At 45.6% G+C, this 288,358-nt stretch overlaps 11 protein-coding genes and 1 pseudogene across 16 annotated transcripts in view; 6 read left to right on the forward strand and 6 right to left on the reverse strand.

Moving 5' to 3' along the window:
• Nucleotides 1-4,609, reverse strand: part of LOC135511505 (uncharacterized) — a 6,169-nt gene extending 1,560 nt beyond the window's left edge. The window contains exons 1-2 of the mRNA XM_064932995.1: nt 4,557-4,609; nt 1-1,079 (exon numbers count right to left, since the gene is read on the reverse strand). The exon at nt 1-1,079 is cut by the window's left edge and continues 73 nt beyond it. Coding sequence (XP_064789067.1) covers nt 1-1,079; nt 4,557-4,609 — 1,132 coding nt within the window. The remainder of the gene's footprint in view (nt 1,080-4,556) is intronic.
• A 1,006-nt stretch (nt 4,610-5,615) lies between these two features.
• LOC135513178 (uncharacterized) lies at nt 5,616-12,054 on the forward strand. Its single transcript, XM_064935967.1, has 3 exons — nt 5,616-6,838; nt 9,432-9,531; nt 10,982-12,054. Exons 1-3 carry the CDS (start codon nt 6,473-6,475, stop codon nt 11,830-11,832), a joined length of 1,317 nt encoding a protein of 438 aa, XP_064792039.1. The 5' UTR covers nt 5,616-6,472; the 3' UTR covers nt 11,833-12,054.
• A 71,733-nt stretch (nt 12,055-83,787) lies between these two features.
• Nucleotides 83,788-88,907, reverse strand: LOC135513179 (probable rRNA-processing protein EBP2). The gene is made up of 9 exons (XM_064935968.1): nt 88,710-88,907; nt 88,494-88,577; nt 88,201-88,376; nt 87,956-88,079; nt 86,061-86,150; nt 85,879-85,954; nt 85,614-85,743; nt 85,283-85,478; nt 83,788-85,130 (listed from the first exon to the last, which is right to left on the reverse strand). Exons 1-9 carry the CDS (start codon nt 88,779-88,781, stop codon nt 85,083-85,085), a joined length of 996 nt encoding a protein of 331 aa, XP_064792040.1. The 5' UTR covers nt 88,782-88,907; the 3' UTR covers nt 83,788-85,082.
• Nucleotides 88,908-89,552: 645 nt separating this feature from the next.
• On the forward strand, nt 89,553-130,145 carry LOC135511506 (cilia- and flagella-associated protein 57-like; annotated as a pseudogene).
• Nucleotides 130,146-132,835: 2,690 nt separating this feature from the next.
• Nucleotides 132,836-145,672, forward strand: LOC135513180 (transmembrane protein 125-like). 3 transcript variants are annotated; one of them, XR_010451500.1, is made up of 3 exons: nt 132,836-133,135; nt 135,937-136,075; nt 136,346-136,602. XR_010451500.1 is itself a non-coding variant. In XM_064935969.1 (3 exons), exon 3 carries the CDS (start codon nt 144,145-144,147, stop codon nt 144,823-144,825), a length of 681 nt encoding a protein of 226 aa, XP_064792041.1. In that variant the 5' UTR covers nt 132,836-133,135; nt 135,937-136,075; nt 143,839-144,144; the 3' UTR covers nt 144,826-145,672. The 3 variants fall into 3 exon arrangements, 2 of the variants coding, with proteins under 2 accessions (XP_064792041.1, XP_064792042.1); XM_064935969.1 differs by lacking the exon at nt 136,346-136,602 and adding an exon at nt 143,839-145,672; XM_064935970.1 differs by lacking the exons at nt 135,937-136,075; nt 136,346-136,602 and adding an exon at nt 143,839-145,672.
• Nucleotides 145,673-153,378: 7,706 nt separating this feature from the next.
• Nucleotides 153,379-198,284, reverse strand: LOC135513181 (AP-1 complex subunit mu-2-like). Its single transcript, XM_064935971.1, has 12 exons — nt 198,109-198,284; nt 188,657-188,813; nt 187,681-187,748; nt 181,907-182,037; nt 177,638-177,785; nt 175,103-175,229; nt 162,973-163,115; nt 162,800-162,871; nt 162,366-162,524; nt 157,986-158,111; nt 155,460-155,535; nt 153,379-155,013 (listed from the first exon to the last, which is right to left on the reverse strand). The coding sequence occupies exons 1-12, from the start codon at nt 198,148-198,150 to the stop codon at nt 154,991-154,993; spliced, it is 1,272 nt and encodes a 423-aa protein (XP_064792043.1). The 5' UTR covers nt 198,151-198,284; the 3' UTR covers nt 153,379-154,990.
• Nucleotides 198,285-198,528: 244 nt separating this feature from the next.
• LOC135513182 (leucine-rich repeat-containing protein 19-like) lies at nt 198,529-210,062 on the reverse strand. 2 transcript variants are annotated; one of them, XM_064935973.1, is made up of 4 exons: nt 208,573-210,062; nt 200,581-200,705; nt 199,571-200,081; nt 198,529-199,381 (listed from the first exon to the last, which is right to left on the reverse strand). In XM_064935973.1, the coding sequence occupies exons 2-4, from the start codon at nt 200,689-200,691 to the stop codon at nt 198,969-198,971; spliced, it is 1,035 nt and encodes a 344-aa protein (XP_064792045.1). In that variant the 5' UTR covers nt 200,692-200,705; nt 208,573-210,062; the 3' UTR covers nt 198,529-198,968. The 2 variants fall into 2 exon arrangements, with proteins under 2 accessions (XP_064792045.1, XP_064792044.1); XM_064935972.1 differs by lacking the exon at nt 208,573-210,062 and adding an exon at nt 207,568-207,835.
• Nucleotides 210,063-220,620: 10,558 nt separating this feature from the next.
• On the forward strand, nt 220,621-246,446 carry LOC135513183 (tyrosine-protein kinase receptor Tie-1-like). 2 transcript variants are annotated; one of them, XM_064935974.1, is made up of 23 exons: nt 220,621-220,941; nt 223,990-224,298; nt 224,695-224,805; nt 224,966-225,121; nt 227,145-227,276; nt 227,564-227,704; nt 227,923-228,051; nt 228,160-228,305; nt 228,507-228,651; nt 228,911-229,069; nt 231,071-231,208; nt 231,611-231,913; nt 232,147-232,437; nt 233,802-234,007; nt 234,714-234,924; nt 235,093-235,203; nt 236,183-236,373; nt 237,127-237,240; nt 237,604-237,674; nt 238,672-238,712; nt 240,185-240,281; nt 244,241-244,340; nt 244,702-246,446. In XM_064935974.1, the coding sequence occupies exons 1-23, from the start codon at nt 220,899-220,901 to the stop codon at nt 244,771-244,773; spliced, it is 3,417 nt and encodes a 1,138-aa protein (XP_064792046.1). In that variant the 5' UTR covers nt 220,621-220,898; the 3' UTR covers nt 244,774-246,446. The 2 variants fall into 2 exon arrangements, with proteins under 2 accessions (XP_064792046.1, XP_064792047.1); XM_064935975.1 differs by having other exon boundaries at nt 233,802-233,995.
• An 85-nt stretch (nt 246,447-246,531) lies between these two features.
• On the forward strand, nt 246,532-256,726 carry LOC135513186 (thrombopoietin receptor-like). 2 transcript variants are annotated; one of them, XM_064935977.1, is made up of 12 exons: nt 246,532-248,817; nt 249,310-249,430; nt 249,577-249,776; nt 250,623-250,774; nt 251,021-251,186; nt 251,539-251,650; nt 251,813-251,973; nt 254,246-254,388; nt 254,593-254,752; nt 254,916-255,000; nt 255,105-255,192; nt 255,677-256,726. In XM_064935977.1, exons 1-12 carry the CDS (start codon nt 248,607-248,609, stop codon nt 256,160-256,162), a joined length of 2,085 nt encoding a protein of 694 aa, XP_064792049.1. In that variant the 5' UTR covers nt 246,532-248,606; the 3' UTR covers nt 256,163-256,726. The 2 variants fall into 2 exon arrangements, with proteins under 2 accessions (XP_064792049.1, XP_064792050.1); XM_064935978.1 differs by having other exon boundaries at nt 254,919-255,000.
• A 1,620-nt stretch (nt 256,727-258,346) lies between these two features.
• orc1 (origin recognition complex, subunit 1) lies at nt 258,347-268,410 on the reverse strand. The gene is made up of 19 exons (XM_064935976.1): nt 268,202-268,410; nt 267,918-268,025; nt 267,655-267,782; nt 267,201-267,373; nt 266,510-266,942; nt 266,137-266,374; nt 264,338-264,403; nt 264,133-264,237; nt 262,931-263,123; nt 262,686-262,811; nt 262,469-262,566; nt 262,143-262,244; nt 261,446-261,617; nt 261,264-261,371; nt 260,902-261,051; nt 260,009-260,128; nt 259,668-259,837; nt 259,492-259,579; nt 258,347-259,372 (listed from the first exon to the last, which is right to left on the reverse strand). Exons 2-19 carry the CDS (start codon nt 268,013-268,015, stop codon nt 259,172-259,174), a joined length of 2,769 nt encoding a protein of 922 aa, XP_064792048.1. The 5' UTR covers nt 268,016-268,025; nt 268,202-268,410; the 3' UTR covers nt 258,347-259,171.
• Nucleotides 268,411-268,479: 69 nt separating this feature from the next.
• On the forward strand, nt 268,480-271,846 carry LOC135513188 (pre-mRNA-splicing factor 38A). The gene is made up of 10 exons (XM_064935981.1): nt 268,480-268,691; nt 269,117-269,276; nt 269,441-269,562; nt 269,660-269,745; nt 269,829-269,939; nt 270,091-270,197; nt 270,325-270,351; nt 270,569-270,660; nt 270,792-270,840; nt 271,657-271,846. The coding sequence occupies exons 1-10, from the start codon at nt 268,562-268,564 to the stop codon at nt 271,700-271,702; spliced, it is 930 nt and encodes a 309-aa protein (XP_064792053.1). The 5' UTR covers nt 268,480-268,561; the 3' UTR covers nt 271,703-271,846.
• Nucleotides 271,847-272,926: 1,080 nt separating this feature from the next.
• Nucleotides 272,927-274,659, reverse strand: LOC135513187 (interferon-induced protein with tetratricopeptide repeats 5-like). The gene is made up of 2 exons (XM_064935979.1): nt 274,590-274,659; nt 272,927-274,421 (listed from the first exon to the last, which is right to left on the reverse strand). Exons 1-2 carry the CDS (start codon nt 274,592-274,594, stop codon nt 273,107-273,109), a joined length of 1,320 nt encoding a protein of 439 aa, XP_064792051.1. The 5' UTR covers nt 274,595-274,659; the 3' UTR covers nt 272,927-273,106.
• Between the last annotated feature and the right edge of the window lie 13,699 nt (nt 274,660-288,358).

The following is a 288,358-nucleotide window of genomic DNA, read 5'->3' on the forward strand; positions in this document are numbered from 1 at the left end:
AGTAGTGATCAGATACATACAACCTGTCTAACCTTCCAACCCCTCTACAGTAGTGATCAGATACATACAACCTGTCTAACCTTCCAACCCCTCTACAGTAGTGATCAGATACATACAACCTGTCTAACCTTCCAACCCGACTACAGTAGTGATCAGATACATACAACCTGTCTAACCTTCCAACCCCTCTACAGTAGTGATCAGATACATACAACCTGTCTAACCTTCCAACCGTACTACAGTTGTGCTCAGATACATACAACCTGTCTAACCTTCCAACCCGACTACAGTAGTGATCAGATACATACAACCTGTCTAACCTTCCAACCCCTCTACAGTAGTGATCAGATACATACAACCTGTCTAACCTTCCAACCCCTCTACAGTAGTGATCAGATACATACAACCTGTCTAACCTTCCAACCCCTCTACAGTAGTGATCAGATACATACAACCTGTCTAACCTTCCAACCCCTCTACAGTAGTGATCAGATACATACAACCTGTCTAACCTTCCAACCCCTCTACAGTAGTGATCAGATACATACAACCTGTCTAACCTTCCAACCCTACTACAGTAGTGATCAGATACATACAACCTGTCTAACCTTCCAACCCTACTACAGTAGTGATCAGATACAAACAACCTGTCTAACCTTCCAACCCTACTACAGTAGTGATCAGAGACATACAACCTGTATAACCTTCCAACCCTACTACAGTAGTGATCAGAGACATACAACCTGTATAACCTTCCAACCCTACTACAGTAGTGATCAGATACATACAACCTGTCTAACCTTCCAACCCTACTACAGTAGTGATCAGATACATACAACCTGTCTAACCTTCCAACCCCTCTACAGTAGTGATCAGATACATACAACCTGTCTAACCTTCCAACCCCTCCACAGTAGTGATCAGATACATACAACCTGTATGACCTTCCAACCCCTCCACAGTAGTGATCAGATACATACAACCTGTATGACCTTCCAACCCCTCTACAGTAGTGATCAGATACATACAACCTGTCTAACCTTCCAACCCCTCTACAGTAGTGATCAGATACATACAACCTGTCTCACCTTGCTGCACTGACACCACCTTCATTAACCTTCAGCCATGTGTACTGCCTAACTTTTGCATTCTTTACTCTCCACACATCAGAAAGCTGAAACTCAGTTAGTTGACCAGACAGACAAATTGCTGACCGCAGGCGAGGTTCTTCAGCAGTGCGATCAGTAAAACCCACTGTAGCGATCCAGTCTCCCCCTAAAACTATACACCCCTCCTGGTCACACTGTCTTAAGATTTCCTTTATTTGATCAAATACAGCAATATGCTCTGTACCCTCATTAGGAGCATAAACATAAAATACATTTTAAAAATTAAACATAACATCGGCCTTGATCAATGAAACCTGACACTTGATAATCTCTGTTGTAGATACCACATTCACCCCTAAGCCTGAGAAAAACAACATTTCCATTCCAGTACTGAAATTAGTACCATGACTGAATATATGCTGCCCCTGCCACCACATACCCCAGTTACTTCTAATACACAAGCTAATTGAACAGATTCCCAAAAGTCTGGTCCAGAAAACCATTTACTTCACCTAGATTGTAAATTGAGTCATTACCAGCTGCTATCATATCAACAGGGATATCAGAAACGCCCAGATCCTTCTCCTGATCCTCCTCAACTGAGGCCACAGAACCATGACTCCTCTCAGCCACAAAGCATTCACACCTTGAGCTGAACGGTAAGTTCAAATAAAGTCTGGTCTTTCTCTGTCTGTCACATAGTCAATCAGAGATGGAGATGATGGAGTTCCCTTAAACAGAAACAATATAGCTCAATATCACTGTTCCAGCACCCAGACAGAAGAGACTACAGTTCAATCGAGTACAGGCTGGCATCAACCCCCCCCCCCCCCCCACCCCACCCCGCCCACCACCCCACCACACCCCGCTGGGGTAAAGGAGTTACAATGACGCACCTTAAGGTTATTATAGCTGCTGGTGGTGGGGAGGTGAATGGTTGTTGAAAACTGTTGCTGAAAAACAGCAAGTGAGAGAACGAAGATAAGTTGACATATAAATACATCCCAAGACTTACGACCCATATTGGTTGAGCGAGAGGAAGGTGATAATTGCAAAAGTGAGCCCATAGGTTAAACATCAAGCCTGAGGAATGTGCATAACGGGGCCGTGCTTATAGGCTATAGGGTCAATAGGTGAATGTCATTCTGCATGTGGCTAATAGGAAAGAGGAGAAGAAACAAGACACTATGCCCCTAGAATAGGAAACAGAGTGAATTATGTTATGCTTCCTGGCTGAAGTTAAATGAGCATTCAGACGAGCCTTCCTGATTGAACTTTGGTAAACAACACGAGGCTGGGCGAACTCCAGCTCATCTCATATGTAGTACAGATCTCAGTCTGTCATCCTTTGACCAATTCATTTTCATCCAATGTATATGCAGAGAGACCTAGGTGCTAACCATCACACCATAGTAACTAACGTGATGAAGGCAATCTGAAGAAGAAAAATCTTAGCACATAGGGGAGGCAATGTTAAATGGAACTGTTCATGAATCAACCGAAATGAAACGACTGGCCATCAAGCTCTGTTCCGATTGATGCAGTCAATCCAGCTTCATGACCATGTCTTTTTGCTTCCTTAAAAGCTTGTATTAATTGGTGCTTAGTCGCCTCTTATAGTTTTGTCAATATTGGAGCTCCATTGTCAGTGAATATTCCTCTCAGTAGATCAGCAGCTGAGAAGCAGAGGCAGGCTAACATTGGAGTATTACTGAAAAGGTTTGATGTAAACACAGCCAGACGGTCCCAACTAGATCCCTTCCCCTCCCTTGGCACTAACCTTTCAATGTTTGCAGATTTTATAGGGTGGAAGAAATACTGTGGAATCTTTACCACTGCTTATACCTAACCAGACCTTTTACACATGCTATCATCGAGGGGTTAAAGGGAAAGGGATAGGTTGTGATTTGGGACTGGCAGATACTCTTCTCCATAGACCAATGTAACAACTACACCGGGTGTAGTGGCTTACTATGACCACCAGGGTGCACACCTCTCATGCCCTCTCTTGGTCCTCATGGTGGTATTCAGCAGTGCTGAAGTTCTCTCCCATGTACACAAGCCCAGTCAGTGTGGTGATAGAGCTCTTCACTTTTAAGAAACCATATACATCCATAGGACAAGTTGTTCAGGTGAGGCAGGTGTGAGTGACAGCATTACAGTCTCTCTATGCTGCAGGTTCTCTGAAAGGTGTGGACTGATTGTCCTCTCAACATTCTGACCTGTGGACTGAGGAGTCTGTTGCTGTGTAACACTCCCTTCTTGTGAGGGAGCACTCAGACCTGGAACAGGGAGGGAGGGTGGGGGGATAGGGAGGGAGAGGGAGAGGGAGAGGGAGAGGGAGAGGGAGAGGGAGAGGGAGAGGGAGGAGAAAGAGGGAGAGGGAGAGGAAGGGGGAGAGTGAGAGGGAGGAGGGAGAGGGAGGAGAGAGGGAGAGTGAGAGGGAGGAGGGAGGAGGGAGAGGGAGAGGGAGAGGGAGGAGAAAGAGGGAGAGGGAGAGGGAGAGGGAGAGGGAGAGGAAGGGGGAGAGTGAGAGGGAGGAGGGAGAGGGAGGAGGGAGAGGGAGGAGAGAGGGAGAGTGAGAGGGAGAGGGAGAGTGAGAGGGAGAGACCTTAGTGAAATACTTACTTACTTACGAGCCCCTAACCAACAAAGCAGTTAAAACATTTTTTTAAACAATTATAATAAATAAATACAAAATATGAATAAGAAATACAAGTAACAAGTAATTAAAGAGCAGCAGTAAAATAACAATAGCAAGGCTATATACAGGGGGTACCGGTACAGAGTCAATGTGCGGGGTCACAGGTTAGTCGAGGTAATTGAGGTAATATGTACAAGTAGGTAGAGTTATTAAAGTGACTATGCATAGATGATAACAACAGAGAGTAGCAGCGGTGTAAAAGAGGGGGGGGGTGGTATAGAGGTCCTGGATGGCAGGAAGTTTTGCCCCAGTACTGTACTGGGCCGTGTGCACTACCCTCTGTAGTGCCTTGGGGTCGGAGGCCGAGCAGTTGCCATACCAGGCAGTGATGCAACCAGGATGCTCTCAATGGTGCAGCTGTAGAACCTTTTGAGGATCTGAGGACCCATGCCAAATCTTTTCAGTCTCCTGAAGGGGAATAGGTTCTGTCATGCCCTCTTCACAACTGTCTTGGTGTGCTTGTTAGTTTGTTGGTGATGTGGACACCAAGGACCTTGAAGCTCTCAACCTGCTCCACTACAGCCCCGTCGATAAGAATGGTCCTCGGTCCTCTTTTTCCTGTTTTCCACAATCGTCTCCTTTGTCTTGATCACATTGATGGAGAGGTTGTTGTCCTGGCACCACACAGCCAGGTCTCTGACCTCCTCCCTATAGGCTGTCTCGTCGTTGTCTGTGATCAGGCCTACCACTATTGTGTCATCGGCTAACTTAAAGTTGTGCAGTCATGATTGAACAGGGAGTACAGGAGGGGACTGAGTACGCCCCCCTGAAGGGCCCCCGTGTTGAGGATCAGCATGTCGAATGTGTTGTTACCTACCCTTACCACCTGGGGGCGGCCCGCCAGGAAGTCCAGGATCCAGTTGCAGAGGGAGGTGTTTAGTCCCAGGGTCCTTAGCTTAGTGATGAGCTTTGAGAGCACTATGGTGTTGAATGCTGAGCTGTAGTCAATGAATAGCATTTTCACATAGGTGTTCCTTTTGTCCAGGTGGGAAAGGGCAGTGTGGAGTGCAATAGAGATTGCATCATCTGTGGATCTTTTAGGGCGGTATGCAAATTGGAGTGGATCTAGGGTTTCTGGGATAATGGTGTTGATGTGAGCCATGACCAGCTTTTCAAAGCACTTCATGGCTACTGACGTGAGTGCTACGGGTCGGTAGTCATTTCGACAGGTTACCTTGGTGTTCTTGGGCACAGGGACTATGGTGGTCTGCTTAAAACATGTTGGTATTACAGACTCGGACAGGGAGATATTGAAAATGTCTGGTTGACAATGTTAGTAATTGAATATTGATGTCTATGTCTATATTATTGCCAAACATATTCTACAATACCCATGAGACATAGGCTACCATGTATTTTTAAGAGGAATCATTGGTCTCAGTAAAGTGATTCAGTTTTATGCACAGGAATTAAAAGAAACATTGAGAATATTCTGAACTCAATTTCGGCCAAAAAACCTAAATAATTCAAGAGCATTTATGACTGTGAGGGAGTAAAGAGAACTGCCAGGTAAATGGGAAAATATAATTCGTTTCACTTTCCCCTCTGCTCTGTCTGTGGTGACGCCATGCTCTCCAAATATAACTCTGCTCCCTGAGGCGTGTGCCGTGCCGTGCAATGTGTAAAAAAAAAATCACATTTCGCCTCGTTTCTCTCTCATGTCTAAACTCACCTTGGTGTGAAAATAGTTTTACCGTCCTCCTCACCTATGTCAAGAGCAGGCCTAATTCATTACACTGTGTTTCATTTACGCTTCATTTGACTATTTATGTGTTTCATTTACGCTTCATTTGACTATTTATGTTTTTTAAACGTTTTAAATGTAACCTTTATTTAACTAGGCAAGTCAGTTAAGAACAAATTCTTATTTACAATGACAGCCTACCGGGGAACAGTGGGTTAACTGCCTAGTTCAGGGGCAGAACGACATATTTTTACCTTGTCAGCTCGGGGATTCGATCCGGCAACCTTCCGGTTACTGGCCCAGCGCTACATGGTGTGTCTGTATCATATCAATTAAAAAAAGGGGTGTAGTTATCAACCATACATTACATATTTGTTTTGGACGGTTTGGACCTACGATTTACTCATCATGAGTCACAGAATTGTTCAAAAATGAGTACATGTTCAAATTGATATAGGGAACACTAAGAACAACTAATTAGGGAAATAAGCTACCTAAATGTACTGATATGAGTGACAAGTTACTGACAGGTGCACGCGCTGTGCGAACGTTCCAAATGTGAACAGGAGGGGTTAACCTGCATTAATGTAAAACTGATGACGTTGAAGATGTCTAGAGATCGCACATTTGGACGTCCAATAAAAATGTGGTGTGGTGTCTGAAGGTTAAAGTAGGTTGCCAGGCTACATGCAGGCTGTGCTGTGAGCGAACATATCCTACCACGTTGTGTCTCATCTCACCAGCCAGGAGCGCCGTGTGTGCGCCTCGCCTCCGTCCTCGGAAAAAACTCTGTCGAATGTCAGAGAACAGCTGGGAGCTTAACATTTCAGAAGTCTGGTGGTTTCAAAAGTCTCGTCTCCCTGCTTACAGAGTGACTGTTCTGTTCAGCCAAACAGAACGGTGCGCTTCAACAACTTAACAACTTTTAAAGTGGTGAATACAGCACTGCAACAGCGTGGAAGGAATTTCTCATAGATGTCCAGTCAATTGGAAAGAGGCCTACAGCTAGAGACGACCAAGCTTAATGCTCTGAAACTCGAATTCGATGATGAGGAGATTGATGTGGAAAGTCTCGACGGATGCCTGCCCGAGGAGCGGCACGGCAGCGCGGAGAAAGGAGCGAAGGTGTTCACGGAACAGCATTCACTGCAGACGCCGCGCAAGTCGACCCGCAGCCCCAAATGCGCCCGCTGTCGGAACCACGGCGTCGTGTCTTGTCTCAAAGGCCACAAGCGCTTCTGTCGCTGGCGTGACTGCCAGTGCGCGAACTGTGTTCTCGTGGTGGAGCGGCAGCGAGTGATGGCTGCGCAAGTCGCCCTGCGGAGACAACAGGCGACAGAGGTGAGTGTCAGGGACATCTGACTTTTACTGGCAGGATATAATTAAAGAAAGATAATTATCATATCATGTAGGCCTAAATGCTGTATGTAAATGTTTTGTAACTTGTGTCAGTCCATGATTATGTAATTACAGGTTAATACAGGTCAGATATGATGACTAACCCACCCATGTGCATCATGCACCTATTCCTTTTTGTCTACATTTGCTCTGATAGAGAAATGTGGAAATTGAAACACGAGAACAATTAATTGTCCTAATCTATGTAAAAATAAAAGTTGCCTATGATTTATATATTCTCTTAGATAGTGTGTGACTAAGCAGATTCATATGCATTGCTTTTTAACCTTTGTGATGATGAAAACAAGAACAATATTGTTCCATATTCCCTGAAAAAAACAGTCTGTTTTTGCTTTACATTTGTGGATAACATAGGGTGTGTTTTCCTGATATATTTGTTTTATTTATACTGAACATAAATAGAATGTCAATGATTTTACTGAGTTACAGTACATTTCATATAAAGAAATCAGTGAATTGAAATATAGAAATTAGGCCCTAATCTATGGATTTCACATGACCATGCAGGGGCGCCGCCATGTGTGGGCCTGGGAGGGCATAGGCCCACCCACTTGGGAGCCAGAGCCACACACTGGGGAGCCAGGCCCAGCCAATCAGAATTCGTTTTTCCCCACAAAAGGGCTTTATTACAGACAGAAAGACACCTCAGTTTTATCAGCTGTCTGGGTGGCTGGTCTCAGACGATCCTGCAGGTGAAGAAGCCGGATGTGGAGGTCCTGGGTTGGCGTGGTTACACGTGGTCTGTGGTTGTGAGGCTGGTTGGACGTACTGACAAATTCTCTAAAACAACGTTGGATGTGGCTTATTGTAGAGAAATTAACATTCAATTCTCTGACAACAGCTCTGGTGGACATTCCTGCAGTCAGCATTCCAATTGCACTCTCCCTCAAAACTTGAGACATCTGTGGCATTGGGTTGTGGCAAAACTGCATTTATTTAGTGGCCTTTTAGTGTCCCTAGCAGAAGGTGTACCTGTGTAATGATCATGCTGTTTAATCAGCTTCTTGATATGCCACACCTGTCAGGTGGATGGATTATCTTGGCAAAAGAAAAACGCTCACTTAACAGGGATGTAAACAAATTTGTCCACAACATTTTTGAGAAATAAGCATTTTGTGTGTATGGAACATTTCTGGAATCTTTTATTTCAGCTCATGAAACATGGACTTTACATGTTGCGTTTACATTTTTGTTCAGTAATAGATTTAGTTATTCCACTCGTAAAACTCATTTCTTTACACTCACAAGCATTTTATCATAGAAATTGTAGGCCTTACATCAAGAACACTCAATTGTAATGATTCTGTAACAAACTAGCAACTTCATGCAGTAGCCTACAATACATTACAGAGGTTATGACTGTATTTACATACCTGGTTTAATGTAATACATTACTCCATCATAAATTCCCCATGCTCTACATTTTATTTCGTTGTTTCAACTAATTGTTATTAAGTAAAAGTAGTTTACTAAAGATTTTGGTCAAAGTGTTACCCAAACTTTTTTTGCTGGCCCAAACTTAGCTCCAACTTTTAAAAAAATTGGGGGAAAAAATAAGTTTACTTAAAACAATCTGTTTGCTCAACTCATATGTTCTTTCAACTATAAATAAATATTTGAGCATCTGTGGAACTGGTTATACACATGAAATTAGTGTTCTAACATACAATGCTTTCAATTGACATATTTTACACACTTTGACACATTGTGCATGTTCATTTATGCAGTAACTATAATTCAAAACGTCTTCACCTGGGATCTGAACTCACAACCATTTGATGTTCACGTCATTCTTCCTCGTACTCCACCATGTCTGTGTCAATTATCACTTAATCATTATTCTCTCATCATTGATTTTATTTACTTATTTCAACAATTTGAGGGCTTTCTGTCTAGTTGTCTGATGTTGGTGGGGCATATTAACCTGTTCTAATGATACTCCTGAATCACTATGATCAATAAAATAGATGTACTTTGAAGTGAATGTACTTTGAAGTGTAGCAATACAGGTGAAATCAGTAATTGACACAGACATGGTGGTTTAGCAGGGACATTGGTATGCCATGAACCAAGAGATTGTGAGTTCACATCCCAGTTGATGAACTGTATAAATGAACATGCACAATGTAATCATGTATGTGAACATGTGTCAAATATGTCAGTTGAAAACATTGTATGTCAAAAGCACCGTGTGAGTAAGTAGTTCCACAGCCTTCTTTAGTGAAGATGCCCAAATAAGAATTGTATGAACATATGAGACAAGTTGAGCAAACACAACATTTTAAGTTGACTGCTTTTTTGCCTAAGTTTTCTCAAGTTGGGGCTAAGTTTGGGCCAACTGGAAAATAAAAGTTCAGTAACACAGTAACACTTTGATCGAAAGTTGAGTAAACTAAAAAAGGCTGTGGAACAAGCTACTTGATAATAATTAGTTGAAACAACTCTTCTTTTTTTTACAGCGTGGGGTTAATGCATATGTAAATATATTTCAATGTATATTATCTCTCCTCTGCAGGGTAAAAAAGGAGTCAGAGGAACAGCCGCACCATTACCTCGTACAGCGTATCAACGCTACACCAGAGCACCTAGCATCCTAGCTAAGAGTATCTTAGAGGGTATGTATCACCTAGCATCCTAGCTAAGAGTATCTTAGAGGGTATGTATCACCTAGCATCCTAGCTAAGAGTATCTTAGAGGGTATGTATCACCTAGCATCCTAGCTAAGAGTATCTTAGAGGGTATGTATCACCTAGCATCCTAGCTAAGAGTATCTTAGAGGGTATGTATCACCTAGCATCCTAGCTAAGAGTATCTTAGAGGGTATGTACCACCTAGCATCCTAGCTAAGAGTATCTTAGAGGGTATGTATCACCTAGCATCCTAGCTAAGAGTATCTTAGAGGGTATGTATCACCTAGCATCCTAGCTCAGAGTATCTTAGAGGGTATGTATCACCTAGCATCCTAGCTAAGAGTATCTTAGAGGGTATGTATCACCTAGCATCCTAGCTAAGAGTATCTTAGAGGGTACGTATCACCTAGCATCCTAGCTAAGAGTATCTTAGAGGGTATGTATCACCTAGCATCCTAGCTAAGAGTATCTTAGAGGGTATGTATCACCTAGCATCCTAGCTAAGAGTATCTTAGAGGGTATGTATCACCTAGCATCCTAGCTAAGAGTATCTTAGAGGGTATGTATCACCTAGCATCCTAGCTAAGAGTATCTTAGAGGGTATGTATCACCTAGCATCCTAGCTAAGAGTATCTTAGAGGGTATGTATCACCTAGAATTCTAGCTAAGAGTATCTTAGAGGGTATGAGTGATACACCAGTGGACCTATATACTTCAAGTGTATCTCAGAGAGTATGTCTCAGTGACATACCTTGGGTAATACAAATTATGCAAATGAGAGGATATGGAATTACACATTGTGTTTACCAGTGAGCGGTTGGGAGGGACAATGTTGTTTTGAGGTTTGTTTCTTCTTCTTTCCCCTGAGTAAGCACATGAACGTGTTCACACACTAGGCCATGCCATCACAGCTGTGTTTAGAGCATCTACTTGGCCTTTATGAATTTTGATGGGGTGCCATTCTTGAATTTTGATTTATTTTGACTTAATTTACCTAAATAAACTTTGTGATGTGATTATATTAAAACAGAACGTGTTCTCAGGTACTCTGAGAAAAAAAAGTGCTATCTAAAACCAAAATGGGTTCTACGGCTGTCCCCATAAGAGAACCCTTTGAAGAAGCCCTTTTGGTTCCAGGTTGGGTTTCTGTATAGCACTTTGTGACATCTGCTGATATAAAAAGAGATTTATAAATACATTTGATTGATTGATTGAGGTAGAATCCTTTTTGGTTCCATGTAGAACCCTCTGTGGAAAGGGTTCTACATGGAACCCAAGAGTTCTAACTGGAACCAAAAAGCGTTCTACATGAACCAAAACAAGGTTATCCTATGGGGACAGCCACAGAACCCCTTTGGAACCCTTTTTTTCTAAGAGTGTATCATATTAATCATTAGACAGGTGAATGACATCAGTCTTGTTTACTTCCTTATAGGCTACAAACCCCCAGTAAATGAGGACGGACCCTGGTCCAAGCGAGGTCACTTCTCCTCTGTCAGTGCCCGGATGAGGAAGAGGAGGGCGTTTGCTGATAAGGAGCTGGAGAGTGTGATGCTGGAGAGGGAGCTGAGACAGAGAGAGCTGGAGGACCTATCAGGTCTCACCCTGCTTCACCACCCTGCCCTGGCAGGGCTGCCCTCTTCCCCCCACCACTGCTGCCCACAGAAGGACCCCGGGGTGGCCACCTACGTGCCTGTGCACAAATACAAACCGGGCCCTGTGCTGTATGAATGTGACTTCCACTGCTACCAGGAAGAGGTCAAGGCCCGATCCACAGCAGAGAGCGGTTATGGTTACAGTCAGTTCACGTCACAGTGTAACTCTAACTCTGGGGTTCTGGAACACATGGAGCGAGTCAGAGAGAGAGCACTAGAGAGCTGGAAGTGTTCCAGGAAGAGGGAGACCTGTGAAGAGCCTTCACCCCTGCCCTCACTACAACTCCAACAGAGCGGGAGTAGTTATTCTGAAGGCTCAGCGGACCTGGACAGGGATAAGGCCAGGCCCAAAAGGGTAAAAGACAATCCAACGTCTCCAACGGCTCCAACGTTCGGCATTCCAGAAACAGCCCTCACACACTCTGACTCTCCCTCTGAGCCTAAGCATGTGTTTCAGAGAGAGGAACAACCCTATAGGCACAGCAGGGTCTTAGAACCTCACCTCCTCCCACCCAAGGACTGGTCAGCAGGGGGGACTAGGCATCATGAAGGGCCTCAGATCAACTCAGTGAAACCCACAGTGGTGAGGCAGCCATTACCGTTCTCAGTGGAGTCACTGCTGAGGGCTTGAAGAACTCAGAACCAATATTTTTTTCAGAAGTGCATTTTCTATATCAACACTGGTGGTAAAATTTGTAACTAGTGGAATATTTATACTCAAATCTACTTTGAAATGTTATACATTCGTTAGTTAGTTTTATAAATTGCTCAGCATTTTTCAAAGGATTGTAAGATATTGTATTTTGAAAGCAATAAAGTAGACATGTACAATGTAACATGTTGTATAATCTCCCGTTTGTATTCCCATATCATTGTCCTTTTTCTTTTTCTGACCGCAAACATCCTTTAACTTAAAAAAACCCGTTTCATGTGTCATATTAATGTATTACTATACTGTTGTATGTGATATACTCCCTTGGCTAAGGCAACTGTAAAATAACTAACACTCTCACATTTAGATAATTCAGAAGATACTTTTAGAATGCTTTCACACGTAAAAATAATTTGATAATTTGCGTTTTGTACATCCCCGATCACAGTATCCACACTGCCGGCTTCTGTCCTCCTTCACAGGGTTAACGCTGTCAAAATAAACTCTTTGGTGTTCAAAAATCCCTTTAATTCTAAAGAAAACAAAGAAAGAAAGGAGTACACACTCTCTCTTTGAGAGAGAGAGAACAGAGTACATAGGAGTACATGGGTAGGCTGGTGGCCTGCAGCTCTCTGAGAGAGAGAGAGAACAGAGTACATAGGAGTACATTGGTAGGCTGGTGGCCTGCAGCTCTCTGAGAGAGAGAGAGTGAGAGAACAGAGTACATGGGTGAGAGAGAGAACAGAGTACATAGGAGTAGAGAGAGAGAGAACAGAGTACATAGGAGTACATGGGTAGGCTGGTGGCCTGCAGCTCTCTAAGAGAGAAAACAGAGTACATAGGAGTACATGGGTAGGCTGGTGGCCTGCAGCTCTCTGAGAGAGAAAACAGAGTACATAGGAGTACATGGGTAGGCTGGTGGCCTGCAGCTCTCTGAGAGAGAGAGCGAGAGAGAGAGAACAGAGTACATAGGAGTACATGGGTAGACTGGTGGCCTGCAGCTCTCTGAGAGAGAGAGAGAGAGAGAGAACAGAGTACATAGGAGTACATGGGTAGACTGGTGGCCTGCAGCTCTCTGAGAGAGAGAGAGAGAACATTAGAAACCAAAGAAAAACACCTCCAAGCCTGTTGAACACTTTCATCGTGCTCTCTAATAAATGGTATCAAATATATAAATACCAAAGAATTGCAATACACACACACACACACACACACAAGAATGGTACCCCGAACACACACACACACACACACACACACACACACACACACACACACACACACACACACACACACACACACACACACACACACACACACACACACAAACACATTCTTGTATAACTAACCTTGTGGGGGGACACAGCTCAGTCCCATTCAAAATCCTATTCTTAACCCCTTTAAAATAGCATTTGACCTTGTGGGGACTAACAAAATATCCCCAGTTGGTCAAATTGTTGTTTTGTTTACTATTCTTGTGGGGCCTTCTTGTTACCTAGGCAACATTGTTCTTTATTGTAGGCCAAGCTTGACGCCACTGGAGTTTGTTTGAACCCACAGTTGATCTGTATCCTCCACTGTGTTGTCTTCTCTCTCTCATTCCTATCCTCCGTGGTAATCTGGGCGAGAAGAAAGACAGATAGTTTTGACAACTGTGGACTGTGTGGCGTCAGCACGGGTGATAGCACACTGCTCCTGTCTTTGTCCAGAATGCAGAAAGATAGGCCTTTCTCTCTCTTTTCCCTCTCAGGCCTTTCATAGTAGGCTCTGAACAGAAGAGAGGAGGTGTGCCTGCCAGTACCAACGACAGACAGAACAGTGTCTGTGTCTTTATAGAAGTCTATCAACGTGGATTTAGTCATAATAAGACCATGTGAAGGTCAGAAATGACCATTCTCTCTGGGGTAGACAAGCACTCCTCACTGAGATAACGACTCGTGTGAAGGAGAATACGTTGGATATAAATCCATTTTTCCTCTCACAAAGCGGAGGGAAAGACCCATTCATCCAGGCTTCTTTAGAACGGCCTTCTGTGGTCTTAATAGATTGTGACATCGCTCAGAATGCTAGTCGTGTCCCATTTGTCATTAGGATGGTGTGGGACAGAAAGATTCGTGTATTGTTCCCTAGGTGTCTGTCTGCTCTTTGGAAAGGTCTGAATCGGCTTCCTATCACCAGTTTATTAAAATGTTTCTTTGTTGGGAAAACCGTAAGGGGGGAGTGTGTGTGTCTATCTGTGCATGTGTGTGTGTGCCCATGCGGACAGTATTGGACGGGGTTGAATACCTGACAGAGCAGTTAGCTGCTGGTTTTAACACGGCGTCAGATTTATATCAGCTCTACAAAACAACTTTTGGCTGCTTTGCCTTTCTCTCCGCCCACTTATACCTCATTTCCATTTCAGCAATATTCATTTCACAGATGGTTTTTAAAAGCTTGCTTTGGCCCTTAAGCTCTGCTTCCTTTAGTAAAGACACCGCTGCTTGGCTTACTGCAAACCTGACCGACCTGTTATTTCAAACACAGACCAAGCCTCTCTCTAACCCCAGCCTCCACAGGTTTATTCCCCCTGCTGGCCTAGCGCTGTGCCGAGCGTGAAGCCACTGACCCACCACGTTAGTGTAGCCTAATGTAGATATCAGCGTCTGAGCTCCCCTGACAGGGCATCAGCACCTTTAATGGCCCACAGGGAGGCTCTTTGATCTGGCTGCCAGGATACAGCTCCTCTGACTGTGGGATTCTCTGGGTTCCCCAGCTCTGGCCCTGCCCTGTTCCCCAGCCCTCACCCTGCCCTGTTCCCCAGCCCTCGCCCTGCCCTGTTCCCCAGCCCTCACTCTGCCCTGTTCCCCAGCCCTCACTCTGCCCTGTTCACCAGCCCTCACCTTGCCCTGTTCCCCAGCTCTCACCCTGCCCTGTTCCCCAGCCCTCGCCCTGCCCTGTTCCCCAGCCCTCGCCCTGCCCTGTTCCCCAGCCCTCGCCCTGCCCTGTTCCCCAGCTCTCACCCTGCCCTGTTCCCCAGCCCTCACCCTGCCCTGTTCCCCAGCCCTCGCCCTGCCCTGTTCCCCAGCCCTCACCCTGCCCTGTTCCGCAGCCCTCACCCTGCCCTGTTCCGCAGCCCTCACCCTGCCCTGTTCCGCAGCCCTCACCCTGCCCTGTTCCCCAGCCCCCACCCTGCCCTGTTCCCCAGCCCTCACCCTGCCCTGTTCCCCAGCCCTCACCCTGCCCTGTTCCCCAGCCCTCACCCTGCCCTGTTCCCCAGCCCTCACCCTGCCCTGTTCCCCAGCCCTCACCCTGCCCTGTTCCCCAGCCCTCACCCTGCCCTGTTCCCCAGCCCTCACTCTGCCCTGTGCCCCAGCCCTCACCCTGCCCTGTTCCCCAGCCCTCACCCTGCCCTGTTCCCCAGCCCTCACCCTGCCCTGTTCCCCAGCCCTCACCCTGCCCTGTTCCCCAGCCCTCACTCTGCCCTGTGCCCCAGCCCTCACCCTGTCCTGTTCCCCAGCCCTCACCCTGCCCTGTTCCCCAGCCCTCACCCTGCCCTGTTCCCCAGCCCTCACCCTGCCCTGTTCCCCAGCCCTCACCCTGCCCTGTTCCCCAGCCCTCACCCTGCCCTGTTCCCCAGCCCTCACCCTGCCCTGTTCCCCAGCCCTCACCCTGCCCTGTTCCCCAGCCCTCACCCTGCCCTGTTCCCCAGCCCTCACCCTGTCCTGTTCCCCAGCCCTCACCCTGCCCTGTTCCCCAGCCCTCACCCTGCCCTGTTCCCCAGCCCTCACCCTGCCCTGTTCCCCAGCCCTCACCCTGCCCTGTTCCCCAGCCCTCACCCTGCCCTGTTCCCCAGCCCTCACCCTGCCCTGTTCCCCAGCCCTCACCCTGCCCTGTTCCCCAGCCCTCACCCTGCCCTGTTCCCCAGCCCTCACCCTGCCCTGTTCCCCAGCTCTAGGGAACACACAACTTATTGTCAACATAGTCACATACAACACAGTATAGTATTTCCAATATGGAATAACACAGCAACAGAAACGCAGTCGGTCAGTAACCAAGCAGTGTAACAGATACTGAAACTACAGTGAAATAGTCACCCTATTTCTCAGGAATATGATTTGTCTCTACAAACTTAGCAGGAGCAGGACCTTCACAAATAACAAGCCTCTGGGCTCGACTTTCAGCCTCTCCTAATATACAACATTTGGGTTTGGGCTAACCACCCCACATAACACTTACATAAGCTCAAACAGGAGACTCAGTAATAGACAGGCTGTGTAACTGAGACAGCCACTGCGGAATAGACATTTCATAACTTTAGAAACATCTTTGAAACAGGCCGTATAGAGTTCTCTCCCTCCCTCCCCCCACTTCCATCTCCCTGGTCGGGATTTTTTATCCACTTGGGTTGTGTGTGGAACTCCCCTCTCCTGCCACTGTCTTCTCAGGTCAATGAACAGCCAACAGCCTCTGGTGCCCACAGTTGTAGCTGTACAGCAATACTGTTACTGTCACAAGGTCTGGCTTGGCCGTTGGAGCCCTACCTCTGCAATATTAGAAACCAAACAACCACAACCTCTCCTCTGTCAGCCTGCTTCTCTCAGCCCCTTTCTGCCTCATAGGCCAATAGGGCCAAGGGCTGTGAGCTGCTACTGGGGCATGAGCAGTAATGAAGATAACAATGATGATTATGGTGATGACGATGATGATGATGATGCATTGTCAATCGGAAACAATGACCTTCTCCTTCATCTCATGTAACAATAAGGTCAAGCACCACTACATCACCAGTGACAACCACATGTGACTCAAGGGCGCTCTGTTTGAGTTTAATTATAAATTACTTACTGCAACGAATAGGTGAGAGGATATTCCTGCCTCATCCCCTTCATGCTGAGCTGTGGATCCAACTTTAACCTTCATAGCCCACCCCAGCCTCAACATTCACACGTTCACCCTTCATATCATACCAGGGCCAAGGCATGCCAGCCCAGCCAAGAGAGTTCAGGAACTTTATGGGCCGAGGGTGGCAGCAATAACAGCACTGAAAATAGCCCTGGTCCTCCACCCTGTGAACCATTAGTGTGATATTTACCCAGCCTGGTTCTGATTTTACCCCACAGTAACCCACACCAACAACATGTCTTACATATTCCCAGTCCTGGTAAGGCAACCCACCACAATGTTATTTAAATGTCCGTCTGTAAAGTCCCAAACCTAACTTATTGGCACCTTCTTAAAAATGATTGATTTCCACGGGGGACAAGCTCGTAAAAGGGGAAAAGTGGGGGAGTTATAAAACTGTTTTGATGTTGGGTTACGAGACCTCTGGGGAATAACAGCTGGCAGAGGCAGAGAGCTGGAGGGTGGGGTGCTGGGGAAGCGCTGGCAGGGTGAAGCAAGGCAAGATGTAGTATTGTATGAGAAAATATACTGTATGCGACTGATTGGAGTTTGAATCCAGGTCTCTTTCATGCCACAATACTGTGTTAGCCAGCTGAGCTAAACCCTAGGCTTTACTGTGGTCAATGCAGCTGCCCCTCACCTGCCAATAACAGCAGGCTATTTAAAAGCTATTTACCACATGGGATTAGTTTTACAGACATAGCTAGCCTAACCATAGCTAGCCTAACCATAGCTAGCCTAACCATAGCTAGTCTAACCATAGCTAGCCTAACAATAGCTAGCCTAACCATAGCTAGTCTAACCATAGCTAGCCTAACAATAGCTAGTCTAACCATAGCTAGTCTAACCATAGCTAGCCTAACAATAGCTAGTCTAACCATAGCTAGTCTAACCATAGCTAGCCTAACCATAGCTAGCCTAACAATAGCTAGCCTAACCATAGCTAGTCTAACCATAGCTAGCCTAACAATAGCTAGCCTAACCATAGCTAGTCTAACCATAGCTAGCCTAACCATAGCTAGTCTAACCATAGCTAGTCTAACCATAGCTAGCCTAACCATAGCTAGCCTAACCATAGCTAACATAACTAGCCTCCACTGACAGAGAACACCAGCAGAGAGAGAGAGAGAGAGAGAGAGAGGAAAACCAGGAAGGGGTTACAGTCTGAAATATAAGTTACTCTAATAGCTGTGACAATATAGTGCCAATAAAAGGCTGTTATTATGCGTCTCGGGTTCCTGTGCAGCATATGTTAGAATCATTCACAGAGATCAAACAGGCCTCCCTATTCCAGTCGTCTATTCTGACTGCCGTTAGATACACCCGATGATAAGGTGAATGAAGCTTTAACTGACTCTCATAGTGTCTCACACAGAGCTAGGCTGATTACTCTTTGAAATGAAATTGTTCCTCTAATTTGATGGTAAGTCTATGTTTTGACAGATAACCTTCATGGGCCTATGAGTAGCTAGATCCATATTGATTCAAGCCTATAGATCTCGAGAAACACACTCATTCTCTATGCTCCAACTGACTGACCACATTCAACATTTATTATTCAATATTGTTTTAAGTTCCCATATTATTTTTCACATGCACACGAACAGTGAAACGCTCAGCTTGCAAGCCCTTCCTAACAGTGCAGTCAGTATTCAATATCAACGTAGTATAACTAATCAAATAAAATGTATTAAACAAGAAATAAGAGAGGACGTTATATACAGGTCAGTGCCAGTACCACATTTACATTGTGCAGATATACTGGAGTACTAGAGGTAGACATGTACATATAGGCAGGGATAAATATATCACTCAATACCACAGGAGGTTGGTGGCACCTTAATTGGGGAGGACGGGCTCATGGTAATGACTGGAGCGGAATCAGTGGAATGGTATCAAATACATCCAACACATGGTTTCCATGGTTTCCAGGTGTTTGCTGCCATTCCATTCGCTTATTATGAGCCGTTGTCCCCTCAGCAGCCTCCACCGCCCTAGTATATGATATCGCACCAACAGATTTCTAACAGGGTTCACTGCAGGCCTGAGCAAAGCAGCGTAATACAACATTTAATAAACACGGATACATTCATGATGGGTAAATATAGCCATGAATCTGAAAGACTTCCACTGACACTTAATTTACTTAAATTGAAAAAATAATGGATTTAACGCTCTGAAGGTAAATGTAATATCATCTGTTAGTATGCAACAGTATTGACTGCCTCCCGTCCATGTGATGGTGACTGTGGAAAAAGGCAGTAGCCTATTTGATTCAGATGAGCAGTATTAGACATGACTTCAGGGTTTCCACTGGTACTTTCACACTGCACTGGGTGTGTGGACAAGCGTGAACGCCCATACAAACAATCTCAAACACACACTCTCAAGTAAGACAAAAAGAAAACACACCCACTCGTAGATTCACACAGATACACACATTACAGATAAGAGCACACAGCTACACACACTTCTTAAGACTCATACACACACACTTACTCCATAAAACACACCCTCTGCTCAGACACACACAGATACAAAACAACACATACAGATACACACAGACACACACAGAAACACACAGATACACACAGATAGACAGACACACACAGACACACACAGATATTTTAAAATATATTTTGATAACTACCCTAAACAACAGTATACAAGACATATTGACATTAGAGGGAGAGACATAAAGCGAGGCATAAAGAAATCTCAGGTGTTGATTGGGAGAGTTAGGTAAGACAACAATGGGTAAGGCAGCAACAGCTAATCAGCTAAGACAACAATAGGTAAGGCAGCAACAGCTAATCAGCTAAGACAACAGCGGGTAAGGCAGCAACAGCTAATCAGCTAAGACAACAACGGGTAAGGCAGCAACAGCTAATCAGCTAAGACAACAATGGGTAAGGCAGCAACAGCTAATCAGCTAAGACAACAATGGGTAAGGCAGCAACAGCTAATCAGCTAAGACAACAACGGGTAAGGCAGCAACAGCTAATCAGCTAAGACAACAATGGGTAAGGCAGCAACAGCTAATCAGCTAAGACAACAATGGGTAAGGCAGCAACAGCTAATCAGCTAAGACAACAACGGGTAAGGCAGCAACAGCTAATCAGCTAAGACAACAATGGGTAAGGCAGCAACAGCTAATCAGCTAAGACAACAACGGGTAAGGCAGCAACAGCTAATCAGCTAATACAACAATGGGTAAGGCAGCAACAGCTAATCAGCTAAGACAACAACGGGTAAGGCAGCAACAGCTAATCAGCTAAGACAACAATGGGTAAGGCAGCAACAGCTAATCAGCTAAGACAACAATGGGTAAGGCAGCAACAGCTAATCAGCTAAGACAACAACGGGTAAGGCAGCAACAGCTAATCAGCTAAGACAACAACAACAGGTAAAACGGCAATGAGTGAGCAGAGAGGGTCAGTTAACTACACACAGGGCCTGAGTTCGAGGCTGAGGCCAATAGATAAACAAAATAAACTAAATGGAGTACCGTGATTAATGAACAGTCCAGCAGGCATCAGCTATGTAGCCAGGTGATCCTAGTGTCCAGTGAACAGCAATAGATGAAACAGGGAAGCCGTTAGGTAGTCGTTTCTATGCTAGCAAGTGGGAGACACGGCGTTCATAAAGTTAGCAGGCCGGGGCTAGCAGAAGCGTCTTCACCGACGTCCGGCAAAGGCCGGTGGAGGGCACAACGGACGGAATTACATCGGCAGACCAGTCGTGATGGATCGGCAGGGCACCGTTTCGACAAAGGGTCCAAGCCAATTGGCAAAAGTGGAATTGTAGCTGGAGTAATTTTGTTTTCTAGCCGGGAGATGCACCTGGCTCGAGGCTAGCTGGTGCTAGCTTTGGGACAAGGGCGTTAGCCACTATAGCCATTCGGTAGCAGCTAGCTAGTAGCAATGATCCGATGCAAAGGTCCAGAGCTTAGGGCAGGAATCCAGTGATGTAGTGGCTTCTAGTCGTGTTAGTGAAGAGTCCGGGAGGCATCAGCTGTGTAGCCGAATGATCATAGGGTCCATTGAGCAGGCCGGGAGCTTACGGCAGGAATCTGGTGATATAGTGGAGAAAAGCAGTCCGATATGCTCAGGGTTGATATCGCGCTGTGCAGACTGGCGGGTATTATCCAAGCTAAAAGCGAATGGTATCTGAGCTAAAGGTAAAGGCCGCTAGCAGTGGCTAACAGTGGCTAACAGTGGCTAACAATAAATAACTAGTAGCTAATTAGCTGGTTAGCATCTGATGGCTAGCTGCTGATGGAGGTTATAGCTATAGGGTCTAAAAATAGCAGATCCGCATCACATTGGGTGAGGCGGGTTGCCGGAAGGTATATTTAATTTAAAAATGGAAAAAAAGATTGAAATATATACCAAAAAAGACACATTTACACAATTTATTTTTATTTACATGTATTTATTGTTTATTAATGACAAACAAGTCTGCACTGCTACGCCATCTTGGAATAATTGTTACACACAGACACACACACACACAGATACACACAGACACACACAGACACACACAGACACACACAGACACTATTGTCAAACAGTCACAGAAGTCACGGCAAGGCAAACTGAGCAGTTGGTCTCCCAGAGACAATCAGGAGAGTGGATAGTGAAATAGAAACAGGAGCTCTTTATAACCAGCTAGCTTCGTGTCAATATTACTCTTTCCCCCTCAGTGCACATAGCACAGGGCTCTGTTTCCACACACCATCCCCATCAGGCCTACCTGCCTGCCACACTTACTCACACACAACCTGATCGCATTTGTCACTACCCCCTTAGGCCCCCTCCCTTTACCCCCTCACCCGCCCTCCCCCTACCCCCTCAGCCGCCCTCCCCTTACCCCCTCAGCCGCCCTCCCCCTACCCCCTCAGCCGCCCTCCCCTTACCCCCTCAGCCGCCCTCCCCTTACCCCCTCAGCCGCCCTCCCCCTACCCCCTCAGCCCCCTCCCTTTACCCCCTCAGCCGCCCTCCCCTTACCCCCTCAGCCGCCCTCCCCTTACCCCCTCAGCCGCCCTCCCCCTACCCCCTCAGCCGCCCTCCCCTTACCCCCTCAGCCGCCCTCCCCTTACCCCCTCAGCCCCCCTCCACTACACCCACGCTGATGGTTTTTCCCAAAAAATATTTGGGCTGTAACACAAGCCGTTCTTGTGTTTTCACTTCAAACAAATGTATGAATCACCTTAATCGTCCTCAATTAACCCCCCTGCACCTGGCGCTCTCTCTGCATGTCAGACCGAGAGGAACCAACCGCTCGACCAGGCAGGTGATGAATCACCCACAAGGCACCTCTCCAGCATCAGCGTAGGCAGGAAAATTCACATAATATCACTGTACCAGATGAAAAAATGTTAGACACAGGGAAAAGGCTATTTGAAACCTGGAGAGGAGAGCCAGAGGGTCCGCTCGTGTCACTGGCTTTGGGAACAGAGATCCCTGGTGTGGAGTGATGCGAAGTGGAGAGAGAGAGAGAGAGAGAGAGAGAGAAGAGAGAGAGAGATGCCCCTTAGACACAACTACAAAAACATAACCAACCAAAACGGGTCACAACTGTTGCAGCTCTGTCGCACGCTGGGTATGTACAGAGTCAATGGTAGGCTTCGAGGGGACTCCTACGGTAGGTACAGGTACACCTATAGCTCATCTCTTGGCAGTAGTACTGTAGACTACTTTATCACTGTCCTCAACCCAGAGTCTCTCAGAGCGTTCACAGTCAGTCCACTGAGACCCCTATCCGATCACAGCAAAATCAGTCTACTTGTACAGACCAATACTAAATCATGAGGCATCAAAGCCAAAGGAACTGAGTAATATTAACAAATGCTATAGATGGAAGTAAAGTAGTGTGGAAACCTACCAAAAAACAATTAGGCAACAACAAATTCAATACCTTTTAGACAACTTCATGGACAAAACGTTTAACTGTGATAGTGAACATGACCTATCAGCTTCTCTTTCAAATCTAAAACAAATGTCAAACAGAAAACCTAAGAAAATGAACAACAATGACAAAATGGTTTGAAGAAGAATACCACAACATTAGAAAGAAAGTGAGAAACCTGTCCAACCAAAAACATTGAGACACAGAAAACCAGAGCCTATGCCTTCACTATGGTGAATCACTAAAACAATACAGAAATACACCACGGAAAAAGAAAGCACTTCAGAAATCAGCTCAATGTAATTGAAGAATCCATAAACTCTAACCACTTCTGGGAAAATTGGAAAACACTAAACAAACAACAACGTGAAGAGTAATCTATCCAAAACAGAGATGTTTGGATAAACCACTTCTCCAATATTTTTGGCTCTATAACAAAGAACAAACAGCAAAAATGTATACATGATCAAAAACTAATCTGAGAATCAAATATTAAAGACTACCAGTATGCACTGGATTCTCCAATTACATTGAATGAACTACAGGACAAAATACAAACCTTCCAACCCAAAAAGGCATGTGGTGTTGATGGTATCCTAAATGAAATGATAAAATATACAGACCACAAATTCCTATTGGCTATACTTAAACTCTTTGTTTAACATCATCCTTAGCTCTGGCATCTAACCCAATATTTGGAACCAAGGACTGATCACCCAACTGGCAAAAGTGGAAACAAATTTGACCCCAATAACTACTGTGCGAAATGCATCAACAGCAACCTTGGGAAAATCCTCTGAAAATCCTCATTAACAGCAGACTCGTACACTTCCTCAGTGAAAACAATGTACTGAGCAAATGTCAAATTGACTTTTAACAAATTAGTGTATGACAGACCCTAATTGACAAAGAAACAAATACAAACAAAGGCAATGTCTCATGCTTTCACCCTACTAGAATCTGAAGTCAAATGTCTACTATTTGCTGATGATCTGGTGCTTCTGTCCCCAACCAAGGGCATACAGCAGCACCTAGATCTTCTGAACAGATTCTGTTAGCCCTGAGCCTGACAGTAAATCTCAGTAAGACAAAAATAATTGTGTTCCAAAAAAGGTCCAGTTGCCAGGACCACAAATAGAAATTCCATCTAGACTCTGTTGCCCTAGAGCACACAAAAAACTATACATACCTCGGTCTAAACATCAGCGCCACAAGTAACTTCCACAAGGCTGTGAACGATCTGAGAGACAAGGCAAGAAGGGCCTTTTATGCCATCAAAAGGAACATAGAATTTGACATACCAATTAAGATCTGGCTAAGAATACTTGAATGTGAAAGGAAAGGAAATGGAGAGGGGGATACCTAAGTCAGTTGTACAACTGAATGCATTCAACTTAAATGTGTCTTCCACATTTAAAACAATCAGTTATAGAAAGCATTGCCCTTCATGTTTGTGAGGTCTGGGGTCCACTCACCAACCAAGAATTCACAAAATTAGACAAACATCAAATTGAGACTCTGTATGCAGAATTCTGCAAAAATGTCCTCTGTGTACTATGTAAAACACCAAATAATGCATGCAGAGCAGAATTAGGCTGATACCCACTAATGATCAAAATCCAGAAAAGAACTGTTCAATTCTAAACTCTGCAAAAAAAGAAACATCCTCTCACTGTCAACAGCGTTTATTTTCAGCAAACTTAACATGTGTAAATATTTGTATGAACATAACAAGATTCAACAACTGAGACATAAACTGAACAAGTTCCACAGACATGTGACTAACAGAAATGGAATAATATGTCCCTGAACAAACGGGGGGTCAAAATCAAAAGTAACAGTCAGTATCTGATGTGGCCACCAGCTGCATTAAGTACTGCAGTGCATCTCCTCCTCATAGACTGCACCAGATTTTCCAGTTCTTGCTGTGAGATGTTACCCCACTCTTCCGCCAAGGCACCTGCAAATTCCCGAACATTTCTGGGGAGAATGGCCCTAGCCCTCACCCTCCGATCCAACAGGTCACAGACGTGGGATTGAGATCCGGGCTCTTCGCTGGCCATGGCAGAACACTGACATTCCTGTCTTGCAGGAAATCATGCACAGAACGAGCAGTATGGCTGGTAGCATTGTCATGCTGGAGGGTCATGTCAGGACGAACCTGCAGGAAGGGTACCACGTGAGGGAGGAGGATGTCTTCCCTGTAATGCTTTGAGATTGTGGGCAATGACAACAAGCTCAGTCCGATGATGCTGTGACCCACCACCCCAGATCATGACGGACCCTCCACTTCCAAATCGATCCTGCTCCAGAGTACAGGCCTCAGTGTAACGCTCATTCTTTTGAGGATAAAGGTGAATCCGACCATCACTCCCGATTCGTCAGTGAAGAGCACTTTTTGCTGGTCCTGTCTGGTCCAGTGATGGTGGGTTTGTGCCCATAGGCGATGTTGTTGCCGGTGATGTCTGGTGAGGACCTGCCTTACAACAGGCCTACAAACCCTCAGTTCAGCCTGTCTCAGCCTATTGCAGACAGTCTGAGCACTGATGGAGGGATTGTGCATTCCTGGTGTAACTCGGGCAGTTGTTGTTGCCATCCTGTACCTGTCCCGCAGGTTTGATGTTCGGCTGTACCGATCCTGTGCAGGTGTTGTTGCACGTGGTCTGCAGGGGTTGTTGCACGTAGACGTCTCACAGTACGGACATTGCAATTTATTGCCCTGGCCACATCTGCAGTCCTCATGCCTCCTTGCAGCATGCCAAAGGGACGTTCACGCAGATGAGCAGGGACCCTGGGCATCTTTCTATTGGTGTTTTTCAGAGTCAGTAGAAAAGCCTCTTTAGTTTCCTAAGTTTTCATAACTGTGACCTTAATTGCCTACCGTCTGTAGGCTGTTAGTGTCTTAACGGTCGTTCCACAGGTGCATGTTTATTAATTGTTTTTGGCTCATTGAACAAGCCCCAGAACAAGCATGGGAAACAATGAAGATCTGTGAAGTTATTTAGAATTTTATAAATTATCTTTGAAAGACAGGGTCCTGAAAAAGGGACATTTCTTTTTTTGCTGAGTTTATAACCACCTAAAAGGAGTCGAGTTCCAAATCTTCCATAACAAAGTCATCACCTACAGAGAGATTAACCTAGAGAAGAGTCCCCTAAACAAGCTTGTCCTGGGGCTCTGTTCACAAACACAAACAGACTCCAAAGAGCCCCAGGAAAGCAACACAATTAGACCAAACCAAATCATGAGAAAACAAAAAGATAATTACTTGACAAATTGGAAAGAATTAACAAAAAAACAGAGCAAACTAGAATGCAATTTGGCCCTAAACAGAGTACACTGTGGCAGAATACCTGACCACTGTGACTGACCCAAACTTAAGGAATGCTTAGACTATGTACAGACTCAGTGAGTACAGTCTTGCTATTGAGAAAGGCCGTCATAGGCAGACCTGGCTCTCTAGAGAAGACAAGCTATGTGCACACTGCCCACAAAATGAGGTGGAAACTGAGCTGCACTTCCTAACCTCCTGCCAAATGTATTTCCATATTAGAGACACATATTTCCCCCAGATTTCACAAAGAATTCGAAAACAAACCCAATTTTGATAAACTCCCATGTCTATTGGGTGAAATATCACAGTGTGCCATCAGAGCAGCAAGATTTGTGACCTGTTGCCACAAGAAAATGGCAACCAGTGAAGAACAAACACCATGTTTATGTTTATTTCTTTTCCCTTTTGTACTTTAACAATTTCCACATAATATGACATTTGTAATGTCTTTATTCTTTTGGAACTTTTGTGAGTGTAATGTTTACTGTAAATGTTTTTATTATTTATTTCACTTTTGTTTATTATCTATTCCACTTGACAATAAAAATTGAAATTGAATTGAGAGAGAGAGAGAGAGATAGAGAAAGGGAGAGAGAGAGAGAGAGAGAGAGAGGGAGAGACAGAGAGAGAGAGAGGGAGAGACAGAGAGAGAGGGAGAGAGAGAGAGAGAGAGAGAGAGAGAGAGAGAGAGAGAGAAGTGCAATGCTAAGGAAAATAGTTCAGGAGAGGAAAGATTTTACCTTCTCAATCATGACAGGCACTGAGTGATTTTATGCTTCAGTGCCTTGTATACCCTTTATTGCCAATAGCTCATTGGGTTACTCACACTGGTGCTCTGCCAAATGTTTGACATCTCAGATGAAAGGATGTTGCTTTGAACACATATTTACAGATGGCTTTCTCCTGTTACAACACTGAGAGACTTGGTTCATCACCGACATCAGAGAGGCAGCATGTTGATGGGTGGGTCAAGATTTAATCAGAGACATTGGTAGTGATTGAGACATGACATTTATATCTACATTTACACCTGGGTGTGGGTCATATATAAAATCATGTTTTTTTTTATTAAACAATTGGATGGGTGTGAATCACAACATGTAATTCCTTATCACACAGATACAGAGACAGCATTTAGATCACTATTATAATAATGGATAAGGGGCAGAAAATCTAAATGGTGGACAGGAAGTAGAGGACATGATGGACTCATGCTAATGTTTTCAACTTATAAGCTAGTTTCTATTTGAAACATCTCATAGATTTATCTAAAAATCTACATCTCATAGATTTGATTGTGGTATCATTATACATGTAGACTGTACACAGTTATGAATAAACCTTGACGTCTCTTTAAACCATCCACCCACTCATTGAGCGGTCATGACCTGTCCTGTGTAAAAGCCCTTGGCTGACTGAGAAAAGTCCCTGACACTTCACCTGGCCCACAGCTCTGTCATGGCAACAACTCTTCTAGAAGGCTGTGTTGACAGATAGATGGCTTTGGAACAGCACAGTGAAGGAGGTGATTGTCAGGTTTTCTTAGTCAGTGAGTGTTTTTCAACACAGTGGGCAAGGACAGGTAGGTTTGTTTATTCAGCAGAGATGGAGGAGTAGGAAGGTATTGTTTGTTAATGTTGGCTGAGAACCAAGGGGACTTTAAAAAGACACTGGTTCAGTGAATCACTCGGCCTTGGTTGTGAACACAAAGCATGGCTAGAGGGTTGAACTAGCTAACTGAACTAGTTATGCAGGGTTAATGAGCTGGTGCTTGGTAACATGGTTCTGTTGAGGACTTTTTTCATTTATTTTACCTTTATTTAACTAGGCAAGTCAGTTAAGAACAAATTCTTATTTTCAATGACGGGTTAACTGCCTGTTCAGGGGCAGAACAACAGATTTGTACCTTGTCAGCTCGGGGGTTTGAACTTGCAACCTTCCGGCAACTAGTCCAACGCTCTAACCACTAGGCTACCCTGTCACCCCATAACATTAAGCGTGTGTTGATTGGATTAGACTGAAGCACAGTAGACCATCTCGAGCCCTTTGAACCAGGGCAGGGGAGTGAGACAGACCTCAAGAGACAGGCACGCACGCACGCACGCACGCACACACACACACACACACACACACACACACACACACACACACACACACACACACACACACACACACACACACACACACACACACACACACACACACACACACACACACACACACACACACACACACAGAGGGCCCTATGAGTTGTTCCACACCAGGGGTCAACCAGGCACTGCACTCTTTCTCCTTTACATTACACTTATGTTTCATCCCATCACATATGTTATTCTGTATATTTCCATACTGCATGTACTCACAGATTAGCCCATAGTCAAATCAAATCAAAATCTAATCAAGTGTATTTATAAAGCCCTTCGTACATCAGCTGATATCTCAAAGTGCTGTACAGAAACCCAGCCTAAAACCCCAAACAGCAAGCAATGCAGGTGTAGAAGCATGGTGGCTAGGAAAAACTCCCTAGAAAGGCCAAAACCGAGGAAGAAACCTAGAGAGGAACCAGGCTATGTGGGGTGGCCAGTCCTCTTCTGGCTGTGCCGGGTGGAGATTACAACAGAACATGGCCAAGATGTTCAAATGTTCATAAATGACCAGCATGGTCAAATAATAATAAGGCAGAACTGTTGAAACTGGAGCAGCAGCACGGCCAGGTGGATTGGGGACAGCAAGGAGTCATCATGTCAGGTAGTCCTGAGGCATGGTCCTAGGGCTCAGGTCCTCCAAGAGAGAGAAAGAAAGAGAGAAGATAGAGCACACTTAAATTCACACAGGACACTGAATAGGACAGGAGAAGTACTCGAGATATAACAAACTGACCCTAGCCCCACGACACATAAACTACTGCAGCATAAATACTGGAGGCTGAAACAGGAGGGGTCAGGAGACACTGTGGCTCCATCCGAGGACACCCCCGGACAGGGCCAAACAAGAAGGATATAACCCCACCCACTTTGCCAAAGCACAGCCCCCACACCACTAGAGGGATATCTTCAACCACCAACTTACCATCCTGAGACAAGGCCGAGTATAGCCCACAAAGATCTCCGCCACGGCACAACCCAAGGGGGGGCAGACAGGAAGATCACATCAGTGACTCAACCCACTCAAGTGACGAACCCCTCCTAGGGACGGTTTGAAAGAGCCCCAATAAGCCAGTGACTCAGCCCCTGTAATAGGGTTAGAGGCAGAGAATCTCAGTGGAAAGAGGGGAACCGGCCAGGCAGACACAGCAAGGGCGGTTCATTGCTCCAGAGCCTTTCCGTTCACCTTCCCACTCCTGGGCCAGACTACACTCAATCATATGACCCACTGAAGAGATGAGTCTTCGGTAAAGACTAAAGGTTGAGACCGAGTTTGCGTCACTTACATGGGTAGGCAGACCATTCCATAAAAATGGAGCTCTATAGGAGGAAGCCCTGCCTCCAGCTGTTTGCTTAGAAATTCTAGGGACAATTAGGAGGCCTGCGTCTTGTGACCGTAGCGTATGTGTAGGTATGTACGGCAGGACCAAATCAGAGAGATAGGTAGGAGCAAGTCCATGTAATGCTTTGTAGGTTAGCAGTAAAATCTTGAAATCAGCCCTTGCCTTGACAGGAAGCCAGTGTAGAGAGGCTAGCACTGGAGTAATATGATCCAATTTTTTGGTTCTAGTCAGGATTCTAGCAGCCGTATTTAGCACTAACTGAAGTTTATTTAGGGCTTTATCTGGGTAGCCGGAAAGTAGAGCGTTGCAGTAGTCTAACCTAGAAGTGACAAAAGCATGGATTAATTCTTGGACAGAAAGTTTCTGATTTTTGCAATGTTACGTATATGGGAAAAAGCTGTCTTTGAAAGGGTCTTGATATGTTCTTCAAAAGAGAGATCAGGGTCCAGAGTAATGCCGAGGTCCTTCACAGTTTTATTTGAGACGACTGTACAACCATTAAGATTAATTGTCAGATTCAACAGAAGATCTCTTTGTTTCTTGGGACCTAGAACAAGCATCTCTGTTTTGTCCGAGTTTAAAAGTAGAAAGTTTGCAGCCATCCACTCCCTTATATCTGAAACACATGCTTCTCGCGAGGGTAATTTTGGGGCTTCACTTTGTTTCATTGAAATGTACAGCTGTGTGTCAACCGCATAACAGTGAAAGTTAACATTAAGTTTTCGAATGACATCCCCAAGAGGTAAAATATATAGTGAAAACAATAGTGGTCCTAAAACGGATCCTTGAGGAACACCGAAATTTACAGTTGATTTGTCAGAGGACAAACCATTCACAGAGACAAACTGATATATTTCCGACAGATAAGATCTAAACTAGGCCAGAACTTGTCCGTGTAGACCAATTTGGGTTTCCAATCTCTCCAAAAGAATGTGGTGATCGATGGTATCAAAAGCAGCACTAAGGTCTAGGAGCACGAGGACAGATGCAGAGCCTCGGTCTGATGCCATTAAAAGGTAATTTACCACCTTCACAAGTGCAGTCTCGGTGCTATGATGGGGTCTAAAACCATAGTCAGCCATTCCACCATGTGTCTTTAAAGCTACTGCATGGAGACCAGAGATTAGAGAGTTGGGACCTTGGAATATACAATAAATTAGATTGCGTAACATCCCAAGAGTGTGTGTGATTCCATGTTTCTTTCAGCAAATGTGACTATTTATTAATCAAATAAATACCATATGAAGGTAACAAAAGCTCCCTTTTAACTGAAAACCCTCAGTCACTTAAGATTGAAAGCCCAATACACTAACACTGAATAGTGTTGGAATACTGACTGAGTAGCAGCAGCCAGACAGTCAGGAAAGCACATAGAGGCAGTGGAAGGTTTTGCTCACTGAAGTCTCCAGCTCTCCAACTCTCCTCTCTCCTCACCATGTCCCCATCATTAACACACTGAGTGAAGACTCCTGCCTCGAGAAAAATATTTATCAATCATCATCGTGTGTGGAGCGAGGAAAGCCCTTCCATTCCCTGCTAGTTTCCACAGAGTACAGTTCTCATAGTACTCAATCACTGCATTCTATGTCATGGACAACAGAGAAATAACAGGCAGGCTGCCTGTGGAGTGCACTACTTTTGACCATGCCCAATAGGGCTCTGGTCAAAAGTAGTGCACTATGTAGGGAATAGGGTGCCATATGGAACTCAACCTGAATAAGCAGCGGGAATGAATTGGCTACTGAACCACAACCAGTCTGAATCAACAACGACATACAGACGAATGACAAATACAGCCCCAGAGGCTAACAAACGGGATAGTTTTCTCCCCAAAACGACAGAGTATTATGGCTTGTGGATGGATGGCTGCTAAAAATAGGTCTGACATGAACAAGTTCTGTTAAACTTAAGAGGTTTACGCACCGATGAGCGGAGCTGCTCCGTCGATTTGGGAGATTGTGTTCCACTTAAGCAGATCAGGACACGCAGAGCAATGACTATAACGCTCTACGTTCACACGATCAAATCAAATCACATTTGATTTGTCTCATGCTTTGTAAACAACAGGTGTCGACTAACAGTGAAAGGCTTACTTATGGGAATGAATACACAGTGAATAAGGAAAAACAATAACGATGTAGAAAATAACATGGCTATATACAGGGAGTAGTAATAACATGACTATATACAGGGAGTAGTAATAAGATGGCTATATACAGGGAGTAGTAATAAAATGGCTATATACAGGGAGTAGTAATAAAATGGCTATATACAGGGAGTAGTAATAACATGACTATATACAGGGAGTAGTAATAACATGACTATATACAGGGAGTAGTAATAAGATGGCTATATACAGGGAGTAGTAATAAAATGGCTATATACAGGGAGTAGTAATAACATGACTATATACAGGGAGTAGTAATAACATGACTATATACAGGGAGTAGTAATAAGATGACTATATACAGGGAGTAGTAATAACATGGCTATATACAGGGAGTAGTAATAAGATGACTATATACAGGGAGTAGTAATAAAATGGCTATATACAGGGAGTAGTAATAAGATGACTATATACAGGGAGTAGTAATAACATGACTATATACAGGGAGTAGTAATAAGATGACTATATACAGGGAGTAGTAATAAAATGGCTATATACAGGGAGTAGTAATAAGATGACTATATACAGGGAGTAGTAATAACATGACTATATACAGGGAGTAGTAATAAGATGGCTATATTTACATTTAAGTCATTTAGCAGACGCTCTTATCCAGAGCGACTTACAAATTGGATATACAGGGAGTAGTAATAAAATGGCTATATACAGGGAGTAGTAATAACATGACTATATACAGGGAGTAGTAATAAGATGACTATATACAGGGAGTAGTAATAACATGGCTATATACAGGGAGTAGTAATAAGATGACTATATACAGGGAGTAGTAATAAAATGGCTATATACAGGGAGTAGTAATAAGATGACTATATACAGGGAGTAGTAATAACATGACTATATACAGGGAGTAGTAATAAGATGACTATATACAGGGAGTAGTAATAAAATGGCTATATACAGGGAGTAGTAATAAGATGACTATATACAGGGAGTAGTAATAACATGACTATATACAGGGAGTAGTAATAAAATGGCTATATACAGGGAGTAGTAATAAAATGGCTATATACAGGGAGTAGTAATACGATGACTATATACAGGGAGTAGTAATAAGATGACTATATACAGGGAGTAGTAATAAAATGGCTATATACAGGGAGTAGTAATAACATGGCTATAAACAGGGAGTAGTAATAAAATGGCTATATACAGGGAGTAGTAATAACATGGCTATAAACAGGGAGTAGTAATAACATGACTATATACAGGGAGTAGTAATAACATGACTATATACAGGGAGTAGTAATAACATGGCTGTATACAGGGAGTAGTAATAACATGACTATATACAGCGAGTAGTAATAACATGGCTATAAACAGGGAGTAGTAATAACATGACTATATACAGGGAGTAGTAATAAGATGACTATATACAGGGAGTAGTAATAACATGGCTGTATACAGGGAGTAGTAATAACATGGCTATAAACAGGGAGTAGTAATAACATGACTATATACAGGGAGAAGTAATAACATGACTATATACAGGGAGTAGTAATAACATGACTATATACAGGGAGTAGTAATAACATGACTATATACAGGAGGTGTAATAACATGGCTGTATACAGGGAGTAGTAATAACATGGCTATAAACAGGGAGTAGTAATAACATGACTATATACAGGGAGTAGTAATAACATGACTATATACAGGGAGTAGTAATAACATGACTATATACAGAGAGTATAAATAACATGACTATATACAGGGAGTAGTAATAAAATGACTATATACAGGGAGTAGTAATAACATTGCTGTATACAGGGAGTAGTAATAACATGACTATATACAGGGAGTAGTAATAACATGGCTGTATACAGGGAGTAGTAATAACATGACTATATACAGGGAGTAGTAATAACTTGGCTGTATACAGGGAGTAGTAATAACATGACTATATACAGGGAGTAGTAATAACATGGCTATAAACAGGGAGTAGTAATAACATGACTATATACAGGGAGTAGTAATAACATGACTATATACAGGGAGTAGTAATAACATGGCTATATACAGGGAGTAGTAATAACATGGCTATAAACAGGGAGTAGTAATAACGACTATATACAGGGAGTAGTAATAACATGGCTATATACAGGGAGTAGTAATAACATGACTATATACAGGGAGTAGTAATAACATGGCTGTATACAGGGAGTAGTAATAACATGGCTGTATACAGAGAGTAGTAATAACATGGCTATATACAGGGAGTAGTAATAACATGGCTATATACAGGGAGTAGTAATAACATGGCTGTATACAGGGAGTAGTAATAACATGGTTGTATACAGGGAGTAGTAATAACATGGCTGTATACAGAGAGTAGTAATAACATGGCTGTATACAGAGAGTAGTAATAACATGGCTGTATACAGAGAGTATCAGAACTGAGTCAATGTGAAGGGGTATGAGGTAATAACATGACTATATACAGGGAGTACCAGTACTGAGTAAATGTGCAGGGGTACGAGGCAATAACATGGCTATATACAGGGAATGCCTGGCAGTTCTAGCCTTTAGCTCAATTTCCTTTAATCCAAGGCTTCTGGTTGGGGTACGTACGGTCACTGTGGGGACAACGTCATCAGTGCTCTTATTAACGAAGCCAGTGACTGATGTGGTAAACTCCTCAATGTTATCGGATGAATTCGGGAACATTTTCCAATCTGTGCTAGCGAAACGGTCTTGTAGCATAGCATCCACTTCATTGGACCACTTCAGTATTGGGCGTGTCACTGGTACTTCCTGTTTGAGCTTTTGCTTGTAAGCAGGAAGCAGAAGGGTATAGTTATGGCCTGATTTGCTAAAGGGAGGGCGAGGGAGGGCCTTGTATACGTTTCTGTGTGTGGAATTAAGGTGATCTAGAGTTTTGTTGCCTCTAGTTGCACAGGTGACATGCTGGTAAAAATGAGGTAAAACTGATTTCAGTTTCCACGCAATAAAATCACTGGCCACGAGAAATGTTGCCTCTGAATGTAAATGTTCTTGTTTGCTTATGGACTTTTACAGCTCGTTTAGTGAGGTCTTAGTACCAATACCTGTTTGTGTTGGTAAATAAGCAGCTACAAAAAATATAGCTGAAAATTGTATGGTCTGCAGCTCATAATAATGGCGCCAACGGAAATGGCTGCCGTTTTACGATCCCGTAACCAACTATGTTATTGTGTATGTTTTTTCCCTTTATTTGTAACTATTTTATACATAATGTTTCTGCCACCGTGTCTTATGACCGAAAAGAGCTTATTGATATCAGGGCAGCGATTACTCACCCCGTACTGGAGGAATTCTTCTTCTTCAACGAGTCTGACGGGAAGGATTTACTTGGGACGCCCGACCGGGCCCTCATCCCCGTCAATCGCAGGAGGAATAGTCACAGATATTCTCGACAACGGTCCGGGTGCCTTGTTAGGATTCATCGCCTAGAGGGTAATCTACCTTTACCATTGTTCCTATTTGCCAATGTACAATCAATGGCAGTAAGACCGCACTCAACAAGCTGTATAGGGCCATAAGCAAACAGGAAAATGCTCACCCAGAGGCGGCGCTTCTAGTGGCAGGGGACTTTAATGCAGGGAAACTCAAATCCGTTCTACCTAGTCTCTATCAGCATGTTAAATGTGCAAACAGAGGGAAAAAAACTCTAGACCACCTTCACTCCACACACAGAGACACGTACAAAACTCTCGCCCTCGCCCGCAATTTGTCAAATCTGACCATAATTCTATCCTCCCGATTCCTGCTTACAAGCAGGATGCACCAGTAACTCGGTCAATACGGAAGTGGTCAGATGACGCGGATGCTACATTACAGGACTGTTTGGCTAGCATAGTCTGGAATTGGTTCCGGGATTCTTCCGGTGGCTATGAGGAATATACCACAACAGTCACTGGCTTCATCAATAAGTGCATCGACGACGTCATCCCCACAGTGACCATACGTACATACCCCAACCAGAAGCCATGTATTATAGGCAACATCCATACTGAGCTAAAGGGTAGAGCTGTGGCTTTCAAGGAGTGGGATTCTAACCCGGAAGATTATAAGAAATCCCGCTATACCCTCCGAGGAACCATCAAATAAGTAAAGCGTCGATACAGGACTAAGATTGAATCGTACTGCACTGGCTCCGACGGTCGGATGTGGCAGGGCTTGCAAACTATTACAGACTACAAAGGGAAGCACAGCCATGAGCTGCCCAGGAACACAAACCTACAAACAAGATAAATTACTTCTATGCTTTCTTTGAGGCAAGCAACACTGAAACATGCATGAGAGCACCAGCTGTTCCGGACGACTGTGTGATCACGCTCTCTGTAGCCGTTGTGAGTAAGACCTTTAAACAAGTCAACATTCACAAGGCCGCAGGGCCCGACGGATTACCAGAACGTGTACTCCGAGCATGTGCCGACCAACTAGTAAGTGTCTTCACTGACATTTTCAACCAGACCCTGACTGAGTCTGTAATACCAACATGTTTTAAACAGAGCACCATAGTTCCTGTGCCCTAGAACGCTAAGGTAACCTGCCTAAATAACTACCGTCTGTAGACATGAAGTGCTTTGAAAGGCTGATCATGGCTCACAATACCATTATCCCAGAAACCCTAGACCCACTCCAATTTGCATACCGCCCCAACCGATCCACAGATGATGCAATTTCTATTGCACTCCCTTTCCCACCTGGACAAAAGCAACACCTATGTGAGAATGCTATTCATTGGCTACAGCTCAGCGTTCAACACCATAGTGCCCTCAAAGCTCATCACTAAGCTAAGGACCCTGGGACTAAACACCTCCCTCTGCAACTGGATCCTGGACCTCCTGACGGGCCGCCCCCAGGTGGTAAGGGTAGGTAACAACACATCCGCCACGCTGATCCTCAACACGGGGGCCCCTCAGGGGTGCATGCTCAGTCCCCCTTATACTCCATGTTCACTCATGAATGCACGGCCAGGCACAACGCAAACACCATCATTAAGTTTGCTGATGACAGTGGTTGGCCTGATCACAGACAACGATGAGACAGCCTATAGGGAGGAGGTCAGAGACCTTGTGGTGCAAGGACAACAACCGCTGATTGTGGACTACAGGAAAAGGAGGACCGAGCATGCCCCTATTCTCATCGACGGTGCTGTAGTGGAGCAGGTTGAGAGCATCAAGTTCCTTGGTGTCTACATCACCAACTAACATGATCTAAGCACACCAAGACAGTTGTGACGAGGGTACGACAAAACCTACTCCCCCTCAGGAGACTGAAAAGATTTGACATGGGTCCTCAGATCCTCAAAATGTTCTACAGCTGCACCATCAAGAGCATCCTGGCGGGTTGCATCACTGCCTGGTAAGACAACTGCTCGGCTTCTGTCCGCAAAGCAATACAGAGGGTTGTGCGTATGGCCCATTACATCACCGGGGCCAAGCTTCCTGCCATCAGGACCTCTCTACCAGGCGGTGTCAGAGGATGGCCCTAAAAATTGTCAAAGACTCCAGCCACCCCTCTCTGCTACCGCACGGCAAGCGGTACCGGAGCGCCAAGTCTAGGTTCAAAAGACTTCTAAACATCTTCTACCTCCAAGCCATAAGACTCTGAAACATCTAATCAAAGGGCTACCCAGACCCCTCTTTCACACTGCTGCTACTCTCTGTTTATAATCTATGCATAGTCACTTTAACTCTACCTACATGTACATATTACCTCAATTACATCGACTAACCGGTGTCCCAGCATATTGACTGTGTACCAGTACCCCCTTTATATATTCTCACTTGTTATTTTACTGCTGCTGTTTAATTATTTGTTACTTTTATTTTTATTTTTATTTTTCAATTTTTCAATTAACACTTATTTTTAAGGGTTTGTAAGTAAGCATTTCATTGTAAGGTCTATACCTGTTGTATTTGGCGCATGTGACAAATAACATTTGATTAGATTTTTTTATCATGAGGTTTTCTAACTCAGGCAAGCCCCAACCTGGCAACACTTTACAATAAGGTTCCATTTGTAAAGGGTTCATAAAGGGATTAAGATTGTTAAGAGTTATTTTATCGTTTGTAAATGCATTATAAACCATTCATAAACGGTTATATCGTATTGGCCAGAATAGTGCAATAACTGGAAAGTGTTTGCCAAATGAGCCAATATTTACATCCAGTTATTAACCATTTATAAATGCTTAGAAGATTAACCCTTATGTATAATCATGCAACCTTATTTTCAATAGTTTTATAGTTGAATATTAGTTATTTTCTCCCTTTTGGGTGTGATGCAATGTTGCTTCGTCCCAGGAACACAAGAGGTTGATTTTCATGATGTATCTTGACCAACTTTTGAAACCCTGATGCACTGGCCAAATTTATATCCAGGACATTATTGAATCATCATTACCCTTTACTCGATTACCAGATTATCACTTATCAGTGATATCCCAAGTGTAATGGCTTTCTTCTGTTGAAGGAGGAGCGGACCAAAATGCAGTGTGATGGTTACTCATGTTTATTGTAGAAAAATGACTACACGTGAAATAACTGAACATGTACAAAAACAACAGACGGAAACGTGAAAAACCTATACAGCCTGTCTGGTGAAACTAAACACAGAGACAGGAACAATCACCCACGACACACTCAAAGAATATGGCTGCCTAAATATGGTTCCCAATCAGAGACAATGATAATCACCTGACTCTGATTGAGAACCGCCTCAGGCAGCCATAGACTATACTATACGCCCCACAAAAACCCCAAGACAAAAACACACCACAATAACCCATGTCACACCCTGGCCTGACCAAATAAATGAAGATAAATATAATATATTTCGACCAGGGCGTGACACCAAGAATGGTAAACGCTCTGGTGTGAAGTGGTAACCGCAATCCCTTTGGTTGGTGAAACAGTGGAGGTATCCTCTCACAACATTTCATGTTTTGGTCTTCCTACCCACCATTCATTGACTGAACATGTTTAACAAAGTGTTGAATATTCTCTCGTGTTATGTAGTGATGAGTAACCAATAGTGAGATAAGTATGTCTAAGCTCTGCGTGAACTCTAAAATCATCTATAAATGATTTACCCACATGCATAACCGCTAAAGCATACCCTATTTTCAAGTGACCAACCTATAAACATTTATAACTGAGTTATCAACATTTATGACTGCTAAAAGTATACATTATTTTAAAGTGGCAATCCACTGACCATTAACAAATGAGTTACTAACATTTCTAACTGCTGAAAATCGCTCCGCCATTTCCTGGTTGATAAAGTTTGAATAGTTTGCCTAATTTCAGTTTATGTGACGAAATAAGCAGTCATTGTGTAGAGAATCACTGTACCATCTAAACTGCTGTGAAACATATTATTTTCCAAAACCAAAAATATTGTATTTTCAGCTATTTGAAGCTGGTGTACAAGACCGAAAGTAAAAGACACACAAACAAAAATTTAGAACGGGAAGCATAGAAAGGGGGATACCTAGTCAATTGTACAACTGGAGAAGACGAGAATGTCATCAATGTAGACGAAGACGAACCGGTTCAGCAAGTCGCGGAGAACGTCATTCACCAGAGCCTGGAACACGGCAGGGGAGTTGGTGAGGCCAAAGGGCATGACCAGATATTCGTAGTGGCCGCTGGCTGTGTTGAAGGCGGTCTTCCACTCGCCCCCCTCTCGTATCCGCACCAGGTTGTAGGCTTTACGTATATCCAGCTTGAAGAACACAGTGGTCCCCTGGTGAAGGCCGAGGAAATGAGTGGTAGCGAATAACGGTACTTAACAGTGATTTCATTGAGTCCCCATTAGTCAATGTACGGGCACAGTGTATTGTCTTTCTTCTCCATGAAGAAGAACCCTGCGCCAGCGGGAGAGGAAGAGGGATGGATAAATCCAGTAGCTAAGGAGTCCCCAATGTAGTTCTCCATAGCCTTGGTTTCAGGTCCCGACAGCAGGTACAGATGCCCCCGGGGCGGCATGTTGCTAGGGAGAAGGTCCATCCCACAGTCATAGCGGCAGAACGACAGAAGGGAAGTGGCCCGGGACTTGCTGAACACCTCCTGGTAATTCTGGTACTCTGCGTGAATGGCGGAGAGATCCAGAATCACCTCTGAGGACCCAGGAAGACGTCCCGGGGCAGGTTGCGCCAACTTCAGAAGATGGACGTGGCAGAATGGACTCAAGCCCATGATGGCACCCGTAGACCAGTTGATGAGTGGGTTGTGTCGCTGGAGCGAGGAGAATCCAAAAACCACAGGGATCTGGGGGGACTTGATGAACCGGAACTGAATGGTCTCGCTGTGAATCCCTGACACCAGTAGGTTGATGGGAGTGGTGTTATGGATAACCCGACCTATAGAGCGCCTGTCCAACGCTCTAACATCCACTGGAATGGAGAGGGGCTGAGTGGGGATGTTCAGCTTGGAAGCCAGAGTGGCGTCCAAAAAGCTCTCATCGTCCCCGGAGTCAATGAGGACTAGGAGAGATTTGGACTGGTTTCCCCACAGCAGAATGACATGAAGGGGTGCGAGTAAGGGAAGCTGAAAAGTTCCCTTTAAGGCCCACCAGAGTACTCGCTCCTACCGGCGAATCTGGTCTTTTACTGGTAACGAAGTACAAAATGTCCCGCAATACAGACAGCTCATTGTGCTGAACCGGTGTTGGCATTCCGCTGGCAACAGCCCAGCCCTGCCTAGTTGCGTGGACTCGGGAAACAGTGCCTCGGCCCTCCTCAGTGACTCGCGAAGAAGGTCGGGAAATCTCGGGTTCTTCAGGGGTGACTCAGTGGCAAGGTGAATCCCTGGATGTGCGAGTGATATCAAATATCCTCTTCCAGGCAGCTTCTCTCCCGGGGGAACGGGGCATCAAAGACCTTCCTCACCTCTCCCACAAACCCCTCCAGGCTCGCGTATATGGCCGGCTACTGTTCCCATACTGCGGTAGCCCAGGTGAGATCCCTTCCAGACATCAGCGTGATGAGATAGGCTATTGTGGAGCAATCCGATGGGAAGGAGGAGGGCTGAAGCTCGAAAATTAGGGCACACAGAGCTAAGCCGAATGGTGCTCGGCTTTCCATTAAAGCGTTCCAGAGGAGGTAACCGGGGCTCCCAGGAAGGTGGAGTGGCCGGTGGGGCGAGCTGCTAACCGCCGAGTTGCTGAGGGGCGGTAGGGTTATCACCATGGCAGGCTGCCTACCAGATGAACCGTGGAATTGCTCCAGTAGCATGTCCAACGCCCGGTATTGGCGCTCAGCCAACTTATGGACCCCTTCCATCAGCCCACGAAGCAATTTCTTGTGCCGACCAATGGAGGCTCCTTGGGAGGAGATGGCGTTGCACAGCTGGTCCGGGTCTGCTGGGTCAGTGATGGCCAGTTTGTACTATCAGGTATGAAGGTAAGACCCAGATGCAGAACACGCTGAGTAAACAATAGTTTAATAACCCAACAGGGGCAGGCAATAGACAGGTCAAGGCAGGCAGGGGTCAGTAAACCAGAGGTGGGGCAACAGTACCGGACGGCAGGTAGACTCAGGGACAGGGTAAGGCAGAGGTCGGAAATCCAGAGGGGGGTAAAGGTACAGATCGGCAGGCAGGTTCAGGGTCAAGGGCAGGCAGAGTGGTCAGGCAGGCGGGCTCGGAGTCAGGACAGGCAAGGGTCAAAACCAGGAGGAAGAAAAAAGAGAAACTGGAAAAAGCAGGAGCTGAGACACAAAACGCTGGTTGGCTTGAAAATACACAGGGGATAATGGGGAAGATGGATGACAAATGGAGGGGGGTGGAGACAATCACAAAGACAGGTGAAACAGATCAGGGTGTGACACCACTAGCTTACAATAATAATAATAATAACATTACTTGCTAACACTAATAGCCAGCTACCACTGATGAAAGGGCTTTGCTAGTTATCACCATTTTTGCTTAAACACTAGCTAGTTAGCTAGTTAGTAAGTTAGTCTTAAAATTGGAACCACTCATGTTAGTGTGCTGACAAAGTATGCTAGCTAGCTAATTTACCAGCTACCTAGCTAGAGGCTGTACCTGAGTTCAAAGGTTAGATAACTAGCTAGCTAGCATGGTAATCCAAAAAAGCTAGCTAAACAACTTGCATGGAAACTCTATCATGTCAATGTTAGCTAGCTAGCTGGCAGCTAACATTTGCTAGCTAGTGAAGGGAGACACCAAATGTGATCTACTTAGTTAGTTAGCTATATCATGACAATGATTATCTCATGTTAAATCGTCTAGCAGAATGTCTATATTCAAAAATACGTTTTAGGTTTTGTCTAATGCTAGCTAACTGGCTAGCGAATGTTTTCTAGCAAACTATGTAGGACAGAGGTGCTAGCAAACATTAGTTAGCTAGCTAGCTACTTAGCTAGCTGAGCAGCATGCTAAATCATCCAGCAGAACTTCTTTATTCAAAATTTATACAAATTGTACAGAGAATTGACCCTTTCTTAACTTCAACATTTTATCTTGTGAACAATGTTTATTTCGCACAATCTCTTCTGTGTGGACTTTGCACACAGAAAAACATATCCACGTCCATCATAATTATTCACGAGACACTGTCACATGATGTCACGGCTTTCGTTGTGGGAAGGAGGAGCGGACCAAAATGCAGCGTAGTTGTGATTCATTTTATTTAATACGGAAACTATACACGATAAACTAACAAAATAACAAAAGTACGAAAACCGAAAACAGCCCTATCTGGTGCAAAACACAGAGACAGGAACAATCACCCACAAACACACAGTGAAACCCAGGATACCTAAATATGGTTCCCAATCAGAGACAATGACTAACACCTGCCTCTGATTGAGAACCATATCAGGCCAGACATAGAAATAGACAAACAAGACATCCAACATAGAATGCCCACTCAGATCACACCCTGACCAATCAAAACATAGAAACATACAAAGTAAACTATGGCCAGGGCGTGACAGTACCCCCCCCCCCCAAGGTGCGGACTCCGACGGCAAAACCTGAACCTATCGGGGAGGGTCTGGGTGGGCATCTGTCCGTGGTGGCGGCTCTGGTGCTGGACGTGGCCCCCACTTCACCACAGTCTTCCCCCACCTTGTCCGCTTCCGTGACCTCCCAGCCACGGCAACCCTACTTAACAACACGGGACAGAGGGGCAGCTCGGGACAGAGGGGCTCTTCAGACACCGGCAGCAGCGCCGGACAGGCGGGAGACTCCGGCAGCATCCGGCAGCAGCGCCGGACAGGCGGGTCTGGAAGAATCTGGCTGACTGGCGGATCTGGAAGAGTCTGGCTGACTGGCGGATCTGGAAGAGTCTGGCTGACTGGCGGCTCTGAAAGAGTCTGGCTGACTGGTGGATCTGGAAGAGCCTGGCTGACTGGCGGATCTAGAAGAGTCTGGCTGACTGGCAGATCTGGAAGAGCCTGGCTGACTGGCGGATGTGGAAGAGTCTGGCTGACTGGCAGATCTGGAAGAGTCTGGTTGACTGGCGGATCTGGAAGAGTCTGGCTGACTGGCGGATCTGGAAGAGTCTGGCTGACTGGCGGATCTGGAAGAGTCTGGCTGACTGGCGGATCTGGAAGAGTCTGGTTGACTGGCAGATCTGGAAGAGTCTGGTTGACTGGCAGATCTGGAAGAGTCTGGTTGACTGGCAGATCTGGAAGAGTCTGGCTGACTGGTAGATCTAGAAGAGTATGGTTGACTGGCATATCTGGAAGAGTCTGGCTGACTGGTAGATCTAGAAGAGTCTGGTTGACTGGCAGATCTGGAAGAGCCTTGCAGACTGGTAGCTCCTTGCAGACTGGCAGCTCTTTGCAGACTGACAGCTCCTTGCAGACTGACAGCTCCTTGCAGACTGACAGCTCCTTGCAGACTGGCAGCTCCTTGCAGACTGGCAGCTCCATGCAGACTGGCAGCTCCGGCTGCTCCATGCAGACTGGCAGCTCTGGCTGTTCCATGAAGACTGACAGCTCTGGCTGCTCCATGCAGACTGACAGCTCTGGCTGCTCCATGCAGACTGGCAGCTCTGGCTGCTTCATGCAGACTGGCAGCTCTGGCTGCTTCATGCAGACTGACATCTCTGGCTGCTCCATGCAGGCTGGCATCTCTGGATGCGCTAAACAAGCAGGAGACTCCGGCAACGCTGTAGAGGTGGACGGCTCTGGCAGCGCTAAACAGGCGGGAGACTCCAGCAGCGCAGGAGAGGAGGAAGGCTCTGGCAGCGCTGGAGAGGCGAGGCGCACTGTAGACCTGTAGACCGGACAGGCGGGAGACTCCGGCAGCATCCGGCAGCAGCGCCGGACAGGCGGGTCTGGAAGAATCTGGCTGACTGGCGGATCTGGAAGAGTCTGGCTGACTGGCGGATCTGGAAGAGTCTGGCTGACTGGCGGCTCTGAAAGAGTCTGGCTGACTGGTGGATCTGGAAGAGCCTGGCTGACTGGCGGATCTAGAAGAGTCTGGCTGACTGGCAGATCTGGAAGAGCCTGGCTGACTGGCGGATGTGGAAGAGTCTGGCTGACTGGCAGATCTGGAAGAGTCTGGTTGACTGGCAGATCTGGAAGAGTCTGGCTGACTGGCGGATCTGGAAGAGTCTGGCTGACTGGCGGATCTGGAAGAGTCTGGCTGACTGGCAGATCTGGAAGAGTCTGGTTGACTGGCAGATCTGGAAGAGTCTGGTTGACTGGCAGATCTGGAAGAGTCTGGTTGACTGGCAGATCTGGAAGAGTCTGGCTGACTGGTAGATCTAGAAGAGTATGGTTGACTGGCATATCTGGAAGAGTCTGGCTGACTGGTAGATCTAGAAGAGTCTGGTTGACTGGCAGATCTGGAAGAGCCTGGCTGACTGGCAGATCTGGAAGAGTCTGGTTGACTGGCAGATCTGGAAGAGTCTGGCTGACTGGCAGATCTGGAAGAGTCTGGTTGACTGGCAGATCTGGAAGAGTCTGGCGGATCTGGAAGAGTCTGGTTGCCTGGCAGATCTGGAAGAGTCTGGTTGACTGGCAGATCTGGAAGAGTCTGGCTGACTGGCGGATCTGGAAGAGTCTGGCTGACTGGCAGATCTGGAAGAGTCTGGCTGACTGGCAGATCTGGAAGAGTATGGCTGACTGGCGGATCCTGGCAGACTGACGGCTCTGGCTGCTCAATGCTGACTGGCAGCTCTGGCTGCTTCATGCTGACTGGCGGCTCTGGCTGATCCATGCAGATTGGCAGCTCTGGCTGCTTCTTGCAGACTGGCAGCTCTGGCTGCTCCATGCAGACTGGCAGCTCTGGCAGCTCCTTGCAGACTGGTAGCTCCTTGCAGACTGGCAGCTCTTTGCAGACTGACAGCTCCTTGCAGACTGACAGCTCCTTGCAGACTGGAAGCTCCTTGCAGACTGGCAGCTCCTTGCAGACTGGCAGCTCCATGCAGACTGGCAGCTCCGGCTGCTCCATGCAGACTGGCAGCTCTGGCTGTTCCATGAAGACTGACAGCTCTGGCTGCTCCATGCAGACTGACAGCTCTGGCTGCTCCATGCAGACTGGCAGCTCTGGCTGCTTCATGCAGACTGGCAGCTCTGGCTGCTTCATGCAGACTGGCAGCTCTGGCTGCTTCATGCAGACTGACATCTCTGGCTGCTCCATGCAGGCTGGCATCTCTGGATGCGCTAAACAAGCAGGAGACTCCGGCAACGCTGTAGAGGTGGACGGCTCTGGCAGCGCTAAACAGGCGGGAGACTCCAGCAGCGCAGGAGAGGAGGAAGGCTCTGGCAGCGCTGGAGAGGCGAGGCGCACTGTAGACCTGATGCGTGGTGCTGGCACGGGATGAGCTAGACCGTGAAGGCGTACTGGAGATCTTGAGAGCAGTGCTGGCACAGGACATGCAAGGCTCGGGAGGTGCACAGGAGGCCTTGTGCGTGAGGCTGGCACCAACTTCACCAGCCGACTAGCACGCACCTCAGGACGAGTATGGAGCGCTGACCCAGGTACCATCAAATCCCCGACACGCTCCGTCGGGCGAATTCCATATTTAAAGCACCAACAAAGCAACTCCCTCATTACTCTCTCCTCCAATTTCCCCATTAACTCCTTCACAGTCTCTGTTTCGCTCATCTCCAACACCGGCTCTGGTTCTGGTCTCCTCCTTGGCTCCTCACGATAAACAGGGAGAGTGGGCTCAGGTCTGACTCCTGACTCTGCCACACTCTCCCTGAGCTTCCCCCCAATAAATTTTAGGGGCTGACTCTCGGGCTTCCATCCGCTTCGCCGTGCTGCCTCCTCATACCGGCGCCTCTCCGCTTTCACCGCCTCCAGTTCTTCCTTGGGACGGCGATATTCTCCAGGCTGAGCCCAGTGTCCTTCTCCGTCTAATTCGTCCTCCCATGTCCATTCCTTCTTTTGTTGCTCCTGCTGTTGCTTTTGCCTGTTACCACGCCGCTTGGTCCTGTTGTGGTGGGTGATTCTGTCACGGCTTTCGTTTTGGGAAGGAGGAGCGGACCAAAATGCAGCGTAGTTGTGATTCATTTTATTTAATACGGAAACTGTACACGATAAACTAACAAAATAACAAAAGTACGAAAACCGAAAACAGCCTTATCTGGTGCAAAACACAGAGACAGGAACAATCACCCACAAACACACAGTGAAACTCAGGCTACCTAAATATGGTTCCCAATCAGAGACATTGACTAACACCTGCCTCTGATTGAGAACCATATCAGGCCAGACATAGAAATAGACAAACAAGACATCCAACATAGAATGCCCACTCAGATCACACCCTGACCAATCAAAACATAGAAACATACAAAGTAAACTATGGCCAGGGCGTGACACATGATGTCATTGTCAACCCATTCTGGGCACCTTCCAGGTCGTCTTTATTTCTAGCTTGTTTCACAGATCTCACAAAGTCTGGGAATTTTTCAGAAACCAGCGAACCATACCAATAATATGGCTAGCGAACTTGAAATTAAGCCATTATTTCTGGAATAAATAAGTGTACCAATGCATCATCAGGGTTTCAAATGTGGGGCAAGACAAATCAAACCAACTATTTCTGTTCCTGGGACAGAGCATCACATCACATTATGGTCTGGTCTGGAGTAAGCAGAACGTCCAGAGCTGCCGAATCGTTGAAGTACAAAGGTTAGTGATCGCTGTTCTGATGTCCAGAAGCTGTTTTCTGTCATAGGAAATTATGACATTATTGTAACGGCTTACGTCTGGTGAAGGAGAAGCGGACCAAAATGCAGCGTGGTATTTTTGAGACATGTTTAATGACGAATGAAAAAACGAACTATACAAAAATAACAAACGGAATGTGAAAACCCATACAGCCTATCTGGTGACAACAAACACAGAGACAGGAACAATCACCCATGAAACACTCAAAGAATATGGCTGCCTAAATATGGTTCCCAATCAGAGACAACGAATAATCACCTGCCTCTGATTGAGAACCGCCTCAGGCAACCATAGACTTTTCTAGACAACCCTACTAAGCCACAATCCCAATACCTACTAAAACCCCAAGACAAAACACACCACAAAAAACCCATGTCACACCCTGGCCTGACCAAATAAATGCAGACAAACACAATATACTTCGACGTGACAATTATGTACAAAAAAAAGTTCGGATCAGCGTAAGTAACACACAAAATAGCAGAATTGGTCAGGAGCCATTAAGAAGATAGAATGAAGCCATCTTGGATTTTGTTTTCTCATGATTTAGTAAATGAGAATATTGACTCGCATGGCACCGTACTGGTTGCGTTGCCATACTTCACATACTACAGGGGTCAAACAGGATGTTATTAACATATGCCACAGGCTGACAAGCTTTTTTTCAAGGACAATCAGAGCGCAGATTCTCCCTCTGTTCGTATGCTATCACTCTCTTCTCTCTGTCTAGTAATATTCCTCTGAACAGGGTCACAGTCTGGGAGACACACACACACACGCACGCACGCACACACACACACACACACACACACACACACACACACACACACACACACACACACACACACACACACACACACACACACACACACACACACACACACGTGTCTCTCTGTGGTGGGAGAGAGAGAGTGGAGCCAGTGGGACTGTGATGTGCTCCTGATTGTCAGACTGCGTGCCAGCCCTGATGCATCTGCACTTCCTTCTCCCATCATCCCCTTCTCCCATCATCCCCTCCTCCCATCACTCCATCTCCCTCCATCCTATCTCAGCCCTATCACTGCCATTGCTCGGCACTGCTCCAATCTACCTGTCTTTGTCTTGTTTGGATGATGCTATCCTGTCTCTGGATGTGGTTAAAACTATACTGCATCTGTCTCCAGACTCAGTATAACACAGTTTAACATGATGGTGCAGAGAAAACACTGAGAAAAGTGAGTCACCGTGCATACGGTATGTCTACTGCTCTTGGTCCAGAAACATACAGGTTGTATACTTACTGTTCCCCTAAACGTGCACACACACACACAAACACACACACACACACACACACACACACACACACACACACACACACACACACACACACACACACACACACACACAGTCCTCTGTCAGGGTCCAGCTGTGTAAATAGGTACATACATTTAGAAGTCCCCCGGAATTAGACTGTCAGGCTGGGTAGCTGCAGGTAATAAGTGTAATTAATGAACATTCATTACCAACACGTCATGTTGTTCTGTTACATGGCCACTCACTCCGCAACTCCAAGGTCAACACAGTAACACAGTTCATAATTACAGTGTCAGAACTCACAAAATGTGTGTGAGTGCATACGTGCGCACATGAGTGTTTGTTTGAGCGTAATGCATGTCTGTCTATGTATGTGCCTCCCACATTGCTCTCATATCGACAAATACCAACAGATGCCAATACAGAGTTGATCAAATCAAATCAAATGTATTTATATAGCCCTTCTTACATCAGCTGATATCTCAAAGTGCTGTACAGAAACCCAGCCTAAAACCCCAAACAGCAAGCAAAGCAGGTGTAGAAGCACGGTGGCTAGGAAAAACTCACTAGAAAGGGCGGAACCGAGGAAGAAACCTAGAGAGGAACCAGGCTATGAGGGGTGGCCAGTCCTCTTCTGGCTGTGCCGGTTGGAGATTTGACCAGCATGGTCAAATAATAATAATCACAGTAGTTGCCGAGGGTTCAGCAAGTCAGCACCTCAGGAGTAAATGTCAGTTGGCTTTTCATAGCCGATCATTAAGAGTATCTCTACCGCTCCTGCTGTCTCTAGAGAGTTGAAAAAAGCAGGTCTGGGACAGGTAGCACATCCGGTGAACAGGTCAGGGTTCCATAGCCGCAGGCAGAACAGTTGAAACTGGAGCAGCAGCACAGCCAGGTGGACTGGGGACAGCAAGGAGTCATCATGCCAGGTAGCCCTGAGGCATGGTCCTAGGGCTCAGATCCTCAGAGAGAGAGAGAAAGAGAGAAAGAGAGAATTAGAGAGAGCATACTTAAATTCCCAAAGGACACCGGATAAGACAGGAGAAGTACTCCAGATATAACAGACTGACCCTAGCCCCCCGACACATAAACTACTGCATTACAAATACTGGAGGCTGAGACAGGAGGGGTCAGGAGACACCGTGGCCCCATCCGATGATACCCCCGGACAGGGCCAAACAGGAAGGATATAACCCCACCCACTTTGTCAAAGCACAGCCCCCACACCACTAGAGGGATATCTTCAACCACCAACTTACCATCCTGAGACAAGGCCGAGTATAGCCCACAAAGATCTCCGCTACGGCCCAACCCAAGGGGGGGGGGGGCGCCAACCCAGACAGGAAGATCACGTTAGTGACTCAAACCACTCAAGTGACGCACCCCTCATAGGGACGGCATGGAAGAGCACCAGAAAGCCAGTGACTCAGCCCCTGTAATAGGGTTAGAGGCAGAGAATCCCAGTGGAGAGAGGGGAACCGGCCAGGCAGAGACAGCAAGGGTGGTTCGTTGCTCCAGAGCCTTCACACTCCTGGGCCAGACTACAATCAATCATATGACCCACTGAAGAGATGAGTCTTCAGTAAAGACTTAAAGGTTGAGCCCGAGTCTGCGTCTCTCACATGGGTAGGCAGACCATTCCATAAAAATGGAGCTCTATAGGAAGAAGCCCTGCCTCCAGCTGTTTGCTTAGAAATTCTAGGGACAATTAGGAGGCCTGCGTCTTGTGACCGTAGCGTACATGTAGGTATGTACGGCAGGACCAAATCGGAAAGATATGTCGGAGCAAGCCCATGTAATGCTTTGTAGCTTAGCAGTAAAACCTTGAAATCAGCCCTTGCCTTAACAGAAAGCCAGTGTAGAGAGGCTAGCACTGGAGTAATATGATCAAATTTTTTAGTTATAGTCGGAATTCTAGCAGCCGTATTTAGCACTAATTGAAGTCTATTTAGTGCTTTATCCGGGTAGCCGGAAAGTAGAGCATTGCAGTAGTCTAACCTAGAAGTAACAAAAGCATGGATTAATTTTTCTGCATCATTTTTGGACAGAAAGTTTCTGATTTTTGCAATGTGACCTATATGGAAAAAATCTGTCCTTGAAACAGTCTTGATATGTTCGTCGAAAGATAGATCAGGGTCCAGAGTAATGCCGAGGTCCTTCACAGTTTTATATGAGACGACTGTACAATCATCAAGAGTAATTGTCAGATTCAACAGAAGATCTCTTTGTTTCTTGGGACCTAGAACAAGCATCTCTGTTTTGTCCGAGTTTAAAAGTAGAAAGTTTGCAGCCATCCACTTCCTTATGTCTGCAACACAGGCTTCTAGCGAGGGCAATTTTGGGGCTTCACCATGTTTCATTGAAATGTACAGCTTATGTTTTCGAATGACATCCCCAAGAGGTAAAATATGTAGTGAAAACAATAGTGGTCCTAAAACGGAACCTTGAGGAACACTGAAATGTACAGTTGATTTGTCAGAGGACAAACAATTCACAGAGACAAACTGATATCTTTCCGACAGATAAGATTTAAACCAGGCCAGAACTTGTCAGTGTAGACCAATTTGTGTTTCCAATCTCTCCAAAAGAATGTGGTGATCGATGGTATCAAAAGCAGCATTAAGGTCTAGGAGCACAAGGACAGATGCAGAGCCTCGGTCTGATGCAATTAAAATTTAATTTACCACCTTCTCAAGTGCAGTCTCAGTGCTATGATGGGGTCTAAAACCAGACTGAAGCATTTCGTATACATTGTTTGTCTTCAGGAAGGCAGGGAGTTTCTGCGCAACAGCTTTTTCTAAAGAATTTTGAGAGGAATGGAAGATTAGATATAGGCTGATAGTTTTTTATATTTTCTGGGTCAAGGTTTGGCTTTTTCAAGAGAGGCTTTATTATTGCCACTTTTAGTGAGTTTGGTACACATCCGGTGGATAGAGAGCCGTTTAGTATGTTCAACATAGGAGGGCCAAGCACAGGAAGCAGCTCTTTCAGTAGTTTAGTTGGAATAGGGTCCAGTATTCAGCTTGAAGGTTTAGAGGCCATGATTATTTTCATCATTGTGTCAAGAGATATAGTACTAAAACACTTGAGTGTCTCCCTTGATCCTAGGTCCTGGCAGAGTTGTGAAGACTCAGGACAACTGAGCTTTGGAGGAATACTCAGATTTAAAGAGGAGTCCGTAATTTGCTTTCTAATGATCATGATCTTTTTCTCAAAGAAGTTCATGAATTTATTACTGCTGAAGTGAAAGCCATCCTCTCTTGGGGAATGCTGCTTTTTAGTTAAATTTGCGACAGTATCAAAAATACATTTTGGATTGTTCTTATTTTCCTCAATTAGGTTGGAAAAATAGGTTGATCAAGCAGCAGTGAGGGATCTTCGATACTGCACGGTACTGTCTTTGAAAGCTAGTCGGAAAACTTCCAGTTTGGTGTGGCGCCATTTCCGTTCCAATTTTCTAGAAGCTTGCTTCAGAGCTCTGATATTTTCTGTATACCAGGGAGCTAGTTTCTTATGACAAATATTTTTAGTTTTTAGGGGTGCAACTGCATATAGGGTATTGCGCAAGGTTAAATTGAGTTCTTCAGTTAGGTGGTTAACTGATTTTTGTCCTCTGACGTCCTTGGGTAGGCAGAGGGAATCTGGAAGGGCATCAAGGAATTTTTGGGTTGTCTGAGAATGCTCCTTGGTTGGGGTCTGAGCAGATTATTTGTTGCGATTGCAGAGGTAATAAAATGGTGGTCCGATAGTCCAGGATTATGAGGAAAAACATAAAGATCCACAACATTTATTCCATGGGACAAAACTAGGTCCAGAGTATGACTGTAACAGTGAGTAGGTCCAGAGACATGTTGGACAAAACCCACTGAGTCGATGATGGCTCCAAAAGCCTTTTGGAGTGGGTCTGTGGACTTTTCCATGTGAATATTAAAATCACCAAAAATGTGAATATTATCTGCTATGACTACAATATCCGATAGGAATTCAGGGAACTCAATGAGGAACGCTGTATATGGCCCAGGAGGCCTGTAAACAGTAGCTATAAAAAATGATTGAGTAAGCTGCATAGATTTCATGACTAGAAGCTCAAAAGATGAAAACTTCGTTTTTTTGTGTAAAATGAAATTTGCTATCGTAAATGTTAGCAACAACTCCGCCTTTGCGGGATGCACGGGGGATATGGTCACTAGTGTAACCAGGAGGTGAGGCCTCATTTGACACAGTAAATTCATCAGGCTTAAGCCATGTTTCAGTCAGGCCAATCACATCAAGATTATGATCCTCGAATAGTTAATTGACTCTAACTCCCTTTGAAGTGAGGGATCTAACATTAAGTATCCCTATTTTGAGATGTGAGGTATCACAATCTCTTTCAATATTGGCAGGAATGGAGGAGGTCTTTATCCTAGTGAGAATGCTAAGGTGCACACCGCCATGTTTAGTTTTGCCCAAACTAGGTCGAGGCACACACACAGTCTCAATTGCTATAGCTGAGCTGACTAGACTGACTGTGCTAATGGCAGACTCCACTAAGCTGACAGGCTGGCTAACAGCCTGCTGCCTGGCCTGCACCCTATTTCATTGTGGAGAAAGAGGAGTTAGAGCCCTGTCTATGTTGGTAGATAAGATGAGAGCACCCCTCCAGCTAGGATGGAGTCTGTCACTCCTCAGCAGGCCAGGCTTGGTCCTATTTGTGGGTGAGTCCCAGAAAGAGGGCCAATTATCTACAAATTATATCTTTTGGGAGGGGCAAAAAAGCGATTGGGTTGTGAGACTCTGCTGTAGAACTCATCACTCCCCCTAACTGGGAGGGGGCCAGAGACAATTACTCGATGCCGACACATCTTTCTAGCTGATTTACACGCTGAAGCTATGTTGCTCTTGGTGACCTCTGACTCTTTCATTCTAACATCGTGGTGCCCGACGTGGATAACAATATCTCTATACTCTCTACACTCGCCAGTTTTAGCTTTAGCCAGCACCATCTTCAGATTAGCCTTAACGTCGGTAGCCCTGCCCCCTGGTAAACAGTGAATGATCACTGGGTGATTCGTTTTAAGTCTAATACTGCGGGTAATGGAGTCGCCAATGACTAGGGTTTTCAATTTGTCAGATCTAATGGTGGGAAGCTTCGGCATCTCAGACCCCGTAACGGGAGGAGTAGAGACCAGAGAAGGCTCGGCCTCAGACTCCGACTCGCTGCTTAATGGGGAAAGCCGGTTGAAAGTTTCTGTCGGCTAAATGAGCGACACCAGTTGAGCATTCCTACAGCATTTCCCTCCAGAAGTCATGAGAAAGTTGTCCGGCTGCGGGGAACGTGCGAGGGGATTTATACTAATGTTACTATCTGTACTTCCTGGTGGCACAGACGCTGTTTCATCCTATCATACACTGAAATTACCCTTGCCTAACGCTTGCGTCTGAAGCTGGGCTTGTAGCACAGCTATCCTCGCCGTAAGGCGATCGTTCTCCTGTATATTATGAGTACAGCGACTGCAATTAGAAGGCATCATGTTAATGTTAATAGTTAGCTTCGGCTGTTGGAGATCCTGATGAACCATGTCCAGATAACACGTCAACAAGTCTGCAAGTTGTGACTTGAAATGATTGATCAGTTGATCAGTCCATTCAGAAGGTATACCTAGCAATTTGTATAAAACAAATTAGTTCTGGTTCTCCCAAGTTGCACAGCGGTGAGGTGTTAGATCCCAGGCTGTGTCACAACTGGCTATGGCCGGGTGTCCCATAGGGCGGCGTAGTGCAGCTGGCTTCTGGGTTAAGCGGGTTAAGCGGGCGAGTGTTAAGGAGCATAGTTTGGCGGGTCACGTTTTGGTGGACACATGACTCAACATTTGCCTCTCCTGAGCCTGTTGGGGAGTTGCAGTGATGAGACAAGATCATAATTTAAATTGGTAGAAAAGGGGGATAGAATACACCACACACAAAAAATGTAATTTTATTTATTCTTATTTGTCTTTGTATAGGCCCTACAGCTGTTCAGAAGAGACCTGGCAGTCTCTCCCAATCTGGAAACCTGTTCAAGAGCTGTGCCACAAATGGAGAGAGAGGGAGAGAGAGAGAGAGAGAGAGAGAGAGAGAGAGAGAGAGAGAGAGAGAGAGAGAGAGAGAGAGAGAGTGTCTGGAATTGCAGTATCTCTGGGCAACTTAGTGAATAGCATTGGTGTTTTAAACAAACTTTTATTCATTTTACTATGTCAATATGTTTTTGTTGTATATTTCTTGGAGCCAAACTGTTGACAGTTGTGTGAAAACTGTCACGCCCTGACCATAGTAAGCTGTTTATTCTCTATGTTGGGTTGGGGCGTGATAGTGACTAGGGTGGGTCATCTAGGTTTTTTGTATGTCTATGTTGGCCTGATATGGTTCCCAATCAGAGACAGCTGTTTATCGTTGTCTCTGATTGGGGATCATATTTAGGTAGCCATTTCCTAATTTGTGTTTGTGGGATCTTGTCGACATTGAGTTGCCTGAGTGCACACCAGTAGCTTCACGTTTCGGTTAAACTTTATTGTTTTGTTTGACTGTGACGACTTCCACCGAAGATGGCTCCTCTCCTTGTTCGGGCGGCATTCGGCGATCGAATGTCACCGGCTTTCTAGCCATCGCCGCTCCATTTCTCATTTATCCATTTGTTTTGTCTTGTTCCATTACACACCTGGTTTTCATTCCAATATTACTGCATGTATTTCGTCCTCTGTTCCCCACCATGTCTTTGTGTGTAATTGTTTGTTATGTGGATTTTGTCAGGCGCTATACTTTTGCTATGTTCCGTGTTTTTGGCACGTTATTGTTCTTATGTGCTGTTATTTTTGGAACGGAATTAAAGTGCACCTGTTTATTACACTCTGCTCTCCTGCACCTGACTTCGCCTCTCGTACACACCCCTGACAATGACCAACGTTACCATAGATTGCCATAGATTACCTTTTAATTACCAAAATTACAGAAGACTTTCACTTTGGTAAATTACTGGTAAGTATGTAACTCTAATTATAAGTAATGGCATACAGCGCCTTGAGAAAGTATTCACACACCTTTACTTTTTCCACATGTTGTTGTCCTTAACAAATTGCATAATAAGTTGCATGGACTCATTCTGTGTTCAATAATAGGGGTTAACATCTCTGTACCCCACACATAAAATTATCTCTAAGGTCCCTCAATCGAGTAGCGAATTTCAAGTACAGATTCAATCACAGATACCAGGGAGTTTTTTCAATGCCTTACGAAACAGGGCACTTGTCACGCACTGATCTGTTTCACCTGTCCTTGTGCTTGTCACCGATCTTCCCCATTATCCCCTGTGTATTTATACCTGTGTTCTCTGTTTGTCTGTTGCCAGTTGGTCTTGTTTGTTCGGCAACCAGCGTTTTGTCTCAGCTCCTGTTTGTCCCCAGTCTCTCTTTTTCTCATCCTCTTGGTTTTGACTCTTGCCTGTCAGAGGTCTATCATTGTGTCTGATTGGGGATCATACTTAGGCAGCCCTTTTTCCCACTTTCTGTTGTGGGATCTTGTTTTTGTTAGTTGCTGGTTTAGCACTACAATGACTTGTCGTGTCATTTATCTTTCTTGTTTTTTTGGTGTTCATTTAATACATTTCAAAATGTACGCCTACATCGCTGCACCTTGGTCACATTCCGACGACAGCCATAACACTGGGAAACAAATTCACCTTTCAGCAGAACAATAACCTAAAACACAAAGTAAAATCTACACTGGAGTTGCTTACCAAGACAAGTGGCCTAGTTACAGTTTTGACTTAAATCAACTTGAAGATTTATGGCAAGACTTGAAAATGGCTGTCGAGCAATGGTCAACAATCAACTTGACATAGCTTGAAGATAAAAAAAAGGCAAATATTGTAAAATCCAGGTGTGTAAAGCTCTTAGAGACTCACAGCTGTAATCACCACTAAAGGTGCTTCTACAAAGTATTTACTCAGGGGTGTAAGTACTTCTGTAAATGAGATATTTCTGTATTTAATTTTCAATAAATTTGCACACATTTCTGAAAACTTATTTTCATTTTGTCATTATGGGGTATAGTGTGTGAATGGGTGAGACAAAAAGTATGTTTAATCCATTTTAAATTCAGGCTGGAACACAACAAAATGTGGAATAAGGGGTATGAATACGTTCTGAAGTAGAGCACACCCATGTGAAGAGAGTCAAGGCCATACAATGCTCTGTAAGTCACCCTTTCAACCTGCATTCACCGGACTGCAACCCCTAAACCTCACCTCCACTGTACCTGTTCAATAGGGAGAGTGAGAAGGAAAGAGAGATGGTCTGGGGGACCAGAGGGGAGAAAGATACATTGAGAAAGAGAGAGCCTGAAGGCCCCTGGCGTAACTCAATATACCCAGTGCAACATTTAAACCAACCTAACCTAAACACACCATCTCTCTCTCTCTCTCTCTCTCTCTCTCTCTCTCTCTCTCTCTCTCTCTCTCTCTCTGGCAGTAGTAGTATTAGCGCTGAGACCCCACAGACAGAAGTAGCAGTCTTAAGAGGCAGAACGTGGCAGAACACATGCCTGAACAAAGCAGGCCACTTGAGCTGAGTGAGTCTCTAAGTGGAAGGGGATATTGCAGTAACGTGATCCTCCAAATGGGGTTATGAGAAGAGACAGGGAGTGAACGGCTCCCCCCCCTCCCCCACTCACTCACTCACTCACTCACTCACTCACTCACTCCATCCCTCCCTTCCTCTGTCCCTCTCTCCCTATGTTCATCACTCCTTCCTCCCTTCCTCCCTCCCTTTCTCCCTCTCTCCCACCCTCTCCCCCTCTGTCTCAGGTAGAATCCATTTCTTTACCAAAGGAGGGATCTGTTCTTATCTCTCTGTTCCTGCAGTCGCCACCTCGATTTGGGATCAGCTCAAACTGTCTCTCTTCTCTACACTCTCTATCTGTCTTTCTGTCAGGCTCTAGACATCACTACTCAACTCTGGACAAACACATCTGACTTCTACACACAGTTAACATGTACACACATGCACTCTCGCTGATAACAGGTCAGTGAGGCGCTGACTGGATGGCGTGTGCTCTGAAATGTTTGCATATTGCTATTCTGTGGCATGCTGATGATTGAAAATATATTTGAAAAAACATGTCATCATAATGTCCTTTTTGAACTTGTTCTGTTCGTTATGTAGCTATGTCTGCAGGGGTAGAACATCAACAATGACATCTGTTATATTGGCCATGTTCTCGGTCCAGTTTATTTTGTGTTATTTTGTGTTATGCATTATACAGAGACTAATACATTATACAGAGACTAATACACTTTACTGGACACTTTAAAAGAGATACAAGTCTGACATGTGAGACGCCTCTGATCCCTACATCTAGCCGTCTTTTGGACAGCTTCCAATACAGTTGATCCCTGGCCCAAGTGGACTGGTACACAACACATGTACTGATAGAGCACATGGAGGGAGATGCATCTACAGAGCAGTTATGTACTGAGGGGCTCGAGATCACATGAACACTGACATCTAGATGAAGGCTACTACTGTACTCCATGTGCCTCCAATAGTCCTTAGCAGATAACCAGCTGGCGACCGATGGCTCATTGCCACTAAAACAGAAGGGGAAAAAACTAAAAACGAGTCGTGCCATGGCCACCTCTGATGCCTGCATCCAAGCTCACTTTACAGAAGAGTTCATTGCCAGCTCGTCATTTTCTGACACTTATACAGGAGACTTGTCAGGGGTCGCACTGCCCAGCCATGGCCAGGTGAAAAGTGTGATGATTGGTTGTTGGCAGTTGCCACGGCATCACAAGAGCTGGCTGCAGACCAGAGATCCATGTAAAACCTTTCCTATTAGGAGTGTGTGTGTGTGTGTCCATGCGTGCGTGTGTGTATTCATGCATGTTTCCCAATATGCTGTTCAGGAAATTGTGCCAGTCAGCACTTCCTTCCCAGTAGGAGTGTGATGGGGAAGCTGACCTAACAGTATGGCACTCCTCTCGTCTGCGTCCAACCCACACTAACACATACCCATGCACACAGAGCTGCTAGGAATTATACAACAGTGTTGGACTGAGATCTCTGAGATCTCAACAAGTTTGTACTATATAAAAGATGAAAGTGGAATTAGATTGAAGATGAGTGTGTGTTTGTCTCCACTCCATAGTTCTGACATCTGAAGAGTGATGTTGCCAGGGGCTACAAAGCGAGATGAGCAGAGAGACAGTGTTGAAGACCCTGAAGGCCGTGTGAAGATGACAGAGGGAGAGCAACCTACGACCCATCCTAGATATTCATCTGCTCAGGTTAACAGGGCTTTCCGTCAATCATGTGTGATAGATAGATAACTGTATGGTGGACAGGCTCCATTTTGATGTTTTGTGCTTGGCTTTTCAAGGCAAACAGAGAGTACTGTATGTAGTTCTACTGAGGAGCCTGGGGGCCGTTTTTCAGTTAATAAGTACATCAATCTCTCTTTAATCTGCTCAGAAAGCAACCGAATCCAACCATAGCGGTGTTCCCATCCCTCACTCTACCCAGACACCTAATCGATAGGCCCTTTGATTGAAGTCCAAATGGTGTTTGTAGTTGTTATTCTCTCTCTCTGGCTTTTATTTTCAATGCCTCTGAAAACCCTCAAGGTTTTTCATCTTTTGGTCCTTTTGTTAGAGGGATGATCCACCTCTCCACTCTCAGACTTCCCTCACCTCCATTCCCTCCCTTCCACCCTCACCTCCATTCCCTCCCTTCCACCCTCACCTCCATTCCCTCCCTTCCACCCTCACCTCCATTCCCTCCCTTCCACCCTCACCTCCATTCCCTCCCTTCCACCCTCACCTCCATTCCCTCCCTTCCACCCTCACCTCCATTCCCTCCCTTCCACCCTCACCTCCATTCCCTCCCTTCCACCCTCACCTCCATTCCCTCCCTTCCACCCTCACCTCCATTCCCTCCCTTCCACCCTCACCTCCATTCCCTCCCTTCCACCCTCACCTCCTCGCCCCCTTAGAAACTGAGAGAGACCAGGTCAGGTCCCGACTGATTGTCAGCAAACACCATCTTCCCTCTCAAAGGTAACTCTATCCCTCTTTTGTCACCTGCTGTAAGTGGTAGCTGCAGACAGACAGGCGTGACATCTAGTTGGCCTGTCACTGCGAATCTCTGTGCGTGTGTGTAATTTTTCAACATCTTACATTAATTCAACTTTATTTAACGTGGTGGCTGCTTTCCAATCTCCTGCAAATGGAGGGCAAGCTTTTAAGAGATTATACACCTGGTGCTTAAGAGGAGAACAAAACAGAACCAGTAGCAGCCAGAACAGGTAACTGCCAATATAAAGGAAACACAACAAGTTCCTTAATAGGGCGTTGGGCCACCATGAGCCACTAGAACAGCTTCAATGCGCCTTGGCATAGATTCTACTTGTGTCTGGTACTCTATTGGAGGGAGTTGTTCTCAACTAGCCTACCTGGTTAAATAAAGGTTAAATTAAAAAATTAAAAAACATGACACCATTCTTCCACAATAAATTCTATGATTTGGTGTTTTGTTGATAGTGGTGGAAAACACTGTCTCTGGCTCCACTCCAGAATCTCCCATAAGTGTTCAATTGGGTTCAGATCTGCTGACTGAGACAAACACACACACACACACACACACACACACACACACACACACACACACACACACACACACACACACACACACACACACACACACACACACACACACACACACACACACACACACACACACACATACCCTATGCTCCTTTGAGACTCCTCTTTCAGAGTCACTGAGATCCTACGCATGTGGGCTGTTAATTGTTTCATTATCTTCAGAACCACACCTGTGTTGAAGCTCCTGCTTTCAATATACTTTGTCTAACCTGCAGTTACTGAATTGTTTCCTTTATTCTGTCAGTTACCTGTAACTGATAGGTGAGAAGATCATCTGTCTCATAACTGGGTGAGTCACATTCCATGAGTCCTTTACCATATAATGTACTGTAGATTTGCCAGCTACTAGTTAGCATCACTAACTAACTGAGCACTATCGCTGGATACATAATAGATAAAGATTGAAGGATTCATATCCCCATGAATGCAAGACTATATCCTCATTGCTCTCTCTCTCTCTCTCTCTCTCTCTCTCTCTCTCTCCCCTCTCCCTCTCCCTCCCTCCTCAGGGCTGTTTTCTACTGTCATGACTTCCTGTCACCTGTGAGGTATGCCAGGGCGTGTGGCCAGGACAGGGCAGGGCCCAGCTGATGTGGATCCCCTACCCAAACAAAGACCACTCTGACTGGTCAGGAATGTGACATGGAAGACGACCCTTTCCGTCTCTCAATCAGAAGAACTATTCACGAGAGGAGAGGCATGGTGTCATTAGTCCAGAGTTAAAACAAATGGAAAAAAACACTGAACAAATTCTCAGACAGTCTTAGAAATTTGGAGCTTCAGTATACATTATGTCTGAGAAACAATCAGTGTTGATTTAATGGGGGCTTGGGTTATTAATATCATGAGAAGGATCATTCAATTCCCAAATCAACTGGATTCATGGGCCATCTCACTTTGCCAGGCAACATATAGCAATATCCTCAAAACAAATATTTAATAACAATCTTTTGAAAATGGTAAACGAAGTATGCTGCTTTTTGGCTGGAATAATCTGTTATTTTTGCTTCAAAGAATCTGATGAAAATTGGCACAAAAAAAACTAATGTGACCTCATAGAGAGGGGATTGCTCTATGTTGTGTCAACATCTCTCCGCAAGCTAATGGTCCCCAGCTGTACTGCTACTGGTCCCCAGCTGTACTGCTACTGGTCCCCAGCTGTACTGCTACTGGTCCCCAGCTGTACTGCTACTGGTCCCCAGCTGTACTGCTACTGGTCCCCAGCTGTACTGCTACTGGTTCCCAGCTGTACTGCTACTGGTCCCCAGCTGTACTGCTACTGGTCCCCAGCTGTACTGCTACTGGTCCGCAGCTGTACTGCTACTGGTCCCCAGCTGTACTGCTACTGGTCCCCAGCTGTACTGCTACTGGTCCCCAGCTGTACTGCTACTGGTCCTCAGCTGTACTGCTACTGGTCCCCAGCTGTACTGCTACTGGTCCCCAGCTGTACTGCTACTGGTCCCCAGCTGTACTGCTACTGGTCCCCAGCTGTACTGCTACTGGTCCCCAGCTGTACTGCTACTGGTCCGCAGCTGTACTGCTACTGGTCCCCAGCTGTACTGCTACTGGTCCCCAGCTGTACTGCTACTGGTCCCCAGCTGTACTGCTACTGGACCTCAGTTGTACTGCTACTGGTCCCCAGCTGTACTGCTACTGGTCCGCAGCTGTACTGCTACTGGTCCCCAGCTGTACTGCTACTGGTCCTCAGTTGTACTGCTACTGGTCCCCAGCTGTACTGCTACTGGTCCCCAGCTGTACTGCTACTGGTCCCCAGCTGTACTGCTACTGGTCCCCAGCTGTACTGCTACTTGTCCGCAGCTGTACTGCAACTGGTCCCCAGTTGTACTGCTACTGGTCCCCAGCTGTACTGCTACTGGTCCTCAGTTGTACTGCTACTGGTCCCCAGCTGTACTGCTACTGGTCCCCAGCTGTACTGCTACTGGTCCTCAGTTGTACTGCTACTGGTCCCCAGCTGTACTGCTACTGGTCCGCAGCTGTACTGCTACTGGTCCCCAGCTGTACTGCTACTGGTCCCCAGCTGTACTGCTACTGGTCCCCAGCTGTACTGCTACTGGTCCTCAGTTGTACTGCTACTGGTCCCCAGCTGTACTGCTACTGGTCCTCAGCTGTACTGCTACTGGTCCCCAGCTGTACTGCTACTGGTCCCCAGCTGTACTGCTACTGGTCCCCAGCTGTACTGCTACTGGTCCGCAGCTGTACTGCTACTGGTCCCCAGCTGTACTGCTACTGGTCCCCAGCTGTACTGCTACTGGTCCCCAGCTGTACTACTACTGGTCCACAGCTGTACTGCTACTGGTCCCCAGCTGTACTGCTACTGGTCCCCAGCTGTACTGCTACTGGTCCCCAGCTGTACTGCTACTTGTCCCCAGCTGTACTGCTACTGGTCCCCAGCTGTACTGCTACTGGTCCGCAGCTGTACTGCTACTGGTCCCCAGCTGTACTGCTACTGGTCCTCAGTTGTACTGCTACTGGTCCCCAGCTGTACTGCTACTGGTCCCCAGCTGTACTGCTACTGGTCCCCAGCTGTACTGCTACTGGTCCCCAGCTGTACTGCTACTGGTCCCCAGCTGTACTGCTACTTGTCCGCAGCTGTACTGCTACTGGTCCCCAGTTGTACTGCTACTGGTCCCCAGCTGTACTGCTACTGGTCCTCAGTTGTACTGCTACTGGTCCCCAGCTGTACTGCTACTGGTCCGCAGCTGTACTGCTACTGGTCCTCAGTTGTACTGTTACTGGTCCCCAGCTGTACTGCTACTGGTCCGCAGCTGTACTGCTACTGGTCCCCAGCTGTACTGCTACTGGTCCCCAGCTGTACTGCTACTGGTCCCCAGCTGTACTGCTATTGGTCCGCAGCTGTACTGCTGCTGGTCCACTGCTATGAGACTATTCAAATTATACATTGTTTTTAGTCTCCCTCAGGCAGGCTTTCTGGGATATTAATTAATTTGGATGATGTTCCGCCAAACAAATTAAAAGGTAGGATATGCCTTCAACCCATTTCCAAAACATTATGATCTGTGACCCACTCTCTCATTCTACACCTCCCTCCCTCCCTCCCTCCCTCCCTCCCTCCCTCCCTCCCTCCCTCCCTCCCTCCCTCCCTCTACCTCTCTCCCTCCCTTTCTACCTCCCTCCCTCCCTCTCTTCCTCCCTCCATCCCTCCATCTCTACCTCCCTCCATCCCTTCCTCTCTACCTCCGTCCCTCCCTCCATCTCTCCCTCTCTACCTCCCTCTATCCATCCATCCATTCCTACATCCTCGCTTTCTCACTTCCTACCTGCTTCCATATCTCTCTCTCTCTCTCTCACACACACACACTCCCTCCCTTTCTGGCTCTCTCCCTACCACTTTATCACTCTCTCTCCATCCCTCCTGCTCTCTCTCTCTCCATCCCTCCTGCTCTCTCTCTCTCTCTCCCTCCTGCTCTCGCTCTCTCCCTCCTGCTCTCTCTCTCTCTCTCTCTCTCTCTCTCCCTCTCACAAAATTGAGTAACCTGGAGCGCAGGCTGTTATGTGGACAATGAAGCCTCATGGAAGGGTGGGTTTAACTCCTGTCCTGGGTGGTCTTGTCCTCACCAGTCACTGAGACATTACAGAGGTGTTGTCCTCAAAAACACACACACATCACCATCCGGAAATACATTATCTGTGCGGGTGAGAAGTGGGGTGTTAGAGCAGAGAGAGACGTTAATAACCGAATCAATGAGGTGCTCATGCAGACATACACACACACATCCTCGAGTGCCCTGTATGTCCGGCTCTCTCTTCTAATGTGTCTAGTTAATCGTCTCTGATTGCAAGTGAGGCACAGAGAATCAGCAGCCTCCACACTCCCTGATTCACTCCATGAAGATGACAATGTGTAGTCAGGAGGGCAAATATGATTAAAACATGACTACGTAGTGGAGGGCAGAGGACCACCCTGGATGGTACACCTGACTGACCCAGCTCACATCCCCCACTACTGCCCCCCGGTGGAAAAACCATGCTACTAACTATCAGCAACCAGACCAGACTGCCTCCAACACTTATGAAAGCACTTTTGCCTTTGTGACCAAACCGTTTACTACAGTCTGCAAGGAAAGACTATAAAGTAACTTTGGTCAGATATCTATTCTACAACAAGGTCTGTCGTAATCTCTGCAGCTCTAATCTGCTGCATTCAAGCAGTGAGAAAGTCTGAGAAAGTCTACTGAGAAAGTCTACTACTACTGAGACACAACAGGGAGATTAGGGAGGAGCAGGGGTGACACAACACTAAGATCTGATCTGTGTAAAGCTTTCCCACGACAAGGGTGTCTCCATCTGTGTGTGTGTGTGTGTGTGTGTGTGTGTGTGTGTGTGTGTGTGTGTGTGTGTGTGTGTGTGTGTGTGTGTGTGTGTGTGTGTGTGTGTGTGTGTGTGTGTGTGTGTGTGTAAAGATAAATGTACTTCTACTACCACCTGTCCTGCTGGCTCCAGTGTGAGGGTTGTATTTAGCTATAGATGGATATACCTGCATGGCACTAGATGTGTGGGTAGAGGTGCCCGGCTCTCCCTAACACAGGTAGAGAAGAGGGACTGGAAAATCTCACTCAGCACACACACACTCACTGGGGTGGTAACACAGAGTGTATGTGGAGATGTGTGTGAGATAGAGCATTATCTTGGTGTATGTGGAAACAATAGAGCGTGAGAGTCAGGCTGTGTTCATAGTTATGTTCAGATTGGCGTTGTGGTTGACTGGCAGCCACAGACAGGGCTCAGCTCAGGGCTCCAGGTACACACATAAACAACTTTATCACGGTCTTCCCTGGAGACTATCTGTACAATACACTGTCCTGAATGGGTTCTCTTCTCCACTGGCTCAAGAGGAGGGATAGTTAGAATCTGTCATTTTCTTATGGTACATTTAGTGTCTGCATATTTATACGAGAAAAAAAGCTATTTGTGTTTTATGACAGCATTTGGTTGAATACATTTCTAAAGGCATTTTTTAAATGTCAATTCCCTGTAGATGTAGGTTGTAATGGATATAGCGCATAACATACTCCTATATTGTAATGAACACGAGGTGAGAAAGAGAGCTGGTTTCAAGCGCAGGGCGCAGCAGGTGTTTATTGTAAAGGACCGCAGGACGAGGCAGGTAGCTGGGTCCAGGGGCAGGCAGAAGGTCATACACAGGAGGAGGCAGGTAGCTGGGTCCAGAGGCAGGCAGAAGGTCATACATGGGAGGAGGCAGGTAGCTGGGTCCAGGGGCAGGCAGACGGTCATATACAGGAGGAGGCAGGTAGCTGGGTCCAGGGGCAGGCAGACGGTCATACACAGGAGGAGGCAGGTAGCTGGGTCCAGGGGCAGGCAGAAGGTCATACACAGGAGGAGGCAGGTAGCTGTATGAGTGCTGACTCACCTATCGATGTTATAGCATAACATACTCCTCTATAGCATAACATACTCATCTATAGCATAACATACTCCTCTATAGCATAACATACTCATCTATAGCATAACATACTCCTCTATAGCATAACATACTCCTCTATAGCATAACATACTCATCTATAGCATAACATACTCATCTATAGCATAACATACTCATCTATAGCATAACATACTCCTCTATAGCATAACATACTCATCTATAGCATAACATACTCATCTATAGCATAACATACTCCTCTATAGCATAACATACTCCTCTATAGCATAACATACTCCTCTATAGCATAACATACTCCTCTATAGCATAACATACTCATCTATAGCATAACATACTCCTCTATAGCATAACATACTCCTCTATAGCATAACATACTCATCTATAGCATAACATACTCATCTATAGCACAACATACTCCTCTATAGCGTAACATACTCCTCTATAGCATAACATACTCATCTATAGCATAACATACTCCTCTATAGCATAACATACTCCTCTATAGCATAACATACTCATCTATAGCACAACATACTCCTCTATAGCATAACATACTCCTCTATAGCATAACATACTCATCTATAGCATAGCATACTCATCTATAGCATAGCATACTCCTCTATAGCATAACATACTCATCTATAGCATAGCATACTCATCTATAGCATAACATACTCCTCTATAGCATAGCATACTCATCTATAGCATAACATACTCATCTATATTACAGAAAACCATCCATTTATGAAAAAGAAAATCAATTTACATTTCAAACATGCTATTTGATTACATATTATTTTTACCGTTCCCTTTGATTCTCATCCACAACCACTCATGTTCCAAAGGTCATGTTAGAGTAATTAAAAGTTACACAGGAAGTTCATTAAATGTTCCGTTCTAAATTCCAAATTCCACCTCTAGTGGATTCCTCTTCCCCCTCAGTGAATAAATATCAGCAGAGTTCATTAGTGGTCATACCTAAGTGGATTAGGTAGAGTGTGAAAGAATAAACACTGGTTCTTGTTTGTTCTGTGTTGGATTAATCAGGGAGAAAATGGCTGAATTATACATTGCATGATGTTTAATTAGCAGGCTAGTTGGAGAGAACTTTGTAATTAGAACTCAACCTTGTGAGGAAAGGTCAAAAGTCGTTGGTTGCCATGGCGCAGAGTAGGCCTGTCTACTACGGAAAGGGTGCTGCGCCACGGCATCGGCAAGCTTCCTGAATATTCAGCTGTTATTGGCTTTGATACTGAGCCACGTTCAGGGGGGAAAAAATCTCTCTCTCTATTTTGCTCACACACCAGTTCTAAAGGAATTATATGGTGTGTATAGTTGCCATAAAAATGTGATGTTCTTTTCCATGGCTTTTCTGAATAATAACCATATTCAAACAAGGGAAAATCATTTGAAATGCTTCCATAATGGCCAGAGGATGTTTACTACATCAAAATGCTACCCTGACAACCTAAAAAGGCCCTCTCTCTGTTCTCCAACCCAGAATGCAAAGGGGGAAGAAGTTTATGTCTTGAAGTTAGGACATTGTGATAGGAGACAGAGGGATGTGATTGACATGATAAGCCCGGGGTTCCTCACACACACAGAGACAGTCGCACACACGAGCTCGCACACACATGCACCAACGCACATTCACACACACACACAGACACACACAATACCACACACTGAAGCCTACTAACCTGCCTGTAGACCTTCCCAATAACAACTCCACACACTAACACTAGCTGATACATTTACATTACATTTACATTTAAGTCATTTGGCAGACGCTCTTATCCAGAGCGACTTACAAATTGGTGAATTCACCTTATGACATCCAGTGGAACAGCCACTTTACAATAGTGCATCTAAATCATTTAAGGGGGGGTGAGAAGGATTACTTTATCCTATCCTAGGTATTCCTTAAAGAGGTGGGGTTTCAGGTGTCTCCGGAAGGTGGTGATTGACTCCGCTGTCCTGGCGTCGTGAGGGGTTTGTTCCACCATTGGGGGGCCAGAGCAGCGAACAGTTTTGACTGGGCTGAGCGGGAACTGTACTTCCTCAGTGGTAGGGAGGCGAGCAGGCCAGAGGTGGATGAACGCAGTGCCCTTGTTTGGGTGTAGGGCCTGATCAGAGCCTGGAGGTACTGCGGTGCCGTTCCCCTCACAGCTCCGTAGGCAAGCACCATGGTCTTGTAGCGGATGCGAGCTTCAACTGGAAGCCAGTGGAGAGAGCGGAGGAGCGGGGTGACGTGAGAGAACTTGGGAAGGTTGAACACCAGACGGGCTGCGGCGTTCTGGATGAGTTGTAGGGGTTTAATGGCACAGGCAGGGAGCACAGGCAGGGAGCCCAGCCAACAGCGAGTTGCAGTAATCCAGACGGGAGATGACAAGTGCCTGGATTAGGACCTGCGCCGCTTCCTGTGTGAGGCAGGGTCGTACTCTGCGGATGTTGTAGAGCATGAACCTACAGGAACGGGCCACCGCCTTGATGTTAGTTGAGAACGACAGGGTGTTGTCCAGGATCACGCCAAGGTTCTTAGCGCTCTGGGAGGAGGACACAATGGAGTTGTCAACCGTGATGGCGAGATCATGGAACGGGCAGTCCTTCCCCGGGAGGAAGAGCAGCTCCGTCTTGCCGAGGTTCAGCTTGAGGTGGTGATCCGTCATCCACACTGATATGTCTGCCAGACATGCAGAGATGCGATTCGCCACCTGGTCATCAGAAGGGGGAAAGGAGAAGATTAATTGTGTGTCGTCTGCATAGCAATGATAGGACTTGGTGTATAGCGAGAATAGGAGAGGGCCTAGAACAGAGCCCTGCGGGACACCAGTGGTGAGAGTGCGTGGTGAGGAGACAGATTCTCGCCATGCCACCTGGTAGGAGCGACCTGTCAGGTAGGACGCAATCCAAGCGTGGGCCGCGCCGGAGATGCCCAACTCGGAGAGGGTGGAGAGGAGGATCTGATGGTTCACAGTATCGAAGGCAGCCGATAGGTCTAGAAGGATGAGAGCAGAGGAGAGAGAGTTAGCTTTAGCAGTGCGGAGCACCTCCGTGATACAGAGAAGAGCAGTCTCAGTTGAATGACTAGTCTTGAAACCTGACTGATTTGGATCAAGAAGGTCATTCTGAGAGAGATAGCGGGAGAGCTGGCCAAGGACGGCACGTTCAAGAGTTTTGGAGAGAAAAGAAAGAAGGGATACTGGTCTGTAGTTGTTGACATCGGAGGGATCGAGTGTAGGTTTTTTCAGAAGGGGTGCAACTCTCGCTCTCTTGAAGACGGAAGGGACGTAGCCAGCGGTCAGGGATGAGTTGATGAGCGAGGTGAGGTAAGGGAGAAGGTCTCCGGAAATGGTCTGGAGAAGAGAGGAGGGGATAGGGTCAAGCGGGCAGGTTGTTGGGCGGCCGGCCATCACAAGAAGCGAGATTTCATCTGGAGAGAGAGGGGAGAAAGAGGTCAGAGCACAGGGTAGGGCAGTGTGAGCAGAACCAGCAGAGAGGGAGGAGGGGGGGGAGGAGGATTCAGGAGGGAGGAGAAGGTGGCAAAGAGCTTCCTAGGGTTAGAGGCAGATGCTTGGAATTTAGAGTGGTAGAAAGTGGCTTTAGCAGCAGAGACAGAGGAGGAAAATGTAGAGAGGAGGGAGTGAAAGGATGCCAGGTCCGCAGGGAGGCGAGTTTTCCTCCATTTCCGCTCGGCTGCCCGGAGCCCTGTTCTGTGAGCTCGCAATGAGTCGTCGAGCCACGGAGCGGGAGGGGAGGACCGAGCCGGCCTGGAGGATAGGGGACATAGAGAGTCAAAGGATGCAGAAAGGGAAGAGAGGAGGGTTGAGGAGGCAGAATCAGGAGATAGGTTGGAGAAGGTTTGAGCAGAGGGAAGAGATGATAGGATGGAAGAGGAGAGAGTAGCGGGGGAGAGAGAGCGGAGGTTGGGACGGCGCGATACCATTCGAGTAGGGGCAGTGTGGGAAGTGTTGGATGAGAGCGAGAGGGAAAAGGATACAAGGTAGTGGTCGGAGACTTGGAGGGGAGTTGCAATGAGGTTAGTGGAAGAACAGCATCTAGTAAAGATGAGGTCGAGCGTATTGCCTGCCTTGTGAGTAGGGGGAAGGTGAGAGGGTGAGGTCAAAAGAGGAGAGGAGTGGAAAGAAGGAGGCAGAGAGGAATGAGTCAAAGGTAGACGTGGGGAGGTTAAAGTCGCCCAGGACTGTGAGAGGTGAGCCGTCCTCAGGAAAGGAGCTTATCAAGGCATCAAGCTCATTGATGAACTCTCCGAGGGAACCTGGAGGGCGATAAATGATAAGGATGTTAAGCTTGAAAGGGCTGGTAACTGTGACAGCATGGAATTCAAAGGAGGCGATAGACAGATGGGTAAGGGGAGAAAGAGAGAATGACCACTTGGGAGAGATGAGGATCCCGGTGCCACCACCCCGCTGACCAGAAGCTCTCGGGGTGTGCGAGAACACGTGGGCGGACGAAGAGAGAGCAGTAGGAGTAGCAGTGTTATCTGTGGTGATCCATGTTTCCGTCAGTGCCAAGAAGTCGAGGGACTGGAGGGAGGCATAGGCTGAGATGAACTCTGCCTTGTTGGCCGCAGATCGGCAGTTCCAGAGGCTACCGGAGACCTGGAACTCCACGTGGGTCGTGCGCGCTGGGACCACCAGATTAGGGTGGCCGCGGCCACGCGGTGTGGAGCGTTTGTATGGTCTGTGCAGAGAGGAGAGAACAGGGATAGATAGACACATAGTTGACAGGCTACAGAAGAGGCTACGCTAATGCAAAGGAGATTGGAATGACAAGTGGACTACACGTCTCGAATGTTCAGAAAGTTAAGCTTACGTAGCAAGAATCTTATTGACTAAAATGATTGAAATGATACAGTACTGCTGGAGTAGGCTAGCTGGCAGTGGCTGCGTTGTTGACTTTGTAGGCTAGCTGGCAGATACTCTGCAGGAAGCTATTCCATGTTATTACTTATTTTCTATTATTTCTCCTTAAATCAGGTTCCAACATGGGAAGGCAGAGTAGCAGAAGATCTCCAGCATTATTAACCTGTGTCTTTCCATGAGGGAGGCAGTGACACGGCGCAGACATGCGCTGAGACACACAATGCTCAGTAGTCGTCAGACGGGGAGAGGGGGAAACAAAATGATTGTCTCAGAGCAGGCCAGATGGGAGAGGAACGGACGAAGGAAGACTGGAGGAAGGGAAAAGACGTGAAACTAAATAAAAGGCCTTATGTGAGGAGACAAGTACAGGTGCTCCACAGCAGTGAGATTGTCATCACTGCTCTCCCGAGGGAGCCACCCAACAAATGTGCCATTTACAACGGGAAGCGTGTGTGTGTGTGTGTGTGTGTGTGTGTGTGTGTGTGTGTGTGTGTGTGGACGTGTTTAAGTATACTTATTGGGACCAGAAGTCTCCACAAGTATAGTAAAATAACAAAAATTTGACCAACTGGGGACATTTTGATTGTCCCCACAAGGTCAAATTATATTTCTAGGGGGTTTAGGGGTTAAGGTTAGAATTAGTTTCAGGGGTTAGTTTTAGGGTTAGGAGCTAGGTTTTGGGGTTAAAGTTAGGGAAAATAGGATTTTGAATCGGACTGAATTGTGTGTCCCCACAAGGTTAGTACAGATGGCAGGCTAACTCAAGCCCAGTTCTGCACAATGTGAAAACCTCATTTCGGGTTTCTACAGCACTGTGCAGCCAGTTAGCAGTCACTGTACTTCCTCAAAGTTTTCTCCCATTACTGTTAAATATGCAAATCTGTCAACCCAGTAGACTACATCAGCCATCAGCAACAAAAAGCCACTCCCTTCAACAGATGGAGAACACTAAAGTACTCCAAGTATCATCTGCCTGTGTCTGCCTGCCTGACAAATGTAAGAACATTCTGAAAAAGAAAGATTGATAACCGTCCTCAAAGCCTATTAGGCCTATAACATAAACCCAAAACAAGACAAATTGCTCCATATGAAAACTCTAAAATCAATATATAACACTACAACAGCCTCAGAATTAAATCAACAGCAGTCCCAAAAATAAGAAAAAAAACCTCCCAAAGACACAGATAATTATTGACCAAGCAATAATTTCAAGCTATTGCAGCCTGCTCTCATAGACTAGACGCAACATAGTAAATGTAAATTCGGGACATTCAAATTAGTATGATACGTTATGTTTGATATGGTTACATAAGACAGAAGGTTACTTAAGGCAAAAATGAAAGTAAGATGGTTAGTCGGGGTGGATGGGGGGGGGGGGGGGGTAAAATACAAACATCCAGTAATCCAAAGGTTGAGCTTATCACAATCTTAATCTTATCACAGACAACTTTAGCATTTGGCTTATTAGCAACTTCGCAATTGTAATTCGTAACATATCATATGAAATGGATGATGGACATGCACAAATTAATACATACCATACAAAACGTAACATACTGTGTTACATTTACCCGAGTCCAGGGTGGCCAAATATACAGTTGAAGTTGGAAGTTTACATACACTTCGGTTGGAGTCATTAAAACTTGTTTTTCAACCACTCCACAAATTTCTTGTTTTAACAAACTATAGTTTTGGCAAGTCAGTTAGGCCATCTACTTTGTGCATGACAAGTACATTTTCCAACAATTATTTACAGACAGATAATTCACTGTATCACAATTCCAGTGGGTCAGAAGTTTACATACACTAAGTTGACTGTACCTTTAAACAGATTGGAAAATTCCAGGAAATGATGTCATGGCTTTAGAAGCTTCTGATTTTTTAAATTTTATTTCACTTTTATTTAACCAGGTAGGCCAGTTGTGTCAGGACCCGGTTTCGAACCTGGGTCTCCGGAGTGAGAAACAGTCACTTAACCAACTGAGCCACGAATAGACAGCAGAACCCAGAAGATGAGGCAGACACAGCAGTACTTAAGACGGTGTATTTAATAAAGAAAAAATCCTAAAATACAAAAATGGCAAATCCAAAAGGTGGTAGGTAAAACACAAAAAGACCTCAAAAGAAACTCACCAAAAAATAAACAAAAACAAAAAAACAGAATACCACAAGAACTTCACCCGGAATCGACAAGAGTACACAGAACACTAGGGCAGGGTGCTAACATACAAACACAGAGCACAGAACTGAGGGAAACAAAGGGTTTAAATACAATCAGGGGAAACGAGACACAGGTGCAAACAATAATGGGGATCAAGGGAAAAACACAGGGACAAAAAGCACAATGGGGACATCTACTGACAAAAACCCGGAACAACCCTGGCCAAATCCTGACAGAATCCCCCCCCTAGGAACGGCTCCTGACGTTCCTACCAGCTCTCTCAGGGTGGAGGACCCTGAACTGACGAATGAGGTCAGGGTCCAGGATGTCTTTGGCAGGAACCCAGGAGCGCTCCTCAGGACCGTAGCCTTCCCAGTCCACCAGATACTGCCAGGACCGCTGCACCCGGCGGGAATCCAGTATCCGGTGGACGGTATAAGCCGGCTGGCCTCCAATGACACGAGGCGGAGGGGGAGGTCTGTCTGCCGGGACAAGGGGAGAAAAAACAACAGGTTTTAACAATGACACATGAAATGTGGGATTAATCTTAAGGGATCTGGGTAAGTGTAGGCGATAAGAAACTGGGTTAACTCTCCTGGCAACCTTGAAGGGACCGATGTATTTTTGGGACAGCTTGCGAGACTCCACCCGTAGAGGTAAGTCTCTTGTGGAAAGCCAGACTCTCTGGCCGGGGCGCAGGGTAGGCCCGGGACGGCGACGTCTGTTGGCTTGTTGTTGATACCTCTGTGAGGAACGTATCAGATTAAGACGGGTCTTCCTCCACATAAGCCGACAGCGTCTGACGAACCTCAAGGCTGAAGGCACTCTGACTTCTGCCTCCTGGTCCGGGAACAATGGAGGAGCATAGCCAAACTGACACTCGTGCGGGGACATACCAGTGGAGGAGGAGCGCAAGGTGTTGTGCGCGTATTCGGCCCAAACAATAAAGGATGACCATGTGGACGGGTTGTCACGAGTCATACATCGGAGGGTGGTTTCCAGCTCTTGATTCATCCTCTCTGTTTGGCCGTTGGACTCCGGATGATACCCTGAAGATAGACTGGCAGAAGCCCCCATGAGTTGGCAGAAGGCCTTCCAAAACCTTGAGGCGAACTGGGGACCTCTGTCAGAAACCACATCTTGAGGAATGCCGAAGACTCGGAACACATGATTAATTACCAACTCAGCCGTTTCCTTGGCAGAAGGTAACTTAGTCAGAGGGACAAACCTGGCCGCCTTTGAAAACCTGTCGATTATGACTAGGATAGTAGTATTGCCATGGGATGGAGGAAGTCCAGTAATAAAGTCCAATGAGATATGGGACCAGGGTCTGTGGGGAACAGGTAAAGGATGAAGGAGTCTTTGAGGGCGGAGGTGAGAAGATTTGCCCTGGCAGCACACGGGGCAGGCATTGACGAAAGTGGCAACGTCTTCTCTTATGGTAGGCCACCAGAACCTACGCTGGATGAACTCCAAGGTGCGACCTACGCCCGGATGACAGGTAAGGCGAGAGGAGTGCCCCCACAGAAGGACCTGAGTCCTCACTGCTTTGGGGACAAACAACCGATTGGCAGGGCCTCCTTTAGGGTCCGGTTCGCTAGCTTGAGCACGTCTCACGGTATCCTCAACTTGCCACGAGATCGGAGCCACAATCTTAGCAGCAGGAAGGACAGGCATGTCCGTGTCATCTCGAATGGCAGGAGCGTAGACTCGGGACAGGGCATCCGGTTTGAGATTCTTCGACCCGGGCCGATAGGTGAGGATAAACTGGAATCGATTGAAGAAAAGAGACCATCTAGCTTGTCTAGAGTTCAATCGCTTCGCCTGCTGGATATACTCCAGATTTTTGTGGTCCGTAAGCACTTGAAACGGGTGAGAAGCCCCTCGAGCCAGTGTCTCCATTCCTTCAATGCCATCTTAACCGCTAGGAGTTCACGATCCCCCACATCGTAGTTCCTCTCAGTCGGGGTAAGCCGGTGTGAGAAGAAAGCGCACGGATGAAGCTTCTTGTCTTCACCCTCTGAGACAGGACAGCTCCAACACCAACCTCTGATGCGTCTACCTCCACCACAAATGGTTCATCCGTAGTCGGTAGTATCAGGATGGGAGCAGAGAGGATGCGCTGCTTGAGTCCTTGGAAGGCCGTCTCAGCTTCTCTTCCCCAAAAAACCTTGCATTGCCACCTTTGGTTAAAGCTGAGAGAGGAGCTGCCACCAAACTGAAGTTCTTGATGAACTTGCGGTAAAAGTTTGTGAAGCCCAGGAAACGCTGAACATCCTTAACGGATTTGGGGGTGGGCCAATCCGCTACCGCCCCTACCTTCCTAGGGTCCATTTGGATTCGACCGGGTTCCACTACAAATCCCAGGAATTGTACTCGGGATGAATGGAATTCACATTTTTCCGGCTTAACGTACAGATGGCTGTCCAGGAGGCGTTTGAGTACTTGTCTGACATGCTTAGTGTGTTCTTGAAGGGAGCTCGAAAAGATGAGGATGTCATCCAAGTAAACGAACACAAATATGTTAAGCATATCCCTAAGCACATCGTTTATGAGCGCTTGGAACACCGCTGGGGCGTTGGTCAGGCCGAAAGGCATCACCAAGTATTCATAGTGACCAGTAGGCGTGTTGAAAGCGGTCTTCCACTCGTCACCAGGTCTGATCCGCACAAGATGGTATGCGTTCCGCAGGTCAAGCTTAGTGAAAACAACTGCTTCCTGGAGCAGCTCGAAGGCTGTGGCCATAAGGGGTAGCGGGTAACGGTTACGGACGGTTATGGAATTGAGTCCCCGGTAGTCGATGCAAGGACGTAACCCACCGTCTTTCTTGGCCACAAAGAAAAACCCTGCTCCCGCCGGGGAGGTTGATGGACGCATGAGGCCTGCTTCCAGAGAGTCCTTGATGTAGGTATCCATAGCAGCTCGTTCGGGTGGAGATAGGGAAAAGATCCGACCCCTGGGGGGGCAAGTGCCCGGAAACAGGTCGATGGGGCAATCGTAAGATCTATGGGGTGGTAGCATGGTGGCCCTCTGTTTGCTAAACACCAGTTTGAGGTCATGGTAACACTCGGGAACTCGGGTCAGGTCGATGGATTCTAAAGACTCGGGAGTAGAACTCGGGAATTCTGGAAAATACAAGTAGCTTGGCACGTAGGACCCCACTGCTTGATAGTGCCCACAGACCAGTCGATGTGAGGGTTATGGCTGTGAAGCCAGGGGTATCCAAGGACGAGAGGGAACTCGGAACAGGAGATCAAATGAAAGTTCATCAATTCCTGGTGTTGTGAAACTGAAAGTCTCAAGGAGGTAGTGACATGAGTGACAAGTCCAGATCCCAAAGGGCTTCCATCCAATGTAGTAACCCTCATGGGGTCACTTAGAAGTTCAGAGGGAACGCCATTCTCCTTCGCCCAGACACCATCCATGAAGTTACCTGCGGCTCCAGAGTCTACCAAGGCTTGAAGGTGAAGCTTGTGGTTGTCCCAGGAGAGGGTGACTGGAATGAGCAGACGGGAGTTGGACGGATGGGAGGAGGTTATGTTTCCCGTTACAGTTCCCCCGGTCTGTACGGGACAGAGCGTTTCCCTGGAGCCCGGGACACGTGGAACGGAAATGGCCCGGTTTGCCGCAATATAGACAGCGTCGCTCCCTCATCCGGCGGTCTCTCTCAGCCTGGGAGATGCGTCCAATCTGCATGGGTTCCGGTGGAGCCAGTGATGATAAAGGTGGGGACTCGGAGCTGGGACTGATAGGAGCAAGAGGTCTACGGTTGAGTTCTCTCTCTCAGACGCTGGTCAATGCGTGAGGCCAACTTGATCAGGGACTCGAGATTGTCCGGTGGTTCCCGAGTGGCCAGTTCATCTTGGATAGTGTCGGAAAGGCCTTTCAGAAAGCACACCGTGAGCGCCTCGTTGTTCCAGCCACTCGCTGCTGCCACCGTGCGGAACTGGATGGCATAGTCCGTCACGCTGCGCCAACCTTGATGGAGAGTCAGGAGCTGTTTGGCTGAGTCAGAACCACTGCTTGGGCCTTGAAACACTCGTTTGAATTCCTCAGCAAAGGCAGAGTAGCTGGCACAGCAGGAACTATGGGCATCCCACACAGCAGTAGCCCAGGCCAGGGCTTTTTCCGACAGCAGGGTGATGATATATGCGATCTTAGACCGGTCGGTGGGAAACGACGAGGGTTGCAGCTCAAAGGAGAGAGAACATTGAGTGAGAAACCCTTTACAAGCACTTGGATCACCTGAGAACCGTTGGGGAGGTGGAAGACGAGGTTCAGCCAGGGGGTTAACTGCCATGGGTACGTGAACTTGAGGTACTGGGACGGGAACTGTTGCCGGGGTAAGTCGATCAGATATTTGCTTAATGGAAGTCAGCATCTCCGACAGAAGATGAGAATGTCTAGCCATTAAGGCCTCTTGCTGAACCAGGGCGGCTTCGTGGCGTTGGACAGTCTCCTGGTGGTGGGACAGCGTGGCAAAAAGGTCCTGGGAACTGGCTGCCTCTGGGTTCATTTTTGGCTCTGTGTTTCTGTCAGGACCCGGTTTCGAACCTGGGTCTCCGGAGTGAGAAACAGTCACTTAACCAACTGAGCCACGAATAGAGAGCAGAACCCAGAAGATGAGGCAGACACAGCAGTACTTAAGACGGTGTATTTAATAAAGGAAAAATCCTAAAATACAAAAATGGCAAATCCAAAAGGTGGTAGGTAAAACACAAAAAGACCTCAAAAGAAACTCACCAAAAAATAAACAAAAACAAAAAAACAGAATACCACAAGAACTTCACCCGGAATCGACAAGAGTACACAGAACACTAGGGCAGGGTGCTAACATACAAACACAGAGCACAGAACTGAGGGAAACAAAGGGTTTAAATACAATCAGGGGAAACGAGACACAGGTGCAAACAATAATGGGGATCAAGGGAAAAACACAGGGACAAAAAGCACAATGGGGACATCTACTGACAAAAACCCGGAACAACCCTGGCCAAATCCTGACAAGTTGAGAACAAGTTCCCAATTACAACTGCGACCTGGTCAAGAAAACGCAAAGCAGTGCGACACAAACAACAACACAGAGTTACACATGGAAATAACAAATGAAGTCAATAACACAATAGAAAAAAGTATATGTACAAATCAAATCAAATGTATTTATATAGCTCTTCTTACATCAGCTGATATTTCAAAGTGCTGTACAGAAACCCAGCCTAAAACCCCAAACAGCAAGCAATGCAGGTGTAGAAGCACGGTGGCTAGGAAAAACTCCAGAGGAAGGCCAAAACCTAGGAAGAAACCTAGAGAGGAACCAGGCTATGAGGGGTGGCCAGTCCTCTTCTGGTTGTGCCGGGTGGAGATTATAACAGAACATGGCCAAGATGTTCAAATGTTCATAAATGACCAGCATGGTCAAATAATAATGATCACAGTAGTTGTCGAGGGTGCAGCAAGTCAGCACCTCAGGAGTAAATGTCAGTTGGCTTTTCAGAGCATCTCTACCTCTCCTTCTGTCTCTAGAGTAGAGGTCCACCGATTAATCTGAATGGCCGATTAATTAGGGTATTTTTGGACACCGATTTGGCCGATTTTTATTTTTTTTACACCTTTATTTAATCTTTATATAACTAGGCAAGTCAGTTAAGAACACATTCTTATTTTCAATGACGGCCTAGGTGGGTTAACTGCCTTGTTCAGGGGCAGAACAACAGATTTTTTACCTTGTCAGCTCGGGGATTCAATCTTGTAACCTTATAGTTAACTAGTCTAAAGCTCTAACCACCTGCCTCTCATTGCATTCCACGAGGAGCCTGCCTGTTACGTGAATGCAGTAAGCCATGGTAAGTTGCTAGCTAGCATTAAACTTATCACTTATCTTATAAAAAGCAATCAATCAATCATAATCACTAGTTAACTACATATGGTTGATGATATTACTAGTTTATCTAGCGTGTCCTGCGTTGCTTATAATCGATGCGGTGCGTATTCGCGAAAAAGGACTGTCCTTGCTCCAATGTGTACCTAACCATAAACATTAATGCCTTTCTTAAAATCAATACACAGAAGTGTATATTTTTAAACCTGCATATTTAGCTAAAAGAAAGGTTAGCAGGCAATATTAACCAGGTGAAATTGTGTCACTTCTCTTGCGTTTATTGCACGCAGAGTCAGTGTATATGCAACAGTTTGGGCTGCCTAATTTGCCAGAATTGTACGTAATTGTGACATAACATTGAAGGTTGTGCAATGTAACGGCAATATTTAGACTTATGGATGCCACCCGTTAGATAAAATACGGAATGGTTCCGTATTTCACTGAAAGAATAAATGTCTTGTTTCCGAGATGATAGTTTCCGGATTCGACCATATTAATGACCTAATTTCTGTATTTCTGTGTGTTATTATGTTATAATTAAGTCTATGATTTGATATTTGACAGAGCAGTCTGACTGAGCGATGGTAGGCAGCAGCAGGCTCGTAAGCATTCATTCAAACACCACTTTTGTGCGTTTTGCCAGCAGCTCTTCATTGTGCTTCAAGTATTGCGCTGTTTATGACTTCAAGCCTATCAACTCCCGAGATAATGCTGGTGTAACCGATGTGAAATGGCTAGCTAGTTAGCAGGGTGCGTGCTAATAGCGTTTCAAACGTCACTCGCTCTGAGACTTGGAGTAGTTGTTCCCCTTTCTCTGCATGGGTAACGATGCTTTGAGAATGGCTGTTGTCGATGTGTTCCTGGTTCGAGCCCAGGTAGGGGCGAGGAGAGGGGCGGAAGCTATACTGTTACACTAGCAATACTAAAGTGCCTATAAGAACATCCAATAGTCCTTTCTCTCTATACAAATCGTATAGAGAGAAATAGTCCTATAATTCCTAGAATAACTACAACCTAAAACTTCTTACCTGGGAATATTGAAGACTCATGTTAAAAGGAACCACCAGCTTTCATATGTTCTCATGTTCTGAGCAAGGAACTGAAACGTTAGCTTTCTTACATGGCACATGTTGCACTTTTACTTTCTTCTCCAACACTTTGTTTTTGCATTATTTAAGCCAAATTGAACATGTTTCATTATTTATTTGAGGCTAGATAGATTTTATTGATGTATTATATTAAGTTAAAATAAGTGTTCATTCAGTATTGTTGTAATTGTCAATTTTAAAAATCATCCGATTAATCGGTATCAGCTTTTTTTGGTCCTCCAATAATTGGTATTGGTATCGGTGTTGAAAAATCATAATCGGTCGACCTCTACTCTAGAGAGTTGAAAACAGCAGGTCTGGGACAGGTAGCACGTCTGGTGAACAGGTCAGGGTTCCATAGCCGCAGGCAGAACAGTTGAAACTGGAGCAGCAGCACGGCCAGGTGGACTGGGGACAGCAAGGAGTCATCATGCCAGATAGTTCTGGGGCATGGTCCTAGGGCTCAGGTCCTCCGAGGAGAGAAAGAAAGAGAGAAAGAGAGAATTAGAGAGAGCTTACTTAAATTCACACAGGACACCGGATAAGACAGGAGAAGTACTCCAGATATAACAGACTGACCCTAGTCCCCTGACATATCAACTACTGCAGCATAAATACTGGAGGCTGAGACAGGAGGGGTCAGGAGACACTGTGGCCCCATCCGATGATACCCCCGGACAGGGCCAAACAGGCAGGATATAACCCCACCCACTTTGCCAAAGCACAGCCCCCACAGCACTAGAGGGATACCTTCAACCACCAACTTACCATCCTGAGACAAGGCCGAGTATAGCCCAAAAAGATCTCAGCCACGGCACAATGCAAGGTGGGCCGCCAATCCAGACAGGAAGATCACGTCAGGGATTCAAACCACTCAAGTGACGCACCCAGTGTGTGCGTGTGCAAATGGCGTGAGGAGGTAAGGCAATAAATAGGCAATAGTAGCAAAGTCATTACAATTTAGCAAATTAACACTGGAGTGATAGATGTGCAGATGATGATGTGCAAGTAGAAATACTGGTGTGCAAAAGATAGGCTAATTGACATCATTTGAGTCAATTGGAGGTGTACCTGTGAAAGTATTTCAAGGCCTACCTTCAAACTCAGTGCCTCTTTGCTTGACATTATGGGAAAATCAAAAGAAATCTGCTAAGACCACAGAAAAAAATTTGTAGACCTCCACAAATCTGGTTCATCCTTGGGAGCAATTTCCAAACAACCTGAAGGTACCACGTTCATCTGTACAAACAATAGTGCGCAAGTATAAACACCATGCGACCACGCAGCCGTCATACCCCTCAGGAAGGAGACGCGTTCTGTCTCCTGGAGATGAACGTACTTTGGTGCGAAAAGTGCACATCAATCCCAGAAAAACAGCAAAGGCCCTTGTGAAGATGCTGGAGTAAACAGGTACAAAAGTATCTATATCCACAGTAGGCCTACTGAACGGAGCCTTGCTCAACCATTAAACCCCCCTAGGTCTACTGAATGGAGCCTTGATCAACCATTAAACCCACATAGGTCTACTGAACGGAGCCTTGCTCAACCATTAAACCCACATAGGCCTACTGAACGGAGCCTTGCTCAACCATTAAACCCCACATAGGTCTACTGAACGGAGCCTTGCTCAACCATTAAACCCACATAGGTCTACTGAACGGAGCCTTGCTCAACCATTAAACCCACATAGGCCTACTGAACGGAGCCTTGCTCAACCATTAAACCCCACATAGGCCTACTGAACGGAGCCTTGCTCAACCATTAAACCCCACATAGGTCTACTGAACGGAGCCTTGCTCAACCATTAAACCCACATAGGTCTACTGAACGGAGCCTTGCTCAACCATTAAACCCACATAGGCCTACTGAACGGAGCCTTGCTCAACCATTAAACCCCACATAGGTCGACTGAACGGAGCCTTGCTCAACCATTAAACCACATAGGCCTACTGAACGGAGCCTTGCTCAACCATTAAACCCCACATAGGTCGACTGAATGGAGCCTTGCTCAACCATTAAACCACATAGGCCTACTGAACGGAGCCTTGCTCAACCATTAAACCCACATAGGCCTACTGAACGGAGCCTTGCTCAACCATTAAACCCACATAGGTCTACTGAACAGAGACTTGCTCAACCATTAAACCCACATAGGTCTACTGAACAGAGACTTGCTCAACCATTAAACCCCACATAGGTCTACTGAATTGAGCGGATCATGTAAAAATGGAAAGCACGATAGCGTTTGATATAGTACCTCTAGCTAGATATCAAACAAGCATACTTGGTTTAAATTGATCTGAAAACATGTTATTTGATGTTTTTCATTTGCCAACGGTGAAGTAAATTGGTTTAATGGAGGCCAACAAACAATGGTGTTGTTCTGCTAGAATGCAAGGGAGCACCTCACGTTTTATATTTTGAGAATAAAAGTAGCTGGTAAAAATATTTCTGGAAAATTATTTCTGAAGCTGAATCAATGTCCCGCAAGATCACATAATGAGGAATTGATATTTTACATAACAGAACCGAATATAATAGCATATCATAGTAGGCCTATAACGTTACTGTTACACCAAAAACACATCGTTTCTAGTGAGATTTTAGGATGGTTAGCTGAAGCTGAATAGTCGCATTTCTTTTCTCATGCGGCCACAACTCAACAACTGGTCGCGCCTCTCGGCAGCATATACACCGAGTGTACAAAATATTAAGAACACCTTCCAAATATTGAGTTGCAACAAGCTGTCGAAAGCGTTCCGCTGGGATGCTGGCCGATGTTGACCCCAATGCTTCCCACAGTTGTGTCAAGTTGGCTGGATGTCATTCTTGATACACACGGGAAACTGTTGAGCGTAAAAAACCCAGCAGCGTTGCAGTTCTTGACACAAACTGGTGCGCTGGTAAGGACTACCCCGGTTCAAAGGCACATTTCACCGGTAAAACGTGAAGACCTATCATTCACAATTGACAGTGATGATGGCCTATTTTGAAATGAGGTCCGCCTAACTTGGTGTTTGAGGTTATTAAAAATATATACTTTTCTTGAAACAATATGTGTGGGCTTAGACAGACGTTGCAATTGGAGGATGCATTTTATGCATATTCCATAATAATAGTAAATAGGTTACATCTGTCGGTACAACATTTTGAGAAATTACGTAATTTACTATTTTTTCCCCCCACAAAACAGAAATAATGCACTCTCCGCTAATAGGGCAAGAGCACAGTACAACAGCCCCTGTAGCTCTGCACAGATATAAAGGCAATTTAATTTCATCCATTGGCTGACTGATAATAAATGAGTACTGTGCGTCCTCGTGTGGCCACTAAGTACCTGTACGTTCTATCTGGGCTTGTTTATGGTTGCTAGGCAACGAGAGAACAAAATCATTTTTGCGAATGATACACTTTGAATTTCGTGTCGTGGGCTGGTTTGCTATAAAGTTGCACACTACGTATCGTCTCTCGTTTTTTTTCTGTATTGTATCCGAATTTATACAAATCAGGATGACTTCGGCTAAGCAGTCAAAAGAAAAGGATCCTGCGGATATTGTTAATCAGAACGCAATTCACATCGAGACCATAAAGAAAGAGAATAGGAGCCAAAAAGTGTACACGGTATTTAGCATCAACCCGTACAAAAGACGTAAGCACATTCCACCTCAGTAGAAAGATGTGTGGCCTAAGGTGAACGAGGAGGAATTTCATGATGAACAACCACTTTTTCTCATCTTCTTTCACTTCTCAGTTCACATTTTGACTGACAAACCTATGGCTGGCAACAAGACACACGACAAAGTGCAGGAGGACCGTAAGTATGCCTAATAGCTCTTCAATGTTATGAGATGTTGGACAGTCTGTTCGATCAGGGTTTCTCAAACTGTCATGGGGCCCTCCGGGTTCACGTTGTGATCGTTACCCAAGGACTATACAGCTGATTAAAATAACCAACTCCATTATTTGAAACGGCTGTGTGTTGCGGGGGCAAAACCCAAAACGTGCACCCAGGACCGTTTGGGAAACCCTGTCTGATTGTTTTATCCCCCAGCTGCTTTCCTAAGGGCCATCCACAGGGCTTGTTTGGAGCCAACCAAGAAATACACTCACCCCCAAACTGAGAGCCAGGAGATAGGCTGGATATCCAGACCTCTGGTAAGAAACCCCTCTTTGTGAGTGATGATCAGGAAAATAGCTACTTTTCCAAAATGGTTTGACAAGTTGTGTCCCCTTTACTTCCAGGTATTTGTTGTAACAAGTTGTCATGTCCCCTGTCTGAGTGTCCTAAGCCTGTTGTCACCGCCCTCTAAAATAGCTTTTCCTGCCCTGAGATTGTTTCAGATCGCAGCGATAGAAGACTGAACTGGTCGCGGCAGAACTCTGAGATCACCAAGTACATGGATGCAGCATGGCGTCTCAAAGAACAAACACAGAACCTGGGTTAGATCTACAGCCTACCAGACCTCATTATGATAACCTGGGTTAGATCTACAGCCTACCAGACTTCATTATGATAACCTGGGTCATTGGTCTCTTTACTGGATAAAAATTTGAGTGGAAACAGCTACGAAGAATAATACTTTACTGTCCAAAGGAAATACAATGCAACTGGTTGCAGGCAGACCTCCTGTAATTAAGCAATAAGGCCCAGGGGGGTGTGGTATATGGACAATATACCACAGCTAAGGGCTGTTCTTGTGTGCAACTCAGGGTGCCTGGATACAACCTGTAGCCATGATATATTGACCATGTACCACAAACCCCCAAGGTGCCTTAATGTTATTATAAACTGGTTACCAACATAATTAGAAGAGTGAAAATAAATAGTCACACCCATGGTATATCAGACCGTATACCACGGCTTTCAGTCAATCAGCATCCAAGGCTTGAAACACCCAGTTTATAACAACCACCACACAAGAGAAACGTGAAGCAGCATACTAATCATTCATTCAAGTTAAACAGATGCAGGTGTAGCCTGGTCCCTGTTTGTGCTCTTGCCATCTCCATCAGTCATTGTCAAGCAAAACTCAGCATGAAATTAGTTGGTATAATAGCACAGACTGGCACTCAGGCTGGAGAAGTGGTTATTCTTGCCCAAAATGTACCCACTATTGTCATACCGGCAACCCGTTTGCAGAAGAAACATTTACCCAGATCTATAGAAAGTAATACATTGGCCCACTACACATTAATAATATTGATACATGGAAAAGGCCAAACACGACAGCTGTTCAATATTAGAAAATGTCACATCCCTAAAGTAGTGAATCAGAGGGTCAATAAGCAGACTTGCAAAGTGGGCATTTTACAAAAACCTATCAAGTATTTACTCAAACTAGATGACATACATTTGTGGAAGTGGCTTCATCATTGTTTTCACTTTCAGCAAATAGTTTCACAAACGTAGACGCCTTAAAACAAAGTATAAAGATCTCCTTTAAAAGATACATGGATTTATTTTACTGCCGATAATAAAACAGCATTGTACCGTTGATGTCCATATTCATGTTAGAGGTTTAAACTATTTTAAAAAACATTTGAATTTGGCATGTTTGGTACCGCTCTGTCTGGTTTTCATATGGAGACATTCTAAAGCTTGCATACAGCCATGTCCACATCTTGTAGTCTTGGTGATACGCTAGGAAGGACATCTTGTAGTCTTGGTGATACTCTAGGAAGGACATCTTGGGAAATCATCACACAAAAGGCCTTCACATCAGTCCACTGCCCCAAGGGCTCCATGAAGGGTGGCGTGTGTGATCAAGAAGAGAAAGAGAGGACTTCTCTCTAATATTACCTCCTTCCAGAGGTTGGGATGCAGTGTGGCAAAGACCAAAGACAACACACACACACCTCTTTAGGAGCGACCCTTCATCTTCTTGCGTGCATTCTTGCCCAGTCGTTTCTGAAGGAATTGAAGAAAAAAAAAGGATCAAAATGAAAAAATAACTAACTTTTTTCAAAAACAAACAAAATGTACCAACACTATAAACACAATATTTTAATTCAAAATGTGATATTGTATGACCCATTCATGGTTTCCTGTCAGTGACTTACAGCCCCTCCTTTGGCGGGGCCCCTTCCGCCTGGTCCTGCTTTGCCTCCTTTCCCTCCCTTTCCTCCTTTCCCATGAGCCACCTTGGCTCGGAACCCTGACACATCGTTGTGGCTGTCCTTGGTATTCCACTTGGTTCCACTTTTCTTCCCGCCAAAGCCAAATCTCTGGTCTTTATACTTCCTCTTAGCATTGGGCCTGTCAAGTCAAGAGACTTCAGTTTTAATCCAAGTACATATATAATTTGATATAAAAGCACTGAATACAATGAATATAGGTAGGTAGTTGAAGAAGCATTGTGAACAACATTCCCATGTCTGTGCAGCATCTTACCCTTTCTTGTTCATGGCCTTTTTATCAGGTGTTTGGCCACCGGCCCCTTTCCCTGCACCTCCTTTAGCTGGAGCGCCTCCTTTAGCAGTCTTCTGATCTCCTTCCAGGAAGTCCAGTTTGTCAGTCATGCCTGCAAGAGAGGAGGGTGTTTACCGTTATGAATCACATTTAGCAGATGTCACCCAAAGCAACTTACCAACCAAAATAGTGCAAACAAGATGGGTGACTTGGGTGGTAAACAAAACATGCAGAACTGAGGACCCACCTTTTTGATACCTCTTCACTGCAGACATCATGGCCTTCTTCTCCCTCTGTCTCTTCTGAATAACCTCTACTTGTACCTACAACACCAATTTCATAAGATCACATTCACCAAGAGGACATAATAAATTAGTAAAATTCCAGTGAGACCCCCACTGCTGTCATGTAAGATGAAAGGAGACTGACCTTCTTGCCATACTTCCTCTGTTCTCTTAGTTTCTTGGCCTTTTCCGACTTCTCCATCATGATCTGCTTCGTGATGAGTTTCTTCCTGATCTGTAGGAAAAGATAAAGGATCACATTATTCATGACCACACCAGTGTTTCCATGACGGTCAACCAGATTTGAAATTGCTGGACAAATGTGCATATCAAATAGAATCTCAGTTGGATGCCAGCCACGTGTTGGGTAAAGTGTCAATCATGGTCCACAGACACCAGGAGTCGATAGTCCGCCGCCCCATTGTGACATACTTAGCTACACGGCTCCGACAAACATCCGCGAGGGACGAACAGCCCGAATGTGCACCTGCCTACAATTCCCACCAAATGCATCTCCGGTACGCACCCTTTATTAATTTGAATGCCTTGACAGTGGGACAAATCGCTTGAACTGCTCTAAGAAATAGAAAAGTATGAAAGCCAACGGTCCAATATTCTTCAACACTGCTGTGCGTATGCATACACAATTTGGACTATTTTAAATTCCTAATGCCTTGTTAGGAGTGCCCACTGCCAATTCATTGTGACCATCATGGAAATTTCTGCAATTATAATACAAGAAATTATAGCCTACCAAGTGTACGTTGGCGCCTTGCACAAAGCATGTCTCCCTCCATCCATCGAGCTTGCCAAAACCTCTGCTGCGGAGTCAATTTATTTTTCCACTTGTCTTGCCTCCAACCTTGGTAAAGTAGCTAGTTAGCTATCAAGCAAGCATTGCAGTTTTTAGCACTTTTAAGCTAACTACTCAACCAGGCATTAGATCAGTGGAATACTCCTTGGTGGACTAGGTAAAAAGTTATATTTTATGAAGAGTAATCTAGCAAAACGTCATTAAATACCAAAACACTTCTCCCGTGTGCATACAGTTGTGTCTGCCAACATTGTGGTGATACTGATGGTTTCTCGGGACTGATTGCTTCTACGGTTGTGGCTACAAAGTACAACTACGGGAATAGTAGTGACTTTACGTAGTAGGTTAGGAGAATTAGGTTAAGGTTTAGGGAAAGGGTTATGCTTAGCTAAAGTACTGCAGCTGTACTCCATCTAGCCACAACTTTAAAATCTATCTGTTCCAAGAATCCACCAGTATTACAACACCACTACCATGATACAATGTTGCAAGTTCCTTAGAGAGCACAAGTGCAAGACAGGGTGTCTTCTAATTGCATAATCTGTCTGAACCAACCTCCAACACATTGCCAATGTGATTTACAGAGGATATTTATTTTCATCCCGATACCTTTTGCAAATCAATGTTTATTTGTTTTCATGCATTTATCTACCAAAAGCCTGTAAAAACATTGACCACCCCCTTTGTTTTAACACTCGCTGTTTGTTATCTATGGTCACTTTACCTACATGTACAAATTACCTCGACTAACCTGTACCTCCTGTATATAGCGTGGTTATTGTTATTTTGTTGGTTTAGTTTACATGTTTTACTTCAGTTAATTGAGTAAATATTTTCTTAACTATTTCTTGAACTGCATTGTAAGTAAGCAGGTAGCGGCTACCTGGGGCAACAACCGAAAGGTTGCTGGATCGAATCCCCGAGCTGACAAGGTAAAAATCTGTCATTCTGCCCTTGAACAAGGCAGTTCCTAGGCCGTCTGACGTGCCTAATTAAATAAAGGTTCACACACACACACACACACACAAAGCCTTTCAGTGTAAGGTTGTTGTACTCAGCAAATAAAAGTGACAAATGAAATGTGATTTGAAGTACTGGCTAAAGGAATAGCTGGACAACAGTTTGGGTCAGAGAGATTAATCCAGACCTGATGCAATTCAGTCACATACATATAAAGACAGATGGCAAGATCTCTCTGGGAGTAAGGCCAGATCAGGACATCCTACCTTCTGCATTTGCTGGTCTGACTTGGCCATCTCTGCAAAGTAGTCCTCAGGTCTCTTGGTGGCTATCTTCAGCTTCAGTAGCCGGGGCATCGCTTCCAGAACAGCTTCTTGGGCTTGACGGTAACTGGAAGAGATCAATGAAAGAGAGGATATGTTTTACAATTGCTATGACTAGGACAGCATCATGACATTACAACAAATGATCTGTCCACTGATATGAGCCTGTATGGACATTAGACACTCACAAGAACATCTCTCTCTGGAAGTCGTCATCTGGGTTGATGTCTTCGCTGGCCTTGTTGTCGAGTCTGCCCTCGGACTTGGCAACGATGTCATCAGCGGGGAGATTGACCATGTCCAGCCTCTCTATCCAGGGTAGTGTGTTCTTACGAAAGTCGGCGAGGCATTGTTTCAAACCCTCCTGTCCACAACCATGAATCAAATACGGATCATATTAGAACAGCCAATAATTTGTGACTTATGAGTCGAATAAAGCATGAATGAGAGACAATGGTGGCTTTCTGGTCGCAACACTCACCACATTGTTGACAATCTTCTTCGGTTCTTGTGTTGTAAAGTTCAACCCAGGCTTTAACAATCCCTTTGCGAATGCATCTTGAAGCTAATGAAAACGAAAAACACAGCACAGTTACGCCTTGTAAAGCACCTACACAATGATAACGGATACATTGTTAGTTAACTAGCTAGCTAAACTGGCTAATGTTCGCTAGCACGCTATAAAATACCCGGTTACCTCTCCGTCAGATAATTCGCTGTCCTGCTCAGACGTCTCACCTAACTGCACGTCATCTTCAATAATATCCATGGTATTGTTAACTAGAATGATCGGATACAAACAGTGATTTTTTTTTACCAAATACCATAAAATCCGTGCTCACATGGAGCGGTTCACGTGAAAAGGAATGAAATGAAAGGGTACACCGAAAATATCTTCCGGTGAAACACCCGCCCCGAAGTAATCAAATGTTCCTATCCGAAGTTTTCTTTTGCAGCTGTCACAGCTCTTATGTATAACTCGTGAAAAAATGAACAGAGGACAATAAAACCTTCTTCGTGTGAATTTCCGACATATATTCGGTTTATAATGATATAGGTTTATGCTTTAATTAGTTATATTCGTTACTTATTATCTAATTTTGCATTGTATGAAAGCTTCTCCATAGTGATAGAATTTAACGATAACAATATATTCGTATTATTCGGCAAACATAGCATGTCAATCTCAGGAAATAATGAGTTTTGCGCAATAAACACAATTGTTTATTAATTTGTATTTTCAATACAGATAAGTAGCTAGCCTAGTAAAATAAGACGATAATTTATTTTCCAAATTGACCTTTGCGGTTCCAGTAACTCTATAAAAAGTATTGAATATCAGGAGTTGTAGATGTAAGCTTCAAGGGACAGGAGGCAATTTCAGATTAAGGTGAAAATGATTCACATGGCCATACAGAATTGAATTAGTATCCTTTCGACTTTTTCCTGCTACATAAAGACACAAATCCGAAATTATTTTTCTTCTTTCCCTTTTACTGGCAGATTTTAGTCAGCAGTTTTGACGTGACAGGACTGTGTGATGTCTGGAGTGGTGGCCCAGTGTCACTACAGCTTTGGTCTGCGGACTGGCGTGGCAAATAACCGGTGCTACTTTGATGAGCAGACTGTCATCTTCCCATCTGGGAACAACTGTGTTGGTTACAACATCGATCAGAAATGGCAGAGGTTCATCCCAGGTATTTGCCACGCTCACTTCTCAGGATTACAACAATATGTCTAGGGTCAGGGTGTTTTATAGATGTTTAGTGTTTCTGACACTACAGCACTCTGAAATCTTTTAATCGACAAACATAAACTTGGTATTCAAAACCTAATTAGCTGTTAACAACCTGTTCAATTTATCGTGTCGGAGCGTGGCGAGAGGGCCACCATCACCGTGTATGACCTGCAGCACGAGCAGAGCCAGAAGAGGAAGGTGCTGAGCGGAGGGGACATCCCTGTTCATGAGTTTGTCTCAATGGCGTTCTCCACGGACTCCAAGTACTTCATCGGCAAATCAGGGGCGCCGGACTACATCCTCTACATCCGCGAACCCAGTCAACCAGGTGAGGTTGGACTGCTCTCTTGTTAGCAGTGGTGTAAAGTACTTCAGTAAACATACTTTAAAGTACTACTGAAGTGTTTTTTTGGGGTATCTGTACTTCACTTTACTATTTATATTTTTTACATTTTTTTTTTTACTTCAGTACATTCCTAAAGAAAATAATGTACTTTTTACTCCATACATTTTCCCTGACACCTAAAAGTACTCGTTACATTTTGAATGCTTAGCAGAACAGGAAAAATATCAAATTCACAGCTTATCAAGAGAACATCCTTGGTTTTACCTACTGCTTCTGATCTGGCGGACTCACTAGACACACATGCTTTATTTGTAAATGATGTCTGAGTGTTGGAATGTGCCCCTGGCTATCTGTAAATAAAATAAAAAACAACAAGAAAATGGTGCTGTCTGGTTTGCTTAATATAAGGAATTTGAAATCATTAATACTTTTACTTTTGATACTTAAGTATATTTTAGCAATTACATTTACATTTGATTTTTAATTATATTTAAAACCAAATACTTTTAGACTTTTACTCAAGTAGTATTTTACAGGGTGACTTTCACTTTTTCATTTTCTATTAAGGTATCTTTACTTTTACTCAAGTATGACAATTGGGTACTTTTCCCAGCCCTGCTTGTTAGTGGGGCCAGGGAAGCGTCCTTGGCAATGAAATGGTGGTGTGGAATGATCAGCATGTTCATTCAAAATAGCAGTGTTATTTTTCCATTTAAAAGGCATTAAATAACCTTACTGGTCCTTGCTCCTTACTCTGTTGTAGTATCAACTCTGTAGCTGATCAGACACATACTAATTTACTTACACAAGCTATATTTCAATGGCACTGTCTTAAACTATATGTTTCCAGGTCAGTTTGAACCCATATGACAACACCCAGATCTGTGTGAGTGGGAATGGGGTCTTCAAGCTGTTCCGCTATGCAGAGGGGGCTCTGAAGCAGTCCACCTTCCAGAAGCTGGAGACCCATAACTTGTTGTCCCATGCCTGGGTGTCTGAGGACAGGGTGATAGCCGGGACAGAGGCAGGCAGGCTGATGGTATTTGAGTCTGGAGACCTGCGATGGGATATGTGTGTGTCCACCAAGACCACCATGTCACAGGACCCAGAGAGGTGGGCATAGGGAGAAAAAGACAAGCTGGGGTTGAAAGAACTCCAAACAGATGTCACCAACACATTGTAAGAATGACCATGTTGTACAGTTTTCAATTAAAAAAAATACTTTTTACAGTGCAAAGGGAATTGATGAAGAGTCCCTTCCTCAGTTGCCTCGGGTTACAGTCATCACAGCGTACTCCAAAGGCTTTGCCTACTCGGCCTGTCCTGGGACTGTGTGTCTGTTTGAGAGAACCGACGATAAGGACAACGACAGGAAGACCAGGGAGATAAGGGTAAGAAAGCTTTCACCTTGCTTCGTTTCTATCACTCTTTCCAGCAATATGTTGTATAGAACTAAGCTCATTATTTGTGTGTGTGTTTTTTTATTTTAAGAGTTTTATTCCAAAACACTATATATCCATTTTCAGAAATGTTGGTAAATTTGCTTTTATTGTTTAAAGAAATTATGAAAGAGATTGATGTGTTTTTTCACTATCTAATCATGGCATGGGGTTGTTCAATGACGGACGTGTATTTGTTTAAATCTATAATGGTGTAGGGTTTCACTTCAGAGAGACAAATAATCATGTTTTTTGCAAAATGCTACATATTCGTCTCACTCTCAGAGAAATACGTAGTACTGTTAGGTTTTACACAGTCAAATGTAACAAATAACCACAATTTTTATTAATACATTTATATTATATTTGGCATTTTAGCAGATGCTCGTATCCAGAGCGACTTACAGTAAGAGCATTCATCTTAAGATAGCTAGGTGAGACCACCACATATCACAGTTAAATATACAGGATACGAACATTCCATTCCAGCTAAACAGTGGCTACATAGTGTTCAGCAAAAACAAAATTCATACACATCTAAAATCTTGGAATTAAAATTCTGAGAACAATAATACTTTACACACACATTAAGTTACCCATAACCAAGCATTTCTGATGAAGAAACACAAATGGAAAAAATTGATGGACGTAGCATTTTGGAAATAAACGGTCCCATCCAGATCCCCCCCAGACCAGTGCAGCCACGAGCCCAGCCAGGCAGAGCAGCAGCAGATTGTCTCTCTGGTCATCAGTCCGTCAGAGGAGACTGTAGTGACCAGTACAGACCGGGGTCAGCTCTACATTATCACCCTGTCCTCTGTTGAGATGAGCAAGGGGGAGCAGTTTGAGTTCCTGTCCTATTCCTTCCACTCCTTGTCTATCACTGGTCTGACCATATGTATCCGTAAGCCCTTCATCGCTACCTGTTCCCTGGACCATTCCATACTCACCTGGAACTTCGATACCAAGTAAGAGTTAGTCTCACTGGCCTCATTATCCCTTTAAGAAAATGTGGACTTGATGTCAAATCTGGGGGATTGTCTCAGATCTCAGCTTGTTTTCTATTCTCAATGGTAGTTATATCTGAGGACGTTTCTTTCATGACTGGCTTCTAGTGTTTTTTTAGACTGTCAGCCCTTATTCAGATCTATCTCCCTCTCCCTTCCCCTTTAGCCTTTTATCAGATCTGTCTCCCTCTCCCTTCCCCTTTAGCCTTTTATCAGATCTGTCTCCCTCTCCCTTCCCCTTTAGCCTTTTATCAGATCTGTCTCCCTTCCCCTTTAGCCTTTTATAAGATCCATCTCCCTTCCCCTTTAGCCTTTTATCAGGTCCATCTCCCTTCCCCTTTAGCCTTTTATCAGATCTGTCTCCCTTCCCCTTTAGCCTTTTATAAGATCCATCTCCCTCTCCCTTCCCCTTTAGCCTTTTATCAGATCTGTCTCCCTTCCCCTTTAGCCTTTTATCAGGTCCATCTCCCTCTCCCTTCCCCTTTAGCCTTTTATCAGATCTGTCTCCCTTCCCCTTTAGCCATTTATCAGGTCCATCTCCCTCTCCCTTCCCCTTTAGCCTTTTATCAGGTCCATCTCCCTCTCCCTTCCCCTTTAGCCTTTTATCAGATCTGTCTCCCTCTCCCTTCCCCTTTAGCCTTTTATCAGATCTGTCTCCCTTCCCTTTTAGCCTTTTATAAGATCCCTCTCCCTTCCCCTTTAGCCTTTTATCAGGTCCATCTCCCTCTCCCTTCCCCTTTAGCCATTTATCAGGTCCATCTCCCTCTCCCTTCCCCCTAGCCTTTTATCAGGTCCATCTCCCTCTCCCTTCCCCTTTAGCCTTTTATCAGATCTGTCTCCCTCTCCCTTCCCCTTTAGCCTTTTATCAGGTCCATCTCCCTCTCCCTTCCCCTTTAGCCATTTATCAGGTCCATCTCCCTCTCCCTTCCCCTTTAGCCTTTTATCAGGTCCATCTCCCTCTCCCTTCCCCTTTAGCCTTTTATAAGGTCCATCTCTCTCTCCCTTCCCCTTTAGCCTTTTATCAGGTCCATCTCCCTCTCCCTTCCCCTTTAGCCTTTTATAAGGTCCATCTCTCTCTCCCTTCCCCCTAGCCTTTTATAAGGTCCATCTCTCTCTCCCTTCCCCCTAGCCTTTTATCAGGTCCATCTCTCTCTCCCTTCCCCTTTAGCCTTTTATAAGGTCCATCTCTCTCTCCCTTCCCCTTTAGCCTTTTATAAGATCCATCTCCCTCTCCCTTCCCCTTTAGCCTTTTATAAGGTCCATCTCTCTCTCCCTTCCCCTTTAGCCTTTTATAAGATCCATCTCCCTCTCCCTTCCCCTTTAGCCTTTTATAAGGTCCATCTCTCTCTCCCTTCCCCTTTAGCCTTTTATAAGGTCCATCTCTCTCTCCCTTCCCCTTTAGCCTTTTATCAGGTCCATCTCTCTCTCCCTTCCCCCTAGCCTTTTATAAGGTCCATCTCCCTCTCCCTTCCCCTTTAGCCTTTTATAAGGTCCATCTCTCTCTCCCTTCCCCTTTAGCCTTTTATCAGGTCCATCTCTCTCTCCCTTCCCCTTTAGCATTTTATCAGGTCCCTCTCCCTTCCCCTTTAGCCTTTTATCAGGTCCATCTCCCTCTCCCTTCCCCTTTAGCCTTTTATAAGGTCCATCTCTCTCTCCCTTCCCCTTTAGCCTTTTATAAGATCCATCTCCCTCTCCCTTCCCCTTTAGCCTTTTATAAGGTCCATCTCTCTCTCCCTTCCCCTTTAGCATTTTATCAGGTCCATCTCTCTCTCCCTTCCCCTTTAGCCTTTTACCAGATCTGTCTCCCTCTCCCTTCCCCTTTAGCCATTTATCAGGTCCATCTCCCTCTCCCTTCCCCTTTAGCCTTTTATCAGGTCCATCTCCCTCTCCCTTCCCCCTAGCCTTTTATCAGATCTGTCTCCCTCTCCCTTCCCCTTTAGCCTTTTATCAGATCTGTCTCCCTTCCCCTTTAGCCTTTTATAAGATCCATCTACCTCTCCCTTCCCCTTTAGCCTTTTATCAGGTCCATCTCCCTCTCCCTTCCCCTTTAGCCTTTTATCAGGTCCATCTCCCTCTCCCTTCCCCTTTAGCCTTTTATCAGGTCCATCTCCCTCTCCCTTCCCCCTAGCCTTTTATCAGATCTGTCTCCCTCTCCCTTCCCCTTTAGCCTTTTATAAGATCCATCTCCCTCTCCCTTCCCCTTTAGCCATTTATCAGGTCCATCTCCCTCTCCCTTCCCCCTAGCCTTTTATCAGATCTGTCTCCCTCTCCCTTCCCCTTTAGCCTTTTATCAGATCTGTCTCCCTTCCCCTTTAGCCATTTATCAGGTCCATGTCCCTCTCCCTTCCCCTTTAGCCTTTTATCAGGTCCATCTCTCTCTCCCTTCCCCTTTAGCCATTTATCAGGTCCATCTCCCTCTCCCTTCCCCTTTAGCCTTTTATCAGGTCCATCTCTCTCTCCCTTCCCCTTTAGCCATTTATCAGGTCCATCTCTCTCTCCCTTCCCCCTAGACTTTTATCAGATCTGTCTCCCTTCCCCTTTAGCCTTTTATCAGGTCCGCCTCCCTCTCCCTTCCCCTTTAGCCTTTTATCAGGTCCATCTCCCTCTCCCTTCCCCTTTAGCCTTTTATCAGGTCCATCTCCCTCTCCCTTCCCCTTTAGCCATTTATCAGGTCCATCTCCCTCTCCCTTCCCCCTAGCCTTTTATCAGGTCCATCTCTCTCTCCCTTCCCCTTTAGCCTTTTACCAGATCTGTCTCCCTCTCCCTTCCCCTTTAGCCTTTTATCAGGTCCATCTCCCTCTCCCTTCCCCTTTAGCCTTTTATCAGATCTGTCTCCCCCTCCCCCTCCCTCTCCCTCTCCCTTCCCCTTTAGCCTTTTACCAGATCTGTCTCCCTCTCCCTTCCCCTTTAGCCTTTTATCAGGTCCATCTCCCTCTCCCTTCCCCTTTAGCCTTTTATCAGATCTCTCTCCCCCTCCCCCTCCCTCTCCCTCTCCCTTCCCCTTTAGCCTTTTACCAGATCTGTCTCCCTCTCCCTTCCCCTTTAGCCATTTATCAGGTTCATCTCCCTCTCCCTTCCCCCTAGCCTTTTATCAGGTCCATCTCTCTCTCCCTTCCCCTTTAGCCTTTTATCAGGTCCATTTCTCTCTACCTTCCCCTTTAGCCTTTTATCAGATCTGTCTCCCCCTCCCTCTCCCTCTCCCTTCCCCTTTAGCCTTTTATCAGGTCCCTCTCCCTTCCCCTTTAGCCTTTTATCAGGTCCATCTCCCTCTCCCTTCCCCTTAGGCTTTTATCAGGTCCCTCTCTCTCTACCTTCCCCTTTAGCATTTTATTAGATCTGTCTCCCCCTCCCTCTCCCTTCCCCTTTAGCCTTTTATTAGATCCATCTCCCTCTCCCTTCCCCTTTAGCCTTTTATCAGTTCTGTCTCCCTCTCCCTTCCCCTTTAGCCTTTTATCAGATCTGCCTCCCTCTCCTTCTCCCTTCCCCTTTAGCCTTTTATCAGGTCCATCTCCCTCTCCCTTCCCCTTTAGCCTTTTATCAGGTCCATCTCCCTCTCCCTTCCCCTTTAGCCTTTTATCAGGTCCATCTCTCTCTCCTTCCCCTTTAGCCTTTTATCAGATCTGTCTCCCTTCCCCTTTAGCCTTTTATCAGATCTGCCTCCCTCTCCTTCTCCCTTCCCCTTTAGCCTTTTATCAGGTCCATCTCCCTCTCCCTTCCCCTTTAGCCTTTTATCAGGTCCATCTCCCTCTCCCTTCCCCTTTAGCCTTTTATCAGGTCCATCTCCCTCTCCCTTCCCCTTTAGCCTTTTATCAGGTCCATCTCCCTCTCCCTTCCCCTTTAGCATTTTATCAGGTCCATCTCTCTCTCCCTTCCCCTTTAGCCATTTATCAGGTCCATCTCTCTCTCCCTTCCCCTTTAGCCTTTTATCAGGTCCATCTCTCTCTCCCTTCCCCTTTAGCCTTTTATCAGATCTGTCTCCCTTCCCCTTTAGCCTTTTATCAAATCTGCCTCCCTCTCCTTCTCCCTTCCCCTTTAGCCTTTTATCAGGTCCATCTCCCTCTCCCTTCCCCTTTAGCCTTTTATCAGGTCCATCTCCCTCTCCCTTCCCCTTTAGCCTTTTATCAGGTCCATCTCCCTCTCCCTTCCCCTTTAGCCTTTTATCAGGTCCATCTCCCTCTCCCTTCCCCTTTAGCCTTTTATCAGGTCCATCTCCCTCTCCCTTCCCCTTTAGCCTTTTATCAGGTCCATCTCCCTCTCCTTTCCCCTTTAGCCTTTTATCAGGTCCATCTCCCTCTCCCTTCCCCTTTAGCCTTTTATCAGGTCCATCTCCCTCTCCCTTCCCCTTTAGCCTTTTATCAGGTCCATCTCCCTCTCCCTTCCCCTTTAGCCTTTTATCAGGTCCATCTCCCTCTCCCTTCCCCTTTAGCATTTTATCAGGTCCATCTCTCTCCCCTTCCCCTTTAGCCTTTTATCAGGTCCATCTCTCTCTCCCTTCCCCTTTAGCCTTTTATTAGATCCATCTCCCTCTCCCTTCCCCTTTAGCCTTTTATCAGTTCTGTCTCCCTCTCCCTTCCCCTTTAGCCTTTTATCAGATCTGCCTCCCTCTCCTTCTCCCTTCCCCTTTAGCCTTTTATCAGGTCCATCTCCCTCTCCCTTCCCCTTTAGCCTTTTATCAGGTCCATCTCCCTCTCCCTTCCCCTTTAGCCTTTTATCAGGTCCATCTCTCTCCCTTCCCCTTTAGCCTTTTATCAGATCTGTCTCCCTTCCCCTTTAGCCTTTTATCAAATCTGCCTCCCTCTCCTTCTCCCTTCCCCTTTAGCCTTTTATCAGGTCCATCTCCCTCTCCCTTCCCCTTTATCCTTTTATCAGGTCCATCTCCCTCTCCCTTCCCCTTTAGCCTTTTATCAGGTCCATCTCCCTCTCCCTTCCCCTTTAGCCTTTTATCAGGTCCATCTCCCTCTCCCTTCCCCTTTAGCCTTTTATCACGTCCATCTCCCTCTCCCTTCCCCCTAGCCTTTTATCAGGTCCATCTCCCTCTCCCTTCCCCTTTAGCCTTTTATCAGGTCCATCTCCCTCTCCCTTCCCCTTTAGCCTTTTACCAGATCTGCCTCCCTCTCCTTCTCCCTTCCCCTTTAGCCTTTTATCAGGTCCATCTCCCTCTCCCTTCCCCTTTAGCCTTTTATCAGGTCCATCTCTCTCTCCCTTCCCCTTTAGCCTTTTATCAGATCTGTCTCCCTTCCCCTTTAGCCTTTTATCAAATCTGCCTCCCTCTCCTTCTCCCTTCCCCTTTAGCCTTTTATCAGGTCCATCTCCCTCTCCCTTCCCCTTTAGCCTTTTATCAGGTCCATCTCCCTCTCCCTTCCCCTTTAGCCTTTTATCAGGTCCATCTCCCTCTCCCTTCCCCTTTAGCCTTTTATCAGGTCCATCTCCCTCTCCCTTCCCCTTTAGCCTTTTATCAGGTCCATCTCCCTCTCCCTTCCCCCTAGCCTTTTATCAGGTCCATCTCCCTCTCCCTTCCCCTTTAGCCTTTTATCAGGTCCATCTCCCTCTCCCTTCCCCTTTAGCCTTTTACCAGATCTGTCTCCCTCTCCCTTCCCCTTTAGCCTTTTATCAGGTCCATCTCCCTCTCCCTTCCCCTTTAGCCTTTTATCAGGTCCATCTCCCTCTCCCTTCCCCTTTAGCCTTTTATCAGGTCCATCTCCCTCTCCCTTCCCCTTTAGCATTTTATCAGGTCCATCTCTCTCTCCCTTCCCCTTTAGCCATTTATCAGGTCCATCTCTCTCTCCCTTCCCCTTTAGCCTTTTATCAGGTCCATCTCTCTCTCTCCCTTCCCCTTTAGCCTTTTATCAGATCTGTCTCCCTTCCCCTTTAGCCTTTTATCAAATCTGCCTCCCTCTCCTTCTCCCTTCCCCTTTAGCCTTTTATCAGGTCCATCTCCCTCTCCCTTCCCCTTTAGCCTTTTATCAGGTCCATCTCCCTCTCCCTTCCCCTTTAGCCTTTTATCAGGTCCATCTCCCTCTCCCTTCCCCTTTAGCCTTTTATCAGGTCCATCTCCCTCTCCCTTCCCCTTTAGCCTTTTATCAGGTCCATCTCCCTCTCCCTTCCCCTTTAGCCTTTTATCAGGTCCATCTCCCTCTCCTTTCCCCTTTAGCCTTTTATCAGGTCCATCTCCCTCTCCCTTCCCCTTTAGCCTTTTATCAGGTCCATCTCCCTCTCCCTTCCCCTTTAGCCTTTTATCAGGTCCATCTCCCTCTCCCTTCCCCTTTAGCCTTTTATCAGGTCCATCTCCCTCTCCCTTCCCCTTTAGCATTTTATCAGGTCCATCTCTCTCTCCCTTCCCCTTTAGCCTTTTATCAGGTCCATCTCTCTCTCCCTTCCCCTTTAGCCTTTTATTAGATCCATCTCCCTCTCCCTTCCCCTTTAGCCTTTTATCAGTTCTGTCTCCCTCTCCCTTCCCCTTTAGCCTTTTATCAGATCTGCCTCCCTCTCCTTCTCCCTTCCCCTTTAGCCTTTTATCAGGTCCATCTCCCTCTCCCTTCCCCTTTAGCCTTTTATCAGGTCCATCTCCCTCTCCCTTCCCCTTTAGCCTTTTATCAGGTCCATCTCTCTCTCCCTTCCCCTTTAGCCTTTTATCAGATCTGTCTCCCTTCCCCTTTAGCCTTTTATCAGATCTGCCTCCCTCTCCTTCTCCCTTCCCCTTTAGCCTTTTATCAGGTCCATCTCCCTCTCCCTTCCCCTTTAGCCTTTTATCAGGTCCATCTCTCTCTCCCTTCCCCTTTAGCCTTTTATCAGATCTGTCTCCCTTCCCCTTTAGCCTTTTATCAAATCTGCCTCCCTCTCCTTCTCCCTTCCCCTTTAGCCTTTTATCAGGTCCATCTCCCTCTCCCTTCCCCTTTAGCCTTTTATCAGGTCCATCTCCCTCTCCCTTCCCCTTTAGCCTTTTATCAGGTCCATCTCCCTCTCCCTTCCCCTTTAGCCTTTTATCAGGTCCATCTCCCTCTCCCTTCCCCTTTAGCCTTTTATCAGGTCCATCTCCCTCTCCCTTCCCCCTAGCCTTTTATCAGGTCCATCTCCCTCTCCCTTCCCCTTTAGCCTTTTATCAGGTCCATCTCCCTCTCCCTTCCCCTTTAGCCTTTTACCAGATCTGTCTCCCTCTCCCTTCCCCTTTAGCCTTTTATCAGGTCCATCTCCCTCTCCCTTCCCCTTTAGCCTTTTATCAGGTCCATCTCCCTCTCCCTTCCCCTTTAGCCTTTTATCAGATCTGTCTCCCCCTCCCCCTCCCTCTCCCTCTCCCTTCCCCTTTAGCCTTTTACCAGATCTGTCTCCCTCTCCCTTCCCCTTTAGCCTTTTATCAGGTCCATCTCCCTCTCCCTTCCCCTTTAGCCTTTTATCAGATCTGTCTCCCCCTCCCCCTCCCTCTCCCTCTCCCTTCCCCTTTAGCCTTTTACCAGATCTGTCTCCCTCTCCCTTCCCCTTTAGCCATTTATCAGGTTCATCTCCCTCTCCCTTCCCCTAGCCTTTTATCAGGTCCATCTCTCTCTCCCTTCCCCTTTAGCCTTTTATCAGGTCCATTTCTCTCTACCTTCCCCTTTAGCCTTTTATCAGATCTGTCTCCCCCTCCCTCTCCCTCTCCCTTCCCCTTTAGCCTTTTATCAGGTCCCTCTCCCTTCCCCTTTAGCCTTTTATCAGGTCCATCTCCCTCTCCCTTCCCCTTTAGCCTTTTATCAGTTCTGTCTCCCTCTCCCTTCCCCTTTAGCCTTTTATCAGATCTGCCTCCCTCTCCTTCTCCCTTCCCCTTTAGCCTTTTATCAGGTCCATCTCCCTCTCCCTTCCCCTTTAGCCTTTTATCAGGTCCATCTCCCTCTCCCTTCCCCTTTAGCATTTTATCAGGTCCATCTCTCTCTCCCTTCCCCTTTAGCCATTTATCAGGTCCATCTCTCTCTCCCTTCCCCTTTAGCCTTTTATCAGGTCCATCTCTCTCTCCCTTCCCCTTTAGCCTTTTATCAGATCTGTCTCCCTTCCCCTTTAGCCTTTTATCAAATCTGCCTCCCTCTCCTTCTCCCTTCCCCTTTAGCCTTTTATCAGGTCCATCTCCCTCTCCCTTCCCCTTTAGCCTTTTATCAGGTCCATCTCCCTCTCCCTTCCCCTTTAGCCTTTTATCAGGTCCATCTCCCTCTCCCTTCCCCTTTAGCCTTTTATCAGGTCCATCTCCCTCTCCCTTCCCCTTTAGCCTTTTATCAGGTCCATCTCCCTCTCCCTTCCCCTTTAGCATTTTATCAGGTCCATCTCTCTCTCCTTCCCCTTTAGCCTTTTATCAGGTCCATCTCTCTCTCCCTTCCCCTTTAGCCTTTTATCAGGTCCATCTCCCTCTCCCTTCCCCCTAGCCTTTTATCAGGTCCATCTCTCTCTCCCTTCCCCTTTAGCCTTTTATCAGGTTCATCTCCCTCTCCCTTCCCCTTTAGCATTTTATCAGGTCCATCTCTCTCTCCCTTCCCCTTTAGCATTTTATCAGGTCCATCTCCCTCTCCCTTCCCCTTTAGCCTTTTATCAGGTCCATCTCTCTCTCCCTTCCCCTTTAGCCTTTTATCAGGTCCATCTCTCTCTCCTTCCCCTTTAGCCTTTTATCAGGTCCATCTCCCTCTCCCTTCCCCTTTAGCCTTTTATCAGGTCCATCTCTCTCCCCTTCCCCTTTAGCCTTTTATCAGGTTCATCTCCCTCTCCCTTCCCCTTTAGCATTTTATCAGGTCCATCTCCCTCTCCCTTCCCCTTTAGCCTTTTATCAGATCCATCTCCCTCTCCCTTCCCCTTTAGCCTTTTATCAGGTCCATCTCCCTCTCCCTTCCCCTTTAGCATTTTATCAGGTCCATCTCCCTCTCCCTTCCCCTTTAGCCTTTTATCAGGTCCATCTCTCTCTCCCTTCCCCTTTAGCATTTTATCAGGTCCATCTCTCTCTCCCTTCCCCTTTAGCCATTTATCAGGTCCATCTCCCTCTCCCTTCCCCTTTAGCCATTTATCAGGTCCATCTCCCTCTCCCTTCCCCCTAGCCTTTTATCAGATCCATCTCCCTCTCCCTTCCCCTTTAGCCTTTTATCAGGTCCATCTCCCTCTCCCTTCCCCTTTAGCCTTTTATCAGGTCCATCTCTCTCTCCCTTCCCCTTTAGCATTTTATCAGGTCCATCTCTCTCCCCTTCCCCTTTAGCCATTTATCAGGTCCATCTCCCTCTCCCTTCCCCTTTAGCCTTTTATCAGGTCCATCTCTTTCTCCCTTCCCCTTTAGCCTTTTATCAGGTCCATCTCCCTCTCCCTTCCCCTTTAGCCTTTTATCAGGTCCATCTCCCTCTCCCTTCCCCTTTAGCATTTTATCAGGTCCATCTCTCTCTACCTTCCCCTTTAGCCTTTTATCAGGTCCATCTCCCTCTCCCTTCCCCTTTAGCCTTTTATCAGGTCCCTCTCCCTCTCCCTTCCCCTTTAGCCATTTATCAGGTCCATCTCCCTTTCCCTTCCCCCCAAGCCTTTTATCAGATCTGTCTCCCTCTCCCTTCCCCTTTAGCATTTTATCAGGTCCATCTCTCTCTCCCTTCCCCTTTAGCCTTTTATCAGGTCCATCTCCCTCTTCCTTCCCCTTTAGCATTTTATCAGGTCCATCTCTCTCTCCCTTCCCCTTTAGCCATTTATCAGGTCCATCTCCCTCTCCCTTCCCCTTTAGCCATTTATCAGGTCCATCTCCCTCTCCCTTCCCCCTAGCCTTTTATCAGGTCCATCTCTTTCTCCCTTCCCCTTTAGCCTTTTATCAGGTCCATCTCCCTCTCCCTTCCCCTTTAGCCTTTTATCAGGTCCATCTCCCTCTCCCTTCCCCTTTAGCATTTTATCAGGTCCATCTCTCTCTACCTTCCCCTTTAGCCTTTTATCAGGTCCATCTCCCTCTCCCTTCCCCTTTAGCCTTTTATCAGGTCCCTCTCCCTCTCCCTTCCCCTTTAGCCATTTATCAGGTCCATCTCCCTTTCCCTTCCCCCCAAGCCTTTTATCAGATCTGTCTCCCTCTCCCTTCCCCTTTAGCATTTTATCAGGTCCATCTCTCTCTCCCTTCCCCTTTAGCCTTTTATCAGGTCCATCTCCCTCTCCCTTCCCCTTTAGCCTTTTATCAGGTCCATCTCCCTCTCCCTTCCCCTTTAGCATTTTATCAGGTCCATCTCTCTATACCTTCCCCTTTAGCCTTTTATCAGGTCCCTCTCCCTCTCCCTTCCCCTTTAGCCATTTATCAGGTCCATCTCCCTTTCCCTTCCCCCCAAGCCTTTTATCAGATCTGTCTCCCTTCCCCTTTAGCATTTTATCAGGTCCATCTCCCTCTCCCTTCCCCTTTAGCCTTTTATCAGGTCCATCTCCCTCTCCCTTCCCCTTTAGCCTTTTATCAGGTCCATCTCCCTCTCCCTTCCCCTTTAGCCTTTTATCAGGTCCATCTCTCTCTCCCTTCCCCTTTAGCATTTCATCAGGTCCATCTCCCTCTCCCTTCCCCTTTAGCCTTTTATCAGGTCCATCTCTCTTTCCCTTCCCCTTTAGCCTTTCATCAGGTCCATCTCCCTCTCCCTTCCCCTTTAGCCTTTTATCAGGTCCATCTCTCTTTCCCTTCCCCTTTAGCCTTTTATCAGGTCCATCTCTCTCCCTTCCCCTTTAGCCTTTTATCAGGTCCATCTCTCTCTCCCTTCCCCTTTAGCCTTTTATCAGGTCCATCTCTCTCTCCCTTCCCCTTTAGCCTTTTATCAGGTCCATCTCCCTCTCCTTTCCCCTTTATCCTTTTATCAGGTCCATCTCCATCTCCCTTCCCCTTTAGCCTTTTATCAGGTCCATCTCTCTTTCCCTTCCCCTTTAGCCTTTTATCAGGTCCATCTCCCTCTCCCTTTAGCCTTTTATCAGGTCCATCTCTCTCTCCCTTCCCCTTTAGCATTTCATCAGGTCCATCTCCCTCTCCCTTCCCCTTTAGCCTTTTATCAGGTCCATCTCTCTTTCCCTTCCCCTTTAGCCTTTTATCAGGTCCATCTCTCTCTCCCTTCCCCTTTAGCATTTCATCAGGTCCATCTCCCTCTCCCTTCCCCTTTAGCCTTTTATCAGGTCCATCTCTCTTTCCCTTCCCCTTTAGCCTTTTATCAGGTCCATCTCTCTCTCCCTTCCCCTTTAGCTTTTTATCAGGTCCATCTCCCTCTCCCTTCCCCTTTAGCCTTTTATCAGGTCCATCTCCCTCTCCTTTCCCCTTTAGCCTTTTATCAGGTCCATCTCCCTCTCCCTTCCCCTTTAGCCTTTTATCAGGTCCATTTCTCTCTCCCTTCCCCTTTAGCCTTTTATCAGGTCCATCTCCATCTCCCTTCCCCTTTAGCCTTTTATCAGGTCCATCTCCATCTCCCTTCCCCTTTAGCCTTTTATCAGGTCCATCTCCCTCTCCCTTCCCCTTTAGCCTTTTATCAGGTCCATCTCTCTCTCCCTTTAGCCTTTTATCAGGTCCATCTCTCTCTCCCTTCCCCTTTAGCCATTTATCAGGTCCATCTCCATCTCCCTTCCCCTTTAGCCTTTTATCAGATCTGTCTCCCTTCCCCTTTAGCCTTTTATCAGGCCCATCTCTCTCTCCCTTCCCATCAGCACCCTGGAGCTGTATAATCGCCTCAGGCCACCACTTCCAGTAAGCCTCGCCTCAGGCCAACACTTCCAGTAAGCCTCGCCTCAGGCCAACACTTCCAGTAAGCCTCGCCTCAGGCCAACACTTCCAGTAAGCCTCGCCTCAGGCCACCACTTCCAGTAAGCCTCGCCTCAGGCCAACAGTTCCAGTAAGCCTCGCCTCAGGCCACCACTTCCAGTAAGCCTCGCCTCAGGCCACCACTTCCAGTAAGCCTCGCCTCAGGCCAACACTTCCAGTAAGCCTCGCCTCAGGCCACCACTTCCAGTAAGCCTCGCCTCAGGCCACCACTTCCAGTAAGCCTCGCCTCAGGCCAACACTTCCAGTAAGCCTCGCCTCAGGCCACCACTTCCAGTAAGCCTCGCCTCAGGCCACCACTTCCAGTAAGCCTCGCCTCAGGCCAACACTTCCAGTAAGCCTCGCCTCAGGCCACCACTTCCAGTAAGCCACGCCTCAGGCCAACACTTCCAGTAAGCCTCGCCTCAGGCCAACACTTCCAGTAAGCCTCGCCTCAGGCCACCACTTCCAGTAAGCCTCGCCTCAGGCCAACACTTCCAGTAAGCCACGCCTCAGGCCACCACTTCCAGTAAGCCTCGCCTCAGGCCAACACTTCCAGTAAGCCACGCCTCATGCCAACAGTTCTAGGCCATGTGAGCTGGCCAGGAAAAACTTTGGCCATAGTTATAGCTTTTTCCTTGTTAATTCTGTTGTTCATTTACCTATCTCGAAAAACTCAAGGTGGCAGAGGTGACTGCGGGGGTTGTATGTTAGAGTCCTATGTTATGTGTCTCCATCTTCAGGTGCACTCCATAGTCTGGAGTGGTGACGACAGCAGGCTGGTGTCGCGCGGGATGGAGGGGGCTGTGTACGAGTGGAACACCCTGACCAGCAAGCGGGAGTCGGAGAGCGTCCTCAAGTTCCTGCAGCTACACCGGTGTCACCGTCTCCCCCGACACCAAGACTATCTTCACCGTGAGGACCGACTGTACCCTGAAAGAGATCCAGGACTGTCAAGTGAGACCTGAAAACAGTAGCATATGAAATGTCTCTTCCTTTTAGAAAGATGTTTCTGGCCAATGTTCTTCTGTTTTTGCTTGGTCTTTTTGGTCAATTGCTGATATACAAAAAGAAGAAAAATATTAACATTTGTTTGAAATGTTACATGCTCTGACAACTGTGTATTAGTTTTGAAATATAGTCAGTTAAATGTTGGTATAAACTTTTATGAGGACTTTCTTCCTGATAGTGATAATATAGTTTTAATAATTGAGGGGAGCAGTTAGATCTTATTAGCCAGCTTTCCTTATTCTCACTAGGAATAAGTTTTCCTTGAAAGTGGTGCTGATGGTTTTGAGGGAATATTTTATTTAAAAAATCTTCATTTCATATTTTTTGCTGGTGTCAGTTTCCAGCTGTGTTATAGGAAGTTCTGGAAGGGAAAGTACACTGAACAAAAATAAGAATGCAACATGCAACAATATCAAAGATTTGACTAAATTGCAGGTCATGTAAGGAAATCAGTCAATTACAATAAATTCATTAGGCCCTAATCTATGGATTTCACATGACTGGGAATACAGATAATGCATCTGTTGGTGATAGATACCTTTAGAAATAAGGTAGGTGCGTGGATCAGAAAACCAGTCAGTATCTGGTGTGTCGCACTGCATCAGGCAAATGGTCGTCACATCTCCTTCGCATGGAGTTGATCAGGCTGTTGATTGATCAGGCTGTTGATAGTGAACTGTAGAATGTTGTCCCACTTCTCCTCAATGGCTGTGCGAAGTTGCTGGATATTGGCGGGAACTGGAACACGCTGTCGTACACGTCGATCAAGAGCATCCCAAACATGTTCAATGGGTGACATGTCTGGTGAGTACATGCAGGCCATAGAAGAACTGGGACATTTTCAGCTTCCAGAAATTGTGTGCAGATCCTTGTGACATCTGGCCGTGCATTATCCTGCAGAAACATGAGGTGATGGTGGTGGATGAATGGCATGACAATGGGCCTCAGGATCTCGTCACGATATCTCTGTGCATTCAAATTGCCATAGATAAAATGCAATTGTGTTCATTGTCTGTAGCTTATGCCTGCCCATACCAGAACCCCACCACCACCATGGGGCACTCTGTTCACAATGTTAACATCAGCAAACCGCTCGCCCATCTGCCCGGTATAGTTGAAAACTGGATTAATCCATGAAGAGCACACTTTTCCAGCGTGCCAGTGGCCATAGAAGGTGAGCATTTGCCCACTGAAGTCTGTTACAATGTCAAATTGTAGTCAGGTCAAGACCCTGGTGAGGAGGACGTCATGAGGAGCATGCAGATAAGCTTCCCTGAGAAGGTTTCTGACAGTTTGTGCAGAAATTCTTCAGTTGTGCAAACCCACAGTTTCATCAGCTGTCCAGGTGGCTGATCTCAGACGATCCCGCCAGATGTGGAGGTCCTGGGCTGGCGTGGTTACACGTGGTCTATGGCTATGAGGCCGGTTGGATGTACTGCCAAATGTTGTAACACCATGTTGGAGGAGGCTTAGGGTAGATAAATGAACATACAATTATCTGGCAACAGCTCTGGTGGACATTCCTGCAGTCAATTGAACGCTCCTTCAAAACTTGAGACATCTGTGGCATTGTGTTGTGTGACAAAACTGCACATTTTAGAGTGGCCTTTTATTGTCCCCAGCTCAAGGTGCAGCTCTGTAATGCTCATGCTGTTTCATCAGCTTCTTGATATGCCACACCTGGTAGGTGGATGTATTATCTTGGCAAAGGAGAAATTCTCACTAACAGGGATGGAAACAAATTTGTGCACAAAATTTGAGAGAAATAAGCTTTTTGTGCATCTGGAAAATTTCTGGGATGTTTTATTTCAGCTCATGAAACATGGGACCAACACTTTACATGTTACGTTTATATTTATGTTCAGTGTAAATAGAGTTTCCCCATCTCTGTCATAATGACCAGAGCAGAGAAGAGAGCCCATTAAATTCACACTCTGCTGTTCGTTCTCCTCATCCTGAGTGACGGTCATCTTTCTGACAGTCTGTGAAACCAGTCAGGAGAGACGATAAAGGCCCCTTGAGTTATTGTCAGATGCTGGAACTTTGAAAGAAACTCTATCAATCATATATTTTAGCCTGTCTTCCTGAATAGATCAGTGGTTTGTTGGATGCCACCCAGCTATTTGCAATCCAAATGGTAGTGAAATAAACAAAACTTTCACTGACACACATATGTAGGATCTTCATTTGACCAGTATTGTCTCAGCAAAATAATCCTGCAGCAACAGGATTTGAACGTTTAGTCCATAATGTTGCTTGGTCGGTGGTTAGGCTGGTCAACATGAGGCTACATGAAAAGTGGAATACTGTGAATATAACTGTGTGTTAGTTTGGATTTTCAGTACATTTATGTAAATCACAAAGCTTATCTGCAATTTCTGGAAAATTCACTGGACAATTCTCAGTAAGAAAAGTGTGATCAAATTAAGATCTGTAATATCCACTTCAATAAATGAGCCCCTGATTGAGGCTGGCACATTAGCTTTAATGTTCTGCATGAATGACAACAGCACTTTACCTCTGCTGTAATTGTTTCTTGCCATCCCTTGATAATAGCCTTTCTATTCACATCAATCCCCCCCCCCGCTCTCTTTGTCAGATCCTGCGTGGCATACACCACCATCACCATGTCCCGGTCCGGACGCACACTCTTCACCGGGACCTCAATCGGGACCATCAGGGCCATCAAGTACCCCCTGTCTATCCAGAAGGACTGGATCGAGTATCAGGCCCACTCTTCACCGGGACCTCAATCGGGACCATCAGGGCCATCAAGTACCCCTGTCTATCCAGAAGGACTGGATCGAGTATCAGGCCCACTCTTCACCGGGACCTCAATCGGGACCATCAGGGCCATCAAGTACCCCCTGTCTATCCAGAAGGACTGGTTCGAGTATCAGGCCCACTCTTCACCGGGACCTCAATCGGGACCATCAGGGCCATCAAGTACCCCCTGTCTATCCAGAAGGACTGGTTAGAGTATCAGGCCCACTCTTCACCGGGACCTCAATCGGGACCATCAGGGCCATCAAGTACCCCCTGTCTATCCAGAAGGACTGGTTCGAGTATCAGGCCCACTCTTCACCGGGACCTCAATCGGGACCATCAGGGCCATCAAGTACCCCCTGTCTATCCAGAAGGACTGGTTCGAGTATCAGGCCCACTCTTCACCGGGACCTCAATCGGGACCATCAGGGCCATCAAGTACCCCCTGTCTATCCAGAAGGACTGGTTAGAGTATCAGGCCCACTCTTCACCGGGACCTCAATCGGGACCATCAGGGCCATCAAGTACCCCCTGTCTATCCAGAAGGACTGGATCGAGTATCAGGCCCACTCTTCACCGGGACCTCAATCGGGACCATCAGGGCCATCAAGTACCCCCTGTCTATCCAGAAGGACTGGTTCGAGTATCAGGCCCACTCTTCACCGGGACCTCAATCGGGACCATCAAGTACCCCCTGTCTATCCAGAAGGACTGGTTCGAGTATCAGGCCCACTCTTCACCGGGACCTCAATCGGGACCATCAGGGCCATCAAGTACCCCCTGTCTATCCAGAAGGACTGGTTAGAGTATCGGGCCCACTCTTCACCGGGACCTCAATCGGGACCATCAGGGCCATCAAGTACCCCCTGTCTATCCAGAAGGACTGGTTAGAGTATCAGACCCACTCTTCACCGGGACCTCAATCGGGACCATCAAGTACCCCCTGTCTATCCAGAAGGACTGGTTCGAGTATCAGGCCCACTCTTCACCGGGACCTCAATCGGGACCATCAGGGCCATCAAGTACCCCCTGTCTATCCAGAAGGACTGGTTAGAGTATCAGGCCCACTCTTCACCGGGACCTCAATCGGGACCATCAGGGCCATCAAGTACCCCCTGTCTATCCAGAAGGACTGGTTAGAGTATCAGGCCCACTCTTCACCGGGACCTCAATCGGGACCATCAGGGCCATCAAGTACCCCCTGTCTATCCAGAAGGACTGGTTCGAGTATCAGGCCCACTCTTCACCGGGACCTCAATCGGGACCATCAGGGCCATCAAGTACCCCCTGTCTATCCAGAAGGACTGGATCAAGTATCAGGCCCACTCTTCACCGGGACCTCAATCGGGACCATCAGGGCCATCAAGTACCCCCTGTCTATCCAGAAGGACTGGTTCGAGTATCAGGCCCACTCTTCACCGAGACCTCAATCGGGACCATCAGGGCCATCAAGTACCCCCTGTCTATCCAGAAGGACTGGTTAGAGTATCAGGCCCACTCTTCACCGGGACCTCAATCGGGACCATCAGGGCCATCAAGTACCCCCTGTCTATCCAGAAGGACTGGTTCGAGTATCAGGCCCACTCTTCACCGGGACCTCAATCGGGACCATCAGGGCCATCAAGTACCCCCTGTCTATCCAGAAGGACTGGATCGAGTATCAGGCCCACTCTTCACCGGGACCTCAATCGGGACCATCAGGGCCATCAAGTACCCCCTGTCTATCCAGAAGGACTGGTTCGAGTATCAGGCCCACTCTTCACCGAGACCTCAATCGGGACCATCAGGGCCATCAAGTACCCCCTGTCTATCCAGAAGGACTGGTTCGAGTATCAGGCCCACTCTTCACCTGTCACCAAAGTACGACAATGCAATGCCTCCACAAAGCAGGAAGATACTATGCATTGCAACGCAATACAACGCAGCAAAGTTTGAGCCATTGCAGTGTAATGGACCACACACAAATCAGTGCAAAGGCCATTGATTTGAGTGAATGTATCCTGAACAGAGGTGCGTAAACTGTGTCCTTTCTGTGTTCAGATGGTGATCACATTTGATGACCAGTACCTGCTGACGGTGTCTGAGGACTGCTGCCTGCTCATCTGGAAGATCATAGACAAGGAGGGCCGCGGCCTGAAGAGAGACAAGGACATCACCTACGCTGAGGAGATCCTCATCACCAAGTCAGACCTGGAGGACAAGGTACCGAGATGTAGGATCTTCATTTGAGCTAGTTGGCTATAGCAGGAAAATAATTTACAGGAAATGTGAGTTATTTTGTGGATATAATAAATGTACATTTTTGTAGGTAGGGGTTGATACATTTTTCATAGGGGAAAATCAAGTCTGAAATTTCAAAGTGGAAATGACTAATTTCAGAACCCTTTTAAACCTCAAATAAAAAATGTCCTTCGTTGCAGTTAAGTTTTCCTTCAACACCGTGATCAAATGAAGATCCTACATCTGTAGGACACCCATGGGAACTGTTGTAGCATTACACTGACTTGATACATGGGGTGGGGGTGGTTACCTTATTGTAGGTTGCACAGGAGGTTGGTGCACCTTAATTGGAGAGGATGGGCTCATGGTAATGACTGGAGCGGAATCAGTGGAACGGTATCAAACACATGGTTTCCATGGTTTCCAGGTGTTTGCTGCCATTCCATTTGCACCGTTTCCAGCCATCATTATGAGCCGTTCTCCCCTCAGTAGCCTCCTGTGGTAGGTTTGCAAGGGCCATGCAGTTGCTCATCCTGAAACCTGATTATTCACATTCTCCCTGTCCTTTCCTCTTTCCTCTCCTTATGCCTCCCTTTCTCTCTTCTCCCACTCTCTTCACTTAAGATACTCTCCTCTTCTTCTCTCTCTCTCTACCGTCTCTCTTTCTCTCCCTCCCCATCCCCCCTTTCCTCCATAACAGAACCAGGTTTTGCTGGAGCTGAAGATGCGTGTGGAGGAGCTGAAGATGGAGAATGAGTATCAGCTCTGTCTGAAGGACATGAACTACAACGAGGACATCAAAGAGATGTCGGCTAAGTTTGTCGAGCAGATAGAGTCGCTCAAGACCAGGAGACAGGTCAGACGAGGCTTCAAACATAATCAGTTACCCACCTTAATTAAGTTAACTAAAGAAAGTACAAGTACATATGATATAATTACCTGAGTGAATCAGAGCAATGAAGATACATTTAGATGGTAAATAGGCTCTGAGATAAACAGATTAAAACAGTAAATTATAAAAATTATTCATCTGATGAAATACTTATGTTTACCTTGTCCCAAATAACTCAAAGAACTCTATTTTTGGCTGGCGTTAAGGGCGGTGCTAGTGTCAAACGCACATTTTCCAGCCCTAACGCCAGGTTCGGGAATATTCCTGTCTTATATCAGCTCACTTGCTCTCTGATGGGAGGGTTATACATATTTGCGTGTCCTTAAAAACATGATCCAAAGTGTTAATTTCAGGCAGGTAGGGATAGTTAAGATCAACCAAAAGCTTGTTTCAGTGGTAACATAGTTGGTTATGGCATGAATATTGCCAGTGGAAACGCAGCCTATCCAGCCGTGATGCACACTGCCCATAATACGCATGGAACAACAGCAGCCTAACATGCAGGGATCGTCTGAGACTAGAACACCCGGACAGCTGATGAGACTGTGGGTTTGCACAACAGAAGAATTTCTGCACAAACTGTCAGAAACCGTCTCAGGGAAGCTCATCTGCGTGCTCGTCGTCCTCACCGAAGTCTTGACCTGACTGCAGTTCCGGCTCGTAACCAACTTCAATGGGCAAATGCTTACCTTCGATGGCCTCTGGAACGCTGGAAAGTGTGCTCTTCAACTGTACCGGGAAGATGGCAGACAGCATGTATGGCGTCTTGTGGGCGAGTGGTTTGCTGATATCAATGTTGTAAACAGAGTGCCCCATAGTGGCGGTGGGGGTTATGGTATTGGAAGGCATTAACTACAGACAACGAACACAATTGCATTTTATCACCTCATGTTTCAGCATGATAAAGCCCAACCCCATGTACACAATTCCTGGAAGCTGAACATCTCCCAGTTCATCCATGGCCTGCAGACTCACCAGACATGTCACCCATTGAGCATGTTTGGGATGCTCTGGATCGACGTGTAAAACAGCGTGTTCCAGTTCCCGCCAATAGCCAGCAACTTTGCACAGCCATTGGAGAGTAGTGGGACAACATTCAACAACCTGATCAATCAACAGCCTGATCAACTCTATGCGAAGGAGATGTGTTGCGTTTCATGAGACAAATGGTGGTCACACCAGATACGGACTGGTGTTCTGATCCACACTACTGTAAAGGAGTGCATAACTGGCTGCAGAGAAGTCAGGCGCAGGAGAGCAGAAATGAGTAGCAAACGGAGCCCTTTATTGAGGTGAACAAAACACGGCACTCAGAAAACTAAACACACACGGGTTACAATAACCCGGCGCAAACCAGCCTGGTGTACACATACATTTACACATAACAATTCCACACACAGACATGGGGGGGGAAACAGGGTTATATGCAAGACGAGTAATGAGGGAATGCAAACCAGGTGTGCGGGAAAACAAGACAAAACAAATGGAAAATGAAAGGTGGATCGACGATGGCTAGAAGACCGGTGACGTCGACCGCCGAACGCCGCCCGAACAAGGAGAGGGACCGCCCTTGGCGGAAGTCGTGACAACTATCTTTCCTTTACGGTATCTGTGACCAACAGATGCATATCTGTATTCCCAGTCATGTGATTAGGGTCTAATGAATTTCTTTCAATTGACTGATTTCCTTATATTCCTTACGTTTTATATTTTTGTTCAGTATGTACGCTGTAATACTTTTAACATGTTTTAACTTTTTGTTTAGCTCTCATAATGGTATGCACTGACTTACTTTGCCTTGTAAGAGCCACTGCTAGATCGATACATGGAAATGAAAATTGAAAGGGGCACTGGCTGGACTGGCTTAAGGTGAACAACTCAATGAGGATCATATGTAGATACATCCCTCTCGCTTCACCTCTTCATCTCTCCTGTCAGATCTTGAAGACGGAACAAGGCAAGATGGAGTCAGCCAATCGGATGGTTTGAGGTGATGGAGAAACAATCCAAAGAGCTGCAGGATCTGGGTGAGTTCTGTTCTATTCTGTTCTATTCTATTTTGATCGATTATATTCTGTTCTATTCCATTTTATTCTGTTTTATTCTATTCTCACTTCGTGTCCATCTATCGGAAAAGCTGTGTTGGATCCTGAGTCCTCCTCATATCCTCTCTGACTCTTGCTGCCCCCCCCCCCCCCAGAGTCAGCCAACAGTCAGAAGCTGATGCTGGAGTATGAGAAGTACCAGGAGCTGCAGCTCAAGTCTCAGCAGATGCAGCAGGACTACGAGGAACAGCTGCAGCGGATGGAAGAGAGCAAGGCTGCTGCCCTGGAGGATCTCACCCTCCACTATTAGGGGAAGCTGCATGAGAAGCTGCTGGTGTTGGAGCAGGTAGGAGATATAACGTCAAAGGGCTTGTTAGGGGCTGTTTTTAGGTGGGATTTTGGGCTTTATATAGAGAGTCCTTACAGCTAGGGTCCTGTTTTTTCCCCACGAAAACCTTCCTTTGTGTTAGGACCCTGAGTTTTCCCTGACAAGTTCTTTGTGTTAGGACCCTGAGTTTTTCCCTGACCAGTTCTTTGTGTTAGGACCCTGAGTTTTCCCTGGTCAGGGCATGTGGTCAGGAACAACTCCTGGCCTCCCTCCCTTCACACTCCCATTCCTCCCTTCTCCCCCCTTCCTTCTCTCTCTCCCTCTCTTCACATTCCCCTCCCTCCCTTCCTTAATTCCCTCCCTCCCCTCTCACCCTCTCTCCCTTCACACTCACCCCCCTTCCTTACCTGCCTCTATCCTCTCTTTCCCTCTCTCTCTCCTCAACTCCCGCTCTTCTCTCCTCCCTATCCTCTCCTCTCCCCTCTCTCCTCTATCCCCTATCCTCCTCTCCTCTCTCCTCTCTATCCTCTCTCCTCCCTATCCTCTTGCCTCCCTATCCTCCCCTCTCCCCTCTCTCCTCTATCCTCCTCCCCTCTCTCCTCTCCCCTCTCCCCTCTCTCCTCTATGCTCCTCCGCTCTCTCCTCTCTCCTCCCTATCCTCTTGCCTCCCTATCCTCTCCCCTCTCCTCTCCTCTCTCCTCCTCTCTTCTCTCCTCCCTATCCTCTTGCCTCCCTATCCTCTCCCCTCTCCTCTCCTCCTCCCCTCCCTCTCCTCCCCTCTCCTCCCCTCTCCTCTCCCTGCCTCCCTGCTGTGACACTGATTGGAAGTGAAGGGACACATTAATCTGGGAGTGGCAGGTGCTCCGTGGAGGACGTCCGCAGAATCTTTAAGGAAATGTGACGTCAACTCCCATCACCGCTAAAGGAGATGTGAGACGCGGGGCAACGCAGGGGCAACGCAGGGGCAACGCAGGGGCAACGCAGGGACAACTCAGGGACAACTCAGGGGCAACGCAGTGGCAACGCAGGGGCAACGCAGGGGCAAGGCAGGGACAACGCAGGGGCAAGGCATGGGCAAGGCAGGGGCAATGCAGGGACAACTCAGGGACAACTCAGGGGCAACGCAGTGGCAACGCAGGGGCAAGGCAGGGGCAAGGCAGGGACAACGCAGGGGCAAGGCATGGGCAACGCAGGGACAACTCAGGGACCACGCAGGGGCAAGGCAGGGACAACGCAGGGGCAACGCAGGGACAACGCAGGGACAACGCATGGGCAAGGCAGGGGCAACGCAGGGGCAACGCAGGGGCAACGCAGGGGCAACGCAGGGGCAACGCAGGGACAACGCAGGGCCTGCTTAATCCCTTTATTATTTCACTCTGAATGGAACAGGGAATTCATTTTAGAGAGAGAGACAGAATATGGGGACAAAATTGATGTGAATAGAAAGGCTACTATCAAGGGATGGCAAGAAACGATTACAGCAGAGGTAAAGTGTTGTTGTCATTCATGCATAACATTAAAGTTATTGTGCCAGCCTCATCCAGGAGTGTACATGTAATGTTTAAGCACAACCAAATAACACCCAGGGACTCATTTATTGAAGTGGATATTACAGATGCATAATCTTAATTTGATCACTATTTTGTTGCTGAAAATATTAGAAGGATTTCCCAGGAAATGCAGATGAGCTTTGTGATTGATATAAATTCACTGAAAACCTGCACTAACACAGTTATTCCACTTTCCATGTAGCATCATTTTGACCTGCTAATAGCCTAACCACCGATCAAGCAACATTATGGACTAAACATTGCTGCAGGATTATTTTGCTGAGACAATACTGGTCAAATTAACAAAACCGCAGATCTATTCAGGACTGTCAAAAATTCCTCAAAATGTAGACGTTTATGATTGATAGAGTTTCTTTCGAAGCTCCAGCATCTGACAATAACTCAAGGGGTCTTTATCGTCTCTCCTGACTGGTTTCACAGACTGTCAGAAAGATGACCGTCACTCAGGATGAGGAGAACGAACAGCAGAGTGTGAATTTAATGGGCTCTCTTCTCTGCTCTGGTCATTATGACAGAGATGAGGAAAGTCTATTTACACTGAACATAAATATAAACGTAACATGTGAAGTGTTGGTCCCATGTTTCATGTGCTGAAACAGAAGATGAGGCGGTGAATGGCATGCGGAGTAGCTCTTTAGCTTGGTCTTTACTGGGATAATTGAGGATGTGGTTTACTACAGGTGCATAAGCAAACACCCAACAATGGGATTATCCATCTTCTTCACAGATGCCGTGCTAGGATGACCTCTGTCCTCTGACCTCTGTCTGTGTTGAGGTAGAGCTCCCGTTCATGCCCTCTTTATCTCTCTATATCTCTCCTTCTGTCTCTTGCCATCTCTCTTTTTGTTATCTTTCTTATCCCCACTATCCTTTCACCTCTCCCTCATCCCCCTCTCCTTCCTCCCCTCTCCCTCACCCCCCTCTCCCTCATCCCCCTCTTCTCCTCCCCTCTCCTTCCTCCCCTCTCCCTCATCCCCTTCTTCTCCTCCCCTCTCTTTCTGTATCCCTTCTCCTCCCCCTCTCCCTCCTTCTTTCTGTATCTCTTCTCCTCCCCCTCTCCATCTCTTCTCCTCTCCCTCCTTCTTTCTGTATCTCTTCTCCTCCCCTCTCCCTCCTTCTTTCTGTATCTCTTCTCCTCCCCCTCTCCATCTCTTCTCCTCTCCCTCCTTCTTTCTGTATCTCTTCTCCTCCCCCTCTCCCTCCTTCTTTCTGTATCTCTTCTCCCCCTCTCCCTCCTTCTTTCTGTATCTCTTCTCCTCCCCCTCTCCCTCCTTCTTTCTGTATCTCTTCTCCCCCTCTCCCTCCTTCTTTCTGTATCTCTTCTCCTCCCCCTCTCCATCTCTTCTCCCCCTCTCCCTCCTTCTTTCTGTATCTCTTCTCCTCCCCCTCTCCCTCCTTCTTTCTGTATCTCTTCTCCTCCCCCTCTCCCTCCTTCTTTCTGTATCTCTTCTCCCCCTCTCCCTCCTTCTTCTTTCTGTATCTCTTCTCCTCCCCCTCTCCCTCCTTCTTTCTGTATCTCTTCTCCTCCCCCTCTCCCTCCTTCTTTCTGTATCTCTTCTCCTCCCCTTCTCCCTCCTTCTTTCTGTATCTCTTCTCCCCCTCTCCCTCCTTCTTTCTGTATCTCTTCTCCTCCCCCTCTCCCTCCTTCTTTCTGTATCTCTTCTCCTCCCCCTCTCCCTTCTTCTTTCTGTATCTCTTCTCCTCCCCCTCTCCCTCCTTCTTTCTGTATCTCTTCTCCTCCCCCTCTCCCTCCTTCTTTCTGTATCTCTTCTCCCCCTCTCCCTCCTTCTTTCTGTATCTCTTCTCCTCCCCCTCTCCCTCCTTCTTTCTGTATCTCTTCTCCTCCCCCTCTCCCTCCTTCTTTCTGTATCTCTTCTCCTCCCCCTCTCCCTCCTTCTTTCTGTATCTCTTCTCCTCCCCCTCTCCCTCCTTCTTTCTGTATCTCTTCTCCTCCCCCTCTCCCTCCTTCTTTCTGTATCTCTTCTCCTCCCCCTCTCCCTCCTTCTTTCTGTATCTCTTCTCCTCCCCTCTCCCTCCTTCTTTCTGTATCTCTTCTCCCCCTCTCCCTCCTTCTTTCTGTATCTCTTCTCCTCCCCTCCCCCGCCTCCCCCTCTCCATCTCTTCTCCCCCTCTCCCTCCTTCTTTCTGTATCTCTTCTCCCCCTCTCCCTCCTTCTTTCTGTATCTCTTCTCCTCCCCTCCCCCTCCTCCCCCTCTCCATCTCTTCTCCCCCTCTCCCTCCTTCTTTCTGTATCTCTTCTCCTCCCCTCTCCATCTCTTCTCCCTCCTTCTTTCTGTATCTCTTCTCCTCCCCTCTCCCTCCTCCCCCTCCTTCTTTCTGTATCTCTTCTCCTCCCCTCTCCCTCCTCCCCCTCTCCATCTCTTCTCCCCCTCTCTCTCCTTCTTTCTCCATCTCTTCTCCCCCTCTCCCTCCTTCTTTCTGTATCTCTCCAACTTTAAACTCTGTCTTGACTTATTTCCCATCCCTCCCTCTGTAGTGTCAGGAGGAGTCTCGTATCAAGGGGAGGGAGCTTGAGGAGAGCAGGAAGCAGATGGAGGAGGATGGAGACAGGGAGATCCAGGACATCAGGATCCGCTATGAGAGGTGGTTGAAGGACGAGAGGGAGACCAACATGCGCATGAAGGGAGACACCGGCATCATGAAGAGGAAGGTAGAGACATCATCTTCTCACCCCCACACCTCCCTCCACCATCACAAGCTCTCAAAAGTTTCCTTGATTCCTTTTGTCCTCTCCCTGCCTTCTTCTCAGAACATAAGAGGGATACGAGGAGAGCATTGGAGGAGAAGATCAGAGGTTCCTTTCAGATCTTTTCCAATGCTCTCCTCGTTTTCCTCAGACATTTTGATATGGAAGTGTGAAGAGGATAGAGGGAGAGGACGGGGGAGGACAGGGGAGAGGACGGGGGGAGGACAGGGGAGAGGACGGGAGGGAGAGGGAGGGAGAGGACAGGGGAGAGGACAGGGGAGAGGACGGGAGGGAGAGGACAGGGGAGAGGACGGGAGGGAGAGGACGGGAGGGAGAGGACGGGGGGAGGACGGGAGGGAGAGGACGGGAGGGAGAGGATGGGGGAGGACAGGAGGGAGAGGACGGGGGAGAGGGACAGGGGGAGAGGAGAGGACTGGTAGAAGAGGACAGAGGAGAGGATGCAAGATTCCCCGCTAGTCTCCCTCCAACTCCCATCCTTCACACACTCCCTCCCCAACCCTCTCCCACCTAGACCCTGCCTGCTTGCCCTCTCACCACAGTGGTACATCATAATTACAGCCAATCAGACGCAGCATACGGCCTGCTGATGGCGAGCAGGGCCTGTCCATGTCAGATCCTGTGTGTAGATTCTGCAGTCCTATGGCCCCATTCTGTCTGTCTGCTGTCTTTTCTTGCCTTTCTCCCTAGATCAGGTTAGGCTGTTTTTACTATCCAATATGGTACTGCATGTGGAGGCTTTATTATTGGTTATGGGAAGCTATAAAGAATATGACCATTGTGTAAGTCCCAGTGAGTTATTACAGAGGTGACTGATGACCCTGTCCTCCTCTCCCTGTGTCACGTCTACCCCCTGTCCTCCTCTCCCTGCCACGTCTACCCCCTGTCCTCCTCTCCCTGCCACGTCTACCCCCTGTCCTCCTCTCCCTGCAACGTCTACCCCCTGTCCTCCTCTCCCTGCCACGTCTACCCCCTGTCCTCCTCTCCCTGCCACGTCTACCCCCTGTCCTCCTCTCCCTGCCACGTCTACCCCCTGTCCTCCTCTCCCTGCCACGTCTACCCCCTGTCCTCCTCTCCCTGCCACGTCTACCCCCTGTCCTCCTCTCCCTGCCACGTCTACCCCCTGTCCTCCTCTCCCTGCCACGTCTACCCCCTGTCCTCCTCTCCCTGCCACGTCTACCCCCTGTCCTCCTCTCCCTGCCACGTCTACCCCCTGTCCTCCTCTCCCTGTGTCACGTCTACCCCCTGTCCTCCTCTCCCTGCCACGTCTACCCCCTGTCCTCCTCTCCCTGCCACGTCTACCCCCTGTCCTCCTCTCCCTGCCACGTCTACCCCCTGTCCTCCTCTCCCTGCCACGTCTACCCCCTGTCCTCCTCTCCCTGCCACGTCTACCCCCTGTCCTCCTCTCCCTGCCACGTCTACCCCCTGTCCTCCTCTCCCTGCCACGTCTACCCCCTGTCCTCCTCTCCCTGTCACGTCTACCCCCTGTCCTCCTCTCCCTGCCACGTCTACCACCTGTTCTCCTCTCCCTGCCACGTCTACCCCCTGTCCTCCTCTCCCTGCCACGTCTACCCCCTGTCCTCCTCTCCCTGTCACGTCTACCCCCTGTCCTCCTCTCCCTGCTACGTCTACCACCTGTCCTCCTCTCCCTGCCACGTCTACCCCCTGTCCTCCTCTCCCTGTCACGTCTACCCCCTGTCCTCCTCTCCCTGTCACGTCTACCCCCTGTCCTCCTCTCCCTGACACGTCTACCACCTGTCCTCCTCTCCCTGCCACGTCTACCCCCTGTCCTCCTCTCCCTGCCACGTCTACCACCTGTCCTCCTCTCCCTGCCACGTCTACCCCCTGTCCTCCTCTCCCTGCCACGTCTACCCCCTGTCCTCCTCTCCCTGCCCCGTCTACCCCCTGTCCTCCTCTCCCTGCCACGTCTACCACCTGTCCTCCTCTCCCTGCCACGTCTACCCCCTGTCCTCCTCTCCCTGCCACGTCTACCCCCTGTCCTCCTCTCCCTGCCACGTCTACCACCTGTCCTCCTCTCCCTGCCACGTCTACCACCTGTCCTCCTCTCCCTGCCACGTCTACCCCCTGTCCTCCCCTCCCTGCCACGTCTACCCCCTGTCCTCCTCTCCCTGCCACGTCTACCCCCTGTCCTCCCCTCCCTGCCACGTCTACCCCCTGTCCTCCCCTCCCTGCCACGTCTACCCCCTGTCCTCCCCTCCCTGCCACGTCTACCCCCTGTCCTCCTCTCCCTGCCACGTCTACCCCCTGTCCTCCCCTCCCTGCCACGTCTACCCCCTGTCCTCCTCTCCCTGCCACGTCTACCCCCTGTCCTCCTCTCCCTGCCACGTCTACCCCCTGTCCTCCTCTCCCTGCCACGTCTACCCCGTCCTCCTCTCCCTGCCACGTCTACCCCCTGTCCTCCTCTCCCTGCCACGTCTACCCCCTGTCCTCCTCTCCCTGCCACGTCTACCCCCTGTCCTCCTCTCCCTGCCACGTCTACCCCCTGTCCTCCTCTCCCTGCCACGTCTACCCCCTGTCCTCCTCTCCCTGCCACGTCTACCCCCTGTCCTCCCCTCCCTCCCTCACACACACACCCACGCACACACACTGCAGTTCAGCAGCCTGCAGAAGAATATAGATGACAGGAGCATGGAGAAAGAGAAGATGAAGACAGAGCAACAGAAGCTACTGACACATCAGAAGTGTCTGGAGAGAGACATCCTGGCCCTGAAGAAAGAGATCCAGGAGAGGGATGACACCATCCAGGATAAGGTGAGAGTGCTGCTGCTGGGCTGAGGGGTACAGACAGGTGCCATGGCATGGAGAGGGTTAGGTTTGTTCCAAAAGGAGCCAGGCAGGAATGATAGGTTTGCCTCCAAGGTAGGCATAAACATGGACGGTGACTTGACTGGATGCCATTGAAACTGTTGAAACACTAAGGAAGGAAAAGAGTCAGTTTTATCGATGGACCTCTACTGTTTATGATTGTAGTTGACTTTGTTCAAATGTTCTTCTCTCATAATCGAACACAATCAACTTATGCGCTATTATATATTGTCCATAAAAGTTGTTCTCCCCCATACATGTATTATCAGTCCCATGCATCACACCAGACAAGGTGACTTTGAGACTGTGAGACTCCTCCCCTTCTCACAGCACTGAACCAGAGTGTGAAGGTCCAATAATGAATAATCCCACTGCATCAGCATGTGGTGGAGCAGGCCACCGTTTCAGGCACTGACTCAGACACCGGCTCTGCGAACACAAACTCACGTACGCATACCACCCTGCATCCCACTGCTGACTCGCCTCTGAAGCTCATCAGGGTTGGTCCTGGATGAGAGACCAGATGCTGCTGGAAGTGGTGTTGGAGGGCCAGTAGGAGGCACTCTTTCCTCTGGTCTCAACATGTTTTTTATCTCACAAGCCCTGGTCAGTGATTGGGGACATTGCCCTGTTGCCAGGTGCCGTCTTTTGGGTGACACGTTAAACGCATGTCCTGACTCTCTGTGGTCACTAAAGATCCCATGGCAAAAAAGTCCACTCTTTAGAGTAGCGGTGTTAACCCCGGTGTCCTGGGAAAAATGTCCACTCTTTAGAGTAGCGGTGTTAACCCCGGTGTCCTGGGAAAAATGTCCACTCTTTAGAGTAGCGGTGTTAACCCCGGTGTCCTGGGAAAAATGTCCACTCTTTAGAGTAGCGGTGTTAACCCCGGTGTCCTGGGAAAAATGTCCACTCTTTAGAGTAGCGGAGTTAACCCCGGTGTCCTGGGAAAAATGTCCACTCTTTAGAGTAGCGGTGTTAACCCCGGTGTCCTGGGAAAAATGTCCACTCTTTAGAGTAGCGGTGTTAACCCCGGTGTCCTGGGAAAAATGTCCACTCTTTAGAGTAGCGGTGTTAACCCCGGTGTCCTGGTAAAAATGTCCACTCTTTAGAGTAGGGGTGTTAACCCCGGTGTCCTGGTAAAAATGTCCACTCTTTAGAGTAGCGGTGTTAACCCCGGTGTCCTGGGAAAAATGTCCAATCTTTAGAGTAGGGGTGTTAACCCCGGTGTCCTGGTAAAAATGTCCACTCTTTAGAGTAGCGGTGTTAACCCCGGTGTCCTGGTAAAAATGTCCAATCTGGCCTCAAACCATCATGGCCACTTAATCATCCAGCTTCCAAGTGGCTCATTCCTCCCCCCTTCTTTTCCCTGTAAATATTCCCCAGGTCGTTCCTGTAAATGAGAATGTGTTCTCAGTCAACTTACCTGGTAAAATAAGGGTAAAATATATGTTTTTAAATAAACTATCCCCCTCTCTTTTTTCGCATAAGGTTACATGTTGACATGTTGTGTCCCTGCGTAAACAAAGCATGAACAAAGAATGGGGCTGTTAGCGTAATTGATTTGCGATGTTATATCCCTCCAAAGAGCATGTCCATATTTTAACATCAGTGTTCTGAGGGAGGAGACAACCATTTTCATCCTCTTTTAACTCTGTCTCTTATGTGCGGTCCAAACACTGAAGACACACCCTAAGAGCACTTATGCCCTTGGGGGAATCCCTGTCGCCATCTTGGGGGGCGGTCCAAACACTGAAGACACACCCTCATCCACTTATGCCCTTGGGGGAATCCCTGTCGCCATCTTGGGGGCGGTCCAAACACTGAAGACACACCCTCATCCACTTATGCCCTTGGGGGAATCCCTGTCGCCATCTTGGGGGGCGGTCCAAACACTGAAGACACACCCTCATCCACTTATGCCCTTGGCGGAATCCCTGTCGCCATCTTGGGGGGCGGTCCAAACACTGAAGACACACCCTCATCCACTTATGCCCTTGGCGGAATCCCTGTCGCCATCTTGGGGGGCGGTCCAAACACTGAAGACACACCCTTATCCACTTATGCCCTTGGCGGAATCCCTGTCGCCATCTTGGGGGGCGGTCCAAACACTGAAGACACACCCTCATCCACTTATGCCCTTGGCGGAATCCCTGTCGCCATCTTGGGGGGCGGTCCAAATGATTAGCCAAGCAAGGGAAGTTTGCGAAGTAAGCCCCTCAGCCCTCGTGTTTGTCGGCTTTGCGAGTGTACAATTATGTTCACTCCGAGGCCTGAAACTCCCCATAATTCAGATCGCGACGATTGTACATCCACTAAGAAAAGTCAGTGAAAACTTAAAACAACATTAATGGAGAAGTCAACATACAAGTGTAAGTAAAAACAAATGCAAATAAGTTAGACATTGTGCTACTAATGCACATGATGGCACAAACACGTCTTATAAAAAGTAAATATGTTTTTGTTTGGTCATTTTTTGGAAATTGTAGAAATAAAACATTTTCCTTCTTCAGAAGTTCCAGCTAGGCAGGCTAATGTTAGTTACATAATTCATTTGCTAGCTATCATACAGTAGGCGTATATGAATAATGATATATTTAATAGAAGTAGACATACATTCATAATTGACTAACGCATATAAAGCAACCACTACTGGTGGCTGAAAACACAATCATGGCGGGATGAACGATTGACCAATTTCTGGGGAAGGTGTCGCACTGCTTTACTTTATCTTGGCCAGGTCGCAGTTGTAAATGAGAACTTGTTCTCAACTGGCCTACCTGGTTAAACAAAGGTGAAATAAATACAATTAAATAAAGTGTTTGGGCCACAGCCTTAGTGTGCAGAGGGACACTTGGGGAACTATTCAATCCGGATCGTGGAAACTCAGCGCTACAGCGTTATTGAACTTTAAAGGCAATGTTCCCACGTCAGCAGAGACTGCTTCATGGTAAAAGCTGCAGATGTCGTCTCAATGGGAAATGACCTTTACATTTCTACCGTGCTCTCTCTACCTCTTCAGTGACACAGACTGAATAGAGACAATAATTGATAACTGTCTTTAATGTGTAAATGTCACAGATGCTATGAAAAGATTACACCCCCCCCCCCCCTTCCTCTACACTCACACACACCACCTGCCCTCAAGATGAAACGCTTTCAAATAGCTTAATTGGACAGAGAGTAAATTGTAACAAAATGGCCCCGCATTAAAAGAGGAGGCCCCAGTTCAGTTCAAACACAGATCCATCCTCCTATCCTTTCTCTTCATGAATAAAGATTCACACTCAGCAGAGTAGCCGTGGCAACTGTTGTTCTAACGCTCGTCGTCACTAACGATGATACATTTGAACATTAAAGATGCCTCCCAGAAGTTAAGCTTGAACATTAGATTTGGTTCACTAACTAGCTTGTATTGTTGAACTATGGAAGTGACATTTTATATTCAATTTCATGGGATATTAATTTTGGAAGAGGATTATGAATGTAATTGAACTGGACAAATAACTCAAGCCAAAGACTATAAAGAGGATGGGTTGATTTCATGGCTTATTTAAACACCCTAACAAACCTGTTACATGGCAACATTGCATCATGCCATGTTATATTCTATGAGTTATTATGTAACAGTATAACTTTAGACCGTCCCTTTGCCCATACCCGGGCGCGAACCAGGGACCCTCTGCACACATCAACAACAGTCACCCTTGAAGCATCGTTACCCATCGCTCCACAAAAGCCACGGCCCTTGCAGAGCAAGGGGAACCACTACTTCAAGGTCTCAGAGCAAGTGACGTCACCGATTGAAACGCTATTTAGTGCGCACACTCTGCTATCGAAGCTAGCTGTTTCACATCCGTTACAATTACATGGCAGTTAAATGATTGTCTCGTCAGTTAGTGTGAAGTGGGGCAAAGCTGCCTGCCATCCTCTACACCAGGCGGTGTCAGGAAGGCCCTAAAAAGTGTGAAAGACTCCAGCCACCCCAGTCATAGACTGTTCTCTCTGCTACCGCACGGCAAGCGGTACCGGAGCGCCAAGTCTAGGTCCAAGAGGCTTCTAAACAGTTCCTAGCCCCAAGCCATAAGACTCCTGAACACCTAATCAAATGGCTACCCGGACTATTTGCACCCCCCCCCCCCTTTACACCGCTGCTACTCTCTGTTGTTATCATCTATGCATAGTCACTTTAATAACTCTACTTACATGTACATATTACCTCAATTACCTCAACTAACCGCACATTGACTCTGTACCTTTACCCTGTATATTGTCTCACTATTGTTATTTTACTGCTGCTCTTTAATTACTTGTTACTTTTATTTCTTATTCTTATCCATATTTTTTTCATCTGCATTGTTGGTTAGGGGCTCTAAGTAAGCATTTCACTGTAAGGTGTTGTATTCGGAGTATGTGACTAAAAAAATTTGATTTGATTTTTTGATCTGAGGCCTGTTTGTTTTGTCTTGCCAACTCCTATGGTTGTTGCGTGACAAAGACCACATGAGTTGGCAAGACAGCACAACATATCTGTGATCAGCAGGCTAGGGTCTTGTCCCTGATCCTTTGTAAGAGAAACACATCCATGATCTGATCTGAGGCCTGTTTGTCTTGCCTTGTCCTTTATCCCTGTGTAGGAGAAATGCATATATGACCTGAAAAAGAAGAACCAGGAGCTGGGGAAATTTAAGTTTGTTCTGGACTACAAGATCAAAGAACTGAAGAAACAGATTGAGCCCAGAGAGAACGACATCAAGGAGATGAAAGAGCAGACCCATGAGGTATAACTTCCTCCTCCTGTATCAGTTCTTTAACTGGTTTTAACTGTCATTGTTGAATTCGTTAACCATTGCTGAAATGTCTCTTGAGTAGTTACAGTTGAAGTCGGAGGTTTACATACACTTAGGTTGGAGTCATTAAAACTTGTTTTTCAACCACTCCACAAATTTCTTGTTAACAAACTATAGTTTTGGCAAGTCGGTTAGGACATCTACTTTGTGCATGACACAAGTCATTTTTCCAACAATTGTTTACAGACAGATTATTTCACTTATAATTCACTGTATCACAATTCCAGTGGGACAGAAGTTTACATACACTAAGTTGACTGTGTCTTTAAACAGCTTGGAAAATTCCCAAAAATTATGTCATGGCTTTAAAAGCTTCTGATAGGCTAATTGACATTATTTGGGTCAGTTGGAGGTGTACCTGTGAATGTGTTGTCAAGCCCTGACCTTAGAGAATAAGGATCTCTATGTTTGGTTAGGTCAGGGTGTGACAAGGGTGGGAAATTCTATGTCTTCTGTTTCTTTGTTTTTGGCTGAGTGTGGTTCCCAATCAGAGGCAGCTGTCTATCGTTGTCTCTGATTGGGGATCATACTTAGGCAGCCCTTTTTCCCACCATTAGGTTGTGGGATCTTGTTTTCTGTTTAGTGTCTTAGCCTGACAGAACTGTGTGCTTTCGTTTTTGCTATTTTGTTTGAGTGTTTTTTGAATAAAAGAATCATGAACACTTTCCACGCTGCACTTTGGTCTACTCTTCCTACCACCAACGAGAGCCGTTACATGTATTTCACGGCCTACCTTCAAACTCAGTGCCTCTTTGCTTGACGTTATGGGAAAATCATAAGAAATCAGCCAAGACCTCAGAAAAAAAATTGTAGACCTCCACAAGTCTGGTTCATCCTTGGGAGCAATTTCCAAATGCATGAAGGTATTGCGTTCATCTGTACAAACAATCGTACACAAGTATAAACACAATGGGACCATGCAACCGTCATACCGCTCAGGAAGGAAGCGCTTTCTGTCTCCTAGAGATGAACGCACTTTGGTGCGAAAAGTGCAAATCAATCCCGGAACAACAGCAAAGGACCTTGTGAAGATGCTGGAAGAAACGGGTTCAAAAGTATCACATTGTATGATTTTTTAAGTTATTAATTTGCATTTTATTGCATGACATAAGTATTTGATCACCTACCAAGTAAGAATTCCAACAGACCTGCTAGTTTTTCTTAAGAAGCCCTCCTGTTCTCCACTCATTCCACGTATTAACTGCACCTGTTTGAACTCGTTAGCTGTATAAAAGACACCTGTCCACACACTCAATCAAACAGACTCTAACCTTTCCACAATGGCCAAGACCAGAGAGCTGTGTAAGGACATTGGGGATAAAATTGTAGACCTGCACCCAGCTGGGATGGGCTACAGGACAATAAGCAAGCAGCTTGATGAGAAGCCAACAACTGTTGGCGCAATTATTAGAAAATGGAAGAAGTTCATGATGATGGTCAATCACCATCGGTCTGGGGCTCCATGCAAGATCTCACCTCGTGGGGCATCAACGATCATGAGGAAGGTGAAAGATCAGCCCAGAACTACACGGCAGCACCTGGTCAATAACCTGAAGAGAGCTGGGACCACAGCCTCAAAGAAAACCATTAGTAACACACTACGCCGTCATGGATTAAAATCCTGCAGCGCACACAAGGTCACCCTGCTCAAGCCAGTGTAACAGTATAACTTTAAACCGTCCCCCTGCCCATACCCGGGCTCGAACTAGGGACCCTCTGCACACATCAACAACAGTCACCCACGAAGCATCGTTACCCATCGCTCCACAAAAGCCGCGGGGGAACCACTACTTCAAGGTCTCAGCGCAAGTGATGTCACCGATTGAAACGCTATTTAGCGCGCACCACTGCTAACTAGCTAGCTATTTCACATCCGTTACACCAGCGCATGTCCAGGCCCGTCCGAAGTTTGCCAATTACCATCTGGATGATCCAGAGGAGGAATGGGAGAAGGTCATGTGGTCTGATGAGCCAAAAATAGAGCTTTTTGGTCTAAACTCCACTCGCCGTGTTTGGAGGAAGAAGAACGATGAGTACAACCCCAAGAACACCATCCCAACCGTGAAGCATGGAGGTGGAAACATCATTCTTTGGGGATGCTTTTCTGCAAAGGGGACCAGACGACTGCACCGTATTGAGGGGAGGATGGATGGGGCCATGTATCGCAAGATCTTGGCCAACAACCTCCTTCCCTCAGTAAGAGCATTGAAGATGGGTCGTGGCTGGGTCTTCCAGCATGACAACGACCCGAAACACACAGCCAGGGAAACTAAGGAGTGGCTCCGTAAGAAGCATCTCAAGGTCCTGGAGTGGCCTAGCCAGTCTCCAGACCTGAACCCAATAGAACATCTTTGGAAGGAGCTGAAAGTCCGTATTGCCCAGCGACAGCCCCGAAACCTGAAGGATCTGGAGAAGGTCTGTATGGAGGAGTGGGCCAAAATCCCTGCTGCAGTGTGTGCAAACCTGGTCAAGAACTACAGGAAATGTATGATCTCTGTAATTGCAAACAAAGGTTTCTGTACCAAATATTAAGTTCTGCTTTTCTGATGTATCAAATATTTATGTCAAGCAATAAAATGCAAATGAATTACTTAAAAATCATACAATATGATTTTCTGGATTTTTGTTTTAGATTCCGTCTCTCACAGTTGAAGTGTACCTATGATAAAAAATTACAGACCTCTACATGCTTTGTAAGTAGGAAAACCTGCAAAATCGGCAGAGTATCAAATACTTGTTCTCCGCACTGTATATCCACAGTAAAACGAGTCCTATATCGACATAACCTGAAAGGCCGCTCAGCAAGAAGGAAGCCACTGCTCCAAAACTTCCATTAAAAAAGCCAGACTACAGTTTGCAACTGCACATGGGGACAAAGATCGTACTTTTTGGAGAAATGTCCTCTGGTCTGATGAAACAAAAATAGAACTATGTGGCCATAATGACCATTGTTATGTTTGGAGGAAAAATGGGGAGGCTTTTCCTACTTTAGTTCTTAGTTTTTTCATCATTGATACTTATTTAAACCGCCTGCCAACTTTTAGCACTCTCTTCATGTAGATGCAAATGATGACTGTGTCCATATAGATAAGAGTGGATCAGGGTTTAGATGAGTGCTATAGATCAGCTGTATGAGGGAGTATATAGAGATCAATGCTATGGGCTTCCTGTACTCTGTAGATGGAGCAGGAGCTGGATACCTTCTACAAGAAGAACGCTCAACAGGAACTGGACATCGCTGAAGCTCAAACTCACCACCACCGACAAGGAGATGCACAAGGGACTGCAGAAGGTATGTAGTGTGTGAGAGAGAGGGATACCATTTTACCTTGAGTGCATGTCAGGTGTTTATATTTGTGTTTTTATCTTTGCATATGACCAACCCCTCTTCCCCAGGTGAGGGATGTGGAGGCCCTGGTACGTAGGTTCAAGACGGACCTCCGTAACTTTGGGATTCACCCAGGAGCCTAAGAGGTTAAAGGACCGCGTCAGAGACCTTTACGACCGCTATGTACAGAAGAGTGATGTGGTGAGAGAAACAGGATGAAAGAGGGAGAGAGAGAGAGAGAGAGTTCATTTGTATTATTTATTTTACTTTTGTATATCTACTTCACTTGCTTTGGCAATGTAAACATATGTTTCCCATGCCAATAAAGCCCCTTGAATTGAATAGACAAAGAGCAAGAGCAGCATTGTTATAGGCTCACTAGACCTCACACTGCCTGTTTGTGCTGCTTTTATCCTATTTCATGCAAGCTGGTAGAGTGAATTGGGTTGTAACCTTGTAATGGCTACAGTGCTGGTCTAAAATGGATAAGTAATTTGGCTACTGTGTATTCATTATAATCAAAGATGGCTGCTCTTCATGTCTCTCAGGTGGATATAGTTGGTGTGGACGCAGAAGTCCAGAGGGAGTACGCCCGGCACAGAGAGGAACGTAGCGTCCCTGAAGAGGAAACTGGCCAAAGACGCCGTGGTCCACCATGCAGATAACGTCAAGATCATGCAGGTGACAGAGACGAGACTTTTCATAAAGGACTGTTGGAGTGCCGCACACAATAGTCATAAAATTAGTAACCACAACTTTATTATACACCCCAAATCTATAGGCTGTTTGTTCTGTACTATTCTTTGACTAACTGATTGGTTGATTCATTCATTGATTGCTATAGGAGAATGCAACTCTGATCAGAGAGATCAACGACCTGAGAAAGGAGTTGTGTCTGGTGCGTTCCCTGGTCCACGACTACAAGAGTCTGATGAGAAAACAGGGCAAGAAGCAGACCAACACTCTCAAAGGTGACCTGTTTCTCTCTTATCTGGACTGATTTACAGTAAAGATGACTGATTGCAGCTTTCATTGGAAAGAGTCTGCAGGATAACTTTTACCATGTGGGGAAACCACCTCACTTCCTGGAGTTTATATTCATAGAGGTGCTTGAGGTTCTCAGTTTCATCGCTAAGTTGTTTTTTTCCTAGTTAAGTCACTTGAAAAAATCCTATTTCTAAGTTATCCACATCTAAAGTAGCTGCTCAGTGAGCTGACTTTTTGTCTCCGTCCCCAGCGCTGCTGTCTCCCAGGGCCAACCCCAGTAACATGGTGGTCCATCTGAACTAGGAGGGGGGACCATATCGTTCAGCTGCAGCGCCTGGAGATTCACAGGCTCAGGGAGGAGATCCAGGTCCTGATGAAGATACACCCTTATAGACCCCCCTCCACCGCCAAGCTACCCTCCCTCCAAATCAACATTTACATTTACATTTAAGTCATTTAGCAGACGCTCTTATCCAGAGCGACTTACAAACTCATAACTCCCTTCAGACCCCCCTCGACTGCCAAGCTACCCTCCCTCCAAATCAACTCATAACCCCCTTCAGACCCCCCTCCACCGCCAAGCTACCCTCCCTCCAAATCAACTCATAACTCCCTTCAGACCCCCCTCCACTGCCAAGCTACCCTCCCTCCAAATCAACTCATAACTCCCTTATAGACCCCCCTCCACTGCCAAGCTACCCTCCCTCCAAATCAACTCATAACTCCCTTATAGACCCCCCTCCACTGCCAAGCTACCCTCCCTCCAAATCAACTCATAACTCCCTTCAGACCCCCCTCCACTGCCAAGCTACCCTCCCTCCAAATCAACTCATAACTCCCTTATAGACCCCCCTCCACTGCCAAGCTACCCTCCCTCCAAATCAACTCATAACTCCCTTATAGACCCCCCTCCACTGCCAAGCTACCCTCCCTCCAAATCAACTCATAACTCCCTTATAGACCCCCCTCCACCGCCAAGCTACCCTCCCTCCAAATCAACTCATAACTCCCTTATAGACCCCCTCCACTGCCAAGCTACCCTCCCTCCAAATCAACTCATAACCCCCTTCAGACCCCCCTCCACTGCCAAGCTACCCTCCCTCCAAATCAACTCATAACTCCCTTCAGACCCCCCTCCACTGCCAAGCTACCCTCCCTCCAAATCAACTCATAACTCCCTTATAGACCCCCCTCCACTGCCAAGCTACCCTCCCTCCAAATCAACTCATAACCCCCTTCAGACCCCCCTCCACTGCCAAGCTACCCTCCCTCCAAATCAACTCATAACTCCCTTCAGACCCCCCTCCACTGCCAAGCTACCCTCCCTCCAAATCAACTCATAACTCCCTTATAGACCCCCTCCACTGCCAAGCTACCCTCCCTCCAAATCAACTCATAACTCCCTTCAGACCCCCCTCCACTGCCAAGCTACCCTCCCTCCAAATCAACTCATAACTCCCTTCAGACCCCCCTCCACCGCCAAGCTACCCTCCCTCCAAATCAACTCATAACTCCCTTCAGACCCCCCTCCACTGCCAAGCTACCCTCCCTCCAAATCAACTCATAACTCCCTTCAGACCCCCCTCCACTGCCAAGCTACCCTCCCTCCAAATCAACTCATAACTCCCTTCAGACCCCCTCCACTGCCAAGCTACCCTCCCTCCAAATCAACTCATAACTCCCTTCAGACCCCCCTCCACCGCCAAGCTACCCTCCCTCCAAATCAACTCATAACTCCCTTATAGACCCCCCTCCACTGCCAAGCTACCCTCCCTCCAAATCAACTCATAACTCCCTTCAGACCCCCTCCACTGCCAAGCTACCCTCCCTCCAAATCAACTCATAACTCCCTTCAGACCCCCCTCCACCGCCAAGCTACCCTCCCTCCAAATCAACTCATAACTCCCTTATAGACCCCCCTCCACTGCCAAGCTACCCTCCCTCCAAATCAACTCATAACTCCCTTCAGACCCCCCTCCACCGCCAAGCTACCCTCCCTCCAAATCAACTCATAACCCCCTTCAGACCCCCCTCCACTGCCAAGCTACCCTCCCTCCAAATCAACTCATAACTCCCTTATAGACCCCCTCCACCGCCAAGCTACCCTCCCTCCAAATCAACTCATAACTCCCTTCAGACCCCCTCCACCGCCAAGCTACCCTCCCTCCAAATCAACTCATAACCCCCTTCAGACCCCCCTCCCTCCAAATCAACTCATAACCCCCTTCAGACCCCCCTCCACTGCCAAGCTACCCTCCCTCCAAATCAACTCATGACCCCCCTCCACCCCCAACCTCTCCCTCCAAATCAACTCATGACCCCCTTCAGACCCCCCTCCACCCCCAACCCCTCCCTCCAAATCAACTCATGACCCCCCTCCACCCCCAACCTCTCCCTCCAAATCAACTCATGACCCCCTTCAGACCCCCCTCCCTCCCCAACCCCTCCATCCAAACCAATTTTAAGGGACTTGTAAATAAAAAGGAAAACAATTCATATTTGAGGGTTAATATAACATAAATATATATATATTTTAAGTGAGATTGGGATTTCCAAAAGTGAATGGAGGGTGTTATTGGCAGGGTCAAATCAAAGCATTGTCAGACTGGAAATTATGGATTTTTAATGACAAACTATTAATTAACAAGAACAATTTACATTGTTGTGCATGCAAAACAGTCTACTCCTAATGGCTTGTCAGTAGACTACCATATTTGTTTTTTATTAATGCGTGTGCGTGCGTTTTTAAGGAACCTGTTTGTCAACTGGTAGAATATTCCTTCTTATTATCACCATAATAATGGGAAGTGGCAAAAACGGTAAGCCTATCATTCTCTAGACTTTAAAAAGTACTGGGAAAATCTATTTTGTCTGTCTGCTAGGTGCTATCCCAACGGCGCACATCCCCTACATGATAAGTGTTTATAATTTAAGGCTGGCGCGCGGGCTTTCCCCATGGGACGCCAGCGAAAGGTCGCGCGCTGCTCTGTAGCCTACTGATGCGCTTTCCCCTCCCAACCAGCGTCGCCTCTGCGTGCGGTGACCACACCTGCAACCGGGAAAGTCCGCTAGACCTGCGCACGGTTCAGTAAGCGCGAGAGGCACACACAATCACCATCGGAGGCTCCACATCGGAGAAAGGTAGTCAGTCTAGTCATAATTATTTTGATTATTGAGACTATACTGTTTCAAACCGTCCTTTCACGCACCAAACGCGCGGCATATGGTTTGGATTTGGAAATACCTCCCGGCGCAGGAACGGAGATTTGTGGAGTCGTTCCGTTTCGAGGATGAACAGCGACTGGGAATGTGCCAGCACCACGCACAGGTAAACAGCATATAGACAGAATACAAATGCTAGACAGTGCATGGATCACACACTCGATTTGATGAAGCCGAGCCACCTGAAGGTGACTAGGCTATATAACTTTCTTGACATTGTTCCACCTTTTATAGTTCGGTTCTAGGCTAGCTACTTATTTGAATTATCAAGCAAGATAATTTGAGCTGAATATAAATAGCCTAGTTTACTGTCATAACGTCTCGTGATCTGTCCTCATGACAGGTCATCATATGACAGTGTCATATAGCATTATGACAGTGTTACGTATGACAGCCATAGGTAATGTGTTGCTGTATGTTTGTTGTAACCATGTCACCATACTGTTGAGACAATCATCCCATAGAGCCAGAGTAGGCTACATTGGAGAGTTTAGCTCACTGCAGTTGCCACATTGAATACAAATTGCCCTTTGTATTTTCTTAAAGCCTCTAAGCATATTTTCTGATAGATATCTCCCATGAAAGGACAGTGAAGCTCGTAATTTTAGAATATGTCAACATTTAGAGGGAAATTGGTCACTTACTTGGTCCACCCCCTCCTGAAGGTATTCATTTCCAGAAGTTTGATCATGGTTATTGATCATGGTTATTGATCATGGTTATTGGCTGTTTGACTGAAGTTTTAATTCATATTTTCGAGCCTGACTTGACCCTTGACCATAAGAGATATTAAACATTGCATGTATTTAATTTAATTTAACAGTAATGTATTTAAAAACCAAAACATACTCCTGACTATTCTTACATCCATCATGCAAATAACACAAATCTAGTTTCATCTATTTTCAGACACATGTTTGTGAAGCTGTAAAGACTGGAATAGCTGAATAAATATGAACCTTTTATTGCCAGACAGAATGGGTGTAAAAGGTTTTGTGGAGGACTGAACTGTCCAGTTTTTTTAATTTATTCAGGCCAACCAGGATTTCCTATACTGTAACTAGTTCCTGCCAATATCACACCTTAAGTTTTGGACCCAAGTGTTAGTGTTGGCCTCTAAACACTGTTGTAGCTATTTCCACTTGTATATACCATACAAAACAAAAGTCAGTGATGTTGTGAAAAATCCATCTAGCATATACTTGTGTAACAGTAAATAACTATACCTTGGAGTGATCTCTCCATTGTCGTTCCCTGCTATCTCATGATCAATATACATAACATAGTCTCACCAATAAACTAAAAGGCGAGTGAGGGAACGAGGGATGGAGTGAGTGTGTGAGTAAGCGCATGCATGTGTGTGCCAGCGGAGGCTGGTGAGGGGAGGATGGCTCATAATAATGCCAGGAAACCATGTGTTTGATGTATTTGAGAGAGTGCAAGAGAGAGGGTGAGTGTGAGAGAGACAGAAGGTGAGAGAGCGAGAGTGTGGAACCCAGCCCCGTGAGGATCAGGTTCGATCTGGAACACAGCCCTGTGAGGATCAGGTTTGATCTGGAATACAGACCTGTGAGGATCAGGTTCGATCTGGAATACAGCCCTGTGAGGATCAGGTTCGATCTGGAACACAGCCCTGTGAGGATCAGGTTCGATCTGGAATACAGACCTGTGAGGATCAGGTTCGATCTGGAATACAGCCCTGTGAGGATCAGGTTCGATCTGGAATACAGCCCTGTGAGGATCAGGTTGGATCTGGAACACAGCCCTGTGAGGATCAGGTTTGATCTGGAACTCAGCCCTGTGAGGATCAGGTTCGATCTGGAACACAGACCTGTGAGGATCAGGTTCGATCTGGAACCCAGCCCCGTGAGGATCAGGTTCGATCTGGAACACAGCCCTGTGAGGATCAGGTTCTATCTGGAACACAGCCTTGTGAGGATCAGGTTCTATCTGGAACCCAGCCCCGTGAGGATCAGGTTCTATCTGGAACTCAGCCCTGTGAGGATCAGGTTCGATCTAGAACCCAGCCCTGTGAGGATCAGGTTCTATCTGGAACCCAGCCCTGTGAGGATGAGGTTCTATCTGGAACCCAGCCCTGTGAGGATGAGGTTCTATCTGGAACCCAGCCCTGTGAGGATCAGGTTATATCTGGAACCCAGCCCTGTGAGGATCAGGTTCTATCTGGAACCCAGCCTTGTGAGGATCAGGTTCTATCTGGAACCCAGCCTTGTGAGGATCAGGTTCTATCTGGAACCCAGCCATGTGAGGATGAGGTTATATCTGGAACCCAGCCCTGTGAGGATCAGGTTCTATCTGGAACCCAGCCTTGTGAGGATCAGGTTCTATCTGGAACCCAGCCTTGTGAGGATCAGGTTCTATCTGGAACCCAGCCCTGTGAGGATCAGGTTCTATCTGGAACCCAGCCCTGTGAGGATCAGGTTCTGTCTGGAATCCAGGCTCCTGTTTCTCACAGAGCAGGGATGTTTGAATATGTTGAAGGCCGCCTCTGAACCCATACAATAAAAAAAAATAATGGCGAACAACAAAAGGTAAACATGTTTATTGTCGTCAGCAGAATGGAGCGAGGCAAGGGGGACGCGAGTGCATGTTAATTGGTGATTTGATTAGGGTTTTAATATTGGAGCTGTGCTCAAGGAAGGCAGGCAGGCACAGGCTGGCCACTACAGAGAGGAGAGTGTACATCCGAGTGGGCAGCTATAGGAGAAACTATCAGCAAAACCACATCAAGGACAGGAAACAGTCTGCATTCAAGGGAGGAAAATACTGTATGCAAATGAAAAGTCAAGTGCAAAAAAATGTCAGACTCGCTTTAGATTATGTTGTGTTGGTGTTCTGTTTTTTTTCCAATTCTGTTCTTATCTATATTCTATTCTTCTTTCCATCCAGTTTGTGACTGATGCAGGCAAGCTACTGTAGAGCCAGGTGGCTGAGGTCTCGGCAGGGAGTCAGTGCAAGCTGAGAGGGGTAGTACCATCACCGTCAACATCACTAGGTCCTGCTGAAGAGAGATTGAAAACAACATCAGGTACAGGACCAGGGGGGAGAACAGCGGGGGAGACAAGTGTTTCCTTGTGCTGTTAGTTGTATTAGTATTTGCTATCAAGCACACAGTCCACAATTAAAATAGCATTAAGCACAACTGAGTTGGTGTGTCTGCCAATTGTCCCCTCACCGTGCCTGGCCACAGAGAGGGTCCCGAGGCCCCTGATTGGCTGGACTGTGACAGGAACATAGACACCGCCTGAATAATGAACCATTCAGAACCTCTCTCTCCACCCGCCACTCCTCCATCCAGCCCTGCCGAGCCTCATCCCCAGACGCCTGCCTGCCTCCAGCCCCGAGCAGCTCCAGGCCCCCATGGAGCTTGGCACTGATGCCCAGCGCAAAAACAGATGGTGCCAATCCTGACCCCTCTCGTCACCGATGGACAGGAACAGGAAGAGGAGGAGGCACTGTTGCCACGGCAACTCCTGGCCACACATCCTCTCCAAGGGCCTCAGGTAAACACATTCACACAACAGGACCAAGGCGAGGACCCCGTTTGTGTCATAGTCAGCTAACTCATTGCCTGTGAGACTTCAACACGACCAGACTTTTTTCTGTAGGCGTCCAATTCCATGCCTGCTTGGACTGCATGAGAATGTGCTGATGGACCACGACCAGTGCAGGAACGTGACATCAGTTTACTGAAAGCCAATGAAACTCCATCCTGTCAGGGACTGCTCCTCTTTCCCTGCTGGCTGGCCTGGGCTCTCAGGCCTGGATTAATTATTAAAGGGACCCCTCAGTACTGCTGGTAGCTCTAAAGGCCTCTTTAAACACCTGCTGATCGGAGGGAGTGGTGTGTCGGTTCAAACCCTGCAGAGAGGAAGCAGTTTCAGCCGTTTGACTGCAGATCAAAGCAAAGCTTCTGCAACTGTCTGGCTCCCTTGGCTCTCATCTCCTCCTGTCAGAAGTAAAACAACTACCATTTTGTTTATTTTGTTCTTATGTGAACCCATGAATAATTGATCTACAGACTGATTATAATGGCAAATTCCTATTTTAAAAGAACAGAACTTCAACATAAAATGAGACACTAATGACTTGGTGGGATGAATTCAGCAGGGCCAAATAACATAGGGAATACAGTGTCCATAAAGCATAGCTCCTCTGTCGAGTCGACCAACAGACCGACCTTCAGACCTTTTAAAAAAACTGAACCGAAAAGAGGTCTTACTAACTGATTCTCAAGGTTTTACGATTATCTGTGGGTTTTCATCATCATTATCACAGAGCAAATTTGCATGAACTGAAATATGCTGCTCTGCATATAACCGTCATCAACCTTGCTAGGTGCTGCAGACGTTTGGGGGAAGTCATTGTCTGCCTCTGTGCCTGTCTGCGAAATACAGAAGAGACAGACCAGAGAATATCTCACACAGAGGAGCAGATGATGAAGGTTTTTATGATGAGGCCTCTGGTATCTGTGATGTGAAGGAGAGGTCCTATCAGCTCTGATAAGAGAGCAGGCAGAAAGCCTCTAAACAAGAGAGGAGAATGAGGAGAGAGAGAGAGAGTGTGTGGGTTAGTGCTGAGCGATTAGTGCTTTTTGAGGTCGGTTCGGTTTAAAACAAATAATCACATTTTTCAATTTTGGTTTCGATAAATACAAAATATTAGTTTTTTAAAAATGAATTATGAAATATGAGCTTGAAATAATTTTAGAGCTTTTGAATTGAAATTCCAAAGCCAAATATATTGAGAACATTCAATTGTCTCTAACACAGAATAAAGCAATGAATGAGCCCCATGATGTGACTGCCAATTACTGCTTAGCACTTATTAACAATAATGAATTCACATTCCTTTAATATATTACTACATTTTTTATTTAATGATCTCATTTTTTCATTTCTTAAAGTCGTCATCTCATCTCTGCTCAGGCAGTAGCAGCCAGACAACCATGGAGCATTATCCCTGTGCTCCCCAACGAGCCAAGCTCCCCAGTCTTAGCTAGCGAAAAAGGGTAGCCCCTGATCATTGGGTTGCCACAGCTGCCCATGCTGCAGAGCTGTCTGCTACAACTGTCAGTCGGTTAGTAAAGCTATATGTCCCAAAGTGTCTGTCTATCTCTGTTGTTGCTGTGTTGTACATTCCTCTCTCATGCGGTCTGTGTGCAGCTCCAGGAAGAATAGGCTAAATAGATTCTGGTCATTGTAGTTAACAGGGTTGGGGAGTAGTGAACTACATTTAGTTCAATTAGTAATTTTGCAGTAGCTTGGTGGTGGTTGAGCTCAATTCAAAATGTTTTGAGTAGTTAATAAATGTTTTGCGGTGTCGCTAACAACTGAAACTACACCCTTCTTTTTATGCAAAAATAAAATATGGGTGAAGTAAGCAAGAATTTCTTTTCATTTTTGGCATCAGACCTGCCTAATTCTCACTTGAAATATAGTTGTGTTTAATAGCTAAATTGCACATTCTGTTACAGTTTGTTTTAATCGCTTTGGTACTATTTTCACAAGCTTGTGGTGAATTTGATACATTTTTTGTACAAAACGCCAAATTAGTCACAGTTGTAACTTTGTGCATTCATTTTGTTTGTAGACATCTTTCACCACACAACCATTGATCCCGAATATAAGGTTACTGTGAAATATAATGAGTATATAATGGCACAAGGCGAGATTCAGATGCAGACACAGGTGGCAGATGGTTAGAGTCTCTGATATTTATTTAATAGTGAGGGAAAGGCAAGAGGCAGGTCGAGGACAGGCAAGAGTTCATAGTCAGGTCCAAACGGTACAGGGCGGCTGGCAGGCTCGAGGTCAGGGGCAGGCAGGCGGGCTCATTTTCAGGGCAGGCAGAATGGTCAGGCAGGCGGGCTCAGTGTCAGGGCAGGCAGAATGGTCAGGCAGGCAGGCTCAGTGTCAGGGCAGGCAGAATGGTCAGGCAGGCGGGCTCATTGTCAGGGCAGGCAGAATGGTCAGGCAGGCGGGCTCAGTGTCAGGGCAGGCAGAATGGTCAGGCAGGTGGGCTCAGTGTCAGGGCAGGCAGAATGGTGAGGCAGGGAGGCTCAGTGTCAGGGCAGGCAGAATGGTCAGGCAGGTGGGCTCAGTGTCAGGGCAGGCAGAATGGTCAGGCAGGCGGACTCAGTGTCAGGGCAGGCAGAATGGTCAGGCAGGTGGGCTCAGTGTCAGGGCAGGCAGAATGGTCAGGCAGGTAGGCTCAGTGTCAGGGCTTGCAAAAGGTCAGAACCGGAAGGACTAGAAAAACAGGAGCTTGTAATTTACAGTACATTACACTGTTGTGGGCTATACACTTGCACTACCCATCAAAATGTACTGAATCAAATTTCCATAATTTCTATCATTGAATAGATCTTCAACAATCATAGATGCAATTTATTTATTTATATACACAGTGCATTCAGATAGTATTCAGACCCCTTGACTTTTCCTAATTTTGTTATGTTACAACCTTATTCTAAAATTGATTAAATTGTTTTTTCCCCCCCCTCAATCTACACACAATACCCCATAATGACAAAGCCATATTTTTTTAACATTAGCAAATAAAATAAAAATTAAAAAAACGGAAATATAACATTTACATAATTATTCAGACCGTTTACTCTGTACTTTGTTGAATCACCTTTGGCATCAAGCCACATACAAGGTTGTCCTGGAAGAAAACTTGCTTCCTTCTGCTCTGACAATGTTCCCCAACTCTGAGGATTGGTTTTCCCAGCAGGACAATGCTCCATGCCACACAGCCAGGTAATCAAGATGTGGATGAAGGACCACCAGATCAAGACCCTGTCATGGCCAGCCCAATCTCCAGACCTGAACCCCATTGAAAACCTCTGGAATGTGATCAGGAGGAAGATGGATGGTCACAAGCCATTTAACAAAGCAGAGCTGCTTGAATTTCTGCGCCAGGAGTGGCATATAATCACCCAACATCAATGTGAAAGACTGGTGGAGAGCAGGCCAAGGCACATGAAAGCTGTGATTAAAATCAGGGTTATTCTACCAAATGTTGATTTCTGAACGCTTCCTAAGTTAAAACATTAGTATTGTGTTGTTTATAAATTAATATAAAACAGATTTTATTTTCTTTGCGTTATTCGAGGTCTGACAACACTGCTTATTTTTTGTTATTTTAACCAGTTGCAATTTTTTTGCAAATATATGCTCTAAGTGACAATATTTTTATTTGGAAGAAATGTTGTAGGTAGTTCATTGAAAACAAAATGTTCATTTTACCCAAACACATCTAAAAATAGTAAAACCAGAGAAACTGATACTTTTGCAGTGGGCTCTTCATTTTTTCCAGAGCTGTATATACTACATGATCAAAAGTATATGGACACCTACTCGTTAAACGTCTCATTCCAAAATTATGGACATTAATATGGAGTTGGTCCCACTTTTCCTGCTATAACAGCCTCCACTCTTCTCTGAAGGCTTTCCGCTAGATGTTGGAACATTGCTGTGGGGACTTGCTTCCATTCAGCCATGAGAGCGTTAGTGAGGTTGGGCACTGATGTTGGGTGATTAGGCTTGGCTCGCAGTCGGCGTTCCAATTCATCCCAAAGGCATTCGATGGGGTTGAGGTCAGAGCTCTGTGCAGGCCAGTCAAGTTATTCCACACCTATCTCGACAAACCATTTCTGTATGGACCTCGCTTTGTGCACAGGGTCATTGTCATGCTGAAACAGGAAAGGGCCTTCCCCAAACTGTTACGCAAAGTTGGAAGCACAGAATCGTGTAGAATGTCATTGTAGGCTGTAGCATTAAGATTTCCCTTCACTGGAACTAAGGGGCCTAGCCGAACCATGAAAACCAGCCCCAGACCATTATTTCTCCTCCACCAAACTTTACAGCATTGGGGCAGGTATCGTTCTCCTGGCATCAACCAAACCCAGATTCATCCTTCGCACTGCCAGATGATGAAGGGTGATTCATCACTCCAGAGAACACGTTTCCACTACGCCAGAGTCCAATGGTGGCAAGCTTTACACCACTCCAGCCGATGCTTGGCATTGCACATTAGGCTTGTGTGCGGCTGCTCAGCCATGGAAATCCATTTCATAAAGCTTCCGACTAAAAGTTATTGTGCTAACGTTGTTTCTAGAGGCAGTTTGGAACTCGTGATTTTTACATTCTGCTCGCTTCAGCACCCGCTGGTCTTGTTCTGTGAGCTTGTGTGGTCTACCACTTCGCTCCTGAGCTGTTGTTGCTCCTAGAAGTTTCCACTTCACAATAACAGCACTTACAGTTGACAGGGGCAGCTTTTAGCAGGGTAGAAATTTGACGAACTGACTTGTTGGAAAGGTGGCATCCTATGATGGTGCCATATTGAAAGTCACTAAGCTCTTTAGTATGGGCAATTCTACTGCCAGTGTTTGTCTGGAGATTGCATGGCTATGTGCTCAATTTTTATACACCTGTCAGCAGCGGGTGTGGCTGAAATAGCTAAATCCACTAATTTGAAGCGGTGTCCACATACTTTTAGCCATGTAGTGTAGTTTGGATGTAGTGAACTACTTTTTAAAAGTAACTCTAGTTAAGTGAACTATATTTTTCTTAAGTGTAGCTTAATGTCTTTCAGTGTAAAGTAATTGGTAGCTTGGCAAACAATATTTTCAGAGTAGCTTCCCCTACTCCGGTAGGTAATTACCACGTTTTCTGCGCTGAACTAGGTTGAATATTTGACTACGAAAACTCCCTACAGCATCTCACAGTTCGTTCTTGATTTTGATGTCTCTCGTGCTTGATAGGATTTCTCGCTAGAGAAATGGCACGTTGAGCTCACAAGAAAACCAAACTCAGTGGACTTGGTTTGGATTACGTTGGGGAATTCAAGTAATTGAACCAACGTCAATCAAATAGTTGTTTAATAATCAGAAAATGTTTTTGTTAATCGCTCAGCACGCGTGTGTGTGTGTGTGTGTGTGTGTGTGTGTGTGTGTGTGTGTGAGAGAGAGAGAGAGAGAAGATGTGTGTTTTGGTATGAGAGAGAAAAGCCAATTATATATGCGTGTGTGTTTTTATTGTTTTCATCCAGCTCATATGTCACCTCAATTACTGCCTTCTATTCCTGTTATACCTGTCAGTGGCATCAGGTCCAAACCTGCTGGGATTTAATTAGTGACTCAACAACACACACACTGTACCCCCCACATACACACACTGTACACCTCGTATACACATCCACCTCATAATTATGAACTGAAACGGCGTGGAGAAGCGGGAGTCCAATAAACGTAATGCGCTCTGTTATTTAGTATCCCTTCACTTCACACTTAATGTGAACACCTTGTGACTCAGCTGTACTGTGTGTCATATCTCAGTGTGATGATCCCTGTGTGTTGATGAAGACTCAGCTCAACCTGCTGCTTGGAGGCTCAGACAGACTAGTAGTGTTCTGTTTGTGTCAGCAGACTAGACCAGGTCTGTTAGAGGACAGTTGTAATTCCTGTCAGAGTGCTGCTGCTGCTCTGTGCTCGCCTCGCACAGTGCCTCGGCTCGCGCTATTGACTTTGATAGTAAAGGGGCTGTCAGACTTTTAAAGACAAGCTGTCTGTGCCCTGACCTTGAGAGTCGCTGGGACTACAGGGACAGACCATTGATAAAAGGAGTCATACTTGAGCCCTGTTGTGAGGGGGGCTGTAGTCAGCGTTGCGCTGCCATCTTAGAAATATCACCTCGCAGTGGAATAAACAGGAGGTGGCACACGATACAGGACGAGAGCTGGGTGGCTAAGCTAGCCTATGGGGTGGCTAAACTAGCCTACGAGGGGTGGATAAACTAGCCTACTAGGGGTGGCTAAACTAGCCTACGAGGGGTGGCTAAACTAGCCTACGAGGGGTGGCTAAACGAGCCTACGAGGGGTGGCTAAACTAGCCTACGAGGGGTGGCTAAACTAGTCTAAGAGGGGTGGCTAAGCTAGCCTACGAGGTGGCTAAACTAGCCTACGGGGTGGCTAAACTAGCCTACGGGGTGGCTAAACTAGCCTACGAGGTGGATAAACTAGCCTACGGGGTGGCTAAACTAGCCTACAATGGGTGGCTAAACTAGTCTACGATGGGTGGCTAAACTAGCCTACGAGGGGAGGCTAAACTAGCCTACGAGGGGTGGCTAAACTAGCTTACGAGGGGTGGGTAAACTAGCCTACGTGGTGGTTAAACTAGCCTACGAGGGGTGGCTAAACTAGCCTACGAGGGGTGGCTAAACTAGCCTACGAGGGGTGGCTAAACTAGCTTACGAGCGGTGGCTAAACGAGCCTACGAGCGGTGGCTAAACTAGCTTACGAGCGGTGGCTAAACGAGCCTACGAGGGGTGGCTAAACTAGCCTACGAGGAGTGGCTAAACTAGCCTACGAGGGGTGGCTAAACTAGCCTACGAGGGGTGGCTAAACTAGCCTACGAGGGGTGGCTAAACTAGCCTACGGGGTGCTGATCTACATACAGGAGTACACCATAAAGATGCTAGGCCACTATCAGCTGCTAATCTAATAAACAACACACACACACACTCAAACACAGAAACACACTTCTATTTCACGTTATTTGTCTCTGTCACACACACACACGTCTAAGAAGGGAGAGGGGTTTTCAGGTTGCATATTCAGCATTATGTTTTCAGTCAGTTCAAACACCTCTCTCTACAGGATACCTCTGTTATATGGCAGGATCTCTAATGTTTAGATCCCTGCTTTAAAGATTGCATATTCAGCAACGTGTGCGTGCGTGCGTGCATGTCAGGTGGCTCTAATGTCCCTTGTCTCTCCTCTCCCTAGGTATCCATCAGGCTGCATTTGGTCCCTGAGCTCTGAGGGTTCAATGACAGGACATCCTCTCAGAGTGCAGTGGACTACCTGATGGACCCTGTGATCCACAAAGAGGACCTGTAATCAAGTGAGAAGGAACTGTGATCCGGTGAGGTGTCCAGTGATCCATCTGCTGTGATTCACTGAGGACTCTATTGAGATCCACTCAAGATTTCCAGAGAGAGAGAACGGTGTTCCACTGAGAGTTCCAGGGATTCAGCTTGTGTCCTGGTAGAGTTCTCTGGTGAGCGTGTCTGTCAGGCTGGGAGGATCAGGATGCCAGAGCTGGAGGACTTCCCTCCGTCGCGGGGTGGCCAGCCGGCCGGTCCCGACCCTGCTCAGATCCAGCGCAGTGTTCTGGATGAACAGGTGGAGCTGTGGTGGTTCCGGGACCCGGCCAAGTCTCTGCTGTGCTACTGTGTGGCGGTCCTCCTCATCCTGGGCTGCGGCCTGGGTGGCGTGCTTCTCCTCTCCACCACCACCAGTTTCTCCAGTGACTGGCGCATGGGAGCGGGCATGGCCCTCTGTCTCTTAGCCCTGGCCGTCCTCCTCAAACAGCTCCTGAGCTCGGCCGTGCAGGACATGAACTGTGTGCGCAGTCGCAGGCGGATCGATATCCTTAAGAGCGGAGGGCTGTCGGATCTGTTAGTAGTGCTCATCACAGGGCTGTGTCTGGTGGTCTGTGGGGCTGTGCTGCTGAAGCTGGCTTTGGAGCACCACATGCCCCAGCCGGGCGTGGCCCTGAACGATATGTACATCTCTGGGGTGGTGTTGTTAGCTGGAGGGGGGGCAGCGGTAGTGGGGGTAGGGGTGTACACAGGGGTGGTGATGCTGCTGGAGAGGACCAGGCCGGGCCAGAGGTTTAGGGACAGGGCTGCTGGGCTGTTCACTATCTCTGGACGACACATGGACCAGGGTAGGAGAGAGACCACCTCTAGCCTGGCTAACCTCATCTGACCACCAGAGACATGGGATGGGACAGGTAGCCCAGACAGGAGATGACTGCGACACTCATATGGACCAGATCTGATCTGTGGGAGAGGCGCACTGGGGGAGGGTTGGAGCTTATTGGCCAGCTCTGGTTTGAGGTATGTGGCCTTGTAGTTTCTGGGCCACGTTTGTTCTGAATGTGGGCCACATCCACCTTGCTGTCAGGGAAGGACCAATGGACATCACATTTGAAAATGGCATTTTAGCATAATGGCCATCTTGGAAAGCCACTATATGTTCATTGAGTTGTTGATTACCACAGCACCCCTGTGGTTCTTCAAACAATGGAATTTTGCAGGATCATGAAATACCATGAGGAATACAGAGCTGTGTCAACACATGATATTTTTACGGTTCAAGCATGGGCCATTTTATGAGCCCAGCAGAGCACCTTTCTATGATGTGGAATGAAGAGAATACCAGTGACACTGCACAGACACCGGACACTGAACACGGTGCAGAGATAATGATTCATAATGTGTCCAATGTAATAATGATAATATCATCCACTACAAAGCAGAAGGTGAAAAAGCTGATGTAAGGAATAATCAGATCATAGAATAATGTACCCAGCATCTCCAAACTTAATCAAAGTGATCAATGATACATTTTGTCACCTTTTGATGTCACAGGTTTACAGCAGTGTTGGGTGGTCAAAGACCTCCATTAGCAAGCTGTGTCATCACTCACTTTGCTTTGCAACGCTTACCAGGAATCTGAGGAGAACGTCCTGCATTGTTGCCATGGTTAAAGGGTACAATGTGGTTTCATTAAACAAAGCGTCTATGTGCTTGGATGCTGTTCTTGGATTTAAGTTGCTGTGTGTTGTGTGTTTCTGGCCCTCGCACCTCCTTATCAGGCAGTGCATGTGAGCGGCCTGTTGCTCAGAGACAATAGGGGTCACTGAGGCGGCCATTGTTGTTGTACTGATGGTTGGGCACTGGGACAATGGACAGACTGTGGATCGTAAAAGGGCTGGCATCGCCCAGTACGGCTCACCCTTAACACCCTCTCTCTCACACACACACACAGCATCGGCAGTGACTGTGCAATGAGCCAGTACAGCGTGCAATCCCTAATTGACAAGGGACTGTTCTTGGTCTCTGCTGTGCACTGCTATGCAGGACATGCCTTCTAGGTGGTGCCAGGTATCTTTGTGTACGTATGATAGAGAGACGACAGCAACAAACAGTGATGAGAGAGAAGCCAGACAGTGAGAGAGAAAGAGCTACAGACATGTTCAACGTGAGCTCCTGATTTATTTCATTTTTTTGTTTTTAGAATGAGACACTCAAATCTAAAAAATAATTCAAGACAAGAAGTGATGAACAACAACTCAATATTTAATCAGAATAGAAAAAAGTCACTTTGCGCCTCAAATTAAGAAGTCTTGACTCGCTAGCTAACTACACCACAAAAACCTAGCCAGCAGGCTAACATGCTAGCCAGAAAGATTTAGCTAGAACAAACCTAGCAGGGGGAGTTAATACAACTACAAACGATCAAACTGAGTGAGTAAACCAAAAAGGAGCATGGACTCTAACTTTAAACATATTCTGTTTTTTTGGTCTGAAGATGTTTCACTTTTTTTGCCGGTTTCTGAGCTAAATTAGAGCTAGCTAGCAACAGCAGCAGACAAACAAAACTGGTTGCCAAGGCAACGGTGCAGCAAAACAGAGCAGCAGTAGTAGCAGAGCCCACAAGCACCATGTCCCCACTCCCCCTCAGCGCTGAGTCCATTCTCTACTCTCCAGAGGCCAAAAATGACACAAGGATGAAAGCTTTTTTTTTTTTACTACTAAAGGGGAGGCCAGAAATATTTTCGCAGACCTCTACAAAAAAACAATAATGTGAGTAATCTCATATTGCTCCCTGACCAACCAAATGCATGGCGGTCAGCAGTCTGCTCTCACTACCCATCCATAAAGAAAGAAGGAATCTAATGGGTGGAAGCTGAAAGTCAAATAGACAGATGACCCTGACAGCGCCATGATAACAACCTCTACAAAACTGGGGCAAAGTAACCTTAGGCTGTTTGAAACAGACTTTCAGACCATTAAGGAGAGAGCAGAGAAACTCCACCACCATCACCCCCACTCTCCCCACCCAAAAAGGCACATCCAGCACCTCTTCCCATCATAGTGGAGGACACGCCCAAGGAGGAGAGCGACCCCCCCTCAGTGCAGAGCAGGCTCAGGCCCTCCTCACCACCATGGCTGCCATGAGGGGTGAGTTCACCAAACTGGAGGGGGAGGTTGTCCTGCTCAGGGTTAGCGTGAGCAAACAGTAGCCAGACATCCACACCTTTAGAAGAGCTCCTAACCAAGGTGAGGACAGAGCAGGACAGCAGCCTTGCAGGACAGCTGAAAAAGGTTCAGCAAGAGAGAGACGGACTCATGAGAGAACTGGCTGATCTAACAAAGGAGGTGAGAGAGCTCCAAAAAGACAGGCAGAGCAGTACAATCTGACCACACTAAGATGAGCTGCAGGAGAGAAAGAGGACAGGCTGCAGGAGAGAAAGAGGACAGGCTGCAGGAGAGAAAGAGGACAGGCTGCAGGAGAGAAAGAGAACAGGCTGCAGGAGCAGTTATATCACCACTCTATGACCAACCCTCACACAGCAGAGGAGCCCACCTCAACCAGCCAGGCCTCCCCAGCCCTGCCCTCACACAGCAGAGGAGCCCACCTCAACCAGCCAGGCCTCCCCAGCCCTGCCTCTCACACAGCAGAGGAGCCCACCTCAACCAGCCAGGCCTCCCCAACCCTGCCCTCACACAGCAGAGGAGCCCACCTCAACCAGCCAGGCCTCCCTAGCCCTGCCTGCTGCACACCTTACCCCAGCCCACAGAACAGCCTCCAACTGACAGCAGCACTGGCACCGACCAGCCACACCCCAGCTCCAACACCCACCAGCCCCCACTAGCCCCCACTACCCCCTCCAGTCCAGAAGAAACACTGGCTGACATGGTCCTGTTGATGGACTCAAATGAGAAGTTTGTTCAGGAGAATACATTTTTCCCTAGACACAAAACGAGAAAGATGTGGTGCCAACAACGCAGAGTGCCATGGAGCGCCCAGCTCGGGTCACCAAGCCACATAATCATACACACCGGAAGCAACGACCTGCGTGCACAGCGGAAGAGGGTGGCGACTTCACTACGGGAAGTGATTGAGAAGGCCTCCGCAATCTTCCCCAACTCAAGGATCGTGGTGTCAACCTTTCTACAGAGGAAGGACTTCCACCCTTCCACAATCCAAAGAATAAACGCCAGCCTCTCCCGGGACTGTGCCTTGCAACCCAATGTACACCTGGCCCACCATCCCACCCTCGGTCTGGACTGTCTCTATGACCATGTTCACCTGTACAGGGAGACAGTCCCCATCCTTGCCAAGACTCTCAAGGACGTTGCTTTAAACCGCAACCCGATCTCTCAAACCAGGAACAGCGGAGCAATTTCCACCCCACCGAGATAACACCCCGGACCAGAACTCTGGACCCCCCCAGCCACGGCCACAGCACCACCAACCTCAATGCCCACCACAGCCAGCGCGGCACAGACCACACCAGCTTCAGACCCAACCAGATGAGGCCTACCACCCCCCACCGCAGACCCACACCTGGAGGAGCCAAAACCCTGCAGACAGAGCTATGCACAGTCTGTGAGAGGAGCAACTGGCCCAGCCTCCACCAATCAAATTAGTGACATTAAACAAATGCTGAGTATTTTATGCTCACGTGATAGGCCGAGGGTCATGGATGCTCACATGTGATAGGCCGAGGGTCATGGTAAGATGAGCACAAGAACTCCACCATCCTCACACTACACCCACCCAAGTAGCATGACACAAATTCTATCTTAAAGGATAAACAAATCACATTTGCATAATAAGAGTTTACGTTAATTGAAAAATCCTATTTTAATAGTTCTTGTTGGATTGTGAGTGTATATCATTTTGAAGGTAAAGAAAAAACAGTTGTGAAAACTTTTTATGTTGCATGTTGGAATTTACAAGGCTTGAATTCCTCTGCTTTTGGGCTAAAGAGCAGAAACACAGATTACCTGAAATAAATTGATGATGTTGATATTGTAGTACTACAGGAAACATGGTGCAGAGGTGATGTTTTCACTGGCTGTCCACTAGGTTATAGGGAGATAATTGTACCATCCACCAACTTAAAAGGAATCAGACAGGGCAGAGACTCAGGGGGAATGCTAATATGGTATAAATCAAAACAGGAGAATTCTTATCTGGTTAAAAATCAACAAAGAGGCTATTTTAACAGATAAAAACATCTTCCTCTGTGCCTCATACATTCCCCCTCAGAGTCACCTTACTTCAATGAAGAGAGTTTCTCCATTCTAGAGGGGGAGACTAGTCACTTTCAGGCCCAAGGCAACGTACTGGTCTGTGGAGACCTGAATGCTAGAACAGCAGAAGAACTATTAACAGTCATGGGGACAAACACCTACCGGGAAGCAACAACCTTTCCCTCCCCACATACCCCCACAGAAACAACTATGACAAAGTGAAAAACAAAAACGGAGTACAGCTCCTGAAACACTGGGTCTGTACATAGTCAATGGTAGGCTGAGAGGGGACTCTTTAGGTAGGTACACCTACAGCTCCTGAAACACTGGGTCTGTACATAGTCAATGGTAGGCTGAGAGGGGACTCTTTTGGTAGGTACACCTACAGCTCTGTGGAACACTGGGTCTGTACATAGTCAATGGTAGGCTGAGAGGGGACTCTTTTGGTAGGTACACCTACAGCTCTGTGGAACACTGGGTCTGTACATAGTCAATGGTAGGCTGAGAGGGGACTCTTTTGGTAGGTACACCTACAGCTCTGTGGAACACTGGGTCTGTACATAGTCAATGGTAGGCTGAGAGGGGACTCTTTAGGTAGGTACACCTACAGCTCTGTGGAACACTGGGTCTGTACATAGTCAATGGTAGGCTGAGAGGGGACTCTTTTGGTAGGTACACCTACAGCTCTGTGGAACACTGGGTCTGTACATAGTCAATGGTAGGCTGAGAGGGGACTCTTTAGGTAGGTACACCTACAGCTCTGTGGAACACTGGGTCTGTACATAGTCAATGGTAGGCTGAGAGGGGACTCTTTTGGTAGGTACACCTACAGCTCTGTGGAACACTGGGTCTGTACATAGTCAATGGTAGGCTGAGAGGGGACTCTTTTGGTAGGTACACCTACAGCTCTGTGGAACACTGGGTCTGTACATAGTCAATGGTAGGCTGAGAGGGGACTCTTTTGGTAGGTACACCTACAGCTCTGTGGAACACTGGGTCTGTACATAGTCAATGGTAGGCTGAGAGGGGACTCTTTTGGTAGGTACACCTACAGCTCTGTGGAACACTGGGTCTGTACATAGTCAATGGTAGGCTGAGAGGGGACTCTTTTGGTAGGTACACCTACAGCTCATCCCTTGGCAACAGCACTGTAGACTACTTCCTCACCGACCTAAACCCAGAGCCTTCACAGTCAGCCCACTAACACCTCTCTCAGAGCCTTCACAGTCAGGCCACTAACACCTCTCTCAGACTAACCCAGAGACTCTCAGAGCCTTCAGTCAGCCCACTAACACCTCTCTCAGAGCCTTCACAGTCAGCCCACTAACACCTCTCTCAGAGCCTTCACAGTCAGCCCACTAACACCTCTCTCAGACCACAGTAAAATCACAGTGTATCTGAGAAGAGCGGAACCCAACCATGAAGCATCACGACCCAATAAATGACATGGTACTAAAGAGGCCTATAGATGGAGTGCAAACAGTACAGACATCTACCAAAAAGCAATTATTAGCCAAAAAATACAATCTCCTGGACAATCTTTTAGCCTTAACATTCTCCTACAGCAATGAAGGTGTACATTTGGCCATTTGGAACTTAAACTTTAGATTTGACGAATTAGCCTCCTTGGCTAATCTAAAGAAACATAAGAGCAAACCAGAAATAACAGATAGATTATGAAAATTGGTGGATAATGATTGGAGAAATCTCAGAAAGTTATTAAAAAAAACCCACAGAGAACCAGACAACAAAAATGTTTGCCGTCAATATGGGGAAACAGTGAAGCAATACAAACACACCCTAAGAACAAAAAAGGAACAGCACATTAGAAATCAGCTGGATGTAATTGAGGAATCCATAGAATCAAACCACTTGTGGGAGAATTGGAATAAATTAAACAAACCTCATGAGGAATTGCCAAAATGGGGATATGTGGCCAGAACAAAAATATATACAAGAAAAATTACAAATCCTTGAATCAGCAGTCAGACTATCAGAATCCTGTGGATACTGCAATGACAGAAGACATTTTTGGGAAAAACTATGCACTCTCCAACCCCAAAAGGCCTGTGGAGCTGACGGTAATTGAAATGAAATGATCAAATAATAATACAGACCACAAATTCAAATTGCTATACTCATTATTTGGGTCAAATTTGTCTCCATTTTTATAGATTGGTGTGATCTTGGTTTCAAATATCGGGGAAAATACCTATAGTGAATTAACAGCAACTTGGGGAAAATTTTCTGCAGTATCATAAATAGCAGACTACATAATTTCGTACAATTGTACAACAGACCACATTTACACCTTCCACACGAATAGACAAACAAGTAAACCTAAACAAAGGCAAAATTTACTTGTGTTTTGTAGACTTCAAGAAAGCATTTGATTCAGTTTGGCAGGAAGGTTTTTTTATAAACTAATAGAAAGTGGTATTGGAGGGAAAACATGATGTTATTAAATCAATGTACACTAAAAACAAATGTGCGGTTAAAATTGGCAACAAGAAAACAGACTTCTTATCTCAGGGACGTGGAGTGAAACAGGGCTGCCCAATAAGTCCAACACTATTTAACATCTACATTAAGGAATTGGCAAAAACATTAGAAGAATCGCAGCACCTGGTCTCTCCCTCTACAACACTGAAATCAAGTGTCTACTGTACGCAGATGACCTGGAGCTGCTGTATCTTATGCCATTGAAAGAAACATTAAAATCTAAATTCCAATTAGAATCTGGCTCAAAATGTTCCAATCAGTTATAGAACCAATTGCTCTGTATGGCAGCGAAGTATGGGGCCTGCTGTCTAATAATGAATTTACTAAATGGGACAAACATCCAATCGAAATACTGCACGCTGAGTTTTGAATGTATTGCAAGTGCAAAGAAAACCTCCAAATAACACATGTAGAGCAGAATTGGGCAAAAAAAACTCCTTGCTCAAATAGATAAAGAGCCATTAAATTTTACAACTATTCCATCACACAGCTCTACAATGTCAAGAGATGAAACAAGAAAAGAGTCCCCTCAGCCAGCTGGTTCTGAGGCTCAGTTCACCAACCCAAACCAACCCCATAGAGCCTGAAGACATCACTCAGAAAATCTGGCCCAACCAAATCATCACAAAGCAAAAAGAAAAATCTATCACCTATTGGAAAGACACCACAAAAAAATCTAAGGAAACTTCAATGCTATTTTGCTCTAAACAGACAGTACATGGTGGCAGACTATCTGACCACTGTGACTGATAGAAAACTGAGGAAAACATTGACGAGGTACAGACTCAGTGAGCACAGTCTGGCTATAGAGACCGGTCGTCACAGGCCAACCTGGCTGCCCAGAGAGGACATGCAGTGCTCACTCTGCTCCAGGGGAGAAGTAGAGACAGAGCTGCATTTCCTATTACACTGTGACAAATACTCAGACCTATGAGAATTTTTCTTTCCCAAAATTAGCATTCAGTACAAAGAATTTCAAACTGTAAAAGATGAAGAAAAAAATGAATATTTATTGGGTGAAAAGCCAAAATGTGCAGTTTTGGCAGCCAAATATGTGTTCTCTTGCCACAACCTGAAGGACAACCAGTGAAAAGTGCAATGTAATGTCAATAATATTTCCATTTAGTTTTGTTTTGGTTTTCATACCATGTCATGTGGCTTCTCAGCCATGTTGAGACTGGTCTACTACCAGGTCATGTGGCTTCTCAGTCATGTTGAGACTGGTCTACTACCAGGTCATGTGGCTTCTCAGTCATGTTGAGACTGATCTACTACCAGGTCATGTGTCTTCTCAGTCATGTTGAGACTGATCTACTACCAGGTCATGTGTCTTCTCAGTCATGTTGAGACTGGTCTACTACCAGGTCATGTGTCTTCTCAGTCATGTTGAGACTGGTCTACTACCAGGTCATGTGTCTTCTCAGTCATGTTGAGACTGGTCTACTACCAGGTCATGTGTCTTCTCAGTCATGTTGAGACTGGTCTACTACCATTGCTTTTATGTATTGTTATTCTCATTAATATTGTTGTTGTAGTTGCTGTTAATGGTAATCCCATTTCCACTACTACTACTATTATTGCTGGTGGTCCCACAATTTTTGCTATATGTATACTTTGACAATGTAAGTCATTAATCTTGCCATGTCAATAAAGTCTATTGAATTGAATAGAGAGAGAGAGAGAAGTGAGCGATAACCAGTAAAGATAGTAAGGTACAAAGTCATTTATTTATTTCTATCTAGTTCCCTTTGTCTCCCATTGACATACAGAGGTTAATAAATAAGATATTAATAGATTGTGGTTTTCAATCATTAAAAACCCCACTGGAGAGAATATCTGGACGAGTGTAGTCATATTTGTCCTGTTCCTCATAATCACCCATTTTATATGGATGGTTTAATATGAGATTATCAGACCTGGGTTCACATACTATTTAGGCTATTTCAGTTACTTTCAAAGACATCTGGAAGTAAGTATTTATTTTTTATTTGTAAAAACAAGTAGTTGAATATTGGAATATATTTGGAATACACTTGGAAAGTATTTCAAAATATTCAAATAGACTGTCTCAAATATACTCCCATGCATCTATTCCAGGTATTTGAAAATAGTATTTTGAAAAAAGGTTGATTCACCACATTTGAAAATACTCAAATATACAGAAAATTAGTATTTAAATAACAAATACTCAAATAAACATGTATTTGAAACCAGGTCTGGATTTCATACAGTAGACCTACACACAGCAAACCAGAGCTCTGGCAGAGAGAATCATAGCTATTTCCCTGGCAGAGAGAATCATAGCTATTTCCCTGGCATAGAGAATCATAGCTATTTCCCTGGCATAGAGAATCATAGCTATTTCCCTGGCATAGAGAATCATAGCTATTTCCCTGGCATAGAGAATCATAGCTATTTCCCTGGCATAGAGAATCATAGCTATTTCCCTGGCATAGAGAACCAGAACTGATATGAGGGGTGGTGCATTGCACACACAACATACTACTGTAACCATACCAACCAATAGCTGCTTTGGAAAAGTTGCGTGTATGTTTGGTGGGGACACATTGACATAGATATGTTCACTTTGTTTCCTATCTAAACAACATTCTCTTCATATCGGACCACCTGTATTATTGGTTTACTTATTTTGATCGTGGCTTTTCCTCGAGGCGTTAAATGTGTCTGTATCACAAGACTGTTAGAAACACTACATAATTGTAATTTGCACACAGAGAATTCCTTCAGCCTTTTCCTCATAGTCGTCAGCTGAGTACAAGCACATGTCTAGGAACTGCTACAACAATATGATAATACACAGCTGCTGATATTATACAGGCCTATTCATTATCTTGGTGTTCATCTCATTGGACACAGTGGGGATTATATGCTTACAGCTGGCCCCAAGATAACATCAACCGCTAGCATCCACACCAACCAGATATCATTTTATATCAATGCTGTACACAGGTTTCAACATTCACACTTCAGAGATCATAAATGTCCTGAATTCTTCCAGCTTTAAGAAGAAAATACAACTATACAAATGTTTACAATGTGACCAGTAAGAAAACCACTAGGTTCATTATTCTAAAAAGATAAAACATGTTTCTCCAGATGATGTAACACAGCAAAGGTCGAAGGTGACAACAGTCGAGTTCTGAAGGGAAATTGAGTCTTGAAGGTCCTCATGTCTGCAAGATGGTCCTTTGAGAATTGACAGTGGTGAAAGTTGTTCCCCTTTCCTTGTCCTCTGTTGTCCCTCTCTCCCAGAGAGAGGGAGAGAGTGACGATCTATTTGTCGAGCAGCAGGCTCGCCCTTAGTTTGTCCGGAGTTGATAATCTGCCAAGAAGTGAAGACGTAACAGCAATACATTAACACTCTTCTCACCATCATCACATTACCCCTGTACTGTGGCGTCACATTAACATTCAAATTAGCATTGGCGCTCTGGGTGACTGAGATACACATTAGGGTCAGGGTAGTAGTTATTATGGCCTTACAATAACTACTTACAACTCCCTTATCAATAAGTCAACACTGCTCTCTCTCTCACTCTATTTCTCTACCTCTTTCTCTTCTGTTCACTCTCTCGTTCTCTCCCTCCATCCCCCTCTCACCCTTCCTCTCCTTATCACAATAAAAAGGTGATAGCCACCTTGGCATACAGAGCAGTGTCACAGAGAACCTAATGGAAGTAAGGCATCATTCAAATCCCTCTTGCCCCAGCTTCAGGAGAGAGGTAATAGCTGGGTTCACTGCCGGGCCGAATGGTGTGTGTGTCTCACCTCCACTCTGTGTTATATAGCGTACCCATGGTAAGGCCTCATAGCCACTTTTCTCAATGATCTTCAGATAGCGTACCTGAGGAGGAACAAAGAACAGTTTCAGCACATACACAAACCAGGGACGACGACCAACCTCCTGTGATGCAGACCTAAGGTGCCAACCAACCTCCTGTGATGCAGACCTAAGATGTCAACCAACCTCCTGTGATGCAGACCTAAGATGTCAACCAACCTCCTGTGATGCAGACCTAAGATGCCAACCAACCTCCTGTGATGCAGACCTAAGATGCCAACCAACCTCCTGTGATGCAGACCTAAGGTGCCAACCAACCTCCTGTGATGCAGACCTAAGATGCCAACCAACCTCCTGTGATGCAGACCTAAGATGCCAACCAACCTCCTGTGATGCAGACCTAAGATGCCAACCAACCTCCTGTGATGCAGACCTAAGATGCCAACCAACCTCCTGTGATGCAGACCTAAGATGCCAACCAACCTCCTGTGATGCAGACCTAAGCTTGTCATCTGCCTTCCCGGCTTTAGGACAAAGACTCCCATTGTTAGGGTGGAGACATCAGCATCTGCTCAATATATACAGATCTCAGGTTTCAGCCTCTTGCGAATTGGAAAGGAAACTTGGTGGGCTAGTGCCCTGTTAGGATGCTGGATTGCCCTAAAGTAAATTGATGTTTCACCAAAATTATATATTTACTCCTGTAAATAAAACCATCCAAAATACTTCATCGGGGAGCATGACTTCGTCACAGAGGATCATTAGCTTATTTTAGGAAAAATAGCTGTGGATCATTTTAAAATCACCAGTGTGTTTGGGAAGCCCGCAATATTGAACGTAACAATAGATTGAGCTGATTGAGTTGCGGCTGTCAGTGAAAAGGGTCTAAAATATATGTGAAAATAATGTGTCTTGAGTATAATAAAAAATGTTGCATCAATTGGCGCAGCGGTCAAAGGCACTGCATCTCAGTGCTAGAGGCGTCACTACAGACCCTGGTTCGATTCCAGGCTGTATCACAACATGCCGTGATTGGGAGTCACATAAGGCAGCGCACAATTTGCCCAGCGTCATCTGGGTTAGGCCTTCATTATAAATAAGAATGTGTGCTTAACTGACTTGCCTAGTTAAATTAAACAAATGTAAAAGAAGTGGGTGGGTGTGAGGCAAAGATATGGAGCTTCTCTCTCCATAATACATGCATATGTAGGAAAATGCACATTTGGCAATGTTGATTTTCTGATTGTCTTAAGTGACAATACACCACTAACAAGCTGAGTTTCAAAGTGATTTTTTCTTCGCCTCACAAGTCAACGAAGTCAGTTGTATTTTTTACATCCATTGCAATGGTAGTTGAAAAATCTTTCCAACACCGATAATTGCCAAGACTCGGTGTAAAAGAACAAATTATTAGGATTATTTTTTTTTTTACTAGGCAAGTCAGTTAAGAACAAATTCTTATTTTCAATGACGGCCTAGGAACAGTGGGTTAACTGCCTGTTCAGGGGCAGAACGACAGATTTGTACCTTGTCAGCTCAAGGATTTGAACTTGCGACCTTTCGTTTACTAGTCCAACGCTCTAATCACTAGGCTACCCTGCCGCCTCATGATCTGTTGATCCCATATATCCAATGGAAATGTAATAAAAATAAAAACAACAGCTGTCTGTCCCGAGCTCACTGGAGCAGGAAACACTGAGGGCCTGGAATTGGCTAGTTGATACAACGTTGCCAGTTACCGGACCCAGTGTTGATTTGATGACATGTTTCAGTTCACTAGCAATAGCTCAAGTCTAGACAGATAGAAAGGGAGGCAGAGATGAACGTGATTGAAAATTCAGGTTCTTTCATCAGGATATTTTATACTGTTTTTATTTGTCAGCTTTAGGCCTATGCATTTTACTAAGTTGACGATGGACGTTAAAGGCCTACTGCTGCATTTGCCAATAAGCTATCTCTGAGTTCTATGCTCTCATTTCTTTAGCCGTCAATTGATCCCAGTATATTAAATGTGCCCATATGGCAGAGGCTAGTGCTCTCGCCATAGTTGAATTTGAAATCATTTTACTTCAGATTTTTATGATTTACCACGTGACTATGATATTAAGAAACAAAAACTTTATTATTGAAATGAAACTGTTCGACGAAAATGTTCATGTATAAAAATAATCAGAACTGGCACCCATATTGATAAAAATGGTAGGATAAATTGTAAGCTTCCCCAAACTTTAAACTCACAAGCTGCCTATTGCTTTTCCTATTACACCCCTGGAGAAAATTGTGAAATGCAAGTGCACGCACACAGGGGTTCCCGTGAAAAAACATGCCTGCCTATGGAAATCAAAGGCCCACCCAACTGATTCGTTCTGGGGCACGCTCTGACACACGCACTCACACACACGCACACGTGAGTCAGCTCCTTCCAGCCTGTATGCACTATTCGATGGAACTCATACCTGGCTCTACAAGGGTCCACTTTGATAAACATAGATTTAAGGGGTCTGTTAGCTTACCTGGATACCAGATACAGTGAAATAGGGGATCTCAAAGTTGACAGTGATGGGCCTTCTCCCCTCCAACTCAGTACTCTCCACACTAGGCAGACCAAAGTGAGCCCTCATCATGTACTCTTTCCCCCCCTGTTCAAACATAGAAACACACACAGGTATGAGGTTTATTGGAAAACTGGAGCATTTCTCTTAGTTAAATCTTCTTAGGGCTGCGATCCCGTTAACGGGATGATATGACAACAGCCAGTGAAAGTGCAGGGCGCCAAATTCAAAACAACAGAAATCTCATAATTAAAATTTCTCAAACATACATGTATCTTATACTGTTTTAAAGGTAATCTTGTTGTTAATCCCACCACAGTGTCCAATTTCAAATACGCTTTACAGCGAAAGCACCACAAACGATTGTTCGGTCACCACCAAGCCACAGAAAAATACAGCCATTTTTCCAGCCAAAGAGAGGAGTCACAAAAAGCACAAATAGAGATCAAATGAATCATTAACCTTTGATGATCTTCATCAGATGACACTCATAGGACTTCATGTTACACAATACATGTATGTTTTGTTTGATAAAGTTCATATTTTTATTTAAAAAATGTAGTTTACATTGGCGCGTTACTTTCACTAGTTCCAAAAACATCCGTTGATTTTGCATAGCCACATCGATTCAACATAAATACTCATCATAAATGTAGATGATAATACAAGTTATACACATGGAATTATAGCTATACCTCTCCTTAATGCAACCGCTGTGTCAGATTTCAAAAAAACTTTACGGAAAAAGCAAACCATGCAATAATCTGAGACAGCACTCAGAAAATAAATACAATTTTCCGCCATGTTGGAGTCAACAGAAACCAGAAATCACATGATAAATATTCCCTTACCTTTGATGATCTTCATCAGAATGCACTCCCAGGAATCCTAGTTCAACAATAAATGCTTGATTTGTTCGATAATGTCCATTACTTATGTCCAAGTAGCTACTTTTGTTAGGGTGTTAGGTACACATATCCAAACGCTCGTGCAGGTCCAGCATAACTTCGGACAAAAACTTAAAAAAGTTATATTACAGGTCGAAGAAACATTTCAAACTAATTATAGAATCAATCTTTAGGGTGTTATCATAAATCTTCAATAAAGTTCCAACCGGAGAATTCCTTTGTGTCTAGAGAAGCCATGGAACGCGGGTCGATATCATGTGAAATGCACGTGACCAGGAAATGGCTCTCTGCCAGTAAACCGACTCAGCTCTTATTCAGCCCCACAACACAATAGAAGCCTCATTCAAGTTTCTAAAGACGGTTGACATCTAGTGGAAGCCCTAGGAAGTGTAACTTCAGCCATATCCCACTGTGAATTCAATTGGGCCTGGGTTGAAAATCGACCAGCCTCAGATTTCTCACTTCCTGTTTGGATTTCTTCTCAGGTTTTTGCCTGCCATACGAGTTCTGTTATATTGACAGACATCATTCAAACAGTTTTAGAAACTTCAAAGTGTTTTCTATCCAATACTAGTATGCATATATTAGCAACTGGGCCTGAGGAGCAGGCCGTTTACTCTGGGTACCTCTGGGCACCTTTCATCCAAGCTACTCAATACTGCCCCTGCAGCCATAAGAAGTTAAGGTTCTTTGTTATGTTGTGAACTACACTACATGACCAAAAATATGTGGACACCTGCTCATCTAACACCTCATTCCGAAATCATGGGCATTAATATGGAGTTGGTCCCCCACTTTGCTGCTATAACAGCCTCCACTCTTCTGGGAAGGCTTTCCACTAGATGTTGGAACATTGCTGCGGGGACTTGTTTCCATTCAGCCACAAGAGCATTAGTGAGGTCAGGCAATTAGGCCTGGCTCGCAGTCGGCGTTCCAATTAATCCCAAAGGTGTTTGATGGGGTTGAGGTCAGGTAATTTCCACTACTCCAGAGTCCAATGGCGACGAGCTTTGCACCACTCCAGCCGACGCACGGTGATCTTAGGCTTGTGTGCAGCTGCTCGGCCATGGAAACCCATTTCATGAAGCTCCCGACGAACAGTTCTTGTGCTGACGTTACTTCCAGTGGCAGTTTGGAACTCGGTAGCGAGTGTTGCTTCAGCACTCGGTGGTCCCGTTCTGAGAGCTTGTGAGGCCTACCACTTCGCGTCTGAGCTGTTGTTGCTCCTAGACATTTCCACTTCACAACAACAGCCCTTACAGTTGACCAGGGCAGCTCTAGCAGGGCAGAAATTTGACCAACTGACTTGTTGGAAAGGTTGCATCCTATGACGGTGCCACATCGAAAGTCACTGAGCTCTTCAGTAAGGCCATTCTACTGCCAAATGTTTGTCTGTGGAGATTGCATGGCTGTGTGCTTGATTTTATACACCTGTTAGCAACGGGTGTGCCTGAAGTAGCCGAGTCCACTAATTTGAAGGAGTGTCCACATACCTTTGTATATATAGTGTACTTTATAGCACTGTGAAACAAACAAATAGCCTGTTGAAGCAAAACCCCTCCCTACCTGATCTTATCACAATAAAGCTAGCTAGGCCATGCAGTCATATTAAAACACTCCTCACGTCTGTACTGGTGCAGGATACATCAAGTGCACAGGACTTCCTTGTTAGGTAAACAACTACAAGAGGACCTGAATGGCAGTACAAATCACATTATTGTGGATGCACCTCCTCTAAGAGTATGAATTAGGCTGTTTGAGAAGGTTTGAATCCCAAGCAACCTGCCAACACATAGTTTGAAGTACAATACCAACATAGCTACTGTACTAGGTCAAAGCTGTGTGCTGGAAAACCTTAGTATAGCATGGGTGGAATAGTCATTGTGGTGCTCATGTGAATTTCCTTTCTTTTTCAGCTTCAGACCAATGCTTACTTCTCACTTAAAACATTGTTTTTTGTTTTTAATAAACACAGTCTCCTGCGACACACCACCAATATCACCTCCACACACAGTTTAAACTGTCCATGCGGCTCTCTTGTTTCTCAGAGGCAGGAAGGATGTGGGTTTACAGCAGCAGAGAGAGTTGACAGAGTCATGCTGAATGTAATAGTTAGGCCATGGGGTTGAGTAAAGTATCCTTGTCAGTCTTTATCAGTGTGAAGTGTTTCCTCTAGCTGTTATCAGTCATAACCTGTCTAACCTCCCCGTGATTCTTCTGGTGGCTGTGTAAAAACATGTTATTAGAAAATGTGCTGCTTCCTGTGAGAATACTGTAGCCTTCAGAATCTGTTAATGGATAAGACCGCATGTTTACCATTTAGTTACTATTTAGCCAATAACAGAGAAGGCTGGTGTGAGGAGCTATAGGAGGAAGACGGGCGCATTGTAATGCCTGGAATGGAATCAATGGAACGGCATATGGAAACCGAGTTTGACTCCGTTCCATTCACTCCATTCCAGCCATTCAAATGAGCCTGTCCTCCAATAGCTCCTCCCACCAGCTGCCCCTGGTCAATAATTACCCATAGTACGGTTTTGAAGAGTACAACTGTGTGAGGGTGGATTGAACAAAATAGTATCTTAAACACATGGCTACTGTTACAATAATCTAGCAGATGTATACTTTCTATGTATGGGTGGTCCCAGCAGGAATTGAACCCGCGACCCTTTGTATTTCAAGCACCATGCTCTACCTACTAAGCCACACAGGACCTATGCTATGGTAATATTACCATACTGTAGTAGATGACCCACTAACAGGGAGGCATTGACTGAACTGCCATTATTATTATATTGAACAAAAATATAAAAACGCAACATGCAGCAATTGATTTTTACTGAGTTACAGTTCATATGAGGAAATCAGTTAATTGAAATATATTCATTAGACCATAATCTATGGATTTCACATGACTGGGAATACAGATATGCATCGGTTGGTCACAGATACCTTAAAAAAGAATGGGCCTCACAGTGGGCCTCAGAAGTTGGTGGCAGCTTATGGTCGAGAAATGAACATTAAATTCTCTGGCAACAGCTCTGGTGGACACTCCTGCAGTCACCATGCAAATTGCACGCTCCCTCACAACTTGAGACATATATGTCATTGTGTTGTGTGACAAAACTGGACATTTTAGAGTGGCCTTTTATTGTCCCCAGCTCAAGGTGCACCTCTGTAATGATCATGCTGTTTAATCAGCTTCTTGATATACCACAAATGTCAGGTGGATGTATTATCTTGGCAAATGAGAAATTCTCTCTAACAGGGATGTAAACAACTTTGTCCACAAAATATGAGAGAAATTAGCTTTTTGTGGGAATGACACATTTCTGGGATGTTTTATTTCAGCTCATGAAACATGAGACCAACACTTTACATTTTTGTTCAGGGTAGTAATGTTTAGTTCATCTCAGTGACGTTAGCTACTTACAGGGAAGGACTTGATGTTCCACTGCACCTCGCTCTTCTCGGGAAGATACTTGCAGCTGCCTGTGCTCGTCTTGAACTTGGGCGAGTCAGCATCGCTGGGCACAGGTACCATGATGGCCACATTGTTGGCAGTGGAGCGACTCTTAAACTGACTCCTGGCCTGTAGGGTGGAGGTGAAAGGTCAAACGGTCACAGGGTTACCAGCAGAGACGTGCAATGCTAGTGATGGAAAGAAAGGATACAGTCATCAAGAAGAAACACAGAGGTTATTGTATGAAGACTTCCTTACTTAATGATTAACTCATAGCATCTAAAGTTAAAGGTTGAGGAAACAGTCCCAAACCAAACATTGTCCCACATTGCAGCCAGGGTTCATAGGAAAGCCAATGTCGGAGCCATGCTAAAACACAGCGGATGATGGTGGACATCCTTTACCTTAACCTTGATCTCCACTCGGCTGTGGGAGAACTTCTCAATCACACTCTCAATCCATATCAGAGGCTTCACCTGGCAGACAGAGGAGAGGAGAGACGGTTAACATGGAGCAAAGGAGATGTGTGCACGTGTGTGTGTGTGTGTGAGAAAGAGTGTGTGTGTGTTCTGCTGACCGTGGTGTTGAGGCGGTAGGACATGAGCTCGGACTCTCCGTCGGGGGGGATGAAGGAGATGGTGCGGTCATTCTCGAAACGGGACAGACGGACACATTGATGGAACTTGACATCCTCCAGCTCTACCGTCTTACTTTTCTCTCCTGACAGGACAGGTAAGGGGGAGGGGTTATTGTACGACTATGTCCTAATACACAGCGCCTGACAGGTGCACATTGGATCAGTGCGAAATATCCATGGGAGTCCATAGAAGTTTTCCAGTCTCAGTTCAAATACTGTACCATCTTATATGCCTCAGATACTAAATAAAAAGTATCCTGCAGGTTCCATTGTCATCCTTCCTGTTCAGAAAACACACCGCGGGTTCTTCTTCGTAGGTACTTTATAAAGAGTTCAATCGATCATAGCTGTTGTAAGAGAACGTTTTGGAAGAACATCCACTTCAGGAGTGGGTTAGAAAACAACGACCTGGCAATGTGGCTGTGTACTGTGGTGAGCAGCCTAATGTTCCCGTTGTTTTCCTGAACACATAGAAAAAGGCCCAGCAGAGCTGCTGTTAAAAGTTCTTCATGACTCTGGGCCCCACATGAACCCAGGTAGAATGAACCCTGTCCACACCAAGGTGACTGAGTTTGACCGAGTGTGTGTGTGTGTGTGTGTGTGTGTGTGTGTGTGTGTGTGTGACATTTCAATGTAAAGCCCCATCCTCCAGGGAGAGCTATAGCATCTAGTCTTTGGAGATCAGAGACCTAGCAGGCCTATCAGATCATGACATCCCAGCAGGTTAGCCCTTTGAAGCGCTACTCTCCCCAATATACTGTAAGTATGGTCCCCCTAGTAGCATCATTACTGAGAGATTGTGGAACGGTCAAAAAGGAGGCACATTCATGTTCAGGCTCCAAGGGGGTGGAGGGAGAGAGAGATGCCAGACGTAGAAGGGTTTAGGTTATCACACTGTCCCCTGTGGTTCACTATCTCCCTAACAAGGCAACAGAACAGTCATGTGTCCATATCACAGAAATTAATCCCGTGTTTTATTCGTTTTCACAATTTGATCTGTTTCAGTTCTCATATCTCTCAAAGCCTACTTTAAAACTCTCCCTGTAAGCTCATGTGATTTTATTTCCTGTATGTATCATTAGCATGATTTCCCTATACCCAAATTTGACAGCCCTAACTCTCCAACAGTATCTTCTTCATGTGTAGAGACATTAACATACTGTAGCGACCCGCACAGACAGCTGTGTGTTATGTGTTAGGCTAGGAGGTGGTTGTGTTGTACTGACCAGTACCCGGTGTTCGCGGGGTCCGACATGTCAATCAACCTGCTATCTGCCAATCACGGGAATGCCTGGAATGTTCTGATGCCGGGCATCCTGGTGGTTGGCGGAGTGGCGTGGAGGGGGGGTGGAGCATTGGAAGTTAAGACCAGGTTCAGCTTTTTGTTCTCCCTCTCTTACGTCTGGGCTTCCCAAGAGAAGGTCACGATTGGCTTGTGGGTTATCTGTTATCTTTTTGGCGTGTGCTACGGCCCAAACAGTAGCCTGTGTAAAGTTGGTTTAATAAAACGTCAATTCGCAAACTCAAGCCTCTGTCTGGACAATTGCTCATTTATGATCTAGTCAGGTCATTACATTGGTGTCAGAAGTAAAAACGTTAATACAAGTTAGCCAGCTAGCTAGCTGACTTATGTGGCTAGCTACCGTAGGTGAGAACGGGATTGAAAATGCGTCGAGGGAATCCGAAAGTGAAGGTGGAGGTAGGGGACGATTATGGCCAAGGAGGTGCGTGTGAATGGACGTCGGGGGTTCTGTCTGAGGAGATCGCCAGGGCGTCGGAGCGCAGAGGCCGCTTGAGGGAGGACGTTAGAGCGATGGCGGCTGAAGCGGGCATGAGTGCTTCGTCGTCTGTATTTCGCGCGGATTCTGGTGGGCGGACCGAAGTGGCGACGTCGACGCGGCGTGACGAGGAATCTGGGGCTCAGGATGTAAACAAACATGGCGGCGCCCAGTTCCCGGCTGCGTCCGTATCTGTTAAGACCCCGAAGTATTCCGGTAAGGCGGATTGGGAAGCTTTTCATGCTCAGTTTGAACTGTTAGCTCATTTTAGGGGGTGGTCGGATGAAGAAAGGGCACTGCAGTTGGCTTTATGCCTCACGGATGAAGCTCTGGCCTGTTTGATATTGATTAGCCCCGAGGACAGGCATGATTATGGTGCTTTAGTGGGAGCACTGAGGAGGCGCTATGGACAGTGTGTACAGCCCGGGCTACTGCGCTCCGAACTGAGTAATAGACGCAGACAGCCTGGAGAGCCTCTACGGGTGCTAGCTAATGACATTGAGAGCCTCTCTCGGCGGGCATATGCTCACATGCCCCCTCCGTGCAGAGCGAGCTAGCACGGGACCAGTTCATACAGGCGCTCTCTCCTACGGAGCTGCGCATACAGACCCAGCTGGCTCATCCTGAGTCATTGCAGACAGCCTTGGAGATGGCTTTGGAGAGGGAGCTGGTGTGGGCTGGGGCTTCAGCTGGGGCTTTGGTGGGGGTGCGGGGAGACACACCCTCTGTGCGAGCTGGGGGCAGAGCAGCCCGGAGCCGGAAAAGCCTGCTTGGGTGGCCGAAATGACAAAACTCATTCGGGCTGTGTCGCTACAGGCGGCACGAAACACAAGCCCTGGTCCCAGGGTCTGCTGGGGTTGTGGCCAGCCAGGCCATCTGCGCCGAGATTGCCCCATGTCCCCCAGAGCTCAGGGAAACGGCTCGGGGTCCGCATAGACCGGGTAGTGCGGACCCCTGGCTTTCTACCCCAACCACCATCATCTTCAGGAGGAGCCCACCGGCACAGACGGGGAAGCAAGGCTCCACTTCCCCCAGAAGCAGACGAGGGCAAGCGGATGGAGCCTGTTGTTGTGGTGGGCCGGACCTGTGTTGGGGATTTTTGTCATGTCCCTGTCACTGTGGAGGGGGTGCCCTGCTCCGCCCTGGTGGACACTGGGTCCACAGTAACCCTGGTGAGGCCAGATATTGTGCCAGGTTGGACTCAGTGTGAGCCTACAACTGTGCAGCTCCGCACAGTCACAGGTGAGCTGGCACCCATGAAAGGGAAGGGAATAATGACTCTGACAGTAGGGGGCAGGACTGTGCGTCATCCTGTGTGGGTGGCGGCTGTGCAGGACCCTTGTATCCTGGGGTTGGACTTTCTTAGGAGCACAGGCTGCCAGTTAGACCTAAATAGGGGCACACTGAGCTTCCAGGGAGGGACGGAAGTCACCATGGCTCCCCTAATGTCACATTCACTCAACCCAACAAACCCTTTACTCCAACAGTTAAAGCAGCAGAGACTCATGGCTGTGCCCCCTCCCCCACAGCTGTGTGTGACTTTTCCCCAGTCCCCCTGTCACCTACGGCGGTGTGTTACATTCCCCCAGCTACCTCCATGACACAGCCCTCTGTGAGCCCGGGCCACAACCCCCCAGCCCAGCTACCCCAGATGGGAGAGGAGAGGACACTGTCTGCAGTGAGGGAGATATGGGGGAGGAACTGTGTTGGTCTTGACCCCGAGCAGCAGGAACGGTTGTGGCAGTTGCTGTTTGAATTCAGAGACAGCTTTGCGTTGAGTGAGGAAGAGGTGGGTCAGACTCATCTGGTGCAGCATGAGATCGACACAGGTGATGCTCGACCCATCAAGATGCGTCCCCGCCGTATCCCGCTGGCACGCCAGGAGGCGGCAGACAAGGCTGTGTTGGAGATGCAGCGGGCAGACTTCATTGAGCCCTCAGACAGCCCCTGGGCGGCGCCAGTCGTCATGGTTCCGAAGAAGGGGGCAAGCTGAGGTTCTGTGCGGACTACAGGCGGCTGAATGAGGTAACCAGGAAGGACTCGTACCCCATACCACGTATCGATGAGTCGCTGGACCTGGTTAGGGGTCCTCCTGGTTCTCCTCACTAGACCTCCGCAGTGGCTACTGGCAGGTGCCCCTCTCCCCAGAGGCCAGAGCCAAAACTGCGTTCTCCACTAACAGAGGACACTGGCAGTTCAAGGTCCTGTGCTTTGGCCTGTGCAACGCTCCAGCTACTTTTGAGCGTTTGATGGACAGGGTGCTGGATGGCATCCCCCGACAGCAGTGTCTGGTATACCTCGATGACATCCTGGCCCATGGCAGCTCCTTCCATTCAGCCCTGGGGGCGCTACGGCGTGTGCTGGAGAGGGTGGCTGCCGCAGGTCTGAAGCTCCACCCCGAGAAGTGCCACTTCATGAGGAGAGAGGTGTCCTTCTTGGGCCACCGAGTGGGGAAGGAGGGGATCAGCACCATGGAGGACAAGGTAGGGGCTGTCAGAGACTGGCCCACCCCCACCGACCAGCGTCAGCTGAAGAGCTTCCTGGGCCTGGCCTCGTACTACAGGAGGTTTGTACGGGGCTTCTCAAGCGTTGCTGCTCCACTGAACCGCCTGCTGCCGAAGGACAAGGCTTTCACTTGGACAGTGGAGTGTGAGGAGGCGTTCAACACCCTCAAACGTGCACTGATCGAGGCCCCCGTGCTCGCCCCCTGACCTCACCTTGCCCTTTATCCTGGACACAGACGCGAGCAATGTGGGCATGGGTGGGGTGCTGGCCCAGGTGGGGCCAGAGGGGGAGAGAGTGGTGGCGTACTTCAGCAAAACATTTGACAAACATGAGCGCCGCTACTGTGTCACCCGGCGGGAGCTCTTGGCTGTTGTGGCTTCCGTCAAACACTTCAAGTACTACCTGGGTGGTCTGCCCTTTACTGTAAGGACTGACCACTCTGCTCTCCAGTGGCTCATGTCTTTCAGAGAGCCAGAGGGGCAGGTGGCACGCTGGTTGGAGGAGCTTCAGCCGTATGACTTCATGGTGGTGCACAGGGCAGGGGCACGCCACTCCAACGCCGACGCCATGTCCCGTCGGCCCTGTACTGCAGACGGCTGCCGCCACTGTGAACGGAGAGAGGGACGGGAGAGAGAGCTGCGGGCAGAGGAGGGTGTCTGTGCCACAGTGTGTCGGGCAAGCGGGCCGGTCTGCTGCGAGCTGCAGACTGTCGACGTGGCTGAATGGCGGCAGCAGCAGGGACGGGACACAGACCTACAGCCAGTGCTACAGTGGGTAGAGGCGCAGGTGAGGCCACCATGGGAAGAGGTGACAGCGCTCTCACTCGCGACCAAAGGGTTGTGGTCGAAGTTTGAGAGACTGCGGCTGGCTGATGGCGTGCTACAGCGGGCATGGAAGGAGTCAGCTACGGGAGAGGAGAGGTGGCAGGTGGTGGTCCCAAAAGCATTGCGGGAGGCTGTGCTCCAGAGTACTCATGGGGGTGGGGACTGGACACTTTGGGGTCACAAAAACACTGCGCCGTCTCCGTCAGGGCTTCTACTGGGGGCAGCACAAGAGGGATGTGGAGGACTTTTGTCGCCGCTGTGACAACTGCACAGCGAGAAAGGGCCCCCAGGCCGCTCTCATGCTCAGCTCCAACAGTTCCCAGTGGGGGCTCCCATGGAGAGGGTGGGAGTGGATGTAGTTGGGCCGTTCCCCACCACAGACAGTGGAAACCGCTGGGTGCTCACGGCCATGGACTATTTCACAAAATGGCCCGAGGCCTATGCTCTGCCTGACCAGGAGGCAGAGACCATCGTCGACGCCCTGACAGCGGGGATGTTCAGCAGGTTTGGAGCTGCAGAGTCCATCCACAGCGACCAAGGCAGAAACTTTGAGTCCCGTGTGTTCGCCACCATGTGTGAGAGGCTGGGTATGCACAAGACCCGCACTACTCCTCTCCATCCTCAAAGTGATGGCCTTGTGGAGCGCTTCAACAAAACGCTTGGACAGCAGCTGGCCATCGTCTCTTCCAAACACCAGCGGGACTGGGACAAGCACCTGCCTATGGTCCTCATGGCATGCCGCTCCGCTGTCCAAGACTCCACCTCCTGCACGCCTGCCCTCCTCATGCTGGGGAGAGAGATCCGCACCCCTGCGGAGATGGCGTTTGGTCGGCCCCTGGATAGCCCTCATGTTCCTCCGGGGCCGGAGTATGCCCGGAGACTCCAGGACCGCCTGGAGACAGCCCACACCTTCGCCAGGGAGCAGCTGGTGAATGCAGGTGTGAGGCAGAAAAGGAACTATGACGTGCACACCCGGGGAAGGCACTTTGTGGCTGGGGAGCTGGTCTGGGTCTACAGCCCCCTAAGGAAAAAAGGCAGATGCCCCAAGTTGGACAGTCACTGGGTGGGACCCTGCAGTGTCCTGGAGAGGGTAGGGGAGGTTGTGTACCGGGTGCAGCTTCCTCCCAGGGGGAGAAAGGTGGCACTGCACCGGGACAGGTTAGCCCCATACAGAGGGGCCTCTTTTCCCCAAACCCCAGGAACCCCCACAATTCCCCGCTCTGGCAATGACATTCTCCAGGCACCCACCCTCGGGTGCCGCAGACAAGGCTCCAGACAGCCCACTCCCCCTGTCTCCCCCCCTGTGTCACCGCGTGGTTCCCCAGAGCCACGGACTGTATTACCCGTTCCCGCTTCCTTGTCCCCCATGCCTTCATCCCCTGATTCCCAGAGGGGCACTCTGCGACCATCACGGACACGCAGGCAAAGGAGACCTCCGGGTCGCTTCAGAGACTTTGTTTGTTCCCTCGGGGACGAGGGACTTTGTGGTGGGGGGGCTGTGTAGCGACCCGCACAGACAGCTGTGTGTTATGTGTGTTAGGCTAGGAGGTGGTTGTGTTGTACTGACCAGTACCCGGTGTTCGCGGGGTCCGACATGTCAATCAACCTGCTATCTGCCAATCACGGGAATGCCTGGAATGTTCTGATGCCGGGCATCCTGGTGGTTGGCGGAGTGGCGTGGAGGGGGGGTGGAGCATTGGAAGTTAAGACCAGGTTCAGCTTTTTGTTCTCCCTCTCTTACGTCTGGGCTTCCCAAGAGAAGGTCACGATTGGCTTGTGGGTTATCTGTTATCTTTTTGGCGTGTGCTACGGCCCAAACAGTAGCCTGTGTAAAGTTGGTTTAATAAAACGTCAATTCGCAAACTCAAGCCTCTGTCTGGACAATTGCTCATTTATGATCTAGTCAGGTCATTACAATACTTTGACCAGAAGAGGGTGCTGTGGTACCCACACAAGGCTGTTTACAATGTAGCAAGCCAGGACAGACATTAATAAAAATGACCTCTTAATTCAAAACACACCTTTATGGTTCGAAATTACTTGTCCCAAATTCAGGTTTTTAGTAGGATCCCTTGAGGGAATACATACATATGCATGTTATAGAAAAACAAAGTGCAATATACATTTTGGGAGAACTTCTTTCTCTGATTATGGGAAAGAGAAAGGGGGATACTTAGTCAGTTGTCCAACTGAATGTATTCAACTGAAATGTGTCTTTTGCATTTAACCCAACCCCTGTGGATCAGAGAGGTGCAGGGGGGGGCAGTGTTAAAACACATCTATGGTGCCTGTGGGACAGTAGGTTAATTGCCTTCCTCAGGGGCAGAATGACAGATTTTTTACCTTGTCAGCTCGAGGATTCAATCCAGCAACCTTCGGGTTACTGGCCCAACACTAACCTACCTGCTGCAATTTGATTTATTTTTTCTTTATTTAACTAGGCAAGTCAGTTAAGAACAAATTATTATTTTCAATGACGGCCTAGGAAGAGTGGGTTAACTGCCTTGTTCAGGGGCAGAATGACAGATTTTTTACCTTGTCAGCTCGGGGATTCGATCTTGCAACTTTCTAACGCTCTAACCACTACGCTACCTTCCGCCCCAATAGGGAGAGTGCAGAAGCCCATTTTGCATTCTCTTATTTATCTATCCATTATTTGTAGGAGTACTTTTCTTTTTCTATTCCAGACATGCCACTTCACTTCCAGGCCGTAGGCTGCATGTGAGGAGCCGTCCATCTGCCGACAGCAGCAGTAGCCTGGGGGAGGGATTAGCACCGGGGCTAGACCAGGTAAGAGTCATCCACCAGACGCCCCACAACCAGGGCAGACGAGGGGCTAGACCAGGGAAGAGTCATCCACCAGACGCCCCACAACCAGGGCAGACGAGGGGCTAGACCAGGGAAGAGTCATCCACCAGACGCCCCACAACCAGGGCAGATGATGGGCTAGACCAGGGAAGAGTCATCCACCAGACTCCCCACAACCAGGGCAGATGAGGGGCTAGACCAGGGAAGAGTCATCCACCAGACGCCCCACAACCAGGGCAGACGAGGGGCTAGACCAGGGAAGAGTCATCCACCAGACGCCCCACAACCAGGGCAGATGAGGGGGGAGACCAGGGAAGTGTCATCCACCAGACGCCCCACAACCAGGGCAGACGAGGGGCTAGACCAGGGAAGAGTCATCCACCAGACGCCCCACAACCAGGGCAGACGAGGGGCTAGACCAGGGAAGTGTCATCCACCAGACGCCCCACAACCAGGGCAGACGAGGGGCTAGACCAGGGAAGAGTCATCCACCAGACGCCCCACAACCAGGGCAGATGAGGGGGGAGACCAGGGAAGAGTCATCCACCAGACGCCCCACAACCAGGGCAGATGAGGGGCTAGACCAGGGAAGAGTCATCCACCAGACGCCATACAACCAGGGCAGATGAGGGGGGAGACCAGGGAAGAGTCATCCACCAGACGCCCCACAACCAGGGCAGATGAGGGGGGAGACCAGGGAAGAGTCATCCACCAGACGCCCCACAACCAGGGCAGATGAGGGGGGAGACCAGGGAAGAGTCATCCACCAGACGCCCCACAACCAGGGCAGATGAGGGGGGAGACCAGGGACGGAGAATGGGGGCGGTGGAAGCAGAGGGGTGTAGGTAGAGATGCGAGGCAGGAGGTATGGAGTTAGTTGGGCAGGATTGGGAACAAACTAAGATATTGAAGGGTGAGGATTTGGGCATGGAAGGTAATTGTCCATATTATCTGTGACCACATCTCTCCAGGGATGAAGAGTCCAATTATTTGGGTTGGGGATCTTGTACCGGCTATGATTGTCCTTACCTTTTGGTGTGTCTGTGTACTTGTAAGTCAGTCTGTGTGTATACTGTGTACAGCATAGCCACAGGAAGATATTGATTTGGGTGTATAAAAATCCCTTTATAATAACCTATTCTATTATCGCATTTGCCTAGTTAAGAAGAAGCATTTTTAGGAGGTTCTGGAAAACATGGCCTTTTATAAACGCATTTCATGTCATTCTGGGATTCTATGGTTCTAAAATGAATTTAGTTTTAAGATGCTTTTGAGAAACCGGGCCTTGGTCTCGACCTGGCTCAGGGCCAATAAAAATAAGGGAAACAATATATCAATATTATAGGCAGTAAGCTACTGAATCAACTGTCCAGTGGCACAGACTCATCCAATGATGAAGATAGCATGAATGTGCATAACCTAGGCTTCTCACCGTACTGCTGATGGTCTCAAGAGAGGCCAGAGCTACTTTGAAAACAGTGCTGTTCTTCTGAGTTGTTGAGAAGAAAAAAAACTGGTAGCTTCTACTGACAAACTAATCTTCTCTTTTCAGCAGTAGCCATTCGCTTTCTAAACATACTTCCTGCAATTGTATTTAGACATTTGTGAAAGTCCTATTCACTGACGGAGTAGAGAAATAGAATGCATGAAGTGTCCATTCAAGTTACAACTGACAGCCATTTTGAGCATACCCATGAGTTTACCAGTCAAATTACCAGAGTGAGCCTCCTGGGTGGCGCAGTGGTTAAGGGCGCTGTCGTAACTGGCCGCGACCGGGAGGTCCGTGGGGCGACGCACAATTGGCCTAGCGTTGTCCGGGTTAGGGAGGGTTTGGCCGGTAGGGATATCCTTGTCTCATCGCGCACCAGCGACTCCTGTGGCGGGCCGGGCGCAGTGCGCGCTAACCAAGGTTGCCAGGTGCACAGTGTTTCCTCCGACACATTGGTGCGGCTGGCTTCCGTGTTGGATGCACACTGTGTTAAGAAGCAGTGCAGCTTGGTTGGGTTGTGTATCGGAGGACGCATGACTTTTGACCTTCGTCTCTCCCGAGCCCGTACGGGAGTTGTAGCGATGAGACAAGATAGTAGCTACTAACAATTGAAAACCACGAAATTGGGGAGAAAAAGGGGGTCAAATTAAATAAATAAATAAAATAAAAATGACCAGAGTGAGATTCCAAAACCCTTCCAAGCTAGCACATTTGGTTCCTTGGAAGTGGGAATGTACATTTTTGGTTTCCCATTGGTTCTGGGAATGAAGCCATACGTTTTCTGTAAGTTAAAACGGAACTTTTTCTTAAACGTTGAATAGAAGTGAAAATGTAGCCTGTTTTGGGAATGTACATTTTTAGGTTGCAGGGAGGTTCTGAGAAAACAATTCTATGGTGCCCTTAAAATTTTCCTTGGTGGTTTTATTAACGTCCCAAGAACAAAAATGCAAGGTTATTTGAAGGTAATTAAATAACATTCTGAGTATGTTTCAATGAGACTTTTGATAACACTGCTAGCTTAGTTTAACATTTTTTAACTCCAAGCACAGATAGGACACATTAATTATGCAAACACATCTCTTTTTTTATCTTCTGCTCTCTATACATGGAATTAGTCCACTGTGCCACTAGCATGGAGCTGAACTCTGAACATAGCTGTTCATTTTTGTCTATTCAAACAGACCCCATTTCAAAGGAAACAAGCACTCATTAAGATCAGGTGTGGCCAACACACCTGAACACACTTAACAAGATTGAGGATAGAGAGAGTTTTGTTGATGCTGAGAACGAAATGGACTGTATATGTTTTTTTATTTTAATTTTACCCCTTTTTTCTCCCCAATTTCGTGGTATCCAATTGTTGTAGTAGCTACTATCTTGTCTCATCGCTACAACTCCCGTACTACGGGCTCGGAAGAGACGAAGGTTGAAAGTCATGCATCCTCCGATACACAACCCAACCAAGCCGCACCAATGCGCCGGAGGAAACACCATGCACCCGGCCACCTTGGTTAGCGCACACTGCGCCCGGCCCGCCACAGGAGTCGCTGGTGCGCGATGAGACAAGGACACCCCTACCGACCAAGCCCTTCCTAACCCGGGCGACGCTAGGCCAATTGTGCGTCGCCCCACGGACCTCCCGGTCGCGACCGGTTACAACAGAGCATGGGCACAAACCCAGGGACTCTGATGGCACAGCTGGCGCTGCAGTACAGCGCCCTTAACCGCTGCGCCACCCGGGAGGCCTGACTATATATGTTTTAAAATAGCATTCTTAGAACGTTCTTTGAATGTTACTTACGTTTTCTTAATGTTCTGAGAACAGGACTTTAAATTGAATCGTGAAGAAAACTGAAGAAAATGTTATGCTGAAATTCCAACAGAAGAACGTTGTTTCTTAACAATTTGAGAACAATACTTTAAAACAAACCATGATGAAACCTGTAGGAAACATTATGGGAAGGTTGTATGCAAAATAACCATTGGACAACCACGCTCTCACCAAGCTGTAAGAAACATAACGTTTTCAGAACGTTATGTGCTCGCTGGGTTCCATGGATTCTATTTCTATGGCCAAAATGCAACAAACTGTTTATTTGGAATCGGACTCAATCATGGACACTCGTACTGACAGTTGTGTCTGCTTTGTGTGATGTATTGTTGTCTCTACCTTCTTGCCCTTTGTGCTGTTGTCTGTGCTCAATAATGTTTGTACCCTGTTTTGTGCTGCTGCCATGCTGTGTTGCTACCATGTTGTTGTTATGTTGTGTTGCTACCATGCTGTGTTGTCATGTGTTGCTGCCTTGTTATGTTGTCTTATGTCTCTCTTTATGTAGTGTTGTGTTGTCTCTCTTGTTGTGATGTGTTTTGTGTTTTATATTGTATTTATTTACATTTTCAATCCCAGGCCCCGTCCCCACAGGAGGCCTTTTGTCTTTTGGTAACTGACTTGCCTAGTTAAATAAATGTTAAATAAAATACTAAATAAATAAACATTTGGTTCATGTGCTGCCCAGATTCAGTCAGTGTTCAGACAGGAGTAATTATTCCATTTTGGAAACATTATTTAATTGTATTGTGTGTGGGGGGGGTACTGCAGCACCTCAGCATCCCTACTTCCCACGGCTATGGTGTACAGGCATTATACTGTAGGTGTTTATACTCACGTCCTGTGATTTCAAAGAGCACTTTGTCGTTGAGGCCCAGTCTGAGTTCAGGCATCCCAGACAGGACCACCTTGAGCTTGATGCTGCCCACGATCTCACTACGCAGGACACTGCCGGTAGCACTCACCTACAGGGAGGGTTACAGACAGCAAAAAATATTCATCACAAAAACTCTGATTTTGACAAGGAGGAACCAAGGATGGCAGGTTTATATGAGGTTAAGGAAGGTGTTTGAGACTGAAGATGATAAAGTGGCTTGTCACAAAAAGGGAGCTCAGAGATCTAGCTGTCCAGTTTAATGATAATGTGGCAATAGAGGCCCATCAGACCTGCTCTTCCTTACAATCAGTTATCAGCCATGTCTCTGTCTGTGACCCCTGGGATACATCAGGGGCTCAGGGGGCTGGTTACGTGCCAAACCAAAAGGTTGTGGCCACATGGGTGTCCCGGTGTAACAACGTTAGCACAAAAACCGGAGGACAGGAAATCGGAAATAATTTCCGCACATTTTTGATTCAAGGGAGTGGAGAAACGGTGTCTGGAAGAACCTTCTCATACAGTTTACTGTAAACCTGACCTTGTTTCTTGGCCTGTCCATTCTAAATAATGATCACTCTAAATATATATACAACTATTAGAAATCAAATTTGAACAAAAATGTATCTATCCTGGGTACACAGACCCACTGCGGCCCCTTATGATGAGATACGTCTCTTTGTGGCCCCCACCTCCATCAAAGTTTCCTATCATTGGTATACAGTAAACAGTATGTACAGTAAAGTGTATGACAATGTACTCTTTACCTGGGAATGTTTACCTTTACTCAAACAATTTCCTGGTTTAGGTTAAAGGCCCAATGCAGCCATTTTGATCTCAATATAATTTCTGGGTAACAATTAAGTACCTTACGGGGATTGTTTTAATTTAAAATGGTCAAAACGAGAGAAAAAAAGTGCTTCTTAACAAAGAGCAATTTCTCAAGCAACATTTTATGCTAGGGCTGTCTGTGAGTGGTGTGAGTGGGGAGGGGGAAGCGCAACAGGTGGCCTTGCATTAGAGCATTGGGGCAGTAACCAAAAGGTTGCTGATTCAAATACCCGAGCCGACAAGGTGAAAAAACTGTTGATGTGCCCTTGAGCAAGGCACTTAACTCTAATTTGCTCCAGGGGTGCCGTACTATGGCAATTCACCTATCAGGTGTACGTGACAATAATATATTTTTAAACTCTGAACTAGCTGTTATTGGCAGAGAGTTTTGGAACTCTTTGTTAATAGTCTATTTACTAATTTACTGCCTGGTGATGTTTCCAGGCAGGCCAAAGCTTCATCCCACTAAAACAGGCTGAAAATTAAGGCGGTCTTTTCAAAGAGCTCTTCCACTAAAGGGCATTATCATCATTTTCATTCCAACCTCATAGTGTGGAAATATACACTACCTTTCAAAAGTTTGGGGTCACTTAGAAATGTCCTTGTTTTTAAAAGAAGGACTTGTGAGGCATCTGTTTCTCAAACTAGACACTCTAATGTACTTGTCCTCTTGCTCAGTTGCGCACCGGTGCCTCTCACTCCACTTTCTATTCTGGTTAGAGCCAGTTTGCGCTGTTCTGTGAAGGGAGTAGTACACAGCATTGTACGAGATCTTCAGTTTCTTGCCAATTTCTCGCATGGAATAGCTTTCATTTCTCAGAACAAGAATAGACTAACGAAGAGCCTGTAATCGAACCCACAAATGCTGATGCTCCAGATACTCATCTAGTCTAAAAAAGGCCAGTTTTATTGCTTCTTTAAATCATGACAACAGTTTTCAGCTGTGCTAACATAATTGCAAAAGGGTTTTCTAATGATCAATTAGCCTTAAAATTATAAACTTGGATTAGCCAACACAACGTGCCATTGGAACACAGGACTGATGGTTGCTGATAATGGGCCCTGTACACCTATGTAGATATTCCTTTAAAAAAAAAATCTGCCGTTTACAGCTGCAATAGTCATTTACAACATAAAATGTCTACACTGTATTTCTCATCAATTCAATGTTATTTTAATGGACAAAAAAATTTGCTTTTCTTTCAAAAACAAGGACATTTCTAAGTGACCGCAAACTTTTGAACGGTAGTGTATATAAAACACAGGTAGTTCTAGTTTTTGACTGCACTGGGCCTTTAATCTATTGTATGTTCGTCTTACCCTACACGCAAATCAGTTACGCCACACAAAGCCAGACCAGCTGTTTTATAATCATACTCCTGTCCCAACTAGTCACTGTCACCCGTCATCAACAGGTTATTACTGAGTACAAGCCATATACAGTATAGTGTACAGTCTGTACTCTATACAGATAGATCACACATTCAAAGGGTTAAAAGATGTGTGGAAACTAATGGCTTGGCTAGTGTTCTTTAATAATGATTGTTTACTAGAGGTGTCCCCTGTTTTTCTACTGAGCAGTTTCTTACTTTAGTTGCCATGACTTTATCTTCACAGTGAACAGGTAGAATAGTAACAAAACGAGATCCCATTAAAGAGGCTTCTCACCAGTAGGTTGACGGACTCGATGACGTCCATGAACACCTCGTTCTTCCTGTACTTGATGCCCTCCGACCTCCAGGACACAGCGTTGGTGACGGTGGCGGGGGGGCGTGGGGCGCCCACATCCAGTTTGTGACCCTGTTGGGTGATGTACCTGCAGAGAGGGGACAGGAGAGGAGAGAAGGGAGAGGAGATAGGAGAGAGGGACAGAGGGACCGGGGAGAGCAGAGAGGGGACAGGAGAGGAGAGAAGGGAGAGGAGATAGGAGAGAGGGACAGAGGGACCGGGGAGAGCAGAGAGGGGACAGGAGAGGAGAGAAGGGAGAGGGGATAGGAGAGAGGGACAGAGGGACCGGGGAGAGCAGAGAGGGGACAGGAGAGGAGAGAAGGGAGAGGAGATAGGAGAGAGGGACAGAGGGACCGGGGAGAGCAGAGAGGGGACAGAAGAGAGGGGGAGAGGAGAGAGGACAGATACCATGTAGGCTTGTTCAGAGGGGGACAAATACAGGCATCGCTACCTCACTTTCCACTTAGGTGCAAGAACAGAGGAGCAAGCACAAGATGAAAAGAAACTCTTGGAAGGACAGCGGAAGTTATTTTATGAAGATATTTGTTTTCTAGGTGATTTCATACCTTGTATTTATTCATTATTGATGAAAGAGCTTATGATACCCCTGAATAGAATGTTAATTTTAATAAACCTCTTGACTGGAGTAGATAGATTATTGAAAGGATTTGTCTTGGGTTGTGAGCTCGGTAACCATGGTTGTAATTGGAACAAGGGGGTTTACATTGTAATTGTAACGCAAAGACTCAGACTGCGCTAAACTAAACTCTGAGCTCAAATCATTATTTTGTACCTGAACTACATCTTGTGTGCTCATTAAATCGGTACAACCTACAATTGCTAAAAGCAATCAAGTTGACCTCAGACTGTCAGGCCTGGGACCCATAGCTCCATGAGAGTGGTTACATGTCACTAGCCCGATCCCATTGTGCCTTTAAACACAGCAGACCTTGTATGACTATCGTCTCCTACTGGCTGTACTATCAGTAACGTATGCTGCAGTGCTGAGTTGTACAACAGGCAGAGATATACTGTTCTGAGAGAGGCTTGTTGTCCTCCAGGGAGGACTGGGTGTCTGAAGGGATGAGATGGGGTGTGGGTAGGAGGGAGATGATGTACCTCCAGTATGCAAACGTGACCATCTGTGGAACACCTGCCTTTGCCTCTCTTTATATCTCACTGACAAACAACCAGGTGACAGACAGCAACACCATCTACTTCCTCAAATACACACACACACACACACACACACACACACACACACACACACACACACACCTGTAATCCATCCCCCCTGATAGATCTCTTCTGCCTGCATCTCTCCAAGCTGCCCCTGGGGTAATGAGACAGATTGATCCATTCTCCATCATGGAACCTTCTGATGCTTGCCGAATTTCTCTCCTCCACTAAACCTAAAGACGCTAGCATGGCTCAAAATGTGTGTCTGCACACTGCACAGGCACCGAAAGATGACCCCCAAAATTGACCAAGAAATTACGAAACACTGGTTTGATTTCACCACTGCACTGTGGTGATAACCACTGCACTTTACGATAACCCACCTCAAGCAGGGAGATCATTTCATCTCAACACCTCATCACGACTCACAGAGAGTGGAAAGAGATGAAAGACAAGCGGGCTTGTTTGGTTTGGTCCTGATTCTTCTCAGAAATGCTCATGAGTCTATCCGAGAGCAGAGTTGGCGGTAAATCGACAGATTAGCATAAGAATGTCATGTCAGTCATACTACGAAACAACACACACAAACACACTCCTTGTCTCACACAGGGGAAGACAAGGGAATGGTTGTGTCACACCCTGACCATAGTTTGCTTTGTATGTTTATATGTTTTGTTTGGTCAGGGTGTGATCTGAGTGGGCATTCTATGTTGTGTGTCTGCTTTGTCTGTTTCTGTGATTGGCCTGATATGGTTCTCAATCAGAGGCAGGTGTTAGTCATTGTCTCTGATTGGGAACCATATTTAGGTAGCCTGTTTGGTGTTGGGTTTTGTGGGTGATTGATCCTTTTTCCTGTCCTTTTGTCTGTCGTGTGCTCGTTTGCACCAGTTTTAGGCTGTTTCGGTTTTCGTGTATTGTTTATTGTTTTTTCATATTGATTCGTGTTTACTTCAGTTTTATTAAACATGGATCGTAATAGACACGCCGCATTTTGGTCCGACTCTCTTTCACCTACAGAAAACCGTGACAGGTTGGCAGGTCAGGTGGGTAGTGTTTTAAGGGGGGGGGTGTGTGGAAGAGCCTAATTGGGGGAGAAGAGGGCGAGGATGGAAGTACGCCGGGATGGGGTGGGGTGTCTCCTTGGCAAAACGATGATCGGCACAGAGCTCGTCTGTCTGGAGTGTCGAGTGCAGCCAGCTGACGGTGGTATTGTGTATCTCAATGGAAGACAGTCTAGCGATGATCAGCCTTATCTATTCAGGCCCATGGACACAGACAACATAGACATCACACTGACAAAGGCCTCATCAAACCTCAGGGCAAAATCTTCACATGTCTACACCAGACAGTCACCATATTATCACATTAAACAGTCTGCTTGAGTAATAATAAAAATACTATATTATAGTATGATGTTACAAGCAGGCTTTCAATTGTAAGTGTAAGAAGATGTAATTAAGGAGACATATTTAGCCCGTTGCCATGGTAGCCTGGCCCTAATTAAGTGAATGCTGAACCTTCTGTCAGAACATGGCACCTTTCCCAGGAGCAAAATAGGAAAACAAATTCCTGTTAAAGAGCTAAACCCTCTGAATCCTGTAGGCTATTGTATACTGTCACTAGCCTGGATGCAAGTATGCTGGCAAGCCATCTAGTTGAAAGGTGTGCAGACAGAGGTGTTGACTAACTCCACTCACTCTTTAGCAGAGAAGAAAACTCAAAAATAAAGTATTGTTAACAAGCTAAAGCATGTGGACCCTATATACTGTAGTTTACATAGCACTGTGGTAGTCTGTTGGATAGCAGTCTGTTGGATATCAGTCTGTTGGATATCAGTAAGTTTGGTAGTATGTTGTAGAAAACCCCAAAATAAAGTATTGTTAACAAGCTAAAGCATGTGGACTCTATATACTGTAGTTTACATAGCACTGCGGTAGTCTGTTGGATAGTAGTCTGTTGGATATCAGTCTGTTGGATATCAGTCAGCTGGACATCAGTCAGTTTGGTACTATGTTGGATATCAGTCTGTTGGATATCAGTCTGTTGGACATCAGTCAGTTTGGTAGTCTGTTGGATTTCAGTCTGTTGGATACCAGTAAGTATGGTAGTCTGTTGGATAGTAGTCTGTTGGATATCAGTTTGTTGGATATCAGTCAGCTGGACATCAGTCAGTTTGGTACTGTGTTGGATATCAGTCAGCTGGACATCAGTCAGTTTGGTAGTCTGTTGGATTTCAGTCTGTTGGATACCAGTAAGTATGGTAGTCTGTTGGATATCAGTCTGTTGGATATCAGTCAGCTGGAAATCAGTCAGTTTGGTAGTATGTTGTAGAAAACACAAAAATAAAGTATTGTTAACAAGCTAAAGCGTTTGGATCCTATATACTGTAGTTTACATAGCACTGTGGTAGTCTGTTGGATATCAGTCAGCTGGACATCAGTCTGTTGGATATCATTCTGTTGGATATGAGTAAGTTTGGTACTATGTTGGATATCAGTCTGTTGGATATCAGTCTGTTGAATATCAGTCTGTTGGATATCAGTCTGTTGAATATCAGTAAGTTTGGTAGTCTGTTGGATTTCAGTCTGTTGGATACCAGTAAGTATGGTAGTCTGCTGCATATCAGTCTGCTGCATATCAGTCTGCTGCATATCAGTCTGCTGCATATCAGTCTGTTAGGTAGTATGTTGCATATCAGTCAGCTGGAAATCAGTCAGCTGGAAATCAGTCAGCTGGAAATCAGTCAGCTGAAAATCAGTCAGCTGGAAATCAGTCAGCTGAAAATCAGTCAGCTGGAAATCAGTCAGCTGAAAATCAGTCAGCTGGAAATCAGTCAGCTTGGTAGTATGTTGAATATCAGTACGTTTAGTAGTCTGTTTGATATCACTCTGTTGGATATCAGCCTGTTGGATATCAATCAGTTTGGTAGTCTGTTTTAGTACTGCCCCTGTATTACAGTCTGAAATGTCAAGCCAAGCCTTCCAAGACAGACTGCAGTATTGATTGACTGGTACTCAGTCCAATACTCACTCTTGCAGGATCTTACTGTCTGTGGTCTGAGGGAAGCCAAAGTCCATGACCTCGTCCATCAGCTCATACACCGTCACAAAGTTGTCACGGATACTCTCCTCCTCCAGCTCCTTAAAGTACTCCTTAAACACCTACAGATGGGCACACAGACAGACAACTTAATACAGGATCAATACAATAGGATTGCATTCAATTGGTTGGATACAAGCAGTGTACTCCAGTAGGTACAGTTGAAGTCGGAAGTTTACATACACCTTAGCCAAATACATTTAAACTCAGTTTAAAGGATCACCACTTTATTTTAAGAATGTGAAATGTCAGAATGATAGTAGAGAGAACGATTTATTTCAGCTTTTGTGTCTTTCATCCTATTCCCAGTGGGTCAGAAGTTTACATACACTCAATTGCCTTCAAATTGTTTAACTTGGGTCAATCGTTTCAGGTAGCCTTCCACAAGCTTCCCACAATAAGTTCTGTGAATTTTGGCCCATTCCTCCTGACAGAGCTGGTGTAACTGAGTCAGGTTTGTAGGCCTCCTTGCTTGCACACGCTTTTTCAGATCTGCCCACAAATATTCTATAGGATGAGGTCAGGGCTTTGTGAGGGCCACTCCAATACCTTGACGTTGTTTTCCTTAAGCCATTTTCCACAACTTTGGAAGTATGCTTGGGGTCATTGTCCATTTGGAAGAACCATTTGGACCAAGCTTTAACTTCCTGATTGATGTCTTAAGATGTTGCTTCAATATATCCACACAATTTTCCTCTCTCATGAGGCCATCTCTTTTGTGAAGTGCACCAGTCCCTCCTGCAGCAAAGCACCCCCACAACATGATGTTGCCACCCTCGTGCTTCACGGTTGGGATGGTGTTCTTCGGCTTGCGAGCCTCCCCCTCTTTCATCCAAACATAATGGTCATTATGGCCAAACAGTTCAATTTTTGTTTCATGAGACCAGAGGACATTTCTCCAAAAATAAAGAATTTTGTCCCCATGTGCAGCTGCAAACCATAGTCTGGCTTTTTTATGGCGGTTTTGGAGCTGTGGCTTCTTCCTTGCTGAGCGACCTTTCGGTTATGTCGATATAGGACTCGTTTTACTGTGGGTATAGATACTTTTGTACCTGTTTCCTCCAGCATATTCACAAGGTCATTTGCTCTTGTTCTGGGATTGATTTGCACTTTTCACACCAGTACGTTCATCTCTAGGAGACAGAACGCGTCTTCCTGAGTGGTATGACGGCTGTGTGGTCCCATGGTGTTCATACTTGCGTACTATTGTTTGTACAGATGTACGTGGTACCTTCGGGCATTTGGAAATTGCTCCCAAGGATGAACCAGACTTGTGGAGGTCTACAATGTTTTTTTCTGAGGTCTTGGCTGATTTCTTTAGATTTTCCATGATGTCATGCTAAGAGGCACTGAGTTTGAAGGTAGGCCTTGAAATACATCAACGGGTACACCTCCAATTGACTCAAAATGATGTTAATTAGCCTATCAGAAGCCTCTAAAGCCATGACCTAATTGTCTGGAATTTTCCAAGCTGTTTAAAGGCACAGTCAACTTAGTGTATGTACACTTCTGACCCACTAGAATTGTGATACAGTGAATTCTAATTAAAATAATCTGTCTGTAAACAATTGTTGGAAAAATTATATTTGTGTCATGCACAAAGTAGATGTCCTAACCGATTTGCCAAAACTATAGTTTGTTAACAAGAAATTTGTGGAGTGATTGAAAAACTACTTTAATGATTCCAACCTAAGTGTATGTAAATTTCCGACTTCAACTGTACTGTACAGTCGTGGCCAAAAGTTTTGAGAATTACACAAATATTAATTTCCAAAGTTTGCTGCTTCATTGTCTTTAGATATTCTTGTCAGATGTTACTATGGAATACTGAAGTATAATTACAAGCTTTTCATAAGTGTTAAAGGCTTTTATTGACAATTACATGAAGTTGATACAAGGAGTTAATGTTTGCAGTGTTGACCCTAATCTTTCAAGACCTCTGCAATCCGCCCTGGCATGCTGTCAATTAACTTCTGGGCCACATCTTGACTGATGGCAGCCCATTCTTGCATAATCAATGCTTGCAGTTTGTCAAAATTTGTGGGTTTTTGTTTGTCCACCCGCCTCTTGAGGATTGACCACAAGTTCTCAATGGGATTCAGGTCTGGGGAGTTTCCAGGCCATGGACCCAAAATATCCATGTTTTGTTCCCCGAGTCACTTAGTTATCCCTTTTGCCTTACGGAAAGGTGCTCCATCATGCTGTAAAATGCAATTTTTATCACCAAACTGTTCCTGGATGTTTGGGAGAAGTTGCTCTCGGAGGATGTGTTTGTACCATTCTTTATTCATGTCTGTGTTCTTAGGCAAAATTGTGAGTGAGCCCACTCCCTTGGCTGAGAAGCAACCCCACACATGAATGGTCTCAGGATGCTTTACTGTTGGCATGACACAGGACTGATGGTAGCCCTCACCTGGTCTTCTCAGGACAAGCTTTTTTCCGGATGCCCCAAACAATCAGAAACTGGATTCATCAGAGAAAATGACTTTACTCCAGTCCTCAGCAGTCCAATCCCTGTACCTTTTGCAGAATATCAGTCTGTCCCTGATGTTTTTCCTGGAGAGAAGTGGCTTCTTTGCTGCCCTTCTTGACACCAGGCCATCATCCAAAAGTCTTCGCCTAACTGTGTGTGCAGATGCACTCACACCTGCCTGCTGCCATTCCTGAGCAAGCTCTGTACTAGTGGTGCCCCGACCCCGCAGCTGAATCAACTTTAGGAGATGGTCCAGGCGCTTGCTGGACTTTCTTGGGCGTCATGAACTATTTGAATCCCAAGAAACTACTTATCTTCAACACCTTCTTCGCAACAATTGAACCGCTCTCCTTGAAGTTCTTGATGATCCTATAAATGGTTGAGGTAGGTGCAATCTTACTGGCAGCAATATCCTTGCCTGTGAAGTCCTTTTTGTGCAAAGCAATGATGACGGCACGTTTCCTTGTAGGTAACCATGGTTGACAGAGGAAGAACAATGATTCCAAGCACCACCTTCCTTTTGAAGCTTCCAGTCTTTTATTCGAACTCAATCAGCATGACAGAGGGATCTCCAGCCTTGTCCTCATTAACACTCTCACACCTGTGTTAACGAGAGATTCACTGACATGTCAGCTTTTGTGGCAGGGCTGAAATGCAGTGGACCAGCGTCTGTCCAAAGCTGGTCCGACCAATCTGATTCCACACTCCAAGACTGCTTCCATCACGTGGACTGGGATATGTTTCGCATTGCGTCAGATAACAACATTGACGAATACTCTGATTCGGTGTGCGAGTTCATTAGAACGTGCGTTGAAGATGTCGCGAACCACTGTGCGAACCACTGCTTTTAATCAGGGCAAGGTGACCGGAAACATGACCGAATACAAACAGTGCAGCTATTCCCTCCGCAAGGCAATCAAACAAGCTAAGCGTCAGTATAGAGACCAAGTAGAATCTCAATTCAACGGCTCAGACACGAGGTATGTGGCAGGGTCTACAGTCAATCACGGATTACAAAAAGAAAACCAGCCCCATCACGGACCAGGATGTCTTGCTCCCAGGCAGACTAAATAACTTTTTTGCCCGCTTTGAGGACAATACAGTACCACTGACACGGCCTGCAACGAAAACATGCAGACTCTCCTTCACTGCAGCCGAGGTGAGTAAAACATTTAAACATCTGGCCCTCGCAAGGAAGCAGGCCCAGACGGCATCCCCAGCCGCGCCTTCAGAGCATGCGGAGACCAGCTGGCTGGTGTGTTTACGGACATATTCAATCGATCCCTATCTCAGTCTGCTGTACCCACATGCTTCAAGTGGGCCACCATTGTTCCTGTTCCCAAGAAAGCTAAGGTAACTGAGCTAAACGACTACCGCCCCGTAGCACTCACTTCCGTCATCATGAAGTCCTTTGAGAGACTAGTCAAGGACCATATCACCTCCACCCTACCTGACACCCTAGACCCACTCCAATTTGCTTACCGCCCAAATAGGTCCACAGACGATGCAATCTCAACCACACTGCACACTGCCCTAACCCATCTGGACAAGAGGAATACCTATGCGAGAATGCTGTTCATCGACTACAGCTCGGCATTTAACACCATAGTACCCTCCAAGCTCGTCATCAAGCTCGAGACCCTGGGTCTCGACCCCGCCCTGTGCAACTGGGTACTGGACTTCCTGATGGGCCGCCCCCAGGTGGTGAGGGTAGGCAACAACATCTCCACCCCGCTGATCCTCAACACTGGGGCCCCACAAGGGTGCGTTCTGAGTCCTCTCCTGTACTCCCTGTTCACCCACGACTGCGTGGCCACACACGCCTCCAACTCAATCATCAAGTTTGCGGACGACACAACAGTGGTAGGCTTGATTACTAACAACGACGAGACGGCCTACAGGGAGGAGGTGAGGGCCCTCGGAGTGTGGTGTCAGGAAAATAACCTCACACTCAACGTCAACAAAACTAAGGAGATGATTGTGGACTTTAGGAAACAGTAGAGGGAACACCCCCCTATCCACATCGATGGAACAGTAGTGGAGAGGGTAGTAAGTTTTAAGTTCCTCGGCATATACATCACAGACAAACTGAATTGGTCCACCCACACAGACAGAATCGTGAAGAAGGCGCAGTAGCGCCTCTTCAACCTCAGGAGGCTGAAGAAATTCGGCTTGTCACCAAAAGCACTCACAAACTTCTACAGATGCACAATCGAGAGCATCCTGGCGGGCTGTATCACCGCCTGGTACGGCAACTGCTCTGCCCACAACCGTAAGGCTCTCCAGAGGGTAGTGAGGTCTGCACAACGCATCACCGGGGGCAAACTACCTGCCCTCCAGGACACCTACACCACCCGATGTTACAGGAAGGCCATAAAGATCATCAAGGACAACAACCACCCGAGCCACTGCCTGTTCACCCCGCTATCATCCAGAAGGCGAGGTCAGTACAGGTGCATCAAAGCTGGGACCGAGAGACTGAAAAACAGCTTCTATCTCAAGGCCATCAGACTGTTAAACAGCAACCACTAACATTGAGTGGCTGCTGCCAACACACTGACTCAACTCCAGCCACTTTAATAATGGGAATTGATGGGAAATTATGTAAAATATATCACTAGCCACTTTAAACAATGCTACCTAATATAATGTTTACATACCCTACATTATTCATCTCATATGTATACGTATATACTGTACTCTATCATCTACTGCATCCTTATGTAATACATGTATCACTAGCCACTTTAACTATGCCACTTTGTTTACATACTCATCTCATATGTATATACTGTACTCGATACCATCTACTGTATCTTGCCTATGCTGCTCTGTACCATCACTCATTCATATATCTTTATGTACATATTCTTTATCCCCTTACACTTGTGTGTATAAGACAGTAGTTTTGGAATTGTTAGTTAGATTACTTGTTGGTTATTACTGCATTGTCGGAACTAGAAGCACAAGCATTTCGCTACACTCGCATTAACATCTGCAAACCATGTGTATGTGACAAATAAAATTTGATTTGATTTGAAATGTTTTTTGGGATTCAGTTCATTGCATGGCAAAGAGGGACTTTGCAATTAAATTGATCACTCTTCATAACATCCTGGAGTATATGCAAATTGCCATCATACAAACTGAGGCAGCACTTTGTGAAAATTCATATTTGTGTCATTCTCAAAACTTTTGGCCACGACTGTATATCAGTAAAGCACACACTCACCTCCACCATTTTGTAGAGGAAGGAGTAGACCAGGGCTGCATTGGCATTCTTCTTGGTCATTGCCACCACTGAAGAATAACTTAAGAATGTACTAAAACTGTTGAACAGAAAGGTAATGGGGCCACTGCTGTTTTAAAATATTTTTCACATGGAACTTTTACAACCACTGAGATGGTTGACTCATAAGATTATTTCTTCACAGCATTTCCCTCCAGTTCAGAATAACATGAGATGTACAGATAAATGACATGCAGTGAGGGTGTGAACTGTGAATTGTGTGATGTGTCAGAAGCAGAGACAGTCGTCCTGAGCATGGTAAGAGAGACAGAAGCTTGGTAACCAAGCAGTCGTCCTGAGCATGGTAAAAGAGACAGAAGCTTGGTAACCAAGCAGTCGTCCTGAGCATGGTAAGAGAGACAGAAGATTGGTAACCAAGCAGTCGTCCTGAGCATGGTAAAAGAGACAGAAGCTTGGTAACCAAGCAGTCGTCCTGAGCATGGTAAGAGAGACAGAAGCTTGGTAACCAAGCAGTCGTCCTGAGCATGGTAAGAGAGACTTAAGCTTGGTAACCAAGCAGTCGTCCTGAGCATGGTAAGAGAGACAGAAGCTTGGTAACCAAGCAGTCGTCCTGAGCATGGTAAGAGAGACTAAAGCTTGGAAAACCAAGCAGTCACCCTGAGCATGGTAAGAGAGACAGAAGCTTGGTAACCAAGCAGTCGTCCTGAGCATGGTAAGAGAGACAGAAGCTTGGTAACCAAGCAGTCGTCCTGAGCATGGTAAGAGAGACAGAAGCTTGGTAACCAAGCAGTCGTCCTGAGAATGGTAAGAGAGACAGAAGCTTGGTAACCAAGCAGTCGCCCTGAGCATGGTAAGAGAGACAGAAGCTTGGTAACCAAGCAGTCGTCCTGAGCATGGTAAGAGAGACAGAAGCTTGGTAACCAAGAAGGCCTGACTGAGCAGTAACAGGACAGGATACAGTAGAGGTTTCTGTGTTTGATCCACAGGAAGTGGGCGGAGCCGTGTGTCACCAGGGGCGATGAGTCTGCGTCCTCCTCCATCCTCATCATAATGGGCATGAAGTGGTCGACCTCATTCATGTCCATGTTTCCCATGTAGTTACGACTGATCAACACCTACAGGGAAAACACATAACAGGGTGAAGATTTGTAAATAGGGTAAAGTGTTGCACACACATATAGTTATGGCATATCAACACCTGAAACCACACGACACAGAGGGCATTGTAACACATTAATGAAATTCATTTTCAATTCAATTCATCTTTATTTAGATAGGATAGTTCACTCAGCACTGTCGGCAGCAATTCTCACTGTTATCCAGGGAGTCCATAGAGGCAGTTATGCAACAGAAGAAATTCAAAAAGATCAGACATGGAGCATATGCCCTTCCCCTTGTTGTGAAGGCTCAGCAGTAAGCTGTGGAAGATGTACAGTAAATGAAAGGAGCAACAGCCTCTGCTGGGAGGCCTCTGTTTAGTAACATAAAATAACTGACAACTAATCTGGGATCACAATGCCCAATGACAGCATTGTGTAAAAAAATATCTCTCTCTCACACACCACAAGATACACTGGAGTGACCGGAGGGAACTCTCACTCACACACTCGCACACACCCTTTCATTTCAACACCAATAACAAGATGAGTCAGCATTGAGAGTCGCTGGGCTGGAGCCCTCACACTCTGATAGATCAAAGCATATGCTTGAAGGATCTCACACACTGAAGCAGACCTGGGATAACTAGGTTTAGCTATGCTTTTCTGGAGAAACAAAAGATGTGACCAGAACTATTTGAATACAGATCCCAAGAAACAACTTATTTTTAAAACTATTTCAATACAGACCTAAGAAAGTAACTAAACTCAGCAAAAAAATAAACGTCCCTTTTTCAGGACCCAGGATCCAAATAACTTCACAGATCTTCATTGTAAAGGGTTTAACACTATGTCCCATGTTTGTTCAATGAACCATAAACAATTAATGAACATGCACCTGTGGAACGGTCGTTAAGACACTAACAGCTTACAGACGGTAGGCAATTAAGGTCACAGTTATGAAAACTTAGGACACTAAAGAGGCCTTTCTACTGACTCTGAAAAACACCAAAAGAAAGATGCCCAGGGTCCCTGCTCATCTGCGTGAACGTGCCTTAGGCATGTTGCAAGGAGGCATGAGAAATGTAGATGTGGCCAGGGCAATAAATTGCAATGTCCGTACTGTGAGACGCCTAGGACAGCACTACAGGGAGACAGGACGGACAGCTGATCGTCCTCGCAGTGGCAGACCACGTGTAACAACACTTGCACAGGATCGGTACATCCGAACATCACACCTGCGGGACAGGTACAGGATGGTAACAACAACTGCCCGAGTTACACCAGGAACTTACAATCGCTCCATCAGTGCTCAGACTGTCCACAATAGGCTGAGAGAGGCTAGACTGAGGGCTTGTAGGCCTGTTGTAAGGCAGGTCCTCACCAGACATCATTGGCAACAACGTCCCCTTTGGGCACAAACCCACCACCGCTGGACCAGACAGGACTGGCAAAAAGTGCTCTTCACTGACGAGTCAAAGAATTTGTCTCACCAGGGGTGATGGTCGGATTCACATTTATTGTCGAAGGAATAAGCGCTACACCGAGGCCTGTACTCTGGAACGGGATCGATTTAGAGGTGGAGGCTCCGTCATGGTCTGGGGCGGTATGTCACAGCATCATCGGACTGAGATAGTTGTCATTGCAGGCAATCTCAACGCTGTGTGTTACAGGGAAGACATCATCCTCCCTCATGTGGTAGCCTTCCTGCAGGCTCATCCTGACATGACCCTCCATCATTTGGGGCGGCAGGGTAGCCTAGTGGTTAGAGCGTTGGACTAACCGGAAGGTTAAACCCCCGAGCTGACAAGGTACAAATCTGTCGTTCTGCCCCTGAACAGGCAGTTAACCCACTGTTCCTAGGCCGTCATTGAAAATAAGAATTTGTTCTTAACTGACTTGCCTAGGTAAATAAAGGTAAAATAAATAAACAATATTAAAAAATCATGACAATGCCACTAGTAGCCATACTGCTCATTCTGTGCATGATTTCCTGCAAGACAGGAATGTCAGTGTTCTGCAATGGCCAGCGAAGAGCCCGGATCACAATCCCATTGAGCATGTCTGGGACCTGTTAGATCGGAGGGTGAGGGCGAGGGCCATTCCCACCAGAAATGTCTGGAAACTTGCAGGTGCCTTGGTGGAAGAGTGGGGTAACATCTCACAGCAAGAACTGGCAAATATGATGCAGTCCATGAAGGAGATGCACAGCAGTACTTAATGCAGCTGGTGGCCACACCAGATACTGACTGTTACTCTTGATTTTGACAAACCCTTTGTTCAGGGACACATTATTCCATTTATGTTAGTCACATGTCTGTGGAACTTGTTCAGTTTATGTCTCAGTTGTTAAATCTTGTTATGTTCATACAAATATTTACACGTGTTAAGTTTGCTGAAAATAAACGCAGTTGACAGTGAGTTTTTTTTCCTGAGTTTATATGTTTAAACTATTTGAATACAGATCTGAGAAAGCAACGACTTGAAACAAATATGTGAATACAGATGTTAGGAAGTGACTACTTTTCAGAAACTATTGGATTGGTTGCCTTCCATTTTTAGCAGGGCTGTTTCTGGAACTGCATGTTGAAGATAGAAACAGAATGAATAGAGCACACACAATCTACTATACTATTCCAATCTATCTGAAAGTCATATTTGATCTACACAATACATTTCTATCTGAACATTTTGCTCCAGGTGTACATAATCAATTCAAACCAATTATATTTTTTACAAACAAGTTGTGATGCTCAACTACTGTATGAATCTTTCAACATGCCACTGGAAAGGTAGAAAAAGCTGCAATTCATTTTATGATACTTGAAAATACTGCAGGTATTTTATATTTGAACAAATCCATTTGCAAATAGCAAGTTGGATGCTTAGCAAAAACAACTTCAAACCTCCTTGTCGATCTGAGGGTAAGTGTTCTTGTTTCAAACAAACACTATACAATCTATAAAGGGATAGTTTGTATTCTGAATAAACCATTATTTGCCATCTACCTTGGTTTATGATCATATATTTGAACTCAACATGTGTAGTTTTTGATTCTTCAAATATTTGGCAGCAATCAATACATATTTTGGGGGTTTCAAATAACTTGCATATATTCAAATACCTTTTCAAATATTATGTTTTTCTGTATTTGAATATCAAAGAAAATAGTTGCCTTTTTAGTTGACTTCCTTGAGTATTTGAAAAGTTGGTATTTTCATATTAAATACAATGTTCTTCCCAGGTCTGCACTGAAGAGGGCCCTCTGTCACACAGGATACTCCTCACACAGTGAAAGGATGTGGACAGGCTCTTCCTCTTTCTTTAGCTATAAAAGGATGGTGGAATCCCAAACAGACCGACAGATAGTTCAAAGCTTGTTGCATTTAAAGAGGAGTCTTGACGCACATGCAAGGAAACACCAAAGCTACCTGACTGTTAAGAATGTAGAGGTAAATGTCAGTGTTAAACTAATACCATTTTGAGAATTAAAAATAAAATGTTTGGCTTCTGATTAAAATGTACAGTAAACTGCCATGAAGGTTCAAGGAAATTAAAAAGTACAAATATTGTTCAAACCCATTGTCACTGTCCCTTCATCAACTCTGTGTTAATCAAACGCATGTATCAGAACATGCCATGGAAAGTTCCTCATTCCATGTTTAAATCCCCAGACACTTTCTGCAGTCATCATGAGCTAGCAAACCTCACTCCAGCCACCTTTTTGTTTTTCATTAAACCACTTTAATGGGGAATTGTTTGATCATTTCCTTTCGTATTTGATTTACTGGAACTAAGTACTGATGTTCTACTGCCAGTATCTGTTTAACTGCCAGTATCAAATGTCTGCCAGTGTTGACTTACGTGGTTAAAGTTTGACGCCACACTAATGTAGCTATGATTCTGTAGCCTCTGATGTGGTCTTCCTATCTTCTCGGGCTGTTGTTTACAGATCATTCTCCCTGTTGCAACTTGTAATTAAACCAAATTGACTATCTGTGACCTCTTTTATTCCCCTGAAAATCCCCTTTGCACAGTTTCTCTGAAACATTACATTTGTGTTATGCTAGCCTAGACTCCAGCCATTATAGGATGTTGGTCTGGTGGCGTGAGACTATTCTGCTAACTTTAAATGTGAACCTACAGACACACAGCAACTCTTAAGAGTTAGGCAGCGACTCCTGCTACAGTGAAACAGATCTGAGAGACTGCTGCAGTGATGCTGTTACCGTTTGAGATTGAACGAGAGACATGTCTGGGAAGCTGAAATCAAGCTTGGTTCACCTTCAGTCCCACTGTTGGCTGACAAATGGTAAAACACACTGTCTGGCTGTAATGAGGGCCCTTAGGCCTGCTTCACACACACATCCCCTTAACTATAGGACAATTCTGCCAGGGGAAGATTGTTTAGTAACAGGATACTGGTCATTGTTAATGAGGCATTGTTTACAATCGATATGCACTACTGTCTGTATGCTCTTCAGAGGCTGACAGCACATCTCAATTAAGATAAACAGACTAGCGATCGCTTAAGGTCAGTCTCAAAGGGCACTCCTATGTGACTCACTACTTCTGACCAGAGTCTACATAATGAATAGGGTGCCGTTTGAGAAAACTAGCTCAGTCATTTGGAGGTAATAATCATGGAGCATCTATCAAGCTCCCAGAGGGTCTCCAAAAAACTTGCCTTTTACCTCTGAGAAGGACAGGGTTTGACAATCAAGCACACATGGCACTCAATATTTAATCCTGAAAGATCTACAGTATCTATACATCGTGTAGTTTCACACATATTGACACAGAAAATGTACACTTTAAAAGTAGTGTACACTCATCCAGAATTGCAGGTGCAGGGTACACAAAGTAAAGAATAGACACTGCACCCTGATGAATGCTCCCACTGTTTAAATTTGCTCAATTAAAGAGCTGGGGAGAATTCATCAGTGTGCTGGTGGCCATTTAACTTTCAAGTGAAGTCAGAGTACAAAACTAAGCAGGCATTTATTAGCATAACAATATATTTCAAAGACAGAGATTTTGAAACATTCACTTGAACAGCATAAAGCTACATTCATAACATCTCACTACCACAAACCAGTGTGCTGATACACTGCCTGTATACAGCCACTCTAGTCTCCAAGAGACAGACAACCAGTGTGCTGATACACTGCCTGTATACAGCCACTCTAGTCTCCAAGAGACAGACAACCAGTGTGCTGATACACTGCCTGTATACAGCCACTCTAGTCTCCAAGAGACAGACAACCAATGAAACAGCTACATTGGAAGCATGTCTGTCTGCCCTCCAGCCAGGGAGCAGCTGGGGCTTTCACTGCAGCCCAGCCTGGGTCAGGGGTATTGGATTGCTCCCAGGGCGAGGAGAGAAAGGCTTTATAATCAGCACTATCAGGGATGCAGGCAAGGGCCTATGAGATGGTAATCTTTCCCCCTGACACCTCCAGGCACTGGTGGGGCCTTTTGTTCTTTCTCTACAATATTATTAACATGACCATCCAAATAAGGAAAGTCAGGTTTGGTGTGATTCGACTATACTCTGAGGTGCGTTCAGTTCGCCTGAATGTTTCCTACGCTATGGAATGGTTTGTGCTGAATGTTTCTCCAAAACATTCTTGTAAGTTTGAACAGACTTTGAGGTATGTTTTCTCCTATTTGGTGGGTGTGGTGCAGTGTGCCTCAGTGTGCCTTGAAGCAATGAGTGACTTATTTAAAGGGCAGTGGCCATGCTGACTGTGTCCAACAACCCAACCGTTTACGTTCAGTTGAACGTTCCAGAACATAAAAACAGACTTTTTATTTTACCAGGCAAGTCAGTTAAGATCAAATTCTTATTTTCAATGACAGCCTGGGAACAGTGGGTTAACTGCCTGTTCAGGGGCAGAACGACAGATTTGTACCTTGTCAGCTCAGGGGTTTGAACTCACAATATTCTGGTTACTAGTCCAACACTCTAACCACTAGGCTACCCTGCCGCCCAGTACTGAATGCAGCCCTGCTGTCTGAGCTGGCTTGATTTGACCAGGTACTCCAGACTTTATTAATGGTTTGTTTGTATGCAAACAAATGAATGTAGGCTATTATTGCATGTTAATTATATATATGTTAGTAAATTACACAGTTAGCAACTTTGTAAACATTCTGTAAGTCTAATAAGAAATATGAGCACAGAACAAGAGAAAAGGTTGCCGGACCAGTCTGTCAGGTAAAGCCTAATATTGAATAGGCATGGGGCACTTTGGTGTTGCAGAACAAGTTTGACCAGGAATGTTTCTATTCACAACACCGGAGCCATATTCATTAGGTCTTTCAAAAGAAACGAGGAGGTTACCGACCGGAATTTGTCCAACTGAAACGTTTTGCAACAGATTCGGCGTAATGAATACACCTCAGCGATGTCTTCACTACGAACCAAACAGATCCAAACGGTACGAAACGGGGAGGGACCTACCTACATTTGTCCAATAGAAACTCAAATTTTCGGACTACTGACTGCACAGCTGCTACACTGTAACCTGCCCGACAACAGTCCATCGTCTTCTGTGAATGGTTGTATGTGAATGCGCTATAATTTGACAATAAATTATTTCCAAGTTTAGAAGCGGCACATATAAACCATCTGGGGTTCAGAGATCCTTGGAGTAGATTGCTATTTCTCTGGCAACAAACGTGAAATATATAATTGATCCGATCACAAAGTGGAATACCTATGTGGTCAATGCCTACTGTGGTATGAGGGTGTAACAGTATAACTTTAGACCGTCCCCTCGCCCATACCCGGGCGCGAACATCTGCACACATCAACAACAGTCACCCTCGAAGCATCGTTACCCATCGCTCCACAAAAGCCGCGGCCCTTGCAGAGGGAACTACTACTTCAAGGTCTCAGAGCAAGTGACGTCACTGATTTAAACTCTATTTAGCGCGCACCGCTAACTAAGCTAGCCGTTTCACATCCGTTACAAGGGCAGGTTTCCCAGGTGTATTCGACAAAAGCAAGGTCGCGAAAAAATGTTTCCAAAGATCAACTGGGTTTGAAATGGGGTGGATTTTGGTCATTGAACAAAAATATAAAAGTGTCAAGTGTTGGTTGCATGTTTCATAAGCTGAAATAAAATATCCCAGAAATTGTCCACACACACAAAAAGCTTATTTCTCTGAAAGTTTGTGCACACATTTGTTTACATCCCCGTTAGTGAGCGTTTCTCTTTCTCCATGATAATCCATCCATCTGACAGTTGTGGCATATCAAGAGGCTTACTAAGCATGGTCATTACGTAAGTGCACCGTGTGCTGGGGACAATAAAGGGCAACTCTAAAATCTGCAGTTTTGTCACACAGCACAATTCCACAGATGTCTCAAGTTTTGAGGGTGTGTACAATTGGCATGCTGACTGCAGGAATATGCCAGAGAATTGAATGTTAATTTCCCTACCATAAAGTTGTTTTAGAGAATTTGGCAGTATGTCTAACTGGCCTCACACTGCAGACCATCCCAGGACCTCCACATCTGTCTTCTTCACCTGCGGGATTTTTTGAGACCAGCCACCCAGACAGCTAATGAAACTGGGTTTCCACAACCAAAGAATTTCTGCACAAATTGTCAGAAACCTTCTCTGGGAAGCTCGTCTGCATGCTCATCGTCCTCACTAAGGACTTGACCTGACTGCATTTCGGCGTTGTAACCAAGTGCTGTGGGTAAATAGTCACATTCGATGGCCACTGGCACGCTGTAGAAGTGTACTTTTCACAGATTAATCACAGTTTCAACTGTACCAGGCAGACAGCAGCTAGTGTTCATGGCGTCATGTGGGTGAGCGGTTTGCTGATGTCAATGTTGGGAACAGAGAGTCCCATGGTGGTGGTGGGGTTATGGTATGGGCAGGCATAAGCTACGGACAACGGACACAATTGCATTTTATCGACAGCAATTTGAATGCACAGAGAAACCGTGATCAAATCCTGAGGCCCATTGTCGCGCCATTCATTCGCCGCCATCACTTCATGTTTCAGCACAGCCCCATGCCGCAAGGTTCTGTACACAATTCCTGGAAGCTGAAATAGAAATGTCCCAGTTCTTCCATGGCCTACATTCTCACCAGACATGTCACCTATTGAGCATGTTTGGGATGCTCTGGATTGACGTGTACAACGACATGTACGACATCGTGTTCCAGTTCCCACCAATATCCAGCAACTTCGCACAGTCATTGAAGAGAAGTGGGACAACATTCCACAGGCCACAATCAACAGCCTGATCAACTCTATGCAAAGGAGATGAGTCACGCTGCATGAGGCAAATGGTGGTCACACCAGACACTGACTGGTTTTTTGATCCACACCCCTACTTTTTTTTAAAGGCATCTGTGACCAACAGATGCATATCTGTATTCCCAGTCATGTGAAATCCATAGATTAGGGTCTAATTCGTTTATTTCAATTGACTGATTTCCTTATATGAATTGTAACTCAGTAAAATATTTGAAATTGTTGCATGTTGTGTTTATATTTTTGTTTAGTATATAAGCTCCACTCCACATTTAATTCTACATTTCTACTGCTTGCTAAATATTTTGTTTAAACAAAAAACATGTATTTGCAGGATAAGGATTTGCCTGACTTTCAATAATGCCTGAATTGCTATGCCTCGATTTCCTGGTTGGTTGGCAAGTTTCACCATCCAATTATTTCAGATCTAAAAGAGTGCAACTCTCACCATAGTCCATTATTGTATTCTATCCATTCTGGCTTTCGCGAATGGATAGACGTTAACGGATATGGAGGGCATGCAGGCTGTCGCCCATGTATTCATGCGCAATTTGCCTAAATAGGTAATCAAAACACATCAACCACTGCATTTTTTGTCGATTTCTTTTTTTAGGTGTGACGTCATTACGTCCAGCTGTTTTCATCGACACAAGATAGTTCAATGGAAACACCTTCGCAGACAATTGTAGAATCTATTTTCTATGCGAACTTTCATAAATGTCGACAACAAAAAAATCACTGCACAAGCTATTGGAAACATAGCTAGTGACGAATTCTGAGAAACAAATACATTTAGTTGTAAATATTAAAAGATAAACAAATGTAATTTTACAATAGCCTGCCCTACCGCTCTTTCATTTTCTTATGTGCGCTTTTACGCATGGATTTCTGCGCTACGCTGGCAGATGCAGGCGCTGTTGATCGATGCGAACTAGTCTTCCTTAAAACCGCAACAGCAACGCAAGACCAATCGATGTCAAACTATAAACTTATCCGCCAGTGCCACGTAGACTGTCAAGTCTCAACTTACCTTTCCTTTAAGGTCCAGGATGAATATAGCAGACGCCGACATCCTAATAAACTAATAGCACAAAAAAATATAAATATTTGACGTTGAATATCCCTTACAACATTTCATTCAGTGCATCTCCCATCTCACGCGCTGTTGTCTAATGCACGCCACTGCTCTTTCCGGATAGTATTTCGTCGTCAGACCTGTCAAGCAGCTTTCAACGCAACAGAGCATGCAAAACCAATCTTACATCAATTATTAGGTCTACATATGTTATCGTTTCTCTTCTATTCTGCTTAAGTTATGAATAGGCTACTATCAGGCGTGTTTGTATATTGTACTATATGAAGCATTACATTATCATGGATCGACGCATATGCCTAACTTTTTCAAGATAATTGTATGTATTTTTCTACAGAAAGAAAAACAGGTGCGCTATTGAATTTGAAAACGTTTTATTTTATCTACAAATGTAACAAAATGGAGTGCAGGCACACCCAAATAACATCAAATGCATTGGTAAAACTTTAAAAAATCTAACTCAAAAACAAATTGATTGATTATTTGACTCACTTTAAATAATAATTTTCGAACAAATTTCTATCAAAGTCTGTACCAACAGTCCAATTTTGAAATCCATTGAAAGACACAGGCAAAGGTGCCCTATTGCGGAGCTAAATTGAGTTATTGCTATTATCAGTTTTGTATTCATCTGTCTCTGGACTGTTTTTGTCCTCTAAAGATGATGGAAATAGACATGCAATTGTTTAATATCTGCATTGGCCCCAATCAGTATCCAAATAGGCTAGTGACCTCTCTCTCTCTCTCTCTTCCCTCTCTCATTCTCTCCCCTCTCTTTCCACCTTCTCCCTTTCTTCCTAGCCAATGGTAAAGTCCATCCCATCCTCTTCCTCCTCTTCCTCCACTTCAAGTGCCCTCTTAGCCCTCTCCCTCTCGCTGGCTTGTATGTAGTTATCCTCTATGAAGCCATCATCATCTTCCTCATCCTCTATCTCAATCTCTCCCTGGGGGACAGCAGCAGGGTGGGGGCTCTGTGCCTGTCCCCCATGGTTGTACATAGAGAAGCCCACCTCCAGACTGTTGGGGTCACACTGGCTGGCTGTGTCCTGCTCGGTCAGACGGGTGTGGCGATAGCTGGCTAGGTAGCGGCGGACCAGCTGGCATTTGGCCAGGCTGGCGATGAGGAGGGAGAGGGAGATTGCCGTCACAAGGACTGCCACCAAATATTGCCAACGGTGGGAGGGGCGGCTCTGACCGGGCGACTCTGTGCCTGTTAGGCAAGAGGGGAATAGGTTTTACTGTTCAAATCATTATTATGAATTAAATCACAGCTATAACAGCCAAGACCACTTGAGTAAGCATCAAAGAATTCTATGACAGCTGATAATTATATGATATGACTTAACTACATATAAATTAGATGATATGAGGCAGAAGTAAGTTGTTATGAGATCCTTACCATTAGCTGTAGTCATTGTGTTCGTTGGAGTTGTGGTGGAATCTTCACGGTCATTTGCCAACAGTTTTCTATGAGATGGTCTTCTGATTCCTGTCGACAAATCATCAGAGCCACGCTCAAGCTCTTGGTTCCCATGGAAATCCAGGAAGGATATAGTTACTATATCTCGAGTGGAGACAGACAGGGGGACTTGCAGTCTGTTGTGCCCCAAAAACAGCTCCCCTAACCTGGGTAAACCCTGCAGAGCTCCAGCCTCTATGGAAGTCAATTGGCAGCCACTGAGGTCGAGTGTATGCAGGGAGGGGAGGCTGCAGAGGTTGTCTTTCCCCAGCAGAGGGAGGTAGTTGCCTGAGAGATTGAGGGTAACCAGCTGATCCAACCCCTGTAGTTGTCTGAGGTGTTGAGGGTTAGTTAAGTTGAGGTGGTTCTGGGAGAGGTCCAGTGTGGTTGCATTGTCCCATATCTCTGTTGGAATATGAGCCAGTTTCCTCCAACTGCAGTTAAATGATGCCTTGGGGAAGAGATGGACAAGATTGGTCAAGCCAACCCTTCCCATGTTGTGGTTGCAATTTAGCAAGAATCAAGAAGTGTAAAATTAACTTTATGATTTTTGGAAGTTTCTCCCTAAAGCCATTATATGGGTGAATAAAAAAATGTGGTGCTAATTAATTAATTAGGAGTCTTTGCAACTGTCTGGTGCTGATAAATAAATATGAATATTCCATGTAACTTTAAAACGAAAGATACAGAAAAACATCTAATATATAACAAATAAAGTTGTGAACAACAAATCAATTCGCTCAGAGAGACATAATTCTTATGTTGATATCCTGTAAGGAATCAGACTTCACTCCCAGATGTAACATTATCTTATGATCAACAACAGGGAAACTGTCTCAAACAGGAAATTCCCCATAGTGTTTCCTCACGTGACTGCTTGGAACTGAACAATGGCAAGAAAAAGAGGAGAAGAAAATGGGGAGAAGAAGAAAGCTGTGTGTCTTTCTTACCGTGCCAGTATTGACAGTACACGGGCCAACAGTGCAACTCTGAAGCATGCTCCCGCTAACTGTTCCCCAGAAACACAAAACCACACACAGGCCGTGACCCCAGGACCCCATGGTTCCCCCGCTTCCTGTAGGAATCACAGATGGACAGACAAAGACTAAGTATTAATCAGACTGACAAATGAGTCACAACTAAGTATTAATCAAACTGACACAACTAAAACTGCATTGAAAAATAATAACCAGATAACTAGAGCTGAATTGAGAAATAATAACAAGAACTGAATTGAGAAATAATAACCAGAACTGAATTGAGAATTAATAACTAGATAACCAGAACTTAATTGAGAAATAATAACCAGATAACCAGAACTGAATTGAGAAATAATAACCAGATAACCAGAACTGCATTGAGAAATAATAACTAGAACTGAATTGTGAAATAATAACTAGATAACTAGAACTGCATTGAGAAATAATAACAAGAACTGAATTGATAAATAATAACCAGAACTGAATTGAGAAATAATAACCAGATAACCAGAACTGCATTGAGAAATAATAACTAGATAACTAGAACTGCATTGAGAAATAATAACAAGAACTGAATTGATAAATAATAACCAGAACTGAATTGAGAAATAATAACCAAATAACCAGAACTGCATTGAGAAATAATAACTAGATAACTAGAACTGCATTGAGACAAGTGTTTTAATTCATACTTTATCCTCTGGGAATTAATTCTACATCTTGTTTTATATGTTTATAACCCCAAATAAATTCAATTTTATTCACTGTACCCAGACTCATAGGGCCTGTGACCTTACTGACATAGGCCCCCATCAAGTTATGTGACCTGCCCAGGAAAAATGACTGGCTCTAAAATACACCAGAATTGTGTTGAAATATAAACAGTTTTTTGACATAACTAAAACCAGTGACCTCTTATACTCTTCTGTAAGCAAATGTGCTAAATTTACATTTGTTTGCATGCAGTGTTGACTCATTATGTTATATACAGATCCGCAGACTCATTGCACATTCTGAAGATTGTCTATTGGCATGTTCTCACAAAGACAAGAGTACCAGTTTAGTGTTCCCACATGTTTTGTACATTTTCTATGCAGGGGTGTGTACACATTTTCTATACAATAAAACGTAGATTTAAAGCATTTAGTTAAAGACTGAAGAGCTCTTTCACACACTTTAACAATAGATTTTGTTCTGCAGATTGCTTTTATGTTGTTCTTCTCACATCTGTGACTGTGTATCTTTCTTTTCTCTTTGTTTTTTAATCTGATCCCGGCCTGTTTGTAGAGTCCTCTTGGCACCAAAGAGATTTTTCACAGAGGGGGCCTACTGGCTGGTCGCTCTGCCATTAGGCTTCTTCTCCTCTCCTCCTTCTGCTATTAAGCTCAGCATGGTTGGCTGTAAAGAGCCGAGTGGGGATCTCTTAATCTCTTCCTGTCCTCGCACAGTCAAGGCACAACAACACCACGCCTGGGAGCTATGGGAAGCCCAGGAGCCCACAAGAGGCTATGTGTGTAGTAGCCCACTGGATACAGACGTAAGTTCAAAGTCTTGTTTTAATTTACATTTGGTTGAGTTGTCAACAAACGTGAATTCAACATAAAATCAACAAATCGTTTCACAATGTCATTGGATTTAGGTTAAAAACACTAAATTCTCTTATGTTTTTTAAATCCAATCAGTTTTCCATGTTGATTCAACGTCATCACATTGAACGTTTTGGTTGAAATTACGTAGAAATGATGTTGATTCAACCAGTTTTTGCCCTGTGTGTGTGTGCATGCATCTGCATGAGTGTGTGTACTTTATGTTTAAGGGTACACTTTGAAAGCGTCTCCTTGACCAGCCCTTCACACACTCCCGTCCTTGCAGCCCAATGCCACATAATGGGTTGCCCGGGTCCTGTCCCACTTTTCCCTCTCCTTCCCCACTTCTCGTTCTCCTCTCTGGATACGGAAGTGACACACAAAGCAGTCCTTCATCTGACCTCCTGGTGACACCCTGTGGTGCCGGTGAGGTGAGCAAGCCTTCTTCCCCCTCCTCAGTCCTCATCCATGGTTCAAGATAGATATCTTTGCCATTGGTTTCATCGAATATTTTGCGCGGGAGCTAAGTGATGCCATTGATTGTCAAGAATAAAGGATATGGTTTGATCATACAGGGATTTGAAAACAGCTGGCAGAGATGGAGGTTGTTTGAGGGAGATGTTTTAGACACATGCAATGGGTACCTGCTACTCGGGATAGGGTGGAAAACACAACAAATATTTTTTCTAAGTTGCTCTTTACTTTTAAACCCTCTAGAGTCGATGTCCGTGCCTCCCGTGGAAATCTAATTATCATAATTTAAAAAACCATAAACATCCGTCAGTTTGAACTAGAGATATCTGTTTTGTTGCATTTGATGCGTCTCAATCCAGCACATCTGTTGATGTGACAGAGTTAGAGCGGTGTTTGTCAGGCATTCAGACATCCCGAAAACAGTAGCGTCCGAACGGTGTGGCCTACAAACTAGTATGACCCATCGATGGGAAGATGAGAGTCTCACCACCATGATGGGGAAGTCTGTACTGAAGTCGGTACAGCCCATCTGCCAACTTCTGTCTGTAGCTTCTGAACGGTTTGGGCTACACACCCTCTGTGGAAAGGCGAGACTCTCGCGAAAATGTACAGTTGAAGTCGGAAGCTTAAATACACCTTAGCCAAATACATTTAAACTCAGTTCTTCACAATTCCTGACATTTAATCCTAGTAAAAATTCCAGGTCATGGGTCAGTTAGGATCACCACTTTATTTTAAGAATGTGATATATTAGAACAATAGTAGAGAGATTATTTATTTCAGATTTGATTTCCTTCATCACATTCCCAGTGGGTCAGAAGTTTACATACATTCAATTAGTATTTGGTAGCATTGCCTTTAAATTGTTTAACTTGGGTCAAACATTTTGGTAGCCTTCCACAAGCTTCCCACAATAAGTTGGGTGAATTTTGGCCCATTCCCCCTGACAGAGCTGGTGTAACTGAGTCAGGTTTGTAGGCCTCTTTGCTCGCACATGCTTTTCAGTTCTGCCCACAAATTTTCTATAGGATTGAGGTCAGGGCTTAGCGATGGCAACTCCAATTCCTTGACTTTGTTGTCCTTAAGCCATTTTGCCACAACTTTGGAAGTATGCTTGGGGTCATTGTCCATTTGAAAGACCTATTTGTGACCAAGCTTTAACTTCCTGACTGATGTCAGTCCCTCCTGCAGCAAAGCAACCCCACAACATGATGCTGCCACCCCTGTGCTTCATGGTTGGGATGGTGTTCTTCTGCTTGCAAGCCTCCCCCTTTTTCCTCCAAACATAACGATGGTCATTATGGCCAAACAGTTATATTTTTGTTTCATCAGATCAGAGGACATTTCTCCAAAAAGTACGATCTTGCCTAGCCATATTAGCTTCACGGTTCGTTTTGTTGTTTTATTAGTTTTGTTCAGTGTTCGTTCTTTCATTAAATAAGTATGTACGCTTACCACGCTGCACCTTGGTCTCCTCCATATGACGACCGTGACACAATTAGCCTGTCAGAAGCTTTTAAAGCCATGACATCATTTTCTAGAATTTTCCAAGCTGTTTAAAAAAAAAAGTTTTTTTTTTTACCCCCTTTTCTCCCCAATTTCATGGTATCCAATTGTTAATAGTTACTATCTTGTCTCATCGCTACAACTCCCGTACGGGCTCGGGAGAGACAAAGGTTGAAAGTCACATGTCCTCCGAAACACAACCCAAACAACTGCTTCTTAACACAGCGCGCATCCAACCTGGAAACACTGTGCACCTGGCGACCTGGTTAGCGTGCACTGCGCCCGGTCTGCCACAGGAGTCACTAGTGCGCAATGAGACAATGATATCCCTACCGGCCAAGCCTTCCCTAACCCGGACAACGCTAGGCCAATTGTGTGTCGCTCCACGGACCTCCCGGTCTCGGCCGGCTGCGACAGAGCCTGGGCGCGAACCCAGATGCATGGCCCTAGACCACTGCGCCACCCGGGAGGCTTCCAAGTTTTTTAAAGGCACAGTCAACTTAGTGTATGTAAACTTCTGATCCACTGGAATTGTGAGTGAATTATAAGTGAATTATAAGTGAAATAATCTGTCTATAAACAATTGTTGGAAAAATTACTTGTGTCATGCACGAAGTAGATGTCCTAACCGACTTGCCAAAACTATAGTTTGTTAACAAGATTAACAAGAAATTTGTGGAGTGGTTGAAAAACGAGTTTTAATGACTCCAACCTAAGTGTATGTAAACTTCCGACTTCAACTGTAGATATTATTTTTTTTGCTCTAGAATGCCCACAGGCCTCACAAGGCTCCGCTGAAGGTACCCCGGTACCATCTGAAAAACATAATGGAAGTACACCTATGTGTCACGCCCTGGTCTATATTTATTATGTTATCTTCATTTATTGGGTCAGGCCAGGGTGTGACATGGGTTTATTTGTAGTGTGTTTCGTCTTGGGGTTGTGTGGGGTGTATAGATTAGTCTATGGCTGCCTGAGGCGGTTCTCAATCAGAGTCAGGTGATTATCGTTGTCTCTGATTGGGAACCATATTTAGGTAGCCTGGGTTTCACTGTGTGTTTGTGGGTGATTGTTCCTGTCTCTGTGTTTGTTGCACCAGTCAGGGCTGTTTCGGTTTTCGACGTTTGTTGTTTTGTATTGTTCGTGTTCTTCATCATTAAAGATGTATCGAACGAACCACGTTGCATTTTGGTCCGATCCTTATTCCACCTCTTCGTCAGAGGAGGAGTTGGAAGAAACCCGTTACACTATGTACACAAAGTATGTGGACACTCTTTCAAAATAGTGGATTCTGCCATGTCAGCCCCACCTGTTGCTGACAGGTGTATAAAATTGAGCACACAGCCATGCAATCTCCATAGGTAACCATTGGCAGTATATTGTCCCGTACTAAAGAGCTCAGGGACTTTCAACGTTGCACCGTCATAGGATGCCACCTTACCAATAAGTCAGTTCATCAAATTTCTGCCCTGCTAGAGCCTCCCATGTCAACTGTAAGTGCTGTTACTGTGGAGTGGAAACGTCTAGGAGCAACAGCGGCTCAGCCGCGAAGTGGTAGGCCACACAGCTCACGGAACGGGAATGAGTGCTGAAGCGCGTAGCACGTAAAAACTGTCTGTCCTCGGTTGCAACACTCACTACTGAGTTTCAAACTGTCTCTGAAAGCAATGTCAGCACAAGAGCTGTTCTTCGGGAGCTTCATGAAATGGGTTAATCATGGCAGTAGCCGGACACATGCCTAAGATCACCATGCGCAATGCCAAGTGTCGGCTGGCGTGGTGTAAATCTTGCCGCCATTGGACTCTGGAGCAGTGGAAACGCGTTCTCTGGAGTGATGAATCACGCTTCATTATGCCCCAATGTGTAGTGCCTACTGTCAAGTTTGGTGGAAGAAGAATAATGGTCTGGGGCTGTTTTCATGGTTGGTGCTAGGCTCCTTAGTTCAAGTGAAGGTAAATCTTAACGCTAATGCATACAATGACATTCTATATGATTCTGTGCTTCAAACTTTGTGGCAATAGTTTGGGGAAGGTCCTTTCCTGTTTCAGCATGACAATGCCCCTGTACGCAAAGCGAGGTCCATACATAAATGGTTTATCGAGATTGGTGTGGAAGAACTTGACTGGCCAGCACAGAGCCCTGACCTCAACCCCATCAAACACATTTGGGATGAATTGGAACACTGACTGCGAGCCAGGCCTAATCGCCCAACATCAGTGTACAACCTTACTAATGCTCTTGTGGCTGAATGGAAGCAAGTCCCAGCAGCAATGTCCCAACATCTAGTGAAAAGCTGTTATAGCAGCAACTCCATATTTATACCCATGATTTTGGAATTAAATGTTTGACGAGCAGGTGTCCACATACTTTGGGAAATGTAGTGTATATGTGGAGACTGTTTCATGACAAAAATATGGGGTTAAAATGCATGTACAAATGCAATAAAATGTTTCTGAGATATAGGACCGATACTTCAGAACAAACTTCCTTTAGATTCTTTGGGGGACTATCTGTTTTTCCATGTGGTGAATGTGTTATTCAATTTGTTTGTATGGGCTAATACCAGTAAAGCCAAATTAACATTTTCATCACATAATGTTTTAATATGATTTTTTATACTTCAAGGGGTCTGAAAATTCAAAATCAAATAGCTAATGATCCTTGGTGTGACCTTCTTAAAACAATTCCAAATAGCTTAGTAGAACCCTCCACCGGCTTAGACTGTTGTGGGTTAATGAGTTTCACATCTGCAACTCTGTTAATCCCACAGCTAGTCATAAACAAAGCAACTGGCAATAGGCACAATCCTTTCTAACATTTGTTTAAAAGCCTACACAGTGTCAGCAATAGAGCCAAGCAACTTCTAGAAACAAATACACCAGAAACTAATATCTTCAGCTTTAGAGGTCAGTGGGATCAAAGAGTAATGCATTGGACAGACCTTTAGCTTACTGCGTCTCCTTGTTAATGTAACCTTACCACATCATCCTCCCCGAATGAACAATGTTTTACATTATTATCAAGACATTGGCTGTCAAAGGTTTAGCCTTATTTGATCAAAACAGCAAATGTTGGGTTACAACATGTGGGTACGCCTGCCTGGCTGAGCAACATGCATCCTTATATCCATTTCTCTCTCATTCATCCACTTTCATGGTATTATATCTCGTAAATAGCCGTCAAAACATAATTACTGATGTACTGTAGTTGAGATTGATCAAAAGGTTGTTTGCATTTGGTTATTATACTAGTATGTCATAGAAATATACCAACATACTGTATTACCATAACCACAGTACTAAATGATCAATAAGAGAATCGGGAGGTCATATGATCTCAGTGTTGACAAATGGAAACAGCCCAAAAGGTTAACATTTAGAGAAAGTCCTACCTGGTCAGCCTGGTCTGTATGTACCTGAAACCCAGGTAACAATATGTCCTCTTCCTTATAGCTCACATCACTGTAAGTTTGTATTATGCCTTTGCTATAAAATGGAGGCCTGTTGTGCAAAGGTTGAAAGGGGTGCGTTCACCTCAATCGTGTTCTGAAGGACTTGAGTTAATGAGTAACTTTGTAACTACATAGGTGTGCTCGCCTCTCCCTCCTACTTTCATTTGCCTTTATCCAATGGTACTACACCAGACCTGATCAGAGTCGATAGTCAATTCAATAACAACGTGGTTGCTATAAAATCACATGCTTTGTCTTCCCTTATGTCAGAATGTTTATACACAATAGTAGTCAGTATCACACAGAACACTGTCCCTGTTATCTGGGTTCACAGCTGAGAACCCATGTTATTTACACATCAATACACATTTACACATTACATAAGCTTACTTTTACACGAACATAGTCTATCCACAGTCAGGATAGCACAGACGCTACTGCACATTTAATAAAGCGCACCCCACAGACACATTTTGCTTTGTTCTTGTAAGACCACCCTATCTCTCAAAACGTCTGGATCTGAGAGAGGGAAACAGACAAGATACATGTGAAGCGTTTTTTGTTTACTTAAGATGTTCAGGCCTTGAGGGAGAGAGAGCGGCCTTCTGCAACCCTGGAAGGAAAAGAGGGGGGTCCAGAAAACAATAGGGCCACATCCTGTCCTGCTCTCTGCGCCGAACCTGCACTATGCACTCCAGGCCTCCAATCCTCTTGTGCTTCTAGCACGTTCCTAAGAGGCTCCGGCTCGTTAGGGGAGGCAGATGGCAGGACAGCAGGGTCATAGTCATTAGGCGCCAAACGGAGTGACTACCTGAACTGGTCTAATAAGAAATGCTTGCTTTTGTCTTCTATTGCAAAACAATTTGCTACTGTGAGCGCTAAGGAACATGACCCTGCAAACTGGCCACTCAGCAGTGAAGGAGTCGTGGGGTTTCCCACCCGTACCTCCAGGGGCTCATGCTGTTTGTCCCAGTGGTATGGCAGTTGAGGTCAGTGGTCAAGCTCCCTCTGTAAGACAGCTGTGATGGCCTCACTGCCTCTGTAAAGCAGGGGAAATAACAACACGTGTGTACAGTACAGTACATTACAATGGAGAGTGGGACAGGGAGAGGCTAGAACACAAACAATCCAGCAGACAGTCTGGGCTGGTTTTTTTTGGGCACTTAGAATGTCATTAAGGGACTTCTGTTTTTCACTGTTCAGCCTGGTCTCATAGACTAGATGTAACATAGTAAAAGTAAATCCGGGACACTGAAATGAGTTTGATATGTTACTGTTGGTATGGTTACAAGCCAAAAACAAAAGGAGGATGGTATGCCACAGTGGATTGGTGGGTGTGTAACGCAAATGTCCAGCAACCCAAAGGTTGCGTGTTTGAATCTCATCACAGACAACTTCAGCATTTTAACTAATTAGCAACTTCGCTAATACTTTTTAGCTACTTTGCACCTACTAGCATGTTAGCTAACCCTTCCTCTAACCTTATCCCCTAGCCTAGCTAACGTTAGCCGCCTACCTAATGTTAGCGTTAGCTGCCTAGCTAACGTTAGCGTTAGCCACAGCAAATTGGAATTTGTAACATATCATACAAAACGGAGTGAGACTGTTTTAAATTTTCCATGCTTCGTCCAGGTTGTGCTGTCTGGATATTAGATTGGCTCCCACATATTACACAATAGGTGAAGACACATAATGTTCTTTATTTTCTCTATTTTAGGTGCCTAAGGTCATAACTGCTAGTTTTGTTACATTTCAATTGCTTGACTTCATTATCCAAAAGCTAGTCTGGAGTTTGGAAAGACAAATTTAGATCTTTGACATGTGTATTCAATTGCAAGAACATTCACTTTCTTTTTGAGGTGGAAACCGCCAGAAACTGTGGGCTCTGTGAGGAAAGTGATTTGTCCAAGTGATGTGTTAATAAATTATTTCTATCACTTCAGTGTTTGGCTTGGGTTCTTCACCCAGTGTGTGAACTAGCAGGCTATAACAATAGTCTGATGCAGAGTAGAAACCCACTGGGAAGCATTGGGGGACACAACAGTACCCACACATGGGATTGAGTGGACTCACACTTGATAGGACGGGGTGGCCCTCAGATATAAAAGAGCTTTAATCACCCTTCTGCATAGTTACACAATAGGAAAAGATATCTGTATCTGCATCTCTGTAGTAAACCCCACAGCAGGTGTTCATGTACTGTAAATATACAAGGTGAAGGGTATACTTTAGGGGTGTGGCCTTGGACCGGTGGGAATCGAACCTGGGCTACCTCATACATCCTGGTGATACACATCTAGGTAGCTTGTCAAACAATAAAACACAAGGCATATCAGGACATCAAGCAGGCTTCTGCAGAAAACTGCACATTAGATTAGATACCAGAGCAAGGACTGTCTGTGCATCAGCACGCATCACTATTAATACAGCACACTCTCCTTAGATCGCTGTGCATCAGCATGCATCACTATTAATACAGCACACTCTCCTTAGATCGCTGTGCATCAGCAAGCATCACTATTAATACAGCACACTCTCCTTAGATCGCTGTGCATCAGCATGCATCACTATTAATACAGCACACTCTCCTTAGATCGCTGTGCATCAGCATGCATCACTATTAATACAGCACACTCTCCTTAGATCGCTGTGCATCAGCATGCATCACTATTAATACAGCACACTCTCCTTAGATCGCTGTGCATCAGCACGCATCACTATTAATACAGCACACTCTCCTTACATCGCTGTGCATCAGCATGCATCACTATTAATACATCACACTCTCCTTAGATCGCTGTGCATCAGCATGCATCACTATTAATACAGCACACTCTCCTTAGATCGCTGTGCATCAGCATGCATCACTATTAATACATCACACTCTCCTTAGATCGCTGTGCATCAACACGCATCACTATTAATACAGCACACTCTCCTTACATCGCTGTGCATCAGCATGCATCACTATTAATACATCACACTCTCCTTAGATCGCTGTGCATCAACACGCATCACTATTAATACAGCACACTCTCCTTACATCGCTGTGCATCAGCATGCATCACTATTAATACAGCACACTCTCCTTAGAGCGCTGTGCATCAGCACGCATCACTATTAATACAGCACACTCTCCTTAGATCGCTGTGCATCAGCACGCATCACTATTAATACAGCACACTCTCCTTAGATCGCTGTGCATCAGCATGCATCACTATTAATACAGCACACTCTCCTTACATCGCTGTGCATCAGCACGCATCACTATTAATACAGCACACTCTCCTTAGAGCGCTGTGCATCAGCACGCATCACTATTAATACAGCACACTCTCCTTAGATCGCTGTGCATCAGCACGCATCACTATTAATACAGCACACTCTCCTTAGAGCGCTGTGCATCAGCACGCATCACTATTAATACAGCACACTCTCCTTAGAGCGCTGTGCATCAGCACGCATCACTATTAATACAGCACACTCTCCTTAGATCGCTGTGCATCAGCACGCATCACTATTAATACAGCACACTCTCCTTACATCGCTGTGCATCAGCACGCATCACTATTAATACAGCACACTCTCCTTACATCGCTGTGCATCAGCACGCATCACTATTAATACAGCACACTCTCCTTAGATCGCTGTGCATCAGCACGCATCACTATTAATACAGCACACTCTCCTTAGATCGCTGTGCATCAGCACGCATCACTATTAATACAGCACACTCTCCTTAGGTCGCTGTGCATCAGCACGCATCACTATTAATACAGCACACTCTCCTTAGATCGCTGTGCATCAGCACGCATCACTATTAATACAGCACACTCTCCTTAGAGCGCTGTGCATCAGCACGCATCACTATTAATACAGCACACTCTCCTTAGATCGCTGTGCATCAGCACGCATCACTATTAATACAGCACACTCTCCTTAGAGCGCTGTGCATCAGCACGCATCACTATTAATACAGCACACTCTCCTTAGATCGCTGTGCATCAGCACGCATCACTATCAATACAGCACACTCTCCTTAGATCGCTGTGCATCAGCACGCATCACTATTAATACAGCACACTCTCCTTAGATCGCTGTGCATCAGCACGCATCACTATTAATACAGCACACTCTCCTTACATCGCTGTGCATCAGCACGCATCACTATTAATACAGCACACTCTCCTTAGATCGCTGTGCATCAGCACGCATCACTATTAATACAGCACACTCTCCTTACATCGCTGTGCATCAGCACGCATCACTATTAATACAGCACACTCTCCTTAGATCGCTGTGCATCAGCACGCATCACTATTAATACAGCACACTCTCCTTAGATCGCTGGCTTGGTTGGAAGCACTCCATGCTGGGTCGGTGGCGACCGTCCACAGCTGCAGCTGTTTTCCCCCACTGGCTGATGAGAACTACATAGTCCCTGCTCCAGCTGCTTTCCCCACTGGCTGATGGGAAGTATAGTCCCTGCTCCCTGGGCCGTGGGCAGAGGGCTGAGCAAACACCCCGAAGGCAGACAGGAGACACATAGGCTTTCCTGTCTATGCCTTTGCTCCAGGCTGCCTCTGCCTGACTGGGCTGCATGCTGGGTGATTCCTGCCCCACGCTCCAGCCACTTCCTGAACACATATCAGCTCCAGCAGCACTACTTCCTGTGCTCAAGCTGACGAACAGAGCTCATGGTTTTGTCTCTCTCACTCTCACTTGCTTGCTGCTCATTTCACCTCCCTCGTGGGAACATCAGACATGCTTTTCTCTCCCGTTTTAATACATCTGTGTTTTCTTCCAAAGAATCAAGCTCTGTCTTTGTCTAATTCTCTGGGCTGTTGTATATACCCTACCACCTCCTATATTGTATATACTGTACCTCCTCCTAAATGTACCGTATATACCGTAGCGTCTCCTATATTTCTATACAGTACCTCCTATATTTATATACTGTCAATCCTATAGAAAATTTGTGGGCAGAACGGAAAAAGCGTGTGCGAGCAAGGAGGCCTACAAACCTGACTCAGTTACACCAGCTCTGTCAGGAGGCCTTCAAACCTGACTCAGTTACACCAGCTCTGTCAGGAGGAATGAGGGCTACAAACCTGACTCAGTTACACCAGCTCTGTCAGGAGGAAGGAGGCCTACAAACCTGACTCAGTTACACCAGCTCTGTCAGGAGGAAGGAGGCCTACAAACCTGACTCAGTTACACCAGCTCTGTCAGGAGCAAGGAGGCCTACAAACCTGACTCAGTTACACCAGCTCTGTCAGGAGCAAGGAGGCCTACAAACCTGACTCAGTTACACCAGCTCTGTCAGGAGGAATGAGGCCTACAAACCTGACTCAGTTACACCAGCTCTGTCAGGAGGAATGGGCCAGAATACACCCAACTTATTGTGGGAAGCTTGAGGAAGGCTACCTGAAACGTTTGACCCAAGTTAAACAGTTTAAAGGCAATGCTACCAAATACTAATTGAATGTATGTAAACTTCTGACCCACTGGGAATGTGATGAAAGAAATCAAAGCTGAAATAAATCATTCTCTCTACTATTATTCTGACATTTCTCATTCTTAAAATAAAGTGGTGATCCTGACTGACCTAAGACCTGGCATTTTTACTAGGATTAAATGTCAGGAATTGTGAAGAACTGAGTTTAAATGTATTTGGCTAAGGTGTATGTAAACTTCGGACTTCAACTGATGCAACGTGTAAGGTGAAATAAAAGATTCCAGAAATGTTCCACATGCACAAAAAGCTTATTTCTCTCAAATGTTGTGCATGTTGACTGCAGGAATGTCCACCAGAGCTGTTGGTAGAGAATTGAATGTTGATTTCTCTACCATAAGCCACCTACAACATCGTTTTAGAGAATTTGGCAGTATGACCAACTGGCCTCACAACCGCAGACCACGTGTAACCATGCCAACCCAAGACCTCCACATCTGGCTTCTTCAGCTGCGGGACCGTCAGAAGGGGAGGGCTGAGGACTATTTCCATCTTTAATAAAGCCCCTTTGTAGGTTAAAACTCATTCTAAATGGCTGGGCCTGGCTTCCACGTGAGTAGACCTTTACCCTCCCAGGCCCACCAATGGCTGCACCCCTGCCCAGTCATGTGAAATCCATAGATTAGGGCCTAATTCATTTATTTAAATTGACTGATTTCCTTATATGAACTGTAACTCAGTAAAGTCTTTGAAACTGTTGAATGTTGTGTTTCTATTTGCACCTCCACTTTCATAGTTTGATCTGTTGATTTTTCATAATGTCAACAGGGGAGTTTTGGGTGGTGTGTGTTTGCCTGCATGTTTTTGAAAGTTTGTGCGTGTTCTTGAAAGTACATGCTTTTGAGCGTGTATCAGCCTCCTGAGGTTGAAGAGGCGCTGTTGTGCCTTCTTCACCACACTGTCTATGTGTGGGTGGACCATTTCAGATTGTCAGTGATGTGTACGCTGTGGAACTTGAAGCTTTCCACCTTCTCCACTGCTGTCCCATCGATGTGGATAGGGGGGTGCTCCCTCTGCTGTTTCCTGAAGTCCACGATAATCTCATTTGTTTTGTTGATGTTTGAGTGAGAGGTTATTATCCTGGTATTTTCCTGACATTTTTTTGTCAATGCAGACATGAGTGTCTGGTCTGTGTAGATTCAGGTATGGACAGCAGGAACAACCGAACTCTGTGCCCTGCTCCATAGGGAAGCCCCTGTTTGGTGCTCTTTTTCCCTGGAACTATGAGTCAACTGTTCGAGAGCTGGTGCAGGACCAATGGCTACCCATCTTCCCCTTCCTCATCCTCACTCTCATCCAATCATCTCCCCTGCCCTACCCTCAAACCATTCTCCCCCTCTGCCTCACCCTCAACCGGGGCAGCAGCTGGGGGCTGCCACAGGCTTTATGAGGACCATGTTGTCTTTCCAGATCAGGACAGACAAAGGGAATGAGGGTACGGCTGGAAACACGACACTCAGTTCCAAACACATAGACCAATATTGTCGGGCCAATTTCCACTCAACTGACACACATGGAGAGGGTGTAGAATGGTTTATTATGGAGAGAAGCCAGTATGAATCCACTGCACTGTGTCAGTCCTTTTAGAGTTCACTGAACTGAAGATATACACTTTCATATTGATTGATTGTATCAATTATTACTAATGTGTGGGTGGCAATGGGTTGTGGAGTAAATGTACTGCCAATTACTTAATTGGAAGCATTTGAAACAAGTTTAACAAGCTGTCTAGTAAATCAAGCGGAAGAAAAACACGAATACATCTTGTGTTTCTACAGCAGGGAAATACTGGGTTTGGGTATCAGATGGCCATAGAAGGGATACAGCTTTTGTCAAATGAATGTCCATTTTGTTTTGCATTTTAGCTAACCCAAACCCCTTTCCTAACCTAATTCTCCTAACCTGCTATGTTAATTCTCCTAACCTGCTACGTTAATTCTCCTAGCTTGCTCTGAAAAGTAAAATCTGACGTTAATTTGACCGAAAGCTGGAGGAGCCCTTCTTGCCATGACCGTACCAGATAGGATAGCGTGCCAAGCTGTATCTGCAGGACTCAATACATTTGTGTGGCGAGAAGACGACTGCTGAGGAACAGAGGAAATGGGAAGGATGGAACACAGCAGAGCATTCTTTCCATGGGGTCTTCACTTGATTCTGGTATTTATTGGTATTTATTAGCATCTCCAACCGCCACTGCAAAAGCATCAGCTACTCTGATGACATATTACATAGTACAGAGCATTAGTAGTCAAGGACTGAAAGATATCAATTTAAAACATTGCACATAGCTTACATATCATCATACACACAATATCTAGGTCCTATACATAGTACAGGGCCATTTACAATACAATATATATAAAATGGCTGTGTGATTCACGAGGAGTGTGGAGTGTTTCAATTGAATGTTAACTGTTTTATCAATGCACTTTATTTTAAGGTATTAGAGTCACACTGACAGGATCATGGTGTGTGTGTGTGTGTGTGTGTGTGTGTGTGTGTGTGTGTGTGTGTGTGTGTGTGTGTGTGTGTGTGTGTGTGTGTGTGGGTGGGTGGGTGTGTGTGTGTGTGTGTGTGTGTGTGTGTGTGTGTGTGTGTGTGTGTGTGTGTGTGTGTGTGTGTGTGTGTGTGTGTGTGTGTGTGTGTGTGTGTGTGTGTGTGTGTGTGTGTGCGTGTGTGTGTGTACATGTGTTTACATCCATGCAAGTGGGGTTTTCTGGGCTCATAGTAGCCAACATAAATTAATTCATATGATTTTAGGCCTTGAGGCTGACGTGCTACATACTAGCTAGCTACTATGCACTTCCTCTTATGATGACCCTGTATCCTCCTCCCAGAATCCAGCGGCACTTGCTGACCTGACCTCATATCCCTCTGCTGACTGTCACACATCACTTCACTCAGTGTCGTCCCATCTGACTAACTCTAAACACAGCACCATTTTCATCTCTGATGATGGCGACGGCTGGGTGGATGCTGTTTATTATTACACAGAGCTGTGGCAGGCGTGGGATTTGCTGAGCGGTTTATTCCACTGACCGCCTGGAAGAGGGAATGGTGACAAGGCGGGCAAGATGACAAGTGTCTGGACCTGGCTGTCACCAAGCACCAGGACACACACAGATATGCACGTATGCACGCACGCATACACACATACACACACACACCCCACTAGAAGTCTTCTTGGCTTGTTGTTCAGCCATACAGATGACAGACAGCGTTCTGACTCTGAGAGCAGACACCTGTTTCCGTAGTTTTTACCTCATTATCTCTGGGGAAGTTAACACATTATATTACACATCGAAGGGGGTTTAACATACGTTAATCACACTGATTGCCCTCTGACCCACTCCACTCACCTCTGTAATGTAATCACTGGTTGCCCTGGAACCCCCAGGGGTCTGGATTGGGGTCCCATGGGTGTGGTTCCTCCACAGACAGGGGAGGAGGGAAGGGGGGTAGGGGGTCTCAAGGGGCCAGAGAGGTGTACACTGCATCCCTAACCCGGCTCGCATGAGCTTGCAGGAGTGGGTCAGTGTTTATGGAATTCTGCCAGCTCCTCACACAATGGGTGGAAATGGGAATTTAATACAAACTTTCTCACAAAGTCTCACTTCCAGGCCCACTCCCAACACCCACCGCCGTCACCCCACTCCACACCAGGCACGGACTGGGACCAGAAAGCAGTCCTGGCATTTCTAACACACCATACCGGCCCATGTTTTTCCTTGAGGCAACCATACCGGCCCATGTTTTTCCTTGAGGCAACCATACCGGCCCATGTTTTTCCTTGAGGCCCCAAGTATAAGACAGATAACAATAGTTTTGCAAAAGTGATATATATAATAATAATTAGGTGCACACTAGAGTAAAAATGGACCAGACCATCTGGCATTTGCCCGAAATGCTAGATGACCAGTCCGCCCATACCCGACATCCAACAACGTCATGTCTAAAACCACAACAAAATGTCCAAAAAGTACTAAAACATGGAGGGGAGTGTGCAGCTGTAAATTCTACTGTTTGACATTTTCCCACAGACCAGATTTGTCCGCTTGATTTTGAGGTTTGGTGTTTCAATTCAGATTATCTTCAAGCAATAACACTGTAATACAGTTACAGTGCAACATGCAACACAATGAAAGCCAGTGGTCAGCATATCCTACTGCTCTTTACATTAACAATAACAGAAAACAATGATCATGTGATGTGATCCAATGTAAACACCATAAATACATAAACCTCTTCTGATTGTTTACTCTCCCACTGATGACCTTGTGTGAGGTACACATATTTTTTTTATTTTTTTATTTTTTATTTTTTTTTACTAGGCAAGTCAGTTAAGAACAAACTCTTATTTTCAATGACGGCCTAGGAACAGTGGGTTAACTGCCTGTTCAGGGGCAGAACGACAGATTTGTACCTTGTCAGCTCGGGGATTCGAACTTGCAAACTTTCGGTTACTGGTCCAACGCTCTAACCACTAGGCTCCCCTCGCTTTGACCCTAGCGAGGGGAGGTGGGGTGGTTTGTCTGGCGGTGTCCTCTAAAGCATATCAACAAACACTGATCATAATTACCTCAGGACAACAAATACCACTCATAATTACCTCAGGACAACAAACACCACTCATAATTACCTCAGGACAACAAACACCATTCATAATTACCTCAGGACAACAAACACCGCTCATAATTACCTCAGGACAACAAATACCACTCATAATTACCTCAGGACAACAAACACCACTCATAATTACCTCAGGACAACAAACACCGCTCATAATTACCTCAGGACAACAAACACCACCGCTCATAATTACCTCAGGACAACAAACACCACTCATAATTACCTCAGGACAACAAACACCGCTCATAATTACCTCAGGACAACAAACACCGCTCATAATTACCTCAGGACAACAAACACCACCGCTCATAATTACCTCAGGACAACAAACACCACTCATAATTACCTCAGGACAACAAACACCACTCATAATTACCTCAGGACAACAAACACCACCGCTCATAATTACCTCAGGACAACAAACACCACTCATAATTACCTCAGGACAACAAACACCGCTCATAATTACCTCAGGACAACAAACACCGCTCATAATTACCTCAGGACAACAAACACCACCGCTCATAATTACCTCAGGACAACAAACACCACTCATAATTACCTCAGGACAACAAACACCACTCATAATTACCTCAGGACAACAAATAGCTCTCTGGACAATGAGCCATGTCTGAGGAGTATCGAGCCACATCCTGAGCTCCACCCTGCAATATCCACACACACACACACACACACACACACACAAACAAATGCATCGGTGGACAGGCAGGCACTCATGTGCTCAAATGCATGCACACACACACCCTGTCTCAGGCTCCGTGACACCTCGCTGCACCCAGCAGCCACAGTGACGATGTCGACACAGTATCCAGTCTTTTCCCCTGTGGGTCCACTCACTCTGCAACCACCAAGATGTCTGTTTGTTTCTGCATCTGTCTGTCCATGTGCTCTACCTTCCATCCATCTTTGAGAACTGCGAGAGTTTTTGAACACAATAAAACGTTTGCACCACGGCCAAGTTGGATCTCCTCCAAAAAACTGGTATGAAACTGATTTGATTTATTTCCTTCTGAGAAAAAGTTGCGCAATTATTTGTAATTCATTCTGGGAAGAAATTGTATTAACTCAGCACTGATGCAAACAAAAAAAGTGTGGAATTCTTGTGTCCCTGACAGAAAGTGTAGTCAGTGTGACTGATAAGATGAGTCTCTGTCCTCATTGTCATGTGTGATGAGTCAGTCGTGTGAGTGTAGTGTTTGTGACCCTGTGTAGAGGAAATAGGAAGGCCCTCTCAAGGTGATGGTCTATTTACAGTATCAGGGGCAGGGAGGTCACCGTCATAGAACCACAGACTAAAACAAACCTGAGCCAACACTGGGAAGTGCCCTCCGTTCGGCCTGTATCAAAATGGAAACATTCTGACCTGGAGACATAACAATAGTCTCCTGCTCTGGACACCTCATCAAAGTATTTTTGTCATTTTTGTATTATCATTATGCTATTCAATGGTACAGTGAAATATTGTGTCCTCACCTATTTTGAGCAGTTTCATGCAATCACATAAGACAAATGTAACAAGTGAGTTGTAGATTATATCAGAATTGTATCTATCTGAACCAAGCCCTCAAATCCCTCAGAAATACACTCCATTTTAAGCAAATCTTGAACTCTCTTATCGAAAACAGGAAGTTTCGAACAATAAGACGTTGAGTCAACTTCAGTTATCTGAGGGCATCAGGAAACGTAAAGACAACCATTTCAAAGCCCGCCCGTCCAGAAATAAGAGAAGTGAGTGATATTTAAACTTCTCTAAATGAGTATTAAAAAGTGAGACACAGGACCTGATCCATCTGATTACAGCTGTAATGATAGAATAGCAGAGACTCAACAAGCAGACTGTTCATAATCATTTCCTCAGGCTGGTTGGAACAGTGAAGTAGAGGCCAAATGACCACCAGCTGCAGGGATCACAACCAACTTACTGGGGGGAAAGAACACAGCTATTACATTACCCATCTACTATTATTACACAGATCTGACTGTGGCCTTTCAGAACCGATCTGCAGCTAGAGAAAACTCAGTGTGCATAGGCCTACTATTACTACCATGCAAAAGGCAGTGTCAGCATTTAGGGAAAGATACAATTCTGAAGTTTTCTGTGTTGCGATTCAAACACACATGCTTTGAGTCGCTAGAGGTTTGCGTTATACATCCACCCTTACCAACCACCTTACTTTCGTTTTTTTGTGTTAAGAAACCTTTTGTCTTATGTAACCATACCAAACATATACATATACTAATTTCACTGTCCCTGACTTACATTTACTATGTTACGTCTAGTCTATGAGACCAGGCTGGATTCAAACAGGCAACATTTTAGTTATATGCCCAACCATCCACCCCAACCAACAAGCCTACTATTGTTTTTCCCTTAAGTAACCATATGTCTTATGTAACCATACCAAACCTAACATATTCTAATTTGAGTGTCCCGGATTTTCGTTTACTATGTTATGTCTAGTCTATGAGACCAGCCTGGAGCAGAGAGATGTAGAATATGTCTGAAGGGAAATAAAAAACACATGCACATCCAAATGCATTAAAACCAAATATTCTTGGGCATCGTCAAAACTGTGCAAATACATAAAACAATGATGACATTTGTTGCAGGACCATTTTTCAAAATGCTATTTTTTATGGCTAGGTGAATTATTGACTTGGCTAACAACACATTTGGTGGAAATATAGAAATTGATTGGAAAACGAATTTACATTCTATGACAAGTAGAAAGTAGGCTAATCCACAAACTAATGCAAAACTCTGCAACTCCTGAAATCAGAACCAAGGCTTTTGGAGAGTAACGACCTCTTTCCCCTCGTGACGCTCTTCCTTCCTCTACTCTCCCACCCAGAGTCAGAACGCTCAGATTGGAATTGGAGAATGTGACATGATCTGGAACACTCATAGGGAAAGAGATATAACTGCGAGGATTACTTTACTGTTAAAAACAGTTACCGGAATTGATGGAAATGCGCAAAGACACGCGCGGTTCTTTGGCACGCTGGGGACCGCGGCTAGAAATGTAGAAGTGTCCGCTTTTAACCGAAGAATTGGATTGGAGAAGCCACTGCTCATGTGTGATTTGCTGTTTTGAGGATTACAATTATGATTGATATCTTGTACTTGTTGTGCCTCATACCTGTGTCAGGTAAGTGGAGGGGACAAGCTTATTCCGATCCATTCAATTTTGAACCCTAAATAAATTCTATCCTAAAAACAGTAATACCCCATTCACACACAGTCAAAGATCACACAAATGTACAATGCCTGCTTGTTTTTTGACCAAGGTAAAATTTGTTTTATACGGGATATTCAGTGGATATTCTCTAATCAATAGCTATTGAACCAAGTATGCCATGACTATGAAGATGGTATATTCTGAAACAGGGGTGGATGAATAATCCATAAAAAAAAATATATATAGTTGTCGGAAGTTTACATACACTTTAGCCAAATACATTTAAACTCAGTTTTTCACAATTCCTGACATTTAATCCTAGTAAATATTCCCTGTTTTTGGTCAGCCAGGATCACCACTTTATTTTAAGAATGTGAAATGTTGGAATAATAGTAGAGAGAATGATTTATTTCAGCTTTTATTTATTTTATTTCTTTCATCACATTCCCCATGGGTCAGAAGTTTACATACACTCAATTAGAATTTGGTAGCATTGCTTTTAAATGGTTTAACTTGGGTCAAACGTTTCAGGTAGCCTTCCATAAGCTTCCCACAATAAGTTGGGTGAATTTTGGCCCATTCCTACTGACAGAGCTGGCGTGACTGAGTCAGGTTTGTAGGCCTCCTTGCTTTCACATGCTTTTTCAGTGCTGCCTACACATTTTCTATAGGATGAGGTCAGGGCTTTGTGATTGCCACTCCAATACCTTGACTTTGTTGGAAGTATGCTTGGGGTCATTGTCCATTTGGAAGACCCATTTGGACCAAGCTTTAACTTCCTGACTGATGTCTTGAGATGTTGCTTCAAAATATCCACATAATTTTCCTTCCTCATGAAGCCATCTATTTTGTGAAGTGCACCCGTCCCACCTGCAGCAAAGCACCCCCACAACATGATGCTGCCACCCCTGTGCTTCACGGTTGGGATGGTGTTCTTCGGCTTGCAAGCCTCCCCTTTTTTCCTCCAAACGCAATGATGGTCATTATGGCCAAACAGTTATATTTTTGTTTCATCAGACCAGAGGACATTTCTCCAAAAAGTATGATCTTTGTCCCCATGCGCAGTTGCAAACCATAGTCTGTCTTTTTTATGGTAGTTTTGGAGCAGTGGCTTCTTCCTTGCTGAGTGGCCTTTCAGGTTATGTCGATATAGGACTTGTTAAACTGTGGATAAAGATGCTTTTGTACCTGTTTCCTCCAGCGTCTTCACAGGGGTCCATTCAAAGGGTCCCTGGGATTGATTTGCACTTTTCGCACCAAAGTGTGTTCATCTCTAGGAGACAGAATGCGACTCCTTCCTGAGGGGTATGACGGCTGTGTGGTCCCATGGTGTTTATATTTGCCTACTATTGTTTGTACAGATGAACGTGGTACCTTCAGGAATTTGGAAATGGCTCCCAAGGATGAACCAGACTTGTAGAGGTCTGCACTTTTCTTTCTGAGGTCTTGGCTGATTTCTTTAGATTTTCCCATGATGTCAAGCTGAGGCACTGAGTTTGAAGGTAGGCCTTGAAATACATCCACAGGTACACCTACAATTGCTCAAATGATGTCAATTAGCCTATCAGAAGCTTCTAAAGCCATGTCATGACATTTTCCAAGCTGTTTAAAGGCACAGCCAATTTAGTGTATGTACACTTCTGACCCACTGGAATTGTGATACAGTGAATTATAAGTGAAGTAATCTGTCTGTAAACAATTGTTGGGAACATTACTTGTGTCATGCACAAAGTAGATGTCCTAACCTACCTGCCAAACTATAGTTTGTTAACAAGAAATTTGTGGAGTGGGTGAAAAACGAGTTCTGACCTAAGTGTATGTAAACTTCTGACTTCAACTGTATCCTGTATATATTACGATTTCGTATCTCAATCTTCAATAGCTCTTTACACAAAGCGTGGCATGACATTGACACAGGTGGAGGATGGAAAAAATACACAGCTTTGGGATATTTAAAAAATAATAATAATTTTGGCTTTCATTTTTACATTTGATTAATTTAGCCAATTCCAGTTAAGTGCCCTGATCAAGGGCACAGTGTCAGTTTTTTCACCTAGTCGGGGCGAGGATTTGAACAAGCAACCTCTCAGTTACTGGCCCAACACTCTTAACCACTAGGCTAAGACCTCCCTGTTTGAAATACAAATAGCCCCCAAGGTTTAACAACATCCCCCCATCCCTCCTCTCTTCCTAATGTACCAGTTACCCACTGATATGTATAAAAGCGGTATGTACACATGCAAGAAAGTGGTACATAAAGGGGCATTTTGAAAGGGGCCCATATAAACATTGCCTGGTATTTTTTTTACAGGTAAAATACTACACCTTCTATCTGAAATAGGTATAAGCTTCGTTACTCAAGGTGCTTATTAGATGTTGTAATCATTACCACTGAATGTTTGAGCCCCATAAAGAAGGCTATAACGTAGGCTATGCAAGGCAACTAACTGTAATTTAGATTTCTGAATATCAGAATTGATTTGACACAATAAGTTATGGGCTACTATAGAAGTTCAAGGGGAGTGCAGAATGCATCCTCCTGGGAGAGCAGGAGCTCATCCCTGTTTCCTTCTATTGTTCCGTGGATCAAGGCTCAAATGCCACAGAACAGGAATGTGGTCGGTTTTATGTTGCACCATTTCTGTGCCACCATATATGATGTGTTTTCTTATTTGACTCCTAATGATTTACGTTGGGGGCCCTGATTCTAGGTCAGTTTGTAACTGAAATATGTCCCCAGGTTGTTGCGTTATGCCCTCAGGCCCTCAAATTCTAATCTGGACCTCGAAGCCAGTTCCATTGCTTTTTCCCCCATTCTTAATAATCTGTTAGAACAGAACACCAGAAATAGCCCGGACCTCGTAGGGTAAGATTGAAATAGCCCTGCCCTAAGGTCTGCTGGTTTGGGTTAGAATGAATTAACTGATTTTTATAACATCAGTAGATTCCCTTTGTTGTTTTATCTCAAAATAGTGTAGATTACTGTATCATGTGAGCGATGCCATCTCGTCCTTACAGGTGCGGTTACAGACCTGACGATGATCTCCAACGCCGTGGCCTCCACCCCTCAGCGCTTCTCCATATCTTGCCTCATAGGGGAGCGGGACGCAGCAGAGTTAGACCTGGACATCAAGAAGGACAACAGCATTCTCATCCTCCCCTCACCGTCCCAATACAGCGTCAAGAGGCCCAAGACCAAGGAGGTGGTGGCCAACGAGTTTGTTGGTATAGTGGACCAAACGGGCATCTTCTATTGTCATGCATCAAAGGGAACTAGTCCTACTAGAAACCTGGTCACAGTCACTCTCATCAACAACTACAGCAAAGGTAAGGAAGAGGCTCTCAGTGAAAGAATGAGAGTGTGTGTGTGTGTGAGAGAGAGAGAGAGAGAGAAAGAGAGAGAGAGAGAGAGAGGGAGAGAGAGGGGGGGAGAGAGAGAGGGAGGGAGGGAGGGAGGGAGGGAGGGAGGGAGGGGGGGAGAGAGAGAGAGAGGGAGAGAGAGAGAGAGAGGGAGAGAGAGAGAGAGAGAGAGAGAGAGAGAGGAGAGAGAGAGAGGGGGAGAGAGAGGGGGAGAGAGAAAGAAAGAGAGAGAGGGAGAGAGAGGGGGGGAGAGAGAGGGGAGAGAGAGAGAGAGAGAGAGAGGGAGAGAGAGAGGGGGAGAGAGAGAGGGAGGGGGAGAGAGAAAGAGAGAAAACACATCTTCTTCTGTATTGCTCCTTCCAGGTCTTTTTGTCCCGGTCCACCTCACAGTGACGACTAACAAAGGGGATACAGTCCACCTGGCCATGCAGGTCCTCAGCTCCCAGAGAAGAGATGTCACCTGGAAGTACAATGGTGAGTTACGGAGGGAGGGAGGGATGGCATGGAGGGGGGGGGGATAGATTCATCTAAATGAGAAAATGACATGGCAATATAGCCAATTGCTTGATTCATTGATTAATGATGTTAATGAGATCTTGTCCTATGTGCTGACTCATACTATGTTCTATACCAGGAAACTATTTCTACATGACCCACTGGGGTGATGTGTCCAACAGTACGACTGTAGTAACCCTTGAGAACGTGGCTCGTGCCAACGAGGGCATCTACAGTGCATGCTTCGTGGGAGACAGTCCCATCAATGGAGCCTGGATGAGGCTGATTGTCAGAGGTACAGAAAGGGTGTTCATATTAAACACACACACACACACACACACAAAGACACACATACACACACACACACACACACACACACACACACACACACACACACACACACACACACACACACACACGCACAAAGACACACATACACACACATACACACACACACACACACACACACACACACACACACACACACACACACGCACAAAGACACACATACACACACATACACACACATACACAACTTGACTCGTTCATTGTAGTAGTTTGTTTGACCGGCTAGTGCTGACAGCAGTATTAATACAGTCTCTTCCTGCTCAGTGTAAGATGGTGTAAGAATGACTGCAGTTCATTGATTATTGAATGTTATGATGGACACAGCTTTGTAGAAACCAAAACATACACAGCCTCTACTCAACAAACTCCAACTCCAGAGCAAATCGTTTGGGGGCTGCAGTTTACAAACGACATTGGGCTTATCACCCTCACAGCAGTCAAGCAATGCATTCTGCCATAAGTCATTCACAATCTAGTCTGGTTGAGGCCACAACTTAGGATAGGACCTAGGATAGGATAAAGTAATCCTTCTCACCCCCCCCCCCTTAAATGATTTAGATGCACTATTGTAAAGTGGCTGTTCCACTGGATGTCAGAAGGTGAATTCACCAATTTGTAAGTCGCTCTGGATAAGAGCGTCTGCTAAATGACTTAAATGTAAATGTAAATGTAACTTCGCATCGAATGTAGCAAAAAATGATCTTATTTGTATGCCTAGCAATCAACAAATTTAACAAGTTTCAGTCGCAAATGACAGCTCCAATAAGCCCCCTATGGTGAACGACATATGAGAGGCTTGTAGAATCATGACTTTTGAGTTTTCAGTTCATCGTTCACCAGTAGGGGGGTCCTGGTGTTCTGGGCATTACTGACTCAAATAAAAAGAGTTGAAAGATTTGTTATTTTGACTGAACGAGTGAAAAAGATTTGAGTCAGTAAAATAAGCTGAACTTCCCATCGCTATTGTATACTGTCTGTACTGGGATTGATCTATTTTCATCTGGCTGTAAGCCTGACAATACATTTAGTTATTTCTTCTCTGAAACATTTTTGGTTGGGCATTGGTAGTACTTAGTTAATAGTCTCATTATAGTTAATAAGTAGTACTAAGTTAATAGTCTGATTATAGTTAATAAGTAGTACTAAGTTAATAGTCTGATTATAGTTAATAAGTAGTACTAAGTTAATAGTCTGATTATAGTTAATAAGTAGCACAAAGTTAATAGTCTGATTATAGTTAATAAGTAGTACTAAGTTAATAGTCTGATTATAGTTAATAAGTAGCACAAAGTTAATAGTCTGATTATAGTTAATAAGTAGCACAAAGTTAATAGTCTGATTATAGTTAATAAGTAGCACAAAGTTAATAGTCTGATTATAGTTAATAAGTAGTACTAAGTTAATAGTCTGATTATAGTTAATAAGTAGTACTAAGTTAATAGTCTGATTATAGTTAATAAGTAGCACAAAGTTAATAGTCTGATTGACACCTGTATTACCTTTATATTTAACCCTTACTTTACCAGGTAGGTTGACTGAGAACACATTGTCATTTACAGCAACGACCTGGGGAATAGTTAGTAGGGGAGAGGAGGGGGGATGAATGAGCCAATTGGAAGCTGGGGATGATTAGGCGGCCATGATGGTATGAGGGCCAGATTGGGAATTTAGCCAGGACACCAGGGTTAAAACCCCTACTCTTATGATAAGTGCCATGGGCTTTTTATTGACCACAGAGAGTCAGGACACCCGTTTAACGTCTCATCCGAAAGACTGAACCCAACACAAGGGCAATGTCCCCAATTACTGCCCTGGGGAAAGAGTGCCTCCTAATGGCCCTCCAACACCTCTCCCAGCAGCATCTCTCTTACTGCTAACCATTACAAGGATCTGTATGATGATTGACATATGGATGAGGTGTTTGTATTTGGGTGGGTTGGCCACTGATGCTTCTCTGCTGTCGCTCCCAGACTGTGGCAGTAAGAAGTGGGGTGCCGACTGTGACAAGGACTGTCCAGAGTGTCTCAATGGAGGGGTGTGCCACGACAGTGATGGGGACTGTATCTGTCCACCAGGGTTCATGGGGATGCGCTGCGAGACAGGTGAGTGTGGCTGTGTCTGGGTGTGAGTGTGGTTGTGTGTGTGTGTGTGTGTGTGTGTGTGTGTGTGTGTGTGTGTGTGTGTGTGTGTGTGTGTGTGCGTGTGCGTGTGCGTGTGCGTGTGTGTGTGTGTGTGTGTGTGTGTGTGTGTGTGTGTGTGTGTGTCCATAAGTGTGTATAAGTGCGTGCGTGGTGTATGTAAAATACAAGTATATTCTATTGACAAACTGTCTGAAGTAACTGTACCTGTCCTGTACTAAATCTAGGACTTGTAATGTATTCTCTTCCAGCCTGCAGAGAGGGGATGTTTGGCCGTAACTGTCAGGAGTGGTGCCGGTCAGAGCTGGACTGTGTAGGGCTGAGGTTCTGCCTGGCTGACCCTTACGGATGCTCCTGTGCCAGCGGATGGTTTGGGAACCACTGCAACAGATGTGAGTTCATTTGTTATAATTAGGGTTGTGGCGTATTTTCAGCCTTGGATTGACCAATAAATATTGATTGTACTGTACAACCAACCTATCAACATTACTGCATGTGTTAAAATACATACGTACATAAAATGCATAGCCAGATCAGGTAGCAATTCATGACACACTTATTAGAAATCCAACACCTTGGCATTCCCATCCTAATGTCTTCCCTCCCCCAGCCTGCCACAGGGACATGTACGGGGCAGACTGCAGTCTGAGCTGTAGGTGTAAGAACGGGGGAGTGTGTAACCGTTTCAGTGGATGTCAGTGTCCCACTGGCTGGAGAGGACAGCACTGTGAGAAATCCGGTAGGTAAACATGACTTCCTCCTCCTCATCTTCCTCCTCCTCATCATCACCACTGGTGCCTCCACCAAGCATCTTCTTCCTCATCTTCATCTGTTTCTCTCCCATCAGACCGCGCCCCTCAGATCTTGGACATGGCCAGTAGTCTGGAGTGGAACCTTGACTCCAGCCCTGAGATCCTATGTTCTGCCACAGGCAACCCCCTGCCTAGCCACACCAGCATAGAGCTGCGCAAACTGGACAGTTCTGTGCTCAAGGTAGAGGCAATGGAGGGATGGCCAGGGTGTTTATTTTATATTGGATTATTCCATTACTGGGAATCAAACTGTGATGGTGTTATCAGTGAGATTTTGGAAATTATATGTTTTTGTAACAGTGAAAATAGGTCAATATTTTTTATGTTAATGTCAGTTGGCTCAACATACAGACTTACCAATATCTATTTCGACATCTCTCAGGCGTCTCGCACCACCATGGACTCCAATAAGAGCACAGCCCAGTTTGAGATCCCTCGTCTGTCCTTCGAGCATGCTGGGTTATGGGAGTGCAGGGTCTCCACCAATGGGGGACAAGACTCCCGCAAGTTCAACCTCACTGTCAAAGGTCAGAAGAGAGAAGTATTTTACTGGTCCAGATCAGTCTGTGTGAGGTGCTTAACATCGAGGGCAGCTTTCGTAGACACAGAGGAACCCTAGTCCTGGACTTGAACATACTTTTTAGTGCAGGACTTGATTTGAGTGGGAAACCTGTCCTAAGTACACACTGAGAAAAAGGGTAGATAAAAAGGTTTTAATGTTCTGGTTGAAACTCGTCATATCACCCGTCTCACCCACATCCTCACCCACACCCACTCTCTCCCCAGAGCCACCGTGCCCCAACACCCCTCCCAAGCTGCTGGAGAAGAGGAGTAAGCAACTGGTGGTGATGCCTGTGGATTCCTACAGAGGAGACGGACCCATAGACTCCACCAAGCTCCTCTACAAGCCCATGGAGACCGGAGACTCCTGGTCCTCCATCATAGGTATGTCAGGTGGAGTTTGATTTCATGTAAAGTCATGGGAGTTACAACTACATACAGTGCCTTGCGAAAGTTTTCGGCCCCCTTGAACTTTGCAACCTTTTGCCACATTTCAGGCTTCAAACATAAAGATATAAAACTGTATTTTTTTGTGAAGAATCAACAACAAGTGGGACACAATCATGAAGTGGAATGACATTTATTGGATATTTCAAACTTTTTTAACAAATCAAAAACTGAAAAATTGGGCGTGCAAAATTATTCAGCCCCCTTAAGTTAATACTTTGTAGCACCACCTTTTGCTGCGATTACAGCTGTAAGTCGCTTGGGGTATGTCTCTATCAGTTTTGCACATCGAGAGACTGAAACTTTTTCCCATTCCTCCTTGCAAAACAGCTCGAGCTCAGTGAGGTTGGATGGAGAGCATTTGTGAACAGCAGTTTTCAGTTCTTTCCACAGATTCTCGATTGGATTCAGGTCTGGACTTTGACTTGGCCATTCTAACACCTGGATATGTTTATTTTTGAACCATTCCATTGTAGATTTTGCTTTATGTTTTGGATCATTGTCTTGTTGGAAGACAAATCTCCGTCCCAGTCTCAGGTCTTTTGCAGACTCCATCAGGTTTTCTTCCAGAATGGTCCTGTATTTGGCTCCATCCATCTTCCCATCAATTTTAACCATCTTCCCTGTCCCTGCTGAAGAAAAGCAGGCCCAAACCATGATGCTGCCACCACCATGTTTGACAGTGGGGATGATGTGTTCAGGGTGATGGACTGTGTTGCTTTTATGCCAAACATAACATTTTGCATTGTTGCCAAAAAGTTCAATTTTGGTTTCATCTGACCAGAGCACCTTCTTCCACATGTTTGGTGTGTCTCCCAGGTGGCTTGTGGCAAACTTTAAATGACACTTTTTATGGATATCTTTAAGAAATGGCTTTCTTCTTGCCACTCTTCCATAAAGGCCAGATTTGTGCAATATACGACTGATTGTTGTTCTATGGACAGAGTCTCCCACCTCAGCTGTAGATCTCTGCAGTTCATCCAGAGTGATCATGGGCCTCTTGGCTGCATCCCTGATCAGTCTTCTCCTTGTATGAGCTGAAAGTTTAGAGGGACGGCCAGGTCTTGGTAGATTTGCAGTGGTCTGATACTCCTTCCATTTAAATATTATCGCTTGCAAAGTGATCCTTGGGATGTTTAAAGCTTGGGAAATATTTTTGTATCCAAATCCGGCTTTAAACTTCTTCACAACAGTATCTCGGACCTGCCTGGTGTGTTCCTTGTTCTTCATGATGCTTTCTGCGCTTTTAACGGACCTCTGAGACTATCACAGTGCAGGTGCATTTATACGGAGACTTGATTACACACAGGTGGATTGTATTTATCATCATTAATCATTTAGGTCAACATTGGATCATTCAGAGATCCTCACTGAACTTCTGGAGAGAGTTGGCTGCACTGAAAGTAAAGGGGCTGAATAATTTTGCACGCCCAATTTTTCAGTTTTTGATTTGTTAAAAAAGTTTGAAATATCCAATAAATGTCATTCCACTTCATGATTGTGCCCCACTTGTTGTTGATTCTTCACAAAAAAATACAGTTTTATATCTTTATGTTTGAAGCCTGAAATGTGGCAAAAGGTCGCAAAGTTCAAGGGGGCCGAATACTTTCGCAAGGCACTGTATCTTGGCAAGTGGCAATATGCGTTATTATCCATTTCACAGGAGAAATCACTGTGCTATATCAGACCGTATACCACGGGTATGACAAAACATGTATTTTTACTGCTCTAATTCCATTGGTAACCAGTTCCTGATAGCAATAAGGCACCTTGGGGTTTGTGCTATATGGCCAGTATACCACGGCTAAGGGCTGTGTCCAGGCACTCCGAGTTGCCCGGCTCGGGCCTTGTTGCTTAATTATGCAGTGTACACTTTAGATCCCTATGCTACATTGATAATGGTCTCTGATGCTCTCTCTCTGTGTTCATGTTCTTCAGTGTACAGTAGAGAGCCTATAACTCTGATGAATCTGAAGCCGTCTACACGCTACCACGTCCGTGTCCAGCTGACCCGTCCTGGGGAGGGAGGGGAGGGAACTCTGGGGCCCGAGGCCATCATGGAGACTGACTGTCCAGGTGAGAAACAACATAGCGGCCATTTTAGTTTTTGTAGTATCGTAATGGAAGATGGTGTGTATGTGTGTGTGTGTGTGTGTGTGTGTGTGTGTGTGTGTGTGTGTGTGTGTGTGTGTGTGTGTGTGTGTGTGTGTGTGTGTGTGTGTGTGTGTGTGTGTGTGTGTGTGTGTGTGTGTGTGTGTGTGTGTGAGTTGAAGTTAGTAGAAGTTTGTCCTAGTGGACAGCTAAGTGCTGGTTCTGAATCTGTGTGAGAATGGTTCTTTAATTCTGAGGTCTATAAGTGACCAGATCAGAATATTCTTTGTCCGTCTGTAAGCCAGAGTCTAAGTAAACAGTAGGAGGAGTAAGTATCCCAGGTTGGTGGACCTCTCCCTGACTGCGTGTTCTGTGTCGCTGCTGTAGAGCCAACGGTTCGACCGGAGATTGACTTCAGTTCGCTGGAGGGCCGCAACGCCACCGTACGCTGGCTGTTGCCTGGTAACGATGGCGGGGCCGTGGGTGCGGCCAGCGGGTTCTTAGTGCAGCTCTTTGGGCCCTCCCCCTCAGGAGAGAAGCTGAGAGAGGAGACCACCCTGCTCAATGTGCTCTCCACCAAGTTCTACAACCTGCAGTACCACCAAGACTACACAGTGGTCGTCAGGCTACTCAACTGTGGCAGTCTGGGGCCTGCCTCTAGGCCTTACCACTTCCGCATCAACAGCCAGGGTAACTAACAAAAGCTCTTTCTATTGGCTTAGCGGTGAGTGTTGACGAGTGTGATTGGTGGATGTATGGTGCCTGGCTCCCCCCTGCCCTCGTAGTGTGTCATGATTGAAGAAAGGAAATCAGGATGAAAACATTGTGCAGTGTTGGGCAATAGCCATTTAGCCATATAGCATTAGATAAAACTTTTCTCCTCTCTTTTCCCCTCTCTTTTCCCCTCTCCCCATCTCCCTCAGGTCCCTCCTCCCCTCGTAATGTCCAGGCCCTGCCCCTGTCTGTGTCTGCGGTGCAGGTGAAGTGGCAGCCCCCTGAGGACCCTAACGGGGGCATAGTGAAGTACATCATAGAGTACCAGCCAGTGGGTCAGGGTAGCCTGCACCCCTGGGTAGATACTGACGATGGCAACAAGACGGCGAAAGACGTGACAGCACTTAACGGGAGTACTCTCTACCAGTTCAGAGTGAGAGCCTTCTCTAAAGTACCGGGGGAGTGGAGCAAGTTGGTCCATGCCAGGACCCAGGGAGATGGTGAGTTAGATTACGCCGCTCTGTAATCCCAAATCAATAAGTGAGTGAGTGAGTGAGTGAGTGAGTGAGTGAGTGAGTGAGTGAGTGAGTGAGTGAGTGAGTGAGTGAGCGAGTGAGTGAGTGAGTGAGTGAGTGAGAGAGAGAGAGAGGAGATACTTAGCCTAGTACTAAGGATACTTAGCCTATTGTACATAAGAAATAGGAGATGCCCAGGTGATTCTCACTGCACACCTCCTCATCTCCTCCTCCCCTCCTCCTCATCTCCTCCTCCCCTCCTCCCCTCCTCATCTCCTCCTCCTCCCCTCCTCATCTCCTCATCTCCTCCTCCTCTCCTCCTCATCTCCTCATCTCCTCCAACTCCTCTCCTCCCCTCCTCATCTCCTCCTCCTCCCCTCCTCATCTCCTCATCTCCTCCTCCTCCCCTCCTCATCTCCTCATCTCCTCCTCATCTCCTCCCCTCCTCCTCATCTCCTCCTCGCCTCCTCATCACCTTCTCATCTCCTCCTCCACTCCACCTCATCTCCTCCCCCTCCCCTCCTCCCCTCCTCATCTCCTCCTCCTCCCCTCCTCATCTCCTCATCTCCTCCTCATCTCCTCTTCCTCGTCTCCTCATCTCCTCCTCATCTCCTTCTCTCCTCCTCATCTCCTCCTCCTCCCCTCATCATCTCCTCATCTCCTCCTCCTCCCCTCCTCATCACCTTCTCATCTCCTCCTCCTCTCCTCCTCATCTCCTCCTCTCCTCCTCCTCCCCTCATCATCTCCTCATCTCCTCCTCCTCCCCTCCTCATCTCCTCCTCCTCCCCTCCTCATCACCTTCTCATCTCCTCCTCATCTCCTTCTCTCCTCCTCATCTCCTCCTCCTCCCCTCATCATCTCCTCATCTCCTCCTCCTCCCCTCCTCATCTCCTCCTCCTCATCTCCTCATCTCCTCCTCCTCCCCTCCTCATCTCCTCATCTCCTCCTCATCTCCTCCTCATCTCCTCCTCATCTCCTCCTCATCTCCTCCCCTCCTCCTCATCTCCTCCTCGCCTCCTCATCACCTTCTCATCTCCTCCTCCTCTCCTCCTCATCTCCTCCCCCTCCCCTCCTCCCCTCCTCATCTCCTCCTCCTCCCCTCCTCATCTCCTCTTCTCCTCCTCATCTCCTCCTCCTCCCCTCCTCGTCTCCTCATCTCCTCCTCATCTCCTCCTCCTCCCCTCCTCCCCTCCTCCCCTCCTCATCTCCTCCTCCCCTCCTCATCTCCTCATCTCCTCCTCCCCTCCTCATCTCCTCCTCCTCCCCTTCTCATCTCCTCCTCCTCCCCTCCTCTTCTCCTCCTCATCTCCTCATCTCCTACTCCTCCTCTACCACTCCTCCCCTTTCAGGCTTCCAGGACTTCACTCCAACCACCCAGGGTGTGGGGGGGCGTCCAGGCAGCGAGGGCTACCAGCTGGTGGTGGCGGTAGTGGGGTCTGTGACGGTCACCTGTGTCACCATCCTGCTGGCCCTGCTGGCCCTCTTCTGCATCCGCAAGACCCTGCTCAACCGCAGACGCAACTTCACCTACCAGTCTGGATCGGTGAGAGACAGAGTGAGAGAGAGAGACACACGGCATACCACCGTCATTACCTAGTTCACTAAATATACACTGAGTGTACCAAACATTTAGAACACCTTCCTAATATTGAGTTGCACCCCCTCTTGCCCTCAGAACAGACTCAATTCATCGGGGTATGGATTCTTCAAAGTGTCCAAAGCATTCCACAGGGATGCTGAACAATGTTTACACCATTGCTTTCCAAAGTTGTGTCAAGTTGGCTGGAAGTCCTTTGGGTGGTGGACCATTCTTGATGCACACGGGAAAATGTTGTGTGAAAACCCAGCAGTGTTGCGGTTCTTGACACTCAAACCAGTGTGCCTGGCACCTACTACCAATACCCCGTTCAAAAGCACTTAAAATCTTTTCTTTTGCCCATTCACCCTCAAATGACATACACAATCCATTTCTCAATTGTTTCAAGGCTTGTAAATCCTTATTTAGCCTGTCTCCTCCCATTCATCTACACTGATTGGAGTGGATTTAACAGGTGACATCTATAAGGGATCATATAGTTCACCTGGACTCACCCGGCCATTATACTGTGGAAAGCAGGTGTTCTTAATATTTTGTACAGTGTATATATCCACTTATACGCTATATTATACATAGCGACATATTATTAGAAACCTCTCTATATATACAATTTTTATACTTTGACTGATTAAAAATGAATGAAATGAATCATTGCAACCCGTAGGGAGAAGAGACCATTCTGCAGTTTAACTCTGGGACCCTGACCCTGACGAGGAGACCCAAGCCTGCCGCCGAGTCCCTCACCTACCCCATCCTGGAGTGGGATGACATCAAGTTTGAGGACGTCATCGGAGAGGGCAACTTCGGTCAGGTCATCAAGGCCATGATCAAGAAGGATGGGGCCAAGATGAGCGCTGCTATCAAGATGCTGAAAGGTAGCATTTACCACACAAACACACGCAGGCACACACACCAAAACAGACACACACAGACACACAAAGACACACACACTAAAAACAACAAGCCAGGCGTCAAATTGAACAAGCTTCTTTCTCTGTACCTGTTTGTAACTTGCTATGTTTGCTGTGTTTTGTTTTGAGCAGAGTTTGCCTCTGAGAATGACCATCGGGACTTTGCAGGAGAGCTGGAGGTATTGTGTAAACTGGGCCAGCATCCCAACATCATCAATCTCTTAGGAGCCTGTGAAAACAGGGGTGAGTCTCCCACCTACTGGTCAGGGCGGGAATTACATGCTTTTAATTGACGCTATAATAATACTGCTGGCCGTAATATAATACTACTTCCCTCTTCAAGGGAATACTTTTAAATATGAGTTTTGAAGCAAGTTGATAGAAATAAGTCTGTATTATTTTATGTTTTGCTATAGCATGTGATTTTAAGATGTCAAGCTGTGTAAACTGTAAATGTAGGTCAACTTTGTATTTGTTCAGTACTGATTCCATATTGCTTAGTTGCCTGAGCCCAACATGCAGGGCATGAAGTGGTTAATATCCTGAGTTATCCGGATGCGTACAGATACAGATGTGCACCTGGACACGACTGTGTGTCGTCCAACCCAAACAAACCCAGTCTATCTGCAAGAAGCATTTGCACAATGACATTTGTTTTGGTTGTCCATATGCTACATCAGCAAACTGTTCCGCTGCTGCATATCTATCTGTGTGATACAGAGTCTTGGGACCAAGCTCTGAGCATGACATTTCAATTTCCATACCACATCTGATGGTTTTGGGACATAATTGAATTGCCTGTTTCTCTTTGTACATTAGAGGGAGATTACAAAAACAACTCAACCGTGAGAAAAATACATCCTGCCAAACCACTGTGTTTCACAATCCTACTGGTTCTCAAGTAGCCCTGAGAGAGAAACCAGAATGGCTGGTTAATTATGGTTCTCTTTGTCTCTCTCTCTCTCTCTCTCTCTCTCTCTCTCTCTCTCTCTCTCTCTCTCTCTCTCTCTCTCTCTCTCTCTCCCTTTCTTGATACAATTATGATGACTACAACACAGAACTAGAATTATATTTCTATGGTTACATTATGACACTCAGATAATGCCTTCCTACCTTTCCATGGCTAACTATTATGTGTATGGTATCTCCCTTAGCAACCTTCTCCATAAAGTGTACAAGTAGCTCATAAACTTCCTTCACTTTCCCCTCTCTACCTGTGTAGGGTACCTGTATATTGCCATTGAGTACGCCCCCTATGGTAACCTGCTTGACTTTCTGCGTAAGAGCAGAGTCCTGGAGACAGACCCTGCCTTTGCCAAGGAGCATGGCACCGCATCCACCCTCACCTCACAACAACTGCTGCAGTTCGCCGTCGACGTGGCAACTGGCATGCACTACCTTAGTGACAAACAGGTATGGTACACACACAGATGTCTCTGTGAACTCTAAAGATGTGTCCCTGTGTTGGGAGGGGAGTTGCCAGTTCTATGTGGTTCATATCCAAGTTTGGCAGCATACTTTTATTTCATTGTTTTACAGCTGTGCAAGCTTCAATACACAAATGATGATTGATAAATGTGACAGAGAATCTTCGTTTATGTAGTTTTCCTCTCAACATTTTCAATTATATAATTCCCAGATGTTATCTTCATCCTCCCTCTTTTCCCTCTCCCCCCTCTCCTCTCTCTCCCGTCTCTCCTCCCTTTCCTCTTTCTCTCCTCTCTCTCTCTCTCTCTCTCTCACTTTCTCTCTCTCCCCCCTCTCCTCTCTCTCCTGTCTCTCCTCCCTTTCCTCTTTCTCACCTCTCTCTCTCTTTCTCTCTCTTTCTCTCTCTCTCACTTTCTCTCTCTCTCCCCTCTCTCCTCCCTTTCCTCTTTCTCTCCTCTCTCTCTCACTTTCTCTCTCTCTCCCCTCTCTCCTCCCTTTCCTCTTTCTCTCCCCTCTCTCACTTTCTCTCTCCTCCCTTTCCTCTTTCTCTCTCTCCCCTCTCCCATCTCTCTCTCTCTCCCCTCTCTCCTCCCTTTCCTCTTTCTCTCCTCCCTCTCTCTCTCTTTCGCTCTCTCTCTCTCCCTCTCTCTCTCTCTCTCTCTCTCTCTCTCTCTCTCTCTCTCTCTCTTCCCCTCTCTCTCTCTCTCTCTCTCTCTCTCTCTCTCTCTCTCTCTCTAGTTCATCCACAGAGATCTGGCAGCGAGGAACGTTCTAGTGGGAGACAACCTGGTCGCTAAGATAGCAGACTTCGGTCTGTCCAGAGGAGAGGAGGTCTATGTCAAGAAGACCATGGTGGGTGCTCAGTCACAAACAGCACTGTGCATTATCAAACAATAGCCAGTGTACTAGTCTGTAATGATTCCCCAAAATGAGTACAGATGTTACATAAGACTGTGAAATGAGTGGAAGGAACTGAAGAGGGCAGAATTGTTGATGTAAGAGGGCAGTATTGTTGATGTAAGACGGCAGTATTGTTGATGTAAGAGGGCAGTGTTGATGTAAGAGGGCAGTATTGTTGATGGAAGAGGGCAAGCAAGTAACCCTGCAAGTTATGAGAAGAGAGAATCATACACCTTTACATTTATTAGACAGACTGAAAACTGCATAGGAAGACTGAACTGTACGATGTCTTGACCTTTTCTCTTTGCATTACAGGGGAGGTTGCCTGTGCGTTGGATGGCGATAGAGTCCCTAAACTACAGTGTGTACACCACCAAGAGTGACGTGTGAGTATCTGTCTGGGAAACTCATAGTTCAACGAGAACAAATCGTGGCTTTACTTAGAAAATTATACCATGTGTTCCAGTAACGGTTGGAAGACAATACGATGCCAGCAGTCACATGATCTCGGTCTCTCTCTCTGCCCTGCTGTCCAAAACAACAAATCATGTTCGCCCCCCAGTCAATGGTGAACTGATAACTTAGGGCAGAGGAAACTGATAACAGAACCCAGGAAGCCCTAAGGAACATAGAGCCAGTGGATGGTCTCACTACCACACAGAGCCTGTCAAACACACACTATTTATACCCACCTCAGAACTGACTGGAAGGCCCTAGGACAGCTACAGGAAGTGAAACGAAAAAGAGTTGGTTAGGTTAGCAGAAAAGAGAGACATTTCTGTAGAAAACAAGTTGTAAATGAGCTGTGTGTGTGTGTGTGCGTGTGTGTGTGTGTGTGCGTGCGTGCGTGCGTGCGTGCGTGCGTGTGTGTGTGCGCGTGCGTGCGTGCGTGCGTGCGAGCTAAGGCACACAGAACATAAGAAAAGATAACCAGACCATTACTCTGTGTTTACGAGAGAGAGAAAATATATAGACATAATATGACATTTGAAATGTCTTTATTCTTTTGGAACTTTTGTGAGTGTAATGTTTACTGTTCATTTTTTATTGTTTATTTCACTTTTGTTTATCCATTTCACTTGCTTTGGCAATGTAAACATATGTTTCCCATGCCAATAAAGCCCCTTGGATTGAATTGAATAGAGAGAGAAAGAAAGAGAGAGATAACCTGAGGCAGAGTCATATTGTATTTGTACAGAATGACTGACAGTTAACTGTTCAACTTGCAGTGGGTAGGCTACATTATCTTGTTAGTTCACATTGGCAAGTCAACATAAAACCTCTAATTACCCTGTTTAATGGATGGAATTACAATTTCACTCTGACTGTTCAATGGTCTTTACTTCTCCACCGTTCCTCCTCGTCCTTCTCTCTCTTTCTCAGATGGTCTTTCGGTGTACTTCTATGGGAGATAGTGAGTTTAGGTAAGTTGACGTCAAGCTAACGTAAAGTGTGAACTGTATTCCTATTTTCAGATGAGAAATACTATTGGCATATATTCCCAGCCAAAATAAACGAATCGAAACACCTCCGGTTACCCTGAGAGAGTATTTCCACCTCAGCTTTCACATCAGACTGTAAATGTACCATAGGTCACAGAGAGAATGGGGAGGGGCAGAGAATAAACAACTTCAAAATACACAGAAAGAACATCGTCCCTCACTCTAGGAAATATTATGTCATAAAAGTCTGAGCAAAATAACCCCTCCTATGAGGATTGATGAGGGTGATGATGGTGGTGATGATGGTGATGATGGTGATGATGATGGTGGTGATGGTAGTGATGATGGTGGTGATGATGGTGATGATGGTGGTGAAGATGATGATGGTGGTGAAGATGATGGTGGTGAAGATGATGATGATGGTGGTGATGGTGGTGATGATGATGATGGTGATGATGGTGATGATGATGGTGATGATGGTAGTGATGATGGTGGTGATGATGGTGATGATGGTGGTGAAGATGATGATGGTGGTGAAGATGATGGTGGTGAAGATGATGATGATGGTGGTGATGGTGGTGATGATGGTGATGATGATGGTGGTGATGATGGTGATGATGGTGATGATGGTGGTGATGATGATGAAGATGGTGATGATGGTGATGATGGTGATGGTGGTGGTGATGATGATGAAGATGATGGTGATGGTGGTGATGATGATGGTGGTGATGATGGTGATGATGGTGGTGAAGATGATGATGGTGGTGATGGTGGTGAAGATGATGATGGTGGTGATGATGGTGGTGATGATGGTGATGATGGTGGTGAAGATGATGATGGTGGTGATGGTGGTGAAGACGATGATGGTGGTGATGGTGGTGATGATGGTGGTGATGATGGTGATGATGGTGGTGATGATGATGGTGGTGGTGATGATGGTGATGATGGTGGTGATGATGGTGGTGGTGATGGTGATGATGGTGATGATGGTGGTGATGATGGTGGTGATGATGATGGTGGTGAAGATGATGATGGTGGTGATGATGGTGATGGTGGTGATGATGATGGTGATGATGGTGATGATGGTGGTGATGATGGTGATGATGATGGTGATGATGGTGATGATGATGGTGATGATGGTGATGATGATGGTGATGGTGGTGGTGATGATGATGAAGATGATGGTGATGGTGGTGATGATGATGGTGGTGAAGATGATGATGGTGATGATGATGGTGATGGAGATGGTGATGGTGGTGGTGATGATGGTGATGATGATGGTGATGATGATGATGATTTTGACCAAGACTATGACTGACAGACATCAGTCCATGGCCAGTGTCAGTGCCCCGTGTCAGTGTCCCGTGTCAGTTTCTCGTGTCAGTGCCCCATGTCAGTGCCCCGTGTCAGTGTATGGTTGTAAAAGTTAAACCGTCTCTCTGTCTGTCTACCAGGTGGTACTCCTTACTGTGGGATGACCTGTGCCGAGCTTTACGAGAAGCTCCCTCAGAGCTACAGGATGGAACAGCCCAGGAATTGTGACGATGAAGTGTAAGCAATGACCTGGGCTTGGAACTGTGTGTGTGCATACGTGTGTGAGTGAGTGAGTGAGTGAGTGAGTGAGTGAGTGAGTGAGTGAGTGAGTGAGTGAGTGAGTGAGTGTGTGAGTGAGTGAGTGAGTGAGTGAGTGAGTGAGTGAGTGAGTGAGTGAGGCACACAGAGGCACACAGACAGACAGACAGACAGACAGACAGACAGACAGACAGACAGACAGACAGACAGACAGACAGACAGACAGACAGACAGACAGACAGATAGATAGATAGATAGATAGATAGATAGATAGATAGATAGATAGATAGATAGATAGACGCAGAGAGAGACACAGACAGACAAAGACAGACACAGACAGACAAAGACAGACACAGAGAGAGACACAGACAGACAGAGAGAGACTCAGACAGGCACAGACACAGAAAGAGACACAGACACAGATAGAGAGAGACACAGACACAGATAGAGAGAGACACAGACACACACAGAGACACAGACACAGACACAGACAGAGAGAGACACAACACAGACAGAGACACAGACACAGACAGAGACAGAGAGACACAGACAGAGAGAGACACAGACATAGATAAACACAGAGAGATATACAGACACAGACAGAGAGAGAGACACAGACAGAGAGAGACACAGACAAAGAGAGAGAGAGACACAGACAGAGAGAAACACAGCAGAGAGAGACACAGACAGAGAAACACAGACTCGGAGAGAGATACAGACAAAGACAGAGAGAGACACAGACAGAGAGAGAGAGACACAGACACAGACAGAGAGGGACACAGACACAAACAGAGAGGGACACAACACAGACAGAAAGATACACAGACAGAGAGAGACACAGACAGGAAGACACAGACAGAGACAGAGAGAAACACAGAAAGATAGAGACACAGACAAAGACAGAGAGAGAGACACACAGACAGAGAGACACAGACACAGACAAAGAGAGACACAGACACAGACAGAGAAAGAGAGAGACACAGACAGAGAGAGGCACAGACAGACACACAAATAGAGAGAGACACAGACAGAGAGAGACACAGACACAGACAGAGAGACACAGACAGAGACAGAGAGAAACACAGACAGATACAGACACAGACAAAGACAGAGAGAGACACAGACACAGAGAGACACAGACACAGAGAGAGACACAGACACAGACAGAGAGAGACACAGATACAGACAGCGAGAGACACAGCCACAGACAGAAACACAGACAGAGACACAGACAGTGACACAGACACAGACAGAGTAAGACACAGACAGAGAGAGACACAGACAGAGAGAGACACATACAGAAAGAGACACGCACAGAGAGGGACACAGACACAGACAGAGAGAGACAGAGACAGAGAGAGACACAGACACAGACAGTGACACAGACAGAGATACAGACAGAGAGAGAGACAGACAGACAGAGAGAGAGAGAGAGACAGACAGAGAGAGACACAGACACAGACAGAGAGAGACACCAACACAGACAGAGAGAGACACCGACACAGACAGAGAGAGAGACAGACAGAGAGAGACACAGACACAGACAGACACAGACAGAGAGACACAGACACAGACAGAGAGAGACACCGACACAGACAGAGAGAGACACAGACATAGACAGACACAGACAGAGAGAGACACAGACAGAGAGAGAGACACAGACAGAGAGATGCACAGACACATACAGAGAGAGAGACAGACAGAGAGAGACACAGACACAGACAGACACAGACAGAGAGACACAGACACAGACAGAGAGACACCGACAAAGACAGAAAGAGATACAGACAGAGACAGAGAGAGACACAGACAGTGACACAGACAGATAGAGATACACACAGACAGAGAGATGCACAGACACAGACAGAGACAGAGACACAGACAGAGAGAGACACAGACACAGACAGAGAGAGAGACACAGACATAGACAGACACAGCCAGAGAGAGACACAGACAGAGAGAGACACAGACACAGACAGAGAGAAACAGACACAGACAGAGAGAGACACCGACACAGCCAGAGAGACACAGCCAGAGAGAGACACAGACAGAGAGAGACACAGACAGAGAGAGACACAGACACAGACAGAGAGAGACACCGACACAGAGAGAGACACAGACATAGACAGACACAGCCAGTGACACAGACAGATAGAGATACACACAGACAGAGACACAGACACAGACACAGACAGACACAGACAGAGACAGAGACACAGACAGAGAGAGACACAGACACAGACAGATAGAGATACACACAGACAGAGACAGAGACACAGACACAGACAGAGACAGAGACACAGACACAGACAGATAGATGCACAGACACAGACAGATAGATGCACAGACACAGACAGAGAGAGACACAGACAGAGAGAGACACAGACACAGACAGACACAGACAGAGAGAGAGACACAGACACAGACAGACACAGACAGAGAGAGACACAGACAGAGAGAGACACCGACAAAGACAGAAAGACACAGACAGAGAGAGACACAGACAGAGAGAGACACAGCCACAGACAGAGACACAGACAGAGAGAGACACAGACAGAGAGAGACACAGACAGAGAGACAGACACAGACAGAGAGAGAGACACAGACATAGACAGACACAGCCAGAGAGAGACACAGACAGAGAGAGACACAGACACAGACAGAGAGAAACAGACACAGACAGAGAGAGACACCGACACAGCCAGAGAGAGACACAGCCAGAGAGAGACACAGACAGAGAGAGACACAGACAGAGAGAGACACAGACACAGACAGAGAGAGACACCGACACAGAGAGAGACACAGACATAGACAGACACAGCCAGTGACACAGACAGATAGAGATACACACAGACAGAGACACAGACAGAGACAGATAGATGCACAGACACAGACAGAGAGAGACACAGACACAGACAGAGACAGAGACACAGACAGAGAGAGACACAGACACAGACAGATAGAGATACACACAGACAGAGACAGAGACACAGACACAGACAGAGACACAGACACAGACAGATAGATGCACAGACACAGACAGAGAGAGACACAGACAGAGAGAGACACAGACACAGACAGACACAGACAGAGAGAGAGAGAGACACAGACACAGACAGACACAGACAGAGAGAGACACAGACAGAGAGAGACACCGACAAAGACAGAGAGACACAGACAGAGAGAGACACAGACAGAGAGAGAGAGAGACACAGCCACAGACAGAGACACAGACAGAGAGAGACACAGACAGAGAGAGACACAGACAGAGAGACAGACACAGACAGAGAGAGACACAGACAGAGACAGAGAGAGACACAGCCACAGACAGAGACACAGACAGAGAGAGACACAGACAGAGAGAGACACAGACAGAGAGACAGACACAGACAGAGAGAGACACCGACGAAGACAGAGAGACACAGACACAGACAGAGAGAGACACAGACAGAGACAGAGAGAGACACAGCCACAGACAGAGACACAGACAGAGAGAGACACAGACAGAGAGAGACACAGACAAAGAGATACACATACACAGACAAAGAGAGACACAGACACAGACAGAAACACAGACAGTGACACAGACAGACAGAGAGAGACACAGACAGAGAGATGTACGGACACAGAGAGAGGCACAGACAGAGAGAGACACAAACAGCGAGAGACACAGACACAGACCGAGAGAGAGACAGACAGACAGAGAGAGACACAGACACAGACATAGAGAGACACAGACACAGGCAGAGAGAGACACAGACAGAGAGAGACACAGACAAAGACAGAGAGAGACACTGACACAGACAGAGAGAGACACAGACAGAGAGACATAGACACAGACAGAGAGAGACACAGACAGAGACTGTGTGCACCATTATAGCTGGTTATTATAGTTTGTTGTGGGTTTTATAATTGGTTAATAGTTTTTTTTTCTCCAGGTATGAGTTGATGCGTCAGTGCTGGAGAGACCGGCCCTATGAGAGACCTCCGTTCTCCCAGATCTCTGTACAGCTCAACAGAATGCAGGAGGCCAGGAAGGTAAGGAGTCTGTAACTTAGGGTTTCAGTTAGGACTCACATTTTCAATCCGTTAGCAACCTCCTGACCTATCCCAGTGGGTACAGAGGTAGCCTGGTCCCAGACTTGTTTGTGTTGTCTTGCAGGAGTTGACACAGAAGGTCCTGGTTAGGGTTGCAACATTCCAGGAACTTTCAATAAATTCCCTGGTTTTTCCAAATCCTGGTTGGAGGATTCGGTATTTCCTGCTTCCTACCTCCTGATTTGGAGATCCCTAGTCCTGGTTACATACAATTCCTCCTCCTTACTGAATTAATTCCAAACCCGTAATTTTCTAAATCACTCCACTATCTAACTACTCCTCTCCTTACGTCCCACCCCAGGCCTACGTGAACATGGCGCTCTTTGAGAACTTCACCTATGCTGGGATAGACGCCACGGCCGAGGAGGCCTGACTTCCAGCCCCCCCAGACCCCGACAGGTCTCGTAGCCCACAGGAGAGGCCCCGAGGCTGGGCACCGCGTTACTGCCACCCCCCTGCTGCGGCCCAACGTGGGGACCGGTGGAACAACAGACGATCCACCCGGACCACTAGGCTATAGAGGGAGGACTGTGAAAGGACACTATCAAGGTCTGATGGGGGGACTGGTTGGGACTGGTTGGGACTGGTTTGGGAGTTGTAACACTGGACTTGGTGCTTGTTTGAAGGAAAGTGTGGAAGAGGAAGGTGCTACATCACATGATACTCTACACTGACAGAGTCACATGATGCTACACTGACAGACTCACATGATACTACACTGACAGAGTCACATGATGCTACACTGACAGACTCACATGATGCTACACTGACAGACTCACATGATGCTGCACTGACAGAGTCACATGATGCTACACTGACAGACTCACGTGTGCTACACTGACAGACTCACATGATACTACACTGACAGACTCACATGATACTACACTGACAGACTCACGTGATACTACACTGACAGACTCACATGATACTACACTGACAGACTCACATGATACTACACTTACAGACTCACATGTGCTACACTGACAGAGTCACATGATACTACACTGACAGACTCACATGATACTACACTGACAGACTCACGTGATACTACACTGACAGACTCACATGATACTACACTGACAGACTCACATGTGCTACACTGACAGACTCACATGATACTACACTGACAGACTCACATGATACTACACTGACAGACTCACATGTGCTACACTGACAGACTCACATGATACTACACTGACAGACTCACATGATACTACACTGACAGACTCACATGTGCTACACTGACAGACTCACATGATACTACACTGACAGACTCACATGATACTACACTGACAGACTCACATGATACTACACTGACAGACTCACATGATACTACACTGACAGACTCACATGTGCTACACTGACAGACTCACATGATACTACACTGACAGACTCAGATGATACTACACTGACAGACTCACATGTGCTACACTGAAAGACTCACATGATACTACACTGACAGACTCACATGATACTACACTGACAGAGTCACATGATACTACACTGACAGACTCACATGATACTACACTGACAGTGTATGTGGGGTGCCCTATGACCTTTCCTCCGTCCAAATGGAGAGAATACTTTTCTATGGACACATGGACACACGCGGAGTTTGCTGTTCATTCTGAGATGGATTGAGATGGATCCGGCTGGAGAGAAACATACAATGTAGCACTTGAACCAGAAATCTGTGTATTCACGTGTATATTCACTTATTTTCCGTCTTTCTGATGGGACGTTAAACGGCTGTGCTGACTCTCTGTGGTCACTAAAGATCCCATGGCACTTATCATAAGAGTAGGGGTGTTCACCCCGGTGTCCTGGCTAAATTCCCAATCTGTCTCTCATACCATCATGGTCACCTTATCATCTCCAGCTTCCAATTGGCTCATTCATCTCCTCTCCCCTGTAGCGATTCCCCAGGTCGCTGCTGTAAATGAGAATGTGACCGCTGTGCTTCTTACTGTTTTTCCTTCCTCTTAAAGTGTACTTACAGAATATATCATCCCTTTGTAAAAGTAGACTATAAATCATATACACGGACCACTTGTTTACCTTTGTGACATACTGTATGCTACCGGCATCTCTTTGAATGGTGTATCTGTCTACTCTGTGAGAAAATAGGTTTTGTTTTCTTGATCTCACAGAGGCACGTAATAAGTAACTTGAGCTGTGAATGTAAAGGAGCAAATGTGACTTTCTTTCCCCCCATCATATCTAACCCAGCGACGCTGTACTGCTCTGCTGCCACTGTTTTGCCACTGAGTCCTGGGAGGTTAAATGAAGTGATGTTCAAAAGAACATGCCGACCTACTTTTATCCCTCTGGGTGTCAGCGTGTTGGGGTGTTAGGGATAAACCGCAGCCCAGGCTCATTTGGGCCTGAGGTTGACAGGTGACTGGCCTCTTCCCTGCTTCAGATAGCTGATCTGTCAACACACAAACACACACCCTGTGGCCTGGCCTCTTCCCTGCTTCAGAGAGCTGATCTGTCAACACACACACACACACACACACACACACAAACCTTGTGATCTGGCCTCTTCCCTGCTTCAGAGAGCTGATCTGTCAACACACACACACAACCTGTGGCCTGGCCTCTTCCCTGCTTCAGAGAGCTGATCTGTCAACACACACACACAACCTGTGGCCTGGCCTCTTCCCTGCTGCAGAGAGCTGATCTGTCAGAGGATTTCCTCCTGCTGCTGACACCAGGACACCAGCCACAGGCTAGGACTGAGGACTGGCACGCAGAGCCCTGCTGAGCTCAGTTTCCTGACACCCGAACACACACACACACACACACACACACACACACACACACACACACACACACACACACACACTACTTGTACACATCTATGTATGAACAAAAAGGCATGAACCAAAACGATAACAAACTGGTCCTGTATGAACCTACATTATAACATACTGGTCCTGTCTGAACCTACAATATAACAAACTGGTCCTGTCTGAACCTACATTATAACAAACTGGTCCTGTCTGAACCTACAATATAACAAACTGGTCCTGTCTGAACCTACATTATAACAAACTGGTCCTGTCTGAACCTACATTATAACAAACTGGTCCTGTCTGAACCTACATTATAACAAACTGGTCCTGTCTGAACCTACATTATAACAAACTGGTCCTGTCTGAACCTACATTATAACAAGCTGGTCCTGTCTGAACCTACAATATAACAAACTGGTCCTGTCTGAACCTACAATATAACAAACTGGTCCTGTCTGAACCTACAATATAACAAACTGGTCCTGTCTGAACCTACATTATAACAAACTGGTCCTGTCTGAACCTACATTATAACAAACTGGTCCTGTCTGAACCTACATTATAACAAGCTGGTCCTGTCTGAATCTACAATATAACAAACTGGTCCTGTCTGAACCTACAATATAACAAACTGGTCCTGTCTGAACCTACATTATAACAAACTGGTCCTGTCTGAACCTACATTATAACAAGCTGGTCCTGTCTGAATCTACACGATATCAAACTGGTCCTGTCTGAACCTACATGATAACAAACTGGTCCTGTCTGAACCTACATGATAACAAACTGGTTCTGTATGGCTCAGTTGACAGAGCATGTTGATTGCAACAGTAGGATTGTGGGTTCGATTCCCAGGTCAACCCATATGTAGAAATGTATGTTGCTTTGGAAAAGTGTCTGCTAAATGTCATACACATAATATATTAAAATATACAGTACACCAAGCTGTATTCTACTATCTACCCACCTCTATCTACAGTATCTCTGTGAGGCAATGCTCTGTCTGGCCCCAAGGGCCTGGCTGTCTCCGGTCTACTGATTAGTAGATTAGTTGGAAGATAGTTGCTGAATTGTGGTCATAATGTGTTACTATACGCTTCATATAACTGACTGTTACTGCCGGTCCTGAATACAGTATGACATGTTCAAAGATTTCAATTTGAACATACATTTTTTTATGTTTTTGAGAGACCAGAGAGTATCTGTGATGGTTTATAGTGTGAAAGAGGTTTGTATTGAATGTATGAAAACATCAACGTGGGATAAATGTGTGTTAGAGGCAACACTCTTCCTTGTACCACCATGTGGGTTGGCTCCCACACAACACCCACTTCCTGTAGAATGAGGACCTGTCAGATAGAGCCTCCCCTCATCAGTACAATCCCCCTCCACCCCAGACCACAATGCTATGCTGACAGACACTCACAAACACCTTGCCACTCTCAGACATAGAGCTTGGGGCAGCGATGGGGTAGATCAGACACACCTGTCTGTGGATGTCATGGTTCTCCATCTCACCTCGAGGGTAGTCTGTGTCTGGCTCTGGATCATAGCAGGCTGGGTGAACGTACTGGGGCAGGGGATTATAGATGAGGCTGTCCCTCACCTGTCAAAGAAAGGTAGGTTTGGGCCTTTCTAGGGAGTTTTTCCTAGCCACCGTGCTTCTACACCTGCATTGCTTGCTGTTTGGGGTTTTAAGCTGGGTTTCTGTACAGCACTTTGAGATATCAGCTAATGTACGAAGGGCTATATAAATACATTTGATTTGATGTTGATTTGAGGACATTGGACCACCAGTTTGTTTTTGAACACAATGATTTGACAGAAATAGTCCTCTGGAATAGTGTTATGGCGAGACAAAACAAGGCAACATTGTTATTCGTCTCTCAGCTGAACATCTCTCTCGTGGTGGATTATTGGTGATTTATGCCTTGTTTTTACAAAAGATAGTAAACAAAAATGTATGCACCCATTACTGTAACTCACTCTGGGTTAAAGCATCTACTAAATGGCAAAATAATATTTGTTACAGCATTATAAAACAATAATAAATTATAGAATTCAACATTTTTATTTCAAAACTGTAGTAAATGATATTATTGCCCATACAGATGTGTTGTTGTTGGCTGGTGATGCAGATCCAAAGTGTTTTACCAGGACACAGTATGACTTCACCTGTTTCTGGGAGACACCAGGCAACACAGCTTATGACTTCTTCTACAGGAATGATAAGTATGTTCAATGTATTCTGGTAAATTGTAAAATGTCAATATTTTCAGAAAATACACCAACATGTATTACAGTTGAAGTGAACAGTTGACATACACTCTGTACTGCCAGGCACTGCCACCAGTCATCTTTCCTCTGTCCCTGATCAGTGAGGAAAAGGAGAAGCGGTGTAAACTGACTCTCCAGAGGACAGAGAAGGGGGAGGAAGAGGAGGAGGAGGGGAAGGTTCTCCACATCTGCTTCTTCCCTTGCTCTGACGTCTTCCTGTTCACGCTCACACACATCAGAGTGGTGGAGAGCAGCTCCAACTACACACTTTTCACACGCACCATCAGCGTTGAGGACCAGGGTGAGAGAGAGAGGATTTTAGTAGATAGAAACCTAAAGATCATCCTCCCTGTTTCTCTGTTTCTCTCTCAATTCAATTCAATTCAATTCAAGGGCTTTATTGGCATGGGAAACATGTGTTAACATTGCCAAAGCAAGTAAGGTAGATAATATATAAAGTTAAATAAACAATAAAAATTAACAGTAGACATCACACATACAGAAGTTTCAAAACAATAAAGACATTCAATATATATATATATATATATATATATATATATATATATACATTACAAATATGACATTTGTAATGTCATTTGTAATGTCTTTATTGTTTTGAAACTTCTGTATATATATATATATATATATATATATATATATATATATATATATATATATATATACAGTGTTTTAACAATGTACAAATGGTAAAGGACATGGTAAAGGACACAGGATAAAATAAATAAACATAGATATGGGTTGTATTTACAATGGTGCGTGTTCTTCACTGGTTGCCCTTTTCTCGTGGCAACAGGTCACAAATCTTGCTGCTCTGATGGCACACTGTGGAATTTCACCCAGTAGATATGGGAGTTTTTCAAAATTGGATTTGTTTTCGAATACTTTGTGGATCTGTGTAATCTGAGGGAAATATGTCTCTCTAATATGGTCATATGGTCTCTCTCTCTCTCTCTCTCTCTCTCTCTCTCTCTCTCTCTCTCTCTCTCTCTCTCTCTCTCTCTCTCTCTTTCTTTCTTTCTTTCTTTCTTTCTTTCTTTCTTTCTTTCTTTCTTTCTTTCTTTCTTTCTTTCTTTCTTTCTTTCTTTCTTTCTTTCTTTCTTTCTTTCTTTCTTTCTTTCTTTCTCAGGTCTCCTGGAACCCCCTGTGAATGTATCCCTTCACCCAACAGGGCAAGCTGGGCAGTTGCAGGTGTCTTGGCACGCACCAAGAGATTGGGAGAACAATGTGCATTATGGGATGCATTACTCCTCCCAGGGACTAGGGGAGAGGACAGAACTGGTACTGAAACTCAGAAACACAAAATCAACACCAATTCATCCAGTCAGATTCACTGCAAGGGGAAAAAGATAGATTAATTAAGTGTTTGGTAAAAAATCTATCATGACTAGTGCATTCACTATTAGTACCCACCTTGATGGTAGGCTACAGGGCATCCATTTTGTGCAAGAACGTTGTCACTCAAATTCCATTCACTGTGCTGCTGCTGTAGACTTCCTGTGATATTTCTTCCCTCTCTGTCTCCAGATAAAGTACATGAGGTCCCCCATTCACAGCCTGGTTTCTCTGCTGCCAGGGGAGGTGGTCAGCGTCGAGCTGAGGGTCAAACCCAATGGCTACAGTGAGACAGAGACCAGCGGTCACTGGAGCGACTGGTCGGTCCCCATCACTGCCATGGTACCTCAGAGCGCAGGTGGGTGAACTACTGAGTATAGGCTAAAGACGGATAAAGACACCAGTGCACATGTGGGGCGGCAGGTAGCCCAGCGGGTAGGAGTGTTGGGCCAGTATCCGAAAGGTTGCTGGATTGAATCAACCAAGCTGACAAGGTAAAAATCTGACATTCTGCCCCTGAGGAAGGCAGTTAACAACTATTCGACCGTTCTCCAAAGACGAGGATGTAGATTAAGGCGGCCCCCTGCACCTCTCTGATTCAGAGGGGTTGGCTTAAATGCGGAAGACACATTTCATTTGAATACATTAAGATGATGTTGTTTACTGACAGCACTGTAAGAGTGATGGGGTTTACTACCACTGTTTTCCAGCTGATATCTCATTGTTGTGTCATACCTCTGACCTGCAAAACATCACCTGCCAATGGAATGGGCAGTCCTACAGAGATGCTACCTACACCTTAAACTACAAGCTGGGACCCAGGTAGATGTTAACATACAAATGACCTCAACAAACATGTTACTCTACATGACTACAGCAAAACACTCCACAGTGAGACATAAATGAAGGCAACGCTCATATTGCATTGTAAAACATACTTGGTGATTATGTATCATTAAACCTCTGGTTGTGTAATTTCTGCAGTAAAAGGGAGAGTTGGAGAAAGTGTCTGCAGAAGGAGAACACCTCCTACCACTGCCGTTTCCATGGAGCGGAGTCCAGCGAGATACTGGTTAAACTCAGTACTGGTCCTGGTTCTCTCAAACGGACCTTCTACACTGAACCCTTCAGACTCAACAACAGCAGTGAGTCACACTGATAATAGATGACTTGGCAGCTGTGAACGCTTCCTTTCAGTCAAAAAAGGAGACACCGGTGCTGTGTCTTTGGCTATGCCGGATTAAGTGGTATGACATGCTATTCTATAAAATCATTTCTCCGTAATTAATATTTCCTGATTGAGCTAATCATGTAAATGTAATTAACTAGAGAGTCGGGCACCACAAAATAATATTTATAGAGCTGTTATCTTCCGAATAAACCCTTAAAGTAAGTAATATTTTACATCAATAGCAGTCAATATTAATCGTCATCTTAATTCAGTCTCATCTGAAAGTTGTAAATTCTTGGTTATCTGCACGAACCCTGGCTAACAAGTTGGACTAGCAATACAAAATTGGGTTTAATTATTTATTTACTAAATACCTAACTAATCATACAGAATTACACATACACATAATTAAATCATAACTTGATTACAAATTACGTCATAAAGGAAAACGTCCCTAGCGGGCGGAACAGATATTACAGCTGGTTACACAAAAGAAAAGGGGCTGGGTTTGAGTGAAAGAGCGGGAAGACTGAGAAACAAAGGGAAGAAGCTGTGCTATCGTAAATACAGTATCTTATGCATTCTAAATTACCGCCCATTTGCAAAAGGAAAATGCAATAAATATTTACTCTGAGCTGCGCTTCGGTTGGTTGGTGGTAGATGGAAGGCCGTGTTGCCCAACTGAGTCCTTTGAAGAATGTCTCTGGTTGTCAATTGGGTACGTTGTAGTAACGTCATTGGGTGATAGACTGGACACTCTGTCTGTTCCTTCCTAACCCTCGTTTGCATCTGCTGTTGCTAACTGAACGGCTTGGAGGTATGCCTTCTGTAGTGAATCACATTTTTTTGTCCATTAAAATAACATCAAATTGATCAGAAATATAGTGTAGTCATTGTTAATGTTGTAAATGACTATTGTAGCTGGAAACTGCTGAATTTTTATGGAATATCTACATTGGCGTACAGAGGCCCATTATCAGCAACCACCACTCCTGTGTTCCAATGGCACGTTGTGTTATCTAATTCAAGTTTATAATTTTAAAAGTCTAATTTATCATTAGAAAACCCTTTTGAAATGATGTTAGCACAGCTGAAAACTGTTGTCCTGATTAAAGAAGCAATAAAACTGGCCTTCTTTCGACTAGTTGAGTATCTGGAGCATCAGCATTTGTGGATTCGATTACAGGCTCATAATTGCCAGAAAAAAGGGACTTTCTTCTGAAACTCGTCAGTCTATTCTTGTTCTGAGAAATGAATGCTATTCCTTGTGAGAAATTGCCAATAAACTGAAGATCTCATACAATGCTGTGTACTACTCCCTTCACAGAACAGCGCAAACTGGCTCTAACCAGAATATAAAGCTGAGTGGGAGGCCCCGGTGCACAACTGAGCAAGATGACAAGTACATTAGAGTGTCTAGTTTGAGAAACAGACGCCTCACAAGTCCTCAACTGGCAGCTCCATTAAATAGTACCCGCAAAACACCAGTCTCAACATCAACAGTGTAGAGGCAACTCTGAGATGCTGGCCTTCTAGGCAGACTACCCCTGTCCAGTGTCTGTGCTCTTCTGCCCATCTTAATTTTGTCTTTTTATTGGCCAGTCTGAGATATGGCTTTTTCTTTGCAAACCTGCAACTCATTTCCAGCTACAATAGTCATATACAACATTAACAATGTCTACACTGTATTTCTGACCAATTTGGTGTTATTTTTACAGACAAAATAAATAGCTTTTCTTTCAAAAACAAGGAAATTTCTAAGTGACCCCATACTTTTGAACGGTAGTGTAAATCTGTAACAATACAATCTGTATTATGGACATCAAATAAATACAAATAAATACAACCTTACCGTGAAATGCTTACTTACAAGCCCTTAACCAACAGTGCAGTTCAAGAAGAGTTTAAATAAACTAAAGTAAATAAAAAAAATAAAAAAGTAACACAATAAAATAACATGGCTATATACAGGAGTTACCGTTACCGAGTCAATGTGCGGGGGTACAGGTTAGTTGAGGTAATTTATACACACACCTAGTATATAGGTCCTGGATGTCAGGAAGCCTGGCCCCAGTGACGTACTGGCCTGCTGTACGCACTACCCTCTGTAGTGCCTTATGGTCAGATGCCGAGCAGTTACCATACCAGGCGGTGATGCAACCGGTCAGGATGCTCTCGATGGTACACTAATCATCTCTGTAAAACTCAAGTTATGTCTCTCTCTCCCCTCTCTATGTTGCGGTCAGTTCAAACAGGCCCTCCAGGGGGGCTGAGGGGGCAGTGGGAGGGGGGCAGGCTGCGTCTGAGATGGGGCACACCCCTACTGGCTCTGTCTCTCCACCTGATGTACCAGCTCCGCTACCAGCCTCAAGGGGAGGCCGTCTGGAAGGTACAGAGCCCACCTGTTCTGTGGTAAAACCATAAGCCTGGCTCTGTCCTTATTGCATATGTAAACAGGGAACTACATGTTTTGTCACGAGTTTGTATTTTGCAGTACAAACCAATAACTTTGTGCAATTCAGTGGAGGCTGAACTGAGCCGTCCTCCCCAAAGCAGCCTCCGCTGATGTTCTTGTGTGTTGTCCTCTCTTCAGCTGGTGACCCTGCAGGTTTCTGAGAACAGTATTTGTCTGGACGTTCAGACTGGCAGTCAGTACTTTATCCAGGTCAGAGCCAGGCCCAACGGGTCAGTCTACGCTGGCTACTGGAGCGACTGGTCACCCCCACTTACTGTGGACACACCTTCAGATATAGGTAATGTCTGCGGTACATGAGAAGGTGGATACTGGTTGATAGTATTCTGTTACGCTCAGGTAGGCCTAGAGGTGCAACCCATGAATAGTAGATATTACAGTCACTGCGTCTAATCAGGCAGGCTATTGTCATTCTCAAACTCTGGTTCTTTATTTGAACTCAGCAGGGGCCCTCTTCATCATCTGCATTCCTCTCATGATGCTCATCCTATCAGTTGTGTTCCTCTCAATGATCTCCAGGTATCTCAGGTAAGATGCTTTTTCAGTCTGCTTCACACTGCACACACACACACACACGTATCTTTTACACCTTATTCATGGACATGTTGTGTACTGAATGATTTTTCCACCAGTAAGCTCAAACGGTATCTGTGGCCACCAATCCCAAAACTTGACAAAGTACTGCACGGCTTCCTGACAGACATCAACGGCCAGACTTGGGTAAGAACTTAATTGATTGCAGTACAGTAGATTAACATTATGGACCTATAATGAACAAAAATATAAACACAGCATTTAATGCATTGGTCCCATGTTTTATGAGCTGAAATAAAACATCTCAGAAACGTTCCAGATGCACAAAAAGCTTATTTCTCTCAAATGTTGTGGACAAATTTGTTTACATCCCTGTTAGTGAGCATTTCTATGCCCTCCCAAGCCCACCCATGGCTGTGCCCCTGCCCATTCATGTCAAATCCATAGATTAGGCCCTAATGTATTTATTTATATTGACTGATGTCCTTAAATTAACTGGAACTCAGTAAAATCTTTGAAATTGTTGCATGTTGCATTTATATTTTTGTGTAGGGTAGATCAATTGAAGGGGTCAGATTTTAACTGTGTGTTCAATGTGGTTTATCTTTATGTGGATATGTTGGAAAACATTGGATCGGAGTCTCTGTATGTACCTGTGTTACTTCCATAGGACCCTCCCTTCATTATCAAGCAATATTCTGAGGTGACCCCAGCCTCTGTGGTGGAGATTATGTCTGAGAGGGAGGCTCCAGGTGGAGGGAAGCTTCCCAGGGAGTCCTCCTTACTACTCTCCCCAGAACGAGGCTCCGCTGGCGGGGAGGAGGAAAGGCTCCCCACCCTGGCCCTGGAGCTCAGCCAGGACTACGTGACCCTGGCCACGGATGACGGCATCCCCTGTCTCCGAGGGAACAAGTATGTGTATGACGGGGAGGTGGGGGCAGAGTCTCGGAGCCTGGGGGAAGATGAGGTTCTCCAGATGAGGTGTCACTGCTCCTCCAACTTCCCATCATCCTCCAGTACCACGGACATCCTCAACCGCTCCTACATGCTGCTGGCCGAACAGCCTATAGAGAGACTGGACTGTCAGGACAGCAGCAGGGCCTGCAAGCTCTATGCCAACCTGAAGAGAACAAACTCAGCTAATGCAAACACCTGATTGGCACAGCTCAACAAGGGAACACAAACTGGACAGTTACAAAACATCAAAACAATATCCATTACATCACTACCAAAACAGGTCCTTGCATACAGCTTATTAAAGATGTATTTTATGACTAATGGGTTAATATATCAAGTGCACCCAAATGTGGATGAACGGATATGGATTGTTATGTTGCACGGTCATACTATATACTGTAAATATATATATTTAACTTGTCACATATCTGTCTAAGGTATATACTGTAGAGGGCATTCAGAAAGTATTTAGACCCCTTGATTTTTCCACATTTTGTTACGTTTCAGACTTATTCTAAAATGGATTACAACTTCTTCAGGATTGGTGTTGAGCTAACGTAGGCTAATGTGATTAGCATGAGGTTGAAAGAAACAAACAAAAAATACCAGGACATAGACATGTCTGATATGGGCGAAGTTTAAATTCTTGTTAATCTAACAGCACTGTCCAATTTACAGTAGCTATTCGAGTGAAAAAATACCATGCTATTGTTTGAGGATAGTGCACAATTATGAAAATGTATGAATAAACCAATTAGGCACATTTGGGCAGTCTTGATACAACATTTTGAAAAGATATGCAATATTTCACTGGATCACTCTAAAACCTTGCATATACCGTGCTGCCATCTAGTGGCCAAAGTCTAAATAACACCTGGTCTGGAATAATACATTATTCCTCTTGCATTTCAAAATCTCTATTACCAGATCTCATGTATTATATTCTCCTACATTCATTTCACATTTCCACAAACTTCCTTTCAAATGGTATCACGAATGTGCATATCCTTGCTTCAGGGCCTGAGCTACAGGCAGTTAGATTTTGGTATGTAATTTTAGGCAAAAATGTAGGTTTTTAAATAATAAAAATATCCTCAATTTACAATCCGTACCCAATAATGACAAAACAAAAACAGGTTTTTAGAAATGTTTGCAAATGTATTAAAATTGGAAAACTGAAATATCACATTTACATAAGTATTCAGATCCTTTACTCAGTACTTTGTTGAAGCAACTTTGGCAGTGATTACAGCCTCGAGTCTTCTTGGGTATGACGCTGGCACACCTGTATTTGGGGAGTTTCTCTCATTCTTCTCTGCAGATCCTCTCAAGCTCTGTGAGGTTGGATGGGGAGCGTCACTGAACTAATCTCAGGTCTCCAGAGATGTTCAATCAGGTTCAAGTCCGGGCTCTGGCTGGGACACTCAAAGATATTGAGACATGTCCCGAAGCCACTCCATTGTCTTGGCTGTGTGCGTTGTCCTGTTAGGTGAACCTTCGACCCAGTCTGAGGTCCTGAGCAGGTTTTCATCAAGGATCTCTCTGTAATTTGTCTGTTCATCTTTCCCTTGATCCTGACTAGTCTCCCAGTCCCTGCCGCTGAAAAACATCCCCACAGCATGATGCTGACACCACCATGCTTCACCGTAGGGTTGGTATTGGCCAGGTGATGAGGGGTGCCTGGTTTCCTCCAGACGTGATGCTTGACACAGGCCGAAGGGTTTCATCAGACCAGAGAATATTTTTTCTCATGTCAGAGTCCTTTAGGTGCCTTTTGGCAAACTCCAAGCAGGCTGTCATGTGCCTTTTACTGAAGTGTGGCTTCATCTGGCCACTTTACCATAAAGGCCTGATTGGTGGAATGCTTAGCCTTCTGTAAGGTTCTCCCATCTCCACAGAGAAACTCTGGAGCTGTCAGTGACCATCGGGTTCTTGGTCACCTCCCTGAATGAGGCAATTTTCCCAGATTGCTGTTTGGTCAGGCAGCCAGCTCTAGGAAGAGCCTTGGTGGTTCCAAACATCTATTTAAGAATGATGGGAGGCCACTGTGTCCTTGGAGACCTTCAAAGCTGCAGACATGTTTCGGTACCCTTCCCCAGATCTTTGACTCGAAACACAATCCTGTCTCGGAGCTCTACGGACAATTCCTTCCACCTCATGGCTTGGTTTTTGCTGACATACACTGTCAACTGTGGGACCTTATATGGACAGGTGTGTGCCTTTCCAAATCACGTCTAGTCAATTGAATTTACCACAGGTGGCCTCTAATTCCAGTTGTAGCAACATCAAGGATCAATGAAAATAGAATGCAGAAGTCTCATAGCAAAATGGTCTAAATAAGGAATTTCAGTTTTAATAAATTAGCAAACATTTCTAAAAACCTGATTTTCTTTGTCATTATGGAGTGTGAATACTTTCTGAATGTCCATCATTAGCTTATCCCTGCAAAATAGGCTTTCTTCATTCTCACCTCTGGAAAGCAATACCGGTGCAGGTCATTTGTTCAAGTAATGTTATCAGGAGTACATGAATGGAAAACTAGGCCTTCATACACAAGCATTGTTATTAAATATCTTTATTACTTTTGTAGATACAATATTCACACAACAATAATGAAGAACATCCTAACATTAAAATGCTTGTATACAGATAAAGAGGAAAGTCAAATTACTAACTGTGATGGGAAGTTGGCTCTTCTCCCATCAACACAATGAGTTAAAACCAGATCGAAATATCCTTTTGTAACAAGGGCAATTTTCAGTAAACAAACGTAAAACCAATATAATAGAAATCATGATTTGTGTTCTTGAATTATGACAGAACTCCATAAAATGTTCAAATGCACTGCAGTTTCCCCATCAAGAGCTTCCAAAAATTATGTGCTGACAACAATGACATTGAAAAGCATTTGTAAAAGAACACTAAAACAGAAGATTTCCTAAAACCTCTCAGAAGACAGCATCAAACCAAACTGAGCCTCTATAAAGACCCACCGTGGACAGACAAGGTGTCAGTGGGATTCCCGGTCCTGAGTGGTACAGTAGTATCGGCTGTGGTTGAGGCGTGGGACTGTGTGGTCCAACGGTGGTCCTGATGAGTTGTAGTTATCAAACTGACCAAGTTGACTGGTAGTGATGGAGCAGGTTCCCTTCTAGGCCCCAAAAAGACCCTCAACCTCCCCCCTGTACCTTAGGACCTCCGGTGGTCATCAGTCTCTGACAGCTTTGAGTGCGTAGAGCACGTCATCCTGGCTGACGTTGAGTCTGACCCGCTGTAGCATGTCTAGACGGCTGGCCTCCAGCAGCAGCAGACGACACGCACCCAGACGCTGACACACGGCCAGACCCTCGGACACACTGATGGGCTGCAGGCCCTCCACATGACTCAGAGCCCGGTGCTGCACAAACACCTGGGAGGAGGGGACAGTGGACTTTAGATAAGGGAAGTCCACAACACAGGTAAAAGAGGGATAGATTGTGTTGAGAAAGAGCTGTAGTAAGTCGATGTTGTCCTCATTAGGGACTATACCTGTTGGAAGGTGGCCTCCTCCAGTCCCCGTCGCCTGAACTCAGCAATGACCGCCCTCAGGAAGAGCTGTTCCTGCATCGATGCACACCTAACACAGAGATTTCACATAGATTGACAGCTCGCTGGGCCATTGGGTACAGACTGACAGGTCTGTGGAGCAATGGGGCGTCTCTTACCTAATGGCCGTGATGTAGGAGGAGGAGAACATCTCATCCAGCGCCTCCATCACATGACTCATTCTCACCAATCCCGCGGAGGACGGGTGCGAGGCGGAGTGTTCGCAAATCTCAGTGGCGCGGCGACAGATGTCCAGACAGCGCCGGGCGTCTCCTGACAACGCTGCCACCTAGAGGACAAAATGGGGACAGTGCTCAGACACCACTGTCAAAAAGGTCATCACAGAATACTTCACAGTATCATTCCAATAGTTGACATTAACTGATCAATTAACCGGCAGGGAAACAGCAGGACTGTGGAAGAGCCCTGGGCTGAATAATACTGGGACAATATTGCATACCTTTCTGGAGACCAGCTGCAAAGCGTCCTCCTCGAAGGCCTTGACCTTGTTCAGTCTGGACGTGATGATCTGCTGCAGCTGCTTGAAGCTGTACGGCTGGAACGACATCCTGGTCAGGCCCTGGACATAGAGAGAGACGCACAGGAAGTTACAGTTAAAAACAAACACTTCCATATGGACACTGGTTTGATCTGCCCTCCCAAGAGGCCCGCAAACAAGCCGAAAGAAATTCACAGCAATTCAGACTATATACAGTAAAAGCCGCCACATGGAAGCTCATATGAAAGCAGTGGTGATTGCCTGGCCCAACAATCTAACAGCTCCCTCGGGTGGTGGGGAGTGGACCAGCAGGCCGTTCCATACACGGGTTGGTTGTTTAGCAACAAAATCGACACGAACGCAACTATGGGGCAAAACAGACGGGTTGGCTTAGATTGTTGACAACATGTAAGCTATATTTAGTCTCAATCTTTATTGAAAACAAACACATTTACACAAATGAGCAGCGTTACAGTTAGCTAGCGAGCACATTTTTTCCGTATTAGCATTGACAGTCATAACAAGACATGGTATGAAGAACAAGATGAAACTAGCCACCTATGATTCCCACATGACAGCTTCTCGTCATTGCTGCTAGCTATCCGACTGTTCAGAATCATAACGCTTGGCTTCCGGCCACATCGATGTACGTACATCATTTTCCTAACGTTGTCAGCTAACCTATTTATGCGTTTGATCCATTCCAGAGCTAACAAACCGGATTCAACCGGTCATCAAGCCCTTGACTAGGAGAATCAGGTGAGCTAGTTCAGGGCTACAACTAAATTGTGAAACGTCTGGGTCCAAGGAGATGTTTGACAGCCAGTGCACTGAAGTATCTCCACGGTCCTTACCAGTCTGCTGGCTACCCTGTTGATCATGATCCGCTCAGGAAGGTCCATGGTGTTGGCGATGGTCAGCACCACCAGGCGGGCGTGGCGCCTTGTCGGCCAATCAAACAGGTTGTACATGACATTCTGCTTCCTGGTCCACAGAAGGTCCAGCTGGGGGGGGGGGTGAAACACAGTCATAGAAACAAAATGACTAGACCGGGCATCTCCATTCAAGTCAATAAATATGTGGAATAGAGCGATTGAGTATAGAACATACACGATTCTCTGTCTTCACATCCATTACCAGCATTTCCAAGTTGGCATCAATGGTTACGTATTCTCCTATCCTTAGAATGGAGAGAGTGGATAAACATCAACCTTACCTCGTCCACCAGTAGCACGGTGGTCTCCTTCTTGGGGGCGGGGTTACTGAACCTCTTCTCCAATAGGGCTGCGGCGTGGTCAGCGGTCACCTTCTGGTCCGTCAGTTTCTGGAGGAGAACACAGTCAGGAGTTACACTGATACTTGGAGAGTGTGCGTGTTTGTTTGTGTGTATATACACACCTGTAGAATCTGGACGTAGGCTTGGTGAGGGTCGGTCATTTTCATGCCGTTGATCTCGATGAAACGGAACGTGGGGATTTCATCCATATCAGAGGCGTGCTGTAGACACCGGATAACCTCGTGGATGGTGGCGGTTTTCCCAGTTCCCGGAACACCAGAGATGTACATACACCTAGACAGACAGCTGCTGTAACCCTTTTTCCATAACGCTATACCAGAAAGGTAAGGAGTGTCCACACTACTTGCATCAACATAAGAACATCAAAACAATCATTCCTGCGAGCTGCCGTGACGTGTTGATATTTTTGTGGTTTATGTAAATTCTGTTACTGACCATCACATAGAACAGCTAATCCAGGGTCATGTTCAGAAGGGATGAAACTACAGAGAAAAACTGAGGAAGCACGACTGAACTTGTCCAATGAGAAGCCAACACTCATTGTAGTGTCATTTCACAGTACTTTCTCCCCTTGGTTCCAACTGAACATAATGGCAGGGAAACTCGGTTATCTGCCAACATTTCATGACTAAGACCAATTTTTTTCTTTCAAAATAGCTTCAGAAGTTGTTTTTTTTTTTGGGGGGGGGGGGGGAATTATGGCAGTTCTCAAGTTCCTGAAAATTCTGGTTTTGGTGAGACAGGGTTCACACAGTAACAACATTTCCTGAAACGTAGTGAGGTGTCTATCAATCTTACCCTCCGGTCCCATCCATAACCTTGCTCTCCACATAATTATAGATATCCTGGAACTCCTGCTCCCTACAGGGAAGAGACTCTGGTACTGACGACACATGCAGCCTGAGGACAGGGACACACGTCAATAAAACAACAAAGATCACACCTAAAGAAATAAAATAACTCCTGCTCCCTACAGGGAAGAGACAGGTGCAGTCCATCATTATGAGTTCCGATTTTTTTTTGTGGCCCCCACACCCATCAAAGTCGCCCATCCCTGACTTAAACACAGAAGTAAATCATTGGCTGAAAACTACCGCCTGGATACGATGCCAGTTTGTTCTCACCTTGCCCTGGCCTCCTCCAGGATGTTCCCAGGCTGCCTGGCTGGAACAGTCCGGCTGGGAATACTGGGAGTGGCATGACGGGGGGTACTTGGGGTGACCTGGATCAGAAAACATGGAAAACACACAAAATTACTCAATCCCTTCCTCAGCTCAGGACAGAATGGGGAAAAAAAGAATATTAGACAGGCATCACAGAGCCTACCACAGCCATACATACCTTCTTGCTGGGTGTTTTGTGTGGGGTCCTGACGGAGGTCTTGCAATTTCTTCCTCTGGTCTTCCTCACCATGGTCTCTTCCTCACTATCGGCCTTCTCTTCATCGCTGCTGCTCTGTAGGGCCTCCTTGGAGGGAACGAAACAGTCATCGTCGCCATCAAAGATCAGCTCTTGGGTATTGCCCAACAGATTCAAATAAAAACAAATTACACAGGCACCACAGAGCCTACCACAGCCATACATACCTTCTTGCTGGGCGTTTTGTGTGGGGTCCTGACGGAGGTCTTGCAATTTCTTCCTCTGGTCTTCCTCACCACGGTCTCTTCCTCACTCTCGGGCTTCTCTTCATCTGTGCTGCTCTGTAGGGCCTCCTTGGAGGGAACGAAACAGTCATCGTCGCCATCGGAGATCAGCTCTTGGGTATTGTCCAACAGATTCCTATAAAAACAAATTACACATTTTAGTAAATAATACTTCAAACCGGCATTCCAAAAATAATTTGTAGAAGAGGAAGATTAAAAAAATAAAAAACATTTCTTGAGATACAAATTGATAACATCGACTCAGGTGGCAACCACCACATAGAGGTATCATTAAACAACCTATCAATCTTGTTACATTTTTTAAAACTAATTTAAAATCACTCAGAAGAGAACGCTTTAAAATGACTCCCTAAATGGTCACAGTTCCTTTCAGCCAGTAGGGGCATACCAGAGATAGAATTAGAGGACTTTTCTGTGTGTCTGTGTTTGAGCGCATGGGCAGAGCCAGAGAGAAAGAGGTGAAGCATGAGGGTTTACTCCACCCAAAATATTCCATGAAAATAAGACCACAAAGTGAGGAATTTTTGTATGGAGGTGAAAGCATGTCTAATTTAGTAAAAAAAAAGAAAAAAGGAATTGCCAATTTGCTACGTGAGGCTTATTTGATCTAATAGAAGTTACATACTGGGTTTGTCTGTTGTTCATTGGCTAGAATGGTCCCACCTGGTCTAGTCTCATCCCTCCAGCCTTCCATCAAAGACAGTACAGCGCTTCCATCTTTGAGGACATGCATTTCCATCGTTCGAGTGGTCACTCGACTATCTTGTCAATATAACAGATCATCTTGGGCAGCACCATTGAAGACATCTCCATTTTGAAGTAGTCCATTTTCTTCAAGTACTTCTATGAGTTGGTGTGCATAATGCCACTTGGAGTGTGTTATTTGAACAGGTATAAAGCCAAGGTTGGTGATTTACTGCAACCTGCAGTTATGGAATGCTTGCTCTCAAGTATAATTCATTGGCTGATCCCTCCCGATGACCCTTCCTTAACCCATAGTTGACAACTTTAAAACGGTGGAAGCCCTCAATAGTAATGTCCAAAAACAGGTATTATCCATCTGGAGACCTCCATCATTCTCTATGGGGCATATACATATAAGTCACATGACAACAAGCACTTACAACTGCTTCCTGATGCGTAACGACACCAGCTGGGCTGACTTCCTCTTGGAGCGAGGAGTCAAGGCAATCGGCTGCATGGGAGAGTCCTCGAAGTCCTCCTCCGCCCTGAGACACACAGACAATAATAAGAAATATAAATAACTGAATAGGATCATAAGAACAGAGTAATCAATAATGTGACTGATCAATCACTGTAGATACTCACAGCACCCCCAGAGCAGACTCTCTAATGGCCATGGCAGACTCTTTCCTCCTGGAGGGGGTGGTAGATCTTTGGGAAGACAGAAAAGCGTATGAGTCAAGACACTCAATTTGCAATGTACGATTACTACGAATATGTGACTTGTCTATTGGTTAAGGTGACTTAGCTGCCCGTAGTAAACACACTGCTTATCAACATCGGCTAAGTGACGTCTCTCATTAGCTGTGGATTTTTAACCCTTCTCAAATGAAGCCAGTGGAACTATGTACCATCTGCTGCGAAGCCATGTCTGAAGAAAGACAGACAGGCAAGCTCCCACCAAGTGCTCCAATCTGACCCCTATACCCCTCCTACACCACCACACCCGTGCTCCTGTCACCGGACCTGGGGTGGCCCACTCACTTCTGTCCCCTAACATAGTTCCTCCTGGGGGTGGCCTGTCTCTTCTTGGGGGTGTTGGCAGAGCCAGCGTCTGTCGGTAACCCTGCCTCAAATACCTCATCCTCTAGGGCCAGGGGAATCACTGCCAGCAACAGGTCACTGTAGAGGAAGGCAACACAATGGCTTACTGATACTACTCACAGTATATTGGAGGACCCTGGGATGTTGGTGGTAAAGCTTCCACAACCAGGACATTGTGCTTTGAGGACCCTGGGATGATGTTGGTAACGCTTCCACAACCAGGACATTGAGCTTGGAGGACCCTGGGATGATGTTGGTAACGCTTCCACAACCAGGACATTGAGCTTGGAGGACCCTGGGATGATGTTGGTAACGCTTCCACAACCAGGACATTGAGCTTGGAGGACCCTGGGATGATGTTAGTTTCCACAACCAGGACATTGTGCTTAGAGGACCCTGGGATGATGTTAAAGATTCCACAACCAGGACATTGAGCTTAGAGGACCCTGGGATGATGTTGGTAAAGCTTCCACAACCAGGACATTGAGCTTGGAGGACCCTGGGATGATGTTGGTAAAGCTTCCACAACCAGGACATTGAGCTTAGAGGACCCTGGGACGATGTTAAAGCTTCCACAACCGGTCTGCCGAGTGGCGCAGCAGTCTAAGGCACAAATCGCAGTGCCAGAGGCGTCACTCCAGACCCGAGTTAGATCCCGGGCTGTATCACAACCAGCCGTGATCGGGAGTCCCACAGGGGACGGCGCACAATTGGCCCAGCGTCGTCCGGGTTAGGGGAGGTTTTGGCTGGGGGGGGGGGGGGCTTTACTTGCTTCTCGTGCTCTAGCGACTTCTTGTGGCGGGCTGGGTGCCTGCAGGCTGACCTTGTTCGTCAGTTGAACAGTGTTTCCTCCCGACACATTGGTGTGACTGGCCTCCGGGTTAAGAGGGCGGGTGTTAAGAAGCACGGTTTGGCGGGTCATGTTTCGGGGGACGCATGACTCGACCTTCACCTCCCGAGCCCGTTGGGGAGTTTCAGCATCGAAATTGTGGAGAAAAAGGGGGTAAAAATATATTTAAAAAATTCCACAACCAGGACATTGAGCTTGGAGGACCCTGGGATGATGTTAAAGCTTCCACAACCAGGACATGGTTGAATATCGTGTTAAGAATTGTTTAGAGGCTGACAAGTAGTTATTTTGAAAAGCACACACGATGAAAATGTGACAAATAGCTAAGATCTAACCCAAATGGCACCAGCTGATCTGTGTAACGTTTTACAGCTGATCTCTGTAGCGTTGTACAACTCCTGTAAGCCCTGTAGAAACAGCATCACACATAACTTTGTCTATTCCTGTGCTACCAGAGTCAAGGATACTCCGAGTCTAACCCTAACTCTACCTGGAGAAGTCCTGTTCTCCCAGGGCAGTAGGAGACAGTCTGTCCAGGCTGATCGAGGTGAGCCTCCTCTGGCCGTTAGGGGTCTTGCAGCCACTTCTCATGGGAGAGAGGCTGCAGCCATGCTGGAGGGAGTGTGAAACCGAGGAGCTCAGTTTGAGGGATATAACTTTCTCTGACTCCACCTCTTCATCCAAGAGCTCACAGAGGACATCTGCTCTGGTCATTTTCTTCCCTGGACCTTGTAGAAGTAGACACACACACACACACAAACGTTACACCACCAGGACCGGCTCTCCACCATCTCCTCTTGACCAACACACTGTTAAAAATGAACTAATTTTAGATGATCACATCCTGAGATAAAGACACTCACTAGCCCCGATGCTGAGCTGTAGTTTCTTGCGTACACCCGGTGTGTCTGCAGCGCTTCCCCTCCTCTTGGCGCTGAGGATTTTAGAGGCAGAGAGCTTGGAGGCAGAGTGGATTGACTCTGCCTCAAGGGTACTCCTCTTCCCGGCGCTCATGGTGGCTCTAGTGTCAGACACAGACCCTGCTCTCCTCATCACTGTGGGGTCTGGGGTGGGCAGGGCACGACGCACCGGGCCCCGAGACACAGGGGTTGCCGTGGGGGAAGCACAGGGGGGAAACAGAGGGAGAGCAGGTTTGGGGGGTGTTGAGGCAGGGGTATCCTGCATCAGGACAGGGTCTAAGACATTGAAGGCCTTGGTGTCCCAGGACAGCTTTACATAGAGGGTGTCCTTGGTTCCAGGCTCTGGAAAAGGAGTATCTTCAGGGACGTGCTGGACCTGGGGGGCAGAGGAAAGATGTTCAAATGGCATCAAAATCCATATAAAAATCAAACACTTATTAAGTGCTTTAATAATGTCAACAGTCACAAAAGACTGAGCAAATGACCACAGAACCGAACAACTACGAAAGCAATAAGTGAATAGGGACAAGGAAAAACACATCTAAGAATACTTAAAGAGGGTCAACGCTCAAGTCAACAAGAGAGAGCACAGGTGCTAACGCTATGGTTCTACTGGTGAATTATCCTGCCTCACATGCACAGTGCCAATGATGGATTCTGCGTTGATCTCATCGTCACAGGCACGTCCCAGGTAGTAGAAGATCTCCTGGGGATGGGGGCTCCTGCCCAGCAACAACTTCTTATTTTGGGGCACCTCAGACAAGCGCAAGAACCACTGCACAAGCGCCTTCTTCTGCTTGTGGGACTCTTGAGGACCAAAAGACACATACACAAGGTCATTGCAGGACATGATCCACTTTGCTACTTACGCCTAGGTGCTTGAAATAAGGATGACAATGTTTCTCCACCTAATAGAGCATTTTCAAAAAATATTTCTGCCAAATTCATCTGAGCAAAACTACCAATAGGCTAGCCAGCCTAGTTTAACTTACCTAGTTAAATAAAAGGTTCATCTTTAAAAAAAAAAGTTTAAAAAAAATAAGTTGCAAGCCATTATGCACATTGCATAACATTAAACCATCACTCACCATCGCCAAAGAACTTGAGAAGCTTGGCAACGAAGGGGTATTCATCATCATTTCCCTCAATGAGGATGTACTGGCCAGGTGTTACAGTGGTGACTGCCTCCTGACCCTCCACGCTCATGTTCAAGTACCTAGAGAGTAAAAGACCAACAAACATTGTTTCCTTTGGAAATCAAGTGGAACAAAATATGAACGTACAGCGTTGTTGACGAGGCCCCAAGCAAATTTATGTTATGACACTATGCTAGAACCAAGTTGAAACTTACTCAAAGCCATAACTCTTTAATTTTCTGTCGAAGATAGAAGGTCTTCCGCCCCATTTGTAGATACGTCTCACTCTCAATCTTGTAAAGTAGCGGACCATAATTGCAGACCTTTACAAAAGACACATTTTGGCAGTGGGTAAATCAATACTCGGTTAGACAACTTGGGACAAAGACAACTCACGTTAGATAGTTGCAATACTTGCACTCGATAACCCAAGGAGCAAGGTGGCCTTAGAGGTTAACGTTAGCTAGTAAACTATGAATAGACTAGCTGCAATACTCACAGAAAAGAGACAGCCACTCGTCTGATAAAAGTCGAACGGGCAAGTTGATCAAATTTCAAGCAGTTTAATATAAACCAATATGCGCTGTAGTGTAGCAATACAGCTAGTTATCTTTTACATGTAGCTAGCTAACTAAAAAAAAAAAAGGTTGTCTAGTACAAAGGATTACGTGGCTGCACTTTCTACCTTTCGCGCGAAAAGAAATTGCGTGCTTAGCATGTGACTGTAGTATCGACCAATGAACGCCTTCACATTCTGCCCCGGAAGTGTACGTTGTTACACGGGAAGATATACAGCAACTTCTAATGCGAATTCGTTTCCCACAGCAACTCATTTTTAATTCTGGTTTGAGCAGTAGAAATGGCAAATAGGACTGTTAAAGATGCAAACAGTATACATGGAACAAATCCACAATACTTGGTAGAGAAAATTATTCGTACTCGAATTTATGAATCAAAATATTGGAAAGAAGAATGCTTTGGACTGACTGGTGAGTTGGAGCTGATTAGCTAACGCTAGGTAGTTTGAAGTACAAATACCGCACATGTAAACAAATGAACTATTAGGAAGTGTGCTTACGTCTAGTACATTTTAACCTGTTAGTTACTTACACTCACTTAGACTTGCTCACACACTAATAGGAGGTTTATGCACACCAAAGGTATTGGCTTGGCTAGCATCACTTGATGGCATGCATGTAACGTTACATGGGTTTTGGATGGCTTTGGGAGAGTATGTGTATTAGTTGGAATCCTTCAGTTGTGCATCGTTCTGGTGGGTGGCGACGGAAAAGAGCCACAATATGTATAATCTCTAGAATCCCTCGCTATCAAATAAACATCTGAATCCAACTTTTGTCCAAACCCCAGCATGTTTGATCATCTTTCTAATCACTATTTTCTCCTTGATCTACAGCCGAACTTGTCGTTGACAAAGCCATGGCGTTGAAGTTTGTCGGAGGAGTCTATGGAGGAAATATCAAACCTACACCGTTCCTGTGTCTCACTCTGAAGATGCTACAGATTCAGCCAGAAAAAGACATCATTGTAGAATTCATCAAGAATGAGGATTTCAAGTAAGTCTGGGCTTTTGGGCTGGTTATTACAAGTCTTTATGTATTTAATCATACATTTTAAAAGTTAAACTGTCTTCTAACTCCTAGCTTGACAAATGTGACACAAACAAATCGGTATGTTCATGCATTTACATACCTCACTGTGATGTTTTTCTTTACCTTAGGTATGTCCGCTTGCTAGGGGCAATGTACATGAGGTTGACTGGGACATCAGTGGATTGCTACAAATACCTGGAACCACTGTACAACGACTACCGAAAAATCAAGAGTCAGAACCGAAATGGAGGTGAGTCCTTTCGTTTATGTGTATTATGGAATGATTGTACAATGCAAAATATCTCCTGGTTTTAAATGCCACCATATCCTTTCACTGTTTGTTTCAGAGTTTGAGCTGCAACATGTAGATGAGTTCATTGATGAACTGCTACACTCTGAGAGAATGTGTGACATCATCCTTCCCAGGCTTCAGGTAAGTCTACCCCCCTTGTATGTGCTCACACCCCTTTTCACTGACCTAGACCGCTGACATTCTTTTGTGTGTGTTGACTACAGAAAAGACAGGTCCTTGAGGAGGCGGAGTTATTAGACACACGCATCAGCGCCCTAGAAGAGGACCTGGATGAAGTGGAGACCAGTGACGAGGAAGACGAGGAAGAGGAAAAGGTTGTCGTCTTGTCTTTATCCACCTACAGCCTGCATAGACTAACTGTATAGTTGAGTAAACTTCGGCTAGTAGGCAGAGGAATGTTAATGTTGTTTCACTCTGTCCATGTCTGTCTCTTTATCTCCTGTCTGTCTGTTCAAATGTCTCCAGCCAGAGAGAGTTCAGACCCCAGAGCCCCACAGACGGAGTTACCGGGACAACGACCGCCCTCGCCGTTCGCCCTCTCCACGCTACAGACGCAGCCGTTCACCCAGACGGTAACTAGTAATTGATCAAATCTAAAGTCCAGAATCACCTTTATTCGCCATTTACACATACTCAGAATTAATTTATTTTCACATCCTGAAGACACTAAATGTCTTTTATCCGTTTTATTCTGTCCAGGAGGAGCAGATCACCCAAGAGACGAAGGTATGTAGTCCCTACCTTGGTTGTTTTCGGCTGGATTTTCCTTGTGTTTTCCATTGTACCATCAGATGGTAAACTCAGATATTGAAATATAATGTTAAAAAATGTAGTGTTTGATCTATAAAGGGACTGAAGCTTAGATTTATTTGAGTATGGTATTGGTTACTTCTAAGCAGTGCTGTATTAATATTGTCTGTATTGTTTCTGTTTTAACTCACAGCCCATCCCCCAGACGAGAACGCCACCGCAGCAAAAGTCCCCGTCGCCACCGCAGCCGCTCCCGAGAGAGACGTCACCGCTCAAAGTCCCCAGGTATCATAGCAACGCCAACTCCATCAAAAGTCACATATGCTTGTGACTGATAGTCAGCTGTAATCATTTGACTTTAACATGTTTGTAACAATAGTCCCAGTCTGACCTAGAGCTGCTCTGTTTTGTCCCAGGCCATCACAGAAGCCACAGGCATCGCAGTCACTCCAAATCCCCAGAGAGGTAAGTAATGGAGCAAGAGAAAGACCCTCTCCACTATAAAGTTTAAAATGCCACTTTCTATGTTCTTGGTGTAGTTGAATTGTCTGAATACCAGCATATGAAAGCTGGAGATGTTTTTTGTGTGAGAGTATCTAGGTTTCCATCCAATTGGCCACAGATTTTCATGTGAATATTCTCAAATCTGCATGAAACAATAAGTGCATTTTCCCAGCAGCGATGTTTCCATCAAAAGAGAAAAGGCTGTGTGTGATGATGTTGTGCACATAAAAAAATATTTTCCTATTAAATTCCCATGTACCGTCGCATTTTCAACTCTACTGATGGTTTTGACAAACAAACTGGCATTATATAGCAAATGTACCCTCTCTGGTCTTGGCACATGCTCTCTAGCTAACAGCTGGCAGACACATTGTGGGTAGGCTACCTAGATGATGAGATTGTTGTGGATAAGAGTGAGATTATTTTCACCAGAGTAAGTCCCTCGATATTTATTGGAAAAGAGCATCACCACCTTGTGAAGTTCATCATAACCTAATAAACTGCATGCTTTTCGAAATGATTATTATGCCAATATTTCCGCATAAAGGCGTTTCCACTGCCATTTCTCGCATAATTAATTTTACCGACCCAAAAATATCCCACCATGTTGAACAAACATTGTCTGTTGAAATGTATAGAATTGTACCGGCATTTCCTGTTTCCATCAGCCTGGTCATTACTTTTTTAATGCGTCATGTAATTAATGCACATTAAATGGTTGGATGGAAACCTGGTTTATGTCACCTACTGTTGTTAATTTCTTCATCTCTGTTTCAGGAGTTCAAAAAAGAGCCACAAGAAGAGTCGAAGAGGAAACGAGTGACCCATTTTTGTATTTTGTTCTCTTGGACATTTCCTCTTTTTGACTTGGAAGTTGTGGCAAAATGTTTACGTCTGTGTATGGAATCACTGGTATTTTGTATTTAATTTTGGAAACTGATTGCATTTAAAAAATATTTTCAGACCATGTTGCAGTAAAAATCTATCCAATATATTTCTAAAATCTGTAGCTCGTATGGAGCTGTCCACAACCCTATACATCAGTGGATAAAGTTTCTCAAGGTTTTAAACATAAGGACCTTTTGTTGTGTGATCCGGTGTGATTATGGCAACACTGGCTCGTAAGAGTCGAGAAAATAGAACTCAACTCGTAGACCGACCAAAATTGACCCGTCATCAGAAGCATAATTAGCTGATGTCAATAAGGGTTTCCGGGCCTCCCGGGTTGCGCAGTGGTCTAGGGCACAGTTCGCGCCCAGGCTCTGGTAGTGCGGCTTGGTTGGGTTGTGTTTCGGAGGCTTTCGACCTTCGTCTCCTGAGCCCGGATGGGAGTTGTAGTGATGAGACAAGACAGTCGCTACTAACAATTGGATACCATGAAAAGGGGGTCACATTGATATTTAAATAAAATAAGGGTCTCCACTTCTCTAGGCCAACTACTTTTCAGGAAGTTCCCCAAAGGCATCCAACATATTTATCCACTCTGGTAGTATGTCATCTGTTTAGACCATGTGTCAAACTCATTCCCCTGAGGGCAGAGTGTCCCTAGGTTTTCGCTCCTCCCTTGTACTTGATTGATGAATTAAGGTTACTGATTAGTAAAGAAGTCCCGTCACCTGGTTATCTAGGTCTTAATTGAAAGGAAAAATCTGCGGACTCTAGGCTGTCCGTGGAATGAGTTTGAAACCCCTGGTTTAAACTCGGCTTCCTGATGTAAACCCTACTCTTTGTCAATGGTAGAATTCAATTAAACTACAATCTATTGAATATGGGATATTTTTTTAATTGGATGTTAAATGTGTTCACATTTTTTACGCCTGTATGGAACCCCTGGTGTTTGTTTCATGTTAGAAACTGATTGGATTTTTTGATATTTTCAGATGCTGTTACAGAAAGAATCAATCTGTATTTCTTAAATCTGTAGCTCATACACAGCTGTCAACAACCCTATGCACCACACTTAACTTATTTTGCCCTCATTGGAAATATTACAAAAATAAGTGTTATGGGCATGAGGAATTCTTTTAGTCTAAAAACACAAAAATAATTAAATCAATAGTTTTATTTGCATGGCTCTTTCAACAACAACAAAAAACATTTGGCACAATTTGTTTAGCAGCAACCTGGTCTAGAGCCCAAAGAGCATAAAAAGAAAATACATTGTATGTACAATATGGAATCCTCAATTTGGTTAACCTCTTTGATTGGTTAATTCTCATCCTTGCTCTTATTCATTGTGAGAAGAAAGGTTTTTGAGAAATTCATAGATTTCTGCACATCTTTGATTTCTTCCCCGTTGTTCAATTTTCCTCAAGATGTTGAAACTCTTTTTACCGTATTTGTTAGGATTAGGTATCTCTGCTGCCTTCTTGTGATAATCAATTGATGCATTGCGATCCTGGATGTGGAAGTTGCTGTATTTGGCATAATGGAAGTATAGTATCTGCAACTCGTCTGGATCCTGCTCGTTGGAGAATAAATTCTCATAGATCTGATTGGCTGTTTCTGTCCTGTCTGATTCTGCGTAGATGTTCGCAAGCTCCAGTTTGTCCTTTAGTGATGTCTCTGGATATAGTGAGATCAGATCTGTATAGAGACTGATGGCTCTGTCGCACATGCTCTGCCTCCTCGGACTGTCCTCCTTTGAAAATATTTTCCATTTGTAGGAATTCGCTAGCTGTTTTTTCAGGTAGCGCACATTTGGGTGTCTTTCCAGAGCCTCGTCTGCTAGGTCAATAGCTTCATTGTATGATAAATATGTTCTGTAAAACTGAAGTAAGGGTCGAAGACCACTGTAGCAACTGACAGGCTTCTTTAAAATTTGCTGCGCTATCTGTTGTGCTTCCTCCCTTCTCACCTGGCCATTCCGGCCAAGTCTTAACAGATAGATACTTGCTACATACAAGTTGTCTGGATCGTGTTCCTTGGCAAGTCTCAGCTCCTCTAGAACCTCAGACTCCTTCTGTTGATTGTTTGGATGAAAACAGTAGACTGAGTCTAAGGCCAAGGCATAGCTTGATTGCCACTCCTTTCTCTCAGGTTCCATCCTAATAGCCATTTGAAAGTAATCTATTGCTTTCAGTCTTTTGTCCTGGCCAAACTTCATGAGGGTCCAGGCTTTTTCAACACACACCTCAGGGTGCAGTTCTCCCTGGGAAGGCGAGGGGTAATCTCGTAGCAGTCCCTCAACCTTTGTCAAGCACCGCTGGCTCTCCGCCTGGTTATCCAGGTGATAGTGCACCCAGGCTAGGTTCCCATAGTGGACCAGCTGCCACGGACCCATCGTGTCTGAAGGACTGTTTCGGTGAAAGGCCTCCTCTGCCTTACTGAGGCACTGCAGGGCTGCGTCAGTGGAGTCCAGGGTGTGGTGTATGTAAGCCCACAAGTTGTACATCTGACCCAGCCATGGAAAGCCCTCGTCACTGCCAATGTCCTGCAGGTGATCTCTGTGAATGAGCAGCATGTACCTGCTGAGTTCCAGTTCCCAGGTGAAGTGACACTCCAGCTCTTCCAGTTTAGTCTTCAGGGCAGTCTGAGCAGGGCTGGTTAAGACAAGGGTTGGAACAGGAAACTGTTTTAAAACTATTAAGCATCAAGATCAAGAGTTAATGTGAAACAAGTCCATCCCTAATCTAATTGGAGTTAGTTAACATTGAGTTCTATAGAATCTGTAGTTTTTTGTTGATTTTCTTTATTTAAGGAGTACTTACTTCATAGTTGAGCAGGAGTATGATTTATTGTGTCTGTCTTGAGTTTCCTGAACAAGTGAGTAAAAATCCTGGCTTTATATCCATGTCCTTACCGTTATCTTGCAGCGCAGTGGGTTGGGTGCCATAAAACCAATGTTCACCTCCACGTAATGCTTGGACTCTGCTTTCCATTTCAGTGAACAGAAACACACACATTGAAGGCTTACACCTACATGTATAGGTGACTACCCTAGGCATCGCTCTCATGTAATTTCCTACAAAGAGAATGAACTGTAGTATATACAGTACCAGTCAAAAGTTTGGACACACCTACTCATTCAAGTGTTTTTCTTATATGTTTTCTATTTTCTGCATTGCAGGATAAGAGTGAAAACATTAAAACTATAAAATAACATGGAATCATGTAGTACCCAAAAACGTCTTAAACAAATCAAAATATATTTTAGATTCTTCAAAGTAGCCACCCTTTGCCTTGATGAAAGCTTTGCACATGCTTGGCATTCTCTCAACCAGCTTAATCTGGAATGCATTTCCATTAACAGGTGTGCCTTGTTAAAAGTTCATTTGTGGAATTTATTTTTTTCTTAATGCGTTTGACTCGATCAGTTGTGTTGTGACAAGGAAGGGGTAAAACACAGAGTCCAAATAAATGCTTCACATAGTAGAAGTAACAGACGCATCTCAACATCAACTGTTCAGAGGAGACTGTGTGAATCAGGCCTTCATGGTCAAATTGCTGCAAAGAAACCACTACTAAAGGACACCAATAATAAGAAGAGACTTGCTTGGTCCAAGAAACACGAGCAATGGACATTAGACCGGTGGAAATCTGTACTTTGATCTGATGAGTCCAAATTTGTGATTTTTGGTTCCAACCACTGTGTCTTTGTGAGATGCAGAGTAGGTGAACGGAGGATCTCCGCCTGTGTGGTTCCCACCGTGAACCATGGAGGAGGTGGTGTGGGGGTGGTTTGCTGGTGACACTGTCAGTGATTTATTTAGAATTGAAGGCATACTTAACCAGCGTGGCTACCACAGCATTCTGCAGCGATATGCCATCCCATATGGTTTGTGCTTAGTGGGACTATCATTTGTTTTTCAACAGGACAATAACCCAACACACCTTCAGGCTGTGTAAGGGCTATTTGACCAATAAGGGGAGTGATGGAGTGCTACATCAATGACCTGGCCTTCACAATCACCTGACCTCAACCCAATTGAGAAGGTTTGGCATGAGTTGAACCGCAGAGTGAAGGAAACACAGCCAACAACTGCTCAGCAGATGTGGGAACTCCTTCAAGCATTCCAGGTGACTACCTCCTGAAGCTGGTTGAGAAAATGCCAAGTGTGTGCAAAGCTGTCATCAAGGAAAAGGATGGCTACTTTGAAGAATCTAAAATATATTTAGATTTGTTTAACACTTTTTTGGTTACTACATGATTCCATATGTTTTATTTAATAGTTTTGATGTCTAATTCAAGACAAACCCTTGAATTAGTAGGTGTGTCCACATTTTTGACTGGTACTGTATATTGTTTCAAATGGTAAACTATGCACTTAGTTCAGTATACAATTGTACTTACTGGCCAATATCACATACATTAATTGCCCTGTTTTAACATTCAGCTTTCATCTTTGATATTAAGTATGTAGCTGGACAAAATATACAGTATATACAGTATATTAATTGATTTTTTTGTGTATTTGTATTGTATTTGCAAGACATTCTACTGGCCTTTTGGAGCTAGTAACACAATACATTATACTGTACTGTTGGAGCTAGGAACACAATACATTATACTGTACTGTTGTAGCTAGTAACACAATAAATTATACTGTACTGTTGGAGCTCGTAACACAATACATTATACTGTACTGTTGGAGCTCGTAACACAATACATTACTGTACTGTTGGAGCTAGTAACACAATACAGTATACTGTACTGTTGGAGCTAGTAACACAATACATTATACTGTACTGTTGTAGCTAGTAACACAATACATTATACTGTACTGTTGTAGCTAGTAACACAATACATTATACTGTACTGTTGGAGCCAGTAACACAATACATTCTACTGTACTGTTGGAGCTAGTAACACAAGACATTATACTGTACTGTTGGAGCTAGTAACACAATACATTATACTGTACTGTTGGAGCTAGTAACACAATACATTATACTGTACTGTTGGAGCTAGTAACACAATACATTATACTGTACTGTTGGAGCTAGTAACCGGACATTCTACTGCACTGTTGGAGCTGGTAACACAATACATTATACTGTACTGTTGGAGCTAGTAACACAAGACATTATACTGTACTGTTGTAGCTAGTAACACAATACATTATACTGTACTGTTGTAGCTAGTAACACAATACATTATACTGTACTGTTGGAGCCAGTAACACAATACATTCTACTGTACTGTTGGAGCTAGTAACACAAGACATTATACTGTACTGTTGGAGCTAGTAACACAATACATTATACTGTACTGTTGGAGCTAGTAACACAACACATTATACTGTACTGTTGGAGCTAGTAACACAATACATTATACTGTACTGTTGGAGCTAGTAACCGGACATTCTACTGCACTGTTGGAGCTGGTAACACAATACATTATACTGTACTGTTGGAGCTAGTAACACAAGACATTCTACTGTACTGTTGGAGCTAGTAACACAATACATTATACTGTACTGTTGGAGCTAGTAACACAATACATTATACTGTACTGTTGGAGCTAGTAACACAATACATTCTACTGTACTGTTGGAGCTAGTAACACAATACATTATACTGTACTGTTGGAGCTAGTAACACAATACATTATACTGTACTGTTGGAGCTAGTAGCACAAGACATTCTACTGTACTGTTGGAGCTAGTAACACAATACATTATACTGTACTGTTGGAGCTAGTAACACAATACATTCTACTGTACTGTTGGAGCTAGTAACACAATGCATTATACTGTACTGTTGGAGCTAGTAACACAATACATTCTACTGCACTGTTGGAGCTAGTAACACAAGACATTATACTGTACTGTTGGAGCTAGTAACACAATACATTCTACTGTACTGTTGGAGCTAGTAACACAATACATATTTTTTTTATTTTTTTTATTTCACCTTTATGTAACCAGCTAGGCTAGCTGAGAACAAGTTCTCATTTACAACTGCGACCTGGCCAAGATAAAGCAAAGCACTGTGATACAAACAACAGAGTTACACATGGAATAAACAAACATACAGTCAATAATACAATAGAAAAAATCTATATACAGTGTGTGCAAATGAGGTAGGATAAGGGAGGTAAGGCAATAAATAGGCCATAGTGGCAAAATAATTACAATATAGCAATTAAATATTGGAGTGATAGATATACAGAAGATGAATGTGCAAGTAGAGATACTGGGGTGCAAAGGAGCAAAATAAATAACAGTATGGGGATGAGGTAGTTGGATGGGCTATGTTCAGGTGCAGTGATCTGTGAGCTGCTGTGACAGCTGGTGCTTAAAGTTAGTGAGGGAGATATGAATCTCCAGCTTCAGTGATATTTGTAGTTCGTTCCAGTCATTGGCAGCAGAGAACTGTAAGGAAAGGCGGCCAAAGGAGGAATTGGCTTTGGGGGTGACCAGTGAAATATACCTGCTGGAACGCGTGCTACGGGTGGGTGCTGCTATGGTGACCAGTGAGTTGAGATAAGGCGGGGCTTTACCTAGCAAAGACTTATAGAGCCAAACCCACTTTAGCCAGTGGGTTTGGCGACGAATATGAAGCGAAGGCCAGCCAACGAGGACATACAGGTTGCAGTGGAGGGTAGTATATGGGGCTTTGGTGACAAAACGGACGGCACTGTGATAGACTGCATCCAATTTGCTGAGTCGAGCGCTGGAGGTCATTTTGTAAATGACATTGCCGAAGTCAAGGATCGGTTGGATAGTCAGTTTTACGAGGGTATGTTTGGCAGCATAAGCGAAGGATGCCTTGTTGCGAAATAGGAAGCCGACTCTAGATCCAATTTTGGATTGGAGATGTTTAATGTGAGTCTGGAAGGAGAGTTTACAGTCTAACCAGACACTTGGGTATTTGTAGTTGTCCACATATTCTAAGTCAGGACCGTCCAGAGTAGTGATGCTGGACGAACGGACGGGCATTCTACTGCACTTTTGGAGCTAGTAACACAAGCATTTCCCTGCATGTGCTATAACACCTGCAAATCTGTGTACACAACCAATAAAGTTAGATTGATTTGAACCCTGTTACCCATAGAAGGCTAGAAATTACTTTATGATTTACATTTTTTGTGAAGCTTGCATTCAATTGGCCCTCCCTGTTGCACGCAACAAGCTTCCATTCCCCTCCACCTGGACTCAGGGGTAGACGTAACATAGCAAATGTAAATCCGGAACACTCCAATTAGTATGATATATGTTCTTTATAGTATGTATTCATGTGTGGATGTCCATCATCCATTTCGTACAATATGTTATAAATCACAATTTGTATAATATGTTACTGTGACACACACAAATATATATGGTCACAGTTTGGTGTTATTTTCACTTTCTTTTATTTATGAGATGTGCACCTTATTTTTCTAACTAAATATACTGTTTAAGAATATATGTCTTCCAGACGTTACATTGGAAGTCATTTATACCAAGTGTCACCACAAGGGGGAGACTGCAATATTTGGCGGCTCTGGTTGATGATGTACTTTGACCTTGGCACTAATTCCTTATTTTGAGTGAAGCTGTCCATGAACCAGACACCTTATTTCCAGTCTCATCATTTCCCCTGTTTTAGAGGTTTATAATCTGCTGACCACGTCTCAGTCCGAGGCGGGTAACATTCCGAATTTGCTAAAAGCTATGATATGTTATGAATTCCAATTTGTTTTGGCTAATGTTAACTATGTCAGTTCAAAGCCCATGGCGAAGTCGGCTCAAAACAAAAGTGACATAGTTAATCATGTGTAGTAATTAGTAGGATTCTGTGTTTTCCCATGCCAAAATGATTGGTTTTGATAAATCAAATCAAATTTATTTATATAGCCCTTCGTACATCAGCTGATATCTCAAAGTGCTGTACAGAAACCCAGCCTAAAACCCCAAACAGCAAGCAATGCAGGTGTAGAAGCACGGTGGTTAGGAAAAACTCCCTAGAAAGGCCAAAACCTAGGAAGAAACCTAGAGAGGAACCAGGCTATGTGGGGTGGCCAGTCCTCTTCTGGCTGTGCCGGGTAGAGATTATAACAGAACATGGCCAAGATGTTCAAATGTTCATAAATGACCAGCATGGTCGAATAATAATAAGGCAGAACAGTTGAAACTGGAGCAGCAGCACAGCTAGGTGGACTGGGGACAGCAAGGAGTCATCATGTCAGGTAGTCCTGGGGCATGGTCCTAGGGCTCAGGTCCTCCGAGAGAGAGAAAGAAAGAGAATATGTGGGGTGGCCAGTCCTCTTCCGGCTGTGCCGAGTGGAGATTATAACAGAACATGGCCAAGATGTTCAAATGTTCATAAATGACCGGCATGGTCGAATAATAATAAGGTAGAACAGTTGAAACTGGAGCAGCAGCACAGCCAGGTGGACTGGGGACAGCAAGGAGTCATCATGTCAGGTAGTCCTGGGGTATGGTCCTAGGGCTCAGGTCCTCTGAGAGAGAGAAGGAGAGAATTAGAGAACGCACACTTAGATTCACACAGGACACCGAATTGGACAGGAGAAGTGCTCCTGATATAACAAACTGACCCCAGCCCCCCGACACAAACTACTGCAGCATAAATACTGGAGGCTGAGATAGGAGGGGTCAGGAGACACTGTGGCCCCATCCGAGGACACCCCCGGACAGGGCCAAACAGGAAGGATATAACCCCACCCACTTTGCCAAAGCACAGCCCCCACACCACTAGAGGGATATCTTCAACCACCAACTTACCATCCTGAGACAAAGCTGAGTATTGCCCGCAAAGATCTCCGCCATGGCACAACCCAAGGGGGGGTGCCAACCCAGACAGGATGACCACATCAGTGAACCAACCCACTCAGGTGATAAAAACCCTTTATCTGCCAATAAAATGTATTGTTATATATTGTTAGATAACAATGCACTGTGGGAGCTAGGAACACAAGCATTTCGCTACACCCGCAATAACATCTGCTAAATATGTGTATGCGACTGCTAACATTTGATTTTGACTTGATGATACGTGCCCACTTTGCCAAAGACAGGGGCACAAAACACACTGCTCAAAAAAATAAAAGGAACACTTAAACAACACAATGTAACTCCAAGTCAATCACACTTCTGTGAAATCAAACTGTCTACTTAGGAAGCAACACTGATTGGCAATAAATGTCACATGCTGTTGTGCAAATGGAATAGACAACAGGTGGAAATTATAGGCAATTACAGTGCCTTGCGAAAGTATTCGGCCCCCTTGAACTTTGCGACCTTTTGCCACATTTCAGGCTTCAAACATAAAGATATAAAACTGTATTTTTTTGTGAAGAATCAACAACAAGTGGGACACAATCATGAAGTGGAACGACATTTATTGGATATTTCAAACATTTTTAACAAATCAAAAACTGAAAAATTGGGCGTGCAAAATTATTCAGCCCCTTTACTTTCAGTGCAGCCAACTCTCTCCAGAAGTTCAGTGAGGATCTCTGAATGATCCAATGTTGACCTAAATGACTAATGATGATAAATACAATCCACCTGTGTGTAATCAAGTCTCCGTATAAATGCACCTGCACTGTGATAGTCTCAGAGGTCCGTTAAAAGCGCAGAGAGTATCATGAAGAACGAGGAACACACCAGGCAGGTCCGAGATACTGTTGTGAAGAAGTTTAAAGCCGGATTTGGATACAAAAAGATTTCCCAAGCTTTAAACATCCCAAGGAGCACTGTGCAAGCGATAATATTGAAATGGAAGGAGTATCAGACCACTGCAAATCTACCAAGACCTGGCCGTCCCTCTAAACTTTCAGCTCATACAAGGAGAAGACTGATCAGAGATGCAGCGAAGAGGCCCATGATCACTCTGGATGAACTGCAGAGATCTACAGCTGAGGTGGGAGACTCTGTCCATAGGACAACAATCAGTCGTATATTGCACAAATCTGGCCTTTATGGAAGAGTGGCAAGAAGAAAGCCATTTCTTAAAGATATCCATAAAAAGTGTTGTTTAAAGTTTGCCACAAGCCACCTGGGAGACACACCAAACATGTGGAAGAAGGTGCTCTGGTCAGATGAAACCAAAATTGAACTTTTTGGCAACAATTCAAAACGTTATGTTTGGCGTAAAAGCAACACAGCTCATCACCCTGAACACACCATACCCACTGTCAAACATGGTGGTGGCAGCATCATGGTTTGGTCCTGCTTTTCTTCAGCAGGGACAGGGAAGATGGTTAAAATTGATGGGAAGATGGATGGAGCCAAATACAGGACCATTCTGGAAGAAAACCTGATGGAGTCTGCAAAAGACCTGAGACTGGGACGGAGATTTGTCTTCCAACAAGACAATGATCCAAAACATAAAGCAAAATCTACAATGGAATGGTTCAAAAATAAACATATCCAGGTGTTAGAATGGCCAAGTCAAAGTCCAGACCTGAATCCAATCGAGAATCTGTGGAAAGAACTGAAAACTGCTGTTCACAAATGCTCTCCATCCAACCTCACTGAGCTCGAGCTGTTTTGCAAGGAGGAATGGGAAAGAATTTCAGTCTCTCGATGTGCAAAACTGATAGAGACATACCCCAAGCGACTTACAGCTGTAATCGCTGCAAAAGGTGGCGCCACAAAGTATTAACTTAAGGGGGCTGAATAATTTTGCACGCCCAATTTTTCAGTTTTGGATTTGTTAAAAAAGTTTGAAATATCCAATAAATGTCGTTCCACTTCATGATTGTGTCCCACTTGTTGTTGATTCTTCACAAAAAAATACAGTTTTATATCTTTATGTTTGAAGCCTGAAATGTGGCAAAAGGTCGCAAAGTTCAAGGGGGCCGAATACTTTCGCAAGGCACTGTAGCAAGACACTCCCAATAAAGGAGTTTTTCTGCAGGTGGTGACCACAGACCACTTCTCAGTTTCTATGCTTCCTGGCTGATGTTTTGGTCACTTGAATGCTAGCGGTACTTTCACTCTAGTGGTAGCATGAGACGGAGTCTACAACCCACACAAGTGGCTCAGGTAGTGCAGCTCATCCAGGATGGGACATCAATGTGAGCTGTGGAAGAAGGTTTGCTGTGTCTGTCAGCGTCGTGTCCAGAGCATGGAGGCCCTACCAGGAGACAGGCCAGTACAACAGGAGACGTGGAGGAGGGCAACAACCCAGCAGCAGGACCGCTATCTCTGCCTTTGTGCAAGGAGGAGCAGGAGCACTGCCAGAGCCCTGCAAAATGACCTCCAGCAGGCCACAAATGTGCAGATATCTGCTCAAACGGTCAGAAACATACTCCAGGGCCCTACTTCCACAGGTGGGGGTTGTGCTTACAGCCCAACACCGTGCAGGACGTTTGGAATTTGCCAGAGAATTCCAAGATTGGCAAATTTGCCACTGGCGCCCTGTGCTCTTCACAGATGAAAGCAGGTTCACACTGAGCACGTGACAGAGTCTGGAGACGCCGTGGAGAACGTTCTGCTGCCTGCAACATCCTCCAGCATGACCGGTTTGGCGGTGGGTCAGTCATTGTGTGGGGTGGCATTTCTTTGGGGGGCTGCACAGCCCTCAATGTGCTCGCCAGAGGTAGCCTGACTGCCATTAGGTACCGAGATGAGATCCTCAGACCCCTTGTGAGACCATATGCTGGTGCAGTTGGCCGTGGGTTCCTCCTAATGAAAGACAATGCTAGACCTCATGTGGCTGGAGTGTGTCAGCAGTTCCTGCAAGAGGAAGGCATTGATGCTATCTATGGACTGGCCCGCCCGTTCCCCAGACCTGAATCCAATTGAGCACATCTGGGACATCATGTCTCGCTCCATCCACCAATGCCACGTTGCACCACAGACTGTCCAGGAGTTGGCGGATGCTTTAGTCCAGGTCTGGGAGGACATCCCTCAGGAGACCATCCGCCACCTCATCAGGAGCATGCCCAGGCGTTGTAGGGAGGTCATACAGGCAAGTGGAGGCCACACACACTACTGAGCCTCATTTTGACTTGTTTTAAGGACATTACATCAGTGTTGGATCAGCCTGTAGTGTGGTTTTCCACTTTAATTTTGAGTGTGACTCCAAATCCAGACCTCCATGGGTTGATACAAAAATTATCAATGGAAATCAAATGTGTGATTTTGTTGTCAGCACATTCAACTATGTAAAGAAAAAAGTATTTAATAAGAATATTTCATTCATTTCTAGGATGTGTTATTTTAGTGTTCCCTTTATTTTTTTCAGCAGTGTATATATTGCCATAAACAAACGTGTCTTTGTTGGTGTAAAAGTTTAACTCACCTTGAGAGTTGCAAGAAAGGCATTTTTGTCAATCAGGTCCCTCAAATATTGCAGAGGAATGGATGGCACTCATTAGCAACCAGAGAAATTCTCTTGAGGGACCACACTCATCAGCGGCCCCTTTTCCGTCAGCATCCCTAAAAACCATGTCTATTTATGCCTCCGGATTAAAGCGGGCTCTCTTAAAGCCTCTCATTGCACAATCATAAACGTTGTCCCTCATCACATTAATTTGGTTGGCATCTCATTAACTTCAGCAGTGTTTGGAGGTCAACACTAAAAAGAGACATTCAGATTAACAAAGCTCAGATACGTCCCACAATTAATCTGTAATAACAAGGCATTTAATTATTTACAGCGATGACTTACTCATTGTCATCACCAAAATCAACAGAAGAGTGTGGTGAAGGTGGACGATAATCCTCAAGGAATGGTGGAGGGAAGGCCATAGGAAGTGGTATAGGTGGAGGGGGCCACAAGAAGTGGTGCAGAGATGGGGGGGGCACAGGAATAGGTGCTGCCACAAGTGTAACCTCATTTGTAGAAGTAGTCCGTAAAAGGTCCTTCAAAGGCTGATACATCCCCCCCCCCCCTCGTGGAATCCAATTGGTAGTAGTTACAGTCTTGACTCATCGCTGCACCACTCCAGGCTCCTCTTCATGGTTCACTTCTGCAAGACACAATTGTGTGAAAATAAAGCGTAAGGAATGGGAACCCTATTCCTTTGAAGCAGTACAGGGTATATCCCTGAAGTTATTTTACCCTGTTAAGCTTTGATGGAATATATTCAGTAAAGTGAACGTGCACATTAGTCTACTCTGTTCGAAAGCTGACATGTAACGTTAGATGTTAGCAAAGGTTTTACAAGGTTGTCACTAGCCAAATGTGCTTTATGTGAGCTTTTCTGTATCTTCATGCTAATTGCGAGCTGGTGCGGCTAACGCTAGCATTTAAATGAAAGCCAGTCAGGCTGAAGAAGTGGCCTACCTTAAATTGTTTTGCTTAAATACAAGGCGTTGGGCTAAAAACGTAACTCAAAAACATGTCATGCTTCAGTAATAGCCGATAAGTCACATGTAGGTAGCTTGTCTTCAGTCAATGATGAAGCAAAATAAAGACAATAGTCCAAAAATCGAGAACTACCAGGATTTTGAGTATCTCGTTTGTCTAATCTATGTACGCCTGGCCCTGCATGCAAGCAACAATCTTGCTAGTAAGTAAGTTAATTTACCTTGATAGTATTAACACAGTCCAATGTATTTCTGTGGCTGTTATAGTTAACGTGTTTTTTTCAGCAGGGCTTTTAATAAAACACAAGACGGTGCTGTTCACTGCAGCTAGCAGTATGACCAGGCAAAGTTTGAGTCTAACTATATGATATAATATGGCCGGGGTTCGAGGCTACCGATGTTAGCTAAATTAGCTAGCAAAATATCTGATTTAGCTTATGCTAAGCACTGCTGATCCTGGTGCTAGATTAATGATGGCTAAATTTTATAGTCAGTGATGAGAAACAGATCGTTCCACTGTAAACTCGCTGATAAACGTTACGATTCAGTAACAACAAATTTCAAAGACAAAACCGTTACCTTGTAAAGGTTCAAACCCTGCTTGCAGTGGAAAAGGAAGTTCCTTCAAACTGTGAAATCTGGTTGAAAGGAGGAGCTAAGGAAATTGCTAGTAAAATTAGCATGTTAAGTTAGCATGTGTAGGTGTATATTTAGCAGCTGTAGAAGTTAACTTGACCTGTGCAGGACTGCTTGCAGCCGTTTATTTAGCACATGTTGAACCACCTGCAAGCACATTTGCACTGGCTTATTTGACATGTGTAGGTGTTAATTTAGCGCCTACACCTGTTAACTTTACACACGTAACATTAAACAGATTGCGTTTTGACCACGTGCTTTAAGACCCAAATGGCGTTCCATTCTTCTAAGCAGCGTTTCTCTGTCCAGTGTCTGTGTTCTTTTGCCCATCTTAATATTTTCATTTTATTGGCCAGTCTGAGATATGGCTTTTTCTTTGCAACTCTGCCTAGAAGGTCAGCATCCCGGAGTCGCCACTTCACTGGGTACTATTTAATGAAGCTGCTAGTTGAGGATTTGCTAAGTGTCTGTTTCTCAAACTAGACACTCTAATGTACTTGTCCTCTTGCTCAGTTGTGCACCGGGGCCTCCCACTCTTCTTTCTATTCTGGTTAGAGCCAGTTTGCGCTGTTCTATGAAGGGAGTAGTACACAGTGTTATACAAGATCTTCAGTTTCTTGGCAATTTCTTGCATGGAATAGCCTTAATTTGTCAGAACAAGAAACGACTGACGAGTGTCAGAAGAAAGTTATTTGTTTCTGGCCATTTTAAGCCTGTAATCAAACCCATAAATGCTGATGCTCCAGATACTCAGCTAGTCTAAAGAAGGCCAGTTTTGTTGCTTCTTTAATCAGGACAACAGTTTTCAGCTGTGCTAACATATTTGCCAAATGGTTTTCTAATGATCAATTAGCCTTTTAAAATTATAAACTTGGATTAGCTAACACAACATGCCATTGGAACACAGGAGTGATGGTTGCTGATAATGGGCCTCAGTATGCCTATGTAGATATTCCATTACAAATCTGCTGTTTCCAGCTACAATAGTCATTTACAACATTATTAACAATGTCTACATTATATTTCTGATTAATTTGACGTTATTTTAATGGACAAAAAAATGGAAATATCTTAGTGACCCCAAACTTTTGAACGGTAGTGTACATCCTATAACCAGGTGGCAATGAGTGAAGCTAGCTAACGTAAGTAGCGTGTTAGGTAGCTGACGGTAAATATCTATGGATGTGATGAACCTGCAGTGCTGCTTCTGTTTGATCTCGCATCGGTTCACTTTATTGGTGTTACTATTACTACTATTACTATTACTACTAGCCAATAATAACAGCAAAAATGTGCAAAATAAGTGTCTCTCACAGAATCATGAACTTGTTATGTTTAGCTAGGGTCCATACTATCCGGGCTCCTTGTGATGTCCCTGCATGGTTAGTGAAGGGGTATGGTAGGGTAGGCACATCCTAAGGATTCTGGATCGTGCTAACCGTTTAGCTAGCAGTGCACAAACTAGGTCAACTTCTGTCCTATCTACTTTCTGGTTATCAGCTTGCACTGGAGGCTGTGTAGGTACATGCGTTGTCGTAACGCGCTCGGTGTAAGGAGGAGGTGAAGGGTTGCAGTTTCATGCCACAGCCAGATATGGACACCTGGGCACCCAATCCTCGAGCGAAACCGTTCTTTCCAGCAAACAACGGAGCCTCTACCTAATCTGGAAATACAACCTAACTAACGAGAGTCATCTGCCGAGGCCTCCAAGTGAGTATTCACTGTCACCTTTGGTTAGGCTACATTTGAGATAATTTTGATAACAACTTATTGTCTTTTACTTCTGTGCAGACCGGAGCGGTTCTATTTTATTCTGGTCACAGTCCTTGTGAATATCAAACTCATATTAGTCACAAGAAGCTAGAAGAGCCAGTACAGGAGAATGTTGAGTCTTGAACATTCTTCAACAATTTGTGTCACACATACTTCCATTATTACGTATATAAAAAGTTGTTCCTCACTAGCATTAGCCTTAAGAAGTTAATGACATATGAAAATCCTACCGCTGAACAATATTATGCAGTCTTAGTCAATTTATAAAACAAGTTTCCATAATTCAAAATGGCTGACCTCCCCTCTGCTCCCTTTCAGACGAGACCCCGTGCAAACTGGCAAGCGGTAGGAAGCTCCTGGACATCAAGGTGTACTTCAGCTGCTCCAAGGTCTGTGTGGCAGTGGACGGCACCACTAAGTATGGACTTCTGTATTAGGCTACCCTTTAGTTGTTTGTGTGTGTACAGCCCATGCATGTGTTGGAGCTGTTTGGACTGAAGGGCGTTCGACACACTCCCATCAGCATTAAGAATACCAGAGTATCACAGGTGAGATGTCGGTCAGCCAACACACTCTTCACCCTCCGAGCAGCCGCCATCAGAGACACGGACCAGCTGAAACAGTTCACAGTCAACTGGAAATCACTTATTTTATCTATGAGATGGACCGTTTCAGCAAAGCAGCAATATCATAAAGACTGGTTCATATAACATGAACTCCTGTCAGACACCGAACAATGACACAATCAATGGCAATGTTGTGTTGTAATGCACACAGTGTTTTGGCATCGCTAAACCCACTCACTACCACCTCTTTCTCCTCTCTCTCCTCTCTCAGCACTACGAAGCCAGTCTGACTGC

This window comes from Oncorhynchus masou, chromosome 24 (genome assembly GCF_036934945.1).
Source record: "Oncorhynchus masou masou isolate Uvic2021 chromosome 24, UVic_Omas_1.1, whole genome shotgun sequence".
NCBI classification, from domain to species: domain Eukaryota; kingdom Metazoa; phylum Chordata; class Actinopteri; order Salmoniformes; family Salmonidae; genus Oncorhynchus; species Oncorhynchus masou.

Bases quoted from the DNA above. Each gene is read 5' to 3' on its own strand.
- LOC135513178 (XM_064935967.1), top strand. From the start codon at position 6,473: ATGTCCAGTCAATTGGAAAGAGGCCTACAGCTAGAGACGACCAAGCTT. The intron at 6,839-9,431 runs GTGAGTGTCAGG...TCTCCTCTGCAG, and splicing joins GGAGACAACAGGCGACAGAG to GGTAAAAAAGGAGTCAGAGG. The intron at 9,532-10,981 runs GTATGTATCACC...ACTTCCTTATAG, and splicing joins AGCTAAGAGTATCTTAGAGG to GCTACAAACCCCCAGTAAAT.
- LOC135513179 (XM_064935968.1), bottom strand. From the start codon at position 88,781: ATGGATATTATTGAAGATGACGTGCAGTTAGGTGAGACGTCTGAGCAG. The intron at 88,578-88,709 runs GTAACCGGGTAT...CGTTTTCATTAG, and splicing joins GCGAATTATCTGACGGAGAG to CTTCAAGATGCATTCGCAAA. The intron at 88,377-88,493 runs GTGAGTGTTGCG...GGTTGTGGACAG, and splicing joins AGAAGATTGTCAACAATGTG to GAGGGTTTGAAACAATGCCT.
- LOC135513180 (XM_064935969.1), top strand. From the start codon at position 144,145: ATGCCAGAGCTGGAGGACTTCCCTCCGTCGCGGGGTGGCCAGCCGGCC.
- LOC135513181 (XM_064935971.1), bottom strand. From the start codon at position 198,150: ATGTCGGCGTCTGCTATATTCATCCTGGACCTTAAAGGAAAG. The intron at 188,814-198,108 runs GTAAGTTGAGAC...TTTTCCCTGTAG, and splicing joins TCCTGGACCTTAAAGGAAAG to GTGTTGATCAGTCGTAACTA. The intron at 177,786-181,906 runs GTGAGTATTGGA...CCCTCTCTGCAG, and splicing joins GACAGTAAGATCCTGCAAGA to GTACATCACCCAACAGGGTC.
- LOC135513182 (XM_064935973.1), bottom strand. From the start codon at position 200,691: ATGGGGTCCTGGGGTCACGGCCTGTGTGTGGTTTTGTGTTTCTGGGGA. The intron at 200,082-200,580 runs GTAAGAAAGACA...CTCTTCCCCAAG, and splicing joins GTACTGTCAATACTGGCACG to GCATCATTTAACTGCAGTTG. The intron at 199,382-199,570 runs GTAAGGATCTCA...CTTGCCTAACAG, and splicing joins CACAATGACTACAGCTAATG to GCACAGAGTCGCCCGGTCAG.
- LOC135513183 (XM_064935974.1), top strand. From the start codon at position 220,899: ATGATTGATATCTTGTACTTGTTGTGCCTCATACCTGTGTCAG. The intron at 224,806-224,965 runs GTGAGTTACGGA...GTTCTATACCAG, and splicing joins TGTCACCTGGAAGTACAATG to GAAACTATTTCTACATGACC. The intron at 228,052-228,159 runs GTAGGTAAACAT...CTCTCCCATCAG, and splicing joins ACAGCACTGTGAGAAATCCG to ACCGCGCCCCTCAGATCTTG.
- LOC135513186 (XM_064935977.1), top strand. From the start codon at position 248,607: ATGCTGACAGACACTCACAAACACCTTGCCACTCTCAGACATAGAGCT. The intron at 251,187-251,538 runs GTGGGTGAACTA...ACTGTTTTCCAG, and splicing joins CATGGTACCTCAGAGCGCAG to CTGATATCTCATTGTTGTGT. The intron at 255,193-255,676 runs GTAAGAACTTAA...TTACTTCCATAG, and splicing joins ACATCAACGGCCAGACTTGG to GACCCTCCCTTCATTATCAA.
- orc1 (XM_064935976.1), bottom strand. From the start codon at position 268,015: ATGGTCCGCTACTTTACAAGATTGAGAGTGAGACGTATCTACAAATGG. The intron at 264,238-264,337 runs GTGAGTATCTAC...TGTGTGTCTCAG, and splicing joins GAGTCTGCTCTGGGGGTGCT to GGCGGAGGAGGACTTCGAGG. The intron at 261,372-261,445 runs GTGTGTATATAC...GTTCTCCTCCAG, and splicing joins CCTACGTCCAGATTCTACAG to AAACTGACGGACCAGAAGGT.
- LOC135513188 (XM_064935981.1), top strand. From the start codon at position 268,562: ATGGCAAATAGGACTGTTAAAGATGCAAACAGTATACATGGAACAAAT. The intron at 269,563-269,659 runs GTGAGTCCTTTC...TGTTTGTTTCAG, and splicing joins GAGTCAGAACCGAAATGGAG to AGTTTGAGCTGCAACATGTA. The intron at 269,940-270,090 runs GTTGTCGTCTTG...AAATGTCTCCAG, and splicing joins AAGACGAGGAAGAGGAAAAG to CCAGAGAGAGTTCAGACCCC.